At 41.5% G+C, this 288358-nt stretch overlaps 3 protein-coding genes and 2 long non-coding RNA genes across 15 annotated transcripts in view; 1 reads left to right on the top strand and 4 right to left on the bottom strand.

Annotated features, from left to right (window-relative positions):
* Positions 1–45822: 45822 nt before the first annotated feature.
* Positions 45823–61927, bottom strand: LOC140593593 (uncharacterized). Its single transcript, XR_011993999.1, has 2 exons — positions 61287–61927; positions 45823–46384 (listed from the first exon to the last, which is right to left on the bottom strand). It is a non-coding gene; the product is annotated as an uncharacterized lncRNA (long non-coding RNA).
* Positions 61928–68131: 6204 nt separating this feature from the next.
* LOC111838117 (butyrophilin subfamily 2 member A1-like) lies at positions 68132–108038 on the bottom strand. The gene is made up of 3 exons (XM_072718499.1): positions 107865–108038; positions 107306–107650; positions 68132–68624 (listed from the first exon to the last, which is right to left on the bottom strand). Exons 1-3 carry the CDS (start codon positions 107923–107925, stop codon positions 68620–68622), a joined length of 411 nt encoding a protein of 136 aa, XP_072574600.1. The 5' UTR covers positions 107926–108038; the 3' UTR covers positions 68132–68619.
* A 7623-nt stretch (positions 108039–115661) lies between these two features.
* LOC111856222 (uncharacterized) lies at positions 115662–206278 on the top strand. Of its 6 annotated transcripts, none has more exons than XM_072718501.1 (23): positions 115668–116084; positions 116300–116644; positions 128539–128889; positions 130274–130375; positions 130906–130956; positions 132681–132773; positions 133216–133287; positions 139808–139921; positions 140975–141094; positions 149426–149533; positions 149926–150018; positions 150628–150708; positions 167486–167590; positions 172890–172982; positions 173374–173463; positions 177254–177346; positions 177667–177762; positions 177991–178009; positions 179981–180035; positions 183069–183291; positions 200990–201102; positions 205452–205632; positions 205787–206278. In XM_072718501.1, exons 1-23 carry the CDS (start codon positions 116024–116026, stop codon positions 205924–205926), a joined length of 2799 nt encoding a protein of 932 aa, XP_072574602.1. In that variant the 5' UTR covers positions 115668–116023; the 3' UTR covers positions 205927–206278. The 6 variants fall into 6 exon arrangements, with proteins under 6 accessions (XP_072574605.1, XP_072574602.1, XP_072574601.1 ...); XM_072718500.1 differs by having other exon boundaries at positions 115669–116084; positions 130861–130956; XM_072718503.1 differs by lacking the exon at positions 167486–167590 and having other exon boundaries at positions 115669–116084; positions 130861–130956.
* A 73635-nt stretch (positions 206279–279913) lies between these two features.
* On the bottom strand, positions 279914–281099 carry LOC140577751 (uncharacterized). The gene is made up of 3 exons (XR_011981882.1): positions 281004–281099; positions 280582–280840; positions 279914–280479 (listed from the first exon to the last, which is right to left on the bottom strand). It is a non-coding gene; the product is annotated as an uncharacterized lncRNA (long non-coding RNA).
* Positions 281100–281330: 231 nt separating this feature from the next.
* Positions 281331–288358, bottom strand: part of LOC140593594 (uncharacterized) — a 9859-nt gene continuing 2831 nt past the window's right edge. For 2 of the 6 annotated variants that reach the window (XR_011994001.1, XM_072718507.1), the window contains 2 exons: positions 288329–288358; positions 281337–281661 (listed from right to left, as the gene is read on the bottom strand). The exon at positions 288329–288358 is cut by the window's right edge. Coding sequence is in view for 2 of the 6 variants with exons in the window: in XM_072718507.1 (XP_072574608.1) it covers positions 281636–281661; positions 288329–288358 (56 nt within the window). In the remaining 4 variants the exon portion in view is untranslated. Of the gene's footprint in view, positions 281662–288272 lie in introns of those variants that run through there. The other 4 variants (XR_011994002.1, XM_072718506.1, XR_011994000.1 and 1 more) reach the window with 3 other exon arrangements.

The raw sequence follows: 288358 nt of genomic DNA on the forward strand, positions 1-288358 counted from the left end.
CACGTTCCCTGTGTAAATTCGTGGAGGTCCTGAATTTGGTCGACTCATTCCGCCTAATTAACCCCTCCGCTAGAGAATTTTCCTTCTTCTCACCCCGCTTCAACTCCCAATCTCGCATAGACTACATCTTTGTTTCTCGATCTGTTGCCCCCGCTGTTTCTACGGCTTCTCTGATCTCTTCTTCTTTATCTGACCACAAGTGTGCTCTCCTCCACTTAGCTGTACCTTCTCTTTCTCCTCAGGCCCCACGATGGAAGCTCAATACTTCTTTGCTTCGAAACTCCAAATATATAGCCTATTTGATCCCTAGACTTGAAGAATTTATTTCAATTAATTCAGGCTCAACTGATGACCCAGTCTACTGCTGGATGGCGATAAAGGGCTTTCTCCGTGACACCACGGTTGCTTTTGCCAGTGGCCTGGCTCGTGAACGTCGCCAGAAGATCTGTGATCTCGAAAGGCGCCTAACTCACTTAGAGAGTGTTCGTCCTGCAGTGATTGATCCAGATCATGAGACCCTCATCTTAAACACAAGGGCAGAGCTAAATGTTCTTCTGTCACGCCGTGCCGAGTTTTTGGTTCATCGCAGTAGGTCTCGATATTATGTCTCGGGTGCTAGGCCCAGTAAGTTGTTGGCTCTCGGCTCCGGCAATGTGACTCTTGTGTCTCCACAATCTCTTCTGTTAGAACCAAGGATGGAGCTCTCACCACTGACCCACAGGAAATTAACAGTAGCTTTTTTCAATTTTACTCAGATTTATTCTCCCCTCCCACTGTCTCTCCACCCTCTGACCCTGATTTGTTTCTTGATTCTGTACCTCTTTCTTGTCTCTCAGGCCCAGAAGCCTCTATGCTCGAGGCTCCCCTTTCGATGACAGAACTTAAAGAGGCTCTGGACTCCATGAGCCCTGGGAAGTCTCCAGGGCCCGATGGCCTCCCTCCTGAACTTCTTTCTGCCTTCTGGAAGCAGCTCTCTACCCCGCTCTTCCACATGCTGAATTCTGCTATTTCTGCCTCCCATCTCCATCCTTCTCTTAATCAGTCCTTGATGACTTTGCTGCTCAAACAGGGTAAGGACCCCTCAGATTGCTCCAGCTATCGCCCATTGTCCCTGATGAATTCAGACATCAAACTGTTTGCCAAGGTGCTTGCCCGTCGACTGCAGGCGGTGATTTCCAAATTGATTCACTTGGACCAAACTGGCTTTATTAAATCCCGTCATGCGGCCGACAACATCCGTCGCCTGCTGCATGTACTTCACGCTGCTCCTTCCTTTCCCTTCCCTGCTGCCCTTCTCTCTCTAGACGCAGAGAAGGCTTTTGATAGGACGAATTGGTCATTTTTGTGGAGAGTCTTGCATAGAATGGGCTTTGGCCCTTATTTTAACAACCTTGTCCAGACTCTTTACTCCTCCCCCTCTTCTGTCCTTTTGACCAATGCCAACATCTCTCCTCCTTTTCGGCTTCTTCAGGGGGCCAAGCAGGGCTGTCCCCTCTCCCCCCTACTCTTTAATCTGTCCTTGGAGCCTCTGGCTGCTGCCCTCCGCCACTCAGACCTTATTTCCCCCATCCTAGTGAAAGGTGTCCCTCAGTCAGTTTCTTTATACGCTGATGATTTGCTCCTCTACCTTGGCAACGCTCCTGTGGATCTTCCTCATGTCCTTAACCTATTTCAAACATATGAATCCCTGTCTGGCTATAGGATTAACTGGGCAAAATCCTCTCTCCTTCCGTTGAATCCTGCCTGCCACTCCTCTTCACTTCCTCCTTCTATTCCCCAGGTGAGGTCTTTCAGATACCTGGGGCTGGACATCTATCCGTCGGTCCCAGAGCTCACAGCTGCTGGCTTCCGCCGCGTTCTCGAGGGCATTAAAGCCTCAATCTCCTCGTGGTCTTCTCTTCCCCTTTCATTTCGGGCTAGGCTGGCCGTTATTAAGATGAACGTGCTCCCGAGAATTAATTTTATTAGTTCCATGCTTCCTCTCTCCCCTCCACCCGGGTACTGGGCCTCTGTCAAGTCTGCTGTTTCCACATTTCTTTGGGATGGCAAGAGACCCTCCGTCAGACACTCTGCCCTAATCCGCGACCGGTTGGATGGGGGTGTCTCTCTCCCGGACTTCGAATTTTACCACCTTGCTTTTACCCTGAGGCCGGTTTGGAGCTGGATCAGTCCTCCCCAGCATCCCCCTGCCTGGCTTCCTATCGAAGCGGAATATGCTCTCCCCCGTCGTCTAGCCTCGCTTCCTTTCCTCCCCGTTAAATTAAAATCCATCTCTGCCTCCGTCGGTCCGATTATCTCTCAGGCGCTTCGCACCTGGAGAAGGGTTGAGAAATTGTTGGGCCCCTTCCCAAAATGGCATCCTAGCGTTCCGTTGCTCCACAATCCTGTCTTGAACATTGGAGGCCGCCCCATCTCTTCCTCGCCGTGGTCTCAGTCGGGTATCTCCACCCTGGGTGACATTTTTGACAGCTTGAGTCTCAAATCATTCCAGTCTCTTAAGGTCACATTCAATCTGCTTTCTTCCTCATATTTTTTCTACCTCCAGCTGAGGTCCATGCTTAGGGCCTGTAATATCTCTTTTTCCTCACCTCTTCCGCTTCACCCGCTGTGCAGATTTGCTCTGTCCTTTTCCCCCGTTTCTAAACCCGCGTCCAGTCTCTATTCCCTCCTCCTCCGCAGATCCTCTCATAAACCTCTCCCCATAATTTCTGTCTGGCAGAGGGAGCTCTCTCCCACCCCTGTCCTATCTTGGAGTGTTATTTTTCATAATATTAAAAACTACTCTAAAAATCCCAATCACCAGCAAACACAATTTAAGTTTGTTCACCGATTATACCCCACTCCCCGGAAACGCCATCTCATGGGCTTAGAGTCTGACCCCTTATGTCACCTCTGTCCCCTTCAGGTCCCTGGTACCTTTCTTCATATGTTCTGGGACTGTCCTCCAGCGGCTGCTCTTTGGGATTATGTGGCCAGATCTCTCTCTTCAGTTCTTTCCTCTCCCATCCCTCTGTCTCCCGTGGTCCTTCTTCTCCTGGACTTCTCTTCTCTCTCTCTATCTCGCTTCCAGCGGAGGCTCCTGATGTCTGCCTCGTTAGCGGCTAAGTTGTTATTAGCCTCTCGTTGGAAGTCTCCTGATCGTGCCATTCCCACTGTCTGGAAGTCCACCTTTCTTGATCTGCTTCTGCTGGAACTCTCTGCGGCCCAGATTAACAATTCGTCTGCTTCTACGATCCAGAGCTGGCTCCGTGACGTGCAGCTGGTAGAGGACTGGCTGAGGGTCACGTCCTGAAGCTGTATTCCTTTTTTTTTTTACTGATTTAAGTATGTTATCTCTTTTCTCCTCAGTTTTTAGCTGCGCCCTTCGGGGCTGGGTGTGCCGGTGACCATTGTTGGTCTCCTTTGAGGTGCTGTCTCAGGGTGTATTGAGGGGTGGGGTGGGGGTCGAATATGTTTTGTTCTGTTCTGTCTTGTTCTTTAATAAGTTCTAATCTCTTTTGTATTTAAGTTCAATCAATCAAATCTGGTTAATAAATGATAATTATGCTTAATAATTTAATGTGTTTATATCATGCTATATCATGTTTATTTTATATCATAAAATTTAAATGTTCATTTGTCCTGGCTGTCATATGTGTCTTAAATAAATCAGTGTGATTTTTTTACTGTGATTATTGTCTATTGGCTTTTTATTCTTAACCCAGAGGGATTTTAATATTTATTATTGTCTATTATTGTTTGTCTGGTGTGTGTGTGTGTACAGTAACGTGGTTTATGAAAACACTTAAAGAGCTAATCATAACGCATTCTTCAGTTACATATGTGTATAAAACCTAACTGTATGGTCCAACCTCCAGTAGAGTTAACAGGAGTCCCATGTTCAGTAAAAGAACGGAAATACTGGAAAACATCTGACTGGGGATCTCTGATTATATGCATTACCATTGTTGTATGGTGTTCTTCCCACAAAATACTGGAACCACCTCTTCCTTCTTGTTTTTGGAATTTATACTCTGCTTCAGGAAAAGGTTAAACTGGTTGACATTAGTACTGCTGAGAAAGTACTGAAGAAATTTGTTATGGTGTTTGAAAGGTTGTACAGAAAGACGAACATCTCTTAATGTGCATTTGGTGACAAGTGTGAGAAACTGGGGTCCTTTGTGGACCACCTCAACTCTTTCCTTTGAATCTTTTAAAGGAACTCTGTTGAAGTACTTTAATGGAAGCATGTATGTCCAAGATCAAAAGGTTCCTTAGGTGGAGGGATCTCACACATAAGTCTGACAAGTCAATGAAAAATGAATTGGTATATACTGTATACATATTCAGCAGTAGAACAATGTTACAATTGTACACTTCCAAGTACAGCCAATAGCATTTTAAATAAGACTGAAACAATTTCATTTTGACAAATTAGACTAAAGTGCCGCCAGAAGTGTACAGTTTTGTAGCACGTTTTTTAAAGCGTAATTAAATACATCTGTATCGACTCCCTTTAGGTTGGCCTCCCTGCAAAATCTATACAAGTGCAAAGTGTAACCTATTATTATTAGTATGATTACAATGTAGAAGTAGTATGATTACAATGTAGAAGTAAGCACATGAGAATTACAAACATATTCCAAACATACTGTATGAATTGAAAATGATGGAGGTCAAGAAAACTTTCTGAAAGAACTGCTCATTCAATTGCTTTGAAGGCAAATAAAAAGCCCCATTTGACCGCAAACGACCTCCAGGAGGATTTAGCAGACTCTGGAGTGGTGGTTCACCGTTCTACTCTGCAGCGGTACCTGAACAAATGTGACCTTCATGGTAGAGTCTGCAGGAGAAACTGAAGTAGTCAAAATAGAACGAAAGAACTTTTTGGCCACATACCGAATTCCAGGAAAAGAACACCTGTCCAACTATTAAGCATGGGGGTGGATCGATCATGCTTTGGGCTTGTGTTGCAGCCAGTGGCACAGAAAACATGTCATTGGTAGAGGGAAGAATGGATTTGAATAAATATCATGCAGCATATTCAAGCAGCAAAAAGTTGAAGTTAAAAAGAGGATGGGTCCTACAATAAGATAATGATCTAAAACACACCTCAAAATCTTCAATGGAATACCTCAAGGTGAAGGTTTCGCCACGGCCCTCAGTCACCCGACCTAAGCATCACTGAAAATCTGTGGATACATCTCAAAAAAGCAGAGCATGCAAGACAACCCAAGAATCTTGCAGAATCAGAAGCCCTTTGCAAGGACGAATGGGAGAAAATCCCCCAAATAAGAACTGAAATATTGAAGGATTGAGTGTAGATGAAAAGCTAAGAACATCAAAGCATAATATTTGAGTGTAGTTCAAATATAACAAATTCATGTCTTTTAAGTGCTGAATTCAACATATATTTTGGCAAGAATTTACTTTAAAAGTTTGATTACTTAAGTGTATTCAGGTGATCTGTATGTAGTCTGGGCTGTTCTGGTGAGGCTGGGTGTGGTCGGGGTCCGATGTGGGCATGACACACACATAGAGAATGGATACATTTATATTATGCTAATTGCATGATTCTCTAATAGTCTTTTTCAGATGCCCACCAAGTACCAGAATGTTGTTTTATAATTAAAATACTGATAAAAGAATTAAAACTCAATATATTCAAGTATAATACGCTGTAACATTTTATATGACTTGGAAAATGACAGAAAATAATTTTACAAATGAATGAATTAAAGTATATACAGCCACTCTGAATATATACATGAAAAATGCACTGCGAAAAAACTTTTTTTTTTTCTCACTTGTCGTGTCCGGCAGTTTAGCAAGCAGGATGTTAGTCTGGGTGCCTTATTGTGCCAACACTTTTATTTTAACAAGTGGAGCTTCGGATTTAAGCTCCTCTTGTTACTTGAGGTATACTCTTTATTAATCATCTTTATGTCAATGCGCCACAAAGCCGGAGCTGACAGGGGGGGTTAGTGGGAAAGAGATAGAGAGATAAAGTGAGAAAGGAGAGAAATGGGTGAGACACAGAGGAAGTAGAAAAATAAATAAATACATAATAAAAATAAAATAAGGAGGGGGGTCAGAGAGAGAGACAGGGAAAGAGAAATAATACATAACAAACAGTAGAACAAAAAGGAAAGAGTAATAAGAGGACAGCTTCTGCATCTTGCTGCTTTACACCGTATCATCACACCAGCTGCTGTATCTGAAAGATAAGATCCAGGGACACACACAAACAGTATACACACAAAGAAACCAGTGGTACCATTATGACATGGGAATGTGCTTGTGCCAGTATCTGCTTCTGGAATTAAATACGTTAATACCAACGAAAGAAAATAAATATATATGCATAAGCAGACCACCAGGAACACTGTCTAAATATCGTCGTACCCGTATCTGCATCAGAGAGGAGGGAGTGGAAGCCACACACCAACTTTCACATACACTCTCACACACACACACACACACACACCCAGACAAGGGGAAAGAGGGATAAAATAGGGGAAGAGAGCCCTAGGCTCTCTTGTGTGTGTGTGTGTGCGCGCATGTCTGCGTGTGTGTGCATTCTAAGTGTATGTGTGTTGATATGAAAGTGTGTGTATGTGTGTGCGTGTGCATATGTACGTGTATGTGTGTGTATGTACGCATACGTGTATGTGTGTGTGTACGCATATGTGTATGTGTGTATGTTTGTGTGTTGTGAGTGTATGTATGAGTGTGCAGGTTAATATGGAATGATTCCCAGTGTGTGTGCGAGGCCACAACAACACCGTCCTGGGCCCCCAGACGGCCGGGAGCTGTCACGGACCCAGCCGCCCCACAGCTGCCAGGTACCCGGGCCCCCGCCACCGGACGGCTGCGCGCCCACCCAAGGAAGGCAGGGAAGGAGGCACTGGGCGCCCCCCACCGGCGAGCACGAGGCAGGAACCCCACGGCCACAGGCGGCAGCGCGCCGCCCCCCCCCCCCCGGGAGGCCGGCCACGCAGGCACAGACAGAGCCCGGACCCCGGACCACCCGCACACCCCGCTATAAAAAACTTATAATTGGGTCAGTAACCTTGCTTGTATCAAAGAAATTTAAAGAATCTTATAAGTCCTAGATTTAAATGGTCTGCAGCCATCTGGACAGACATGAAGGACGGAAAATGTATATACAATCTATATACAAAATATATACAGCCATGTATACATACATGAGAAATACGCCCAGAGAAACTGTGTTCATGTTTCACAATTGGGTCCATGATCTTTATTAAAATCCAAGATACTGACAACATTCTGATGAAAGCTGTGAGATGCTGCAGACTTACCTTGAGCCAAAGTGGAGGACAGCAGCACTGTCATCGGGAGGAAGAAGGCAGAGATCTGATGGGGCTTCATGATTCCACTGGACGTTTCTGAAGATCAGCGCCGCTTCTACAGCTAAACTGAGGCCAGCAGAGTCTAACCACGTCCTTTTAGAGGGGTTGTGTGTCTGAGGTGGGGGTGGATGATAGATAAAAGGAATAAACATTTATCTAATATGTATTAGCAGGCACTTTTATCCAAAGCAACAAACTTCTTTTTGAAAAAGCAGAGTCCCTGGAGCAATTGGAGTTAAGGTCTTTGCTCGAGGGCCCAACTGTGAAATCGTAGGATTTAAACAGGCAACCTTAGGCTCACAGACACAGCACCGTAACCCACTGAGTCACACTGCAGCCACACAATCACCAGTTAATGCACGTGAAACAAACTCTGACCACAGACATGATCTTCACTCACTTTGTCAGGAGATTAATAAACACAAATCTCTCTTACAGTGTTTATAGAAGCAGAACAAAGAACAATAACTAGGTAGAAATATTACCTCAGACTTAAATGACACACTTTTAACTTGGAAAGCATATTCATTGATGACATGTCCAGATGTTTGAGCTACAATTAATGTGTTTTAACTCTTATCGCAGATTAGAAAAATCATTGAATGCTGCCTCAAAGTACCTGATTATCAATCTAATTACGAAGGGAGGTATAAAATACCTGTAACATGTAAAGCCCAACATTGTGTGACTTTTCTCAATGTAATCAGGTTCAGCAGATCTGTGTCTGTGGTCCTTTCAGGTGCCATCATCAAGTGATACTGCTTCAGTTTTGGTGTGAAATGTCTCAGATCATCACCTATACTTGCTTAATACATCACATGATGCCACACATACAGTCGCTCTTTAGAACGCCTGTGGCCTTGGCCTGGAGCCGATGTCGTCAGACGGTGCCCAACCTTCTCAGGGTGTTTCGACCCTTATCCGCTACACCCTCCAGTTGGCGGGTCGGCAGTGGTGGCCAGGTCACTGCCCATCAGCTCCAGGCCTCCAGCCCCCCTCCTCCCTTTTAAACCACAACCAACAAGAGGCTCTTTCTGCTGCCTCTCCAATCCTGCGCACAGCTCCCTTACGGTCCTTGCCTGATACGCCGAGTATAGTGAGCACCGACCATACAGACTGTGCCGGAAACCCTCTACACCCCACCTCTACTGGAAACAGCCACGTTTGCCATCTTTTCTCTCTGCACTACATGATGAGGTCCTGGTATTTCAGATACTTTCTCTCATGGGCCTCATCACAGCCTTCTTCCCATGGGACAGTCAGTTCTACCCGGATGATCTTCTTTGCCTGCTCTGACCAGATGACAATGTCAGGTCTCAAGGTGCTCTGGACGATGGGAGGGAAAATGAGCTTCCTACCCAGGTCAACTATCATCTCCCATCCTTGTGCCCCCTGGAGGATGTTGGTCCTGGTTCTCCTTGCAGAAGATGGCTGCTCCCCTGCCTTGATGAACTGCAGCACTGATGTTTGTGGCTTGAGTGGTTGCGGCCTTCTCCTGGCCTGCTCCAGGAGCTGAGCGCTGAGTACCTGCTCATGCCCCCACCTGTATCTCCCCTGGGCCAGAGCTGTTTGACACCCTGCTATAATGTGGGAGAGTGTGCCATTCTTCCCACACAATTTGCAGAGTGGGTCCTCCCTCAGGCCCTACCTTACCAGGTTTGCAGGTGACGGGATTGTGTCATATACAGACCTCAGGAGGAAACTCACACGGAACGGTTCCAGCCTCCAGATTTCGGTCCACGTGACCCTCCTTTTTGGGAGGTCCCATCTGGTCCAAGTTCCTTGGGTTGCTAGTTCGACAGCCGTCGCCTTCCGTGTCTCTTCTACCTGGTGCCACATTTCGGCTTGCACCATCTCTCTCCTCTGCTGCACAGTTGCCTTCCCCCACTGGATGAAACAGGAGGTTCCTAGTGTCTGCCGGCCAGTGCAGACATTGCCAATGATATCCCTCAACTCTATGGAGCTTTCAGCTTGCCTAACTGCGGTGTCTGCTACCCACTTGCGGCCTGTTTTTGTTATGACCCCCGCATTGCTGACACGCTCGTCTTTAGAGTCTCTGAGTACCATTGCCACCCTGCACTTGGCCACCTTGAACCCCTCCACCACAGATGAGAATGGAAGCTGAAGCTGGCTGACGGGGGTTAGCATGGATGCTCCTCACTAGGATTAGCATGGACACTCAGACTGAGATTAGCATGGATGCTCTGACTGGGGTTAGCATAGATGCTCTGACTGGGGTTAGCATAGACACTCTGACTGGGGTTAGCATGGAAGCTCTGACTGAAGTTAGCATGGGCGCGCTGACTGGGGTTAGCATAGACGCTCTGATTGGGGTTAGCATGGACGCTCTGACTGGGTTTAGCATGGACACTCTGACTGGGGTTAGCATGGACGATCTGACTGGGGTTAGCATGGGCGCTCTGACTGGGGTTAGCATGGACGCTCTGACTGAAGTTAGCATGGGCGCACTGACTGGGGTTAGCATGGGCGCTCTGACTGGGGTTAGCATGGACGCTCTGACTGAAGTTAGCATGGACGCTCTGACTGGGGTTAGCATGGACGCTCTGACTGTGGTTAGCATGGACGCTCTGACTGGGTTTAGCATGGACGCTCTGACTGTGGTTAGCATGGACACTCTGACTGAAGTTAGCATGGACACTCTGAATGAAGTTAGCATGGACACTCTGACTGAAGTTAGCATGGACACTCTGACGGGGCTTAGCATGGATGCTCCTCACTAGGATTAGCATGGACACTCTGACTGGGGTTAGCATGGACGCTCTGACTGGGGTTAGCATGGACACTCTGACTGAAGTTAGCATGGACGCTCTGACTGAAGTTAGCATGGGCGCACTGACTGTGGTTAACATGGACATTCTGACTGAAGTTAGCATGGACACTAACTGGGGTTAGCATGGACACGCTGACTGGGGTCAGCATGGACACTCTGACTGAAGTTAGCATGGGCGCACTGACTGTGGTTAGCATGGACGCTCTGACGCTCTGTGGTTAACATGGACATTCCGACTGAAGTTAGCATGGACACTAACTGGGGTCAGCATGGACACTCTGACTGGGGTCAGCATGGTCACTCTGACTGACTTTAGCATGGACGCTCTGACTGAAGTTAGCATGGACACTAACTGGGGTCAGCATGGACACTCTGACTGGGGTCAGCATGGACGCTCTGACTGGGTTTAGCATGGACGCTCTGACTGCGGTTAGCATGGACGCTCTGACTGAGTTTAGCATGGACGCTCTGACTGGGTTTCGCATGGACGCTCTGACTGGGTTTAGCATGGACGCTCTGACTGGGTTTAGCATGGACGCTCTGACTGAGGTTAGCATGGACGCTCTGACTGGGGTTGGCATGGACGCTCTGACTGAAGTTGGCATGGGCGCACTGACTGTGGTTAGCATAGACGCTCTGACTGCGGTTAGCATGGACGCTCTGACTGGGTTTAGCATGGACGCTCTGACTGCGGTTAGCATGGGCGCACTGACTGGGGTTAGCATGGGCGCTCTGACTGGGGTTAGCATGGACGCTCTGACTGAAGTTAGCATGGACGCTCTGACTGGGGTTAGCATGGGCGCACTGACTGGGTTTAGCATGGACGCTCTGACTGCGGTTAGCATGGACGCTCTGACTGAAGTTAGCATGGACGCTCTGACTGTGGTTAGCATGGACGCTCTGACTGGGGTTAGCATGGACACTCTGACTGAAGTTAGCATGGACACTCTGACTGAAGTTAGCATGGACACTCTGACGGGGCTTAGCATGGATGCTCCTCACTAGGATTAGCATGGACACTCTGACTGGGGTTAGCATGGACGCTCTGACTGGGGTTAGCATGGGCGCTCTGACTGGGGTTAGCATGGACACTCTGACTGAAGTTAGCATGGACGCTCTGACTGAAGTTAGCATGGACACTCTGACTGAAGTTAGCATGGACACTCTGACTGGGGTCAGCATGGACACTCTGACGGGGCTTAGCATGGATGCTCCTCACTCGGATTAGCATGGACACTCTGACTGAGTTTAGCATGGACGCTCTGACTGGGGTTAGCATGGACGCTCTGACTGTGGTTACCATGGATGCTCTGACTGGGGTTAGCATGGACGCTCTGACTGAAGTTAGCATGGGCGCACTGACTGTGGTTAACATGGACATTCTGACTGAAGTTAGCATGGACACTAACTGGGGTCAGCATGGACACTCTGACTGGGGTCAGCATGGACACTCTGACTGAGTTTAGCATGGACGCTCTGACTGAAGTTAGCATGGACACTAACTGGGGTCAGCATGGACACTCTGACTGGGGTCAGCATGGACGCTCTGACTGGGTTTAGCATGGACGCTCTGACTGCGGTTAGCATGGACGCTCTGACTGGGTTTAGCATGGACGCTCTGACTGCGGTTAGCATGGACGCTCTGACTGGGGTTAGCATGGACGCTCTGACTGCGGTTAGCATGGACGCTCTGACTGGGGTTAGCATGGACGCTCTGACTGAGGTTAGCATGGACGCTCTGACTGTGGTTGGCATAGACGCTCTGACTGAAGTTAGCATGGGCGCACTGACTGTGGTTAGCATAGACCCTCTGACTGCGGTTAGCATGGACGCTCTGACTGGGGTTAGCATGGACCCTCTGACTGCGGTTAGCATGGACGCTCTGACGGGGGTTAGAATGGATGCTCCTCACTAGGATTAGCATGGATTCTCTGACTGGGGTCAGCATGGACACTCTGACTGGGGTCAGCATGAACACTCTGACTGAAGTTAGCATGGACACACTGACTGAGTTTAGCATGGGCGCTCTAACTGTGGTTAGCATGGACACTCTGACTGAGTTTAGCATGGGCGCTCTGACTGGGGTTAGCATGGACACTCTGACGGGGGTTAGCATGGACACTAGTGGATTTATGTGTCTATTTTCCATGCATACATTTACATTATTCATTCTTAGATTGCATGATTCTCTAATTGTATTTGTCATATGCTAACCAACCAAAAAAACATTGTTTTACAGATGAAATGATTTAAATGAAAAACCTGAACCATCCATCCATCCATTATCTCTCCCTTGATCCAAGGTTGGGTGATTGTATGTTTCTCTAATTGTATTTTTCATATGCTAACCAACCAAAAAAACATTGTTTTACAAATGAAATGATTTAAATGAAAAACCTGAACCTTTCAATAGTCTTTATTTAGTAATATGCTTGCAAAGCAGCATGTGTGCAATTCAAATTTAACTAATGGCTAAATAAAACTTTAGATATTAAACTATAAAATTCAGTTAAATTGTACATTATTTGGAAGATGACAGGAAATAATGTTACAGAAGAATAAATGGGGTGAACAGGAAGAAGCGCTGATCCAGATTCTTTTTGACCTCCTGAACCCAGCGAGCTCTGGGATCGACACACACTTCAATGCCCTTTTTGGTGTAAATTCTGAAAATGAAAAATAAAATAACATGGGTCTGCTTGTCACTTGTTAGAATCCTTCTCCATATACATCTGATCCTGAACAACAAGTCAATTCTGTTATAGACAGTTTGCATCCAACAAACTTTAAACCAAGAACCAGTAATAGTTCAAAACAATGCATGAAAAGAGCAAATACTTACATAATTCCAGGTTTAGGACAGTCTCCTCTGGTCTCCTCATACTTAACTATGAGGTCCATCCTCAGGCTTTTAGGAAAGTATGTAAAACAACATTGTTTTGCTGGTTTGGCTTCTGGATAGACATGAAGAACCGAAAATGTATATACAGCTTATGTACAAAATATTTACAGCATATACATACAAAACTGTAGCGGGTAATGTTATTAACGAAAAATGGGAAAAATATACCAGCTCTTTCTTTGGAAACAGCAGCCCCATTCTTCGGCCGTCCCCCTGTAATCAATCCATCCACCTTCTTCTTCTTAGGAGCCTCAGGCTTTGCAGGTGAAGCTGCCAGCCTGCTCTGTCGGTCCTCCTTGTGGCTGCTTGTGAGGAGACTGTGGTCAGCAGTGGTGTGCATGGTGCTGCTGATCCCCTGCTGGTGTGTGGTGGACTCCTGCAGAGCCGCCGCCTCACAGAATACATGCAGCCTCTCTGAATACGTCCATGCAAAACGCACACAGAGAAACTGGTTTAGTCTGAACTACAATCATATTTCACAATTGGGCCTGCAATCTTTCCTATCAAAAATATTCTAAAATACTGACAAAGTCCTGATAAAAGCTGTGAGATGCTGCAGACTTACCATCAGCCAGAGTGGAGGACAGCAGCACTGTCATCAGAAGGAAGAAGGCAGAGATCTGATGGGGCTTCATCATTCCACTGGACGAAGTTCAGCCTCGGTTCTACACCTAAACTGAGGCCAACAGTTGAACCACGACCTTTTAAAATGGCTGTGTGACTGGAGGTGGAGGTGGTGTGCAAATAAAACACCTTTTCCACTTTATGTGCCTGAAATAGACTAACCGCGGACAAGACAGAGGGGCAGAATTTGCTGAGACCGACATCATATACCTTCTGAGCATGTAGAATAGAATAGAATAGTTACTTTATTGTCATTCAGAGATACACGGGTTAGTGCACAACAGAACGAAATTGCGTTGCATTATTTTGCTCAACATCAGCCTGGCAGAGTGTGTAATAAATATATATAAAAAGATGTATATATAAACATATAAATAGGAGAGGTTTAAATACCTTTTTTGCGGCACTATTTACAGAGAGATATTGAGTATGAAGACAGTAGACAGTGCAAGACACAGTGCAAGTTCTTGAAAAAGTGACATGTGCATGGATGGAGAGACCCGGAGTGTGGGGGAGGGGGTGTAGGGGAGGGGCTGTTATGAGTTCAGGAGTCTGATGGCTTGAGGAATTAAACTGTTGCAGAATCTGGCAGTTCTGGTCTTAATACTGCAAAGCCTCTTCCCCGAAGGCAGCAGGGAGAACTGACTGTGGTGCGGGTGGGTGGAATCCCCGATGATGTCACGGGCTCTCCTCAGACAGCGTTTAAGTGCAATGTCCTGGATGGAAGTCCCGATGATCCTCTCTGCAGTCCTCACCACTCTCTGCAGCAATTTTCTGTCTGAGGCTTTTGAGCTGCCAAACCAGATGGAGATACAGCTGGTTAGCACGCTCTCTATGGTGCCTCGGTAGAAAGTGGTGAGTATGGGAGAGGAAAGGTGTGCTCTCTTCATCCTGCGCAGGAAATGCAACCTCTGCTGAGCCCGTTTTACCTGTGAAGTTGTATTTGGTGACCAGTCCAGGTTTCCAGTCATCTGCACACCCAGAAATTTTATGCTGCTGATTGTTGTCAATGACGAGTGGTGAATGACTGGGCTGTTTTCTCCTGAAGTCGATGATCATCTCCTTGGTCTTTTCAACGTTCAGGATCAGGTTGTTATGCCTGCACCATCCCACCAGTCGCTTCACCTCCTCTCTATAGGGCTGGTCGTTGTCGTTCCTAATGAGACCCACCACTGTTGTGTCATCTGCGTATTTTATGATGTGATTCGAGGCAGATGCAGCACAGCAGTCGTGAGTCAGCAACGTGAACAGCAAAGGACTGAGGACACAGCCCTGAGAGGAACCGATGGAGAGAGAGATGGAGCTGGAGATGTTGTTACCCAGTCTCACTGACTGTGGTCTGGCAGTGAGGAAGTCCAGCAGCCAGTTGCACATGGGTGTGCTGTACTATAAGGTATTAATGTACTATAAGGTATTAATATTAGCTGCAATGCATGTGTGCAATTGGCTGTTTTTCAAACCACATGGAGCCACCTGGCTGAGTATGTGGTCAGTCTATTTTAGGTGTTTTAAGTACTAAATGTTTTTTCTTCTCTTGTCTTTCTTTTTGATTCACCCCACCCCCTTCATGAAGTCCCATAAGGTCTCTGCCTTCTTCCTCCTGATGACAGTGCTGCTGTCCTCCACTCTGGCTCAAAGTAAGTCTATGTCTGCATTAATGCATTAATTTTTTTTTTTGACTGGGGTTTCTTAAGAAAAACCTTTCACGTTCACACTGCACCGTGTAAAAGGCAAATGACATAGCTTATGATGCATATTAGCATACAGTGGGGTGAAAATTGTGCCACCAAGCACTGCTCAGTCCAGGTCTTACCCAGAGTCGGCGTTCCTGATAAAGATTAAACAATTGCATTCAGAAAGCAACATTCAGTTCAATTTTTGAAATAGAGCATTTTTACAATATTACATTGGCTTAAAGTTTCCTCTGATTCCCCTGGTTGGTGAGCATCTGAAAAAGACATTTAGAGATATTTACAATGTAATAATGAATAATGTAAATTCATGCATTCGGTATGGTACCTGGCTGCTGTTGCACCATGCACTGCCATCCGGACTGTGGGACAAAGGCTCCAGGGTGCCTGCAAGTGTGTCTCTCTGTGCAGAAACTGCTAGCACCAGTACAGCAGCCCATTGTGCTCTGTGAGACCCCCCCCCCCCCCCACTGTGAGTAGAAGGCCTTGGTCTCCAGGTTGAGAGAAGAGGACTCCTTCCACTTCAGCTGCTTCCACACCTGCAGCCAGCCAGCGCCAGGTCATTCTCCTGCTCCATCTGCAGCCATTGGCAGTCAACGGTCTCCAGTCCCTTGCCACCAATGGTCACCTGCACTGCTGCTGCCATGGGCCTCCTCTGGCTGTCCTTGATGTGGCGGCAGCAACAGGAGTCATCCGTCCTACAGGGGCAATGAGAGAGGGTGTCGTTGGAGCTTGCCTGGCCGATGGTGAACCTTGAAGTCATGTCACTGGAAGATGTCCACCCAATGTGCTAGTTGTGCCCAGGGGTTACAGAAGTTTAGCAACCAGGTCAGAAACACGTGGTCTGTCTGTTTGGCCTTTCCAAATCCATCGTGAAAAAAGTGAGGAGGAAAATATGTAACACAAATCAACAGAATGCACAGCTTGTGGAATTACATTTTAGTAAAACAAGCTGCAAAGCAACATTAAATACATCCTTCGCTGCATGCCACAAAGGGAAATTGTCGGTCTACGTTCTTGTAACTAACTTTCATTTCCAGAGTTCAACGATGTCCGTGCTTGCGACTTGCTTATCATAGGAATCATGTATATATATATATATATATATTTTCACCTTTCTTTTTTTGTTATTAATCGTATATTACGCCAGCACAATAAGAGTGCGATTACTAAATTAAATTATAAATATACTTAACTAAATGCAACTTTGATTCCCCTTTATAAAAAAATACCATGGCAATAGCTACATTGGCTAATTGCCGGCTTCCTCTCCGCGCAGCGCTCCGCGCGCCATTTACAGCCGCTGCGCGTGGTGTTTGTTTCCCTCCCTTGGGTTTGGGTACCTGACAGTAAAAGCATGTCGGATGGCTGATTTAATATTCTCATGAAAACTAGAGGTGTATATTGTTACTGAAACAGATTTTTTTTTTTGGTCGAACTAATGCCAATGGGTGTGTTTGCAGAAACGTTTTATGTAATACCTGTAATTTGTTGGAGGGGAAAAAAAAAGTTATTTCATGTTTTCGTTCGAATATCCGATGCGTTACGTAATTATGGAACGTACCTTGTTCCGTTGCCTAGTTACTGGATGCTACTTCATCGGTTTCTGTCTTACTGCAACATGGCTTGTCCTCAGTGGAGAAACGAAGTTCCTGAGATCATCTTTGATCCCAGAAATGAGCGATTTTACCGCAGACTCGAACTGTTGGGAGAAGTATGTACTATAAAGATACCGTAGATAATTAAGTTGCAAATTGTCTTGTAGAGTAGAGCAGGGCCGGAGTGGGACTCCTTTTCAGCCCTGGATTTTCAAGCCTTAGACCGGCCCACTTTAGTTCACGACTGACTATATTAAACTAACGTCATTTCCAATTCAGTGCAAATACAGTAGCCTAAGTGTATATGTATAAAATAAAGATTAAAATAAGATGTATTAAACTTTCTAATGACACTATCATGTCTTTTTCAAGGAAACAGCTGCATTATAACTTCAAATATTTTTCATAAATATGAGAACATTAAAGGGTAAATCTCCAACACTATTCTTTAAAACATCACAATGTCCTTTTCTGCAATATCTGAATATATATTCTGTGCAAAATTGTTCACAGATATCCAGTCCTTAAACACAAATAAAGAATAAAACAAGTATTGCACTATTATCTGCAATACTTTTTTTAACCTGTGGTACAACAGCTTACCTGTGTTTTCCACATTGAGAGTCTCTTGCATGGTACAACTGGGTCCTGGCTCTGCGTCTGACACTAAATGAAATTTTAAAAATGGTAATATTTCTCACCACAAATTTCCCCTTTTTAGTTTTCTGATCAAGTTAAGTCAGATTTATTAATGTAGTGAATCATCTGATGTCATTAATTATCTCAGGGCATTTTTCATTGAGCAGGTGTAATATTCATTAATATTAATTTTAATTATTCGAATTCTTATATTCACTCAATGACAATCCTACCTGCCCATTCTAGTGTGTTGGGCTCATGACTGGTGCTTGGTAACGTTACGTTGCCTGGCTATTCACTGTTAGCAGCTAACTGGACTAGAGGCTGCTGCTGCCGAAGAGCTACAGTACAAGAAAAAGTTCGATACATAAGCATGAACGGTGGTTTGCAGACATCGTTGTTTTGCACTGCTCCTAACTAGCTTAACGTTAACTTACCGGCCGTTTCATCGTCTTCATGTGTTGTTGTACTCTCGCTGCCGCTGGTTTTAACGAAAAATGTACTCAGCTTAGTACATTTGGCCGCGTCAGTTTCTAGAGCTTTTTTTTTTAATTCTGGCCTTTTCAGCGCCACGTTTTCGCTTTTTATTATCCATTTTTCATCTCTCGTGTATCTCTTAACAACTGATTTGGATCTGTTGAGCAAAGTGCCGCTGTCGGGGAAGTCGAATGCTAATTACGTCATCATTAACCTGCAGGCTGTATTCTGCTCATGGGGCTGCGAGAAAATAAATAAAAAGAGTGGAGCTGCGGTAAAAAAAATGAATAAAAAGAGTGAGGCTATGGTTAAATAAATAAATAAATACATAAACAAACAAACAAACAAATAAATAATAAAAAAAGTGCGACTGCTGTGAGTGCAGGCAGCTATAGGGACACCGGCCCTGGCGGCCAAAAAACGGACCGGCCCACCGGGAATTATCCCGGTCCTCCCGATTAGCCAATCCGGGCCTGGAGTAGAGGTCTGCAACGGGGCGGGACGCCCGCGGGACGGGGCGCGGGTTTACATTTGAGAGTTTCTGGTGCCGGAGCGGGATGTAAAGTCAGTCCTGCGCAGACCTCTAGTTGAAATAAACGCAGAGCCGCGCCACAAATTTCAATGTTTCCCTATATTTCTCTCATTTTGACTGTGAAATGTTTCTATTGAGACTGTTTAGATATTTTTTAATTCAGGTCTGTAGCCTAGTTAGATAAATAAATTTCGTACCTTATTTAATTTTTATAAGCCAAGATATTATAGCATTTAAAATGTGTCCGGTATTTTTGGCACACCCTATACTCCAGCAGCCTTGCTTGCGGGATTCAGCAGGTGGGAGCTGGACAAACCATAACAGATGCGGGCGGGAGCAGGTCGAATTATTACACATTTCTGCCGGAGCGGGACAGAAACTTGTGGGAGCGTGCGGGAGCGGGATGAAAAATCAGTCCCGCGCAGACCTCTACTGTAGAGTAGACTCTGGAAAATGGACAATCAATTACATACTGTATGGCAGAAATTCTTAAATTCTTAATGCACTTGTGTTTTTAGGGAGGTTTTGCAAAATGCTTTAAGATGGTGGACATTTTGAGTGGAGAGATATTTGCAGTGAAGGTGATTCCGATAGAGGACTCTGCTGGAATAAAAGAGGTATGTGGTCTGAATCCTGCTTGAAGTCAGCCCCCTCCATAGTTAAATTGCATTTCCCTTATGCTCATTGTGGTAACACGTCTGACATTTCAGAGTCTCCTAGAAGTGGTGATGCTGAAGCTGCTGCAACACCAGCAAGTTGTAAACTTCTCCCATCATGTAGAAGATGATAAATTCATGTACATCTTCATGGAGCTGTGCAGTAGGGGGGTGAGCCCAGCTGTTTCTGGCCTTTGCAGACAGTTTGTTAAGGTTAAGACTCTATGTCGACTCACGCCATCCTTTCTTTTCCCATTCCAGTCGATGCTAGACCGCCTTCAAGAACGAGAAATCCTGAGCAAGCCTGAGGTGCGCTTTTACTTGAGACAGCTCATTGGGGCATTACGACACATCCATGGCAAAGGCATTGTCCACAGGGACCTCAAATTAGGTATGTGTGCGTGCACACGTGATTTGTTTAATTCTTCACATGTTAGTGTTGGCATTTTACATGGCATTTCCAGTGTGGTTTATATGATTGCTGCCTGCTGTTGTATTCTACAACTGTTTAATGTCTGGTGTTATTAGGTGAAATATTTGAGTCATTGGTCTTTCAGAGAACTTATTATTAACGGAGGCCTTGGAATTAAAAGTGGCCGACTTTGGACTGGCCACCAAGCTGGAGCCACTGGAAAGGAGGCAGAAGTGGGTTCTTTTTCTTAGATTCTCCAGCAAATCTTTCAAATTGCTCATGCAGCAGGCTGAAGCACATGTATACTGTTTTCCTTTTGTGTGTGTTGTAGAGGCTTTTGTGGGGCGAGAGAATATGCGGCTCCTGAAGTGTGGAAGATGGAGGGACACAGGCCAGAGTCAGATGTCTGGGCGCTGGGGTGTATCATGTATGTATACCTTCTCAATCGTCCTCACAGTCAGAGCCAGAGTCAAGAATGATATCTGAAATGCACCAATGCAGAATGTTGTTATATGCAAATGAAACTCAAATGCCGTTGCTGACTTTCTCAATACAGGTATACGATGCTTGTTGGTGCATACCCCTTTGATGGTGACGCTGAAGAGATCAAGCTGCGTGTCACTCAAGGAGAGTACACTGTACCCAAGTCCCTCTCCTCATCAGCCAAGAAATTGATTTCTTGGATCCTACAGAAGAATCCACAGGATCGGCCCACATTGGAGCAAATCCTGAACCATAAGTTCTTCACTAAGGTACATGCAAACTGCTGGTCTGCTGAGTTCAATAGTATTCATGCGTCCTGAGGAATTGCTTTGCTCAACCGAAACATCTTAAACTACAACCCTAGGGCTTCACTCCTGAGGAAATTCCGTCGAACAGCTACCACAAGGTGCCAACATTCAGATCAGTTAAACGCGTAAAGCACTTCTTCGTAAGGCTGTTCCGGCACATATTTGGACAAAGGAGACCCAATGGTAAGTAAGCTCCTTCAACACAAACCTTGCTAGTCCAGTATATCTCAGTTCATCAGGCTCAGATACCTGGTTTTCCCATGTTTTCTTGCAGATATGCCCCACTGTGAATTGAACATGAAAACCAGCAGAGAGAACAGCGGCCCTTTCGTCTATAGCAGGGGTGTCCTAAATTTTTTTAGTGAGGGCCACATAGGGAAAAATATTCCAAGGGCTGGGCAAACTTGCTAGATGTCAGGTATATGGGCTCATCTCTTTTGTATTTAAGTTCAATCAATCAAATCTGGTCAAAAAATTATAATTCTGCTTAATAATTTAATGTGTTTATATCATGCCCCGCTCGTCCGCTCCTCCCGTGTGCCACGCCCCCTCGTGATTAATCCCCATGATTACCAGCTATTTCTCACTGTGGTTAATTAGTCCAATGTGTTTAATTCTGCTTTAGGTATGTTTTCCCCAGTCCGGTCATTAACGTTGTGTGGCGTCGTTTCATGTCTCTGAGTGTGTTCAACCCGAATAAATCCCACATTACAGACTCCACGGCTCCCTGCTCTTGTTTCCCCATTCTGTCACGCAACGCGCAGGGAGCCGTGGAATCAGGTAATGTGGGATTGTCCAAATTTTTCTTCGCTCGTTTGGTGTACAATAGGCATCTCAAACTCTGGACCTGGGGGGCCCGAGCCCCATGTAGCTTAGATCTTTCCTCCTTCCACCACAAATGATTCAGATCAAGAGCTGTGTGGTAATTAGCACAAGGAGTTGAATCCGGTGTGTTAAATGAGGGGAAATTCAAAAATGTGTAGGGCTCCAGGCCCCCCAGGACTGCAGTTTGAGACCCCCGGTGTAGAAGCAGTCTTGATTAAAACAGCACCATCTAGTGTTAAAATATAGAAGTATATCAGTCAATTTTCACGTGTGGGCCATATTCCAATATGTTTTTGGAATTTGAAGTAGGCCAATGAGAAATAGGCAGCGGGCTGTAGTTTAGACACCCCTGGTCTATAGTGAAGCTCAGTTTGTGGAACCAAATGCCAGCTTACATGTGGTTGCCCAGGTTGACAACAGGCAGCCGAGCATCGCATCATAAGCAAAGTCAAGAATGTCTTTCTGGGCAAATTTTTCACATGGACACTTCTTCAGTCTATGCTGGACAAGCAAATTTAAATGTTCATATGTGTCTCAAATAAATCAGTGTGATTTTACTGTGGCTATTGTCTATTGGCTTTTTATTCTTAACCCAGAGGGATTTTAATATTTATTATTGTCTATTTATTATTGTTTGTCTGGTGTGTGTGTGTGTGTGTGTGTGTGTGTGTTTGTGTGTACAGTAACGTGGTTTATGAAAACACTTAAAGAGCCAATCATAACGCATTCTTCAGTTACATTTGTGTATAAAACCTAACTATGTATGGTCCAACCTCCAGTATAGTTAACAGGAGTCCGATGTTCAGTAAAAGAACGGAAATACTGGAAAGCATCTGACTGGGGATCTCTGATTATATGCATTACCAGTGTTGTATGGTGTTCTTTCCACAAAATAGTGGAACCACCTCTTCCTTCTTGTTTTTGGAATTTACACTCTGCTTCAGGAAAAGGTTAAACTGTAGCTGTATGCCTTTCCATCCATCTTCTAAACCTGCATGCCCTCTATTAAAGGTCAGCAAATGGCCAGATCCAGCCCATCTAGAAACTTATTTGGCCCCCAGAACAAGGTTTCCCTTTTTACTTTTCATTACAAAAAGTTTTGGTATCTCACAAAAGGTCCTATTCAGGAGAGGGGGGGGAGCCTATCCCAGAGGCCATGGGCACCCATACTTGGATATTTTGACTTTAGTTCACTTTGGTATGTTTTTTGACTGGGGGGGAGACCAGAAGAAACACCATGATGACACAGGAAGAACACAGGACCTCCACACAAGTGGAGCTGAGGAAGAGGCTCAAACCCTGGACCCGCACCACCGCACCGCCCTCGATGCCGTATACAGGATCTCGGTGAGAAATGAATGCAAATCTGGATGAAAATAAAAGGTGAGATGTTGCATAAGCCTGTGGAAACAATGCCATGATAAATATGCACCATAATCACAGCTAAAGGAGGTCCAATGAAAAATTCAAATGGCAACTTTTTTTTTGGCCGGGCAGAGTCACTCTATTCTTTGAGGTTCTCGCTGATGCGGTTGATGTTCTTCCTGTGGTTGTCTTTGGGGCTGAGTGTGCCGTAGGCCTGCTTACGGGCAAAGCTGCGCATGGTGCACACCAGGGGTACGTGTGCTGCCTGGAGTTCTTGTCCACCTCTGTGGTGACTGGTCCATCACCCTTTTCCTCTTCCTCCTCCCCTTGGAAGCCCTGTTAGAGGAGGACATGAGTTTATGTCTCAACATTAACCTCGATAATGGCCAGCATGAGGCTGGTGTTGTGCTGTTTGGACAGCAGATGGGACCATCCTGACTGTGGGGACCCTCAGCATGAGACCACATCCCACCTGCTGAAACCTAAGGTGATGGAATAGAGCTATCCTGAGGTAGAGCGGCTCAGACCATTTATGGTGGCAGTGAAAGCCGTGCTCCATTATCACGGGCGAGTTTGACTGCCAAGCCACAGTCTGCGGAGGGACTCATCTGCAAGCCTCACATTAACATGCATGCCCGCCGAGGACAAAGCTCTTCATAGTGCCCTCCACAGACTCAATCCTGCTAGTACACTTAGACATGGATAATGATTAATGACCTTTCACATGCTCATACCCGCCCCAACATCCAGGCTTTTTCAAATATACCCCCCACACATAAACAGACCCCATTTAAGCCTGACAGACTGCTATTAACTCAGACACTAACCCCTCTAGGTGATTAAAGTTTACTTCCAAAACCAGACGACTTAAATTTGATTCAGAAACATCAGGCAGCTTGGAGGGTGGTCAGGGAAGCCACTGACCAAGAGATTTACTTGCCAGGGGTGAAGGTTACAATTGGTCATGTCTGTGGGGGGAAATAGAAATCAAAATGTTATTACAGCCTCCCCCCACACACAGGAAACACAAGCAGGTGGCAGGACATCGGAGCTGTGGGTCAGAATGCCGGAATACACTGACGGCAGTCAGTCCATTACAGCTCTGCTAGTATTGGCTATGCTGACATCATCAGCGTAGCCTGGATTTCTGCTTTGCTGTTTTTGGAAGTCGCCAGTTCAAGCGCTTCAGTGATACAACTCCAGACTAGAGTCAGACACACACGGGGCTTTCAGATGTTAATAAAGTGCAGATTCAGGCTAAAAGGGGACAGTGATGTCTCTCAGGAGCCCCAAAACCTGGACACATACAGCAGATGGGAGGGCCCTCTGCATCTACTCTGCATCTACCAGGGAACCATCTTCTGGACAAGAGGTAATGTCACCTCTGCAGCTCTTGTCTTGTGACCCCCAACCCCCCAATCTCACTACATGCCACTGCAGCTGATTGGCTGGAATCCTGCAGTAGGGTCTGGAAGGGAGCATAAGGGCTGATTTATACTTTGCTCTGACAACACATACGCCTATGCATCATGGCTGCCACATGTTTTCTGTGTTCATTCCACATGTCATAGATGCATGTACACGAGATGCAATCCCACCAAAAACTGGGGTGGCATTACGGTCACCTTTTGTCACGGGATTATCTGTTTATATGCGGCAGTTAGTATTAAAGTAACATCTGATTGTTTAAGAATGAATGGCCGGTAGAGCTGTATATTTTCAGAGGCAAGAGAAAATTGAGAGTACTATTGTGTCCCTCTGTGTACAGCGTCTTCAAAATTTAATGGCAGGTTAAGATTGTAAGAAAGCGGCATTATGTGTATGAGGTACAATGAAATTCTAACTTGAAATTCTGACTTGCCTGCTTTCATAAGCAATGTTATTTTTCAAAACAGTTCCGCTATTTATAAATCTTGGTTACAAAATTCACCTAGAGCGTGGGGTTTACGTTTCGCTAGAACATTTATATTGTTATAAGAAACAAAACTTAGCAAGCCGTGCAACTTTAATGACGCTCCTTTTTGGGATTATCTGGCATGTTTAACATTAGTTCACCGCCACGACTTTTGCATGAGCTCTGCATGGCTCTTCAGGCCATTCCTCATCATTTTCATCCTTGCTTGTTAAATCACTCATGAATAGACATGTTTGTGGGAAATTGCTTTATTTAGAACTTTTTTCATTATAAATACTGCAATTCTTATTGCAGAAATTGATATTTTCAAGTGTCATGCAGCCGAATTACAAATTACTATGACGAAATATCTGGCCCCCTGGTGGACATGACCTTTAACCCTGCAGGTGGCAGGCACAGCAGAAAGCGTTTTCATGCTTGTAGCAGGTACCACCATTGCTGCAGGTGGTGGCTTTTACCTGCGAGGGGGAGGAAGTCAGACGGAGCAAAAACACGCAGGCGACTGATCGGGGGGGCAGGCAGAGTCAAACCGAGACAGAAACATGCAGGCCACATATTGGGCGGGGGGTGTTTGGGGTTTGGCAATCAGGGGGAAAACACGCAGGCCACAGATCGGGAGGGGACAGGCAAACCATGGCAAAAACACGCAGTCTGGCCAGATCTTGAATTTAATCCATGCCGCAGAAAGACATCCACAGTCCAATCAATCAGGAGAAACTCATTTCTGTTACTGCCAGAGAAGATCATGGCACCCCAGTGGTTCTCAGCCCATGGACTCGCATGAGAGTACCACAGCCCTCACAGGTGGATTCAGCATATTAATTTGGGCAGGAAGTTAAACAGAACCTCGTCATCATCACCATGGGGTCCAATGGTTTCAAACCTCACTTCTGAAACATGGGTCACATGACCCAAGTGGAGCCATCAAGACATTAAGTTGATCATAATCATCATAGCACTGCTCCAGCACGAGACCAGAAGCATCTTCATATCTGTGAAAGAACCCAATGTTGGGTCTGGATCCAGAAGCACAAAAGTACGATGACTGAAAGGTCCTTGAGTGAATCCAAGACAGAACGGCCAGCTAAATGCCAGTTTGGCACTTTCAAAAAAATCTCATGCCTTAGCAAACATCAAATCAGGTGTTGAGACAGGCCTGGTCCTCAGGGTTTTGCAATCTTGACACAGATCTATAAACATGCTGAAACATATGAGGTCTTTGAGAAAAGTATTACCATCAAGAGGGCATCATCACCTAAATACACTTTGCTAGGAAAACACCACAGGTGCAAACCCTGAGGAGCAGACCCCGTGTGAATGGTCAGCACCACAGTCCCTGTCCTTCTGAGCAGCCCACGCCTCTCTGCACACCAGGTCTACAGCCATGGTGCCCCTGTGGTTTCCGAGACCTTCACTGAAGCATGAGCAGCGACCCCCACCTACTTCACTGCTGAACTACACAACCCCAGAAGTGAAGAGACTTCCGTCCCTCTCTTGGACATGGTAACCACATGGTTGCTGGTTCATAGATTTGGAAAGATCAGATACATGCCTTAAGCTTATCGCATCATTTCCATTGCTTTTCACAGTTTTCAGTGCATCCAGATAGTACTCACAGGGTTTCACTATTTCCACATTTTGTTATAGCCTTTTCCCAAAATGGGTTAGATTCAATTTTTACCTCAAAATTCTACACACAATACCCCATAATGACAAAGTGAAAAACGTTTGCTTGGCTGTTGGCCATGTGTGATGAGTAGATGAACTTTTATTAAATGATTAGTTGGAACATCTTTCCAAGTATGGAAAATATGATACGTGATGGGGGGTTGGGGTATTAGAAAAATCTGTGCACTAAACCCCTAGAGTCCCGACTGCATCCCCCAGTGAGAGCAGTGGAAAGTGAGAGCCAGGAAACAGGAATTATTAGCAGCTCCAGATTATATTAGGAAGTGGCCTCCTAACCTGTGGGGGCTGATCCTTCCTGACGGGCTTTCACTGCCCCTCCAGATACAGATGTTTTATACACCCCCATTCTGATTGGGTAATGTGAGGAAATCAGCCTGCCAGCACAGTGACACTCCACATCACTTTTGGCTTGTTTTCCCTCCTTTTGTCCATTTACGCTGTACAGGAAGTGCATTGCATGTTTTTCCACGATGTCCCATGAAGTTATGGTCTCGACGTTCTCACATCGTAACCCCCCACCCCCAATCAATAACAAACAAATACAGAAAGAGTATTTACTGTTGGAGTCTGACTTACTTTTTATCTTGCTAATGTGTGGGGTTTAAATCTTAAAAGCTTAAAGTTTCCAAGCTTAAAGTTTTAGTATGGATGCTGCAGCGTCCCGTCACAATGAGACCGTTCCTCTAACACGGATCTAGGTGTGCTGGGAGCCATGTCTCTCTGTCCTCCCCCAGCATCCACCCACCCACCCCCCCCCCCCCTGACCAGACGACATGGCCCTCTGTGAGTTTGAGACTGATAGCCATGATACGATACGATTTTCTCCCGATTTTTTAACAAAATGAGCTGCAGACAAATTTATTTAAAAATATTCCTTTATTTTTCTTTCTAAACTGTGCAAAACGTGTCCTCTTCTTAACAGTGCAACTGAAATTGAATAAAATACTTTTTTTTTAAAAAAATCAAAATAATAATAATAAAAAAATCTTCAAATAAATAAACAGTAACGCTTTACATTAATTGCACCTTCATAATTATTTTATATTACATTCATAGAACGTTCAGTACACCTTCATAATGTATTCATTAAGTATTTTGAAATCATTCATAAACATCATGCATGTATACATGCTTTACATCCTAACATCCCTTAACAGCTTTAATATACATTAATAACAAACATTACATGATTATACAATTATAATGTTTGTTATTATTATATAATGTTTGTTATTAATGTATATTATAGCTGTTATGGGATGTTAGGATGTTGAAGTGTACCATGCTGCTTATGAATGTTCCATGAATGCATTATGAAGGTGCCCTGAATGTTCTATGAATGCATTATGAAGGAGCACTTAATATAAAGCGTTACCAAGTAAATTAAGGCTTGCATGTGCAGCTTTTTAGCGTAGTTTACCCTTTTAATAACCTTCGCTCTTGCGGTGGTGAATTGGTGGTGCCGTTGTTCTGTCATAAAATCCTACCTATCGAGACGTGCTATCGAGCCTTTCTGCGCATATGTAGTTCCACCGTCTTGGGATTAGGGTTAGGTTTTAGGGGTTAGGGTTAAGGTAAGGGTTTTAGGGGTTTTGGGGGGTTAGGGTTAGGGTAATAGTTAGGGTTATGGCTATCTATTAGCACTACGGTAGCATTTTTCGACAAGGCAGCATAAATCGACAGAACACTGGTAGACATGCTGAAGCATGTTTGCTGTGCTGTTTGTGTACTGTATGTTATCAATCTTTTACAATGTTTGCACGCAGTTTTTATCTTGTCTGTGCTTTTTTCACCGTTTCATTTGTAATTACCGGAAAGCTAAAATACTGCCACACCACCGATTTAAGATGGGGGGGATTTCCTCAGTTTCGAATTCACTCGCCATCTTGCGTTCGGTCAAAACCACAAACTAACATACGACGTCAACATGAATACGCAGTGACATCTGATGTCGAACTGACGTCACGAAATCAAATGTAATATTACACCAGTTTTTCCTGTTAAGTTAACTACCATGAAGTACTCCTAAAGAAGCGATTCAATTTCCATATCAGCCGATTTAAATCATACATTTACCTCGATTTTCAACCAATTCGCGATTCATCGTTAGATTGCCTACATTTCATGGATGAAACTGATTCTGTGGAATCATGAAATGCATTTCTTCTTTTGCTGAATCACGAAAGATACCACAAAATGCCTGTCCTCTTTTGCTGAGTCATGAGACACATGTAATAGGCGCACAGCTGTGGGGGGAGCAGTACCTTCCAATGACTAGAAGGTGGAGCGCCGGCTTTGATTTTGCAGACACCGTGTATTTAAATTTAACTTGCATATAAATGGGTTAAAAATAGAAATAACAAGAATAATAAGATCTCATTGAATAATAAGATCTCATTGATTCCCTCCTGTTGTAGGCTATGCCACTTTCCCCTGAATAATACTGTCCCCGATATTTCAGATACAACACACTAGGGAGCCTGTGTGTAAAATATAACAATAAAATGACGAGTATGAATGGATTAATACAAGGAGTAACAGACTCTCTGCGGATCCTCATAGAATCATTGGTGTCAGAAATTGCAGATGGAGCTACAGTTACTCAACCCGGTCCGCAGAGTGTTCAGGGGGACAGTCAGGACAGGACAGTCACTGGTCAGCTGCCTATTGTAAGGAAGGTTCCTTACAGTAGCCAAGTGCACTTTCTATTTTGTCATCACTGCCACTGCTGCCTGGTGATTTATCATCAAACTTCTCTGCAGTTTGTGTCTCTTCTGGAACTTCTTCTGCCTTCATCTGTTGTTCATTCCTGCTATTTTCAGCAGGGTTTAACCCATCCATCACTTTACTAATTAACTCCCTCATATATACAGTTAAAAAAAGCACAAGGAAAGAAGGCAGGGAATAACCCAGGATGAGGCGCCAACCTATAACACTGGTATTGTCTGAGTGTCTGTTTTTGTGTCGTACTTCTGTGTGCTCTGCATTCCCTTTGGGTCTGTGTGTAATTATACAATTTCCAAAGGGAAATATGCCAGTAGATGTGTAAATACTGTTTTATTAAATAAAGCCCTGTAAATATGCAGCTAACAGAAATGGCTCTGAGTGCTTAATCTTTCCATGCTGAGTCCCACATGGCTGCCCTGGTTCCTGTCTCAGGTGCCTGATTCAAGTGTGATAAACAGCAGACTGAGCCTGTGATCAAACCACCGGCTGCTAATCAGCTCATCATACTGTCATTATGTTGTGTTACAAGTGAGTAGAAGTCATTCCTCAAAGCATAACTGGAGCTGTGTGTGGCTCAGTGGGCTAAGCCTGTATGTCTTGCATCACAAGGTCGCTGGTTCAAACCCTTAACCTCAAGGCCCTTAAACCTCAGCTCCTGAGGTACTGCTATGGGTGGCTGCCCTTTGTGGACAACTTAATTTACAAAGTGCAAGTTGAGGGTAACATAAAGACAATTTCCCCACAGGGATCAATAAAGTATTTATTATTATCCATTTATATGGCCATTGTAGGCTCTGTCGACAGTGGACTGAGGTTAGAATGGACCCTCTGAATGGGGTTAGAATGGACCCTCTGAATGGGGTTAGCATGGACCCTCTGAATGGGGTTAGCATGGACACTGATTTATGTGTCTGTTTTCCATGCATACATTTACATTATTCATTCTTACATTGTATATTTCTCTTACTGTTTTTTTCAATATGCTCCCCAACCAAGAATGTTATTTTTTGCAAATTAAACGATTTAAATAAAAATCCTAAACCATAACATTTCAATAGTCTTTATTTAGTAACAAGCTTGCAATACAGTATATGTGCAACTCAAATTTAACTACTGGCTAAATAAAACTATTTTTTTGGCTAAATAAAACTATTAATAGATATTAAACAATAATATGCAGTTAAAATGTATACGATTTGGAAGATAGGAAATAAAGTTACAGGAGAATTAGGCTACTGTTTTAAAAAATAACAAATTAAAGATACTGACATATATTATGCAGCAAAAGATGACAGGAAAAAATATTATAGGAGAATAAAAAAGTGGCTGAAATGTAATTTCATAAAATTGTTCTTCATATTTTTCCAGGCAGGAAGGAGGCATTACTGAAAGAGGCGCTGGTCCAGCCTTTTCTTCACCACCTGAACCCAGTGATCACTGGGATCGACACACATTTCATTGCCCTTTTTGGTGTTAAGTCTGAAAATGAAAAATAAAATGACATGAGTCTGTTTGTCACTTGTTAAAATCCTTCTCCATATACATCTGATCCCGAACTACAAGTCAGTTCTATTATAGACATTTTGCACACAACAAACATTAAATTCCAAAGCAGTAATAGTTCAAAACAATACATGAATAGAGTAAATATTTACATAATTCCAGGTTTACTGCAGTCTGCTCTGGTCTCCTCATATCCAGCTATCAGCTCCATCCTCAGTCTTCCAGGAAAGTATGTAAAACAGCACACCCCTGGTCCACTGCCATCTGGAGAGATATGAAGAACAGAAAATGTATAACAGGCTACATACAAAATTTATACAGCCGCTCTGAATATATACATAAAAAATAATGCACACCAAAAAAACTCACAATTTGGCCTGTAACCTGGTTCTTATATAAAATAAATTTAATGAATCTTAAGTCCTGATAAAAGCTGTGAGATGCTGCAGACTTACTTTGAGCCAGAGTGGAGGACAGCAGCACTGTCATCAGGAGGAAGAAGGCAGAGATCTGATGGGACTTCATGATTCCACTGGACGTTTGTCAAGATCAGCGTCACTTCTACAGCTAAACTGAGGCCAGCAGAGTTGAACCACGACCTTTTATAAGGGTTGTGTGACTGCAGGTGGCTAGAAGGGGTGGATGGAAGATTAAAGAAGAAACATTTAGCATTTAAAGCACCAAAAATGGACTGACTACAAACAAGACGATGGGGCAGAATTTTCTGGGACTGACATCACATGCATTCTGGGTGTTTCCTATACAGAACAGCAGGTATTAACATTGGCCGCATTGCATGTTTGCTATTGGCTGTTTTTCAAAGCATATGAAGCCACCTGACTGAATCAGGGGTAATTAACCTTCTAACTAAGCTATACTTGGCAGATTCTACCGTAGTCTGTGTTGAAGCCAAACTGAGCCTTAGTAAATCTGCACTTCATTCTGGTTCAACCCATCCAGTCATACCCTAATCTGCCTTTCAGTGACTTATCAGATTCCTCCATGTACCAAAGAAAAACTGATTATATAAACCTCTACATGCTTATCCCAGTCAGGGTCACAGGGTGGCATAGGGAACGTGGCTGGGATACACCCTGGAGGGCTGCCTGTCCGTCACGTGGCCGGGGTACACCCTGGAGGGCTGCCTGTCCATCACGTGGCCGGGGTACACCCTGGAGGGCTGCCTGTCCATCACCTGGCAGGGGTACTCCCTGGAGGGCTGCCTGCCCGTCACGTGGCCGGGGTACACCCTGGAGGGCTGCCTGTCCATCACCTGGCAGGGGTACACCCTGGAGGGCTGCCTGTCCATCACGTGGCCGGGGTACACCCTGGAAGGATGCCTGTCCATCACCTGGCAGGGGTACACCCTGGAGGGCTGCCTGTCCATCACCTGGCAGGGGTACACCCTGGAAGGATGCCTGTCCATCACGTGACTGGGGTACACCCTGGAAGGATGCCTGTCCATTACGTGACTGGGGTACACCCTGGAGGGCTGCCTGTCCATTACGTGGCTGGGGTACACCCTGGAGGGCTGCCTGTCCATCACGTGGCCGGGGTACACCCTGGAGGGCTGCCTGTCCGTCACGTGGCTGGGGTACACCCTGGAAGGCTGCCTGTCCGTCACGTGGCTGGGGTACACCCTGGAGGGCTGCCTGTCCATCACCAATAAAAAAACAAATCCTACTGCCAGTGATATTTTTGATCATCTTGGAGCCCCCAACACAAACTGAGATGATCCAGTGACTTTGGCCTGGAGGACACTGCTGCACCTAAATAAAATGGTGCTTGAAAGTTTGTGAACCCCATAGAATTGTCTACATTTCTGCATAAATGTGACGTGAAACATCATCAGATTTTCACACAAGCCCTCAAAGTAGATGAAGAGAACCCAATTCTAAATGAGTTCTAAATAAATGAGAAACATATTTCAGTGTATGCTACAGTGTGACCTAAAGTCCAGCCCTCCACTCCTGGGCCTGAACTCCTTCCTTTGTGTTTACAGGTGGTTGTTGTCCCACTAGCAACTTAAATCCAATAGAAAATCGGTGGGGTGACCTGAAGAGGGCTGTGCACAAGAGATGCCCTCACAATCTGACAGATTTGGAGCACTTTTGCAAGGAAGAGAGGGCAAATATTGGCAAGTGAAGATGTGTCATGCTGATAGACTCCTGCCCAATAAGACTGTATTTAAATCAAAAGGTGCTTCAAAAAAGTATCAGTTTAAGGATGTGCACACTTATGCAACCAGCTTATTGTATCTTTTTTTTTTTCATATATTTTTCCCCAAAACAGATTTGTTTGTTTTTCAGTTGAATTGTTCAGGTTATCAGGTTACATTAAAGGTGGGAAAGTTTTGAAACTATTTATCATGATGTCATTTTTTACATCACAAAAACCTGGAATTTTAAGGGGTGTGTAAGAACATAAGAACATAAGAACATAAGAAATTTACAAACGAGAGGAGGCCATTCGGCCCATCAAGCTCGTTTGGGGAGAACTTAGCTAATAGCTCAGAGTTGTTAAAATCTTATCCAGCTCTGATTTAAAGGAACCCATGGTTTTAGCTTCCACTACAATAGCAGGAAGACTATTCCATACTCTGACTACACGCTGTGTAAAGAAGTGCTTCCTCAAATTTGTTTTAAAATGTTCTCCCGCTAATTTCCACTTATGGCCACGAGTTCTAGTATTTAGACTAATATTGAAATAGTCATTTGGCTGAACAGCATCCAGACCCGTTAGAATCTTATAGACCTGAATCATATCCCCCCTTAGTCTCCTTTGCTCAAGGCTGAACAGATTCAGTTCCGCTAACCTCTCCTCGTAAGACATTCCTCTAAGACCAGGAATCATTCTCGTAGCTCTTCGTTGCACCTTTTCTAAGGCAGCAATGTCCTTCTTGAGGTGTGGTGACCAAACCTGCACACAGTATTCTAGGTGGGGTCTTACCAAGGAATTATATAAGTGTAACATCACCTCCCTTGACTTAAACTCCACACACCTAGAGATATAACCCAACATTCTGTTCGCCTTTTTTATTGCTTCCCCACATTGGCGAGAGTGGGACATGGAAGCATCAACATACATACCGAGATCTTTCTCGTAATCAGCTACCTTTATTTCAGTGGAACCCATAAAATATCTGTACTGTATATTTCTGCTCCCTGCATGGATTACCTTACATTTATCTGTGTTAAATTTCATCTGCCAAGTATCAGCCCATTCGCTAATTAAATCCAGATCCCGTTGAAGCCTCTCTGCTGCTAGATTAGTATCTGCTACCCCGCCCACCTTAGTGTCGTCTGCAAATTTAACCAGTTTACTGTATGTATTCGTGTCAATATCATTAATGTAAATTAGGAACAATAGTGGTCCTAAAATTGAACCCTGCGGTACCCCACTATAAACGGAGGCCCACTGTGACATAGTGCCTCTAATAACTACTCGCTGCTTCCTATCAGTTAGCCAGTTTTTGATCCAAGCTGCCACAGTTCCTAAAATTCCTGCAGCTTTAAGCTTTAACAAGAGCCGTTTGTGGGGGACAACATCAAAGGCTTTCTGGAAATCTAAATAAATCACATCATAGGCCTTTTTGTGATCAATTTCACTTGTAGCTTCCTCAAAGAACTCAAGCAGATTCGTTAAGCAGGATCTACCTCTCCTAAATCCATGTTGGCTATCCTTTATAATGTTATTTGCATCTAGGTAATCTACCATTTTCACTTGAATTATAGCTTCCATTATTTTTCCAGTAATGCTAGTTAAACTGATTGGCCTATAGTTTGCTGGATTACTTCTATCCCCTTTTTTGAATATGGGTGTTATATTAGCATGCTTCCAATCTGATGGTACCACACCGGCAGATAACGATTTCTGGAATATTAAAGTCAAAGGTTGGCTAATAATATCCCTCATCTCTTTCAAGACTATAGGTAAGATGCCATCAGGCCCCTGCGATTTATTTATTTTGAGTTTAGCTAGGCTTAGTATCACATCAACCTCAGTTATACATATATTGGTCATAGACGATGCTGTATTTGTATTAATTGGTGGCAAGTTACTTGTGTTCTCTATTGTGCACACCCTTGAAAAATAATCATTAAACTCGTTTACCATATCAATTTCGTTATCAATTATAAGGCCCTTACTATCCTGCAAATTAGTGATTTCAGCTTTTAGTGCTCTCTTGGAGTTAAAATATTGGAAGAAACCTTTACTGTCATGCTTAGCCTCCAATGCAATTTTTCTTTCTACATCCCTCTTTGATAGCCTAATGTCATTTTTTAACTCTGCCTGTAGACTTAGATACTCCTGCTTGATTTTGAAATCATTAGTTATTTTCCAGTTGTGGAACAGAGCCCTTTTCCTCCTGACTTTATTCTTAATTTCCTTAGTAAACCACCTTGGTTGTCGTTTCCTAGATTTTGTTTTGCTGGAAACAGGTATGAAGTCCTCTTGCACTTGCAACAATGTGCTTTTGAAAAATTCCCATGCCTCTTCAACTGTTTTGCTATTTAACTCTGTCCAGTTTACAGTTTCTAATTTCCGTCTCATACCATTAAAGTTAGCCTTCCTAACATTGTATACTTTTAATTTAGACTTTGCTCTTCGTACACTAAAATTAACCTCGAATTTAACCATGTTATGATCACTACCGTACAATGGGTCTAAAACCTCTAATTTTCCAATCCTATCCTGGTTATTACAAAAAACGAGATCAAGAAGGGCTTCTCCCCTGGTAGGAGTATTAACAAACTGAGTAAAAAAACAATCCTGTACTAATTCCACCATCTCAAGTTCATTTACAGAAGAGCCAGAGACTGTGTCCCACTGTATCCCAGGTAAATTAAAATCACCCATAACCACCACATCATTTTTACACTTTTTATATCCACTGTATAAAGACACGCGAGGATTGGACAGGATTCACATATCACATAGACAAGGGCACATACGACAACAAATGGCTATTTATACATCTCCTGACATGCTCTGTGCTGATAATTGTCACACGTCACACGGGTGATCTCAGTTACTTTGCACGCGCCTTCAGGGGAATCCCGGTCTGCTTAAACAGGCTGATTGCATAAGCCCGTCCAGTCTAATGCTCTTCACGCAGGTGGTTCTTAGTTCTTCTAATTTACTTGGCTATTTCTGCACGTTCCAGTGTTCCTGTATCTGTCTGCCTGCTTGCCGATATTTTGACCCAATTTCTGTCCATAGACCACGAGATCCGTTCTGCCCCCATGCTTACTATCGCCTGATTATCGCCTGTCCACTGACTACCGATACCCGTCCTGCTCCTCCCATCGTCTCCGATCATCGCCCGACCTTCGTCTGCCCCTTGACTATGACTTTGCCCTCCGTCTTGGCTCTCTGGCTCGGATCTGAACTGTTTGACTATGAGATTGCCTTGCGCCCCAATAAAGTCGCAATCTGTAAATCTCACATCCCGATAACAACACCAATCACGAAATAGCACATTATCTGTAAACTGAAGTTCAGAGCCCTACACACATATATCAGTGCTACAGCTATTGTTGAACCGTGTGGCTGAGAGCATGTGCTCAGCTTAGATGTGCTTATCAGCATTAATCACTGGAAATCAGTGGAATATAATACTTTTGAAGATTTTATTTTAAACTATTATTTCATGTTTTAAATGTGACCAGATTGGAAAATACAACATTATCATGCCCGAACTTTTATATTTAACAAAATATATGTACAGTAGACACAAACATCTGTGTCTTCTCCGTCTGGCAGTCTGATGGACGAGTCAGGGTTCTTCAGTTGCCAGGAGAATATTACCTGCCTGACTGCATTGTGCCAAGTGTAAAATTAGGTGGAGGAGGAATATGGTGTGTGGTTGTTTATCATGGGTTGGACTGGACCTCAGTTCCAGTGAAAGGAACTCTTACTGCTCCAGCATACCAAGACATTTTGGGCAATTCTATGCTTCCAAATTTGTTGGAACAGTTTTTGACAGGCCCTTTTCTGTTCCAGCTTGACTCTGCCCCTGTGTACAAACAAGATCTATAAAGACATGGTTGTGTGAGTTTCGTGTGGAAGTACTTGAGTGGCCTGTACAGAACACTGACCTCAAACCCATTAAACACCTTTGAGATGAACGAGAAGCGCAGTGGGAGAAAAAGGTTACATTGAAAATTGGGCTTAAGTTTGTGTGCCGGTCATAGAAAAATACACATAACTGATGTATGCGTGTTTGGGAATTTCCCTCCTTGTTTACTAACATTCTACAGTTACATCAGCTTCAGTGGGTGATTCTATGGAACAAGTTCCCTTTCACTTTTGAAAATCTTATTTTTTCATTTTTTTGTTTTTTGATACTTTCTTTTTTATTTTAGAAAAAAAAGACAATAGTAAAAGACAATATTTTCCATCTCAGGTGGTACCTTTTACTGCCCCCCCACAATATTTTAAACCTTGGTATGGGCTACCTGTCACCCTGTTACAGACAGATACAATAAAACTGTAAATGGTTATTGATAAAAAAAAAAACCTGGTAAATTTGACTAAATTTTAATAGTACATAGGTCACTGTATACATTTATCGAATTTAGAGATTATAGAAGATATTAAGACTGATTGATATGATTCATAAATTTGTGCATGGTAACTCTGCATGGTGGTGCACAGGTTAGCATTGTTGCTACACTAACACTAAGAATCGAATTACATATCCAATGCATATTTTACAGACATCTTCAAAGGCAAGGCCAAGTAAAGACAATAAATACTTTCAGATTATTATATTTCAATGTAGAGTTGAAACAACAATGTTTATTGGAGGCATCATAGCATGTAAGGTCTTAAAGTTACTCTTCAATTCATCTGAACCTTAAATGTACATGAGACAACAGGCATCTTACTTCTGTTGAAAAACTGAACATGAATTGAAAATGCTTAATGACACAGTATATTTGGAGAGCCTATTGAATTAACCAATGAGTTCCGACTATATGACTCTTTGGATTCAGACATGATGGCCAGTAACTGGTGAAGGCCCAGAGGAAAATTGTGCTGTTCATAAACATCTTTTGTCTCATCAGAAATAAAACATCTTATTGTTTGGAGATTACTGAATTCTGACCTGTCTCTATTAACCCCCCCCCCCCCCCACCCAAGAGAAGCAACGAGCAAAATAATAAATCAATCTAAGAGAAATCATCCTATTCAGTTTGAGAATAATAGGACCCAGATAGCAGGCGGACGTGGCCTACTTCTGGCAAAGGTATGGCACTGCTGGACTGGTGATTGCTCTGGCAAATGGATATGAGCCAAAAGTAGCCCACTTTGAAAAACATAACGTGAGCCAAATGTTCACATATGGACAGCCCTGGTAGCAAAATCATTCTGGGCCAGATCCGGCCCACTTACCACATGGAATGATGTCACTTGAGCAGATCACTCCTGGTTACCGCATCAGGGCCACATGTCAGCCAGAAGAGACCAGGCTGTGGTTCAGATCTGGCTGTAAATGTGGCCCGAAAGCAGTTTCTGAATCTCACACAGAAGTAATGCTTGTTAGGGCCACTTCACAGTCAGACCTCTCTGCAGTTAATTCTCAGCCCTGATCAGGCTTCATTCATTCATTAAATCACATACAACGAATCTCCCAAATGTCTTTAAGGAAATTTATTTTTCAAAGACACAGAGCTTAAGCAAAATGTAAATTCACACACAGATTTTTTTCCACCTAAGGCATGTCTTCTGCTGTGCTTAGTGAGACACTGAAGTTCCTGTGTAGATATTAGAAATGAGACCTGGGGGGGGTCACCCCACTCTGAGAGCAGATAAAATATACAGAGCTAAGACTTGGATTTGATCGATGAGACAAGTTTCTGACATTGTGCAGCTCATTTATTTGCCAATCAAGTTTTCTTTTGGATCTAACAGTTATCTCTCAGGTAAGGAGCATGTGGTGATTACAGTGTGTTGCTGCACCCACCACAGGGATGAGAAGCTGAGAACATCCATGCAGCAGGTGATATCCCAGCACTACACTAGTCTGAATGAACCAGTATGAGTTTTTTCCAGTGGCTGGAGTGCCGATCCTGCCACCAACTCCCAAGTTATTCCCTGTAAGTTGGAGGACCTCCTTATAGGACTGGATGTAGATTAACATCATACCCAGGATGAAGCACCTGCAGGTTAAGGGCCTTGCTCAAGGGCCCAACGGAGTTGAATCACTCCAGGCATTTGATTTGATTTCCTTTTTGAAGGATGGTAGGAGATGTCTCATTAATATTTATGAGAGAAATGGTAGATTACCTGGACTCAAATAACATTTTGAGGGATAGCCAGCATGGATTTAGGAGAGGTAGATCCTGTTTAACAAATCTGTTGGAGTTTTTTGAGGAAGCTACTCAGGAAGTTGATGATAAGAAGGCCTATGATGTCATCTATTTAGATTTCCAAAAGGCTTTTGATGTTGTTCCCCACAAGAGGCTCTCACTTAAACTCAAAGCGACAGGTATTTTAGGAACTGTAGCGACTTGGATTGATAACTGGTTAACGGATAGGAAGCAGCGAGTAGTTATAAGAGGCTCGATGTCACAGTGGGCCTGCGTTCATAGTGGGGTACCGCAGGGTTCAATTTTAGGACCACTTTTGTTCCTAATTTACATAAATGATATAGACACCAATATATACAGTAAACTGGTGAAATTTGCAGATGACACCAAGGTGGGTGGTGTAGCAGATACTGAACTAGCGGCTCAGCAGCTACAGCGGGATCTTAATTTAATTAGTGACTGGGCTGACACCTGGCAGATGAAATTTAACATGGACAAATGTAAGGTACTCCATGTAGGGAGCAGAAATATAAAGTACAGGTATTTTATGGGACCTACTGAAATAAAGGTAGCTGATTATGAGAAAGACCTTGGTGTGTATGTTGATGCTTCCATGTCTCATTCTCGCCAGTGTGGGGAAGCAATAAAAAAGGCCAATAGGATGTTGGGGTACATCTCCAGGTGTGTGGAGTTTAAGTCAAGGGAGGTAATGCTAAGATTATACAATTCCTTGGTGAGACCTCACCTAGAATATTGTGTACAGGTTTGGTCACCATATCTTAAAAAGGACATAGCGGCCTTAGAAAAGGTGCAGCGTAGGGCCACAAGAATGATTCCTGGTCTTAGAGGAATGTCATACGAGGAAAGGTTATTTGAGCTAAATCTGTTCAGCCTCAAGCAAAGGAGACTGAGGGGGGACATGATCCAGGTCTATAAGATTCTAACAGGTTTGGATGCTGTTCAACCGAATAGTTACTTCAGCATTAGTTCAAATACAAGAACTCGTGGCCATAGGTGGAAATTAGCGGGAGAACATTTCAAACTGGATTTAAGGAAGCACTTCTTTACACAGCGTGTAGTCAGAGTATGGAATAGTCTTCCTGATAACGTAGTGCAAGCTGAATCCTTGGGTTCCTTTAAATCAGAGCTAGATAAGATTTTAACAACTCTGAGCTATTAGTTAAGTTCTCCCCAAGCGAGCTCGATGGGCCGAATGGCCTCCTCTCGTTTGTATAGTTCTTATGTTCTTATGTTCTTATGTTCTTACATGATTGGCCAGTGCACGTCTTACAAAATCGTGTGGCACTGCTGGCCCCGGCGATAGACAAAACTATATCGGAATTCAGTCTATAACTGATATAGTTTCATTAGTGCCAGTAGTGAAACAACTAGCCGGCTTATTAGTGGAATAACTTTCTATTGTAAATGAAAACCATGCCGCAGGTCCAATAAATAAAATATTGTAGCTCTCGAGTGGTGAAGAAATCATCAGGTGGATAGTAAATTTCAGTTATTAGCATACTGTTTTATTGCGCGATTCTTAAAAGGACACCGTTAACATGCTCCCGAAGGGATAAAGTACTTTCCCTTACAATACATTTAGCTTAGTGCATTGCAGTTACAAAACATTTATGTAGTTTTACACGACGCGTCAACACTAAAATTCCACGTTGATGCATTTTTATAATCGACATTGTCGATTACATCAAATAATCGTTCCAGCCCTAGTTATAACACCTGCCTTTCATTTAAAAAAAAAATTTTTTAAATACTTTTTTGGTCAATGCATAAGTCCATATAGGTTATTTTATAGTTTTGATGTCTTTATAACTATTTTAAATGTATAGAATAGTACAAATAAACCTTTCTATAGGTAGGTGTGTCCAAAATTTTGACTGGTACTGAATATAAAATGAAAATGCCTATACCGTCATGGCCGAAATTATCGGCACCCCTGGAATTTTTCCAGAAAATGCACCATTTCTCCCAGAAAATTGTTACAGTTACAAATGTTTTGGTATACACATTTATTTCCCTTAAGTGCATTGGAAAAACAACAAAGAAAAAAAGCCAAATTTGACATCATTTCACACTAAACTCAAAAACTGGGCCGGATAAAATTATCGGCACCTTTTCAAAATTGCGGGTAAATCGTTTTATTTCAAGTATATGATGCTCGTTTGAACTCACCTGCGGCAAGAAACAGGTGCTGGCAATATAGCAAACACACTTGAAGCCAGTTAAAAAGCCTTTCTGTTGTGTGTGTTTGTGCGCGACAGACTTCTTATTGTCAGTGAGTTTTACATCAATGTCTGTTGTGAATCTAAACCATCAGTCAATGAATTTCTCAGTCTTGTTGATTCATTTAACCTAACTCAATCAGTGAATGTCCTGACACATGTAAAGGGGCACACATTAGACCTTGTTCTGTCATATCGTTTAGATCTGTCAGACGTCGATATATACAACACATGTATATCGGACCATTTTGCTGTTTTGTTTACATTCATGCTGCCATCCTCCCACGTTAAACCCCGCGCTCCAGCTGTACCTGTGTGCACCATTAACCCTTCAACTGCTGCTCGATTCTCCATTGCCTTTAATGACTCTGTGCTCTGTACCAGTGCAAACTGTGGTGATCTCAACACGGATGAACTGTATGATCTGTTCAACTCCGCATGTTCTGATATTCTGGACTCAGTAGCTCCTACGAGGATTAAACGCGACTGAAACCAGCGACTGAACCGTGGTTCGAATGAGACCACACGCGCTCTCAGATGCGTGTGCAGGCGTGCTGAGAGAAAGTGGAAGGAGGACAATCTTCAAGTCTCCCTGAACATCTTCAAAAACAGCCTTCAGGAGCATGAGAGCAGTTAAAGCAGCGAAATCACAACATTTCTCAGAGATTGTGTCAAACAATAGTCAAAAACCTCATGTTCTTTTTAATACCCTGGACAGTCTGATTAATCCTTCTGATTCTGCTGTCGTTTAACCTTCACCTGCACTTTGTGAACAATTTCTTAACCTTTTCAAAGATAAAATTGCAAATATCAGATGTTTATCCATCTATCCCTGCCTTAGACCACCTCTCCAACATGCCAAGCTGTTTTTCATCAGTTTGAACCAGTTTCTCTCTCCACCTTAAATGAAATAATTAAGCATCTGCAGCCATATTTTTGTCCCCTTGACACCATTCCACCACTCCTTTGCAAGGATGTATTGAATGCCATCAGGCCACATATTGCTGGCTTAATTAATTCATCTCTGATGTCCAGCTCTGTTTCGGCTGCCTTCAAACTAGCTGTAGTACAACCACTGATCAAAAGGAGCAACTTGGATCACTCTGTTCTCTCCAACTTCAGGCCCATAAATTATATTCAAAAACAGCACGATCTATAAAAATCTGTTCATTCTACTTACTATTTTAAGGTAACTATACCAAGTAATTTCAGTATTTTAATTTTGCATAAGTTTTTAATGTGTCGTCTGGTTGTGCATGCAGGAACCGGAGAATGAAGGTCGGGAAGCGGGAGTCCAAAATGCGGGATTTAGTGGGAAAAACACAAGCCGCTAGCACACGACACAGTATACACGTTAATGGCAGACCACTCAGACATGGACTTAAATACACAGGATCGCTAAGAAATAACACAGGACAGCTGAATACAATCAGGAATTCACATGAGGTAACGAGGGGGGCGTGGCACACGGAAGGATCGTACGAGCAGGTCATGACATTTAATTATTGTATTGCACATGGTATTTAAAATGGTATTTTAAATATTAAAATCTTAATCTATCATTTCAATAAATAACTTTAATAAAATTTAGACAATATCTCAACAATATTGGTAGGAACATATGGTTTATTTTTTAACACAATGTAGTAGTTGCATTTTAGCAGGTTTTATATTCATTAAATAAATTGCATGCATTATTACAATGTACAAAAATAAAATGTTGTTTCTGAATCTGCTTTATAAAAATCTACCAAACAAATATACACATTTTCAAAATGTAAAACCATTACAAAATAAAAAACTTAAATGGTCATACTACTGCCCCACATTTCTCCATACTATACTGATGGCCTGCACCTGAACTGCATAAATTATGACAAAACGCAAACTGTGGTCTAAAGAACCAGCACAAAACTGCATTTTAGGATATAACTTTTACTCTTTACTGTTAGTATTTCACAGAACTTAACTCGTACATTTGGGGTATTCAACCTGATAGCACAAAGACCACAGTGTCTGAAGGTTTCTGTCCCAAGAGAAGCAACCTGATTTCAGTGTTGGTACGGACCTATAGTAAGTTGAGTATCCCTGTGGTTACTTAAGCAAGCAATTTATTCGGTAACACTTTATAACTGTTCCGTAGATAACAGGTAAATATGCAGGAAGTAAGCAGCAACAAAGGAGTAGTGCTTCATTAACACCTAAATTGGTACTATTAACTACTAAGGAGTTATGCTTAATTACTCAATAGCTAATAGTGAACTAATTATTATAGTTCGCTAATTCTTCATTAGGAACTATTGAGTATTGCTGGTCTCATTGAGAATTATGTACTAACTATGGATTATTTCTAATAACTACTAGTTCATTACTCATCAAATGAACAGTGCTTTTTTTTGGACTAACAGGAACTTACAGGCTACTGTTCTCAATGGTTTTTGCCATTTTTTTCCTTTTGGAATAACAGGCTTGTTTCTTCCTACTTGTTTGTATGACATACAACTTATTCTACAAAATATTACTGCCTAAAATATGTATACAGTACCTACATTTTAATTATTTACCTCACTTCAGTCCGTGTGCCAGTGTTCTTTGGTAAGATGGGACACTCGTGCAGTGTGAAAGGCTGCGAATATCAACTTTAGAAGACAAAAAATGCATATTCAGTAAATTTTCTTAAACAAAAAACATCTTAGTTGCCTTTATGAAAATGCCGAGAGCAAACACGCATGAAGGGATATATCGCGTTGAAAGTGATCTTCCGTCTCACCGCTGCGACCCAGGCCACGCGACGCCTCTTTGTTACCTCCATTATCTGCTGTCCCTATCCTCCTTTCCAAGTGGGAAACCGAAAAAATTCCTGTTAGTCCAAAAAAAAAGCACTGTTCATTTGATGAGTAATGAAGTAGTAGTTATTAGAAATAATCCATAGTTAGTACATAATTCCCAATGAGACCAGCAATACTCAATAGTTCCTAATGAAGTAATAGCGAACTACTATAATAATTAGTTCACTATTACCTATTGAGTAATTAAGCATAACTCCTTAGTAGTTAATAGTACCAATTTAGGTGTTAATGAAGCACTACTCCTTTGTTGCTGCTTACTTCCTGCATATTTACCTGTTAACTACGGAACAGTATTATAAATTGTTACCATTTATTCTAAAGGGACATCATTTTGGGTGAAAACTTACAAGCATCCAACTCCAAGCTTCTGAAAAGCCTCAAATGCATATCTGAGAGATTTAGGGTAAGTAAGATTTAGTGCATAGATAAGGCCAAGAAAAATTGCACAAGCCATAGCCACATTTCCTTGGCCATTCATTCCTAGGAACCCTCCAAGACAGTGCTGATGTCCTCCTGCTCAGCTCTCTTAAAGACAAAGATTTTTATTGTGTGCTGGACGAGATCCTGTTGAACATCTTCTGTTTCGGCACGCTACATAACACAGAGGAGAGAACATATGAAAGATTTCAAAAATATTCTTCAGTCATATGTCCGACTGTAACCTGTATCATTTAGACCACAGGTGTCAGACTCCAGTCCTGGAGGGCCGGAGCCCTGCACATTTTTGGGTTTCCCCTCGTTTAACACACCTGATTCAACTTGTTGTGCTAATTACCACATAGCTGTTGAGCTGAATTATTTGTGGTAGAACAGGGAAAAAACTAAGCTACACAGGGCTCCGGCGCCCCAGGACTGCAGTTTGACACCCCTGATTTAGACAATGATAGACAGTAACAGTAATTATTATTATATAATAAAACACATTTAAAAATAATGATTTCTTATGAATTATTTTTATATTAATAATAAACCTTTAATACATTTCATTATAATAATATTGTCGTGTTGAGCGGGACGGAACGGAATGGAGACAAAGGCGCAGACGTCAGGGTATCGGGGAATACAGGGTTTAATTACAGGTAATACAATGACCGGACTGGAGAAACAAACTGAAACGCGGACTAAATACAGAGGACTAATGACAACAACCAGAAACAGTTGATCAGAGGGGGATTCCACACGGGGTTAACGAGGGGGCGTGGCACACGGAAGGTGCGGACGATTGGGGCATGACACATTCTATTTTTTTAACTTTACACATTGTTTGGATGCATTTATTTTCTTACTTTACAAACTACTGTTTTGATAAATGTGTTTAGTACAGTATATGCTCTTCTTGTTTTATCCGGTTCATTTTGTGTTTAAATGCTTAAAAAAAAAAAGATATTTAGGTGTAATTTTTTGGGGCCGGGAACCAATTAATTGGTTTTCCATTATTTCTTATGGGGGAAAATTCGATCACAACTCGAACTTCTTAGGATTCGATCTAGAGTTCTGAACGGATTAAATTCCAGTTCTGAGGTACCACTGTATTATTTTTATCTTATCTTATTGATTTGTGTCCTGTGGTATTTTATTGTATTAATACTCGCTGTATATTAACTATAAACACTGTATAGTACCTACTGACTTGTTTCCTATACTTGTACCGCACTTTGGTCAACGGAAGTTGTTTTAAATGTGCTTTATAAATAAATTGATTGATTGATATACCAAAACATTTCTAATTGCAACAATTTTCTGGGAGAAATGGTGCATTTCCTGGAAAAAGTCCAGGGATGCCGTTAATTTCGGCCATGACTGTATTTGTATCATTCATTCAACATATGTTAGCTGTAACTGTCTTTTTCATATGCCCACCAACCAAAGAATTGTTGTTTTGTAAATTAAACGGTTTAAATGAAAAACCCGAGTCAGCCACCATTAACTTGCAATACTCTTTAATCAGTTACATGCATGCAAAGCAATATAAGTGCAACTGAAATTTGACTACTGTTTTAAAAACATATAAGCTGAAGATAATGAAGTATAAAATGTAGCAGAACCTTAAATGATTTGGATGATGACACAAAATAATGTTATATGAGAATTACAGCAGAAGGTGAAATGCAATAAAATTCATTCTTTTTTCGATTTGCCAGGCAGAGAGGAGGCGTTACTGCTGATCCAGCTTCTTCTTGACCTGCTAAATGCAGTAACTGCTGGGATTGACACAAATTTCACTGCCAATAATGATGTACTGTGCAGTCAAAAAATTGAAAAAAAAAACACATGGATCTGCTTCTCACTTGTATCGATCCCTGAAGTAAAAAACATATTATAGACATTATGCACACAAGACTTTAAGTCTCAAAACAGTAATAGGTCAAAACAATATATGAAAAGAGTAAATATTTACATAATTCCAGGTATAGGGCATTTCACAATGGCCTCTTCATATCCAGGTATCAGGGCCATCCCGGAAAGTATGTAAGACAGCACTCATCTGGACAGACATGAAGAACAGAAAATGTATATACAGTCTATATACAAAATATATACAGCCACTCTGAATACGTACATTAGAAACGCAGTGAACAACTAGTCAGACCTGGACTCATGTCACAATTGGGTTCATAATCTTAATGAATCATTAAAATTTTAGATGCCAACTAAGTCCTGATAAAAGCTGTGAGATGCTGCAGATTACTATGAGCCAGCGGCACTGTCATCAGGAGGAAGAAGGCAGAGATCTGATGGGACTTCATGATTCCACTGGACGTTTGTGAAGATCAGCGTCACTTCTGCAGCTAAACTGAGGCCAGCAGAGTCTAACCACGTCCTTTTAGAGGGGTTGTGTGTCGAGGTGGAGAGGATGGGGTGGATGAAAAAAGTATTTACCACTTAATGCACCTAAAATAGACTGACCACAGATGAGAAGGTGGGGCTGAATTTTCTGGGACTGATGTCACATGCATTCTGAGCATTTCCTGTACAGAACAGCAGATATTAACATTGGCTGCATTGCATGTTTGCTATTGACTGTTTTCCAAACCACATAGAGCCACCTGGCTGAGTGTGTGGTAATTACCCTTCTAACTAAGGTGTTGGAAGATGAATGGATGTAGGCCTACATATGGTATATGTAAGAAAAGCAATGGCCCCCTCTCCTGGTAAGTCCTGATATAAACACACAAGTGGCTACTCAAATTATTTTTGCATATGAAAAATAGTGCTCAAATTTCACATATGCTCTGGGCTATAAGAAATGGAAGATATAGTGAATATAGTATAGTGAATTGTTCTGTAGACAGGGAAATCCACTTGTATAACCTTGTTCTCAAATGAAAGCGTTCTGAAGGGGGAAAAGGCCATATTCCATATTTTATTCATCAAATAAATAATAGTATAAGTTGTATATAGTATAATGTACATAAAACTGTATTAAATATATACTATTGTGTAAATATTTATGTAGCCACCTTAACTCCTCATCATCAGACATCATGTTTTATCGCTGTGGTTATAAACATGTTAGCTAAGCAATGCTCATCTTTTTTGTTCAAGTGATTCTCTTTAAGGGGTGTGTGTGACAAGCAGAAAAATGTTACATGTGTCCCTCCGCTTTGTGATTTTGTTGATTACGAGAAAGATCTCGGTGTGTATGTTGATGAAAAAAAAGGCCAATCGGATGTTGGGTTACATCTCTAGGTCTGTGGAGTTTAAGTCAAGGGAAGTGATGCTACGATTATACAATTCCTTGGTAAGATCCCACCTAGAATATCGTGTGCAGATTTGGTCACCATACCTTAAAAAGGACATTGCTGCCTTGGAAAGGGTGTAACGAAGGGCTACAAGAATGATTCCTGGTCTTAGAGGAATGTCTTATGAGGAGAGGTTAGCTGAGCTGAATTTGTTTAACCTGGAGAAAAGAGACTAAGGGGGGACATGATCCAGGTCTAGATTGTAACGGGTCTGGATGCTGTTCAGCCAAATGGCTATTTCAATATTAATTTAAATATTAGAGCTCGTGGCCATAAGTGGAAATTAGCGGGAGAACATTTTAAAATAGATTTGAGAAAACACTTCTTTACACAGTATGTAGTTAGAGTATGGAATAGTCTTCCTGTTAGTTAGCGACGGGATGGCAGGAGACCAGGCAGGAGCTCTCAGCTCCGCAGATGCGATGAATGCCAAGGGGTCACCAGGCAAGCAGGGCATGGCTGGGGCACCTGGAGGCAGGTCGGATGCAGCTGGGGCACCTTGTGGTTAGCAGGATACAGCAAGGGCCCTTGCAGGCGAGCAGGACGCGGTCGGGGACATGCTGTAATGCTTTATTAATTCTTATACCAACCAGAAAACAAGACGACAATTCATAAGGTCAATTGTCGTCTATAGCCGCCCCATCCATTCTTTGATGCCACCTAGTGCTGCTGTTTCAATTTTGGGCCAATTTGTCTCAAAATGAAACCAGGTCAAGATCTTTTCTGTGAGGCAGCACCCAGGAAAAGCACTGGCACACCCTGCCCTGGAAGGAGCAATCCAGGATGGGGCTCCAACCTATCACCAAGGACACACAGTCACTCACTATGGGCTCAGTATATACCTCGCGAATGTTTTGCCCAGGGGCCCACACAACCCATAATCCGTCCCTGGTTGGGAGAAGTATGTACTATAAAGATACCGTAGATAATTAAGTTGCAATTTGTCTTGTAGAGTAGAGGTCTGCAACGGGGCGGGACGCCCGCAGAACTCGCGGGACGCGGCGCAGGTCTACATTTGAGAGTTTCTTGTACCGGAGCGGGATGAAAAATCAGTCCTGCGCAGACCTCTAGTTGGAATAAACGCAGAGCCGCGCCACAAATTTCAATGTTTCCCTATATTTCTCTCATTTTGACTGTGAAATGTTTCTATTGAGACTGTTTAGATATTTTTTAATTCAGGTCTGTAGCCTAGTTAGATAAATACATTTGGTGCCTTATTTAATTTTTATAAGCCAAGATATTATAGCATTTAAAACGTGTCCGGTATTTTTGGCACACCCTATGCTCCAGCAGCCTTGCTTGCGGGATTCAGCAGGTGGGAGCTGGACAAACCATAACAGATGCGGGCGGGAGCGGGTCGAAATATTACACATTTCTGCGGGATCAGGATGAAAAATCAGTCCCGCGCTGACCTCTACTGTACTTGTGTTTTTAGGGAGGTTTTGCCCAATGCTTCAAAATGATGGACATTTTCACTGGAGAGATATTTGCAGTGAAGGTGATTCCGATAAAGCACTCTGATGGAATAAAAGAGGTATGTGGTCTGAATCTTGCTTGAAGTCAGCCCCCTCCATAGTTAAATTGCATTTCCCTTATGCTCATTGTGGTAACACGTCTGACATTTCAGAGTCTCCGAGAAGTGGTGATGCTAAAGACGCTGCAACACCAGCAAGTGGTAAACTTCTCCCATCATGTAGAAGATGATAAATTCTTGTATATCTTCATGGAGCTGTGCAGTAGGGGGGTGAGCCCAGCTGTTTCTGGCCTTTGCAGACAGTTTGTTAAGGTTAAGACTCTATGTCGACTCACGCCATCCTTTCTTTTCCCATTCCAGTCGATGCTAGACCTCCTTCAAGAACGTGAAATCCTGAGCAAGCCAGAAGTGCGGTATTACATGAGGCAGCTCATTGGGGCATTACGACACATCCATGGCAAAGGCAAATTAGGTATGTGTGCATGCACACGTGATTTGTTTAATTCTTCACATGTTAGTGTTGGCATTTTACATGGCATTTCCTGTGTGGTTTATATGATTGCTGCCTGCTGTTGTATTCTGCAACTGTTTAATGTCTGGTGTTATTAGGTGAAATATTTGAGTCATTGGTCTTTCAGAGAACTTATTATTAACGGAGGCCTTGGAATTAAAAGTGGCCGACTTTGGACTGGCCACCAAGCTGGAGCCACTGGAAAGGAGGCAGAAGTGGGTTCTTTTTCTTAGATTCTCCAGCAAATCTTTCAAATTGCTCATGCAGCAGGCTGAAGCACATGCATACTGTTTTCCTTTTGGGTGTGTTGTAGACGCTTTTGTGGGACGAGAGAATATGCGGCTCCTGAAGTGTGGAAGATGGAGGGACACAGGCCAGAGTCAGATGTCTGGGCGCTGGGGTGTATCATGTATGTATACCTTCTCAATCGTCCTCACAGTCAGAGCCAGAGTCAAGAATGATATCTGAAATGCACCAATGCAGAATGTTGTTATATGCAAATGAAACTCAAATGCCGTTGCTGACTTTCTCAATACAGGTATACGATGCTTGTTGGTGCATACCCCTTTGATGGTGATGCTGAAGAAATCAAGCTGCGTGTCACTCAAGCAGAGTACACTCTACCCAAGTCCCTCTCCTCATCAGCCAAGAAATTGATTTCTTGGATCCTACAAAAGAATCCACAGGATCGGCCCACATTGGAGCAAATCCTGAACCATAAGTTCTTCACTAAGGTACATGCAAACTGCTGGTCTGCTGAGTTCAATAGTATTCATGCGTCCTGAGGAATTGCTTTGCTCAACCGAAACATCTTAAACTACAACCCTAGGGCTTCACGCCGGAGGAAATTCCATCAAACAGCTACCACAAGGTGCCAAGATTCAGAGCAGTTAAACGCGTAAAGCACTTTTTCGTCAGGCTGTTCCGCCGCATATTTGGTCAAAGGAGACCCAAAGGTAAGTAAGCTCCTTCAACACAAACCTTGCTAGTCCAGTATCTCTCAGTTCATCAGGCTCAGATACCTGGTTTTCCCATGTGTTCTTGCAGATATGCCCCACTGTGAATTGAACATGAAAACCAGCAGAGAGAACAGTGGCCCTTTCGTCTACAGCAGGGGTGTCCTAACTTTTTTTAGTGAGGGCCACATACGGAAAAATATTCCGAGGGCTGGGCCAACTTACTAGATATCAGCTATGTATGGGCTCATCTCTTTTGTATTTAAGTTCAATCAATCAAATCTGGTCAATAAATTATAATTATGCTTAATAATTTAATCTGTTTATATCATGCCCCGCTCCCCAATCAAATGTAAATGTTCATTTGTCCTGGCTGTCATATGTGTCTTAAATAAATCAGTTTGATTTTTTTACTGTGATTACTGTCTATTGGCTTTTTATTCTTAACCCAGAGGGATTTTAATATTTATTATTGTCTATTTATTATTGTTTGTCTGGTGTGTGTGTGTACGTGTGTGTGTGTACAGTAACGTGGTTTATGAAAGCACTTATAGAGCCAATCATAACGCATTCTTCAGTTACATATGTGTATAAAACCTAACTATGTATGGTCCAACCTCCAGTAGAGTTAACAGGAGTCCCATGTTCAGTAAAAGAACGGGAATACTGGAAAGCATCTGACTGGGGATCTCTGATTATATGCATTACCAGTGTTGTATGGTGTTCTTTCCACAAAATACTGGAACCACCTCTTCCTTCTTGTTTTTGGAATTTATACTCTGCTTCAGGAAAAGGTTAAACTGTAGCTGTATGCCTTTCCATCCATCTTCTAAACCTGCATGCCCTCTATTAAAGGTCAGCAAATGGCCAGATCCAGTCCATCTAGAAACTTATTTGGTCCCCAGAACAAGGTTTCCCTTTTTACTTTTCATTACAAAAAGTTTTGGTATCTCACAAAAGGTCCTATTCGGGGGGGGCGGAGCCTATCCCAGAGGCCATGGGCACCCATACTTGGATATTTTGGCTTTAGTTCACTTTGGTATGTGTTTTGACTGGGGCAGAGACCAGAAGAAACACCATGATGACACAGGAAGAACACAGGACCTCCACACAAGTGGAGCTGAGGAAGAGGCTCAAACCCTGGACCCGCAACACCGCACCTCCCCCGATGCCGTATACAGGCTATCGGTGAGAAATGAATGCAAATCTGGATGAAAATAAAAGGGTGAGATGTTGCATAAGCTTGTGGAAACAATGCCATGATAAATGTGCACCAGAATCACAGCTAAAGGAGGTCCAATGAAAAATTGAAATGGCAACTTTTTTTTTGGCCGGGCAGAGTCACTCTATTCTTTGAGGTTCTCACTGATGCGGTTGATGTTCTTCCTGTGGTTGTCTTTGGGGCTGAGTGTCCCGGAGGGCTGCTTACGGGCAAAGCTGCGCATGGTGCATACCAGGGGTACAGTCAAACGGTACACGTGCTACTCGGAGTACTTGTTCACCTCTACAGTGACTGGTCCATCGCCCTTTTCCTCCTCCTCCTCCCTGTTGCATATCCTATAAGGGGAGAACATGAGCTTCTTGCACTCCTGCGGCACCTCCTTGTTGTGCTTGGCCTGCTGCTACACTATGGGCCACAGCGCCTCCCACTGGTTGGTGACGTTCTTGTCTAGCCCTGCTGGCTGCTGCCAATCCCACTCTTTTATCCATTTGTTCGTCCACCAGACGCAGATCACCAGGCAGGAGAACGACAGCATGTAAAAGAATGTGCACAGGGCCGGTACCAGGTAGTCTTCCCAGGAGGATAGCCAATCAGAACACACTATAGCCGTGCTGCACAGCTCATTGGCTGAAGTGGCTCACAAGAATTCCAGTTACAGTCTACAGGGAAGCAGGCTCGCACTCATATAGGCAGACGAGTAAGAGTATTTTGAAACGGAATTCTCTACGGCAGACGGCTACAGGCAGAACTGCTCAATTTGTTTACAAAGGTAAACAATACTACTGGACCTACACAGACATAAACAATGATCACACATTTGTTCTCCCAGTGTGTCAGTCTACTACAGGGGTCATCAACTCTGGTCCTGGAGAGCTACTATCCAGTAGGCTTTCTGTCCCACTTGGCTTCTGATGAGCCACACCTGCTCCTGGTATTTACCTGAGAACTAGTGTGGCTCATCAGAAGCCAGTTAGGATAGAAAACCTACTGGATAGTAGCCTTCCAGGACCGGAGTTGCTGATCCCTGGTCTACTACATACATATCAAAATATTGGATCACTTATTTAACAAAGGCAGCTACAGACCATGATTCTGCCAAAGGAGAAGGCTGAATTGTGCATGAAGTCACAACTAGCTGACGCTGTGCCTCCCACAGATCCAATTCACCTGCTAATTTGGGGAACACCTGCGTCTCAACATTGACCTCGATAACGGCCAGCATGAGGCTGCTGTTGTGCTGTTTGGACAGCAGATGGGGCCATCCTGACTGTGGGGACCCTCAGCCTGAGACCACATCCCACCTGCTGAAACCTAAGGTGATGGAATGGGGCTATCCTGAGGCTGAGAGGCTCAGACCAGTTATGGTGGCAGTGAAAGCCGTGCTCCATTATCACGGGCGAGTTTGACAGCCAAGCCACAGTCTGCGGAGGGACTCATCTGCAAGCCTCACATTACCATGCATGCCCGCTGAAGGACAAAGCTCTTTATAGTGCCCTCCACAGACTCAATCCTGCTAGTACACTTAGACATGGATAATGATTAATGACCTTTCACATGCTCATACCCGCCCCAACATCCAGACTTTTTCAAAAATACCCCCACTCATAAACAGACCCCATTAAAGCCTGACAGACTCCTATTAACTTAGGCACTACCCCCCCAAGTGATTAAAGTTTACTTTGAAATATCAAAGAGAGAAATATTCAGAAATATCAGGCAGCTTGTGGTCACCATCCCACCAAAAGGAAAGGCTACTATGGGGAGGGTGGTCAGAGACGCCACTGATGAGAGCTTTACTTACTAGGAATGAGGGTTTGTGTTTGTGGGGGGAAATGGAAAACAAGATGTTACTACACCCTCCCCCGTACACAGGAAACACTAGCAGGTGGCAGGACATCCGAGCTGTGGGTCAGAATGCCGGAATACACTGACGGCAGTCAGTCCATTACAGCTCTGCTAGTGTGGGCTATGCTGACATCATCAGCGTAGCCTGGATTTCTACTTTGCTGTTTTTGGAAGTCGCCGGTTCAAGCGCTTCAGTGATACAACTCCAGACTAGAGTCAGACATACATGGGGCTTTCAGATGTTAATAAAGTGCAGATTCAGGCTAAAAGGGGACAGTGATGTCTCTCAGGAGCCCCAAAACCTGGACACATACAGCAGTTGGGAGGACCCTCTGCATCTACCAGGGAACCATCTTCTGGACAAGAAGTAATGTCACCTCTGCAGCTCTTGTCTTGTGACCCCCAACCCCGCAATCTCACTAAATGCCACAGATCGGGGGGGGGGGGGGGGCAGGCAGACCATGGCAAAAAAACACAGGCCACAGATCGGGGGGGGCAGGCAGACCATGGCAAAAACACGCAGGCCACAGAAAGGGGGGGGGCAGGCAGACCATGGCAAAAACACGCAGTCTGGCCAGATCTTGAATTTAATCCATGCCGCAGAAAGACATCCACAGTCCAATGTCAGGAGAAACTCATTTCTGTTACTGCCAGAGAAGATCACGGCGCCCCAGTGGTTCTCAGCCCATGGACTCGCATGAGAGTACCACAGCCCTCACAGGTGGATTCAGCATATTAATTTGGGCAGGAAGTTAAACAGAACCTCGTCATCATCACCATGGGGTCCAATGGTTTCAAACCTCACTTCTGAAACATGGGTCACATGAACCAAGTGGAGCCATCAAGACATTAAGTTGATCATAATTATCACTGCACTGCTCCAGCACGAGACCAGAAGCATCTTCACATCTGTGAAAGAACCCAATGTTGTGTCTGGATCCAGAAGCACAAAAGTACGATGACTGAAAGGGGCTTTAGTGAATCCAAGACAGAACGGCCAGCTAAATGCCAGTTTGGCACTTTCAAAAAAAGCTCATGCCTTAGCAAACATCAAATCAGGTGTTGAGGCAGGCCTGGTCCTCAGGGTTTTGCAATCTTGACACAGATCTATAAACCTGTTGAAACATATGAGCTCTTTGAGAAAAGTATTACCATCAAGAGGGCATCATCACCTAAATACACTTTGCTAGGAAAACACCACAGGTGCAAACCCTGAGGAGCAGACCCCGTATGAATGGTCAGCACCCCAGTCCCTGTCCTTCTGAGCAGCCCACGTCTCTCTACACACCAGGTCTACAGCCATGGTGCCCCTGTGGTTTCCGAGACCTTCACTGAAGCATGAGCAGCGACCCCCACCAACTTCACTGCTGAACTACACAACCCCAGAAGTGAAGAGACTTCGGTCCCTCTCTTGGACATGGTAACCACATGGTTGCTGGTTCATAGATTTGGAAAGATCAGATACATGCCTTAAGCTTATCGCATCATTTCCATTGCTTTTCACAGTTTTCAGTGCATCCAGATAGTACTCACAGGGTTTCACTATTTCCACATTTTGTTATAGCCTTTTCCCAAAATGGGTTTGATTCAATTTTTACCTCAAAATTCTACACACAATACCCCATAATGACAAAGTGAAAAACGTTTGCTTGGCTGTTGGCCATGTGTGATGAGTAGATGAACTTTTATTAAATGATTAGTTGGGACATCTGGCCAAGAATGGAAAATATGATACGTGATGGGGGGTTGGGGTATTAGAAAAATCTGTGCACTAAACCCCTAGAGTCCCGACTGCATCCCCCAGTGAGAGCAGTGGAAAGTGAGAGCCAGGAAACAGGAATTATTAGCAGCTCCAGATTATATTAGGAAGTGGCCTCCTAACCTGTGGGGGCTGATCCTTCCTGACGGGTTTTCACTGCCCCTCCAGTTACAGATGTTTTATACACCCCCCATTCTGATTGGGTAATGTAAGGAAATCAGCCTGCCAGCACAGTGACACTCCACATCACTTTTGGCTTGTTTTCCATCCTTTTGTCCATTTACGCTGTACAGGAAGTGCATAGCATGATAGTTTTTCCACGATGTCCCATGAAGTTATGGTCTCGACGTTCTCACATCGTATCAATAACAACCAAATACAGAAAGACTATTTACTGTTGAAGTCTGGCTTACTTTTTATCTTGCTAATGTGTTGGGTTTAAATCTTTAAAGCTTAAAGTTTCAAAGCTAAAAGTTTTAGTACGGATGCTGCAGCGCCCCGTCACAATGAGACCGTTCCTCTAACACGGATCTAAGTGTGCTGGGAGCCATGGCTCTCTGTCCTCCCCCAGCATCCACCCACCCACCCCCTGACCAGACGACATGGCCCTCTGTGAGTTTGAGACTGATAGCCATGATACGATACGATTTTCTCTTGATTTTTTAACAAAATGAGCTGCAGACAAATTTATTTAAAAATATTCCTTTATTTTTCTTTCTAAACTGTACAAAACGTGTCCTTTTCTTAACAGTGCAACTGAAATTGAATAAAATACTTAAAAAAAACCCTGAAATAATAATAATAAAAAAGATTTCAAATAAATAAACAGTAACGCTTTACATTAATTGCACCTTCATAATTATTTTATATTACATTCATAGAACGTTCAGTACACCTTCATAATGTATTCATGAAGTATTTTGAAATCATTCATAAACATCATGCATGTATACATGCTTTACATCCTAACATCCCTTAACAGCTTTAATATACATTAATAACAAACATTACATGATTATACAATTATAATGTTTGTTATTATTATATAATGTTTGTTATTTATGTATATTATAGCTGTTAAGGGATGTTAGGATGTTGAAGTGTACTTGCATGCTGCTTATGAATGTTCCATGAATGCATTATAAAGGTGCACTGAATATTCTATAAATGCATATGAAGGTACACTTAATGTTCTATGAATGCATTATGAAGGTGCACTTAATGTTCTATGAATGCATTATGAAGGCGCCCTGAATGTTCTATGAATGCATTATGAAGGTGCCCTGAATGTTCTATGAATGCATTATGAAGAAGCACTTAATATAAAGCGTTACCAAGTAAACTAAGGCTTGCATGTGCAGCTTTTTAGCGTAGTTTGCCCTTTTAATAACCTTCGCTCTTGCAGTGGTGAATTGAGCTCACTGTGGTGCCGGTGTTTTGTCATAAAATCCTACCTATCGAGACGTGCTATCGAGCCTTTCCGCGTATATGCAGTTCCACCGTCTTGGGATTAGGGTTAGGTTTTAGGGGTTAGGGTAAGAGTTAGGGTTAGGGCTATCGATTAGCACTACGGTAGCATTTTTCGACAAGGCAGCATAAATCGATAGAAGACTGGTAGACATGCTGAAGCATGTTCGCTGTGCTGTTTTGTGTGTTTTATCAATCTTTTACAATGTTTGCACAAGTTTTATCTTGTCTGTGCTTTTCTCACCGTTTTCGTTTGTGATTACCGGAAAGCTAAAATGCTGCCACACCGCCGATTTAAGATGGGGGGGATGTCCTCAGTTTCGAATTCACTCACCATCTCGCGTTCGGTCAAAACCACAAACTAACATACGACGTCAACATGAATACGCAGTGACATCTGATGTTGAACTGACGTCACAAAATCAAATGTAATATTACACCAGTTTTTCCTGTTAAGTAAACTACCATGAAGTACTCCTAAAGAAGCGATTCAATTTCCATATCAGCCGGTTTAAATCATACATTTACCTTGATTTTTAACCAATTTGCGATTCATCGTTACATGCCTACATTTCATGGATGAAACTGATTCTGTGGAATCATGAAATGCATTTCGTCTTTTGCTGAATCACGAAAGATACCACAAAATGCCTTTCCTCTTTTGCTGAGTCACGAGACATATGTAAAAGGCGCACACCTGTGGGGGGAGCAGTACCTTCCAATGACTAGAAGGTGGAGCGCCGGCTTTGATTTTGCAGACACCGTGTATTTAAATTAAACTTGCATATTAATGGGTTAAAAATAGAAATAACTCTGATAGATCTCATTGATTCCCTCCTGTTGTAGGCTATGCCACTTTCCCCTGAATAATACTGTCCCCGATAGTTCAGATACAACACACTGGGGAGCCTGTGTGTAAAATATAACAATAAAATGACGAGTATGAATGGATTAATACAAGGAGTAACAGACTCTCTGCGAATCCTCATAGAATCATTGGTGTCAGAAATAGCAGATGGAGCTACAGTTACTCAACCCGGTCCGCAGAGTGTTCAGGGGGACAGTCAGGACAGGACAGTCACTGGTCAGCTGCCTATTGTAAGGAAGGTTCCTTACAGTAGCCAAGTGCACTTTCTATTTTGTCATCACTGCCACTGCTGCCTGGTGATTTATCATCAAACTTCTCTGCAGTTTGTGTCTCTTCTGGACCTTCTTCTGCCTTCATCTGTTGTTCATTCCTGCTATTTTCAGCAGGGTTTAACCCATCCATCACTTTACTAATTAACTCCCTCATATATACAGTTAAAAAAAGCACAAGGAAAGAAGGCAGGGAATAACCCAGGATGAGGTGCCAACCTATAACACTGGTATTGTCTGAGTGTCTGTTTTTGTGTCGTACTTCTGTGTGCTCTGCATTCCCCTTGGGTCTGTGTGTAATTATACTATTTCCAAAGGGAAATATGCCGGTAGATGTGTAAATACTGTTTTATTAAATAAAGCCCTGTAAATATACAGCTAACTGAAGTGGCTCTGAGTGCTTAATCTTTCCATGCTGAGTCCCACATGGCTGCCCTGGTTCCTGTCTCAGGTGCCTGATTCAGGTGTGATAAACAGCAGACTGAGCCTGTGATCAAACCACTGGCTGCGGTTATACAGTAGATGATGGATGGATGGATCGGAAAATGACATAAGAATGATAGAAACTTTTATATTTTTCTAATGAAATATTTTTAAAACTATTCTTTATTATTGTGAAATAATGTTTTAAGTTTTGTTTTTATGTTTATGACCAACTTCCAGAACCGCGGACAGGCCCTAGAATGCTCAGATTTAAAAAACAGCAATATACCTAATAACTGCCTAACAACAAAGCTTATTTATGTAGCACTAAAATGGTATAATACCGCATATAATGGTGTTGAGCATGGATGTTGTTAGGTCCGATAACTCGGGGCTACAGGCACAAATATTTTAAGCCTAGGCCTGAGTATTTTAGCCTCGATGCCAATCTTCCTTCAAAAAGACAAACAGGTAAGCCCCAGGTAAACTTGACTTAGCAATAAGAACATAAGAACTTAAGAAATTTACAAACGAGAGGAGGCCATTCGGCCCATCAAGCTCGTTTGGGGAGAACTTAACTAATAGCTCAGAGTTGTTAAAATCTTATCTAGCTCTGATTTAAAGGAACCCATGGTTTTAGCTTCCGCTACACTAGGAGGAAGACTATTCCATGCTCTAACTACACGCTGTGTAAAGAAGTGCTTCCTCAAATTTGTTTTAAAATGTTCTCCCGCTAATTTCCACTTATGGCCACGAGTTCTAGTATTTAGACTAATATTGACTAATAGCTAGAAACACCCCTGGTATTGAGCCACCCTAAATTCCTTCACAGCCCTACCTACACAGCCCATTTCCATTGTCAAGAAAATAAGTTAAAAAAAAATTTTTAGTGAATACATAGCAATCTATAAGCAGTTTAGTTCATTTATGAACAGAGATGGATACAAATACATCAAAAAGTATTTTGTTACGTCTCATGAGCAAGGATTTGTAATTTGTAACAAAATACAATACAAAATACTGGTGTGAGAAAATGTATTTAACTAAAATGCAAGTAATTTGTAATTTTAAAATACAAATATACATGTAAAATAGTAACGTATATGACGAATACATGTACCATTACAGCCCTAGTAATGTGCAGTAATTACAACACTTACCGCCTTCCTTAGGTTTATGCAGAATAATAATTTGGTGATTTACATTTGTTATAGCATTAACTGTGAAATGAAAAAGGACTTTAGTAACATTCATAACTTAATGTGAGCTCAACAGGCTGCTTCTGCAGCAGTGGCTTGGGGTGGGGAGGTTCTGAGAGACAAGCCCGCGATACAAATATTCACGATATTGTATCATGGTTTCAGTCTTGGATTCAGAACTTTTAATCCCTTAATTCATACCCAATGTTTCCCACAATTATCTTAATGCGTATCAATTTGCTTTGTCTTACAGTAGGGTGTTCAATATGCTCAAACTCAAAGAATACACTTTTAGACACATGCTCAAAAAAATCTTGGTGGATATAAAAACTCATACATTTAGCTGATACAAATTAATTTAGGAATAAAAGTAGCTGATTTATCGCCAAAGGAGGTTTCCATATATGACAAACCACAAGATGGCACTGCCTGACCATACCTGTTGAATTGAACTAGAATGCCACTAGCAGGCTAGTAAGTTAATTCATATGTTCTTGAGCACAGCACTACTATTTGCTAATCGCTCAAATTTCCTGTCCTACAATGACTTTCAGTGAGCAGTATCAGATAGTATATCTTACTACATATTTGACCTTAATGTAATTTGCACTGAACAAAGCAACTCATTTCCTTGGATTACTGGTCATGGGACAACTAAGCTCACAACGAGCAAGCTGGGCCCAACAGGATGTGTCACATGATTTACTTGCATCTAGCCAAAGACGGTGATAGACTGTATTTAAAAATCTGTAAGCCTGCTGAAGAAGGTTCTTAAAATAGAAAATAACTAAATAAAATTGCATATTTTATAAAGTATTTCAAATACAAAAATACAATCAATATATTTTGCTACAAAATTCATCAGATTTATTTCCATCCAGCAAAATACAAAATACTTAAAAGTAGTGAATGCAATGCATTTTTATTCAAGCATTATTAAATGCAATGCATTTTATTCAATTAGTGTAATTCAACATGCTTTTTGCATCAAATTACTTTTGTCATTAATTTACTTCCATATGCACTTCATTTACTAAAGTGTGCCCACACTATTGAAAGGAAGGACAGTATATAAACACGCACCTATGTGACTAAAATGTGATGACTTAGCTAACAACTTCCTTCCTTTTACTCTGCTTGAGTTTTACATTGGATTTCATGTTACCTGTCACTCCACTACGGTCTGCTAACGTCTAAAATTCTATAATTGGTCACCAGGGGGCGCTGTCTCTGCTTATATAAAATACATCTTTATTTCATCACAGTGTGTTTAATTATCTCCCTGTTCTTGCAGGTAATCCAGAAAAGCAGATGCTCATTTTGAGTGAACAAAATCAAACTTGTAGGATCATACACAGACTCACAGTGTCAATAAAATAATATTTTAGGAAAAACATATCAAATTATAAATAACTATGAGTTCATTTATGAAGGAAATTTATTCACCATAAAGTGAATCACCACAGTATAAATTAAATACTAAGTATCAGCCTCAAATCACTAAAGTATGAAACTTCACTTTTGTAGCAAGTCACTAATTTATATAATTAATCCCCAGCAGGTTGCTGTTTATTTCTTACTGCTTGCACAACAAACACAATAGAATCTGTCTCTTTGTGAAGCTTCTTTAACCCAAAATCAATGGGCTCACCTTCAGTTACACCCCACAGGATGAATGCAGCGGAAACCATGATCTGTGGAACTGTGACATGTGAACAGTGACTCAACAGAGCCTGTTTGCTTTTATCTATGGACAGAAAGCAGAACCAAATTTAACCACATGCTCTGTAACATTAGATGACGATTACTGCAAAGTTATCTACAGTGATTGGGCAAGTTTTTCAGAAGTCATTGTAGTAATATTGCTAAACTCAATAGAGCACAAGAAGAGAACATAATTTCCACTATTGCAAGCCTGTCATCTAAAAATCCTGATAACTTATCTGTGGAAGAAAGTAACAGTCTTATTAAATGTCAGTACAAATTGGATGAACTTTATAAACTAAAAGCTGAGGGTGCTTTTGTAAGGTCCAGAAGACGCTGGCTTGAAGAAGGAGAACAAAATTCGGCTTACTTTTTTAGATTGGAAAAATCTCTAACTAAAAATAATATATCTCAGTTGAAAATAGATAATTCTATCTCTGAGGACCCAAAAGAAATTGCCAAACACTGTTCTGAATTTTACAAGAATCTTTATAGCAGTCAATTCTCTTACGACAGCACTATGTCCTTTATGGACTCTCTAGATAATGTTAATTATATTAGTGCTCCTGATAAAGATTTTTGTGATCATCCCATTAGTTGAGGTCCTTGAATCAATTAAGTCTTTAAAGGTTAATAAATCGCCAGGCATAGACGGCCTTACTTCTGAATTTTACCAAAAATTTGCAAAAGATTTGGCCCCTTTTTTATTGGAAGTTATATATGAAAGCATTAGGGTGGAATCTCTTCCACCTACCCTAACTCAAAGTTTAATAACTCTCATCCCCAAGCCTAAAAAAGACTTATTACTAATAGACAATTGGCGTCCAATCAGTCTTTTAAATTGTGATTATAAAATTATTGCTACAATCTTTGCAAAACGTTTAAAAATTATTTTACAGGACATAATAGATGAAACGCAATCAGGCTTTTTAAAAAACAGACACATCTCAAACAATATTCGGTTGGTTTTAGATTTGTTAGATTATTCAGAGTTAGTGAAGGATGACAGCTATATGCTTTTCCTGGACTTTTACAAAGCCTTTGATTCTATAGAACATGGTTTTATATTTAAAACTTTAGAAAAATTTGGTTTCGGAGACCTATTCATTAAAACTGTTAAAACTCTGTATGCTCATGGCAATTCTTCAATTAAGCTTAAATATGGTACCTCTCCGAGATTTGATCTGCAACGGGGAATACGCCAGGGCTGCCCCATTTCACCATATTTATTTATTTTGACTACTCAACTGTTAGCCAGTCACATTAAGAATAGTACTCTGCAAGGGATTAGTGTCATGGGAAGGGAGATCATCATCAGCCAACTGGCCGATGACACTACCCTTTTTCTTAAAAATTCAGATCAGGTTCCCTTAGCTCTTAATACTATTAAATTGTTCTCCAATGCTTCTGGGCTTCTTCTTAATATGCACAAATGTGAATTATTGCCAGTTAAACAACTCTCTCTTTCCAGTGTATGTAATATCCAAGTCAAAGAGACAATAACCTACCTTGGAATAGTAATATCCAAAAATCCAAAACTTAGATGCAATTTAAACTTCTTGCCTATCTTAGAGAAAACTAAAAGAAAATTCAACCAGTGGCTTCAGAGAGATTTATCTCTAAAAGGAAGGATTCTCCTTTCAAAGGCAGAAGGCATTTCACGTCTAACATACGCAGCCATCTCTTTAGAACCCGATAAAGCAATATGTAAAAAGATTGATCAACAATTATATAACTTTGTATGGAAAAATAAGACTCATTACGTTAAGAAATCTGTTTTATCCAACAGCTACATTAATGGCGGTCTTAATTTTGTTGATTTTGCAACGTTAAACAATACCTTTAAGATTAACTGGTTGAGGAACTACTTGAAAAAACCATCCAGTATGTGGAATATTATACCAGAATATGTATTTTCACAATTGGGAGGCTTGAATTTTCTATTGTTATGTAACTACAGTATTGAGAAGATCCCTATTGCTCTTTCTAATTTCCACAAACAAGCACTCTTAGCATGGTCTATGATTTTCAAACACAATTTTTCTCCAACCAGTTACTTCATTTGGAATAATAAGAATATATGTTATAAACATAAATCCCTATTTTTTGAGAACTGGTTTAAGAATGGTCTCAATCGGGTTAGTCAGTTATTTCATCGGAATGGTTACTTATTTACTTATCAAGAATTTCTTTCTCACTATAATTTTCCTGTTACTCCAAAACAGTTTGCCACTGTGTTTGGTGCTATTCCGAATGGTGTAACTATGTTATTTAAGGGCTATAACAGTGCTTTGATAAGTTCTGGAATGCCTCTCCCAGACCCAGTTGACACATACGTAGGTGGGATATGTTTTAAATCTACTTTGAAAAATAACAGAAATATTCGCTGTCTTTTTCTTAATGATTTGGTGTCCATTCCTTCAGCTATTTCAAAATGGAACAGATCAGTGGAAAATATTTCGTGGGAAAAGGTTTGGACGCTTCCTAACAGATATTTATTGGTGAATAAGGTTAAAGAGATCTCTTTTAAGCTTATTCATCAGTACTATCCTGTTAAAACCTTTATTATGTCAAAATTCAATTTAAGCATAGATGTGAACTGTACTTTTTGTGACTCGCAACCAGAGACTGTCTTGCATCTTTTCTGGCATTGTGTTTATGCAAGAAAACTTTGGCAAGAAATTTGCCAGTTCATTGTAAATTTTATACACAATGACTTTGAGCTTTTCTTTAAGGATGTTCTGTTTGGGATTTTCACTTTTGAGAAGAAATATGGGGATATTTACTTTCTCTGCAATTTAATTATTTTGCTTGCGAAATTTTTTATCCACAAATGTAAAGTTATGAAAGTTACCCCGAACTTTTCTTATTTTCAAGAAGATATTAAAATCTATATTAAATCTTTGTCTACCTCCTATAACAAAAAGGCAATTAAAACCTTAAATGTATGCTCACGTTTTGATGTTTTTCTATAATTTGTATTTGATTATTTATGTTGTGAGGAAAGTTTGTTAGTTATGTGATTTATTTATTGCTGTATACTGTTTGGCTACCCTTGAACCCCTGGATCTTTGCCTTATTGTATGTTTTGTTGCATTTGTATTTCTGAGCAAATCTTCAATAAAAAAAAAAAAAAAAAGTTATCTACAGTGTTACGTGCCGTAAGTGCTTCCGGAGTTGTGCCTGGTTCCTGCCTCCGATCTCCCCTCGCTGGCTGCGTCGTCGGCTCCGCCCTCAGGATTCCGGACACGCCTCTTCCGTTGTCTGCGCTGTTCCTGGCGTCCGGTTCCTGCGAAAATAAAGAGCCGCTGTTCGTTACTTCTGGAGTATGGAGGGCTAAGAGTGCCAAAATTAAATAAATAAATACACCAATAATTAATTAATTAAATGTGTCATGAATTGTTTAAAATGGGAAATATAAAGATAAATTATTACTTAAATGTGTCATGAATTATTTAAAATGGGAAATAAAAATATCGTTAATTAAATGTGCCATGAATTATATCTACCATTAGAAATAAAATCATTATTAATTAATTACATGTGTCATTTACAATTATTTCACTATTTATTTAATTTTGGCACTTTCACCACATCATGAATTAATTTTATCTGTCAGTGTGACCCATCAAAGTCAGTAGGCGGGACAAACAATGATCTATCTGGATCTTGTGCAGCCGATTGTTTTGGTCTGAAGCTGTGTCATTTCCAACATGGCGCTACCAATCATGGACCAGGCCCAATACTGCGCATGTATTCACATTTTGCGGCAGACCGTGATTCAGGGCATGAATGTCGTGTATCATCATTCATTGGTCACGTATTGTGAGATGGGTCATTGATGTTTATATTTATAGTTCAGCCGTCACTTTATTGTGGTATTTAAACCATATTGCTTTGCAGATTGTAATATTTGCATCTGTGTGCGCGTTGCTTAGTGCCGGTGTTCTGACAAAACATCCTACCTATCGAGACGTGCTATCGAGCCTTTCTGTGCATGTGCAGTTCCACCGTCTTGGGATTAGGGTTAATTTTAGGGGTTAGGGTTAGGGTTAAGGTAAGAGTTTTAGGGGGTTTTGGGGGGTTAGGGTTAGGGTAAGAGTTAGGGTTAGGGCTATCGATTAGCACTACGGTAGGATGTTTTGATAAAGTAGGACGTTTTGTCAGAACACCGGACAGTAATCTTACACTTTCCCAATTGGTATTGCTGAATAGATGCCTTTTCTTTAGAAATCTTAATAAAATTGGGGTGTATATCAATCTTGTGTACCCATATTGCTTATCAAGGGGCTGTGATATATGTACAGCATTTTCAAAAAAAAAAAAAATCACTCCAAAATAATAGTTAAGAACTTTTATTTGCACAACATAAACAATGTTTATGTTGTGCGGTTTGGCCCAAGATAAAACAATCGGTCGTCTGTCAGAAACAAATATAATTTGCTTCATTTAGCACCACAGAACACAGCTGCCATAACTGACAGGAGTGTGTGGTAATTACACTGATACAATTAAGAAAAAAAATGACTAAGGAGCAAAAAGCAGGCTTAGTTTAAGTAACTTCACAGCACATCGAACTGGGAGTAGTACATAATGGTAACATTAAAGTAATGTCACCTTTGACTAAAATTGATGGCCATACCCTGTATTTTACGTCGCTCCTTCTGAAGCACATTAGGCATTATAAGGCCTATGCGAAATAAAATCTTTTAAAGTCGAAGGACGCCATCATTATCCGGTTAATTGTCTTTCCTCTCGCTGTCGACATTATCATAAAAAATCAACAGACGATGAAATGTGACGCGATGCCATAAAAATAGCACGCCTTCTTCCAGAAGTCGCAAGCGTGCGCATGCGTAGTAGCGGAAGTTACTGTACATTTACGGTAGTGACACCCCTACCTATATCGCTTAATTAAGGCCGTTGCGAAATTCTTCTTCTTCTTGATTATTATAGGTAGCAATGTAAAAACAAATACTGCCATCTATTGTCTCGGAGTATGTTGACGGGTCCCGTACCGATCCATTATCTGGGATCTATTTGTTTTGACTTGCTGTACAGGGTAACCAATCAGATGTTACTCTTGGTTGACGACCTGCAGTGACCCGCCTACTGACTTTGATGGGTCACACTGACAGATAAAATTAATTCATGATGTGGTGAAAGTGCCAAAATTAAATAAATAGTGAAATAATTGTAAATGTCACATGTAATTAATTAATAATGATTTTATTTCTAATGGTAGATATAATTCATGGCACATTTAATTAACGATATTTTTATTTCCCATTTTAAATAATTCATGACACATTTAAGTAATAATTTATCTTTATATTTCCCATTTTAAACAATTCATGACACATTTAATTAATTAATTATTGGTGTATTTATTTATTTAATTTTGGCACTGTTAGCCCTCCATACTGGAGCTCTGCTCTTTGATTTTTTTTGTTTTTTGGATTTGTGTAACAGTTTTTGGTTATTGGTTTCTGATTTTCGCCTCACCCTTCTTCATACTTTCGGTTTTGGTTTGGCTTCGCGTTTGGTTCATTGTTTTAGTTTGCTGGGGTTATAGTAATAAAACTTTCTGAAATTATTCATATTCATCGTTACCAAAGAAACAGGATCAAAGTATGTTAATGACATCACAGTTAAGCCCTGCAATGGACAGGCACCCTGTCATTTTCTAAAATAGACTGTTTGTCATGCTGCACCCTAATCAACACATCCACACCATTTAGTCTCACAAAGTGGAGCAGGAATTCACAATTAAATATTTGTCCATAAGTGTGTAAGTTCAAACTATGTTCCAGCTTGAAAACAGATTTAATATATATGATTTGGATATATTTACACAATATGTCACAAGGGGCTTTTTAACTGTATTACCCAGTCGTACAATGTTATGTACAATTAAGAAAAATACTGTGTTATTACTGCATTATTTCCCAGTGACACTCTCATGGTCTCTGCAGCTCCTAAATGAATATTAATAATAAAATCATAATTACTCATTACACTGCATCAGTCTAATAAAATACCTGTTATGACAGAGATGAAAACTGTGCTAAAGATGAAACCTGAAACAAATATGAATTCATTCAATTAACGCATTTTGTATTTTTAAAACTAAATTTCACCATTTCTATTGTTGCACTGAGCAGATTAAACCTCATGACATTTGCATAAAGATCAGTGTGTAACAGAACCACTGAGGCTTAGTGGAATGAAAATGTGATTTAATCACACAGAACTATGCTGAGATGCATGTTAAAACCAGTCCTTCTAGTGACTCACCCAGTCCTGCTATCCAGGCAGTTGTATTGGCAGAATCAGTATCTAATGGCGCTTTTCCACTGCATAGTACGGCACAGCACGGTTCAGTACAGCTCACCTTGGTTTGGCTCAGTTCGGCCCGGTTTGCGTTTCGACTGCAGTTTAGTGCCGCTTTAGAGTGGGCGGGATTATTCACGTGTCGTTATAGTTGCGCCACCTCTACTGCCGTGACAGTAGACTGTTTGTAAGTCCGATGGTAGCCGTGGGCGCCCAAGAGCTTAGCGACCTCCTGAAAAACTTTTTCATTCCGCGTCGCCCCATCCAGCTCTCGCTGGATCCGCTCCTCGGCTACCAACGAGAGGAACGTCTGCACTTCCTCAATAGACCACGAAACAGCCATTTTTGGTTAAAACAAAATGGTGCGTCCGAACCTTCGCTGGCTGTGCTAAAAATCTAGCGGGTCTGTTGTGTCTCGTGTCACAAGTTCAGTGACGCAGTAATGACGATTTTCTCCGGCCAATCAGTGACCAGTAGAGTTTACACGTCACGTTTTGGTAACGGTTCGGCGCGCTTGGAACCTCGGCTGAGGTGGTACTAAAAAAAGGACCAGGTACCAGGTACTGTTCCCAGTGGAAAACCCCCCAAAAGTGAGCTGAACTGAACCGTGTCGTGCCGTACTATGCAGTGGAAAAGCGCCATAAGTGGACTTCACACCTGAACTCTCCTTTGTCTTCCATCCTGACTTTCCACAGTTTCATTGAGAAGTTTCCTTTGGGAATTTCCACAGTGAAGAATTCAGCTCTTCCAGAGTATCTCTCATCCTGTGACTCTGGTCTGTTCTCTCCATCATCGTACAGAAGCACCAAGATGTCACCATCATCATCTGTCTTTCTCCATTCCACCTGAAGCTCTGTCACATTAACATGGGTGTCCACAGAGCAGCTGAGAGTCACATCCTCTCCAGCATGTGCATAGACAGGCTCATCTGCACCCGTCACCACCAGTCACTCTGGAACAAGAACAGGAAGATTCATACAACCTGGCAACCTGACCTCTGTGTGTTTCCCCCTCCTATTTAAAGGGGAACCTTATACTGTATATTTGGATTTTTTTTTCATTTCTCCATAGTTTTAAAATTTTGACACTTTTGACATGTATGACCCATGAGAAGAATCCAGCACCACACTAAGCTTGGAGGAGTTTTACTTACACAAAAATGTTCTGTGGCCAAAATGAAAAGTGATTGGTTCAGAGAGATAACAGATACATCAGATTGTAGAGGAGGTGGATCCAAGACATCTGAGTGGTTGGTCCCACCTCTAGTTCAGTGGACTCACCTCCTCTACAATCTGAGTGACAATGAGTGACAATCACTGCATAACAAGAAACACAGAGTTCCATCGTGTGTCATTTGGTAATACAAAGCCGATCCCAATTTTTCCCCTCACAAAAGCAGATGGTTCCGGGCTTTGTTTAACTTCACAGAGCAGACACCTTTGCAAAACAGCCCTTCACAGTGTTTTGAATTGTCCTTCAGTTACCTACTGTTAGATTACACACCTAATTTAATGACTGAAAGTGATTCATTTGGATTAATTAGACATAAAAAATTAGTGAGATTAATTCAACTACATTCAGTTCTCAGAACACAAAGTCAATGCATCAACTTAAAAAGAGTGTTTCATTTTAAAAATACTCATTCTATGTGGGTGTAACCACTGTACATAATTCAACTGAGCTCATTCAAAGTAACTTTTTTCAGTGTGGTTGGTTGAAACAAAACTTTGGTCTGGATTTGTACTTTCTGGACCTGAACTTCCCACTTCTGTCTGTAATGTATTACTTTTATGTGTAACTTCCCCGATACTGCGTAGACAGTTAGGCAAATGGGAATTGGCTGCTATTTATTGGCATTGTCTATATACAGAATTGTAGTAATTAGATGTTGAATTCACTGTAAGAAATTAAGGCATCAAAAAAATGTTACATTATAAACAACCTTTGATGGTAATTTGCAGAAAAATTCAGTTAAATGACAGTCACATAATGAGGATTTTGCTACCATATAATGACAGTGGTGGTCTAATGAGTAAGGCTGTGTGCTTGTGATTGGAAGGTTGCTGGTTTCAATCCCCAACCAGCATGTTACTGTTCTCATGCACAGCTTGCTGGCTGCTAAGTAGTGGCTCACCACTGTGTTAAATGCTGAGGACACATTTCATGGAAGTGTGCCAACAATGACAATTATGAACTTCACTAATATTGTTTATTTAGCATTTTTCAGTTAATCTGAATGGGATTCGATGGACAATAAGTGATAATTAGATATAAGCCTTACTGAAAGACTGACCGGTTTATAGAATAATTGTCATGCTAAGTCAGCAGGAATTAACTGGTTGAATTTACTGGTTTAAACTGTAATTTTATACTTTGCACATTTTTATACTGTTAAATTTACACAATGTTGCATAATGATGACTATGTTTTTGGCATATTTTTTACAGAATTATTCTGGCAACCCCAACTGCCAGTTTTTTTTCCAGAAAATAAAATGTTTTTTTACACTGCAACTGTCAGGGTCAGTCCCTGTTGTCTCACTCTGTGTCCCTTCCCCGTTTGGCCAGCAGGTGTTGCTGGTCATCCCGTTCTTTATGTTAGTCTTTGTTCTCCCCTGTTACCTGTCTGGTCATGTGGCTCAATGTGTTGAGCATGTGGTTGTTTGTGTACCCTTTTGTCCTGTGTTTGAATCCCCCCTCCTCTGTTTTTGTATTTTGCTCCCTAGTGTTTCATTTGAGTTTCTTTAGTTCTTGTGTCTGATTTTGTAGTTGGTTTTGGTTTTGTTCCTTGTGCCCCTGCTTGTGTCTTTACCTGTTTAATTCCCTAGTGTTGGTTTCTGTTTCCCTGTGTCCTTGGTTAGTTCTTAGTTTCCCTGTTTTTTAGTTCCTTTGAGTTTATTAGTTTCACCTGTGCCCTGTTTCCCTGGTCTTTGTTAATTAGTCTCACCTGTCCTGTGTTAGTCTCGTTACCCCTTAGTATTTTAGTTCCTGCTTCTGTTCAGTTCCCCAGTGGTTCATTGTTGTGTGGTTGTTCTTCGATGGTTCCTATGTTTGATGGTTTTGGTATTTTCAGTGTTTGATGTGTATTCGGTTTTGTGATTTAGTCTTAGTTTATTCCCTTTAGTTTTTGACCCCTCGTGGTCCTTTTGGTTTTGTGTTTGTAGTGTTTGTAGTGTTTTCTGTTTTATTTAATAAACCTCTTTTTGTTCTTGGAGCCGCCAGTGGGTCGTCCGCCCTTTTTTGTGCACCATGCCTCGCTCTCATGCCCGAGCCGCCCGCATCCATGACAGCAACATGTACAATATTTTTACATATATATATATATATTAGTGCTGTCAAACGATTAAAATTTTTAATCAGATTAATCACAGGGTTGCTGTGGATTAATTTCGATTAATCATGATTAAATATCATTCATTTTTAATCTAAATTAATCGTATTTCATTTTGCATGAGCAAAGAGACTCAAGAAAAAAGGGAATATATATGTACTTAACATGTTTATTGAACATCTTGAACACGAGTTGGATGCATTCCATCTGCCACAGCAGTGCAATACCATGGACCCATATCAAAAAGCAAGATTTTTTTGCTTAGCTGGACAACTTGTCGGATTTAAGGTACCTCAGTTTAAATGGTCTTTATCTTCGTTCACTTATAATTAGCCCGAACTTCCGTAAATCTGACAAATAATCAGACTAATCATGAAATACAATTCTAGCCCGGTTAATTGCCATTGTTAGCAATATCACTTGATAACACATTACGCGTGGTGCTTTACGTATAAAACTCCATAGCAACACGTCCACAGATAAGTTGGACGGTATAGTGTGTGCGACCGATTTAATGAGCCACAAATGAGAAGTAGTTGCTAAACAGTATAAAACTACAACTTTCCCTTCTGTTGATAAAAGGCGCAGCCATCTTGGATTCTGAACTCAGGATCCTCTGTGCTGCTCCGAGATCTCAGAGAAATGGGAGCGCGCATGCCGTCATTTCCAGCTTCAAAACTGCGGAATCCGACTCGGAATACGAGTTCCCAGGGCAAATGGAACGCACCAAAACTGCCCGAAATGGGTTGACAGAGACATTTCAGGGATTTTGAGACATTTTGCGCTGCAGATGGGTTAATTGTGTTAAATAATTTTAATCAGATTAATCATGATGATGGATTAATCTGCGTTAACCCGTTAATTTTGACAGCCTTACTTAAAACTACTGGTTATTTCTAATGGGATATATATTTTTCTAAAGAAAAGAATAAAGGAGTGATTTTTGTTATAATATCAATAAATTTGTAATATTTTTGCTCAATTAAGCAAGCCATCTTGGATTCTGAACTCGGGATCCTCTGTGCTGCTCCAAGATCTCTGAGAAACGGGAGCGCGCATGCTGTCACTTCCGGCTTCAAAACTCTGGAATCCGACTAGGAATACGAGTTCCCAGGGCAAATGGAATGCACCAAAACTGCCCGAAATGGGTTGACAGAGACATTTCAGTGATTTTGAGTCATTTTGCGCTGCAGATGGGTTAATTGCATTAAAACATTTTAATCAGATTAATCATGATGATGGATTAATCTGCGTTAATCCGTTAATTTTGATAGCCCTAATATATATATATATATATATACACACACACACACACACACACACGCTCCTCTACTTACGAAGTTTCAGACATACGAACGCAGAGGACTGTAAGTCCAAATTGTGTTCACTTGGCTCCCGTTTCCTGTCCGCAACATCAATTTATTTTTTTCTGCGCTTCAGTTCTGCCTAGTACGACTTCTGGCCGCTACTCCCGCCGCGCAGCAGCATAGCGTGCGTACTCCCGGCATCCTAGTTCTTTGTACTTGCGTATACCCTTAAAATCATGTTGAGTAACAACTTACGAACGTATCTCGTTCGTGAGTAGAGGAGCGCCTGTGTGTATATATATATATATGTGAATCTTCATCATTGAGGCGATGCGATTTGCATCTCGATACGCTATCAACAATACAATACATTAACGATTAATATAAAACAACCACCGATACGATATGATTCGATTCTCCCACTTACCACGATGCAGTGCGATACAACACGGTTTGATTGAACACAGTGCGATACGATGCGAAAAGTGGCACAGATAGTTCATTTTCATTCTTTATTTCTACTGTTTGCTTTACAATTAACAGGTACAATGCGACAATTCCCCAAACTCAAGGCAGTGGTGGCCCTTCATAGGTGCTGAATGCAATTCAAATTTGTACAGACTGCTGTACAGATGAACAGATTACTTGTTATTTCTAGAGAGTGCTTCACACTTTGAACAGGAGCAACAACTAAAGAGTTGAGCCCTAAACTGCAGATCTTCTATAAGCTGTTACAAAAACACAAAAAACACAGGTACACATTACACCTTTCTCCAAATGCAAAATGATGAACTACTCAAATTAACAACAGTCCCTGTCTCATAATTAGTATTAAACCCAAGTGGTGTAGTTTCATGTTTTTTAAGGAATATCAACTGATCCACATGGTCAGGATGAAGGAGACTGCGCTGAGCAGTAACAATATCACCCGCAGTACTAAAAGCCCGTTCAGAGGAAACACTCATTGTTGGTACATGTATACATAAAAAGCTCTTAGCCAAGGCGAAAATCTGAGGTAGATCGATTTGCTTTTTCCACCACTGCAGCACTTCACCACCCAGACCTAAAGACTCCCTCTCTATATATTTTAAGATTTCATCCTTAGCTCTCTCCCTTATGGTCTTCTTTGGTGCTGCTGTCGTGGTGAGGAAATCCCCCAAAAAAATGTTTTTTCAAGGCTGTCTTCTTTTCAGGAGGGGCATCATCTACTGAGCAGAAAAAATGAGATGTGGGGGCTATCAGTTGTGTTAAAAAAAAAAAAAGCCGTTAACGCAACAAAAACTGACACACAGTGCTAAATAGTAACATATGTATCATAACTTCTGGCACTGTTCCTATCAAAACACACCTATCTCTTCCTCTATGTGGGGGCTCCTGCCATCTTCTGCTTTAGCTGCCTTTCCCTCACTCAGTGTGCCACTGTCCCCTGCCTGATAATCCGTATAACCATTGTTAGATTTCCTTCAATTAAAATGAATGCACAATTTGAGTGTGATACATGGAAATTTAAATACCTAATAGGAGAGAGAGAGAGATAATCATAAGCAGCATATATTACCTTTTCATTCATCTTCAATGTTTCTGTTACTATTTTGATGAAGATGAGGTCTCTGGTGTCAACATCATCCTCAAAAGTCAGGTCTTTAAAGCGGGGGTCGAGGGCTTACCACAATTGAGGTCTGTGAGCTGTGAGTTCCGGTCAGAAAAGTCCAATCTAAATGTCTTCTTCATCTCAGTAATGTCCACTCGTTATCGATGTGGTGTGCCATGACGGTGACATACTGGTCTGTGGCACGAGATGTCCAGCCATCAACACTAATAGCCACTATCTTAGCATTGCTGAAAGAGTCGAGTATTTCTCGTCTCATTTTCTCATATAACGCATGGATGTGCTTGTCAGTAAATACCTTCCTATCGGGTATCTGATACCTTGGCTCTTGGACTTGAAGTAGAATCTTCTGTTATGCTATATGGCTGAAGGTCTTTGCAAATAAAAAACGAGATGGCTTTGGTTATTGCTGTAGAACGGGCAGAATTATTCGCTAGTGGGGCATGAAAAAGAACTGAGATACTCTGCTTATCAGTAATTCTGTTAGCAGTATCACTGGTGCTAGTGAGAGCTGGATCCAAAGGGCAGGGGAAACTCTTGGTCACCTTCACTGCATGCTGCCGCTTCAGGTGAGAACCTAGATTTGTTGTGCTCCCCGTGTATTTAATTGCAGCATGACAAAGTTTACAGACTGCATTTGATCAGTCAAGCTTTCCATCATGTTTAAAAAACCTGAAACGTCGCCAAACAATACACTTGTAAGAAACCAGCGAGTGTATTTCTCTCTCCTCCATGCTCACCACCACTCACTCTGACCCAAAGCCCTCTCGTGAGAGTTGGATGCGCGGGTTTTATCTGAGCAGAAACCCGCGCATCCAGCTTTCACGAGATAAGATGACCAAATGGGTAAATGGCAGCCCACTGACCTAGAAAGCACACATATCAGTGTGGCGCAAAAGATAAAAAATTTAAATTAAAAAATGCGGCGAGGCTGAGAAGCTAGCAAATGTGTAATTGCGCTTATAGCCACAAATCAGTTTTTACAGATGTAGAGATTTTAAACACGATACATCTCAAGTTCGTTCAGATTTTTAACCGATACGCACTTTTCCCATCGATGCAACCGCATCGTTTATGTTCAGCTTCCCAAGCCTAATGTGTGTGTGTGTGTGTGTATATACACTCACCTAAAGGATTATTAGGAACACCATACTAATACGGTGTTTGACCCCCTTTCGCCTTCAGAACTGCCTTAATTCTACGTGGCATTGATTCAACAAGGTGCTGAAAACATTCTTTAGAAATGTTGGCCCATATTGATAGGATAGCATCTTGCAGTTGATGGAGATTTGTGGGATGCACATCCAGGGCACAAAGCTCCCGTTCCACCACATCCCAAAGATGCTCTACTGGGTTGAGATCTGGGGCCTCATGTATAACGACGTGCGTAGAATTCACACTAAAACATGGCGTACGGACAAAACTAGGAATGTGCGTAAGCAAGAAAAAATCCAGATGCATAAAACTGTGCGTACGCACAGATCTACGCACATTCCCTTTATAAATCCGAATGAGTGTGATATTTTACGTACGTGAACGAGCCCACAGCCACCCCCCCGACCCGCCCATAATTATGTATATTTGCATATGTAAATCTATATAAACGTCCGCTTTGTTCTATGTTGTTCTTAAGCAACAATGGATAAACCACGAGGGAAAAAGAAGTATTTCAGCGAGTGCGAAGTGGAGGTCATGTTAACAGAAATCGAGAAAAGAAAAGTGATATTATTTGGTGGTATAAGTGGCATCAGCAATAAACGAAAGTTTACGGAGTGGCACAGCGTGGCGGAGTCAGTTTAAAGTGTTGGTTCCGAAATTCGCACGGTGGCCGAAATTAAAAAGAAGTGGTAGGACATTAAAATCGACGGCGGGAAAAACGAGCGGCCGCTCACCTTAAGAGTCTTAACAGCACAGGCGGAGGTAGCGGAATTCCCGGTCTCATACCCTTTGACCAACTAGTTGCTGCGATGATTGGGGACACACTTTTATCAGGTGAGGGGGACGCCGATGTCATCGCGGGTGATTTTTTCTCGTACCATACTTGTTTGAATTAATTGCATGTTTATGAATAACGCGTAGGGCGCAGATGCGGTGTTACTTTCGTTTATTCTGTTTGTTTATTCTTAGAGACAACAGTACAAGAGGTGCCCCCAATACATTAATAGAGTACATTAATAGAGTGAAAGTGCTTTCATTTACATAAGCAAATTCGTTCACTGAAGGTTATAGCAATGTGCGCACAGTCGATAGCTTCGACTACGTTGGGAAAACCGGACATCGCTGCAAATTGCGCTTTAATATTTGCCTGTTCAACCACAGTGTAAGGAAATTTTATATATCTGGGTGACAAGCGAATTATGCCGTCCCATACAGCCGGCATGGCGCGACTCAGAATTGACTGAGAAATACCCGATCGGTCCGCAAGTTCTCGCTGAAAAGCACCTGTGGCTAAGAACCCGCGAGTGGACAGAACTTGTAAAGGAACAGGTAGCCTATAGCATAATTCCTCATCGTCTGCTTTTGTAATACTGTAATGTTTAGCACACAGCTCCAAAAGGATTGCTCTTGGAAATCTTAATCGACTTAGAAGCCAGTCATCATCATCATTATAAGCTATGTCTTCCAATAACGCAGGAGCTGCCATGGTAGTTGTAATAGTTCAGTCATTTTCTGCACTGTTTTATTGTTACAAATTGATAAAAAAAATCAGCTGCCGTACATTTGTAAACAACATACAATTAATGTCGGTGTATTTGATAAAGTCCGCGTCATGATTGTGAGTCTGACACAGTGAAACTGCAGTAGCACTCTTTTGCCAGTAGGTGCCTCCATTTTGCCAAATCGAGCAGAAACTTTTGTGTACGCCTTGTCTGGGGTTGCCGTGAGAAAGTTTAGTTTTTATACGTCTCGACCTGAGCGTGGAAAAGGGCGTGCACAACATTTTTGTGCGTAAGCACCGTTTATACATGAGGCCCCTAGTGACTGTGGGGGCCATTTTAGTACAGTGAACTCATTGTCATGTTCAAGAAACCAATTTGAAATTATTCGAGCTTTGTGACATGGTGCATTTTCCTGCTGGAAGTAGCCATCAGAGGATGGGTACATGGTGGTCATAAAGGGATGGACATGGTCAGAAACCATGCTCAGGTAGGCCGTGGCATTTAAACGATGCCCAATTGGCACTAAGGGGCCTAAAGTGTGCCAAGAAAACATCCCCCACACCATTACACCACCACCACCAGCCTGCACAGTGGTAACAAGGCATGATGGATCCATGTTCTCATTCTGTTTACGCCAAATTCTGACTACCATTTGAATGTCTCAACAGAAATCGAGACTCATCAGACCAGGCAACATTTTTCCAGTCTTCAACTGTCCAATTTTGGTGAGCTCATGCAAATTGTAGCCTCTTTTTCCTATTTGTAGAAGAGATGAGTGGTACCCGGTGGGGTCTTCTGCTGTTGTAGCCCATCCGCCTCAAGGTTGTGCGTGTTGTGGCTTCACAAATGCTTTGCTGCATACCTCGGTTGTAACAAGTGGTTATTTCAGTCAAAGTTGCTCTTCTATCAGCTTGAATCAGTCGGCCCTTTCTCCTCTGACCTCTAGCATCAACAAGGCATTTTCGCCCACAGGACTGCCGCATACTGGATGTTTTTCCCTTTGCACACCATTCTTTGTAAACCCTAGCAATGGTTGTGCATGAAAATCCCAGTAACTGAGCAGATTGTGAAATACTCAGACCGGCCCGTCTGGCACCAACAACCATGCCACGCTCAAAATTGCTTAAATCACCTTTCTTTCCCATTCTGACATTCAGTTTGGAGTTCAGGAGATTGTCTTGACCAGGACCACACCCCTAAATGCATTGAAGCAACTGCCATGTGATTGGTTGATTAGATAATTGCATTAATGAGAAATTTAACAGGTGTTCCTAATAATCCTTTAGGTGAGTGTATATATATATATATATATATATATATATATATATATATTATTGTTATGTCATGATCCGAGCTGTGTAGTTATCCTAAAGTTAGGAGAGTTTATTCAAGATTTTGGAAGTTAGGAAGCTTGTGTAATACACAGTTCTTGTACTAGGTTAGGATAGGAACAATAACTTAGGAACTGTTCATCTGTAATGGCTTTTTCCTAAATTAGGTTCTAACCCGAGTTACCCTGACCTAATACAGATGAATGGCAAGAAGTTTTCTATACCCTCTAAATCGCTGATGATATGCCTCTGGGACTAGCTCATAGGCCTGCAAAATCGCTCCTTTCGCCACCCATATTCAAGGCCACCTTCCACCGACAATGCAGCACACACCACTTGAGCTTTGCTGGTAGGCCTGCACTACAACGTCAATGACCACATCTCGTTTGGCCAACCTAAAGATAAAGCTATCCTTTCAAAAGCTGTAAAATAAGCATCTACCTCGGATTCGCAGAATTGAGGTAGCAAGGAAATAACTTTTGTAATATCACAATCAGCTTTAGGGGAAAGAGGATGAAAAAAAGTTTTACCGGCACCTGGGACCCCCGAGTGAGCAGACTCGGGTTGGCGAAGGCAGACCTCTTTGTCGGCCTCAATCTCTAGCCTTCGCATTTCCAGGCAGAACTCGCAGTCTTGCTGCTGCACTCGTTCCCTGGATTATGCCTCAATACATGCTAATAAAAAAAAAACCTCCTCAAACACAAACTTCTCATAAACAGCCGATTTAATAATCATCTTTTTATTAGATCTCAATACTGCGACTCCGAAATGCACTGCCAACAGCAACAGGTCATCCTTCCTGCACCTGTCTAGCGAAGTAAAGGTAGGATTCTCCAAAAAACCCTTAACCGTGAACTGTGCCATTATCTGTAATGATTTTGATGTTTTTGTTTCCTTTTCCCAATACAACAAAATCAATACCGACAAACCCCTCCAATCACTACCAAACGAAGGCAACGCCACACACCCTAACACACTAATGAAATAAACAAATGCACAAGAATAATGCGAAAGTGTTTTCTTATATATCCTGGATGAGCCCCCATTTGTTACGTCTAGGTGTTGACTTGCCACGGGACAGCCATTGATAGTGGTGAATAATGACAAAAATACCCAAACGGATTCTTACGGTTCTTTATCTCAAAAGTGTGTGCCCTGTAGGTTCCACAGGAACAGGACAAGCGGGATTGCACAATGAGGTAAACAGGAAAGGTGCAGGTTGGGCTTAAGATGACACCAAAGAAAAGAACAGAACAAAACAACCCTATTACTTTGTTTTATAATTTAATCTATCCCTTTGATTGAAAACAAAAAAATAAATAAAATCCAACTATCTGCTCTATGGCTGTATAACAAAAACCTACAGGAGGTGGTGTCCACCTCTAATCTAGTGTGTCTAATGTCAACAAGTTCTGCGTACTGCATAATGTAACTGTATGAGAAACAAACAGGAATAAAATGGAGAAAATAGTATATACAGTAACTTAACCACAGACCGCGAATGAGTAAATCAAACGGTAATGAAAAAAAACCTAATATGAATCTATGCTGACCCAACCTGACCAAAATAAACAGGGTAAGCTGTATATATCTGGGGCCCATACTATGAAGCGGGGTTACTGGCTTATCGGGGTAACTTGTTGGATTTAAGGTACAGTACTACAGTTTAAATGGACTTCATATTCGTTCACTTACATTTCGCCCAGACTACCTTAAATCCGACAAGTTACACTGATAAGCCAGTAACCCCGCTTCGTAGTACAGGCCACAGATGAGCTACAACCAGTAGATGAAAAAGAAGCACAACAACAACAACAAACAAACAAACACTCAACGACCCAGAGAGAATCTAGTGAGACACACAGCAGCCAGGTTTTTTAAAGCCTCGGTGGCGGGAATTCTGGGAGCGGCCGGGCATTCAATCAACCACGCTAGCAGGTAGGCGGGACAGGCAGCTGTGTTATCAAGCTGGAGGTCGGATGTCAGAATGCTAGCTCATTGGCTGGCAAAGTCCATCTTGAATCTACATAGAGCAGTAAAGGAGGAAGCAGAAAAAACAAAACCTGACGCGCCACTGCACATAACAGTTACCAAATAGCTAAGTGCTGGGGAGCATCAAACTCACTGATACTGAACAAACTCATTAGGGAGGCTGAGTCTGCTGTCGGCTCCAAGCTTGTCAGTGTGGGGGAGGGGGACAGGGGCAGAATACTGGCGAAGCTGCGGGCAGTTATGGGCAATGCCTCTCACCCCCCCATAAAACACTACAGAAACTCATGAGTAGCTTCACCAACCGACTCATTCAAACCTGCTGCATTAAGGAACAATACAGGAAATCATTCCTGCCCAGTGCTACTGTATTAGACTCTGTAACTCAACTGCCCATGACACACCTGTGGTGACCAAACTGGACTAGTTATGTCTACTGGCTGTACCTTGCAACTCAGATTCCTGCATATCCTAATTGCATCTTTGCACCTTGTCTATTGTAGTATCCCATTTCAGTAATTTACTGTATCCTATTTTATTTTAATCTCATTTTATTCTTTTATCGTATTGTATTGTCTTTCAATTTAATTGTTTAATTTAAATATACCTGCCTGCCATGACAACTTAATTTCCCTCTGGGAATTAATAAAGTTATCTATCCATCCATCCATCCATCTATCTGTCTAAGGCAGGATCTGCAGGTTAGTAAGTTTCTGTAATGCAACCCTTGGACGGAACAGACAAAACGCAGTTATAAATGACAATTCAATCAAGTACGCAAGATTGATCTTTTGTGACTTTGTTTTCAATGCAACCAATTAGATGTTAGGTATTATTTTGAGCCCGCCCACTGAGTTTGATGGGTGACATTGATAGATCATTTTAATGGTTGCTGGTATCATTTAATTAATTTAAACAAGTATTTAAATATTCATTTTAACGATTATTTACATAATCATTTAAAGCCAATTTAAATACTTAATCATTTACATGACAATTTAAATCAGGCCTATAATTCAATAACCATTTTAATGACATGCTGTTAAATAATCACATAAATGACATATTTATTTATAGAATATTGTCACAAAACACCCTCCATGCCGACTAGCAGACTTTTCCAGACCTGTGAGCAAAGACGAGGCTGAAGTTGGCTCCTCATTCGCAACTCCTTATTGGGGTTTTCCGGTCCACCTTAAATGCTGCGCAGCCGAATGCAATGGCGCGATTGCGCCTGTAGGGGACCTCATTTAGCGAGACTTACCTTCAGAACTTCATTTGGCTTTCGATTTGTATTACAGTTTTTTCTGATTGCTTAAACCCTAACTGTGATTCTTATAGCACAATTTATAAAACTATTAATACTTATAGCAAAACCACTCACTGAGTTTGCAAAACTAAAAGCACAAACACTGCTTTGCACTCAGTTTGCAATTTTGTAACACACACTTTGCAAAACTGTAGGCACAACTCACTGCTTACACTCAATTACCAAATTTCCAACACACTCCTAGCAAAATTATACACATGTATGGCTATCATTAACACTATTTTGCCAACTGTCTGGCACACTTTCACATGTGAAAACTGTTTTAGAGAATTAGTTCACTTTGCAATCAGCCTAAGCACTATACAGTAAATAAGCCACAGGTAAGCTGTCTATGTGGAGTACAATGGAAGGAGCAGTAAGAGTGAGAAGAGTGAGAATCAGAGGAGGCTGAGGAGGCCGAGGGAGAGGAGTTCTTCTCTGCCTGGCGCTGGAAAGTGTACGACCGTCATCCTCATCAACAGGTAGCCCTTTTACAGGCAATGGAGGAGGCATGTGGAGATATTGACCAGGCATCATGTCAGGCCTGGATACGGCATTCAAGGAGATATTTCCCCCGGTGCCTTGGACTGGAGGATATCGCATGCGATGTGGACGAAATTTTGTGGCCGGACCCAGAAAGACGACATGATGTAGGCTGATTGTCTTTTTTTTCCTTTTTTTTTGTGAAATTACTATTTTGTGTTCTGACTTTGTCTTGGTTTTGATGAGTGTGAATAAACACCAATACTTGAAGTTTGGATCCTTGTATGTTTACATGACACTATGACAAAAGTATGACCTCAAATTGACATCTGTACACAGAGAAAGCAAAAGTCAGATGTGTTTTGTATTCATACCATCAGTGTGTAGTTGTCGCATTGTGTGCTTAGTAGATGATGGCTTGTGTGTACTGTTTGATACGAAAACACCATTTTTACAAAGGTGTGAAGAGTTCATCTAGCTGTGTTCGCTTTTGCAAGAGAACTACAATGTTTTGATAATTGGGTGAAAGGTTTTCTTATTTGTGTGTAGAGTTTTGCAAAAATAGCCAATAGTTACAAAAAATGTGCTTAAGCAATCAGAAAAAACTGTAACTGAACACGATTCGGCTGACTTGCTACCACTTTGAAGAAAGTACATATCTGGGCAGTTTCAATAATAGTACAGTATGTGTATGTTTTATCAGAAAATGAGACAAACACAAACGTTGTTCCACTCCCAATCAGGCCTGGACCCAGACTGCTCAGGTTGGATTAGGTAAGCAATTAGAAATTTTGGCTGGGCAACATTTCACACAATGGACTATACTACAGTGCAGTAGGGGCTTATGACCAGAGAAATAGGTGGGGTACATAGATATTTTCATAATTTATGTTTGGACTATTTATGAACTTCTACCATATGCTCTCATGGTCTTATCTACTGGCATATTAGAGGCAAAGTTGGAACTCAAACTCATGAACTGGTATAAGAACATAAGAGCAGAACATGTAACATGAACAGTAATATAGTGGAAGGAAGCTCCTTAAAGAGAAAAAGCATTAAAAGATAATTAGGGGCAGTGTGTGGCTCAGTGGGCTAAGTCTGTGTGTCTGTAATCAGAAGGTCCCTGTTTCAAACTGGTTCAGCACATCTGCGGGTCCTTGAACAAGACCCTTAACCCCCAGCTCCCTGGGCACCCCAACAGGTGGCTGCCCTTCGCAGACAGCTTACTAAGAGCAAGTTGAGGGAGGCGTAAAGATAATTTCCCCACGGGGATCAATAAAGTATCAATTATGATTAACGAACTGCCTTTGCAAACAAAGGTGAAGCGACCTGCACTGTGCTGGTGTGAAGCAGAGCATGTGAGCGGAGCGGAGCGTGAGCGAGGAGCGGAGCGGGCGGAATTTGGTCAGAGCGCGGAGCGGGTTTTCTAATTAAGGCTGGAGCGGTGGCTTTGTCTCGCTCCAATTTCGCTCCGATACCGCTCACACTACAATTCTGAGGCGTGCCCAAATCTACCCAGAATTCATCTGTACAATTATCAAGACTGTTACACAAATTGGCCGAGATGGAATTCGCAAAGTATTTCACAAAGGAAACTGATAAATCATACAAGTGTACTATTCTTATCAAACGTATAGATGACAAGAATGTACAGCAAGAACAACAATGTGGTGAAACTGTTTCAGTGAGTAAAGATTCACTTTGGAATCACTTTTCTCAGAAACATGAGTGTGCTACGCGAACAAGCGGAAGCCAGAGCAAAACGCGTGCAAGTTTTATATGGTTGTAGCATATCAAGTCTATAAAGTAAATTAAAGTAAAAAAGCCTATTAAGTAAATATTGGTAATCAAATAAATTTGTTTTGTCATTCAAAGTAGGTCTAATAAGATTTTTTTTTAATTTCACGTAACGTAAAATATTATTTTAGAGACGTGCTGCATCAACAGAAAAAAATTGAGGAATTTAAAACGTGTCTGTATATTCTTTAGGCTATTAAACCCACTGATTCCTTTATTTTTAAGTCTATTTTTGTGTGGAATGCCATTGCCAAACCTGTCCGTTGTTGCCTATAAGTTGCTTAAAAATAAATATTTTCTATTCTGAATGGCAATGTTGCCGTTGCTCATATTTCTTTATGACATAAGGCTTCGGTTTAAGGTGACATTTGTTAGGCATGCAGATTATTTGTTCCTCTTTTAAATTGGAGCGAGCGTGGAGCGATTTGACTGGAGCGGGAGGACATTTTAGTGGAGCGAGGAGCGGTGTTGAGCGGAGCGGCTTATGCTACGTTCACACTGCGAGCGGCGAGAGCGTCAAAGCGACCGGAAGTCATTCATTCTCTATGGGAGGGAGCGTCGGGAGGCGTCGAGGAGCGGCGCGGCGCGGCGCGGTGCATCGCGATCTGGGCGGCGGGAGCGTCAGACAGAAGTTGAATCCCAGGCCCAATCCCAAACTATACCCTCGACACTCCGCCTTCATTTCGAGTCACACTCCCGCCGAGTCACCCTCACAACACGCCATATGCACTTAAACTGAAGGAAACTGTCACAGGAAAGATTTGAGACAGACTTGCCCTCGCAGCGCCTTTTTGCAGTCTTCTTTACCGGAAAGAGGAAATGCATTACGTAGTGATTTAACGAAATGGATCCATCAAGAAGCTGTATTGTATTTTCTTTAATGACATATCAGTTATTTTAAAAAAGCACAAAGTTTATCTAATGCGAGAAGACGACGGCTACGTCGTCTTATTGCACTGAGCAATTTTAAGCATGTACACATGTCATATTGACGATTGTACAATTTCTACCATGCGTGTAAACTTAATTAGTTTACACGCATAAAACATTACGCATTACTTCTGTACCAAATACCAGATCCAGATCAGTAGAGGAAAAAACAGGCAAATATGAAACATAAATTGTTATTGCTGGTGTGATGTTGATCGAGTTTGCGTACGAATGTTTCTTCGCGTGGTTTCTAGTTTGAAAAGTACACAAAATCTCTCGTAATCGGATCACGATAAAATCAATCTGTACTGACCACCTATAAATAACTGCTTTCCTAATTTTTTTTCTGCAGCGATGAATTATAACATGTAACATAGACTTTCTATATGTATTTCCCAGTGCTGTTAGAATCCAATTATTAAATTATCGCGCTGTTCTGTTTCCTGTGCGCTAGGAATTGTGGGATATGGAAGTGGTAGTGGAATCGCGCGAGCCACCATCGTTGCTGACTCGCTAAAGGAGGGCATAATCGACCACTCCCCCTTAGCCCTTACTGCTTTGAGACACACTTCAACATGGCGACGGGTCTCGGGAACGCGCAAACGAAGGCGGAGTGGTGAGGCGGAGTGTGTAGGGACCAGTTTGGGATTGGGCCCCAGTCAACTTTATGGTAATGAGTTGTGACGCGGATGGGCGGCAACCAATGGGAATGTAGAGATGCTCCGCTAAAGAGAGCGCCGCAGAACATAAGCGTGTAAACTTTTGTTCCGACACAACCGTTCCTAGGCACAATGGAGGAGAGACTTAGCCTATTATTGCTGTGGCTGGGTACCCAGTTATATATGATGTGTCTGTTTGCATACAGGGACATAAAAAAAAAAAAAATGAGGCATGGACCAGAGTGTCCGAAACAATCGGCGTTTCAGGTGAGATGGTGAAGTGCATAATATATTTTTTTGATCAATTTAGGCGCCATAGCAGAGAAAACAGTGCAAATTGTTGGTAATGTTATACCTATTTATAGCATTAGTGTTTGTCAAAACATAATTATGTGTTTTAGTAGAACTGTCGTGATACATTTTAAGTACTATTTATGTTAACTAAAGAAACATAAAGCACAAGTAACTACTTGGCGATCATCCATTGAGAGAAGGTAAATTTGAAAAGAAGCGCTACAATATTTATAGGTAACATTTTCCCTTCAGAACGCTTGATTTTACGCGGGAATGCAAATAACTGGCTCACAACAATATTTATTTGTCAAATTATGTCCTATCAGGAGTCGGCGCAAAGATATAAGCTACACGTTTGTTTGTTTTGCGGCCCTTTTAAAAAGTTCTCAGAGCCTGGCATTCTGAGCGGCCTTGTCTCCGCCCACTCTATGACGTCAGAGAGCGTCTCCGGCGTTGGCTAGCGTCGCGTTCAGGGCGGCGGGAGCGACGGCTGGCGTTTTTGACGCTCGCGGTGTGAACGTAGCATTAGTGCGAATTAGAGCGGAGGAGCGGGCGGAGCCAACAGCCTCGTGAGCGAGGAGCGGAAATTCTCACCGCTCCGCTCGGCTCACATGCTCTGGTGTGAAGTGGGCAGGGAAGGTGTAACATTACTGCCTGAACTGCCTGCAGTAGCTGCCCTCTTGGTTCGAAGGCACTGGTCCTGAAGCTTGGTTATTCAAGCTAAGAGCAGCTGTAACTGAACTGCTGTTAACGAGCTTTGATTTGGGAACCAAAAACTGTTGCATGTTGTTTATGGTTGTGTGTGACTAATTTAAGTGAACTATTGCAAATAATCTATTTATAGGTAACTTTATCTATACTGAGTGCTGACAGGGTTGTCAACTCACGCATCTAGTGTGACGCGCTTTCAGGTTCTCACGCAAGAAGTCTTACGGCAAATCTATATTATTCCATTATAAACCTAATATTATCAATATCAAACCTTTGCGGTATAGTTCCGAAACTGTGGATAGTAGCGAACACTATAAATTACTTGTTTTTCGTGCACTTAAATACCTATGATGAGGTTTAATTTATAAATTACACTAAGATCGCAGTTACCAAATCAGCAGATATGGGGGTTCCACTGTACTATTCTAGTGAGCTTCCTAGCAAAGCTAGATAGCTAGCTAGCTAGCTTACTATCTAAGAGTGAACTAAACCCCTGATAGCAAAGATCCTTATTCAACGTGACATTACAGCAAACTACAGCAACAACCCACTAAACATTGGATGTCGGATAGACGTGCAGATCATGTCTATATTGGGTCCGTCAGTCCATGACTAATTCTGGATATCTATACAACGTCCAAAATAGGTCCACAATTTGAACGTCCATCCATGACCCAACTTGTACGTCAATATGACATTCAACATTTCAACGTAATTTTTTTGGACGTCATGTGGACGACTATGACAGGTGCAGGAAATATAGTTTTATTTACAAATATCAACGTTGTTGTTATCAACATAATAAATGTGAATACAGATTATTTATAAACAAACATGATTTATTATGTTTTAGCCTATTGATTTATTCAGTACGGGGTTTTTTTGTTCCTGTTTTTTTTAACTGGTTTATTTATTTAAATGAATCAACTTATTTGTTTATGCATATATGTATTTATCCATATACTTGATTATTTATTAGGAAATGCAATTTGTGGGAAATTATAGAGTTCCGAAAATAATTTCATGATAGCCGATATCCACCCTAAAAAGTGACGCCATGACAGTCAAGGACCAACCAAAGGATTCAAGCAGTCAACGCCACTCTGATTGGCTGAAACAACAAGCCAGACATTTTGGCGCGATTCAAGGCAATGCTAACGGCCGCACACTACCTACTGTAAATCAATCCCTAAGGTGAGTCCACACATCGTTTTATTGTAAACTGAAGGTAAGTTTGGTGAGCCTATATAGTAAATTCTATGTCCATTTGTACGTATAGTGTTAGTTAGTTTAGCGTTATTATCTTAAATTCCCAAAGTTAACATGTCTTATTCAATTCAATTCAATTTTATTTATATAGCGCATTATCACAACATTACATTGTCTCAATGCGCTTTACATTTCTGCCTCGTAAGGACCCCCAATTGAGTAAGCCAAAGGCAACGGTGGCAAGGAAAAACTCCCTAAGAGGAAGAAACCTTGGGAGGAACCAGACCCAAAGGGGGAGCCCATCCTCCAGGGGCCGGCAGATGAGTCAAACAAACAAGATGAAATGACTAAGCTAATACAGACAAGATGAAATGACTAAGCTAATACAGGGGTTGAAATATATGTCTCAATGCAGCGGCCGACCGGTGCAGGCACGTGGTGCTTGATGCACGATGACAGGATTAATAGACACACAGCCGCAGGATGGATGGCGAGGCATCGTGTTGAGCCAAGGGCAGGCAGGTTGGAGGGTAGTTGCCGGAGGTGGAGGTAGTTGTCTTGCAGGCCGCAGAGGCATAAACTCTTCAACGACATTGTGCTCCATGGAGCACACCCCAGAATGGGTGAGGGAGGAAGTAAGAATAATTGTGTATTAGCCAGAGTTGAGGAAACCAGAGGCAGTGCAAGCAAAATGATCGAGTGCAATATTCGTCTAGGCTCCGGCAGATCTGAGTATAGCAGCATGAGAAAGAGGGAGAGACAGGCGGGAACACAGGCATGGGGACTCCCTGAACATCAGCACTCTAGTGTAAAGCTAGAGTGACAGCACTGATGCCTCAGTTTATCCAAAGCCAATGACACCGATCCCCACCCAGCTCATCACCTCATACTGTTAGTCTGACTGGGAGTGAGGGACTAGCTGGAACCAGAACTAGGTTTCCTATACGCTAAGCTATACAAGTGCGTTTTTAATCTAGACTTGAAAAGCGAGAGTGTGCCTGAATCCCGCACATCCGCCGGGAGACCATTCCACAGCTGCGGAGCTCTGTAAGAGAATGCTCTGCAGCCTGCCGTAGCCCTGTCTACTTTAGGAACTAATAGATATCCTGCTCCTTGTGAACGAAGCAGGCGAGAAGGGTTGTAAGGGACCAGAAGATCATTGAGATATTGTGGTGCAAGGCCATTCAGAGTTTTGTAAGTCAATAGTAATAATTTGTAGTCAATCCTAAACTTGACCGGTAGCCAGTGCAGGGAAGACAGGATAGGGCTAATGTGATCAAATTTTTTAGTTTTTGTTAGAACTCTGGCAGCTGCATTTTGTACTAACTGAAGTTTATGTAGGGATCCAGATGGACAACCTGAAAGGAGGGCATTGCAGTAGTCCAATCTAGAAGTTATAAAGGCATGTATTAGTTTTTCTGCATCTTGAAAGGACAGCAACTTCCGAAGCTTGGCTATGTTCCGTAGATGATAAAATGCCGTACTGGTAATGCTATTTATGTGAGCACTGAAGCAGAGGTCGGAGTCTACCAGGACACCAAGATTTCTGACCACTGTTTTAAATTGAGTAGGGAGGCCGCTAGGGTTGGGGTTTACAAACTTATTGCGGGCCTCCTTAGGACCGATTAAAAGAACCTCAGTTTTTTCAGTATTTAACATGAGGAAATTCCTTGCCATCCAACAACGGATGTCTAGCAGACAGTCGGCTAAAGAAGAGAGCTGGGATGCGTCACTAGGTTTAACAGATATATACAATTGTGTATCATCAGCATAACAATGAAAATTAACACTGTAATTTCTAATTATGTTACCAAGCGGTAGCATATATAGATTGAACAGTAGGGGGCCCAGCACTGATCCCTGCGGGACACCATATCTTACTTTAGTGGCTATGGATGACTCATTGTTTACATGGACAAACTGGTAACGATCAGTTAAATACGAACGAAACCACAGTAGTGCTGTCCCTTTAATGCCAATCAATGTTTCCAACCGGTCCAAAAGAATATTATGGTCTACAGTATCGAATGCTGCAGTTAGATCCAGTAAGAATGATAGCGATATACAGCCACGGTCGGAAGCCATAAGCAAGTCGTTTATCACTTTGACTAAGGCCGTTTCTGTGCTATGATTGGGTCTGAAACCAGACTGATATAGCTCGTTAGCATTATTATCTTGAAGAAAGGAGGACAGCTGGTGAGCAACAACTTTCTCAAGAATTTTAGAAATGAAGGGAAGATTTGAGATGGGTCAATAGTTTCCTAAGTCACTAGGTTCAAGATTTGGTTTCTTTAGGATAGGTCTAATAACAGCCATTTTAAAAGATTTAGGAACATATCCAAGACTAAGAGATGAGTTTAACAAGTTTAACAATGTAGTGCTAATCAGTGGTGCAATTTCCTTAAGTAGATTGGTGGGTATTGGGTCAACAAGGCTAGTAGTGGGTTTGCAAGAGGAAATTAACTGAAGGAGTTCTGTCTGCACTACAGGAGTGAAACATTCAAAGATGTTATCATTAGTACTAATAACACTAGCACTAGCAGGGGTTACTAGCAGAGTCTTAACGGCACAGATTTTTTTGTTTTGCTTTTATGTACACTTTTGGTTCAGTTTCAATGGTATTTTGATTGTCCACGAGAGACCATGTCGTTTAATGTAAATGTATAGGGAAATCCCGGACATTTTTCAAAAGGCATTGCAAATTGCATTTGCAATTGCGTTTTCCATATGTGGACGCATAAAGTGTGACATAATTCAAATGCAATTGCAAATTTTGAATTACCGTTTGCTTTTTCGCTTTCGCGAACGAACACTTCCACATTTCAAATGAAAAAGCAAAGTCCATTTGCAATTGCATTTCTCATATCTTACAAGGGTCAGGGGTGGGTCTATACTGTGGGGCGTGATTGTATGGGGGGTGACGTCACTCGCAGTCGACGACCAAGAGGGGTGTGGAAGTAAATTAATGACAAAAGTCGTTGATGAAAAAAACACGTTGAATTACACTTATCGAATAATCCAAAATTAAGTTCCAAAACATACGTATTTTAAAGTGCATGTTTATAATTCAACCACATGAATTCAGTTCATTTAATTTCACCTCAAAATAAATTTCAAAAGAACAAATTCAGTTGAAAATATTCCATGTGTTTTATTAGCATTTTTATTATTCAAACAGTAGCATTCAGTCCTCTTATTTCTGCTTTACAATATTCAGTCCCGTTATTTTCGCTGTTTCAAATACGCTGCCACAATTTCAGTGGTTTAAAATACGGTCCGAAATTCAACCCTCTAGATCGGGGACTAGCAGAATGAGCGAAAGACTGCCGATAGAGTTCTCTTCGATATAGTTATCTACGATAACTTATTGCGCCCCCCAACTAATAGGTTTTTATGTAAGTAATTCGCTAGCTGTATTAATTATCACCAAACTTATCTTGCTAACGTAAGATGCCTGCGGGCAACTACAAGCTGCAAGCTGGCCAGCTAGGTAGTTGGGATGGGATAGTAGTCGATTTGGGGACTGACAGGTCCGCGATGTCGGCGATGAAACCAGAAGGGACCTTAATAGCACTTTGCTAGCTTCCAATTAAGGGGGGCAGGGGGATAGTAGTCGACTTTGGGACTGACAGGTCCGTGATGTCGGCGATGATACCAGAAGGGACCTTAATGCACTTTGAAAGTATGATATGCCTAATTAATTAAGGAAAAGACTGTGAATTAAGATGAAACCGCGTCCTGTTTATGAACATTCATATCGTCATCAGTGTATAATATCGTGCTAAACATTTGTTTTCTTACATAATTAATAGTTATAATGCACTATTTATACAAATTACATCAAGTCATGAGTCAGTTGCTGGTGCCCTTATCATTATACCTGTTGCCAGCAGCTTTCATAACCGACTGTCGTTATCATAAATTCATCACGCTGATTTAAACTTTTGGTGTGTAAACCTTGTAGTTGCCCGCAGGCATCTTACATTAGCAAGATAATGCAATTTGCAATTCCTTTTGAAAAATGTCTGGGATTTCCCTCCATATAAATGTAAACTGTTTGTAGCTTGCAAATTGTGAATTCGTATGACTATTAGGCCATGGGAATGAAAGTTATAGATTTGCGTCCACCACCCGCATGTCTTGACAGCCGCCGCAAAAAATTTCATTATTGGCAAAAATTTTCATTATTTCCACAAAAAAAATCAAACTGTTACACAAAATGTCTTTCCCATTAAAAATGATGCTGTATGAGGCTTTTCACGACATGTCTACTCTTGTCGCTGATTTAGGCTTAATGCAGTGGATGGATTAATTAATTAGCTTAATTGCGATGGATGCAGTGCCCTAGACCTACCTTACGTTAGGAAGAGGGCTTAAGTGCCAATATTTATTCAAGAGACCAAATAAATAATACTTTAATTGAATATCTGTGGTTCATAGTTCTTTATTTTTTTTCTATTTTACATAGGATTTTATGATACCAGTACACAAGGGGGCAAAACTTGAGGTAAAATCTAAATTCTAAGTAAAATAATGAAAACTCTAAAATAATGAATAATGGAAAAAAAGCCGCATCACTTTTTCGGATTGCCTGGACACAAATCTATAACTTTCGTTCCCATGGCCTTAGGGTTCACAACAGGATAGGTCGAAAGCTAGCTAGCAGCATGACAAGGAGTTCTGGCTCGTGGTTAACCAGCTAGCATCCGTAGACGATGTTCACGGAGGATGCAAGGTTGATTGATGTTACCCTAAGTGACGTATCATTCATTAAATGAACATAAGTTTTATTATAAACCATGAGAGGTGTTTTGTCTCTAATCACACCCCACTGATACAACAAGTGAACACATGAAGGTTGCACGTTGTTAGCTCGTTTTGGATGTTCTAGGAGCTTTTTCCAACGCATTCACTATGAATACTGTCAGAAAATATGAAAAAAGTGTACATTATGTCAGGACTCAGGGCACAAGCTTTTCCCAAGGGCAGCAACTCTTAGTTTATTCTTGTCGATTTTTTACTGTGCCACTGAAGGTCAGGTTACATTGACATTAATTCTACAGGGTATCCGCGCAGGAGTAAAGGGTAGTAAATGAAATCAGACAAAATTAAGACCCTTGAAAGGTATTAAAAGGTAGTAAATGAAATTTGACTTAGTAGTACATTTTTCATCTTCCACCTTAATGAGTTTTCCATTTATCTACATGTTTTAACTTCATCTAATTAAAAAAATACATAATATACGTGCTAACAGGACCTGAGTCAGAATTAATAGCCTATCAGAGTGACTCTGAAGCAATTTCTCCGCCTTTTACCTCAGTTGTGCCAGGGTGATCTAACGTGTTGATATTAGGAAAGCCTCTTAAGTTAGCTAGTAGCCACTTGGCGGTGAAATGAGGAAATGTAAGTTTTCTAAAAGTTGGCTTGATAACCCGTCACTTAAAGACTAGCTTAAGCCGGTCATGGGGAATGACCGGAAAGCATTCTGCAGTATATGCAAATAAACTCTAAATCAAACCTGGAACGGCGTTACTGCGATCAAATCTCATTGAGAATCCGCCAGTCATCAGCAGCGGATTCGCGTGTGGGGGGAGTAGTTCCCTATTTCGTTGTTTGGTGATGCTACACAGACCGGGGCAAATGCAAACATAAGGTCAGCTATGAGCACAAACATTGCCATCACACCACCTCAGCAGCAAACTAGTGCGACTAGCACCACAGCGGCTGCAGCAGACAGACAGCAGACCTTACTGTCACCGACATCGGCTCAGAGCTAAAGTTCTCTGGTGCCTGAACACCGAAGCTAGCCATCATTCATACAATTCGAATGAGGGTATTGGGGAACTATTCAGAAGCATGTTCACTGACTCTGATACAGCTAAAAGTTTCGCGTGTGGCAAGGATAAGACTGCATACATGATTCGGTTCGGCATTGCGCCACATTTTAAAGAAATTACTTATAAACAATACAGGTATTGTATATACAGGTAAAATTGTTAAACTTTTCTCTTAAGATTTATTTTGGGACATGTTCAAACTTTTATCTCACGTTGCATCAACCAATAAATACCAATGGTTACCACTATTACCATTCCATGGACTCTTTGGAGTTTTTCAATCCACAGTGTAAGTTATTGTTACAAGTTACCTCGTGATGAAATAATTCACTACTTTAGTCTTTGTGTATGAGAATGTGTGTCTGTCTTAGTGTGTGTGTCACATGACACACTTATAAAATTGTATTAATGTTAATGTCATTTGTTTTAAGAAGTGTCAAGTTGACTTTATTAGGTGGGATTAAGGGTTATGGTTAGGATAACCCAAGGACTAGAGTTAAGGAAAGGACAAACAAAACTCAACTTGACACTACAATACAACAAATAATATTTGATGACAATCAGGCCGCTGCCCGATTGGTGGTAGTAAAAAATATTGTGGAGGTAGAAAAAAAGGTAGTAAATTCAACTCTAGGATTCCTGCATAAACCCTGTTCTAGGTGGTGCAAGCAGAGGATATGTTTTTGTTGAACAATACATACGAGCATATGACAGCATCTACAAACTCATAGTGGGTAATGTGCTTGTAGGCTCTAGGCCAGAGGTTACTCTTTTTGGCGGGCCACATACATGATGTACATTATTTTGTATGTCTTACAACTATAATCCATAGTTCAATGTCGCTTGTTCAAGAGAACATATCTGCTCTTTATGGCAAACACTGTTGTGTGATGGAGTATTGGGTATTGTAAAGCTGGGTTTTTCTAAACCAGTTTTGTCTTTGTCAGGCGGTGTGTACTCTACATTTTGGACGTTGAGTGAGGTGTCCTTCCCATTTAGGAGCTAGACCACCTAAACAAGGTACATGTTGTGATCTCATCCTCTTTCCCCTTTTACAATAAACAGTAAAGCTAAACTAATTTGGATCAACGCCTGTGTTTACAGATGACTTTGAGAGTAAGACAGTGGCAAAAACGCCAAAGAGAACTGGATCAACTGCTACGTCTTTCTGACAGTGATGATGAACAAGAGGGCACTGAAAATAATGTCAGTGCGCCTCGGTCTCTGAGTAGTTATAGCAGTGACAATGTGCCTGGGACCCCAGATAATTTAGTGAATGACAGTGCTGTTGGGACAGATGGTTTTAACTTTGGCACTGATGTGGAATATTGGTCTACTGACTCAGAACAGGAACCAAATGAAGCTGAAGTGACCAGCTTTGAGGACGAACTGAGACAGTGGGCTTTAGAGCACAAATTGACACACAGAGCGCTTAATGGTTTATTGTCCATATTAAGAAAGCAAGGACACTTATTGCCTGTGGATTGCCGGACACTCCTTGCTACACCACAGCATAACACAATGGAGGCTAAATGTGGTGGGCACTACAAGTACTACAGATTAGAAAAGGGTATCTGTCGTTATTTAAGTCAGATGGAGAGTAATGATGTGCACCTCAGTGTAAACATTGACGGCATCCCACTTTTCAAAAGTAGTGGTGTCCAATTCTGGCCAATACTGGTGAAGTGTGGCCATTTTGATCCATTCATTGTAGCCATTTTTAGTGGACAAAGTAAGCCCATTCCTCTTGAGGAGTACTTAAAAGACTTTGTGACTGAATACAAACATATCAAGGACAATGGAATAGTTTATAAAGGCCAGACTTACACTGTCAGTATTGATGCTCTGATCTGTGACGCACCAGCAAGGGCATATCTGAAATGTATTAAAGGTCATACTGCATATGACAGTTGTGAAAGATGTTCAATCAGAGGTGATCGTGTTGAGGGAAGAATAGTTTTCAGTGAACAGGAATGCACTTCTCGAACAGATGAGGGTTTCTTCAGAGTGGAGTACAGTAAGCACCAAACTGGTATCAGCCCCTTCATTGCTGCAGGAATTCCTTGTGTTAGCTCATTTGTCTTAGATTATATGCATATCGTCTGCTTGGGAGTAGTTAGGCGCTTGTTAATTTACTTGACTCGTGGCCCAAAAGTCTGTCGTTTATCTGTGAGGCAAAAGGATGCAATTTCTCAAGAACTAATTGCACTAAGAGGGAAAATGCCAAGTGAATTTGCTCGACAACCGCGGGGTTTACATGAAATTGATAGGTGGAAAGCCACTGAACTACGGCAGTTTTTGCTATACACAGGGCCTGTGGTATTGAAAACTGTGTTGTCCCCTGAAAGATACAAACATTTCTTGTCCTTGACTGTATCCATATCGATAATGCTGGAGTCAGATGAGCGGATTCGAAATGCCTATCTCCAATATGCTCACGAACTAATCAAACATTTTGTCATGTGCTGTGCAGACCTGTATGGCAAGACCTTTCCTGTATACAATGTACATGGACTAATTCATCTCCATGAGGATGCCAGCCACTTCAACTGTTCCTTAAATGACATTTCCTGTTTCCCATTTGAAAACTATCTGCAACAAATAAAGAAACATGTGAGGAGTGGGAGAAGTCCCCTGGAGCAAGTAACCAGGCGTTTAACTGAAATCGAACATTCAGAAGTGGACAACAGCCAAATACACCCGAAAGTGTTTGTTTCTGTTAAAGAAAGGGACAGTTGTTTTCTTTTGAGAGACGACAGCTTTGCTTTTGTTCGACAGAAAAATGCAGATGGGACTTTTGCTTGTGAAATTCTGCGCCAGTGTCACACTTCACCATTATTTTACCAACCATGTAGCTCTGGACTTCTGAATATAGTGTATTTTTTGGTCATGTCAGGATGAAAAATGCACTACTGCGAGAAAGGGATCTGTTCTGGAAGGTCGCCTGCCTCCCACAAGAAGCTGGTGGTTTTGTCCTCATACCTCTTCGCCATGGTCTGGAACACACATATTAAGGTTGAATTATCTTATTCTTTTAGCTAGATTCCACCAGGGATCATCAAAGTAGAACACTTGTTTACATCTGTTTGTTTTCTGTATCTTTTGTGGTGACTCCTGCATGTCCTTTCTCACTACATTCGTAAATCTCCCCGGGCCCCTCTCTCTCTTTCCTCTTGCCACAATATCCTTCTCTCAATGTAACCCTCATTGCTCTTCTCTGCGTGTCCAAACCCTCTTAACCGCTCCTCTCTTGCTTTATCCGTTAACTTAACCTGGGCTGCCTCTCTAATGTAGTCATTAGTCACTCACTTATTCATTTGCTTATTCATTTCTGTCACCTCCAGCTCCGTGTTGTCTCTACAGTGGTACTCAAAATGGGTTCCAGGTCCTCTCATAATGCATTGGGTTCTAAATTGGATACTTACAGGTCTGTAACTTTGACAATTTACAGTACTAATGGTACCATAAGTGGTCCACTTGGTTCCAGTTGTACATTCGGAGTTATGAGAGTCTTTGAACTTAAAAAGTTTGAGAACCACTGGTCTAATCAATGCGCAAGCTAAACTAAAATGTTAAAAACCTAAAGTAACATGCATATTCTGTCCTTTCCAGGTCATGTACACGAGGGCTGTTTGGAGGGAGGGTGACCGAGAGGAAGATGTTGTAGTTCCTGACAATTGGATCGACCGGAAAAAGAAAACCGTCAGATGGCCACGTAAAATGAGCACCACAAAAACAGAAAAAGCTATAAAGGACAAAGAGAACCCCCAGGATGACTGGATGACATTCTCTTTAATCAAAATAAAAATTTCTTCAGGCAAGTTTTGCTTGGATGAACAACAAATTCACTGTATTTCTAAGTCAGAATATGACTGATTTTTTTTTTCTTTGTTTTGTTTGTTTTAAGCTGAATTGTCTAACTTCTAGATAAACGTCGTGAATGTGACACCTACAACCTGACCAGTCAGGCAGAGGAGGAGGACAATGAGGAGGTGATTAGATCGACGAGGAAACGCACTAAAAAAGGAATTCCGGAGGGTTTTGTTACAAATGGTATGTTTCTCATCGTCAAATATTTTATAAACATCAATGTCTAAAATTATCGTGAACCGATTTTATATTTCAAATGTATAAATGTTTTTTGCAGAATTAACAGATGAGGATGAGGAGGGTGTCAGGGGTAATGGGTTTTTTCTACTAAGTTTATAATTCCAGTCTCAAAATAAATCAAATTCTTTAAGATTATGATAATTTTTTTGAAGCTGGATATACTTATTTTTACTGTATTACCTCTGTATAGGTGTCAAGCTACCCACCTTCCCTACTGCACCAAAGAAGCTGCAGCACATTGACAGCAACATGTTACACAATACTTGTGTGTACTGGTGACAACTTAAGAAGTATGGTAATGTGTTGTGTACTACATGAGTCACAGGCTGATTGATGTGTTTCAGCCTCTGAAAATGAAGCCATGTCTGTCCAAGCTGAGCATGTGGACAATCTCCAAGGTGGTGAAATGTCCACTCCTCGTGAGTATTTAATTCTCCCCTTACACCAACCATCCCACTACACAAAGTCATAGTTTGTTCAAGACAGGTAGTTTCTCACTGGTTGTGAAATAAGCATAGTAATGACTCAAGTGTTTAATTATTTTAGTATATACCACATGACAGGAAATGTCCAGTGAGTATTCACTCTATCCATTGCACCAACAAGGTCAAAAGTCTATTCTAGACAAAGTGTTAGTCACTGCTTTTGAATCAAGTTTGGTAATGATCTCTTTTACACACAAGACAATAGTTACAGGCTCAATCAAATGTTTCAGACTTGTCTGTCTTAAGGCCCTTCCACATAGGACGCAGTACGCACATCGCTGCGCTCTGTAACCCATTCATTTCAATTGCATGCACCGCGCAATAAGTTTCCGGCCGAGCCAAGCAAAGTGTTGTGGAAATGACACACACTTCATTAGTCGGGATAGTTGCAAAGCGTTCTTCTTTATGAATGAGTGATACATTTTTTTATTAAACATTTGAACATAATACAACACACTCGTAGAGAATACAAAGTCAGAGAGATGCATGTTTTGAAATGACAAGGAGCAGGAGCATCTAGTACACGTAGAGCGGCTGCAAAAAAAAAAAAGACGTACAAGCAGAGTGCAGCGGCCAGCGCAACACAAATTTTGGGTCCTTCGCTAGCTAGCGGTCAGCGCAGTACATGCCGTCCTATGTGAAAGGGCCTATAGAGTAGCAGAGTGTGCCAGTGCTTACCGTTTTGTTTAATTTCAACAATTGTACATCTGAATATTCTTTGTTTTTTCTTATCTCCAGATGCAAGCACATCACCTCAGCGCAGAGACCTATCAACACCCAGTGAGTATTCATCGCATCACACTTTAAACAGTCACTTTTGTATTTTATCAGGCCTTATGAAATGTAAGAACATTCTTTTTGTTTTTCAGGATCTCAACATGCAGCAAGAGGTCGTGTGAGGGATGACTATCGCTCCAGGTAAAGAAGGACAAGGCACAGCATCATTTGTGGCTGGATTCTACTGGTTGGTCTCTAGCCCTTATTTTTGGCCAACCAGTAGGGGTTAGACTGTTCCAGTGTTAAAATGGCATGTTGTCTGTCATAAAGGTATGGCCAAGTGATTAAATTTAAATGATACTAGGTCCAGCAGGGGATCCAGCATCAGGTCCAGACACAGTGATATCTCCAGAAACAGATCCAGGTCCAAGTCCTGCCACAGTGATGGTTCCAGCCACACCAATATCTCCAGAAACAGATCCAGGTCCAAATCCAAGTCCTGGCACAGTGATGGTTCCAGCCACACCATCGGGTCCAGACACAGTAATATCTACAGAAACAGGTCCAGGTCCAAATCCAAGTCCTGGCACAGTGATGGTTCCAGCCACACCATCAGGTCCAGACATGACGGGTCACGGCACAGAGAAGGTTTGAGGCACACAGTCATATCACTGCAGTATTACTTTGTATAACCGTATGTGACAAATATCTTGTATCTTGTACAGTCAGCCACTTACAACAGCACAGATATCGAGGAGTACACAGACAGTGATCTCCTACATTACTAAATGCATCGATGATGTGACCCACATGAAAAGCATCACCACTCGGGCTAACCAGAAGCCATGGCTGACAGGGGAAGTCCACCGGTTGCTGAGGACCAGAGACAACGCCTTCAGAACGGGGGATGAATCTGACCTGAGAACAGCAAGAGCAAACCTGTCTCGGGGCATCAGGAAAGCAAAAAAAGAGTACACACACCAGATAACCTCCCATTTCAGGAACAGCAGAGATACACAGAGCCTATGGCAGGGCATTCAGGCCATCACGGACTACAAGCCAGCGCCACGGAGCTGTGAGAGCGACACCTCTCTGCTAAATAACCTGAACAACTTCTTTGCACGCTTTGAAGCAAATAACAACACCCGACCACAGAAAACCCCACTGCCTCCGCATGACCAGACTCTGTACCTGTCTGCTGCCAGCGTGGGAAAGACTTTCTCCACCATCAACACCCGGAAAGCAGCAGGACCAGACAACATCCCTGGTAGAGTGCTGAAGGACTGTGCAGAGGAGCTGAAGGATGTCTTTACAAACATCTTTAACACCTCCCTGAAGCAAGCCATTGTACCATCATGTTTCAAAGCTGCCACCATCATACCTGTGCCAAAGAAATCATCACCATCCTGCTTCAATGACTACCGTCCTGTGGCACTGACGCCCATCATTATGAAGTGCTTCGAACGGCTAGTCATGTCACACATCAAATCCATCCTCTCCCCCACCCTGGACCCCTTCCAGTTCGCTTACAGAGCTAAACGATCCACAGAGGATGCAATCTGCTCTGTCCTCCACCCAGCTCTCACTCACCTGGACAGGAAAGATTCATATGTGAGAATGCTGTTCTTAGATTTCAGTTCAGCATTCAACACCATAATACCACAACAACTCATCTGCAAACTTGCCAAACTGGGCCTCAGCACCTCCCTCTGCAACTGGCTGCTAGACTTTCTCAGCCAAAGGTCACAGGCAGTACGCGTCGGCAACAACACCTCGAGCAGCATCACTCTGAGCACAGGAGTCCCACAAGGCTGTGTGCTCAGTCCTCTGCTCTTCAGCCTGCTGACACACGACTGCACACCAACCTACAGCTCCAATCACCTTGTGAAGTTTGCGGACGACACAACTCTGGTGGGGCTCATCACCAAGGGCAATGAGACTTGCTACAGGGAAGAGGTCGATCTTCTGACCACATGGTGCAAGAACAACAACCTCCTGCTGAATGTAAGCAAGACCAAGGAGATTGTTGTCAACTTCCAGAGAGACCACACCCAACATCTGCCACTGACCATCGACGGTGCTGCTGTGGAGAGAGTAAGGAGCACCAAATTCCTGGGGGTGCACATCAGTGAAGACCTCTCCTGGACAACCAACACTGCAACACTGGCAAAGAAAACCCAGCAGCGCCTCTACTTCCTGCGCAAACTCAAGAAGGCAAGAGCTCCACCACCCATCATGACCATCTTTTACAGAGGAACCATTGAGAGCGTCCTTTCCAGCTGCATCACTGTGTGGGGTGGGAGCTGCACTGAATACAACAGGAAAGCCCTACAGCGCATTGTGAGCACAGCTGAGAGGATCATTGGTGCACCACTCCCCTCCCTGAAAGATATATACACCACCCGCCTCACCCGAAAAGCCATCACAATTGTGAGCGATGCAAGCCACCCTGCACACGAACTGTTCAGCCCCCTGCCCTCTGGAAGGAGATATAGGAGCCTCCGCTCCCGCACTACCAGACTCAGCAACAGCTTCATCCACCAGGCTGTGAGACTACTAAACTCTCTCCCCCGACTGAAACTACCTCTGAACTACCTCTGAAGTATACAAATTGCACAATCGGCTACTACTATTATTATTATTATTATTATTATTATATTATTATTATATTATTATTGTTGTATCATCATTATTATTACTATTACTATTACAGCTGCTATTACTATTACTAGCACTACTATTATTGAATTTCTCTGCACAGAAACACTTTTACAAAACTGGAAACACTTTATATATCTCTCTCAGTACCAACGGTATATGCCTTAAGCTGCCTGCACTTTATACTTTATACACTTTATATACTGTTACTCAGTACTTAGGATGTGTTTTTTGTTGTGCTTGTGCACTTCACTGTTTGTCCTATCCTGTCATGTCTTTTGTCTTGTCTGCGCATGGGACAGTGAGAAACGCAATTTCGATTCCTTTGCATGTCCAGTGCATGAGAAGGAATTGACAATAAAGCTGACTTTGACTTTGACTTTGACTTGACATGACAGGTCATGCCACAGTGATGCCTCTAGATGTGATGACCGATTCAGTAATGATGTCTCCGGGCCCCTGGCCAGATCCAGACATGGTGAAAGATCACGGTACAGTGATCTTAGCAGCCCCCCATATGACAGACCTTCGCATGGTGAGTTGTCGGCTGCGTTCACACTACAGTCAAACAGGATTATTTTGCTATTCAGGTGATAATATTAACTTGCCCTTTTCAATTCAGTGAATTTAACAGATGTATCTGTAATCGTTACAGTATTGCAGATTTATTATTTCTCTTCTAATAAATCTGTTGAAAGTTTTATCATTTGGTAACTTCTAAAACAGATTTTCTGTGGTGCAGATGCAGTGACTGAGAGTGGGAGATGGACTTTCCCATTACCTTGGGATGGTAAGTATTGATCTATTAGCAGTGTGAGATGACCGGACACTGAGCAAGAGAGAGACTTAATAGTACCACCTTCTTTTTTACTGCACTGTTCTCTCTGTCCACAGAAACTGCTTTTTAATTATAGCTGTGGCTTGGTTTTCATCATGTCTGACATTTGTTTGGACTTTTATGTTTCTTCCTGCAACACTACTGTACTAATAACAAACACTGAATCTGATTACAAAAACACTTGTGACCTAGCTAACCTTGCTATTCTAATTAGAGGTAACCATTGTAATCATCAACAAATGTGTTTATTTCAGTGTACCAAAAAAAGGTCCTGACTTTACTGGTAGACATTCGCCATCGCCTGAAGGAAACACAGCCTGCCTCTTCAGCTGTCCATATTCGGAGGATTGACACCATGGAGGATTTTGAATTACAGGAGCAACAACTCTCTGATGCACAGGCCTTCAATACCCTGGTATAGGTTTTACAAGTCTAAAAGTAATGGATAGCCTAGTATAAAACAATGCAGTGCACTCGCACACTGTTAAATTCCTCTGGGAATCCCAAAAAGTTGATTCACTTCATCTGACAAAAGGTTTCTCCCACTGAAATGCTACGTCCAGTCTGAGACTGAAGACTGAAGAAGTCTGATACTGAAGAAGTCACTTGGATGAGTGAGGACACATTTCTCCCACTGAAAACGCTATATCCAGATGAACAGAATCAACTTTTTGGGATTTCCTTACCTGAATGATTGAGCATGCATCAAGACATTCCTCTGGGAATTGTCAGTCAACTTTATTATGAACTTATTCCAACAGGTGCGGCAAATTTCAAAAATCGGTGGGCGGAACTCCAAGGACTGTGTCCAGAAAGTGTTGGACAGGTATCTACAACAATTTTTTTTTTCCTGGGTGTGGACTAGACTGCATGTTTTCATGTGCCTTCTTTCTGAACATGTGTTTTCACTTAGTTTTTACCTATTCTGACAAGTTCACAACCAAATGCATTGTGAGATTATAGACCAGCTGTGATTGACAAGGGGATTAGTAGAGGGATAAAAGGAGGACCACCCACTGATTAACTATTATAAAGGGTTTATTACATGTGTAATTTTATTCCTACATATATCCTTCACATTAATTGAAATTTGTTTTTCTATAGGCCGTTAGTGAAGACACTAACGGCCTGATGGCAAAGTTTAATATGAAGGGCAAAGGAAAAAGGGGCAAAAAGCCTTTGGAAGGAACAAAAGTTTATCGAGCTATACAAGGTCAGCCCAAGTTTCATGTTGACCAATCTGTAAATAATGACTTTACACAAAATATTGCCTTCCCTGCTGATATTTAAAAAAACTATGCCAACTGTCTACCATGGCTATCATCAGTTGCTGAGATGGTTTTGTATTAATTCATTAATGGTAGTTGATGAACAGGAAACATTTTCGCAAATGTTGGGTGTGTGTGAATGCAGATCGCCTTTGCATATATCTAAATCATTTGTCTTTTTCTGCTTGTGCAGAAGGAGTCATGACATTTGATGAGGCCGCCACTGAAGAATTCATTAAGATGAATGTTTCAGAACACCTCAAACATGCTCCTCAAAGACATGGAGGTGGAGGATTCAGTCAGGACTGATAAGCCCAACATATAGGACTTTGAACAAGAATTGTTTTTCCTCATGTTCTTTCTGAAATAAATATACATATACAACCAGCAGCCCTGTTTGTTTTATTATTATTAGTATTTTTTAATCGAGGTTTAAATGGGGGAATTGAGTTAGGTTTACAAATAAATCACGTGTATAACTTACCCATGTTTCAAGAGGGTGGAGGACATGTTTTCAGAACCAGTTAATTTTACTGTAGTTTAACAGGTAGTTTGAACTGGAAATGCACTACAACTTTGTATGCGTCTCCAGTTATCTGAGACAGTCAAATTAAGTTATTGGAATATGATCTAGTCCCATTTCAGAAGGTGGCATACTGTTCCAGATCATTTTCCAATAAGTTCATTTGATTGTCTCAGCCACAGATAACTGGAGACGCATACAAAGGTGTAAACAAAGCTAACAATTAACTGGTGGCCTATAGAAAATATGTCCTCCACCCTCTGGAAACATGGGACTACAGAGCCTATAGAAGCAGTATAAAAACGATGTCTAAAATGAGTCTAAGTTTGACGTTGAAAAAACGGCCACAGCGACCACATTTGGACTATAAATAGTCCATACACGGAGGTCCCATGGACGTCAACACTAGACGTTCATTAGACGTCAAAAAAAAGACGTCGCCTGGCGTTACAAAACAACCCCTTCAGTGGACCAAAATTGGACGTCCAAAAACGACATATAAAAGACGTATTTCTGACGTCACTTTGCGCAGTGGGAAAAGATACATTTTAACAAGAAGCTTTAATAAGAATATGGTAACATTCCTCCTCCACTTTCATTGGCTACTACAAGCGCTCTGCAGAAGAATATCTGATGGGAAGAATGAAATAAATGTGATTCAGATGGCGTAGGCTAAAGTTGACCAATTGGGTGGGCAGGGCAGAAATTTGGGTGGGCATTGCCCCCCCTCCCGTCCACTTCTAGATCCAGCCATGCTCCCAATTCTGAAGTATCTCTGTCCATCTCTATAGCATATTATTCTGTAGATGAACAAAAATATTCTTTAGCCTTACACATACTATAGAACATTGTATAGAAATATTTTGTTTTGTTATTTTTATTATATTGACGGAGGTCCCATGGACGTCAACACTAGACGTTCATTAGACGTCAAAAAAAAGACAAAACAGCCCCTTCAGTCAAAACAATCCCTCCTGGAGCCGACACCTTATCGTGGTGGAGGGGTTTGCGTGTTCCAGTGATCCCAGGAGCTAAGTTGCCTGGGGCTTTATGCCCCTGGTAGGTTCACCCAAGGCAAACAGGTCCGGGGTGAGGAACCAGACGAAGTTCGGCTCAAAAGACCCCATATGATGAAGAAAATATTGGAAACACGTTTTCCCTTGCCCGGACGCAGGTCACTGGGGCCCCCCCCTGGAGCCAGGCCTGGGGGTGGGGCTCGATGGCGAGCGCCTGGTGGCCAGGCCTATACCCATGGGGGTCCCCCTTCCAATGGGCTCACCACCCGTAGGAGGGGCCATAGGGGTCGGGTGCATTGTGAGCTGGGCAGTGGTCGAAGGCGGGGACCTTGGCGGTCTGATCCTCGGCTGCAGAAGCTAGCTCTTGGGACATGGAATGTCACCTCTCTGATGGGGAAGGAGCCTGAGCTGGTGCGCGAGGTTGAGAAATTCCGGCTAGACATAGTCGGGCTCACCTCGACGCACGGCTTGGGCTCTGGAACCAGTCTCCTTGAAGGTGGTTGGACCCTATTCCACTCTGGAGTTGCCTGCGGGGAGAGGCGCCGAGCGGGGGTGGCCATACTTATTGCCCCCTGGCTGGGCGCCTGTACATTGGGGTTTACCGCGGTGGACAAGAGGGTAGCCTCCCTTCGCCTTCGGGTGGGGGGACGGGTTCTGACTGTTGTTTGCGCATATGCGCCGAGCGGCAGTTCAGAGTACCCACCCTTTTTAGAGTCTCTGGAAGGGGTGTTGGAGAGCATTCCTTCCGGGGACTCTCTTGTTCTACTGGGGGACTTCAATGCTCACGTGGGCAATGACAGTGAGACCTGGAGTGGCGTGATTGGGAGGAACGGCCCCCCCGATCTGAACCCGAGTGGTGTTCTGTTGTTGGACTTCTGTGCTCGCCACGAATTGTCTATAATGAACACCATGTTCAGGCATAAGGGTGTTCATATGTGCACTTGGCACCAGGACACCCTAGGTCGCAGTTCGATGATCGACTTTGTAGTCGTGTCGTCGGACTTGCGGCCGCATGTCTTGGACACTCGGGTGAAGAGAGGGGCGGAGCTGTCAACTGATCACTACCTGGTGGTGGGTTGGCTCCGCTGGTGGGGGAGGAAGCCGGCCAGGCCTGGCAGGCCCAAACGTATAGTGAGGGTCTGCTGGGAACGTCTGGCTGAATCCCCTGTCAGGAGGAGTTTCAACTCCTACCTCCGGCAGAACTTTTCCCATGTCCCGGGGGAGGCGGGGGACATTGAGTCCGAATGGGCCATGTTCCGCGCCTCCATTGTGGAGGCGGCTGACCGGAGCTGTGGCCGTAAGGTAGTATCAAATTAATGTCATTTCTTTTGATTCATGACTCCAAATCCATGGAACAACGGATTTAAATGCTCTAATGCTCTAAGACGCCGGGTGTTGCTGTTGAGCCCTGTAGATGTCGTGGGCCCATCGATGAAACCCAGATGAAGCGTAGCGCCTGATGACCCCAATGAAGTGACAATCGCATCCTCATTCAACACATCAAGAAAGTGCTGGATATAGGGATTGTAACATCAAGTCCTATGAGCCCGACTGACTCATTTTCTAATAAAGTACACACATACTGTTACTGAAACTGCCCAGATATGTACTTTATCATGTTCAGTTAATACTAATTGAAATCCAAATGAAGTTCTGAAAGCCTCGCTAAATGAGTCCCCCGCATCATTGCATTTAGCTGCGCAGCGTTTAAGTTGGACCAGAAAATCTGAATAAGCAGATGCAAATGAGGAACCAATTTAAGCCTTGGCAGGCAAAGAGACAACATACAGAGCGGCGAGTGGAAACGCACTGAACAGCTTTGTCTGTACACTTAACTCATTGCAGACCTCATTTATCATAACCAATGGGTAATCACTAACAGATTATCTAAAATGGTGGAATGCAATAGAAAATGTTTTTTGTCTTTAACTTCTCTTGAATTAACATGGCCAATGAGGTATAGTTACCATTAACTCAGAATCATTCAGTTCATAAACAGTGCTGTCAAAAAGTCCCTTTAATTGCTAAGAGAGTCAATAAATCCCCTATATTTATTTATATGGGTCTCTAGGAGAAGATCTCCTAGTCGCTATTTTATGTGGTTTGTGGTTGTGCTAGTGATTCTTTCGGTTACGATGTGTTTATGAGAGAAGACAGGGTTCAGGAGAGGGACAGGGGCATCATAGTGGAGCCTGAGGTGAGGTCATTTTTCAATAGTAGGCTACATGGCCTGACATTCGTGGTGGAATCTCGCGATTTGTGCATGATTTTAATAATTCTCGAAAATTCAGCAAATATAATGCGGGACATTGCCGCACTTACAGTGTCATGTAGGTGAAGATGAATAAAAATAAAAATGGAAAAATAAATATCACTTTATATATTGTGACTGAAGCAGCAATACTTTACGAATAAAAAGACGAACGTAAATAGCACCACACAGTGACGTGACACATCTGACCCCGACATATACTGTATACTCGCCTCCCCCAATGTTAATAAGAAATCTACGCCCCTGGGTCCATGTGTCTTAAGCCATAAAACAGAAAGGCTCACTTGCCTGCTTCCTGTATTTCCAACCGTGTTTCACGTTGCTCCTGCTCTGTATAAACCACACACTTGTACACTCCTGCATCTGCAGTCCTCACACCCTCAAGCAGCAGAGAGAAGTTGCCTTTGGGGATTTCCTGAGAGAAGAAGTGGGCTCTGTCCCTGTAGGCGTCCCCCTGTGATTCAGGTCTGCTCTGACCATCCTGGAATAGGTGCACGATGATGTCTGAATCAGTCCTTCTCCAGTCCACCTCCAGCTCCTCCAAAGGCAGGGGTGTGTCCACGAAGCAGGGCAGCAGTACAGCTCCTCCCAGCCGGGCTGTTAGAGGACCAGCAGAGCCGTGTAGCAGGAAACCTACCACAGGGATAAGAGATAAAATCACTTTATGACCAGAAAGCATTAAATAAGAAGCGCGAAATATGTATTGCAACACAGTTACTTGAATATTTGGTAAGAAAATACTGGTACATTAATTAGTACACCCAGAACAAGAACAACTCAATTACATTTCTTCAACATTATTATACGAGTTAGCAGACACATAAAACTGTGTTTAAAAAGTACATACCATCAGAGTTAACGACGCACTTTAACAAAATCAAAATAATGTTGAAACTTTTGATCTGCATTACAACCTTTATTCTTACACTAATAACTGTTTCTGTGACGGACTAATTTTGCCATGTATTTTCTTTTTTTATGAACAGCATAGGCCTATATATGCGCTTTTACTAACGCAGTTAAATCCCTACAGGAAAAGCGCGTTTCTGAGGATACATTGTTCCGTAAAGACCGTATAGGTAAGAAGGGAGGTGGTGTTGCAGTATATGTAAAGGAAATCTTGCAGGCAAGGGAGCTTACTGATATAAGTAAAAGTACGGAAGCTATATGGGTAAAATTAGATGCTACAAACTCAAATAGCCTAATTGTCGGTGTTTGTTACAGAGCACCCAATGTAGCTGCTGAGGAAAGCAGATTGTTATACAGTGATATTAGGATTATGAGCAATAAAAATGATGTGGTAGTTATGGGTGATTTTAATCTACCGGGGATACAGTGGGACATTGTTGCTGGCTCTTCTGAAAATGAACTTGAGATGGTGGAATTAGTACAGGATTGTTTTTTTACTCAGTTTGTTAACACCCCTACCAGGGGAGATGCCATTCTTGATCTTGTTTTGTCTAATAACCAGGACAGGATTGGTAAATTAGATGTTTTAGAACCACTTGACACTTGACATTGAACATGGTTAAATTTGAGGTTAAGTTTAGTGCCCGAAGAGCAAAGTCCAAATCAAAAATATATAATGTTAGGAAGGCTAACTTCAATTGTATGAGATTAAAACTAGAAACCGTGAACTGGATGGAGTTAAATAACAAAACTGTTGAAGAGGCATGGGAATTTTTTAAAAGCACATTATTGCAAGTACAAGAGGACTTCATACCTGTTTCTAGCAAGAATAAATCTAGGAAATTGCAACCTAGGTGGTTTAATAGGGACATAAAGTATAAAGTAAGGAGGAAAAGGGCTTTGTTCCAGAGATGGAAAATAACTGATGATGACATAATAAAGCAAGAGTATCTAAATCTACAGGCTGAATTAAAAAATGACATTAGACGAGCTAAAAGGAATGTCGAAAGGAAGATCGCATTGGAGGCTAAGGATGACGTTAAAAGTTTCTTCCAGTATTTTAACTCTAAAAGAGCTCTAAAAGCTGAAATTACTAATCTGCAGGATAGTAAGGGTCTTATAATTGAAAACGACATTGACATAGTAAATGAGTTCAATGATAGTTTTGCACGGGTATTCACTGTCGAGGACACTAGTAACTTACCAGTTCTTATTACTAATTCAACATCGTCTATAACTAATATATATATAACTGAAGCTGATGTTTTGCAAAGCCTAGCTAAGCTCAAAATAAATAAATCACAGGGCCCTGATGGCATCTTACCTATAGTGTTAAAAGAGATGAGGGATATTATTTGCCGACCCTTAACATTACTGTTTCAAAAATCCTTATCTGAAGGTGTGGTACCTTCTGATTGGAAGCATGCCAACATAACGCCCATTTTCAAAAAAGGGGATAGAAGTAATTTGTCAAACTATAGGCCAATCAGTCTAACTTGTATAACTGGTAAAGTTATGGAGGCTATAATCAAAGAGAAAATGGTAGATTACCTGGACTCAAATAACATTTTGAGGGATAGCCAGCATGGATTTAGGAGAGGTAGATCCTGTTTAACAAATCTGTTGGAGTTTTTTGAGGAAGCTACTCAGGAAGTTGATGATAAGAAGGCCTATGATGTCATCTATTTAGATTTCCAAAAGGCTTTTGATGTTGTTCCCCACAAGAGGCTCTCACTTAAACTCAAAGCGACAGGTATTTTAGGAACTGTAGCGACTTGGATTGATAACTGGTTAACGGATAGGAAGCAGCGAGTAGTTATAAGAGGCTCGATGTCACAGTGGGCCTGCGTTCATAGTGGGGTACCGCAGGGTTCAATTTTAGGACCACTTTTGTTCCTAATTTACATAAATGATATAGACACCAATATATACAGTAAACTGGTGAAATTTGCAGATGACACCAAGGTGGGTGGTGTAGCAGATACTGAACTAGCGGCTCAGCAGCTACAGCGGGATCTTAATTTAATTAGTGACTGGGCTGACACCTGGCAGATGAAATTTAACATAGACAAATGTAAGGTACTCCATGTAGGGAGCAGAAATATAAAGTACAGGTATTTTATGGGACCTACTGAAATAAAGGTAGCTGATTATGAGAAAGACCTTGGTGTGTATGTTGATGCTTCCATGTCTCATTCTCGCCAGTGTGGGGAAGCAATAAAAAAGGCCAATAGGATGTTGGGGTACATCTCCAGGTGTGTGGAGTTTAAGTCAAGGGAGGTAATGCTAAGATTATACAATTCCTTGGTGAGACCTCACCTAGAATATTGTGTACAGGTTTGGTCACCATATCTTAAAAAGGACATAGCGGCCTTAGAAAAGGTGCAGCGTAGGGCCACAAGAATGATTCCTGGTCTTAGAGGAATGTCATACGAGGAAAGGTTATTTGAGCTAAATCTGTTCAGCCTCAAGCAAAGGAGACTGAGGGGGGACATGATCCAGGTCTATAAGATTCTAACAGGTTTGGATGCTGTTCAACCGAATAGTTACTTCAGCATTAGTTCCAATACAAGAACTCGTGGCCATAGGTGGAAATTAGCGGGAGAACATTTCAAACTGGATTTAAGGAAGCACTTCTTTACACAGCGTGTAGTCAGAGTATGGAATAGTCTTCCTGATAACGTAGTGCAAGCTGAATCCTTGGGTTCCTTTAAATCAGAGCTAGATAAGATTTTAACAACTCTGAGCTATTAGTTAAGTTCTCCCCAAGCGAGCTCGATGGGCCGAATGGCCTCCTCTCGTTTGTATAGTTCTCATGTTCTTAGTCATTTCAATTAGTCTCAGCATGTCTTTGGACTGTAGGGGGAAACCAAAGCACCAGGAAGAAACCCCACGACGACATGGGGAGAACATGTAAACTCCACACACATGTAACCCAGGCAGAGATTTGAACCCAGGTCCCAGAAGTGTGAGGCACCATTAACCACCATGCCACCCCAAGGGGTGATGCCACTAATTATCATCTTTTTATCCTATTTGATGCAGTACTAAGGTTGGTATTATAGATGCAGATCCCGATACCAATATTTAGTGACATCCAACCTTGACAAAAAACTGGGGGTGCAGATGATGAAATTTACCTGGTGGGGGCACCAAGAATCGATTTTCCTGCCTTGTAGTCCCTCTAATAGCATGGACATTTTAATTTCTATTAAAAAAAATTACAAAAACATTGCAATTGATCATCAAACTTCAAATGTTCAATATCAACAGAATGAACATTTCATTACCAATCCATACATCTTGTCAGACTTGTCTTGCAAATCCCTTGTCCTTACTTCTTGTCCAGTTACATACTGGGTGGCACGATCGCCAGTGGTCAGCACTGGTATCACCTCCTGAACTAGGGTTTGAGTCAGGAGTCTGCCCCACAGTGCAAAGACATGTTAAGGTGAATTGGTGGTGCCAAATTGTCCATAGGTGTGAATAGTGTATGTGCCCTGCTGTGGGCTGGTGCCCTGTCCTTTGTTGCTCCCTGCATTGTGTGTGTAGCTTCCTGCATTACTTGCTTGACAAAGACTGCTCATTTGAAATGTCTCAGCTAATAGTGACACTTTATGCAGAGATCACATGACAAACAGGAAATGGAGGCATCATTACCCACTGATCCTAATAAATCACATTAACTGCAGATCAGGTAAATAAACTCTAGAGGGCAGAGTTGGCAGGAAATGTAATGGTTACATGGAATACATGTTTAATTAAATCATATTTTTAATTTATTACAACTACACTGTAATTTAAACATTGTCAGGCTAAGTTAAAATAGGACATTGACTTTACTGGGTAGCAGATGAAAAATTGCTTGTGCAGCTGGTTTACAGACACATACTGGGAAGGACCAGTAACTCTACTTGAAACCAGCATAAACCTGGGAAGAGCATCATGGGGACTTTCAGATTATCCTGTTTCGTCTGAACTGAATTCTGTATATTATGCTGTTCATACATGAAACTTTGTCACCATTTCATATCTGCCTCAGAATATCTGTTAACATAAAAGCTTGTTTACTTCATTTGAAAAGATGCTGCATAGTGAAACAATGTATTACTTGGAAAGTTAGTCACAAGAAAATTGGTTTCAGGGCAACATTCCAGAATCCTTCCTGAGTAAATATCTGCATATCAAATGATGATTATCTGAATCACCTTTGCAGTGTTGTTTGCAGTGTTGAAATGTATGGTGTTATTACCAACATTCTGTATAAATGCTCAGTGCTCACAGTCTTCAGCTCCTCCATTTTCATTCTGACATGTAGTGATTAAGCTAGACTACCTGTTTCTGTATTTACCCCACTGTGAAAGATAAAGTACCTAAACTCTCTCACAGTGACAACAGGAATTGGGTGTCAGCTCTGGTTGCATTTTTCTTCAGCGAAAGAAAAACAAAACTTGACACAGATGCCAGTAAAGTGACTGAATGTGTATCACTTGACTTTGCCTTGTGTAGCCATAATAAAAAATCACCCAATGAGAATCAAAAGATAACCAGTTCAACCAGTCCAAAGACACGCAGTCAGCCAAACTGGTGTCTCTAAGTTATAATTACGTGTGTGCATTTGTGTGAATTTAACCTGCAGGACACTGGCATCCTGCCCAGGGTGTACCCTGGCTTTGTACCCAGTGAGAGAAGCCCTGGGACACAAACATAGGCTCAGGATGGGTAACAGGTGAGGCTGCAGACGGACTGGTTGGATAAAACCAAAGTGAGACACTAAAAGCCATGAACAGGGTTAAGACAGTGGTGAGATTTTAGCTTAATTAGGTACTAGTTAGTCTTTTAAATACTGTTCTCAAAGGCTTTAAAGGACCAGGCCAATCTGTGAACTCTAAGTCATTCGGTTATGCCCAACAATTCGGAGCATTAGCTAATACAGTGTTCACTAACCTTTGAAATGTTCTGGTGGTGCATTTTTAGTCCAAATGCCATAACTGTATACTGGAGAAAGTTATCAGGAGTTACAAAGACAGACGTCTTACTAACAAAATTACTAACAAAACAAGCAGACCTGATGTTACCAATACAGAGCTGAGAGTTGGGGTGTAGAGTTAGGAGCCAGTTAGGAATCGAATTGAAAATGGATGGAAAATTCCAATTCCCTTGTGGGAAGTAATCCAGAAAGCGGGTTCAGTGTTAAAATGGGGGTGGTCAAATTTTAATTTTTTTTTTTGAGGGGGGGGTTGGGGGTGTGATGTATATTGTGACATCACAATGGTTACACATGCAATAGTCATATCATAACAGCAGGTGATGAAAAAAAGATTTTAAACTCATCATTTAAAATAAGACTAACATTATTTAGGGTACAGTTTCACAACTAAACATAACTTCCACTAAAAATATAACAGATCCATATGATTCAAAGATAATGTCTGAAACAGACCTACAGTCTTCATTAGGTATATGTTTTGTCCTTGTACTCTGCATACACAGCAAATTGGCCTCAGTAATGCTCAGATTCATAGTGAAAGATAAGGAACACACTCTCATTTGCGGGGGTCTCATTTGCGGGGGTCTGCCAATATCGGCTCCACCAAATGTAAAAGTTTGAGAAACCATTCATATAAAACAATATTTTTTAAAAAGTATAACTAATTACAGTCATGTGAGAAAATTAGGACACCCCATGAAATAATCAGCTCTTTATTAAGAAATGTTCACATATCAACGTCCAATCATGTTTTTATGTATTTGGGGGGGGGGAATGGATTTAATTGCAATTAAACAACAAAAATTAACATTTTTTTACACATCAAAAAAAAGATATGAACAAAAATGTGTATTTTAATGGAGGAAAAAGTTAGGACACCCTACCCCCTAATAACTAGTGTTGCCCCCTTTGGCTGATATAACTTCAGTGAGATGTCTTTTGTAGCCTTTTACCAGTCTCTGACATCGATCAGAAGAAAGTTTGCCCCACTCCTCAATGCAGAATTTTTTCAGCTGAGATGTTTGAGGGGTTTCTTGCATGTACAGCCCGTTTCAAGTCACCCCACAGCATCTCAATGGGATTAAGATCAGGGCTCTGACTTGGCCATTCCAGGACTCTCCACTTCTTAGTTTTTAGCCAGTCCTTGGTGGATTTGCTGGTATGCTTTGGGTCATTGTCATGTTGCAGTGTCCAGTTCCACTTCAGCTTTAATTTTTTTACAGATGATTTCACATGTTCTTCAGGCACCCTCTGACAGAATTCATGATGGATTGTATGATGGTGAGCTGGCCAGGTCCTGCTGCAGCAAAGCAGCCCCAAACCAAGATACTGCCACCTCCATGCTTCACAGTTGGTATGAGGTTATTTTCTTGGAAGGCTGAATTTCTGATCTGTCCAAAGAACATTATTCCAGAAGTCATGGTCTTTGTTTACATTCGCTCTGGCAAACTTAAGTCTGGCCTTAATGTTTCTCTTAGAGAGCAAAGCTTTCCTCCTTGCACACCTCCCATGAAAGTCAAACTTGTGTAGTCTCTTTCTGATAGTAGAGTCATGCATCGACAGTAGCCAGAGCCTGCTATAGTTCCCGGGATGACATTTTAGGATTTTTGATGACTTTGAGCATCTTGTGGTCTGCTCTGGGGGTGAATTTGCTTGGACGGCCAGACCTGGGCATGGTGGCAGTTGTTTTGAATGTCCTCCACTTGTAAACGATTTTCCGGATGGTGGAATGGCTGATGTCAAATTCTTTTTAAATCCCTTACCAGACTCATAAGCGGCCACAATCTTCTTTCTGAGGGCATCAGACAGCTCTTTAGATCTCACCATGGCACTCACTTCAACACTTCAACAGTCAGTAGCACACCAAACTAAATCTGAGATTTAAATAAGGCAAGGCTCCTTTAAAATGCTGGGTAATGATGTACTGATCATGTGCACCTGACGTGATACACCTGTGTGTGATTTTAACCATTTTAAGTGGGATAATATGTGGGGGTGTCCTAATTTATTCCTCACCAGAAATTGCATTCTTTTTAAATTACATTTCACAGAAAGTTTTACAAAGGCTTTCCTTATTTTTTATTTATTATTGTTTAGTTATATTATTTGGATCCCTCAGTATCATTAAAATTGATATTAAATATCCATCCATGTCCAAATATACAGTATTTTAAAATATACAGGCTTTCATATGGTGTCCTAATTTTCTCACATGACTGTATATAAAAGAGTTCAATGTTTCATATATCCATCATTAACATTATACTACACTTAAAATACGTAATTAATTTTAAAGATACGTTTTTCACAGAGATTTTGGTCATTGGTGTTACTGTGACTCATACTCTAACATAGTGGTTCTTGCTCTTTTAAATTGTTTCCTTGGGTCAAGGGTCATCACAGAGGAAGCATCTGAAGGAATACTCATTTTATTTTATTTCTCAGGCATCACATAACATATACACATCACTATAAGGGTTGGGTCCTTGAAATTTTGTTAAAATAATCCCATATAGCTTTTATATCACTGATTATAAATAGTTGCAGAAGTTCACCTTACTCCCCAGGGACCAGCAATTAAACAGAATGTCGCTGTTACAGTGTTACAGTCACTGGTGTTACACTATATCTGTGTGATGTCACCAATGATCGGACCACTTAAAAGCGAAATATTATGGAAATTATATGTTTGTTAAAATGTCGGCTTCTGAATTGGGAATTGCCCATGTTTTAGCTATTAATTAGGGATTCCTCGCTAAACCTGCTTTCTGTACCCTCTTGGTTTTGTATATTTTTGTACATGTTATAACAAACGTTTCATCTAAGTTAACAATCAGTCACTTAAGCATGACTTAAGTGATTTGCATTTGATCAGGGAAAAACAGCCATGCAATCCACCCTTTGCCGTAATGCAGGTGTGTTGGGCGTGTTTCAGCTCCAGGTGTGAACTGAAAGTAAAAGTATGGCCAGAAAACTGGCATTTCATGTAGGGATGTAACTGTGTTAATAAAAGCGCATATAGGCTGTTTATTAAAAAAGAAAATATATATAGTGAAATTTCCCATTGTATCATAGAAACAATTCTTTGTACAACAATAAAGGTGGTGATGCAAATCAAAACTTTCAGCGCTATTTTGATCATGTTCAAGTTCGTCATTAACTCTGATGGTATGTACATTTCGAAGACAGTTTTATGTGTCTGGTAACTTGTATAATAATGTTGAAGAAATTTAATTGAATTGTTCTTCTTTTGGGTGTACTAATTATTATACCAATATTTGCTTAGCTAATATTCAAGTAACTGCATTGCAATGTATGTTCTGCTCTTATTATTTAACACTTTGTTGTCATAAAGTTATTTTATATCTCTTATTCTGCCGTAGGTTTCCTGCTACACGGCTCTGCTGGTCCTCTAACAGCCCGGCTTACAGGAGCTGTACTGCTGCCCTGTTTCGTGGACAGACCCCTGCCTTTGGAGGAGCTGGAGGTGGACTGGAGAAAGACTGATTCAGACACCATCGTGCACCTATTCCAGGGGGGTCAGAGCAGACCTGAATCACAGGGGGATGCCTACAGGGGCAGAGCGCACTTCTTCTCTCAGGAAATCCCCAAAGGCAACTTCTCTCTGCTGCTTGAGGGTGTGAGGACTGCAGATGCAGGAGTGTACAAGTGTGTGGTTTACACAGAGCAGGAGCAACGTGAAACACGGGTGGAAATACAGGAAGCAGGCAAGTGAGCCTTTCAGTTATATGGCTTAAAACATATGGAACAAGGGGCGTAGGTTTGTTATTAACATTGGGGGAGGCGAGTATATCAGGGTCAGAGGTGTGACATCACTGTGTGGTGCTGTGTATGTTCGTTTCTTTATTCCTAAATTATTGCTGCTACAATCACAATATTTAATCTTCCTGTGGTGTTAGGGTCGGCACCAACCCGTTTTTACGTTTAAAATGCATAAAAGCACCACATAAATTTGTGTACTGCATCACTTCTATTTAAACAAAATAAATTAAAACAAAATCAAGGCAAGGCATTCCAATACATGTAAGGCAAGATTAGACCAATTCAGTTTATTTATATAATTCTCTTGAGGTATATTTTACCATTATTTTTTTATTAAAAACAAGTGGTATGCTGTCAAAACAAAGGTCCTGAAAACCGCACCAAAAATATTAAAACAAATTATTTCATGGATTAGGAAGCCTAACAAGGTAACCAAGAGGTAAGAAACAAATTGGATGATAAATAATTGTTTTGAGGGTATTTTATGGCTGATTTATGACACGGGTTGGCACCGACCCGTCTAACATAAGAGATAGGAACAGAAGACTAACATAGGACTAAGGATAAAATGATATTATTCTTTCCATTTTCATTTATATTCATATTTACCTATATGGCAGTTTAAGTGCGGTAATGTCATGCATTATATATGCTGAATTTGCAGGAATTATTACAATCATGCAAAAATTAAGAAATTCCGCCATGAATGACCTCACCTCAGGGTCCAGCTATGATGCCCCTGTTACTTTCCTGCACCCTGTCTTCTCTCATAAACTCATCGCAACTGAAAGCATCACTGGCACAACCACAAACCACATAAAATAGTGAATAGATCTTCTCCTAGAGACACATACAAGTAAATAAAAGGGATTTATTGAATCTCTTAGCAATAAAAGGGACTTTCTGGCAGCCCTGTTTATGAACGGAATGATTCTGAGTTTCTGGTAACTGATTAACTTACTTTATGGTGTTTTCCCAAATAAATGCCAGGTCGGCCCCCCTTTTTACAGGCTTCATAAGCATTTTGTCCTTACAGCAAACACAGTGTGATGCTAATTGCAGGGTTGCCAACTTTTGTCAGCTGGCTGAAGTGAGATTTTCAGGTTGAGACAAGTCTGCACACACATGCACATGGAATGTGAATAATAGATTTGGCGTAAGCTTTCTTGGGGGAGAGTCCTGCGTGAGTCTGAAAGTGTGACTGTCACGGCACATGAGAGTTGGCAACCCCGGAATTGTGAATTCTATTACAGTAACTAACCAAGCTAGTTGCAGTATGCACAATCAAATAACAAGATAATCTTCATGAAAATAGATAGACAAGAAATGATTACATCCCACCATTTCAGATAGTAATTTAGTGATTCCCCATTAGTTATGGTAAACGAGGTCTACAATGAGTTAAGTTTACAGACGAAGCTGTTCAGTGTGTTTCCACTCGTTTCTCTGCATGTTGTGTCTTTGCTTGACGAGGCTGAAGTTGGCTCCTTATTCACAGCTCCTTATTCGTATTTTCCGGTCCACCTTAAACACTGTGCAGCCGAATGCAATGACGCGATTGCGCCTGTAGGGGGACTCATTAAGCAAGGATTACCTTCAGAACTTCATTTGGCTTTCGATTCATATTAACTGAACACGATTCGGCTGACTTGTTACCACTTTGAAGAAAGTACATATCAGTTTCAGTAATAGTATGTGTGTATTTTATCAGAAAATGAGCCAGTCCAGCTCATAGGACTTGGTGTTACAATCCCAATATCTGGCACTTTCTTGATTGGGGATGGGATTGTCACGTAATTGGGGTCATCAGGTGGGCATCCTGCTTCATCACTGTTTCTTTAATAGGCCCACAACACCTCCTCAGGGATCAGCCGTGACATCTGTCGTCCCAAGTCTGCTCTCCTCCGCTTTTACCCCTTTGCTCCTCATTTTGCAGCCCAGTTGGGATCCTTTCTCTTCAGCCAAATCCAATTACTGCTTTGCTCGGCAGCTTCTGATATTGACCTGATGCCTAGACAGAAGGCCTGCCCTTTGTTTTTCGACTCCCAATTCTGAATTATCTCTGTCCGTTTCTATAGCTTACAAACAAAAATATTCTTAATCCTTAGACACCATAGAACATTGTATAGAAATGTTGTATTATATACATTTTATTATGTTAATTTCTGTATTAGATATAAAATGGATGAGATTTCTTCTGATGCATGGCCCAAAATCCATGGAACAAAGGACTTAAATGCCCTAATGTAAACACGTCCAGGTGGAAGCCAGCATGAATAAAATATTGTGATCAAATAGAAATTCACTTAAGCATAATAGAAAATTACATCTGAAAATAATGACAATTCTATTTATATTTAACCATTAAAAGGTATGTTTGTGCCTTTATATTTGCATTGATTTTCTTTACTTGACCATATCCAAGCAAAAGTCCAAGTGTAACTGGAGCTTCCTGCCTTTGCTCTGCACTGTTTTTGGAGTAGTCAGGTGTGTGGGGTGCAGGAGAAAGAGAGAGAGCAGACGCTGATGTCCTGACATTTATTAAACTGCCTGGTGGGATACAGTTAGAAAGGGATGAATCTCCCATGTGCTCAGGCCCCCTCACAGGGTTACAGTATTTTATTCATGCTGGCTTCTACCTGGAAGTGTTTACAGTTCCAAAAAGGTTACAAAATTACAGTGTAAACCAGTAAATTCAACACCGTATTTCTGCTGACAATTTCTAGCATGACAATTATGCTATAAACCAGTTCTTTCAGTAATACTTACAACCAATTATCAGTTATTGTCCATCAAATCCCATTCAATTTCAAACAAACAATATTAGTTAAGTGAAAAATTGTCATTGTTGGCACACCACAATGAAATGTGTCCTCAGCATTTAACATAGTGGTGAGCCACTATCATTTAGCACCCAGGGACCAGTGCATGGGAATGGTACAATGCTGTTTGGGGAATTCAAACCAGCAAACTTCCAATCACAAGCACCCAGCCGCAATCATCAGACCACCACTGCCATTATTTGATAGCAGAATCCTCATTATGAGACTGTTATTTAACTGAATTTTTCTGTAAATTACCTTCACCGGTTGTTTATAATGAAATGTTTTTTGATGCATTAATAATTTCTTACGGTGAAAGCAACATCTAATTACTGGAATTTTGCATATAGACAATGGCAATAAATCCCAGCTAATTCACATTTGCCTAACTGTCTATGTAGTATCAGGGAAGTTACCAGAGGTGGAAAGTTCAGATCCAGAAAGTACGAATCCAGAGCAAGGTTTTGTTTCAACCAACCCCGTGAGTATAAAGAATCACAGTCACAGAGTGCTCAGCTGGTTGGTTGAAACAAAACCTTGCTCTGGATTTGTAGTTTCTGGACCTGAACTTTACACCTCTGGAAGTTACACATAAGTCATCCATTAGAGACAGAAGTGGGAAGTTTAGGTCCAGAAAGTACAAATCCAGACCAAGGTTTTGTTTCAACCAACTACACTGAAAAAAGTCACTTTGAATGAGCTCAGTTGAATCATGTACAGTGGTTCCACCCAAATAGAATGAGTATTTTGAAAATGAAACACTCTTTTTAAGTTGATGCATTATCTTTGTGTTCTGAGAACACAATATAGTTGAATTAATCTCACAATTTTTTTATGTCTAATTAATCCAAATGAATCACTTTCATTCAGTGAAATCAGGTGTTTAATCGAATAGTAGGTAATTGAAGGACAATACAAAACACAGTGAAGGGCTGTTTTTGCAAAGGTGTCAGTTCAATTCATCATTTCTGGGTGAGAGCACTGCTGGCGTCTGTCTTGGCTGCCGCTTCTCCCTGCGTCTAAATTCGTCTTTTGTTTATTTATCTAGAAAATCGTGATTGTCAGTTTTTCTTTTTGTCTGAATACTCTCCGCGGATCCACTGTTCTGGCTGCTACGATCAATTCAAAGAAACCTCCATTCATTCCTCTGGCTTGTCCCGCATGATTGCACGTCGTCGTTGATGCCTCTTCTCTGGACTATCTCCACTGGACTTATTTTTTAAATACGCTAGACTGGCTACTCCTGGAGTCTGCCTTGCATCTCTGGATTTCTCCCCTGGACTATTTCTTCCTCTGTTCATGTGCCTACATGCCCTGACCTCCTGCGCGGCGCACTGTCTGTGGACTGCACCCCCTCCTAACCCTCGTCCTGAGGAGAAGTCTCCACTTCTCCAACTGGAGCTCGGTGGGCAACTTTGCAGTTCGGTGAGTGAGGCTTTCTTTCTCGTCGTTGCGATTCTGGTTTTCGTCTGGAACAGTCTACCGTGTTCAGCGTCGCACGCTGTCGGCTTCTCTGGTAATTGGCTCCGACATCAGGGGCAGATCAGCACTAACTGAACTGAGTGTACTTGCCTAAGCTTCTCCTACTATTCAGTACCACTTGAAATGCTGCTACTGGACTCCTCCAGTCGCAAATATTCGCAGCCTGCATCGAGTACTTAATTTCCCTGCCAACTGCACTTCTCCGAGCTGCTCCACGATTTTACAAGTACTCCGCCGCAGACCTCAAATGTCTTAATAGCAACCACCGAATCCCTAGAGAAGCTGCCTCCGCTGCTTGCCAAGCAGGCATTTTACGCCGGCGTCGTTATATTCATCATAGCTCGAGGCACTATAGGCCTTTTCACTGCTATGACAATACCAACATCTGCACGTTCTGGACAACTCACCATCGACCAACTACCTGTACCCAGCATGCTGTTAATTTTAACCATCTCTGTACTCTACCCCAGACTTCACTCAAACCACAACTTGTAAACTGTGCACTTTTGAATGTTTGCTCCGTTTCCACTATAGTCATTTCTACTCCATAAACTAATAATAGATAACAATGTTGACTTCTTCTTTCTCTCTGAGACCTGGGGCCTGTTTCACGAAGCAGGATTACTTAATTAGCCAGATAACTTGTCAGATTTAAGGTAGTCTGGGCTAAACAGACCTTATTTTCATCAACTTACATTTAGCCCAAACTACCTTAAATCTGGCAAGTTATCTGGCTAAGCAAGTAATTCTGCTTTATGAAACAGGCCCCTGGTAGCTACCAGGCGATTTCTATGCTCTCAATCTACTCTCCCTAATTTTAGCTACATCTGTAAACCTCGTCCTACGGGACTTGGTGGGGGTCTTGCTGTAATTTATAAGAACAATCTCAGAATCACGGAAGTTAATCTTATCATGGTTATATCGTTTGAATATCTTGCGTTTAGATTACCCAGTTCTGTTATGGTATTGGTGATTTACTGTCCACCAAAATGTAGCTCCATATTTCTCTCTGAACTGTCTGAACTCCTTATCATATCTCTCTCTTTCTCCTCATGTCTAATTTTGTGGTGATGTCAATATTCATGTTGATCAACCTGATTGCAAGACCTCAGGTCATTTCCTTTCACTCCTTGACTGCCACCACATTACACAGCATGTGTCTTTCCCTACCCACTGTAAAGGCCACACACTTGACACGCTGTGCTCCTCTGGTTTGTCTATTTCCAACCTTCGCTCCTCTGTTTTCCCTCTCTCTGATCACAAGACCATCTGGTTTTCTTTCCCCTGCTATTTACTTGTCAGCTTCATAAATAACAAATTTATTTTTGTATAGAGCATTATCACAACATTACATCATCTCAAAGCGCTTTACAGCATCCCCACCCAAAGCCCCCAGTGAGTAAGCCATACAGTAGGCGACAGTGGCAAGGAAAAACTCCCGAGAAGGAAGAAACCTTGTGAGGGACCAGACTCAAAGGGGGAGCCCATCCTCCAGGGGCCAGCAGGGAGAGTCAAATACAGTAAAATTTGAGACACAAATGATGAGCATGGGGGAGATGACAAGCCGGTACCAACGCTCCCTCCAATCGGCAGGCAGCCAGAAGGCAGGGAGCGGGTCATACATGGAAGATGACACAGGCAGAACGGCGAGCTGGATGCACGGACGTCATTGGTAGTGGCGACGTCACATGTTTCAGGGTATGCTGGACATCTTGATTGAAGTCTCCAGTAGGGGAAATAAAATATGCAATTAGTCAAAGTAAGGGAGACTATAGGCAGTGCTAAAAGTTAGATGAGTGCAATATGAAGTGCAATGTGCAAGTTCCGGCAGATATGGCTATGGCAGCATAAGTAGGAGGGAGAGGCAGGTGGGAATGCAGGCATGGGGAGTCCCTGAAATGTCAGCAGTCCAATCCCACAAGCGATTAAGAAGCTAGAGTGACAGCACTATCAATTCAGTTTAGCCAATGGCACCGATCCCCACCCAGCTCTACACCTCACACTACAGGTCTAACTGGGAGTGAGGAGTTAGCTAGAGCTAGAACTAGTGTCCCTATAAGCTAAACTATACAGGTGTGTTTTTAGCCTAGACTTGAATATTGAGAGTGAGCCTGAAACCCGCACATCCGGTGGAAGACCATTCCACAGCTGAAGAGATATATAGGAGAAAGCTCTGCAGCCTGCCGTAGCTCTTTCTACCCTAGGTACTAACAGATATCCCGCGCCTTGAGAACGAAGCAAGCGCGGAGGGTTGTATGAGGTCAGCAGATCACCAAGGTATTCTGGTGCAAGGCCATTCAGTGCTTTATAGGTTAATAGCAGTGATTAATTCGTCGGGGTTTGGAAAATTATCAGAAAACTACAACAACCGGAATACCGCATACAAAGCACACAAAGCACTGTGGGGAACAGAGCATCATGGGAAACAGTGTACAGTATGTCATTTCATAACACAAACTCTGTTGACTCATCTGTCCTGTTTCAAGTTATTTCTACAGCTCTATCAACGAAATGTATCCCTTCCTCCCAAGATGATCTTGTCTCCAATTTAAATACAATCCTATCAGACTAATTAGACCTTGTTGCCCCCTTGAACACCAAACTGGTCTCCTTTGCTAACCCTGCCCCATGGTATTCTCCTGAGCTGTGTTGCATGGAACAGAACTTGAGTGACTACTCAAGAAAACTCACCTTTCTGTCCAAGCTGAAGCATACAAAGAACATATGGCCTGTTACAAGGATGCCTTACAAAATGCTAAATCTGTTTACTATTCTAGTGTCATAAACAATAATAATAAGAACCCACACATCCTGTTCTCTACTGTCAGAAAATTATTCAAGCCCCCAGGCCATAACATTTCTTCCACTACGGAAAGCTGCAATGCCTTCCTTCAGTTTTTTGATTCCAAAATTTCTGCTATTTTTGCTTCTCTGGACAGAAACCACTCAGATGCTAATCCAGTCTTCTTTTCTCCTTGCAGTGTTCCAGCTCCAACTAGCTCTCTGACTAACTTTTCGTCTGTCAATGTGTCTGAGGTCCATGACATAATCTCTGCTGCTAATTCTGCCACTTGCTCACTAGACCCTCTTCCTACACCTCTAACTAAGAAATGTCTCTCGGTGCTTGTTCCCTTCCTGAGCACCCTGTTCAATTTATCCCTAGCCCACAGTCAAGTTCCCACCACTTTCAAAGTAGCAGCCGTCACCCCCGTCCTTAAAAAGCCCAGCCTTGACCTATCTAACCTTGCTATCGCCCAATCTCTAATCTTCCTTTCTTTTCTAAAACACTGGAACGTTTAGTTTATACTCAGCTCCTTTCCTTCTTGCAAAACAATAGTCTCTTTGAACCACTTCAGTCTGTTTTTTGCCAATTCCACAGCACAGAAACCGCTTTAGTTAAAGTTTTAAATGATCTGTTAGTTGCAACTGATACTGGTGCCATACACCTCCTTCTTTTGCTCGATTTAAGCGCAGCCTTTGATATAGTCTCACATGCCATTCTTATCCAGAGACTCCACAATCTAGGAGTTTGTGGGGCAGCGCTTAACTGGTTTATTTCCTATCTCACAGACAGAAAACATTTTATTACCCTATCCGGTCAGACATCAGACATATCAGCTGTCACAAGTGGCATACCCCAGGGCTCTGTCCTGGGGTCACTGCTCTTCATCATTTACATTCACCCTCTAGGCCAGACCATTCGCTGCTTTAATCTAAATTTTCATCTTTACGCCGACGACACCCAGATCTATGTTAGCTCCAGATCCATAAACACGCTCCCACTTGCACATATAGAAACCTGCCTACCTGAAATGAAATTATGGATGAGCCAAAATTTTTTAAAACTTAATAGCGATAAGACTGAACTAATTGTCTTTGGTACAAAATCCACACTTTGCAAAATTAGCCCGATAACCCTCAAATTGGACCACACTACCATCTCTCCATCTCCTCTGGTCTGAAATCTTGGTGTCACCTTTGACCCAACCCTCTCATTTGACGCACAGCTATGTGGCATAGTAAAAACAGCTTACTTTCACCTTCGTAACTTTGCCCGTATCAGGCCATACCGTCTTGACTACTGTAACTCACTACTCGCTGGTATCTCTGCTAAATCTCTTCATAAACTTCAGATAGTTCAGAACTCTGCTGCCCGCCTCCTTACTCACACTCGTTCCTATCAACACATCACACCCGTTCTGCAGAGCCTGCACTGGCTCCCCATAAAAGAGCACATTTACTTCAAAATGCTGTTTCTGACATTTAAAGCTCTTAATAATCAAGGTCCATCATATCTTACTGATTTGTTTCTACCCTACCAGCCTCCCCGCAGTCTTAGATCTTCTTCTACTGGCTCTCCCCTCATCCCCCCTTCAAAATTACATAGCTATGGTGACCGTGCATTCTGCCGTTTAGCTCCCCGCCTTTGGAACGCACTACCTACTGCCATCCGTTTGTTGACCACTGTTTCAGATTTTAAAACCAAGCTAAAAACCTTTCTTTTTGCTAAGGCATTTAACCTTCCATATGTATAATGTGTAATCTGTTTTCTGTGTACTTTCTCTGTAAGGCGTCTTTGAATTCTAGTAAAAGCGCTATATAAATAAAATGTATTATTATTATTATCTGTGGAACTGGGTTAAACGAAGCCCAAAACCATCTGCCTTTGTAAGGGAAAAATTTGGGCTCGGCTTTGTATTACCACATGACACACAATGGAACTCTGTGTTTCTTGCTATGTAGCGATTGTCACTCAGATTGTAGAAGAGGCGAGTCCAAGCAACTAGAAGAGGTGGGACCAACCAGTCAGATGTCTTGGACCCACCTCCCCTACAGTCTGATTGGTTATCTTTCTGAACCATCCATCCATCCATTTTCTCCCGCTTATCCAAGGTCAGGTCGCGGGGGCAGCAGTCTCCGCAGGGAGACCCAGACTTCCCTCTCCCCGGCCACTTCATCCAGCTCCTCTGGGGGAATCCTGAGGCGTTCCCAGGCCAGCCGAGAGACATAGTCCCTCCAGCGTGTCCTGGGTCTTCCCCGGGGTCTCCCCCGAGTGGGACATGCCCGGAACACCTCACCAGGGAGGCGTCCAGGAGGCATCCTAATCAGATGCCTGAGCCACCTCATCTGGCTCCTCTGCATGCGGAAGAGCAGCGGCTCTACTCTGAGTCCCTCCCGAATGACCGAGCTCCTCCGCTATCTCTAAGGGAGAGCCCAGCCACCCTGCGGAGAAAACTCATTTCGACCACTTGTACTTGCGATCTCGTTCTTTCGGTCACTATCCACAGCTCGTGGTCATAGGTGAGGGTAGGAACGTAGATCTACTGGTAAATCGAGAGCTTTGCCTTTTGGCTCAGCTCCTTCTTCACCATGACAGACTGATGAAGCGCCCGCATCACTGCGGACGCCGCACCGATCCGCCTGTCGATCTCCCGTTCCATCGTCCCCCCACTCGTGAACAAGACCCCGAGGTACTTAAACTCCTCCACTTTGGGGAGGACCCTATCCCCGACCCGGAGAGAGCATTCCACCCTTTTCCGGCTGAAGACCATGGTCTTGGATTTGGAGGTGCTGATTCTCATCCCAGCCGCTTCACACTCGGCTGCGAACTGTCCCAGTGAGAGCTGAAGGTCACGGTCCGATGAGGCCAACAGAACCACATCATCTGCAAAAAGCAGAGACCTAATCCTGAGGTCACCAAACCGGACACCCTCGATGCCCTGGCTGCGCCTAGAAATTCTGTCCATAAAAACTATGAACAGAATCGGTGACAAAGGGCAGTCCAACCCTCACCGGAAACAAGTCCGACTTATTGCCGCCCATGCGGACCAAGCTCTGGCACCGGTCATACAGGGACCGAACAGCCCTTAAAAGGAAGCCTGGTACCCCATACTCCCGGAGCACCCCCCACAGGACTCCCCGAGGGACACGTCGAATACCTTCTCCAAGTCTACAAAACACATGTAGACTGGTTGGGCAAACTCCCATGAACCCTCCAGAACCCTGCGGAGAGTGTAGAGCTGGTCCACTGTTCCACGGCTGGGGCGAAAACCACACTGCTCCTCCTGAATCCGAGGTTCGACAATCCGGTGGACCCTCCTCTCTAGAACCCCCTAATAGACCTTACCAGGGAGGCTAAGGAGTGTGATCCCGCTATAGTTGGAACACACCCTCGGGTCCTCCTTCTTGAAGAAGGGGACCACCACCCTGGTCTGCCAATCCAGAGGCACTGCCCCCGATGTCCACGCGCTGCTGCAGATGCGTGTCAAGCAGGACAGCCCCACAGCATCCAGAGCTTTAAGGAACTCCGGCGGATCTCATCCATCCCTGGGGCCCAGCCACTGAGGAGCTTTTTAACCACCTCAGCGATCTCCGCCCATGAAATAGGGGAGTCCAGTGGCGTAGCGCAAACTGCGTTGGCCCACCCGCAAGAGTGGAGGTGGGGCCCTTCACCGCATAATTAGATGGGGGATTCACCTTTTCATTCAAAATCGTGAATTAGTACTGTGGAATTTAATAGTATGTAATTATTTCGTATTTAGGCGCGGTCAATGTTTGGCGAGTAACACAACCATTTCCGAGGAACCGTTCCCATTTTAGAACGTTTTAAATAATAATCTTTCGAAAAACATCTGCCATTTTTGTCTCGGGGATAGGGTCCTTCTGGTTTACATGGTCCCATGTTAAGTATGGCCCTCTTCACACTGGCATCGGTTAAATCAACGGGAAAGTTTGCTCTGTCTGTTGGATACCGTGTACTTCTTGCTGTCGCCTCCTCTGTAATATTTTCAGTGCTGTGACAGTCATCGTCTGGACCGTGAGATCTGCTTTTAGCATCTGAGTCCGTGTCTGGCGTATCATTCACCACAGCCGCGCCCGCGCCCACCTTAGAAGCAGTAATGTCCGTGATGACACTACTAGCAAACTCCTGAGTAACGTTACCCGTGCTCGCTCTTGCAGCTCCTTCCCGCTGATTTGGAAGAAATATGGATGAAATTTTCGGTAGTTTTGCATTGAATTGCTCTTTTCAGTGTTGGTTAGTCCGTTTTTGAGCTCCGCTGACATATTTTCTTTTACTCATTTTGCGATATTCATAATCGCCAAACACGGTAGGCTGCAATTACTACCAAAATAAAAGTCCTATACATTCACGTTATAAAAACGCTTTAATTATTTATTCGAGTCAATTTTTTAGGGGCCCCCCACAACGCGGGGCCCCCCCGCAGTGCGTGCCCTGCGGGCCCGTCCGCTACGCCACTGGGGGAGTCCACACCCAAGTCCCCATACTCTGCTTCCACATTGGAAAGCGTCACTTTTCATTCTGTTCTCAGAACATTTTTGTGTAAGCAAAACTCCTACAAGCTTAGTGTGGTGCTGGATTCTTCTCATGGGTCATACATGTCCAAAGTGTCAAAATATTAAAAGTTTGTTGAAATGAAAATAACCCCAAATATATGTTTCCCCTTTAAATAGGAGGGGAAAACACAGAGATGTCAGGTTGCCAGGTTGTGTGAATATTCTTGTTCTTACTCCAGAGCGACTGGTGGTGACGGGTGCAGATGAGCCTGTCTATGCACATGCTGGAGAGGATGTTACTCTCAGCTGCTCTGTGGACACCCATGTTAATATGACAGAACTTCAGGTGGAATGGAGAAAGACAGACGATGGGGGCATCTTGGTGCTTCTGTATGATGATGGAGAGAACAGACCAGAGTCACAGGATGGGAGATACTCTGGAAGAGCTGAATTCTTCACTGAGAAAATTCCCAAAGGAAACTTCTCAATGAAACTGAGGAAAGTCAGGACTGAAGACAAAGGAGAGTTCAGGTGTGAAGTCCACTCAGATACTGATTCTGCCAATACAACTGCTAGGATAGCAGCACTGGGTGAGTCACTAGAAGGACTGGTTTTAACAGGAATCTCAACATAGTTTTGGGTGATTAAATCACATTTTCAAGTCTCAGTTGTTCTGCAGCAGACTGACCAAAACTATGTTGCACATACCATAGGGTTTAATCTGCTCAGTGTAACAGCAGAAATAGTGAAATTTAGTTCAGTTTTAAAGACACAAAATGCATTAAATGAATGAATTAATATTTATTTCAGGCTTCAGCTTTAGTGCAGTTTTCAGCTCTATCATAACAAGTATTTTATTAGAGTGGTGCAGTGTAATGTGTAATTATGGTTTTATTATTAACATTCACTGAGGAGCTACAGAGACCATGAGAGTGTGACTGAGAGAAAATGCAGTAATTTTTATTAACTGTACATTACATCATGTGACTGGGAAATACAGTTAAAAAGCCCTTTGCAACACGTTGTGTAAATATATCCAAATCATATATGGGAATATGAAAAATCTTATACAGTGGTACCTCAGAACTCGAAATCAATCCATTCAAAACTCCGGATCGAATCCAAAAAAGTTCGAGTTCTGATCGACTTCTCCCCAAAAGAAATAATGGAAAACCAATTAATTGGTTCCCGGCCCCAAAAAAATTACACCGAAATATGTTTTTTTTTAGCATTTAAACACAAAATGAACCGGACAAAACAAGAAAAGCATATACTGCAATAAACACATCTAAGCACATTTATCAAAACAGTAATTTGTAAAGTAAGAAAATAAATGTATCCAAATAATGTGTCCTGCCCCGATCGTCCGCTCCTTCCGTGTCCCTCATTAACCCCGTGTGGAATCCCCGTGTGATCAGCTGTTTCTGGTTGTTGTCATTAGTCCTTTGTATTTCGTCCGCGTTTCAGTTTGTTTCCCCAGTCCGGTCATTGTATTGTCCGTTTGCGTTTTGCCTGCCTTACCTGTAATTAAACCCCGTATTCCCCGATACCCTGACGTCTGCGCCTTTGTCTCTGTTCCGTCCCACTGGGCATGACAATATTATTATAATTAAATGTATTAATGGTTTATTATTAATATTAAAATAATTAATAAGAAATCTTTATTTTTAAATGTATATATAATAATAATTACTGTAACTGTCTATCATTGTCTAAATCTACTTTTACTGTCTAAATATATGTATTCAGTTAGTGTAAACATACACGATGCTATCACAATGAATGCGAGGCTGAAATCTATGTGTTTTCAGACTAGAGACAATTAGGACTTACACACTTATAGACAAAGATTTGTTCATAAATTTCTGCTTCACTTTGTGAGACTAAATGGTGTGGACGTGTTGATTATGCTGCAGCATGACAAACTGCCTATTTTAGAAAATGACTAATGAAATGTAATTCTGAATATTTTAGGTTATTCATCCCTGCATTGGCTGATTCTGGGGCTGTGCATCGCTGTCACACCTGTAGTCCTACTTACTGGTGCTTTATCTGTCAGGCATTTAACAAGGGGAGGTAAGTGTAGCATCTGCTCTGTCATTTCTAGTAATTTTAATTTCTTATGTTCTTAATGACATCAGTGGATCCATGTTTGCAGCCACTTATCCTGTAAAGGGCATCTCAGCAGACATGGGGCATCAGGCAGGACTGTATCTACACAGGGTGCCTGTCCATTGCAGGGCTTAACTGTGATGTAATTAACACACTTTGATCCTGTGTCTAGTAACAAACACATATGTGTGAATATGAGTAATTTCAGAAAGTTTTATTACTATAAACCCCTGCATACCAAAACAATGAACCAAAGCTGATGTCCTCACTGAAATTATACTAAAATAAAGCAGAAGCTGCATCTGGTGAGACTGACAGTCTGTCCTGGGTGTCTGCAGGTGAGCATGCAGCAGAATGACCATCTGAGGATGGCTGTAGAACATTAAACTTTGTATGAAAATAATTTTAAACAGCATGTAGTTAAATTTCGTTCTACTTTCTGTCCATAGATGAAAGCAGACAAACTCTGTTGAGTCACTGTTCACATGTTACAGTTCCACAGATCATGGTTTCCACAACCTTCATCCTGTGGGGTGTAACTGAAGGTGAGCCCATTGAATATGGTTTAAAGAAGCTTTACAAAGAGACAGATTTTATTGTTTTTGTTGTGCAGGCAGTAAGAAATAAATAGTAGCAGCATAAACAGCAACCTGCTGGGGATTAATTATATAAATTAGAGACTGTAATTTGAGGCTGATACTTAGTATTTGTAATCTATACTGTGGTCATTCACTTTTAAGGTGAATAAGTATCCTTCTTAAATTAACTCATAGTTATTTATAGTTTGATATGTATTTCCTAAAAGATTATTTTATTGACACTGTGAGACTGTGTACACAGCAAATGTGCCAGTGTTAAATTAACACTGCATGGTGTCTATATGTGTCCACACCATTCAGTGTTACCTTTAACACTTTACAGTGTTAATGTTTATTAACTCTTATAGTGGCAAGAGCAAGGCAAGAGAACAAAAGCCACCAAAATGGTTCTTGTATGCCAGCCAGGGATCAGGCGGGATGGTTTATTTTCTATGGCTTAACCAAAAAAGGCATTGGCTGAGAGAAAAATGCTATGGAAAACCAATCATTTTGTTTCTTTTCTAAGCCTGGTCTGTCTAGAAAGATCATTCTGACAATTAAGATTTCTTTGGGAACACACATATATAAGAAAAACTACTTTGCTCAGACCAATTAACATAAACCAACCCAGTATAACAAATAATGAAATGTGCTAAAGACAAATATCAGTGCCATACCATTCTCGATCGTGGTGGGTTTCTAAAAATTAAGCTTAATGAAAATCTTAATATTGAATGAGTAAAGTGATTTGATTTGTTCTTCTATCACAAGTTGTGGTCTAAAGGCAATGAGGCCACCCCCCATTATATCTGCTTTAGCAGAAACACACTCTTTCAGTCATTAAGATAGCGATCACCTTTTTTCAGCCCTACTAAATAATTATATTATGCAGTCTAACACAGTCTAGCTTCATAATCTGTGTTTGGTTATTGGTTTCATACATTTCACACAACATACTACAAGTGATTTTCAGTTGAGCTTGACTGGTTCTTTTTTATCCTGAATGAAGAAACCTTATTCATGCTTAAACAAATACATTTATAATGAGCGTTTTTCAACGTTCTTCAGGTTATATAAGCACAGTTCTTCGGTTACCAAGAGCTGAACAAATAAAACTTACATAAAAGGAGAAAAGGCTATGTTGGTCTGAGTCTTTCTTATTATGGTGGGTAAGTAAAACACAGCAGCTGAATGCCCAAATGAGTGTACATTAAAATAGGGCAGATATGGGCCACCCATTTTGTACTTGTGTGTCACCCATATGGGCTTGCAATTTGGGAAAAGGTGGAGACACATGTAAAGCGCCCCCTGGTGACTAGAATTTTAGATGTTAGCTGACAGTAATGAAGTGACAGGTAACAAGAAATCCAATGTAAAGTTCAGCAGAGTAGAAGGAAGGAAGTTATAAGAAGCTAAGAACTTTAAACAGGAAAAACAGGGATCAGTGCTGCATTCAGAACTGAGGAACAATTCTATGGCTGCCCACTTAAATCCTGTAAGAGATCCTTATCAATGATGCCCCGAGGGCGAGTGGCTCAGTGGGTTGGCATGTTTTGCTTGCATTTGGTGGGTCGCTGGTTCAAATCTCAGACTTGACAGAGCAAGGACCTTAACCCCTAATTACTCCAGGCATTTTCTGACCCTGCTTGCCTCTGCTAAATAAATAAAACTTACTGTTAACTGTTTCCCAGGATCCACAGAAGAGGCTGTTACTTGTACTGCCATCAGTCTGCTGTATATCCTGCTGTTGTTTTATATGGCTCCGTATCAGAAATCATTCACAGGTATGTTTACATATTTCCATGTTTCCTATCCTGTTTCCTACACTTCATATTAAAGGGGGTTGTCACTGTTTGGGAAAAAAACTGTAGATAAAGACAGGGATCATTGTCAGCATTGTGTCGGAGTGGTTTGGAGAGGAGCAGCCAAGAGCTTCCAAAGGAACATATGTAAAGAACCAAAGAGCAGTGAAGAACCCTAGTATCATACAGGAGATGAAAACCCTCAGGTCCCAATACAAACAGGCAAAACAGCTCATGATCAGATATGATGAATCTTAGTTTAATTGGTCCTTAAGGAATGAATGGGTATTAATGGTCTGACATTGTTAAATAATTTTCCTATAATTAGGGATAGCTGGCATGATGTATGATGGGTTGAATTTAACATATAATTATAAATCCCATTTTTATTTTATAAAAAAAATTACTTGTTTTCATTATGCAGTTACATTTTGGAAAGTTATCCTCAACATTCTGAAAGCTGCATTTCCCATCATTATGGTTGGTGTCCTTACAGGTAAGTTTAAGTGTAATTAACAGATATGAAACATTAAAGCAAAACAGGATAACGCCACAGCTTCTGGTGAAATATTAAACACACTGTGGTGCATTTTTGAAGATGCCAAACATACTTCAGTGTTTCAGAAGAAACTGCTTATTTTTCACCTTGTCACTGACAGCACCTCATGTTGGAAAATTCCTTTAAATCTGAGCTTATTCCCCCATGCAGTAACCCAGTTAAGAGGGACAGTCCTTAGCATGGTGGGTAAGACAAGAACCTGTAATCTGAAGTTTCCCAGCCCAAGTCCTGGGAGAAGCTTGGCTTGTTTACCTTTAGACAGCTGCTTAACCTGAACTGCTCCAATGCCCGGCTGTCAGAAAGGGGGTGGATTTATATAGCTAAGAAATGGGGATTATTTAAAATTAGTTCTGCATGATTATTGGAAAAAACATGTTTGATATTTTTGTAATGAATGTTACAGTATTTATTAAACAAAAAAGAAGCTGAAAATAAGCTAAATCCTTATGTCATATAAGTCGGTGGTGTTGCCATGAATTATAATGATAAATAACGCATTTTTAGTTACATTTATACATATAATTACATTTATATAGCGCATTTCATATTCCCAAGGTCGCTTTACACAAAAAAAATAAGAAAGAGAGATCAGTAATCAGTAAAGGAGGGAGAGATAGAAGAGAAATGTTCAAGGAAAAGAAATGTCTTTAATTCAGATTTGAATGGTGGAAAGTCTGGTGTGTGGAACAGTGAGGAGATTATTAGAGGATCTGAGAGAGCGAGAGGGTGAGCAGGGAGTCAGTAGTTCACTGAGGTAGTGAGGAGTGAGGTTATGCTGAGCTTTATAAGTGAGAAGCAATATTTTGAATTTGATGTGAGACTGAAGCGGTAACCAGTGTAGCTGAGAGAGGATGGCTGTGATGTGAGCAGAGCATTTGGTGTGAGTGAGAACTCAAGCTGCTGAGTTCTGAATATACTGAAGCTTTTGTATAGATTCTGCAGGGAGACCAATGAAAAGGGGGCTGCAGTAATCAGTACATGACATAATAAAAGCATGAACCAGAGTTTGGGCATCAGTACTGGACAGAAATGGGCGCAGACAAGCAATGGAGGTGAAAGAATGCAGTTTTGGAGAGGAAATTTATATGAAGATCAAAGTTAACTGTGGAATCAAATAGTACAGCAAGATTTCTGATAACTGTAGCAGGTTTTACAGGGACACCATCAAAACAAACAGAGAAACTGGAGGATTTAGATACTAATGATTTTGGACAGACCAGTAAGACTTCAGTTTTGTCTGCGTTAAGTTTAAGTTATCCTACATCCTAAGCTTTAAATCTGCATTGCAATCAGTATTGGGAGGGAATTCAATGAAGGAGTGTGTACTGAGATATAACTGAATATCATCAGCATAGCAATGAAAATTAAGGCCATATCTGCAAATGATCTGACCAAAGGGGAGGATGTAGATTAGGGATCAGGGACTGGAATGGCTGGTATAGTGTGACCATTGAGAAAGGCATGTATCTGTGTGGCTACAACTCATTCCTTCAGTTTAGCCAGAAAAGGAAGACTTGAGGTTTATAGCCTGAGAGAGATAACTGTCAAACTCAGGTTTCTTGAGGATAGGAGTAACTGCAGCAGCTTTGAGAGAAGAAGAGACAGAGCTGGAAGGGAGACGTGTTTATCAGTGATGCAACTGGAGAACTGATTATAGAAGAACATGCTTTAAGGTGTAGGGGCTGTAGTCAGTGATTGCCATAAAAGTGGATGTATCAAAAGTTATAACAGCTTAATGAAAATCATCAGTAAAGGTAGAATCAGTCGGGCCATAAATCCCAAAAGGACTGATACAGACCCCCTTCCGAAAGCCCGCCAAATGGATGGCCAGCCATTGGGCCAGGAGTCGAATTCCTGGTCATCCCTATTCATGAACTTTAGACCATAAAAATCTAGCACCTCAGAACAAAGGGGAGCAGAACAACCGCCAGCCGGCGCAGAGAATAACCGCCAGCCCGAAGGAGAACATCAGCCCGGGAGGAGAGAAGCCCACAAGAAGCCCTCCGGTGAAGGCCCAGCTGAACAGAGAACAGCACCCAAGACAAAGCTTCACCAGGAGAGAGAATCTAAAGGGACTCCACTCCACTGCTCCAAACGCCGCGCCTTCCTGAGTGCCATCAGCTCAGCAGCTCTGCCATCAACTGCCAAGACCCTCCCCCCCCCCCCACACTAAGTTCCTGCCTCTGTGCGATCTTGCTACACGCTCTGAACCTCAAACTCGCCTGAAACATCGCGAGACTCTCTCTCATCGGCCGTGAGGGGAGCTTCGCTACCAATCGTTTACATTACCTGGTGATGCAGCTCGCTGGACGAGCCTTGTAACCCAGGTTACTAAGCGATACTGGTAATTAGTGAATCCCATTTAAGTCTCACATTAACAGACTCACAGGGATACAGCAATCGAGTTTGGAGGAGCCGACCATTCGGCATAACAATTGATTAATAATCAGCATTAAATAAGAATTAATTAAACTTTAATTAATTCAAACATATTGGTGGAGAATATTAAAATTTATTTGAGCTAATAATTCCTACATAGGGGCAATGATTTAATTGTCAGCACTCACGTAGATGTGCGTTGTATAAAAGTCACACATTTATTTCTAACACTACACTAACATACGACAGACATTACATGTAACATAAAACACATCACAGAATAAAGCAAAACATAATGAAATATGGAAATGCAGTGACCAGATTTAAATGAGTAACCTTAAAGGGGAAATACTCTTCTGCAAAGCAAGCACATGATTTTGAAAACACACCCTCAAAGTTATAAAACAGATTGACTATCACAAATTAGATTGTTAAAATGAATGGAAGTTGGATTACTTGGTTGCAGAGGTGATGAGCTGAGGAAGTGATGGCACCCAAGAAGGTACGGCGTCTGGAGCGGTTCTTTGTGTGCAGCCCCATTGGTTTTCTACCCTTGGTGAAGCTTTAAGGTGAAAGGCTTTCTCTTGGAGTTGGAGCTTTCTTCTGTGCAGCAGTCTTCAAGGCATGCTTTACGGGCAAGCTTCACTGGAGGGCATCACCCCTCTGAGTCTGAGGTGCTGGGTTTTATGGTCTGAAGTCCATGAATATTGATGATCAGGAACTCAACACCTGGACCAATAGTCTAGGCCATCTATTGGTTGGCTTTCAAGGGGTGTCTGTAGCAGTCATATTGGGATTTTTGACTGTAATGACACCACTTTACAGGTGATTTTCATTAAAAATGTATAACTTTAGATACATACAATTTCACAACAGTAACTGACCAGATTTGAATTCAGGAGCATTTTCCTGTCAGTTTGGCACCAAACATGCCAGACCAACCTAGAGGGTCACACCTCATACAATCTACATTAATTATCTCTTACACCATGCAAGTTGATGACTCCCATCAGTACATAGTATGGGTGGGTATTGTTGTGTTCTATTCCCTGCAAACATGCAGAGACATAGTTTGCATGCAGCTAGAGACTTTGTTGTGTCTTTTTTATTGAACACCCACAAGCCGTAGTGGTAGAACAAGGAATAACCAATCACAGGACATTGCAGGGGCAGAGCTAAGGGCGGGATGACCACCCCTGGGCCCAGAGACCTCCCCTGGATCGTAGGGGGCCCTCCACCCAGCCATAAGAGGCCCCTTCCGCATTATAAATACACACAAAGTTACACCGCCATAATTTTTCCAGAGCTTTTGACAGCTAGAATAACATGTTTTGACTGTGACTTGCAATTTTATATAGCTGTCATTTTTGGTATACATCCTTATTATGGTGGGTGTATGGCGTAATTTTTAATTCTTTAAAAAAAAAAAATCTGTAAAATCCCTTCAACGAAACTTAAGATAACAAACTTGAAGTCAAACTAAGCTGTTCCTTTTGTATTTCAAATTTCAAAAAACTGTAGTGCATGATGGGTAGGATCTAAAGGCTGCCTAACGTCCTCATATAAAAAGTTAGGCTACATGACATTTGAATGGGCTATACCCGGACGCATGAACGCATTATGAGAATGAGAAAGACGGTGCGTGCACACTAATTAACCTACTGTATACCCTATTCACTTATACAATACACTGTAATTTTTGCAACAGAATTGAATGAGATGGGCAGGGAGCTGATGGTGGAATTTTTGTCCTTGTTAAAACTCTGATGGTCTCCACACTGGTAACAACGTTGTTTTCTAGGCATAGCCAAACAAATCCCCTCCTGTCTGAAAAGGCATAGAAAACGCAATTTAGCCACTAAAACTTTACAGTTTTTGTGAGGGTCAGTCAAATTCTTTCGTTAAGGTTTTTGTGTTCTTGCACCCACACTTTAAAACTTGTTTCAGTGCCGCCACATATACTTTTGCGCGTGTGTGTGTGTGTGTATGTGTGGGTGTGCGCAGGGGGGGGGCCCGATTGGTGTTTTGCCCCGGGGCCTGGTGTGCAGTTGTTCCACCACTGGGGCATTCCACCATAACTCAATATTCAGTCTAGTGACACCAGGGCTTACTCCAAAACACTACAGGTATTGTTGCACATCACCAGATTTTACAGTTTTACATAAGTTACATCCCAAACTCCCATCTGAACAGCACATCTTAACCCTAGTTAAGCGTACCTGTTACTTCACTGTAATCACAGTCTCATTTAAATATTTACATTAACATGTAAATGACAATTTGTGGTTGGCTTGGCTTATTACAATGATCTGCTATCCAGGTTTAACAATACACATATCGATTCATTCATTTAATATAAAAAGTAGAGGACAAAGAAAATGGCCAGCTGACCAATTGTGGGATCAGGTAAGAAGGAATATAGAGAATGCAGGGGGTTGTCAGACAAATAAAAGGCTTCTTATAGTAGTTAGGAGACTCACTAAGATACTTAGTTACCTTATTTAAGTTTCCTAATTTCTCTGAGAACCATGAGAGTATGCATGGGTAACTATACATATATCTTTATTCATATCTATATAATGGTTTAAGTGAGAAGGATAGAATAGGCAATAACCTGTGAGGCACATTTATAAGGGTGACACACAAAGCATTAAGATGGTCTAAGGACACAAACAAACATAACAAATCCGGATATTGAAACTAATAAGTTGTAGACATACACATATACACAACATACCCACGCAAAACTTAAAACAGAGAGACAGCAATGAAGCAAGAGGGAAAAACTCACTGGGCACAGATACAGAAACACAGCAGGAGCAAAAGAAGAGGGCTTGTGCAGGTAAAGAGCAGATGTGTTATAGGTGTTATCATACGGCCAAGTTAAGAAAATAAGCAACAAGACCAACAAATAAACAAAAACACCGTTGAGATGCAGCAGCCAAATGCACACAGCAAACTCTCAATCAGGAGTGTTATCATCAATAGTCCACGCTGCCAATAAATCACTTGGTTTTGCTCAATTTCGTCTCTATGGAATACAAAATATTTACATAGGCTACAGCGGAACACAAATGTGCTTGTTTAAGTTTCTCCTCCTCAACTCATTTCTGTTCAATTTCTCACAAATGTGCCACACTGTCTATGAGTCCAACAGCAAGGATGAAAATGATTATGATTGGCTGGGAGAACTCATGCAGAACTTGGAACTCGGTGTGGATGGATATCCTAATCCTACCCCTCCTTATACACTAACATATAACATGTATGGTGCGGATGGATATCCTAATCCTACCCCTCCTCATACACTAACGTATAACATTTATGGTGCAGATGGATATCCTGATCCTACCCCTCCTCATACACTAACGTATAACATTTATGGTGCAGATGGATATCCTGATCCTACCCCTCCTCATACACTAACGTATAACATGTATGGTGCGGATGGATATCCTGAACCTACCCCTCCTCATACACTAACGTATAAAATGTGTGGGCGGATGGATATCCTAATCCTACCCCTCCTCATACATACCTGTATAACATGTGTAGGTGGAGTTCGGTTCATTGTAACAGTAATGTGTCCCTGATGTGAATGTTACTTGTTTTGGTCTCTCACCTTCCAATGGGGGCCCAGCTCCTGATCCCTGTGTGTCCCTCATGCCCTGGAATTTCACAGAAGGCCTGACTGCACCCCATTGCTCTGCCTTCATATGTGCTCATTGGGGTCACACTTATTTGCCCCCTGGATGGGATCATACAGGCTGTTTGGCTCATTTGGTTCACCTACTGTATGCTTGTGGTTTTATAGCTGTTTGGAAGCATGATTTAGGGTGAATAATTTCTCCCAGCAAAACACCCTCACCGACTTTTCATGACCTTATTAATCTGCTTCCTAACCTGTGTGAATCAATGGATTAGAATTTAACCACAGGCTGATTCTGCTCTCTGATCCTTACTTACACGTTACATTAGACAAAAGCATCTGATAGACAAATGAACCACTGAATGCATTTGTTTTTTCTTGTGTCTAATATTACTTACTTGTTGACTAACTATTCTTACCTCATTTCAGGTTCTTTCATTGAGATCTTCGTGAAATATTCCCCATCTCCAGCTGAGAAAGCAAAATTTGGAGGAATGTTTGGTGGAATCATAATTATGTTCATCTTTTTTCTTATATTCCGAAGTGAGTATGTTTATAAATGGATTTCTCGAATATTGGAATATGCATAGAGATTAATTTTCTGCTTTGTATTTAAACAAAGAAATGTGTGATGATTTACATAATTAATTTTTTTTTTAATGAAGTATCTGTTTCGTTCGCTGTTAATCTGTATCCATGTGGTAGCACAGTGGCTCAGAGGTCAGCACTGCTGCCTGACACCTTGAGGCTGCTAGTTTGAACCCCCCCTCCTCTGTGTCTGTGTACAGTCTGCATGTGCTCCCCATGTCATGTGGGTTTAAGTCCCCCTCCACTGTGTCTGTGTGCTGTCTGCATGTGCTCCTCATGTCATGTGGGTTTGAGTCCCCATCCTCTGTGCCTGTGTACAGTCTGCTTGTGCTCCCCATGTTATGTGGGTTTGAGTCCCCCTCCTCTGTGCCTGTGTACAGTCTGCTTGTGGTCCCCATGTTATGTGGGTTTGAGTCCCCCCCTCTGTGCCTGTGTACAGTCTGCTTGTGCTCTGCATGTTATGTGCATTTGAGTCCCCCTCCTCTGTTTCTGTGTACAGTCTGCATGTGCTCATCATGTCATGTGAGTCTCCACCAGCTACTCCAGTTTCCTCCAGCAGCCCACAGTCTCCCTCAGTCTTGTCTGTAAGTTGCCCATAGCATGTGACTGTGTGTGTATGGCCTCCCATCCAAGCTGTACCTCTGCCCTGTGCTGCTTGGGAGAGACTCCAGGCCCCCTGTGATCCTGCCCATTACTGTTGTCATTAAAGTTGTATTTCTCTGGGTTAGTGGGGGGGAGCTGATCCTTTTTCAGCTGAGGTCCCTGGTTAAGCCTGTGCATTAAAGCCCCCCTGCCCCCAGCACCCTGGGTTACCTTTTGTTATCCTATTTATATGTTCAAATTAAGTTTTTTTTACCACAGTGTCTGACATGGGATTTAACCCCTTATCCCCCATGTGACAGGGCTGTGCAGAGCAGCGCCTAAAATACAGGACACTCAACACATTTGTTTTGTATTCTTTGTCTGAAATGAATTTTATGTTTGTTAACAGTTCTCTTCTTGTTTCAGTTGTCAACATGTTGGTTTGGATAAAATATTCAGAAGACAGTGAAAAATTAGGGAAACTCCTTTCCTACGTAACAAGAATCACTGGAGTTACATTCCTGGTCATCATGGTTTCATCCATCAGTAAGTCTGTGTATAAGTTCCCATGTGTGCTGTTGGCATGTTCTCCCCGTGTTTGCGCTGGTTCCCTCCATGCAGGGGCGTCATGCACCTTTTTTTTTGTGCAGTTTCATAGGCAACATACACTCACTGGGCACTTTATAGTCAACCAATCATATGTCAGTAGAAAATCATGCTGATACAGGTCTGGAGCTTCAGTATCACTGAAAAAGTTCACATCAAACACCAGAATGGGAAAGAAAGGTGATTTATGTGACTTTGAATGTTGCATTTTTGCTGGTGCCAGATGTGCTGGTTTCAGTATTTCAGAAATTGCTGATCTACTGGGATTTTCATGCATAACCATCAATTGGGTCGAATGGGCAGAAAATGGGTCAAAAAAGAAAAAAACATCCCGTGAGCGGCGGTTCTCTGGGTGAAAATCCCATGTCGGTTCTTGACAAACTTTAGTGCTGAAAAGGACTGTTTATCACTACAAGAGGTGACTGGCAGAGTAATACTGTAATAGGCTGGTATTGTGAGCCTAAGTCAGGGTAGGCTTGCAGAAGGTTTTCCACAAGACATGCAAGAACTTTGTTCCCATTGCTATTTATGAGTGAACAGCCCCTTGCTTGGGTGGTGGACACACCCCCCTGTAATACCCACACATCTGAAGGGGTTGGGGTATTTTCTCCCTTCTGGGGTTTGTGAAGCAGTCTGTCCATCTCAGAAGCTGCAAAGTGTCATGACTGAACATGTCTGTAATGCTCTGTATGCTGAAGTTAATTACTAAAAAATTAACTCTTCTAAGTTTATCTTTGTGAGTAACCTTGGTCTGATTCCTTAATACCTTCCTACTCCTCTTCACCTCCCACTGAACATTGATCTTTCAGGCTATAGTGTTGGCTTCCTTCCATATTTCCTCAAACACCCCCTCAGTCCGTAGCTGAGAGCTCCAATTCTCAGTCACACACCAGTTCTACAGCTGTGCCGATGTCCATATCTTCTCGTTGGAGATGTTTTGATAGGACACCAGTCACTATAAAGATTCTGTTCAAAGCCACCAGCTGCATCCAAAGCCCAATCAGTGGCCTTGCTTAAGGCTAATGCTGTACCCAATTAGTCACAATCAAAACTATTCCTTGTCTGGATCCAATACATGGTAAAAACTACAGGAGCAATGGACAGAAGAACATTGCAATTACTAATCCTGGAAAACCATCTTGTCACACTAAGGATATGCAGGGTTTTGTATCTCCCTGTCCCTGACACTCTCACTACTTCTTGAACCTCAATAAAAAGGTCATGTCACTTCACAGAGCCTCTCATGAAGGTAGAAACACCAAAGGAATTACATGAAGCTGAAGCACATGTCCACAACAACAAGGGTCAGTCTCTGGGCAAAGCAAAGCACAATACAGACCTTCTCATTAGTCTCCTTTATGACAGCTTGCACATGGCTGACAGCAGCACAGCCAGTGTAGCCCTGCCTCTTATATTGTTGTTATAGAGGTTTATGTCTGGCTAAGACATTTGGCAAGACCAGCTCCAGCTGTGTCCTTTATATGGAGTAAATCAAGAAAACACTCTTGAATGTTTGCTGTTGTCATTATATCATAAAATTACAGACAGCTGATCCCTTGTGTGTCAGGGCCACTTCAAACTCATGGTATGCTTACAGTCTGCACATGGGGTGAGGGCTGTAAATTTCATCATCGGGGTGTCTAGCAGACATTTTGCATGCCAGTGCACATCACCTGTTCATTTGCAAGGAATTTGACTGGGTGTTTCCAGTAGGTGGCAAAAAGAAAAAGAACATTTGTTGTAGTTATGGACGCTTTCAGTAAGTAGCTGTGTGAGGAGGTGTGAAGTTACCTGCAGACAATATAACAACTCATCATTGAAGGAGCACAGAATTTGTATAAACAGATCATCCAAACACTGCTGGCTGAGATGGAAATACAGTAAAACCGGTCTTCCCGCCTGTGCCCATTGTTCCCGGGATAGGCTCTGGGCCCCCTGCGACCCCAGTGGGGATTAAGTGGTTATGATAATGGATGGGTGACCTCATTCATCGCCAGTGTTGGGGTCAGCACTCAAAAAAGTAACATATTACTTTTTATAAAAATAATGCATTACTTTATTAATTACTCCCAGTGGAAAGTAATTAGTTACACTACTTGTTGCATTACTTTTGCATTACTTTGCAGTGATGCATTGTTTTATTTAATTACCAGTCACTAATAGCCTATATAATTGAGCATCCGCCGTGGCTCCATGTGTGTGGAGTTTGCATGTTCTCCCTGCATCAGTGTGGGGTTTCCCCTTCCCAGTACACAAATATGCTGAATTTGCTGGAGTTGCCGAATTGCCCATAGGTGTGAATGGTGTGTGAGTGTGCCCTGCAATGGGTTGGCATCCCATCCTGGGTTGTTCCCCGCCTTGCACCCATATCCTCCAGGATCAGCTCTGGACCCCCTGCATCCCTGAGTAAGATAAGCAGTTACAAAAATGGATGGATGGAAAATAATAGACTGCCCTTTTTCTAACAGCACAAAATAAATACAAACTTAAATGAGGAATACCTTTTAAATGGCAAACACACTGAATAAACTCAATAAAATTTATTTATCAGTAAGCCATGTCATTAGGAGGAGTCTCTCACATCGTTTGTCAGACAGTCTATTTCTCCTTGGAATTAACACTACACAGCAAATGTGCCAGTGTTAAATTAACACTGCATGGTGTCTATGTGGGTCCACACCATTCAGTGTTACCTTTAACACTTTACAGTGTGCAGTGAGTGTTGTTTTTACATTGTTAATATTTATTAACTCTTATAGTGTTCAATTTACAACCTATAGTGTTAGGACAATGTGTCTCCACCTCTTCCCAACTTCTAAGCCCATATAGGTGGCACAGAAGTACAAAATGCCCCATTTTAATGTACTCTCATTTGAACTGATTTGGGCATTCAGCTGCTGTGTTTTACTAACCCACCATAATAAGAAAGACTCAGACCAACATAGATTTTTCTCTTTTTATCTAAGTTTTATTTCAATTCAGCTCCTAATAACCAAAGAACTCTCCTGAGGACAATCTGTGGTGTAGAAGTGTGTGAATTTACAACGTAGAGTGTTAAGACAATGTGTATCCACCTCTTCCCAAATTGCAAGCCCAAATGGGTGGCACACAAGTACAAAATGTGTGGCCGATATCTGCCCCATTTTAATGTACTCTCATTTAAACTCATTTGGGCATTCAGCTGCTGTGTTTTACTAACGCACCATAATGACTCAGACCAACATAGCCTTTTCTCTGTTTATATAAGTTTTCAGGTTAGCTTTTAATAACCGAAGAACTGGGCTCATGTAAGTTGAAGAGCATTGAAAAACTGTCCTTACAAATGTATTTATTTAATCATTAATTAGATATGTTTCTTCAACTGGGGCAAGAATGAACCAGTCAAGCTCTCCTAAGAACCCCTGGTGACATAAAAGTGAGTGAAATGTATGGCACCAGTCACCAAATGCAGATTATGAAGCTAGACTGTGTTAGACTGCATAACATAATTAAACAGGGCTGAAAAAAATTGAGAGCTATCTTAATAGTTAAAAGAGTGTATTTCTGCAAAAGCAAATATAATGCACGGTGCTTATTGCTTTTAGAGAACAACTTAGGATAGCACTGGCTTGTGTGCTAGCTAGCACACAAGAGCCATTTTTGTGGTTTTTGTTCTCTTGCGCTATTCATTACATCAGCAAAAAAAAAAACCATCCAAACAACAGTTCTTTAAGCTCCAAGATCAGTAAGAACTAAGACAGCAAAACTTCAAAACTTCAATGCAAAGCAAGAAAAAGCTGTAAAGTCTTTTTTGGTCCGAGTCTTTCTCATGATGGTGGATAAATCTGGGGTGGCTCTTCTGATCCTCATGACTTGTGTGCATATTAAAATGGGCCAGATGTGTGGAAGTGGAGACTCATTGACTTAACACCCTATGGTGTAAATTGAACACTATTAGAGTTAATAAAGATTAAAACTGTAAAAACAACACTCACTGCACACTGTACAGTGTTAAAGGTAACACTGAATGATGTGGACCCATATAGACACCATGCAGTGTTAATTTACCACTGGAACATTTGCTGTGTAGATTGCCCAGCCTGAAAAGCCTTTCCATTGGTGCACTAGATGGTATTGCTGTAAATGGTACAGGACCTCCATCTCTGACCCCAACTTCAAATATTCAATGACTTCAGCATCATAATTAAAACAGTCTGTTTCATCATGAAAAGCAAAGAATTCATTTTCAATGGAACTGATACTGGATGCAGGTCCTTACGAGCTCATCATGAGGAAAAGCAGGACATTCGGCAGTCAGCAGTGTCCTCAGGGCTGCTCTCCTGTCCTCTTCCCTTAGACACTGCAGTTTAAACTTTGGCAGTGTGACAGCAGCCAGGAGAGCATCTCTGCTGCCAGACACATTCACACGTCGCGTCTTGATCAGCTGCAGTATAAAGATTAGATAGGGTCGGCTATGTAAAAGCACTTGTGCTGATTTGTTGACTTCACATTTACACATCACACTGCATATTTAAAAGCAGATTACACATATGGCTAAAGCACCACATTTACATTCACACAAGTTTCACGTCTTTTGTGGAACAAATTCAAAGTAATGTGCATATAGCCAAAAAAAAAAAACTGTGACGTCAACCGATTGTAACACAAGCGAAAACAGTAACTGTAATGTAATTATTGAATTTAAGAAAAGTAATGTGATACACTGATGCATTACAGAAAAATGTAATGTGATTACAGTAATGTGTTACTTTATAACGTATTACACCCAACACTATTTCTTACAAACAAAGTTGTCTGATTCTGGTTACTTTCAGAGAGGCAATGAGGACACATTTTGCTTCTTTTTTGCCAGGTCCAGGTGTGTATGCAGTGTGCCATCATATCTGCTGACCAATGCTGTGATTTCTCTAAAGTGTCAGCTGAGCTAAAGTGCTGGTTATATCTGCTAATGTATGAACAGCTTTGTATCGGTTTTGTGTCCAATCTGTTTGTCTCTCTGTTGTGACAGTTACTTATAAATAAAGGGGCAGCTCATGTTCCTCCCACTTTTTGTAGTTACCATTAGGGCTGGGCGATATCAAATCGAGATTAAATCGCGCATGAGCAATAATCACTAGGGCTTCAGATGACAGGCGCAACATTTGGTGGTGCGCCAGCTTTTCTGTGCTATACGGACATTTATTTACGCCCACAATATAAGCAGCTTAGTATGGCTAAATTATTAATGAGGCTTTGTATCAGAGTATGTGAGCGCAGTGGAGCAGTGGAGCTCCCGCTCCAGTCAAATCGCTCCACACTCGCTCCAATTTAAAAGAGGGACAAATAATCTGCATGCCTAACAAAAGTCACCTTAAAGCGAAGCCTTATATCATAAAGAAATATGAGCAACGGCAACATTGCCACATTATATTTATTTTTAAGCAACGTATATGCAACAACGGACAGGTTTGGCAATGGCATTCCACACAAAAATAGGCTTAAAAATAAATGAATCAGTGGGCTTAATAGCCTAAAGAATATACAGGCTAAGCATCCACGTTTTAAATTCCTCAATTTTTTTCTGTTGATGCTGCTGCTGCGTCTCTATAAAATAAAATTTCACTGATAGCGTTACGCGAAATTTAAAAAATCCTATTAGACCTACTTTGAATGACAAAACGAATTTATTTGATTACCAATATTTACTTTATAGGCTTTTATACTTTAATTTACTTTATAGACTTGATATGCTTCAACCATATAAAACTTGCTCAGGTTTTGCTTGCTTCCGCCTGTTCGCGTACACTGTATAAAAATCTATTGTAAAATGTCAGTCAAAAGTCTGGCAGGTCCTGAAGACCAATAGTGCTGATGTATATTTGCATAGCATGACAGGGTACTGCCTTGTTTAAACTTTTAACCATGACGGTGTTGAATAGGGCAACAGTATAAATTCAGCCCGATTCTCCCTTAACCTCCTCTCTAAGCGCACTAACTTGCAGTGGGCTTGGAATCTGGGAAGAGGTGGAGTTACAGTGACCTAGCACTCTTTAGTGTCAACTGAACACTATAAGAGCTAATAAAATGTAACACTATAAAACAACACTCATTGCACTCTGTAAAGTGTTAAATGTAGCACTGATTTGGTGAGAATTATATAAGCACCATGTACACGACAAATGTGCCAGTGTTAAATTAACACTGCATGGTGTCTATATGTGTCCACATCATTCAGTGTTACCTTTAACACTTTACAGTGTGCAGTGAGTCTTGTTTTTACAATGTTAATGTTTATTAACTCTTATAGTGTTCAATTTACAAATTAGAGTGTTGTCAAAGAGTCTCCACCTCCATATATCTGCCCCATTTTAATATGTGCACAAGAAGTCATGAGCATCAGAAGAGCCATCCCAGATCTACCCACCATCATGAGAAAGAGTCTGACCAAACAGGACCTTACAGCTTTTTCTTGTTTTATGGTAAAGCTGTTCTGTCTTGGTTCTGACTGATCTTGATAATTAGAGAGCGGTGGTCTTGTCGCATGTTGCTATTGAATCTCCAGGGCAGTATATGTTTTAATGGTGTGGGGGTTTGTTTGATTGTCAGTCCTTCCCTTGGATGATATGAACAGGTGAAAAGGTGTCAGAACAGTTGTGATACCCATTTCTGAGTAGCTCCTGGTACCTCCCACTCCTCTGTAGACTATGCCATGGATGTATATTTGCATAGCATGACACAGTACTGCTTTTGCCTTAATAGATTTTTTTTTTTTAATCCACCGCGATTGTGATGAATAAGGCAAGAGAGCAAAAACCACAGAAATGGCTCTTGCGTGCCAGCCAGGGACCAGGTGGGATGGTTTAGCCTCTATGTATTCATTAGAGAGGGCATTGGCAGGGAGGAAAATGCTATGGAAAGCCAGTCATTTGGTTTCTTTTCTAAACCTGGGAAGATCATTTTGACCTTACATATCTCTACAATTGAGATTTCTGTTGGCCTGCACATATATAAAAACAAACATACTGCTCAGATCTATTAGCATACAACAATACCAGACTAGCAAATAATAAAATGTGGTAAAGACTAATATCAGTTCCATAACATCCTAGATCGTGGTGGGTTTCAAAAATTAAGCTTAATGAAAATCTTAATATTAAATGAGCAAAGTGATTTGATTTGTCCTTCTATCGCAAGTTGTGGTCTAAATGCAATAAGGTCACCACCCATTATATCTGCTGTAGCGGAAATACACTGCTTCAGTCATTAAGATAGCTCTCATCTTTTTTCAGCCCTGCTAAATAATTATGTTACAGTATGCAGTCTAACACAGTCTAGCGCCATAACCTGTGTTTGGTGACTGGTGTCATATATTTCACACACTTCTACACCACAGATCGTCCTCAGGAGAGTTCTTTGGTTATTAGGAGCTGAATTGAAATAAAACTTAGATAAAAAAGAGAAAAATCTATGTTGGTCTGAGTCTTTCTTATTATGGTGGGTTAGTAAAACACAGCAGCTGAATGCCCAAATCAGTTCAAATGAGAGTACATTAAAATGGGGCATTTTGTACTTCTGTGCCACCTATATGGGCTTAGAAGTTGGGAAGAGGTGGAGACACATTGTCCTAACACTATAGGTTGTAAATTGAACACTATAAGAGTTCATAAAGATTAACACTGTAAAAACAACACTCACTGCACACTGAAAAGTGTTAAAGGTAACACTGAATGGTATGGACACATATAGACACCATGCAGTGTTAATTTAACACTGGCACATTTGCTGTGTAGAGAGAAGATAGCATCCATTCCTGCTTCATAGAGGCTGACTCACTCTGCCTAACAGAACAGAACCAGAGTCCCGCTTTACACATAGGGTGAAGTCCCTTTCCGTCGTCATGTGCGGAGAGGCTTGCCTGTCGTTGCCCGACTGTAGAGTAATTCTGACAGGACATGTTCCTTAGACAGCACATATAGGACTGTAGATAATGTTTGTTCTATTCTATAGGGTCCTTGCTAGCAATGATAATTATATGCACTGTAACTCAAGAAATAGTGTGAAACAGGCTAAACAATCTGGAAACTAAATCTAAAAAGCAAGAGTCCCCGAGCCCCTTCAGTCTCTATCAGCATGATGCCTCTGCCTGCAGGTGCTTTTCATATCACAATGTTCAATAAGGAATTCAAACCCGGACCCCCCGGTTACAGGCCTGGGTGGGACCAGTAAACACTTCTGTGCTTGTACTCTGACATGAATTTCATGGTGACTGACTCTATTCCTACTTTATTTTAGTTGCTGTCAGTGTTTATATGGCAAAATACTCAGATCTAGCCTGGAGAGAACAACTTGCAACATTTTCCACTTTATTAATGTTTCTTTTCATCATGGTTTTATTCCCAGGTACGTATGTTTTCAGGTTTTGTAAAGTATGTATTTAAAATTTGTTTTAGACTTTGGAACGTCAGGAACACTGGGGCAGAACTAGGTATAGACGTATTTATTTGCTACATTGTAGTGAATTAAACACACAAACGTTAAACTTGAGCATTGAAATGATGTTGATTTTTAAAAGTGTGCTATGTAAACAATTATGATGCAATACTCAACTGAAACACCCTTTCATAACCCATTTAAATCTGCTGTGCACTTTTAGTGCAGCGTCCGATATGGGATTTAAACTCAGAACCCCCAGGTGACAGTGCTGTGCAGGGTTTTAAACACATGACCCCTGAACACAATTCTGTTTTTTCAGTCTGTGTTTGGTGACTGAAACTTATCTTCCCTTAATTCAGTTGGTGTCAGTGTGTTTTGGATAATACGCTCCCTATGGAGGGAAAGAACAGTACGACTTGAAGACGTTCTTGAAATCATGGGTGATTTCCTGTGTAAGTATATTTATGTGGATTTATTTGTTCATATTAACATTTATGTCCATTGGCATATTAAGAATTCTGACCAGAATGAGGTTTAGAGCTGTTTCATTTTCTGTGGCACACAGGCCCAGGGCTGGGGGTTCGAATCCCACCTTTGCTCTTTGTGTGGAGTTTGCAGATTATGGTGTTTGACAGATTACACTTGTACCTTTGGCACCTGACATTTTACCCAGTAGGATGTTATTGTGTGGACCTGATGTAGGGTGACATGTAGGGTGTACGGGCTGGGGGGGGGCACCTGGCCACCACGCAGACAGCCCGGAATCCCCCCCAGCCGACATGCGCCGTCCCTCACCTTCATTATGCCACAGGGTTTTGAGGGATGCTCTGACTTGTGGGGGCATTAGACTCCTTGGCCTGTATTTTGACCATCGCTGCCCTCGGATCATGGGCCTTACTGTGCCTGACGTCACAGTGCAGCTGGGCCCTGGGGACGGCAGGATTAATCTCAGGGGAAAAAAGCCCAAGGACGCTTTATTTAATCATTATTTAATATCATGTTATATCTGTAAAGACTGATGAGAGAATGAGGACATATGATTTGCTCTGTTTGCCTTACAGATGATCCCAGCCTGTTTAACATGCTGTTCCTTGCTATTTATTCCCAACTCCTTGGCTGGATGAGCAACACTTTTAAATTAGGTGAGTTTCCCTGCATTTTCATGCTTATGTGTGTAAATGGAGGTCAGTGTTTCTAATACATTTAATAACTTCTGCTGTGTGGAGGCTCAGTGTGTCACGACCGGGTGTAAGGGGGGGCAAAAAAGGAGGCAGAGATACATAGGTGAGGAAGGATGAGAACAGGGTTTAATACGGGTAAAATCAGGGTACGGGACAGGAAAAGCAGGGATAGGGCAACTGGAACACAGCAGAACCAGGTGCAAACACAGAGAGCAAGGACTAGCACAGGTAGGGAAACACAGGCCAGGGATTTAAGGTCTAAATGAGGACTGCTGGGGAGCTGTGGCTTAAACAGGCAGAGGGGAAAAGAGTAGACAGTAGACAATAATTAGGGGAGTAGACAGTTATGTGTGCACGCATGATAGAGGGTCCCGTACGTTGTCTTGCCTGCCTGGTGCCCAGGTAGGAGACCTTCCAGATTGTGTGGACAAGCTTTTGGCCCCAGCTAGGGTGGATCCAGTTGTCGTGGTGTCGTGGTGCATGTTGGCACCAACGACATAGGCAAGGGTAGAAGGGCTGTTCAGCAGGATAAATTTATAGAAGTCGCCAATAAGCTTAGAAGCAGAACGTCCATGGTGGTATTTTCTGAAATACTCCCCGTGCCACGCGCAAGTCAGGCTAAGTTAGCTGAGATAAGAAGATTAAATGCGTGGCTAAAAGGATGGTGTAGGAAAGAGGGGTTTAGGTTTATGGGGCACTGGAGGACCTTCTGGAACAGGTGGGACCTGTTCAAGCCGGATGGGTTGCATCTGAACCGGAGGGGAACCAGTGTACTGGGAAGGCGTATTTGTAGAGTAGTTGAGGAATGTTTAAACTAGGGACTGGGGGGGCAGGGAGGTTAGTTAAGTATATAACTGGGGGGAAACGGAAAGCCCCAAAAAATCATATTATAAGTAGGCACTGTAATAGGCCTACCCTTTGTTGTCTGTATTTAAATGCCAGGAGTATTAGGAATAAAATTCATGATTTAGAGGCTCTTATCTCATCAGACTCTTATGATATTATAGCAATAACTGAAACGTGGTTGAGTGAAAAGGATGGACAAGAATATAATATGGATGGTTACACGTTGTTCCGTAAAGACCGTATAGGTAAGAAGGGAGGTGGTGTTGCAGTATATGTAAAGGAAAACTTGTAGGCAAGGGAGCTTACTGATATAAGTAAAAGTACGGAAGCTATATGGGTAAAATTAGATGCTAATAACTCAAATAGCCTAATTGTTGGTGTTTGTTACAGAGCACCTAATGTAGCTGCCGAGGAAAGCAGATTGTTATACAGTGATATTAGGATTATGAGCAATAAAAATGATGTGGTAGTTATGGGTGATTTTAATCTACCGGGGATGCAGTGGGACATTATTGCTGGCTCTTCTGAAAATGAACTTGAGATGGTGGAATTAGTACAGGATTGTTTTTTTACTCAGTTTGTTAACACCCCTACCAGGGGAGATGCCATTCTTGATCTTGTTTTCTCTAATAACTAGGGGCCTCATGTATAAACGGTGCTTACGCACAAAAATGTTGCGCACGCCCGTTTCCATGCTCAGGTCGAGATGTATAAAAACTAAACTTGGCGTACCGCAACGCACATTCTCACGGCAACCCCAGACAAGGCATACGCAAGTTTCTGCTCGATTTGGCAAAATGGAGGCACCTACTGGCAAAAGAGTGCTACTGCAGTTTCACTGTGTCAGACTCACAATCATGACGCGGACTTTATCAAATACACCGACATTAATTGTATGTTGTTTACAAATGTACGGCAGCTGATTTTTTTTTATCAATTTGTAACAATAAAAGGGTGCAGAAAATGACCAAACTATTACAACTACCATGGCAGCTCTTGCGTTATTGGAAGACATAGCTTATAATGATGATGATGACTGGCTTCTAAGTCGATTAAGATTTCCAAGAGCAATCCTTTTGGAGCTGTGTGCTAAACATTACAGTATTACAAAAGCAGACGATGAGGAATTACGCTATAGGCTACCTGTTCCTTTACAAGTTCTGTCCACTCGCGGGTTCTTAGCCACAGGTGCTTTTCAGCGAGAACTTGCGGACCGATCGGGTATTTCTCAGTCAATTCTGAGTCGCACCATGCCGGCTGTATGGGACAGCATAATTCGCTTGTCACCCAGATATATAAAATTTCCTTACACTGTGGTTGAACAGGCAAATATTAAAGCGCAATTTGCAGCGATGTCCGGTTTTCCCAACGTAGTCGAAGCTATCGACTGCGCGCACATTGCTATAACCTTCAGTGAACGAATTTGCTTATGTAAATGGAAAGCACTTTCACTCTATTAATGTACTCTATTAATGTATTGGGGGCACCTCTTGTACTGTTGTCTGTAAGAATAAACAAACAGAATAAACGAAAGTAACACCGCATCTGCGCCCTACGCGTTATTCATAAACATGCAATTAATTCAAACAAGTATGGTACGAGAAAAAATCACCCGCGATGACATCGGCGTCCCCCTCACCCGATAAAAGTGTGTCCCCAATCATCGCAGCAACTAGTTGCTCAAAGAGTATGAGACCGGGAATTCTGCTATCTCTGCCTGTGCTGTTAAGGTCACTCTTAAGGTGAGCGACTGCTCGTTTTTCCCGCCGTCGATTTTAATGTCCTACCACTTCTTTTTAATTTCGGCCACCGTGCGAATTTCGGAACCGACACTTTAAACTGACTCCGACATGCTGTGCCACTCCGTAAACTTTTGTTTATTGCTGATGCCACTTATACCACCAAATAATATCACTTTTCTTTTCTCGATTTCTGTTAACATGACCTCCACTTCGCACTCGCTGAAATACTTCTTTTTCCCTCGTGGTTTATCCATTGTTGTTTAAGAACAACATAGAACAAAGCGGACGTTTATATAGATTTACATATGCAAATATACATAATTATGGGCGGGTCGGGGGGTGGCTGTGGGCTCGTTCACGTGCGTAAAATATCACGCTCATTCGGATTTATAAAGGGAATGTGCGTAGATCTGTGCTTACGCACAGTTTCATGCATCTGGATTTTTTCTTGCTTACGCACATTCCTAGTTTTGTCCGTACGCCATGTTTTAGTGTGAATTCTACGCACGTCGTTATACATGAGGCCCCAGGACAGGATTGGTAAATTAGACGTTTTAGAACCACTTGACAGTAGCGATCATAACATGGTTAAATTTGAGGTTAAGTTTAGTGCCCGAAGAGCAAAGTCCAAATCAAAAATATATAATGTTAGGAAGGCTAACTTCAATTGTATGAGATTAAAACCAGAAACTGTGAACTGGATGGAGTTAAATAACAAAACTGTTGAAGAGGCATGGGAATTTTTTAAAAGCACATTATTGCAAGTGCAAGAGGACTTCATATCTGTTTCCAGCAAGAATAAATCTAGGAAATTGCAACCTACTGTAGGTGGTTTACTAGGGAAATAAAGTATAAAGTAAGGAGGAAAAGGGCTTTGTTCCAGAAATGGAAAATAACTGATGATGACAGAATAAAGCAAGAGTATCTAAATCTACAGGCTGAATTAAAAAATGACATTAGATGAGCTAAAAGGAATGTCGAAAGGAAGATCGCATTGGAGGCTAAGGATGACATTAAAAGTTTCTTCCAGTATTTTAACTCTAAAAGAGCTCTAAAAGCTGAAATTACTAATCTGCAGGATAGTAAGGGTCTTATAATTGAAAACGACATTGACATAGTAAATGAGTTCAATGATAGTTTTGCACGGGTATTCACTGTTGAGGACACTAGTAACTTACCAGTTCTTATTACTAATCCAACATCGTCTATAACTAATATATATATAACTGAAGCTGATGTTTTGCAAAGCCTAGCTAAGTTCAAAATAAATAAATCACAGGGCCCTGATGGCATCTTACCTATAGTGTTAAAAGAGATGAGGGATATTATTTGCCGACCCTTAACATTACTGTTTCAAAAATCCTTATCTGAAGGTGTGGTACCTTCTGATTGGAAGCATGCCAACATAACGCCCATTTTCAAAAAAGGGGATAGAAGTAATTTGTCAAACTATAGGCCAATCAGTCTAACTTGTATAACTGGTAAAGTTATGGAGGCTATAATCAAAGAGAAAATGGTAGATTACCTGGACTCAAATAACATTTTGAGGGATAGCCAGCATGGATTTAGGAGAGGTAGATCCTGTTTAACAAATCTGTTGGAGTTTTTTGAGGAAGCTACTCAGGAAGTTGATGATAAGAAGGCCTATGATGTCATCTACTTAGATTTCCAAAAGGCTTTTGATGTTGTCCCCCACAAGAGGCTCTCACTTAAACTCAAAGCGACAGGTATTTTAGGAACTGTAGCGACCTGGATTGATAACTGGTTAACGGATAGGAAGCAGCGAATAGTTATAAGAGGCTCAATGTCACAGTGGGCCTGCGTTCATAGTGGGGTACCGCAGGGTTCAATTTTAGGACCACTATTGTTCCTAATTTACATAAATGATATAGACACCAATATATACAGTAAACTGGTGAAATTTGCAGATGACACCAAGGTAGGTGGTGTAGCAGATACTGAACTAGCGGCTCAGCAGCTACAACGGGATCTTAATTTAATTAGTGACTGGGCTGACACCTGGCAGATGAAATTTAACATAGACAAATGTAAGGTACTCCATGTAGGGAGCAGAAATATAAAGTACAGGTATTTTATGGGACCTACTGAAATAAAGGTAGCTGATTATGAGAAAGATCTTGGTGTGTATGTTGATTCTTCCATGTCTCATTCTCGCCAGTGCGGGGAAGCAATAAAAAAGGCCAATAGGATGTTGGGGTATATCTCCAGGTGTGTGGAGTTTAAGTCAAGGGAGGTAATGCTAAGATTATACAATTCCTTGGTGAGACCTCACCTAGAATATTGTGTACAGGTTTGGTCACCATATCTTAAAAACGACATAGCGGCCTTAGAAAAGGTGCAGCGTAGGGCCACAAAAATGATTCCTGGTCTTAGAGGAATGTCATACGAGGAAAGGTTATTTGAGCTAAATCTGTTCAGCCTCAAGCAAAGGAGACTGAGGGGGGACATGATCCAGGTCTATAAGATTCTAACAGGTTTGGATGCTGTTCAACTGAATAGTTACTTCAGCATTAGTTCAAATACAAGAACTCGTGGCCATAGGTGGAAATTAGCGGGAGAACATTTCAAACTGGATTTAAGAAAGCACTTCTTTACACAGCGTGTAGTCAGAGTATGGAATAGTCTTCCTGATAACGTAGTGCAAGCTGAATCCTTGGGTTCCTTTAAATCAGAGCTAAATAAGATTTTAACAACTCTGAGCTATTAGTTAAGTTCTCCCCAAGCGAGCTCGATGGGCTGAATGGCCTCCTCTCGTTTGTATAGTTCTTATGTTCTTATGAGAGGCTGGTGCACTGATAGGAACCGGTGGAACTGGTCTGGCGAGCTCTGAGTGGTGCAGAGAGGCAAGACTGTGAGCACCCTCTGCTGGTTCCCAGAGGTGTTGTAACACAGTGGGCAGTAGGGCTGGGTGATATCATATCGATATTATATCGCGCATGCGCAATAATCACTAGGGCTTCAGATGAAAGGCGCAACATTTGGCCGTGCGGCAGCTTTTCTGTGCTATACGGACATTTATTTATGCCCACAATTTAAGCAGTTTAGTAGTATGGCTAAAATATTAATGAGGCTTTGTATCAGAGCATGTGAGTGGAGTGGAGCAGTGAGAATTTCCGCTCCTCGCTCACGAGGCTGTTGGCTCCGCCTGCTCCTCCGCTCTAATTCGCACTAAGCCGCTCCTCTCACCACCGCTCCTCGCTCCACTAAAATTTCCTCCTGCTCCAGTCAAATCGCTCCACGCTCGCTCCAATTTAAAAGAGGGACAAATAATCTGCATGCCTAACAAATGTCACCTTAAATCGAAGCCTTTAACTCTGACCAAAAAGGACATTACAGCTTTTCCTTGTTTTGTATTGATTGAATCTTGTTTGTTTCAGTTTTAACTCATTTTCAAGATTAGAAAGCTGTGTTTTTTTTCTCCAGATATGTGGTTATATAGTATGTTGATGTCTAGTTAGCGAGAAAGCTGTTGGAGATGTACTTTTGGAGATTGCCAGTCCTGCCCTTGGATGATATATGTGGAAAGGTGTTCGGACAGTTGTCCCACCCTTTTCTGTGCAGCTCCTGGTAACGTCCACTCCCCTGTAGACCAATGGTGCTGGATGTATATTTGCATAACATGACACAGTACTGTCTTTGATGTAGATTGTATTTTTTTAATCCACTGCGATTGTGATGAATAGGGCAAGACTCAAAAACCACAGAAATGGCTTCTGAGTGCAACAGTAACTAGCAACTATGTGTGTAGGGTTTAGTTAGAGAAGACATTGGCTGGTATGAACATGGAGCAGAAATTATTTTGTCTTTTCTAAACCTATATGACATCCAGACTAGGGCTGGGCGATATTAAATCGCGCATGCGCAATAATCACTAGGGCTTCAGATGACAGGCGCAACATTTGGTTGTGCGCCAGCTTTTCTGTGCTATACGGACATTTATTTACGCCCACAATATAAGCAGCTTAGTATGGCTAAATTATTAATGAGGCTTTGTATCAGAGTATGTGAGCGCAGTGGAGCAGTGGAGCTCCCGCTCCAGTCAAATCGCTCCACACTCGCTCCAATTTAAAAGAGGGACAAATAATCTGCATGCCTAACAAATGTCACCTTAAACCGAAGCCTTATATCATAAAGAAATATGAGCAACGGCAACATTGCCACTCAGAAAATATTTATTTTTAAGCAACGTATATGCAACAACGGACAGGTTTGGCAATGGCATTCCACACAAAAATAGGCTTAAAAATAAAGGAATCAGTGGGCTTAATAGCCTAAAGAATATACAGGCTAAGCATCCACGTTTTAAATTCCTCAGTTTTTTTCTGTTGATGCTGCTGCTGCTATAAAATAAAATTTCACTGACAGCGTTACGTGAAATTTAAAAAATCCTATTAGACCTACTTTGAATGACAAAACGAACTTATTTGATTACCAATATTTACTTTATAGGCTTTTATACTTTAATTTACTTTATAGACTTGATATGCTACAACCATATAAAACTTGCTCAGGTTTTGCTTGCTTCCGCCTGTTCGCGTACACTGTAAAAAAATCTATTGTAAAATGTCAGTCAAAAGTCTGGCAGGTCCTGAAGACCAATAGTGCTGATGTATATTTGCATAGCATGACAGGGTACTGCCTTTATTTAAACTTTTAATCATGATGGTGTTGAATAGGGCAACAGTATAAATTCCCCAGCCACAATACAAAGTAATCTCTGCCACAGCAGTGTATTCTTGCAGAGTCTTGTTTGGTGGCAGACAAAAAAAAAGATTCAGATAACTTTTTCTGCTGCAATTTTGCAGCACTTCTCACGTAGTGGACTGTTTCAGGCACGTGAGCTGTACCCCAAAAGACCAGTGAGTTTATGTCTAGTGTTAGACTTACCCCTGCCCCCGCTTATGTTTAAATTTACAAAACAGGCTGGACGAAGATTGACATCACACGCAAAACAGAGTAGGATTACTCCTGGTATTCACTCAGATTGCTGACACTGACCCTAATACTACGTTCACACCGCGAGCGTCAAAGACGCCAGCTGTCGCTCCCGCCGCCCTGAACGTGACGCTAGCCAACGCCGGAGACGCTCTCTGATGTCATAGAGTGGACGGGGACAAGGCCACTCAGAATGCCAGGCTCTGAGAACTTTTTAAAGGAGCCGCAAAACAAACAAACGTGTAGCTTATATCTTTGCACCGACTCCTGACAGGACATAATTTGTCAAATAAATATTGTTGTGAGCCAGTTATTTGCATTTCCGCTTAAAATCAAGCGTTCTGGAGGGAAAGTGTTACCTATAAATAGTGTAGCGCTTCTTTTCAAATTTACCTTCTCACAATGGATGATCGCCGAGTAGTTGCTTGTGCTTTATGTTTCTTTAGTTAACATAAATAGTACTTAAAATGTATCACGACAGTTCTACTAAAACATATAATTATGTTTTGACAAACACTAATGCTATAAATAAGTTTAACATTGCTATGGCGCCTAAATTACTACCGATCAAAAAAATATATTATGCACTTCACCATCTCACCTGGAACACTGATTGTTTCGGACACTCTGGTCCATGCCTCATTTTTTTTTTATTTATGTCCCTGTATGCAAACAGAGACACATCATATATAACTGGGTACCCGGCCACAGCAATAACAAGTCTCTCCTCCATTGTGCCTAGGAACGGTTGGGTCGGAACAAAAGTTTACACGCTTATGTTCTGCGGCGCGCTCTTTAGCGGAGCATCTCTACATTCCCATTGGTTGCCATCCAACCGCGTCACAGCTCATTACCATAAAGTTGACTGGGATTCAACTTCTGTCTGACGCTCCCGCCGCCCAGATCGCGACGCGCCACGCCGCGCCGCTCCTCGACGCCTCCCGACGCTCCCTCCCATAGAGAATGAATGACTTCCGGTCGCTTTGACGCTCTCGCCGCTTGCAGTGTGAACGTAGCATAATGGTACGTTCACACCGCGAGCGTCAAAGACGCCAGCTGTCGCTCCCGCCGCCCTGAACGCGACGCTAGCCAACGCCGGAGACGCTCTCTGACATCATAGAGTGGGCGGAGACAAGGCCGCTCAGAATGCCAGGCTCTGAGAACTTTTTAAAAGGGCCGCAAAACAAACAAACGTGTAGCTTATATCTTTGTGCCGACTCCTGACAGGACATAATTTGTCAAATAAATATTGTTGTGAGCCAGTTATTTGCATTCCAGCTTAAAATCAAGCGTTCTGGAGGGAAAATGTTACCTATAAATAGTGTAGCGCTTCTTTTCAAATTTACCTTCTCACAATGGATGACCGCCAAGTAGTTGCTTGTGCTTTATGTTTCTTTAGTTAACATAAATAGTACTTAAAATGTATCACGACAGTTCTACTAAAACACATAATTATGTTTTAACAAACACTAATGCTATAAATAGGTATAACATTACCGACAATTTGCACTGTTTTCTCTGCTATGGCGTCTAAATTGATCAAAAAAATATATTATGCACTTCACCATCTCACCTGGAACACCGATTGTTTCGGACACTCTGGTCCATGCCTCATTTTTTTTTATTTATGTCCCTGTATGCAAACAGACACATCATATATAACTGGGTACCCGGCCACAGCAATAATAAGTCTCTCCTCCATTGTGCCTAGGAACGGTTGGGTCGGAACAAAAGTTTACACGCTTATGTTCTGCGGCGCTCTCTTTAGCGGAGCATCTCTACATTCCCATTGGTTGCCGCCCAACCGCGTCACAGCTCATTACCATAAAGTTAACTGGGATTCAACTTATGTCTGACGCTCCCGCCGCCCACATCGCGATGCGCTATGGAAGGCCAACGGGGCCAAAACGTCTTAAAAACACGTCGATATTTCACATGCAAAAAATCAACACGTCGATTTTTCACGGCTAAAGACGTCAAAAACAGGCGGCATTTTGCAACGTGTGCTGAAATGGACAAAGCGACCCTTTCAAAATAAAAGCACCACCAACTCCTGTCCACAAACGTCCCATAGTTGAGTTTTTCCCTCTTTTTTAATTATCTATTCATTATCAATTAATACATGCACACTGAACATAAAAAACATTGATATACTGCCTTTTTTTGCATACAAACTATCTGCTGTCATACACCTGCCTCAAGTACTTTTGTCCATTAGACAAACAATTGCACATACTTGTAACTGCCATCCAGTGACTACATTCAACATATTTATTCAGATATCCCAGCACTGCTGGTATTTAATGGTGTCTATATTGAAGTCTTATTATCCATGTATAAATGGCTTTTTACATACAAGTTGTTGAGACCTGCGCGAACGAAGGAGCAGGGAGCGGAGAATCAGACTAAGGAAGCCGTGACGGGTAAACCGGGTTTATTAAAGCAGACAGGGAGTAGCACAGGACGAACGTTAATGACAGACCTGGGGAAAACGGACTCAGACACAGACTAAATACACAGGACAAGGCGAAAATAACAGGCAACAGGAATTAACACGAGGTAACGAGGGGGGCGTGGCACACACGAGGATCATACAAGCAGGTCATGACACAAGTCTCCAAACGCTAAGACAGATCATAACATATTAGTTATTATTATTATTGTAATTCTTGTAATTTACAGCTGTTACTTTTTCTCATCATTCGTTGTCCCACAGACATTATTTTAAAGTTAGTCAACATGAAAATGTTGGAGCAAAAATTACTGCATTTTAAAAATTTAACATGTTAAAATGATGGCAGCATATTGTGCCTCTGACTACCATTTCGGGCATCAGTGAAAATGGTCGATTGTGCAGAAAAAAATACATCATCCGTGCAATGTCTGATCAGCTCCCCCGATGGAGAAATCCGTCACATTAGTGCTTCATTCATCGAAATTGTTATCGGCATTTTGCGTTATTCTGGGCTCGTTTTCACTTTACGTTGTAGATTTGAAGTTGTAAAACCAACATAATAAACACAGAATCACCTTGTGCTCTAATTTGAATAATCGAAAAGAGGAACTACGACAACAATAGTTAACCTACATCACTGTCAAGTGATTTGCAGTCACACCTCATCGATCCATGCGTGTACTTACGTCATAGAAAAAATTAACATAATATAAATATTTATTATTACGAAAGTGGACGTTTCGTGTCGCAGCGATGAATATATAAATTATACTAATAAGCAGTGGGACGTATCGCCGTACGTGTTTAAACGTACCGTGACTAAGAGACAACGCAAGCCTTCGCCGCAGGTACGTATTTCTGCATCACTTTACGTTTTTGATTACGGATTCTTTGCGTGGTCGTGATGAGCCACAGACGTCTGCTTAACGGAGGTGTGCGTGCCATTAATTAAACTAGACAGAGAACTTCGTTCGGAGCGCAAAGGAAAATGGCTCTTAGAAGCTTTCTTTTGAACTGCAATCAAATATTTATGGAATGCACCCGGCTGGCATTGTCTGATAATGTACAAGCTAATGTAGACACGATACTGACGAGGTAATTCATTTTTTGCTACTTTAATATAACAGCTGTTATTATGATTTATTCCCTTAGCGTGTCCTTGAATATCTTTATTTTGCTATAATAGAATGACTACAATGGAAAGCAGTGTACGTTGGGCAAGTGGGCGATTAATTGAAAATGATTTTGCCGATGAGATGATGAGAACAATTTCGGAGTTTGTTGCCGAGATTCAAACACTCACCCAGCAACAAGGTTTGTCAAGTGTATTATATTAAACATATATTACAATTGTATATTATTATTACAGTTTCAATTGTCCCAAAGCAGAAAAAATCACTACAGCCATTAATTGACAAATCCAGAGTGGTGCAGCTAATCTACGCACGTAAACCCAAGTTTTTCTTAGGAGCCTGTTCCAACCTGGAAATTGTACATCAGAATTGCCAAAGTAATGTGACATTTTCAAGGAATTTGACCTAACAAACCTTGTTCCAATACAATCAAGATAATAAATACTAGAAATGTAAATACACGTGAGCACAAAAGAAAGTAGTAGTATAGAGTATTAATAAAAGCCCTACTACAATTATACAATATATATATTTATATATATATATATATATATATATATATATATATATATATATATATATATATATATACGTATACATACTTTAGATCTATAAAGTCTATGAGTCTAGATGAAGTGGTGTGGCCTGTTGAATATTCAAGTACCTAGGAATCCATATCTCAGAGGGGCTGACATGGGCCGAGCCACAAGGATTGTAAAAAACTCATCTCATCCCAGGAATGGACTGTTTCAGCTTCTGCAATCAGGTAGAAGGTTCTGCACCATTATGGGCAAAACAGAGAGACTTGTGAGGAGTTTTTATCCTCAGGCCATTCAGCTTCTCAACTGAGACCTGTCCAACCCCTCCTTTTTGTAGTATTACATTCTTGATCACTGCAGAGCAGCCTAATTTTTGTCTGTATTAATAATAATTGTCTGTCATTCCATACTGCCTCTATCATTTATTACTGTACATGCACTGTTCATGCTGCTACACTATTACAAGGGTTTCTAAGCTGTTCACACTGCTGTGCAGACATTGCAAAATGCACTTTAACTTTATAACTTGCACATATGTAAATCTGTCTCAGACTTGTTTAATCTATTTCAAAGTTTTACTATTTTCCTACATTGTTTTACAAATTTTATCTTTTTAACTTGTGTTCTTTGTTTGATTTTTTGTTTAATTATTTAATGGAGGCACAGTTAAAAAGAGCGGTTCACTATACATTTCACTGCATGTTGTACCTGTATGACTATGCATGTGAGAAATAAAGAATCTTGAATCTTGAATCACCTTCCTTCACTCTGACTGTTCTCTATATCTGTGTGTGCCAATAGAGGTGAAGTGCGCATACGTGTTATACAGTATAAAACTTGACAAGATTGTAAGCAGAATGCTATGACATAGCTATGAGGAAGGGGCTGACTTACTGATTTATGAATTAAAAGAAAACATGTTTTAGTTTTTTATTGATTAAATAGACAAATGATGACATTGTACAAACATTTTGAATATTTAAAAAAAAAAAAAATCAAATATTTTCCCCTCCTGTTGACAGGCTATCCCCCAGTAATAACTGGGTACTGTACCTTGCTCATGACTGCTACTGGCACAGTGCTTGTCAGCTGCCCACTGCTCCTTCACAGATGGGTCACATGCAGAGGTCACATTTAGTTGTGGTGCACTGTGCTGTGGTGACAAATAATTACTCACTTTAATAATAATAATAATAATAATAAGAAGAAGAAGAGTAGTAAGAATTTGTTAAATACAACTACTAGTACCAACGAATTGTAATTAAGAATATTAATAATATAGGCATACATGCACATATTTTATCATATTTAAAAATAATTAAGTGTATGTCCTCATTTAAAAAGAGAGAAATTCTGCCTGTTTTTGACGTCTGAAGGCGTAGAAAAATACGTCTTTAGCCGTGAAAAATCGACGTGTTGATTTTTTGCATGTGAAAAATCGACGTGTTGATTTTTTGCATGTGAAAAACCGACGTGTTGATTTTTTGCATGTGAAAAACCGACGTGTTGATTTTTTGCATGTGAAATATCGACGTGTTGATTTTTTGCATGTAAAAAATCGACGTGTTTTTTAAGACGTTTTGGCCCCGTTGGCCTTCCATAATGCGCCGCGCCGCTCCTCGACGCCTCCCGACACACCCTCCCATAGAGAATGAATGACTTCCGGTCGCTTTGACGCTCTCGCCGCTCGCAGTCTGAACGTAGCATTATGCGTCTATGACGAGCTGTGACGCGGTTGGATGGCAACCAATGGGAATGTAGAGATGCTCCGCTAAAGAGCACGCCGCAGAACATAAGCGTGTAAACTTTTGTTCCGACCCAACCGTTCCTAGGCACAATGGAGGAGAGACTTGTTATTGCTGTGGCCGGGTACCCAGTTATATATGATGTGTCTCTGTTTGCATACAGGGACATAAATAAAAAAAAAATGAGGCATGGACCAGAGTGTCCGAAACAATCAGTGTTCCAGGTGAGATGGTGAAGTGCATAATATATTTTTTTGATCGGTAGTAATTTAGGCGCCATAGCAATGTTAAACTTATTTATAGCATTAGTGTTTGTCAAAACATAATTATATGTTTTAGTAGAACTGTCGTGATACATTTTAAGTACTATTTATGTTAACTAAAGAAACATAAAGCACAAGCAACTACTCGGCGATCATCCATTGTGAGAAGGTAAATTTGAAAAGAAGCGCTACACTATTTATAGGTAACACTTTCCCTCCAGAATGCTTGATTTTAAGCGGAAATGCAAATAACTGGCTCACAACAATATTTATTTGACAAATTATGTCCTGTCAGGAGTCGGTGCAAAGATATAAGCTACACGTTTGTTTGTTTTGCGGCTCTTTTAAAAAGTTCTCAGAGCCTGGCATTCTGAGTGGCCTTGTCCCCGTCCACTCTATGACATCAGAGAGCGTTTCCGGCGTTGGCTAGCGTCACGTTCAGGGCGGCGGGAGTGACAGCTGGCGTCTTTGACGCTCGCGGTGTGAACGTAGTATTAGATTGAACTATCACCCTAGACTGTCACATACCAAAAAATACATGGGAGAGAGTAATATCTGTGGCATTCCATTTTCAGTTGCGGTTTTTTATTAGGCTTGATTTTTGGAAACACATATTTATAAAAATATGTGTTTCCAAAAATCAAGCCTAATAAAAAATTTAAATATTAAATGAGCAAATTGATTTGATTTGTTCTTCTGTCCAAACTTGTGATCTAAAAGCAATGAGGCTGCCACACACCACAAAAATCTACTGTAAAATAACAGTCAAAAGTCTGGCAGCAGGAGTGCTAGATAAAACCTGTTAAACATTTTCACCAAATGTGCATCAGCACTATTGGTCTTTAGGAGAATGGACAGGTTCAGGAGCTGCAGAGAATAACAGACTTTATAACCTGCATCAAAATAAACATTGAAAAATTTTTCCCATTAGTTACTGTCGTCACAAGTCTTTATAAATGCCATCCAACAAGATCCTACGAGAATCTACTACTATGGCAGAAACTATTTTGTACCGTGGCTGGGGAATTTATATTGTTGCCCTATTCAACACCGTTCAGCTCACGTGCCTGAAACAGTCCACTACAATATTGCAGCAGAAAAAGTTATCTGAATCTTTTTTTTATGGCTGCCACCAAAAAAGACTCTGCAAAAATACACTGCTGTGGCAGAGATTACTTTGTATTGTGGCTGGGGAATTTATACTGTTGCCCTATTCAACACCATCATGATTAAAAGTTTAAATAAAGGCAGTACCCTGTCATGCTATGCAAATATACATCAGCACTATTGGTCTTCAGGACCTGCCAGACTTTTGACTGACATTTTACAATAGATTTTTTTACAGTGTACGCGAACAGGCGGAAGCAAGCAAAACCTGAGCAAGTTTTATATGGTTGTAGCATATCAAGTCTATAAAGTAAATTAAAGTATAAAAGCCTATAAAGTAAATATTGGTAATCAAATAAGTTCGTTTTGTCATTCAAAGTAGGTCTAATAGGATTTTTTAAATTTCACGTAACGCTGTCAGTGAAATTTTATTTTATAGCAGCAGCAGCATCAACAGAAAAAAACTGAGGAATTTAAAACGTGGATGCTTAGCCTGTATATTCTTTAGGCTATTAAGCCCACTGATTCCTTTATTTTTAAGCCTATTTTTGTGTGGAATGCCATTGCCAAACCTGTCCGTTGTTGCATATACGTTGCTTAAAAATAAATATTTTCTGAGTGGCAATGTTGCCGTTGCTCATATTTCTTTATGATATAAGGCTTCGGTTTAAGGTGACATTTGTTAGGCATGCAGATTATTTGTCCCTCTTTTAAATTGGAGCGAGTGTGGAGCGATTTGACTGGAGCGGGAGCTCCACTGCTCCACTGCGCTCACATACTCTGATACAAAGCCTCATTAATAATTTAGCCATACTAAGCTGCTTATATTGTGGGCGTAAATAAATGTCCGTATAGCACAGAAAAGCTGCCGCACCACCAAATGTTGCACCTGTCATCTGAAGCCCTAGTGATTATTGCGCATGCGCGATTTAATCGCGATTTGATATCGCCCAGCCCTAATATGCAGCCTGCATACCCTCCCTCACAGTGCTGCAGGGTCACACACACACAACATGAATTCTAACTTCTTTCAGTGAAGTTCTCAAGTCACATATTCTCTATCATGCTGATACTGAATGATCTAGCTCTCTCTGTCACACCCTATTACACACTATTAATAACACATTAGAAATGTATTAATAATGCACTTGGCCTACAGTCATTTTCGACTGCTGATTTTTTTTTATTCAGGTGAATATTTAGCTTCAAATGCTACTTTTAGTACTTTAAAAAAATTAAATCTAGTATACTGATCAAACCAACTGACAAAATCAACAGTGACAATTGTCACGTTATGTTGTGTTTAAACAAGGTCATTATTAAAGTAATTTCAGTCATAATGTCAATAAAAATATACCTGTAGCACAAACAGACTCACCTATCTTGGACAGTGGAGAAATGCTCTAAGAGAAACTTCCCCTCTCCAACACCATGGTTCAGTACCTCCATTTTATCATCTGGCCAAAAAGTGAGGTTGAACACGCTGAAACACCTCACTGACTTCACTATTGGTGTGCCCTTCATATTCTCCTCTATCAGTAAAAGACAGAAAAGGTGAAAATACATAGGCCTGTGAACAATACTATAGATATGTCAATGTGCTCACAATATAATGATAGAATACAACTCACAAGTAAACTAAATATTTTCTTTAGGTGTTTCACTGTAGACTCACAGGTCTGCTCAATGGCTCTTTGATTTATTAAACATAGACAGTCATGATGTTGCATTTTATATTCATAATAATGATAGGATAAGGCACTGGTGTGGATAATTATACACCACAGACTAATGTTACATTTTATATTCATAATAATGATAGGATAAGGCACTAGTGTGGATGATTATACATCACAGACTAATTTTACATTTTAAATTCATAATAATGATAGGATAAGGCACTGGTGTGGACAATTATTCACCACATACTAATGTGATATTTCTCTTTTCAGAATATGCAATTCTGATTGCAGTAGCTGCTTTAGGAATTTGTGCTTGCATCATGATCAAGGATTATTTTTTATATTATGAAGGAAAGCGCTTGGAGGGATTTTACTGTAAGTATGAAACTTGGTACTGAACCATATTCAGCCTGTTTGTTACTGATAATTTACATGAGTTACCCTTTAAATTGAATCATCAGAGTACAATTAAAATCTGTCATTCTCAAAATTTGACTCTCCTTTTTTTTATATGTAGTTTAAAATTGTAACCCTTAATATTTATTAATTCTTACAGTGTTCAATTTACAACCTAGAGTGTTAAGACATTGTGTCTCCACCTTTTCCCAAATTGCAAGCCCATATGGGTGGCACACAAGTACAAAATGGGTGGCCCATATCTGCCCCATTTTAATGTACTCTCATTTGAACTCACTTGGGCATTCAGCTGCTGCTACTAACCCACCATAATAAGAAAGACTCAGACTAACATAGCCTTTTCTCTTTTTATGCAAGTTTTATTTCAGTTTAGCTCGTAATAACTAAAAAAACTGTGCTTGTGTAAATTGAAAAACATTGAAAAGCCCTCGTTATAAATGTATTTGTTTAAGCATGAATAAAGATAGGAAAGACCCAGTCAAGCTCAGCTGATAACTGCCTGTGGTGTGAAAGTGTGTGAAATGTATGACACCAGTCACCAAACACAGATTATGAAGCTAGACTGTGTTCAACTGCATAACATAATCATTTAGCAGGGCTGAAAAAAGGTGAGAGCTATCTTAATGACTGAAGGAGTCATAAACCTATGTTGATCAATTCCCCTATTAAACCTTCCCACCTGGTTCCAAGCTGCCATGCAAAAGCCATTTCTGTGGTTTTTGTTCTCTTGCCTTATTCATCACAATCGCAGTGGATTAAAAAAAAAAATCTATTAAGTCAAAAACAGTACTGTGTCATGCTATGCAAATATACATCCAGAACCATTGGTCTACAGGGGAGTGCGTGGTACCAGGAGCTGCACAGAAAAGGATATATACTGTCCTAACATATTTACACATATGTTAATCATCCAAGGGCAGGACTGGCAGTCAAACACACCCCCACACCATTAAAACATATATCAAGAGTTTTTTTTCTGACTCAATAGCAATACACAATAAGACCACAGCTCTCTAACCACAAACTACAAAACCATCAAGAAAAAAAAAAACACCCGGACGACAACTCTTTAAGCTCCAAAATCAGTCAGAAACAAGCCAGCAAAACTTTAACGTAAAACACGAAAAAGCTGTAACGTTCTTTTTGGTCAGAGTCTTTCTCATGATGGTGGGTAAATCTGGGATGGCTTTTCTGATCCTCATGACTTGTGCGCATATTAAAATGGGGCAGATATGTGGAGGTGGACACTCTGACAACACTCTAGGTTGTAAATTGAACACTATAAGAGTTAATAAACATTAACATTGTAAATACAACACTCACTGCACACTGTAAAGTGTTAAAGGTAACACTGAATGTTGTGGACACATATAGACACCATGCAGTGTTAATTTAACACTGGCACATTTGCTGTGTACATAAACTGACCTACATTGTAAATAAAAATACTTCAGATCCTTGAAGAAGAACCTTCTTATCTATGACCATGATGATACATTATTACAGTTTATTATCATTAATGTTTCCCTGGTATTTTGCTGGTAAGTCCTGGTTCTTTGGAGGCGCCATGATGAGCCAAAATACGGCCTTTATTTATTCAGCAAGATGTTCCCCATGCGGCTGAGACTGCAGCCTCTCCTAAGTGTCGCCTCTCCTCCCTTCTCTCTCCTAAGCTGCCTTACAGCCTCACATCAGCCTTTCCCCTCATCATCCTGGGGTCTCCTGGCCCCGCCTCCCCACAACTGTCCTGTAAGCTGTCCCATTGTTAGCATCCATTGCTAATTGTTAGCATTCCAGTCAGACTCAGTATAGAACGGTGGGAAAGTACAGTTCTGGATGATAAACCACAATAACATTATACACCATACCTTCCGGGGGTCAGAGAGCCGGGCTTCCAGAGTGAACCTGGCAAAGGCCGGAGCCTCAGTCATTCTGCTACATCCTAGAAAGTACAGACACACTTTTATAAGTGATATTAGGATCCATCAGTAAATACCTTCCTTCTGTCCAGATGGTGATTCCCCCTGTTTAGGCAGCAGTACAGACAGTGCATGGTGTCAGAGTGGATATATCAGAGTTCTGTGTGTGTAGCACAGTACAGCTTTAAGTGATGAGAATATATGATGTTTACAGTGATATGGATTCAGTTAAACTGTTTTTGCTGTTAACTTTCATGTTATTTTCCTCCCTTTAAATATTACCGTCCAAAAAGCCATTGTTCAAAATAATTTCTAATAGTAAATCAAAATGACATTTATTTTACTCAACTAAAAATAAATAATTGTCTTAATTCAGTTGTTACAACCTTCAAATCTATGTAATTACAGTGGTGTTGAAAGCAGTAGTTGTCTACACTGCTGTCATCCAGGCTAATTTATTAGGTTTGGGTTTTACTCAAAATAAAATCCAATCGACAGAGTATCTGTTTGTTTAGTTAATTTGAATGCTCCCCAATTTTTACTGAATATTTTCTGTAAGACATACAAAATAAAGGAAAAACCTATTTGAGCCCCAGAGGAACCAATCAGCAGCGGATATTTGAGTTTTCAAGCAAAATGAGGCAAATAACAGAATTAGGCGGTGCATCAGGAACAAAAACAGCAAGATTAATGTACCAAGGGAGACAGTCTGAAAAATCATAACCAAACACAGACAGGGGTAGAATTACTTTGTTCGGGGGGCACAGCAATGTTTGCCTTTTATCCCCTCAAATATACAGTAGGAGGGCACTAAGGCATTTTCCCGTAGGTTCGGAGGGCACCAAGGCAATCAAGAATTACTGGCCAGGGCACTGAGGCAAAAAGGTATATAGCCGGACGCATGAAATATTTAGCATTCTGACATTTTCAAGGGCAATAAATGCATTAGCACCCTGTGAAATAGTGTTAAACTAGCTATTGAAAAAAAGATGCTGTTGCCTTCATTCACCTACTCAGTAATGACGAAATGTTTTATGAAAAAAAACAGAACCAGCTATTGTCAGTGATAAAAACTTAAATTTAATGAACATTATTTTTACTGAGACATTGACACTAACATGACTAACAGAACTTCAAAATAATGCATGAGTGACCATATTCAAGCCAACTAACTAACACTCGCCAACTGTCCCGAGCCACTCAAACACTGTCGCGAGCCACTCGCTAACTGTCCCGCCCAGTGCCGCGAGCCACTACGAACTGTCCCGCCCAGTGCCGCGAGCCACTACGAACTGTCCCACAACACTTCCGCGAGCCACTACGAACTGTCCCGTGACAGCAGCTGCAGGACAGTACAGTTTATGCTCTAACTCCTTCTCCATTTTCACTTCAATTCAATGCACATCTGGTATCAATTATTTCAATCTTCTATGAATTATTACAGTCTATTATAAATTATTACAACGTCAAGTAATGACAGATAATTTCCATAACAATAGATGCGGTATGATTGGGAAAGACATGCATAACCAGCGAAATTACCTAAAAAATTTGGTTATTTTCAGGGTCTTAGAAGCAGCGGCCGTCATTTCAGCCTGCTTTCTTTTTTTCACCCGATCTTTGGTAGGCATTTTAATTGGAACTTTGTGGCTTTATAACAGGTCCTTAACATGTATTTGTCGATGTAAATCGATGATTGTTCACGTGCCAAAAATACCACCAATACAGCCTCACTTTCAAAAGAACTTCTAAACCTTCTCACCCTCCCTATTCTATGAACATGTTGCTATTAGTTTCGGAGGGAGGTAAGCATCGGCTAGAATAGCCGCTCTGAATAATTTAACTATGGAGGCGTGGCTAACGTAAAATTATGGGATGCGCTTATCAACCCAGATATCATGGACATGGCGACAGAGAAGTAAAAAACGGAAGAACTTGTTCTTGATTTCGTAAGTTTATTGACTTTATTATGATCTAAACATACACAATAGGGCACAAAGGCAACTGAGGAAGAGGGCACTGCAAGTATCTGCCGGCAAGAACTTGTAAATATTCAGGGTAGCACGGCAAATTGCTAAGGCACGGCGGCTTTTGCCGTCGATGCCGTCGATAAATTCGATCCCTGCACAGACAAACTGCATCAGCAAAAAGGAACAGTGGTCACAAGTCAAAGCTCACAGACAGGGACAGACAGAGAAGGGTGGCTGGTAAACATCACAAAAGTACAGCCTTAGAAATGACCACAGGACTGAATTCCCAATAAAAACTTGTAAATCATGAATTTCCCAAAGCTGGGATTTATGGCAGGGCTGCCATTCAGAAAGCGCTTCTATCCAAGGCCAGTGAACAAAGACACATAACCTGGTGTCAGGAGCCCAGAACATGGACCCTTGAACAATGGGAAAGAGTAACATGGTCTGATGCGTCATCTGTCACCCTTTCCCTACATTCAGAGTGAATGTTATTATCAACCACACATTATTAAATATATGGCAAAATCAAAAGGTCTGTTTGGCGAATGGTCATGTGAGACAGAAAAAATGTAATTACATAAAAGCAGGACCTTTGCAACAGTAAAATGACTTGTGCCAAGTAAAGTAATACAGATGCAGAGTGTGCTCAGCAAGGCAGTATTGCAGTGCACTCAGTAGTGCAGTATTGCAGAGCCTCTGGATGGGGTTACATTTGGAAAAAGCCAAAGGACGCCATCGGCCCACAGTACCTGTTGGTGTGGGCAGCCGTCTTGTGGGAGTCATTGGGTCTGATGATGCTCTGCATAGTCCTATAACAGCCAAGGAATATGGGGGCTTGACCTGCTGCTCCCTGTGGTTCAGACACTGTTCCCTCATGATGTTCCCTTATTCCATGATGATAATGCCCCCATACACACTGCTAAATACATTGAGGAGAGGTTTCATGAGCATCAGGATGAAGTCAGATGCCTTCCTTGGCCTCCCAGCCACCAGATCTGAACAGCATTAAAGCTTTATGGGAGGTTCTGGAGCACAGTGTGTGAAGTCGATTTCCACCTTATTTATCTTGCAAAGAACTGGAGGCTTTTCTTTCTGAAGATTGGGCCCAATGTCCCACTGCACACATCAGGATTCCATAACCACATTGTAGGAAGATCTGAACCTATTATTGCAGCTAAAGGGGGCCGAACTCCTTATTAGGTCTTTGAGATTAATTTACTGATGTTTCCATTATTTTGTCCACCCCCTGTAAGTGCCCACCCCTCAAAGATATAACAGACAAAAGTAAACAGAGAGATAATGTTTAATGGGGGCCTGTTTTATGTTTATTTAATCTGTTATTTTACGTGTTTTATTGCTTTTCAGATTTTGCTCAGAAAATCGTTTTGGGGATTTTCTTCATGTTTCACCTAATATTAAATTTCCTGAACCTAAGTGTGATTCTAGAAAATGACAAAGGTAAGGAAAACTGTTAACTGTAAGGCAACCATTTGATTGTAATAGAGCTGAAATTGTCATTCATTTTTGGTAAATGGTGTTTGTAAAATGTTTTTAAACCTGAAATTATTTTTGGGATGCAGTTATCAGTAATGTACTATAACTGTTTTTAGTATGAAGTCATTATTGAATTACAACCTACTAATAAAGGCATATACTTTGATGTAATCAATATGAAACAGACAGTAATACATTCTGTGTAAGCTGTAAAAAGGACACTTCCAATAGTGGAAGTTATGTGTGTCTTCAGAGATGAATTTACTGATTTTAGAGGAACAGAAAGTTTTTCATTTCATGAATGTCCCTTGTTGTATTAAAAACAGAAATTAACTGTAATTATTTCTGACCACAGGACGACTTGTAAAGATCTGCGAGTTTGTGTTCGTCTACTTTCTGAGTGTCACAACACTCTTTGTATGGTTGGAGCGGGGAAAGTTATTTGGTTTGTATTTGTTTTACTATAAAATCATAAAAAATCTTCATTGATGAGGTGTTTAAATATTGTGTTTCTTTTTTATATTTTAAATAAAATATTATGGTTTATTTTTTTTATTTTGTAAACGCAGCATTAATTCTTTTTTTAATTAAGGAAAATACCCAATGTCTGTTTTACTGTATATACAGTGCCATGACAAAGTATTTGGTCACTTAATCAACTAATCAACCAAATCTAAATGATAATGGTTTAAATTAAACTAGACACACCCAAGCTTGAATGCTGCCAGCCCTGATGAACCTACACACCTAAAACCATAGTAGTAATGTGGAGCTGGATAAAGGATCTCAAGTAGCATCACACCATGGCTCAATCAGAAGAACTTCTTGAAAACCTGAGAAAGAAAATCACTGAAACACACCAGTGATAGAAAACTTTCCCTAAAAACATTGGACTCAAGCAAATCACTGTACCAGCCATCATCTTCAGATGAAAAAACTTGAAAAAATGCCAAATCTGCCCAGGAGTGGCCAGCCTAGCAGAATTGCTCCAAGAGCACAAAGAAACCTCATCAGGAAAGCTGCAGCAGACCATGGATGAAGATCAAAGGAACTACAGGCCTCTTTCGGATCAGTTAATGCCTGATTCCTTGATTAGAAAGACACTGGGCAATAATGGTGTTCATGGGAGAGATGCAAGGCAGAAACCACAGCTAAATGAGAAGAACATGAAGGCTTGGTTAAGATTTACCAAAAAGCAGCTTGATTACCCCCAACACTTTTGGGTGGATGTTCTGTGGCCTGGTGAGGCAAAAGTGTCACTATCTGGAAGGCATGGGTCCTGCTACATATGGCGTAAAGCTAACAGCTTCCACACAAAGAACATCATGGCCACTGTCAGACATGGTGGAGGCAGAGTGATGCTGTGGGGATGCTTTGCTGCTGCCCGGCCCGGGCGACTTGCTGTAATTGAGGGACGCATGAATTCTGCTGTCTGCCAGAAAGTACTGAAGGAGAATGTCTGTCATCAATCTGTGATCTCAAGCATGATTCGCTTATGCAGCTGGACAATGATCTGAACCAAAAGAGCAAGTCCAGCTCTGAATAACTGAAAAGAAAAAAAACTAAATTAAGGTTTTGGAGTGGCCTAGTCCTCCCCTGGAGCCAACACCTTATTGTGGCAGAGAGGTTTGCGTGTTCCAATGATCCCAGAAACTAAGTTGCCCAGGGCTTTATGCCCCTGCTTGGGTCACCCAAAACAAACAGGTCCTGGGTGAGTAACCAGACGAAGTGCGGCTGATTAGACCCCATATAATAAAAAAGAACATAGATTCACATTTTCCCTCGCCTGGTCGTGGGTCACCGGGCCCCTCCCCTGGAGCCAGGCCTGGGCATGGGGCTTGATGGCGAGCGCCTGGTGGCCAGGCCTGCACCAATGGGGCCTGGTCGGGCACAGCCCGAAGAAGGCATGTGGGTCCCCCCTCCACTGGGTGTGAGGGATGCCGTCAAACTGAAGAAGGAGTCCTATCGGGCCTTTTTGGGCTGTGGGACTCCTGAGGCAGCCGATGAGTACCGGCGGGCCAAGCAGAATGTGGCGTTGGCGGTCGCTGAGGCAAAAACTCGGGTGTATGAGGAGTTTGGTGAGGCCATGGAGAATGACTTCCGGAAGGCTTTGAGGAGATTATGGTCCACCATCCGGCGCCTCAGAGCAGGAAAGTAGCGCAGCATCAACACAGTTTATGGTGGGGATGGGGCACTGCTGACCTCAACTCGGGACATTGTGGGTAGGTGGAAGGAATACTTACAAGACTTCTTCAATCCTACCAACACCCCTTCCAATGAGGAACCAGAGTCTGGGGACTTGGGGGTGGACTCCCCTATCTCTGGGGTGGAGGTTGCTGAGGTGGTTATAAAGCTCCTCGGTGGCCGGGCCCCGGGGGTGAATGAGATCCGCCTAGAGTTCCTTAAGGCTCTGGATGCTGTGGGGCTGTCCTGGTTGACACGCATCTGCAGCATCGCGTGGACATCGGGGGCAGTGTCTCTGGATTGGCAGACCCGAGGGTGTGTTCCAACTATAGGGGGATCACACTCCTCAGCCTCTCTGGTAAGGTCTATTCAGGGGTGCTGGAGAGGAGGGTCTGTTGCATTATCGAACCTTGAATTCAGGAGGAGCAGTGTGGTTTTTGCTCTGGCCGTGGAACAGTGGACCAGCGGACCAGCTCTATATTCTCAGCAGGGTCCTGGAGGGTACATGAGTTTGCCCAATCAGTCTACATGTACTTTGTGGACTTGGAGAAGGCATTCAACCGTGTCCCTCGGGGTGTCCTGTGGGAAGTGCTCCAGGAGAATGGAGTGCCGGGCCTCCTTATAAGGGCTGTTCGGTCCCTGTAAGACCGGTGTCAGAGCTTGGTCCGCATTGTTGGCGGTAAGTTGGACTCGTTTCCAGTGAGGGTTGGACCCCGCCAGGGGTGCCCTTTGTCACCGATTCTGTTCATAACTTTTATGGACAGAATTTGTATAGGTGCAGCCAGGGCGTTGAGGGTGTCCGGTTTGCTGACCTCAGGATTAGGTCTCTGCTTTTTGCAAATGATGTGGTTTTGTTGCCTTCATCAGACCATGACCTTCGGCTCTCACTGGAGCAGTTTGCACCCGAGCGTGAAGCAGCTGGGATGAAAATCAGCACCTCCAATTCTGAGACCATAGTCCTCAGCTGGAAAAGAGTGGAGTGCTCTCTCTGGGTCGGGGAGGGAGTCCTTTCCCAAGTGGAGGAGTTGAAGTATCTCGGGGTCTTGTTCACAAGTGGAGGAAGGATGGAGCGTGAGATAGACAGGCGGATCTGTGCGACATCAGCAGTTATGTGGGCGCTGCATCGGTCTGTCATGGTGAAGAAAGAGCTTAGCCAAAAGGCAAAGCTCTCGATTTACCAGTCAATATACGTTCCTACCCTGACCTATAGTCATGAACTGTGGGTAGTGACCGAAAGAACGAGGTCGTGAATACAAGCAGCTGAAATGAGTTTTCTCTGCAGGGTGGCTAGGCTCTCCCTTAGAGATAGGGAGAGAAGCTCGGTCATTCGGTAGGGACTCAGAGTAGAGCCGCTGCTCCTCCACATCGAGAGGAGCCAGATGAGGTGGCTCAGGCATCTGATTAGGATGCCTCCTGGACGCCTCCCTGGTGAGGTGTTCCGGGAATGTCCCACTGGGAGGAGGCCCGAGGGAAGACCCAGGACATGCTGGAGAGACTATGTCTCTCGGCTGGCCTTGGGACGCCTCAGGATTCCCCTGGAGGAGCTGGATGAAGTGGCAGGGGAGAGGGAAGTTTGGGTTTCCCTGCTTAGACTGCTGCCCCTGCTACCCGACCCGGAAAAGCGGTAGAAGATGGATGGAGTGGCCTAGTCAAAGTCCTCACTTGAACACAATGACCTTAAATGGGCAGTTTCAATTAAAAAACCCTCCAATGTGGCTGAATTAAGAGAAGTGTGGGTGAAAATTTCTTCACAGCGATGCAAAAAGGGAGAAATTACTTTGTCACATGGGTGATATGGGTGTTGGTGAATATTTGTTTTTTTTTTTTTTTACATTTTATCTTAAATTTTTTCCCCTTCCTTCAGTGAATCAAATAATCATTTAAAAGCCATGTTGTGCACTTAGAATGTTCTTTGTATTATACTAAATTTGTTTGGTTATCCATCATATTTAAGTGTTATGGATAAGTAAAAATAGATGGAATCAGGGCAAATACTTCATCACAGCACAGTATGTAGGTGTATGACTAATGCTTTTCTCTCTACCTTTCAGCCAAACCCCGTAAATATGTATATTTCTCAGGGACTTTTGGTCTCCCTCTTGTGAATTCTGTTGCCCTGGCTGTAGTATTAAAACTCAAAGCAGGTAAATACACTATAGATTTGAGATGTTTATCCTGCAATTTTACTTTTAGTATGTAAACTTAAAACTAACTAAATTGTACAAACCATTTAGGACATATATGTATTCCTGTGTGGGTGGCACGGTGGTGCAGTGGTTAATACTGTCACCTCACAGTAAGAAGGTCCTGGGTTCAATCCCTGGGTCTCCTAGTGAGCCTTTTTGTGTGTAGTTTGCGTGTTCAACCTGTACATGTGTGGGTTTCCTCTGGGTGGTCCTGTGGTTTAATATCTGTCATTTACTAGCCTCAGTTCTCTGTGTTTTTTGTGATCATGTCATTTCAGAAACAGGAATACAGCCATTAGATCTGCGGCTGATTGTCCTGATTTCTGGGTCTGTCTTCCTCTTTGGCTGGTTTGTTCTAGAGATGTGTGCGTACTGTAAGTATAATTGAAACATGAAAATTACATTTATAAACACATGGTTATTCACTATAGCTGTGGCTCAGCACGTAACATTTCATAACAATGCTGCTTTAGTTCATTTGGGCTTTTCTAGTCTTCCTTTATGATGCTGATGTTATGATACTTACACATTATCATTACTCATTACTTATAACAGAGCATTTTGAGTTCCAAAATAGTTAATTGTATGTTTTTTAATTACAGGGTTCGATAAAAAAGAAAAGTAAGTAGACATTTACGTAGTACAAGCCATTTTTTTGACAAAATGGTATCAACGTAGAAAAAAAATTCATCCATCCATCCCTTGTGGGGAGTCTGGCACCTGTGACAGGAAGCACAGGGCACAAGGCAAGGGACACCCTGGGCAGGATGCCGGTCCATTACAGAGCAAACACACAGTCACATATAATGTTTTGGGACTGTGAGGAAACCGGAGTATCTGGGTAAACATGGAGAGAGCATGTAAACTACACAGAGCCCAAGCCGGGAGGTGTGAGGTGCCAGTGTCACCCACTGAGTCACCATGCCAACTACACAGAGCCCAAGCCGGGAGGTGTGAGGTGCCAGTGTCACCCACTGAGTCACCATGCAAAAATGTTACAAATGAGTGTCATCATGTGTTAAATATTTAAATGTATCGGAACTAGGGAATATATGTATGGGAATATACTGGTATTGAAGATATTTGAAGAATTAAATATTTATAATACACATATGATAATACTGGATATAATCCAGTGCCAGTAACTATCTGATTCACACTCCAGTGTAGAAGGTGGCCGTATTGCTCCTTAATGCTGGTTTCCACCAGTGCTTAATCTGTAAACTCTGAGGTGTCGGAGCTCATAAAGAGCAGAGACCCACTGTGACTGTCATTATTTGAGGAGGCGGAGCGCACTGACTCTGAATGATGACTGACATACAATGATAATGCACTATTATTAATGTGTCGACACCTGTTTGTTACATCAAACTGAAAGACAGACTTTCCCAGTTAGATGAGTTTAATGGCTCAGAAGAACTTTTCTTTTCTTTCTTAGTGGCCAAAAAGTTGATTTTTCTGCATGTGTGTGGTGCAGTATTTTACATTCACATTAAAAGTCATATAACTGAAACATACTACAAACATATCCTTCCATTTCATGGTAAAACCGTATTGGTTTAATTTGCAGCAAACTGCAGAGGTTGCATTATTGTTTAGCGAGATCTGGTGTTAATGATTCCTCTGACTGAAAATAAAAAACCTTCCATTTTCTTTGCTTGCCATTTTAAGCGTTCACTCTGGTTGTCAATTTCCAGTCTTTGGAGCAACATCCCATATAAATATCCCATTTGATAAATATTACTTTATGTTTTAATATGCTGCAATCTAGCAACATAGTGTTTTGGTGTACTTAGCTTTGGTTCACTCTGGCTAGAAATATGAAGTTTGGCGTATTTTGTGTTTGTTGCAGCCATATTTATATCACTCTAAATCAGTGGGATCAGAAAGTAAAATTAGAAAATATACATAACATACATTCCTCTAGTTGTTTGTCCTGTTGGCATAAGACTTGGCTGCAGCATAATAGTTGCAGTTGTCAGGGACACATATGGTCACCCCACCGTGACTGGGGCACATAATGAAACCCATAAACGTGCACAAAGAAGCCAAGATTGGAAAATCTGGCTGAATATCCCATTCGGGGCTGGTGGAGATCAATTGCACACAGTCCATAAAATGAGCCTGATGTTGTTAAAAGAAAAATTAATGGAGTCATTTTACATTTTGTAAAAAACATGGCATGTTAGACACCCCAGTCTGCAGGATGTGCTGATCGACAGTAAGTGCAAAAGGGGGCTAAAGCCCTGATTGTCTTTTCACTCTCTATGTAGTATAATTACACTTTTGGTAAGCTTTTATAGTTATGGTTATAGACACTCTATTGCACTACACTTGTATTTGGCCAAAAAAGATACAAAACACGTAATAAACAAATTTACAGATGAATTTGTCTGGGAGCATTAGTATAATTATTTAGTGCAAATTTTCTATACATACCGTGATAATATTGTCGTTATTAATTATTTTGTCCATGATAATTGTGTAGTGAGAATCTCATATTGTGACAGCCCTCTCATGTCCCTAGTTAATTCATGTAATTACTTCATGTAATTGTCAGAATTGTTGTAATAACTGTATGTTTTTTCTTAGAATAAAAAAACAGCTGGACTTGGGTGAAAGACTCCAAGATGCCGAGCTGGAGCTGGTAGGTGCCTAAGATACATCAGCCCCTCTGGCTGCTGTCCTGGGACCTGTTTCTCTACATCAGTTTGGCCATCATGATGTTGACAGCAGAGTAGTGAGAAGCCTGACTTGCTGGAGGAAGAAACTGTTTCAGGGTTTAGCAGTGATGAATCAGATGCTCTAGAACCTTCTATCAGATGGTAAGGGGTGAACAGTCTGTGGGATGGTTGGGAGGGGTCTGTCTCGGTGCTGTTTGCATGGCAGATGACATGTTTCCTGTAGAGATAATGGGTGGGAGAGCAGATTAAACAGCAGTTGGCTGAGCTCACAGCCCTGGGGGCATCTGTGCTCAGTTGGAGGAGCCTGGAGGTGCTGTTTCCTATGGAGACACACTGAGGTCTGTCAGACAGGAAGTGCAGAATTCAGTTACACAGGGGGGTGTTCATGCCCAGGGTGTTCATCATCTAACATAATGAATGAGACATTGAGCTAAACACAGATCTTTTATAATGAAGTTGTGGCAAAATGTATATTTGTATTCATTAATGAGATGAGATGGGACTAAAATATTAACTGGACTGTAGGACATTCAAAGTGCATCTAGTTTATCTAGGAAAACAAAACCGAACAACTTAATCGAGAGTAAAGTGAAAAGTTGCTTCATGAATTTCAACACTTGATACAACTTGTCACCTTGATTTTGATTTCTAATGCATGTTTTAGCCTAACTGAATATGTTTAAAGAGAGGAAACATTTTTACTAAAAATAGTGACTAAAAGGCGCCTAAAATGTAACTGCTTTTCATTGACTAAAACTAGAATAAAATGATGAGGGATATAATTAAAATTAAAATGTGACTAAAACTAATAAGCATTTCTTCTGAAGATGAAAACTAAGACTAAATTTAAAGTAGCTGCCAAACTTAACGCTGTTCCCTGTTCTGTGCCTCATAACATGCATAAAAGTCATTCAGCACATCTGTCATGGAAGCCTCACTGCTGCAGGTCTGAGGTGTTGGCTTGTAGTAAATGATGAACCGAATTCCCTGCCACATGTGCCAGGTGTCCTGTGAGTCCATGAAGTGTCTGTTGATTTTCCCTGTACTGAGCACTGACTGGCTCTCTAAAGGCTGGGACTGTTTGGCTCTGGCTGTAGTGTAAGCCTCTCTGTCTCCAGACCTGTTGGTAGCTTTTGAATCTCCCCAGGGTGCACAGCTCTGCATGTATGATGACAGTTTGGGAGACAGTAACATCCTTAATGCATTTACTGATATAGCCAGTCACTGAAGCTGTGTTCTCCTCCAGGTCTAATGAGCTTCCCTGAAGATTCCCAATCTGTGTAGTCGAAGCAGTTTTGTAGTGCAGCTTCAGCACCCTGAGGCCAGGCTCTCACCTCCTGCGGGGCTGGTCTGATCAGGCTCTGCATAGATCTGTAGGCTAGAGTCAGGATGGAAATGTTGTCTGAGTGTCCAAAGTGGAGGAGGGGTGTGGCCTTGTGCGCATGGTGGATGTTTGAATATACTAGGTTTCCTGTTTTCCTGTCATGTGGCAAAGTCAGTGTTCTGGTGAAATCTGAGTAAACATGTCTTTAATGATGCATTATTGAAGGTCCCAGCGACAATGAAGTAGCCGTTAGGGTGAGTCTGAAGCTCACTGATAATCCCATAGAGTTCACCCAGGGCTCCGCCAGCATTAGCATTAGCACTAGTGCTAGGGGGATGTAAACATCAATGATGACTGTTGTGAACGTTATGGGGATGCAGAATGGTCTGCATCTGACTGCCAAAACCTCCACAAGTGTTGAGCAGTACACTGTAAAAAAAAGATACACCACATCTAATGAATAAAATTAAGGCAACAGATTACAAACGATATAATTAATTAAATATAACTATGTATGGTTTTAAGTAAAAATAAATAAAATAAGACATTTTATAACTATGAAGAAAATAGGAGTAGATTCAAATAGAAAACAAGTGAATGAATTAAAATTTAAACAAAATTCTTGAGTTAAAATGATTGAACAGAAACATCAAAATGCGCAAACATCACTAATAAAAAATAATCAAATTATCCATATCACTGATAAATAGTTGAGTAATAATCATCTGCATTTATCAGTGCATTGATTAGAATTTATTCATTGCAGTCATTAAAATCTAAATATTCTTTACTCTTAGAAATAACAAACTTAAGAATTTATGAAGAACTCCTCTTTATTTTAAACGTTGCCAAGACAATCTAAAAATGTACAAAGTATACTTGAACAGATGATTATTAGATGCGGTGTATCTTTTTTTACACTGTACGCAGAGATGATCGGTGCATTAGTATATCAGCTGTTGATGTAAACACACTGGCCACCTCTATGATTCTTACTTGACAAAGAAGCGTTTCTATCGGCACAGAAGATAGTCAGCATGTCCAGCTGGATCACAGAGCTGACGATGTAGCCACGTCTCGGAAGAGCACTGCAGTGACCTGCCTCCTTCCAGGAGGTCAAAAGCCAGTCTTAAGGCCAATTCATATTTCAGTGTTCTATGTACGCTTTCAGTCCGCGCAACGTTGAGTGACATATATTTCTTCATTTGGGGTTTGCACTGGATAGTAGCCTGGATTTTTATGTCTGGCAAAAATCACATATGTAGACGCATGTCAACTGCACATGTGCATGGAAGTTGACTATTGTAGGTGTTTCCAATAAATGGCAGACCAAGTACAGATGGGGACTCGAGGGAAAGGGCTTTGAGTCGTTCTTCAGATATCGAGCTTTTCCAGCCACAGAGAAGCCAGTTTAATTATGATGAAGAAACACAGGGGGCAGTGAGTGGCTCACCAAGCTAAGCATCTGTGTCTGTGATTGGACGGTTCCTGATTCACTCCTGTATTGGCCTTAGCAGGATAGACATTTGTCTGTGGGCCCCTGAGCAAGGTCCTTGACCCCCAGCTCCTGGGTGTGGCACACTAGCTGACCCTGTGCTGTGACTCCCAAGCTTGCTTTTACCTGTGCTGATGAAATCATCATTCTGTCCCCCTTTCCTATGGCTCCATGCAGCTCCAGCAGCCGATTCCCCCAGCCACCATTCCAGGGCCCCTGTCCGACCTGGGGAAACGCAAGCTGATCCGGGAGCAGCTGTTGCTCTTGCTGCATGCCCGCATGTGCCAGCAACACAAGCAGACCAACAGGGAGGAGTGGTTATGCTCCAGGCTCCAGTGCCGCACCATGAGGAAGGTCCTGAAGCACATGGACAGCTGCCAGGCCGGCATGTCCTGCCAGGGTAAGTGCAAGACCGCACTTCGTTTTCACTGGTGTGGATGGATTCAAGTTGGAGGAGGATTAATTTACCTTTGTCTCATGCCATGGCTGTGCAAAATTCAGAGTTTATGATTTCTGGCCCATGTCATTCATGAACTGGGATTTGAATTAGAATGACAGGAAGAAGAATTTAATTAATTTCACTTCAAAGCAATTCAGTGCAGATTCACAGCACAGGAATGTCATTTAACTTGGTAAAACATAAACAATTATATAATACATTTACTTTCTAGATGGTACACTACATGGACAAAAGTATTGATACACACATCTTGATCGATGAATCAGATGTTTCATTTAAACCCATTGCCACAGTTGTATAAAATCAAGCACCTAACCATGCAGTCAGGTTTACACACATTTGTGCAAGAATGGGTCATTCTGAAGGGCTCAGTGAATTCAAGCATGGTACTGTCATAGGATGCCATCTTTGCAATAAGTCAACTCATGAAATTTGAATTGAATACCCTGCTAGATATTTCATGGTTAATTGTAAATGGTATTATTGCAAAGTGGAAGCATTTAGGAACAACTGAATCTTAGCCACAAAGTGGCAAATCATGTAATGTAACAGAGTGTGGTCGCTGAGTGCTGAGGCACATAGTGCGTAAATGTCACCAATCCTCTGCTGACTCAGTAACTGTAGAGTTCCAAACTTCCTCTGGCATTAACCCCAGCACAAAAACTGTGTCCTGGGAGCTTCGTGGAATGAGCTTCCATGGCCGAGCCACTGCATGTAAGGCTGACATCACTAAGTACAATGCCAAGCGTCAGATGGAGTGGTGTAAAGTACTCTGCCACTGGACTCTGGAGCAATGGAAATATGTTCTGTGGAGTGACGAACCACGCTTCTCTGTTTGACAGTCTAATGGATGAGTCTGGGTTTGGCAGATGTGATATACAACAGAAGCAGGGCCACCAACCATGGAACAGACTTATTTGTCCAGTTCATCTCATAGATTATTTAAACATTTTTTTTTTGAGATTCTTGAACAGTTTTCGCAATGTGACACAGTGCATTATTCTGCTGAAAGAGGCCACTGCCATCAGGGAATACTGTTGCCATGAAGGGGGGAACCTGGTATGCGGCAATGTTTAGGCAGGTGATACGTGTGAAAGCAACATCTACATGAATGCCAAGATTTCCCAGCATTTCTTCCCGTACTGCATCCTAGTACAATCTCTTCCCCAGGTTAACAACGCATACTGCCGTCCACGTCATGTAACAGAAAATGTGACTCACTAGACCACTCACTTCTTGCTCTTGCTCCATGGTCCAGTTCTGATTCTCACTGTCGGCAGTTGACAGGGGTCAGCATGGGTATTCTGACCAATCTGCACCTACCCAGCCCCATATGCAGCTACTGCAGAAATTATTAGCTCAGGTAATTTTTAATATCTCCACCAATATGTTTGAAATTAATTAAAGTTTAATTAATTATTATTTAATGCTGATTATTAACCAATCGTTATGCCGAATGGTCGGCTCCTCCAAACTCAATTGCGGTATCCCTGTGAGCCTGTTAATGTGAGACTTAAATGGGATTCACTAATTACCAGTATCGCTTAGTAACCTGGGTTAGAAGGCTCGTCCAGCGAGCTGCATCACCAGGTAATGTAAACGATTAGTTGCGAAGCTCCCCTCACGGCCGATGAGAGAGAGTCTCGCGATGTTTCAGGCGAGTTTGAGGTTCAGAGCGTGTAGCAAGATCGCACAGAGGCAGGAACTTAGTGTGAGTACTCAATGACGGAGGCTGAAGTTGTGTAAAAAACATGCATTTATTCCTAGCTAACACTACAACTAACATGACAGACATTACACCTAACACAAACAACAAACACGAAATAACGGAATAAAACAAATGATGTACAGTAATTATGAAAATGCAATGACCGGATTTAAATGAGTAACCTTAAATGGGAAATACTGTTCTGCAAAGCAAGCACAGTTTGTGGAAACACGACCCTAAAGTCTTATAGCAGGTTAACAGAACAGCTTAATTTGTTAGAATGAAAGGAAGTTGGTTTACTTGGTTGAAGAGTGGGGGGGGGGGGGTCTTGGCAGTTGCTGGCAGAGCTGTTGAGCTGATGGCACTCAGGAAGGCGCGGCGTTTGGAGCAGTGGAGTGGAGCCCCTTTGGATTCTCTCTCCTGGTGAAGCTTTGTCTTGGGTGCTGTTCTCTGTTCAGCTGGGCCTTCACGGAGGGTTTCTTGTGGGCTTCTCGTCTCCCAGGCTGATGGTCTTTTCTGCGCTTGATGATCTGTTTGCCCCAGCTGATGTTCTCCTTCGGGCTGGCGGTTATTCTCTGCGCACCTTTGTTCGGAGGTGCTAGATTTTTATGGTCTAAAGTTCATGAACAGGGATGACCAGGAATTCGACTCCTGGCCCAATGGCTGGCCATCCATTTGGCGGGCTTTCGGAAGGGGGTCTGTATCAGTCCTTTTGGGATTTATGGCCCGACTGATTCTTCCTTTACTGATGATTTTCATTAAGCTGTTATAACTTTTGATACATCCACTTTTATGGTAATCACTGACCAGATTTGGAATCAGGGGTGATTAACAATCCGTTTGACACCAAACATGCTATACCAGCTTCACAGGTACATACCTCATACCATCTGCATTAATTGATTAAACAATTAGTTATTTTATCTATGTGACTGATTCACATCAGTATAGGATACTGGTGTTTTGGGTTGCACCTCAACAGATGTTACACTTTGTGCAGACATTACATCAAATATTCATATTACAAACAGCACATCTTATCCATAGATAGGCGTGGCCATTAGTTTGTGGTAATATCAATATAAGTTGCACATCTGGACACAACATATCTTGGTTGGTGTGGCTTATTCTAATTGATCTTCTCCAAAATGGATAATGTACACCTTAATTCAGTTCTTTTTAATATAGTATGTTAGAACACAGAAACTTGGTAACGGTCCACCAAGAACAGATAAGGACCACACAGGAATGTTGGAAGAGAAGGGGGGGTTTTAACAAAGAAGACTCTCTAAAAGTTAGGACACATTGGTTACACTAATTTTCCAGATTCTTCTGGTATACCATGAGAATATATATACAATGGTAGCTATACCTATCTATTTATTTAAATTTATATGTGTTCAAGTGCAAAGGGGTAAAATAGGTGATACTCTGTGAACATGGTTATAAGGGTGGCACACAAAACACTAAGATTGTCTAAGGACACATACAAACATAACCTATCTGTATATTGAGACTAGTAGTCGTGAGTAAATCAATATACAGGGTATACAAAAGCCAAATTAAATTAAATTTCCTTTAGGGTGTTCGTCTGTTGGGTGAGTGATATGTAAGGCAGAATGTATGGGGAGGGGGTTGTGTGCCAAGTCGACGGACCCCTGTCCGTGAAGTCCACTCTGCTTGTCTGTAGGTCCCTAAATCTTTGGGCAATAAAAGTTGGAGTGCTGGCCTCCCTTGTTATCTGTGTGTGTGTGTTTATGTGTGTAACTCCCCTTTGGTGCCTCTCGTACCAGGCTCGGCCTTGTCTCAGGCCACCTGGAATTTAGGCCCTGTGATATGTGCATGTGTGATCCTACACTACGATTCACTGTGTGTTTGGATACTTTTATCATAGCAGCATTAACTTTTCAGCAACTTCTACAGTAGGTTTCCTGTGGGGTCACTCCACACATGCATCAGTGACAATAACAAAAGAATAAGAACAAAGTAATAAGAATAACTTTATTTCATTTTGGTGCTCCTACAGTATTTTGGTATGTTTAGAAAAATAAGTTTTGACTTTCAGTTCAACCATAGTGCTACTACAAAAATCAAAATATGGCTGATGCAATTGTGCTTTATTGTAATACACTTGGCTACATTTGATCAGCAGAAAATATTTAATGGTTTTATGATTTAGATTGCAACATTCTGACCTGATTTTTTTTTCCTGCCACACTGAAGGTTCCCTCAATAGGTAGAGAAAAAGCTGTATTACAAAGTATTTGCAGGCATGTTGCTCTCGCTCAGGGAAGCTGGTTTAGTTTGTTTTCCAGTTGGCCAATGGGTTGGCATCCTCTGCTAAATGTGACACCCACATATGTGGTCACAATTGTGTTGGTGTATACGTTTGATGTTTAATATTTCATTTATTACTGATCTTAAGTACTTTACAATTTATCAAAGGGAAAAAAACGATTGTTCATGTTAACTAATTGGTCAAGTTTAAGCCCTTAGCACCAAGAAAATAGTGGTATATTAATCGACCAGTAGATGGCAGTGAACCTGTGTCTATAGTTCAGGAATACGTAGTTTCCTCTCAGAACTGAGAGACATTCAGGAACATAAGACACAGAATTCACTCATCTCCGTTTTCATCCTGTTAGCAGGTAGGAACTATTTAAGCATATTAATAACTTTGGTTAAAATGCATTTATGTTAAATACAGATATATTTTTGGTAGGTGGGTGTATGTTTATTGATTTTGTTTTGAGTAATGTCCGAAAGTCCGTGATTAAATGTGTATGTGCTAGGTTCTGAGCTAGAATGGCGGACGCACGTGTAGTAACTCGTAAAAGTTAAGTTATAGCCAGCTCGGAGAGCGAGTGCATTGTATCCAGCTTAAAACAATTTATATGCTGTAAATGTTGAATACTGTAAAGTCTGATATTTGTACTTGGTTAAGAAATAAGGGCTATTAATACAGTTAGTAATGTTAACGTTTGTGTTTTAGGTCGTTTCTCCTTTGCATTGTTGTACAAGTGAACGAGTAAATGTAGCACATATAAATGTGAAGGTAACATTAACAAATTACAGTAGTTAAAAGGAACTGACGGTTATAAGAAATTATTTTGTTTTGTATAAGGTGAAATGCCATTGATGAACGTGTTTAAAGATGATTTGTGATAACATTATTTAAAACATAACTAATTTATAACAAAGTGCAAAGGAAAATAAGGGGAGAAAATGTTGTATGGAAAAAATGTTTAATAAATCAGAACTGAGAGACATTCAGGAACATAAGACACAGAATTCACTCATCTCCGTTTTCATCCTGTTAGCAGCAGCAGCAGCTGGTTAGCAGGTTTAATCTCGTAGCACGGACCGGAAAACTGGGAAGTGTTACAGATTCTTGGTGGCCCGTACGGGGAGTTGGCATCCAGCACCACCTGGAAGCTGATCCATGGATGGAGGACATCCCTGAGTGCTAAGAGTTTGGAGATCCGGTAACTAATGCCTGAGATGGATGAAGAAGTTGCATCAGACGCTGAGAGGAAGAGCCTGGTGTGGGACATCAGGAAGCTCCTGCTCACCCTGTTGGAGGATGAACTTTTCCAGGTTGCCAAAGGTGTTGGTCCAGTGCCAGGTCGGGATCAGTCTCAGCTTTTTGCCAGGGACTCAGAAGGTTGTTTTGAGTATATTAATGCTTACATGTACAGTGAAACCTTGCTTGATTCAGAGGATATGGGGTTAAGTTCATTATTGGTTTTGAAAGATATGATTGATGACATTATCCAGACACGCAGTGTTAACCCTGTCCATGACCACTTAGACCCAAACAGTGAGTTACACAACACAGGGACAGGGACACCACAGATTGATTCAGATCACATAGACACCATGACCCCAGAGGGCACAAAACAGCACATTACTTCCACTTTTGCTGCTAACCCTAGCTTAGTTGAGGATAGGTCTGGTGATTACTTACAGAGAATGTTAACTAGTTATGAGGAATTAGGCAGGAAACTTCACCAGTGCATGCCCTTTCCTACAGTACCGCTCGTAAATACACCTGCAGTGAGTGTTGACACCAGAACTCTCCCTGTTAGCCATCAGCCTCCCAGTGATGTTAATACAGTAACAGAGAAGTTTGTTTCCTATAAAGACCTACCCTACCTCCATCGTAGAGAGTTCAAGGTGCAAGGGGGACAAATCGGTGATCATACCTCTGATATAACTTATAACAGCTTAAGCAAACAGATTGAAGAGGGTGTTCGGGAAAATTTTAGCAATCCAGAAATTGTCCGAGGTGTACTGAAGATAGTAAAGCCTGGAAGTTTTAAGGATATGCTCATGAACAAAGAGGACATGACAGTAGAGGAGCTGAAGGTGTTCCTCCGGTCACATTTGGGTGACAGAAATAGCACTGAACTCCTTCAGGAACTAATGTGTACTAAACAGAGTGATTCAGAGACACCACAGCAGTTTCTGTATCGAGTCATTGGGTTAAAGCAGAAAGTTCTCTTTGCATCTAAACAAGCGGATACGGACATTAAGTATAGCCCAGAGACAATCCAAGGTGTCTTTTTACATACTGTTTATCAAGGCTTGGGTCACAAGCATAGTGATCTTCGGCGAGAGCTAAAACCAATTTTGTCAGACAGTACTGTGAGTGAGGAAGCAATATTGAGACAGGTGACAAAAATTACCAGTGACGAGGGTGAACGACAACGCAGGCTCGGTGTGGCAACTAGACCTAAACAGATGGTTGCACACAGTGCACAGCTAAAATCTGATACACAAAAGAGTCATGACCTCAAACAAAAGTTTCAAGATAAAGATGTCCTACAACAGCTCACTGCAAAAATTGATGCATTAACAAGTCTGGTTGACTCAATGAGACAGTCAGTACCACCTGGAAAAGCAGAACCGACATGTAAATGTCAGTCTTATAAGCCATCTCTACACAAACGAGAGAGACCTTATGGCTGTCCTAAATGTGTTGAGGCAGGCAGCTCACACTGTACCCACTGCTTTGTGTGTGGCAAGGAGGGACACAGAGCAAGGGGGTGTCTTGGGAAAAGTGAGGATCAGGGAAACAGGAGTGGGTCACTGGTGAGGGACAAGCAGTGACCAGTCTGGCAGGTGAGTCCCATCCCAACGGTATTCAGGCCTCAGCTACCCATAGGGGAGGTTGTGGCCAGCCGTCTGAGGTTGCATCAAAACACAAGAGGGAAAAAATGCAAAGTCAGCCTTGCTCACCACCACTAACACCGCTACCAGCTACCCGAAACGATCCAGTCATCAAGCTCATTGGAAAGAAAGCATTGATACAGTGCATCCTAAATGGTCTGGCAGTAACTGCCTTACTTGACACTGGAGCCCAGGTCAGCATTATTGATCGCAGTTGGAAGGATAGATACCTACCCAAAGTTGAGATAAGACCATTCTCTGAACTGTTGGGAGTTGATGAGATGTTGGAAGTGTATGCAGTAAGTGGTGATCGGATTCCATTTGACGGGTGGGTCGCCATTGCCGTTAACTTACCTGGCAACACAGAACCCAGTTTGTCAATCAATGTTCCTTTTTTAGTGAGTCATGTGGCTATTGAGAAACCACTATTGGGGTTTAATGTGCTGGAGGAACTGATTCAAGGACAGCCTGAAAGGTTGATTCCTACTCTCGTCAGTTTACTTAGTGGTGCAGTAGCTATTACCAATACCGAAGCAAAGACCATTGTTCATGCAGTCCAGGCAAAGGAACTGACCATACCACAAGGAGATCTACGAATAGGATCCAAAGGTGTCGTTATTACAGCAGGCCAGGTCGCATGGATTAGATGCAGGGTGCCATTTGGTGTAGATTATGCAGACTCCTTATTACTGTTCGAGCCGAATGATAATGAACACCTGGAGGCCATAGACGTAGGAGAAGGCTTGTTAGAGGTCAAGAACCACAGGAATCCATACGTAGTAATACCAATGGGGAATCATACTCAACATGATATCACCTTACCTCAGAAAATGATACTTGGCAGTATTCAGTCAATTGATAGGATAGTACAGACTGACTCACCTGATGGACAGAAGGGCAGAGTGGAGATATGGAGTGCTGAGGTAGTTGATGGAGGAAAGGCCCCACCGCTTTTATGGCATCCCCCTATAGACATTAGCCACCTGGAAGAGAGACAGCAGGAAATTGTCAAGCAGATGTTATATGAGGAGTCAGCAGCATTTGCAAAGGATAGTAGTGATGTGGGATGCATCCCAAATCTTCAGATGCCAATACACCTGATGGACAATATACCAGTACAGCGTACCTATTCGTCTATCCCCAAGCCGCTATTTAAGGAGGTCAAGGAATACATTCAGGATCTCCTTGCAAAGGGGTGGATCGTGAAGTCGAAGTCACCATACTCTGCACCTATTGTTTGTGTCCGTAAGAAGGATGGGACTCTTCGCCTCTGCGTAGACTACCGCCTTCTTAACCAGAAGACAGTCCCAGACAGACACCCCCTACCACGCATACAAGACCTGGTCAACACACTTGGTGGGTACTCATGGTTCAGCATATTAGACCAAGGGAAAGCTTACCATCAGGGCTTCATTGCTGAGGGCTCAAGACACTACACTGCCTTCATTACACCCTGGGGGCTTTATGAGTGGGTCAGGGTCCCTTTCGGTCTCTCAAATGCGCCGGCGGCCTTCCAGAGGTGTATGGAGGAAGTACTAAGTCCCTTCAGAGATGAATGCTGCATTCCCTATCTTGATGACATTTTGTGTTTTTCAAAGTCAGTGGAGGAACATGTGGAAGTGATCCGGAAAGTACTCAGAGTGCTACAAGGTCATGGGGTCAAACTTCGTCCAGAGAAGTGTGAGTTCTTCAAACAGGAAGTCAGATATGTTGGGCGTCTGGTATCATCAGAAGGGGTGAGGATAGACCCTAAGGATTTAACAGCCATGCTGTCCCTGAAGGACAAAACACCAAGAACAGTTGGTGATGTCAGAAGACTTCTTGGATTCCTTAGTTACTACAGAGCATATATCCAGGACTTTTCCCGGATAGCAAAGCCTGTGTTCCAACTACTTAAAGCTCATCCTGGGACTTTACCATCCCAATCCCCATCAGGAAAAACCAAGAGCCCACAGCTGTCATCCAGAACTCCTGTGGAATGGACAGGTGAACATCAGGGGACGCTTGAACGACTTATTGACATGCTTGTGGAACCCCCAATCCTAGCTTACCCAGATTTCAATCTGCCCTTCACATTGCACACGGACGCCTCAGAGGATGGTCTTGGGGCAGTCCTGTACCAAAGATAAGAGTTATTGGGTATGGCTCTAGAACTCTGGCTCCAGCAGAGAAAAACTATAGGCTCCACAGCGGAAAGTTGGAGTTCCTTGCTCTTAAATGGGCAGTGTGCGAAAAGTTTAGGGATTATTTATTCTATGCGCCACACTTTACGGTTTACACAGATAATAATCCCCTAACATACGTCATGACCACTGCAAAACTTAACGCTGTAGGCCATCGTTGGGTTGGAGAACTGGCAGACTTCCGGTTTAATGTGAAATACAGACCTGGAAAAGTGAACATCGACGCAGACACATTGTCACGCATACCCCTGGATATTGACACGTATGTGCAGGAATGCACAGAGGAATTCTCCCCGGATGCAGTGCATGCCACCTGGCAAGGTAGCAGGGCTGCGGAACAAAAGGACGTGGCGTGGATTGCTGCTCTGAATCTCTCCTCACAGGATAACTCTTACCAGTCTTCCTCTGTCATACCAGCCATCAGTCCCAGTGAGTTAGTAAAGTCGCAGAGAGAAGATGAGGCAATTGGACCAGTCATTAGGCTGAAAGACAGCGGTATCGTATTGACAAGTGACGTGAGGAACAAAGAAAAAGGGGCGACAAGGAAACTCTTATATGAATGGACCAAACTACATATGGAAAATGGACTGTTGTACAGACAGGCAGGTGGAAGGAAACAGCTGGTCCTACCTACAAAATACCGAGACACTGTTTTGAGGCACTTACATGACGACATGGCACACGTGGGCACTGAAAGAGTCCTTCACTTGGTGAGGCAGCGATTCTTCTGGCCCTTTATGAAGAAAGAGGTGGAGATGTATGTTACCAGGAAATGCCCGTGTATTATGCAGAAGAAGCCCGTCACACATGTGCGTGCCCCCATGGGCAGCATTATATCTAATTCACCCCTCGAACTCGTCTGCATCGATTATTTACACCTGGAGGCCAGTCGGGGTGGGTATGAATATATCCTTGTCGTAGTAGATCATTTTACAAGATTCGCCCAAGCCTATGCAACGAAAAACAAGTCTGGTCGCACTGCAGCTGAGAGAATCTTTAATGATTTTATCCCCCGGTTTGGATACCCTTCAAAGTTGCACCACGACCAAGGGCGTGAATTCGAAAACGAACTTTTCCAAAACCTACAGCGATTGTCTGGGATAGGTCACTCCCGAACATCTCCATATCATCCGCAGAGCAATCCTGTTGAAAGGTTCAATAGAACACTTCTACAGATGTTGCGAACACTGGGAGACAAGGAGAAGACACATTGGAAAGACTACTTACCACAGGTGATTCATGCGTACAATTGTACGCGGCATGAGTCGACAGGATTCTCACCATACTTCCTACTTTATGGTCACCATCCTCGACTGCCAGTGGACTTGTTATTCGGACTAGTTGGAGAGGAAAGTGCACAGACGCACCCAAAATACGTGGAGACCTGGTCCCACAGGATGACGGAGGCTTACAAGATTGCCAGTGAAAACAGTAAACATGCGAGCAACAGAGGTAAGCTCTATTATGATCAGCGAACAAGGGGAGTAGTTCTTCAACCCGGGGACAGAGTTCTGGTAAGGAACCTAAGTCAACGTGGAGGACCTGGCAAGCTAAGGTCATATTGGGAGAAGATCATCTATGTGGTGAAAGATCAGGTGGCAAACAATCCTGTGTATGTGGTCACACCAGAATCTGGAGATCAAAAGAAAGCCAGGACTTTACATCGGAACCTACTGCTTCTTGTCAATGACCTATCTGTCAAAACACAGCCACATTCAGTCAAACCGGTGCTGCAGGATCAACAACAAAGGCAAGGAAAGAGACAGAGGGTGGCAAAGGCCAGCGAACCACTCCAGGATAGTGATACAACTGATTCGGAGAGTGGCCAGAGCACTGGTGGTTACTGGCTCCGTATACCTGCGGGGGGGAGGGATATTCACGTTGGACAACCTTCAACAAGCCAGCGAGAATTCAACTCAGAACATTCTCACTTTACTGTTGTATCTAGAAGAGAAAAACAAATGGGACAGGAGAAAACAACAGAAGGAGAACCAACAATACAGCCTGAACGTGACAGATTTTCTGAGATAGGACATTCTAGTGTAGGTGATGAAACAGAAGAGAGGGTTGACTCTGAAAGAGGAGAGAGGCAAAGAGATAGTCCAGTGACCGACAAGCACCTAGGTACAAGACATTCAACTAGACAGAGGAGGCCAAGACAGTTTTTCACATATGAGACACTAGGTCAGCCATCCCTACAGACTTATCCTTCAGTTAGTACAATTAGGGCTCAAAGGGTGCCTTACATTCCAGTGTTGAACATGCAATATTACACACCACCGACAGCCATGGTTACGAACCATGCATACTCACCCAACGTGTACATGACTTACCCTTACGCAATACAGGTGTATTAATTTGATGGAGTGTATTGAAGTTGAAGAGTATGGAGAGAGTTTCAATCAGCAGGAGCCATCTCTGTTGTTGGGGAAGGTGTGACACCCACATATGTGGTCACAATTGTGTTGGTGTATACGTTTGATGTTTAATATTTCATTTATTACTGATCTTAAGTACTTTACAATTTATCAAAGGGAAAAAAACGATTGTTCATGTTAACTAATTGGTCAAGTTTAAGCCCTTAGCACCAAGAAAATAGTGGTATATTAATCGACCAGTAGATGGCAGTGAACCTGTGTCTATAGTTCAGGAATACGTAGTTTCCTCTCAGAACTGAGAGACATTCAGGAACATAAGACACAGAATTCACTCATCTCCGTTTTCATCCTGTTAGCAGGTAGGAACTATTTAAGCATATTAATAACTTTGGTTAAAATGCATTTATGTTAAATACAGATATATTTTTGGTAGGTGGGTGTATGTTTATTGATTTTGTTTTGAGTAATGTCCGAAAGTCCGTGATTAAATGTGTATGTGCTAGGTTCTGAGCTAGAATGGCGGACGCACGTGTAGTAACTCGTAAAAGTTAAGTTATAGCCAGCTCGGAGAGCGAGTGCATTGTATCCAGCTTAAAACAATTTATATGCTGTAAATGTTGAATACTGTAAAGTCTGATATTTGTACTTGGTTAAGAAATAAGGGCTATTAATACAGTTAGTAATGTTAACGTTTGTGTTTTAGGTCGTTTCTCCTTTGCATTGTTGTACAAGTGAACGAGTAAATGTAGCACATATAAATGTGAAGGTAACATTAGCAAATTACAGTAGTTAAAAGGAACTGACGGTTATAAGAAATTATTTTGTTTTGTATAAGGTGAAATGCCATTGATGAACGTGTTTAAAGATGATTTGTGATAACATTATTTAAAACATAACTAATTTATAACAAAGTGCAAAGGAAAATAAGGGGAGAAAATGTTGTATGGAAAAAATGTTTAATAAATCAGAACTGAGAGACATTCAGGAACATAAGACACAGAATTCACTCATCTCCGTTTTCATCCTGTTAGCAGCAGCAGCAGCTGGTTAGCAGGTTTAATCTCGTAGCACGGACCGGAAAACTGGGAAGTGTTACATAAACATGGGTGACTCAGGTATACAGTGACATTATGTGAAGCTTTGCTGACAGGTGAGGGAGTAGTTTGACTTTCAGTGGAAAAAATATTTAAATTTTGTTGAATTTGGAACATTTCTTTCATTGGGCACTGCAGTCATTATAGCCAGCGCTGAGTTTTTCAGACTTCCCTCTCCCCGGCCACTTCCTCCAGCTCCTCTGGGGGAATCCCGAGGCGTTCCCAGGCCAGCCGAGAGACATAGTCCCTCCAGCGTGTCCTGGGTCTTCCACGGGGCCTCCTCGCAGTGGGACATGCCCGGAACACATCACCAGGGAGGGGTCCAGGAGGCATCCTAAGCAGATGCCCGAGCCACCTCATCTGGCAATCTCTCAATGCAGAGGAGCAGCGGCTCTACTCTGAGTCTCTCCCAAATGACTGAGCTCCTCACCCTATCTCTAAGGGAGAGCCCAGCCACTCTGCGGAGAAAACTCATTTCGGCCCCTTGCACTCGCGATCTCGTTCTTTCGGTCACTACCCACAGCTCATGACCATAGGTGAGGGTAGGAACGTAGATCGACTGGTAAATGGAGAGCTTTGCCTTTTGGCTCAGCTCTTTCTTCACCATTATAGACCGATGCAGCACCCGCCTGTCGATCCGCCTGTCGATCTCCCGCACCATCCTTCCCTCACTCGTGAACAAGACCCCGAGATACTTAACCCCCTGGGGCCTGAGGCCTCTTTTCCACTTTGCGAGGTAGTCTGACATGCCTTGACATTTTAAAATATTTCACCTATCTAAAAAACATTTATCCCAAAGTGTTACATTTGCTTTTATTTAGCACAAACTCAGCACCAATAATCTGAGACCTCTTAGAATGTTATTATTCTATTTTTTGTTAAAATCAACTTTAAACATATAGTTTTCTAAAACCTATTTTCAGACATGCTGAGAAATTGTAAAAAATCACATTATAGACATTTCTAGGTAAGACTTTTGAGCTCTGAAGCTTATAGACACAGGGGTTGGCTACACATAGGTGAAAGTGACATTCTGAAATTTTATGTAGTTTGATTACTAAAGTGTTAGTACTTTAGAGTGACACTCTTTTTCTCAAAGTCAGTGGCCTTCAAAATGAATATTGATGAGATAGGTGTCCTCACACCTGTAGTAGTTTGCATGCTGTCAATGGCCCAACAGTCTGGAATGTCACTGCACCCCACACCCATCACTTTGGAAAGGCAGTTTAAAACGCAAGAAAAGTAGCAACAATAAAATCCCTTTCACAGTTTATTGGTAGATGGAATGAAAAATGAAAAACTGTTACTATATAAATATAGAAAGCGATAAATATGATGCAGTGACTATTATTAACGCTCTGGGGACGAGGGCAACGTCGACCGCGTATGTTTCTCGTGTATTTCAGTTTATATCTCACTGAAATCATTATGTAAAATCATGAAAAAAACACTGACTAAATCCGTTATCTGTCTTCTTTTCAAAACTTCCATTGTCAGAAGTATTAAAGTTTCTAAAATTAGGTTAAATAGGCAAAAACGCAAACCGTGTCACCTTTCTTTGTTTCACTTGTATCGCAAGCGTTTAGGACCGCTCTCAGCGGAAAATCGCTATTCACGTTCTAAATATGCTGCGTTTGAATCGGCGACCACGTGATTGCAGGCACACAGGCTTAGCCCACTGAGCCATGAACGCAATTATGAGCGTTCTGCCAATCCAGAGGCACTGCCCCCGATGTCCATGCGATGCCGCAGATGCGTGTCAACCAAGACAGCCCCGCAACATCCAGAGCCTTGAGGAACTCCGGGCGAATCTCATCCACCCCTGGGGCCCGGCCACCAAGGAGCTTTTTAACCATCTCAGCGACCTCTGCCCCAGAGATAGGTGAGTCCACCCCCAAGTCCCCAAACTCTGCTTCCTCATTGCGTGTTGGTGGGATTGAGGAGTATTCCTTCCACCGACCCACAACGTCCTGAGCTGAGGTCAGCAGCGCACCATCCCCACCATAAACAGTGTTGTTGCTGTACCGCTTTCCCGCCCTGAGACGCCGGATGGTGGACCAGAATCTCCTCGAAGCCGTCCGGAAGTCATTCTCCATGGCCTTGCCAAACTCCTCCCATACCCGAGTTTTTGCCTCAGCGACTGCCGAAGCAGCGTTCCGCTTATCCCGCCGGTAATCATCAGCTGCTTCCGGAGTCCCACAGGCCAAAAAAGCCCGATAGGACTCCTTCTTCAGCTTGACGGCATCCCTCACCGCCGGTATCCACCAGCAGGTTTGGGGATTGCCGCCGCAACAAGCACCGACCACCTTACGACCACAGCTCCGGTCAGCCGCCTCCACAATGGAGGCGCGGAACATGGCCCATTCGCACTCAATGTCCCCCGCCTCTCCCGGGACATAGGTGAAGTTCTGCTGGAGATAGGACTTGGAACTCCCTCTGACAGGGGATTCCGCCAGACGTTCCCAGCTGACCCGCACTATATGCTTGGGTCTGCCAGGTCTGACCGGCTTCCTACCCCACCAGCGGAGCCAACCCACCACCAGATGGTGATTGGTTGACAGCTCCGCCCCTCTCCTCACCCGAGTGTCCAATACATGCGGCCGCAAGTCCGATGACATTACCACAAAGTCGATCATCGAACTGTGGCCTAGGGTGTCCTGGTGCCAAGTGCACATATGGACACCCTTATGCTTGAACATGGTGTTCATTATGGATAATCCATGACGAGCACAAAAGTCCATGAAGAGCACAAAACACCACTCGGGTTCAGATTGGGGGGGCCGTTCCTCACCAATCACGCCCCTCCAGGTCTCACTGTCATTGCCCACGTGAGCATTGAAGTCCCCCAGCAGAACAGGAGAGTCCCCGGGAGGAGCGCTCTCCAACACCCCTTCCAAGGACTCCAAAAAGGGTGGGTATTCTGAACTGCTGTTTGGCGCATAGGCGCAAACAACAGTCAGGACCTGTCCCCCCACTTGAAGGCGAAGGGAGGCTACCTTCTCGTCCACCGCGGTAAACCCCAATGTACAGGCGCCCAGCCAGGGGGCAATAAGTATGCCCACCCCAGGTCGGTGCTTCTCCCCGTGAGCAACTCCAGAGTGGAAGAGGGTCCAACCCCCTTCGAGGAGACTGGTCCCAGAGCCCAAGCCGTGCGTCAAGGTGAGCCCAACTACATCTAGTTGGAACCTCACAGCCTCACGCACCAGCTCAGGCTCCTTCCCCACCAGAGAGGTGACATTCCATCTCCCTAGAGCTAGCTTCTGCAGCTGAGGATTGGACCGCCAAGGTCCCCGCCTTCGGCCACTGCCCAACTCACACTGCACCCGACTCCTATGGCCCCTCCTACAGGTGGTGAGCCCATTGGAGGGGGACCCACGTGCCTTGTTCGGGCTGTGCCCGACCAGGCCCCATGGGTGCAGGCCTGGCCACCAGGCGCTCGCCATCGAGCCCCACCCCCAGGCCAGGCTCCAGGGGTGTATATATATCGGTATTCATTCCATATATATCGGGTTTCATTCCATATATATCAAAGATGATTAAATATTTCCTGTTTGGCATGCCATAATATATATATATATATATATATATATATATATATATATATATATATACACTCACCTAAAGGATTATTAGGAACACCTGTTCAATTTCTCATTAATGCAATTATCTAATCAACCAATCACATGGCAGTTGCTTCAATGCATTTAGGGGTGTGGTCCTGGTCAAGACAATCTCCTGAACTCCAGACTGAATGTCAGAATGGGAAAGAAAGGTGATTTAAGCAATTTTGAGCGTGGCATGGTTGTTGGTGCCAGACGGACCGGTCTGAGTATTTCACAATCTGCTCAGTTACTGGGATTTTCACGCACAACCATTTCTAGGGTTTACAAAGAATGGTGTACAAAGGGAAAAACATCCAGTATGCGGCAGTCCTGTGGCGGCAAATCCCTTGTTGATGCAAGAGGTCAGAGGAGAATGGGCCGACTGATTCAAGGTGATAGAAGAGCAACTTTGACTGAAATAACCACTCGTTACAACCGAGGTATGCAGCAAAGCATTTGTGAAGCCACAACACGCACAACCTTGAGGCGGATGGGCTACAACAGCAGAAGACCCCACCGGGTACCACTCATCTCCACTACAAATAGGAAAAAGAGGCTACAATTTGCACGAGCTCACCAAAATTGGACAGTTGAAGACTGGAAAAATGTTGCCTGGTCTGATGAGTCTCGATTTCTGTTGAGACATTCAAATGGTAGAGTCAGAATTTGGCGTAAACAGAATGAGAACATGGATCCATCATGCCTTGTTACCACTGTGCAGGCTGGTGGTGGTGGTGTAATGGTGTGGGGGATGTTTTCTTGGCACACTTTAGGCCCCTTAGTGCCAATTGGGCATCGTTTAAATGCCACGGCCTACCTGAGCATTGTTTCTGACCATGTCCATCCCTTTATGACCACCATGTACCCATCCTATGATGGCTACTTCCAGCAGGATAATGCACCATGTCACAAAGCTCGAATCATTTCAAATTGGTTTCTTGAACATGACAATGAGTTCACTGTACTAAAATGGCCCCCACAGTCACCAGATCTCAACCCAATAGAGCATCTTTGGGATGTGGTGGAACGGGACATTCGTGCCCTGGATGTACATCCCACAAATCTCCATCAACTGCAAGATGCTATCCTATCAATATGGGCCAACATTTCTAAAGAATGCTTTCAGCACCTTGTTGAATCAATGCCACATAGAATTAAGGCAGTTCTGAAGGCGAAAGGGGGTCAAACACCGTATTAGTATGGTGTTCCTAATAATCCTTTAGGTGAGTGTATATACACACACACACTTATACAGTATATATTTGAATTTCATTGAGTTCAATTCCACTTTAATTCTACTTCCTTAAATACAATTTCAAATTGCAGTTCTGCACTTTATTTTCAACCGCAGTTCAAATTCACAAATTGAATTAGAGTTTCAGGGCCGTTGTCAATTCAGTTCTGAATAGTGCACTACCCTGGCTCAGATGTTTACCTTCGTTCCAGTGCCAGATCAGTTTCTTTCACCTAACAGTTTGAACCCCTCTTTGTGCCCCTGCAGTGAAGCACTGCGCTTCTTCCTGCAAGCTTATCTCACACTGGGAAAACTGCATACAGCATGACTGTCCCGTTTGCATGCCGCATGAGGACTTCAGCAACCAAAGGAGCAACATCGTGAGTCATTCTTGCCCGTGAGCCACCATTGTGGTCAGCTAGGGCCCAGGCTGGCCTGCTGTCTTCCTTGGTGCATATATTAATGATTAAGTGCACTGTAAAAAAAAAATTTACTTGCAGAAAATTACCGGCACATTTTCCATTAAGTTAACGGACTCTTCAAGTCTCAAGGAAAATATTGTAAATTCACAGTTTTCCACAGTTTGTTGTTCCAAGGAATATTTTTTAAATAATAGTTTATTTTCATTTTTAATTCTTCATTCTACCAATACAGATTTGTTTGTTTAATAAATGGTGTTGTTCACAAAACTACAAAAAGCAATCTGAGAACATAGTAATTCACTACTTCTCATGACTCAAGGGCCCCTAAAGACACACAAATCTTGCTGAAGCTGGATTTGAACCAACAACCTTTAGATTGCAAGCCCAAGTATTTAGGCTATTGAGCCACACACCTACACTGATTCAGCTTAAGCTGTAACTTTTCAAGTGGAATGAATTGCAATGTACCTGACTATAATACTCATTAAGGTCAGTTCATTTACAGTTCCTTCTTTTTTTTTTTTTTTACCCCTGTCGTGTCCGACAGTTTAGCAAGCAGGATGTTAGTCTGGGTGCTTTATTGTGTCACACTTTTATTTTGCGAATTTGGATTAAGCTCCTCTTTTTACTTGAGATATACTCTTTATTTGCCATTTTAGATTATTGCGCCATTAAGCCGGAGCCAATAGGGAAAGTTAACTGAAATAGAAAGGAGAGGAAGGAGGGAGATAAAGAGGAGAGGGAAAAAGAGAGAAAGAGAAGAGAGACAGAAGAAAGAAGAAAAAAAGGGGGGGGGGGTCAGATAGAGAGAGAAAAATGGGGAAAGAAAAATAATACATGACAACTTAAGAAAAAGTAAAGCAAAATGAAAGAGTAACAAAAGCACAGCTTCTGCATCTTAATACTGGACATTGTATCATCACACCAGCTGCTGTATCTGAAAAACAAGATCCAGGTGCATAAAAAGTATACATACAAAGAAACCAATGGTACCATTATGACAGAGAATAAGCTTGTGCCAGTATCTGCTTCTGGAATTAAATACATTAATACCAACGAGAAAAATACATATATAAATAGTGCAAAAAGTAATCCAGTATTGAATATTGTGCTAAAGAGCATTTACAGGTTGGTGTGTACGATTGTTTGGTAGTGTAGGTCAGTGTGTTTGCGCTTGTGTTGATTAGTCAGTCCAGTCCCAATGTTTTGAGGTAGATGAGGTGAGCTGAGTGATAATGTTTGTGTGTGTGTGTGTGTGTGTGTGTGCATTTATCAGTCCAGTCTGTTTTTGTTGAGAAGACGGATGGCTTGTGGAAAAAAACTGTTACACAGTCTGGATGTGTGTGTCCGAATGCTTCGGTACCTTTTTCCAGATGGCAGGAGTGTGAAGTGTGTGTGAGAGGGGTGTGTCCGATCAGCCACAATGCTGGTGGCTTTGCGGATACAGCGTGTGGTGTAGATGTCTCCAATAGAGGGGAGAGAGACCCCGATGATCTTCTCTGCTGTCCTCACTATCCGCTGTAGGGTCTTGCGGTCCGATATGTGTGCGTGCGCGTGGTGCGTATGTGTGTGTGTGTGTATGTGTGTGCGCGTTCTATGTGTATGTCGGTGGGTGTGAATGTGTGTGTATGTGTGTGCGTGTGCATATATACGTGTGTGTATGCGCATGTGTGTATGTTTGTGTGCTCTGAGTATATGTACACAGCAAATGTGCCAGTGTTAAATTAACACTGCATGGTGTCTATATGTGTCCAAACCATTCAGTGTTACCTTTAACACTTTTCAGTGTGCAGTGAGTGTTGTTTTTACAGTGTTCATATTTATTAACTCTTATAGTGTTCAATTTACAACCTAGAGTGTTGTCAAAGTGTCTCCACCTCCACATATCTGCCCCATTTTAATATGCGCACAAGACATCATGAGGATCAGAAGAGCCATCCCAGATTTACCCACCATCATGAGAAAGACTCTGACCAAACAGGACCTTTCAGCTTTTTCTTTTTTTTCTTTTATTTTATTTTATATTAAAGCTTTGCTGGCTTGGTTCTGGCTGATCTTGAAGATTAGAGAGCTGTGGTCTTATGGCATGTTGCTATTGAGTCAGAGGAAAAACTCTTGGAGATGTACTGGATATTTCTCCAGATTGATATGTATTTTAATGGTGTTGGTGTATGTTTGACTGCCAGTCCTGCCCTTGGATGATTAACATATGTGGAAAGGTGTTAGAACAGTTGTGATACACCTTTCTTTGCAGCTCCTGGTACCACCCACTCCCCTGTAGACCAATGGTGCTGTATGTATATTTGCATAGCATGACACAGTACTGTTTTTTTTTTTAATGTGTCCTGTCCGGCAGCTTTCGCAAGCAGAATAATAGTCTGAATGCACTGCTGTGTCAGACATATTTGTTTTACCATGAGGGGCTCTATAAACTCTGTATAGGCCCTTCATGTTGGTCAATTTCTTTTTATTCGTATATTTATTTGTATTTTATTTAATACATGTAAAATTATTCCAGTTGCCGTGCTGCCCGGAAGATAGTGATAGATTAGGAAAATGAGTGAAGAAAAGGGGTAGGGAGAGAGATTAAAGAGAAGGAAGGAAAGAGAGAGAGAGAGAAAAAAAAATGAACAAAGGGGGAGACAACAGTGGGACAGAGAGGCTAAGAAAGAAAGGAGTAACGTAAAAAGCACATAAGGCAAGAAAATAAAAAATAAAAAAACGCATTTGAAATACAACCAAAAAAGGATAAATACAAAGACACAACCAGAAATAAAGAAAATAAAACAGATATAAAACAGTTCTGTTTTTGACTTTTAGACTAGACCAAGTGTGATGCTTTAGCCTATAATACATGTTTAAGTTAATCTCATCTCAATAGACCAGTATGAGCTTATTTCTAGCAACTTTACTTTTTTGCAGTATGTGGGTGAAGCTTTTTGGGGGAGGGGGATGATGCCGTTGGTGGTACTAGAGCCCTCTCAAAAGATCCTGGCCTAGGCATTTGCTCATCTTGCCCTTGCCAGGATTACCCATGCCTTAGACCAGTGCCATGTGCTGTCGGTAGGTTACTCACCACGGCTGACTGTAAGCACCACACAAGCCTTGCTGTATGGGAGATGCTCTGATCCAGGCATCTGGCTGTAATGATTTGGCCCTTGTCAAAGTCACTCAGGTCTTTACCCCTTCCCATGTCTTCTGCATTGATGTAATATATCTCAGACCTTGATATGCAGCATTTTTATGGGATTGTGAAAAGCAGATGTTTCTTGCATTACTTGAGGATGGACATAATGTTTTGTCTTATTGGACCTGTCTTATGCAATCCAGGGTAATTGTCGACAGAACACAATTTGGAGAGCAGGATGGATGGAAGCTAGTGGTGGTTCTATCTTATATGGCACCCTGGGTAACCATTCGGCATTGTCATTTTTATCAAGTCCTTTGGAACCGTACAAACCTGAGGTCAACCCATTGCCGGCCCCCTCCCCATCTCACACTTGTGAATGGCAGTCTGTCTAGCTCACAAACAGGAATCAAGGTGCCCACTCTGACAAGGTTAACTGACCCACTTGGAGACATGATATGAGTGATACATTGTGCAAATGAGTGACAAGAAACCACTCATGCAAATGTCACATTCTAATTTTTTTTTTTGTGTAACTCCCCCATCTTGTCATACATACCTAAACCCGCCAATAGATGAAAGCTAGGGTTAGGGTTAGGGTTAGGGTTAGGCCTGGGACACACTTCCTGCCTGGCGTTTCTGTAGCTGCTGTGGCGCCGCTACTGCAACCCCTATATTTTTGCTTTGAGTTTACCTTTGATAATGGCCCTCAATATCAAAAAGTTTAATTTCAATTCATTATGAATTTAGATAACACTTTACTTAAATCTGTCATATAAATGCATTATGAGGCTGTAAATATATCATTATAATAATGCATAACATATTATAGCCATTATGCATTATTAATGCACTATGAATACCTTTATAACGTGTCTGTGATTGTTGGTTCCCTCCCCAGCCTCAGCAGGATAGTCACATGTCTGTAGGCCTTTGAGTGAGGCCCTTAATCCCCAGCTCCTGGGGTGCTGCACGCTGGCTGACCCTGTGCTGTGACTCCCAAGCTTGCTCTCACCTGCATATGTGTCCTTGTGTTTCATGGACAGTAAGATGGGGGAGGCAAAGAGAAGCATTCCAATGTACCTCTACTTGTACTTGGCTGAATCTGAATGCTGTTATGATGACTGTAAAAGACACAGTAACCCCTGCTGATGAGATTGTTGTTTTGTCCCCCCTGTAGCCTGACAAAAAGAAGCTTGAGCTGATCCAGGCACAGCTGTTGCTTCTGCTGCACGCCCAGGAGTGCCAGCAGCGTGAACAGGCCAATGAGGAGGAGTGGTCATGCACTAAACCCCAGTGCTACAACATGAGGAAGGTCCTGAAGCACATGGACAGCTGCCAGGCCGGCATGACCTGCCAGGGTGAGTTCAGGACCGCACTTCCATTTTCACTCTTCTGGATGGATTCAGCCAGGGGGAGGATTAATTTACCTTTGGCTTTCACACTCTCCTTCACTCCAGTGCTAGGTAAGTTTCTGTCACCTAACAGTTTGAACCTCTCTTTGTGTCCCTGCAGATCATCTCTGCGTTTTCTCCCGCCAGCTCATCTCACACTGGGAGATCTGCACATGGGGCTTTTGTCCGACTCTCCATTGTACAAAAATAATACATAACCCCCCTCCAATTATGTGTTACAATTGCAGCATAGGTTTGTAGTATGAAAGAGCAGTTCTCTCTGCAGAATAAAAGCACAATAGCACTGCTCTTGGGTGGATGTAAAAACACCAGGTCAAGGGCCACCTGCGGAATATATACGGTTCTCTGATGGTCCATACCTGGGGGAACCAGAGATGAAGCTTGCTCGGGGGGTGGCACTGGCAGTTTGATAAGTCGGCACACCCTCAGAAAATTCTGCCCTTGCTAGGATCCACCCATGCCCAAGCCATGCGCAATCTTGGCAGGTACTAGGTGTCGACTGTTTATCGGCCTGGCATTTTTACCATTATTGGTATTGTTTTTCTTTTTTTAAAATGTGATTGCCAATAAAATTAAATGATTTGAAAATGTACTACTTTGGTTCTGATGCAGGCACCTCTCTCAGTCTTTAGTCACCATTCTGTGGTGTTGAGCAATGTCCCTCCCACAGCACTTATTGGTTACAAGTCACGAGTAATAGCCTATTAACACTGAAGGATACTGTGCCACAGAGGGGCATAGAGGAATTCATGTGTAGACTGGAGCATGTACAGACTGGAGTTGTCTTTCCTCTGTGAGGATATTACTCACCCATATGACTTGTTTTAACATGTTATTGGTAGCCGATGGTCTTAGTATAAGCTAATGTCAATTTTCATAGTGCTAACTTGAATGCGATAGGGAACCCCATGACTGAAATGCCATGTAAACTTGATTGAGATTGGCATGTGAGAAACTTTATAAAACTGTCTGTCGGTCTGCCTGTCTAAACTATTTCCACTCCATGCCCCTTTTTATTTAAGATAATGTTAAAAAGATCATTTTTAATTAAAAATACAAGTGAAAAGTTTGGACACACCAACCTATAGAAAGGTGTACAGTGATACCTCAGTTCTCAAACTCATTATAACTCTAATTTCTTAAAAGTCAAACCAACCAGTTAAAAAAAAAAAAATCTAGAGCTCGATCTGAATCTCAGAAGTCAAACCATGAACGCCGACCTAAGATAACTTGTACGCACAGGGAAATGAGTCAAGCGGCACGTCTCTCAGCGGAAACAAAGGGTAAAGCTTCGGTCTCAGCCTCGTAATCGCGGTGATAGCACCGTGCATGTTTACATATATTTAGACAGTAAAAATACATTTAGACAATGATAGACAGTAACAGTATTATTATTATATAATAAAATACATTTAAAAATAAAGATTTCTTATTCATTATTTTAATATTAATAATAAACCATTAATACGTTTAATTATAATAATATTGTTGTGCCGAATGGGGACGGAACAGGGACAAAAGCGAATACGGGGTTTAATTACAGGTAAGGCAGGCAAACCGCACACGGACAATACAATGACCAGACTGGGGAAACAAACTGAAATGCGAACGAAATACAGAGGGCTAATGAAAACAACTAGAAACAGCTGATCACACGGGGATTCCACACGGGGTTAATTAGGGGGTGTGGCACACGGAAGGAGCGAACAATCGGGGCAGAACACATTGGGCCTCATTCACCAACCGTTCTTATGAACAAATTTGTTCTTAGTCCCCACGTACGCACTTTTTTACGAAGATTCTGACATTCACCAATGTTTTCTTATCTGAATTTGTTCTTAGCTAAGAACAGAATCTACACACACTCAAGACCATTCGTACGCACATTTGAGTAATGATGGTTTGTTCAAAATAATCAGTTATAACATTTTTGTTCATTCTACGGTTCATCATAATATTATTTGAATAATTTATAAAAGTAAAATATAAAAAATAATTTGAAAGTGTAAAAATTATTTTCATGGTAGTAACGGCGATCATGCGGATTATAAATAGGTCTGTTTCTGCGCATTGGCCTTGCTATCAAAATGGCATTTCTGTTACTTGAAGAAACAGAAATTGCTCTGAGAAGGGAACGCATGTTTGAAGATCATTTAGATTTATTTGGCACACATCGTTCACAGAGAAGGTAATATCTTTCCATGTATCAGCTTTCTTGGGGGCTTTATATCCACTGGTTATGCTACTAAATAACATTTGTCTATTTGCATTTACCTCCTGTACAGTACAATCCAGTTATAACGGACTTCAAGGGACCTGGCAAAACAGTCCATTATATCCAAAGTCCGTTATATCCAGAGTTACTGTATGCACAGAACACAACTACAGGACACCATTTACTCATGCCACACCCCAGCAGATACACTTGTGGTATAGATTATTATATTGTACTTTACCTGACCAGATGCGTGACTATTAATAATCCTGACTACGTATCTGCGCTAGATATCACCGGCATGTAGGCTCCTTGTAGGCGGAGCCTGTATGTCCGTTATAGAAAAATAAAACTACAGCTAAAAGAAGCCCTGGGAACCAAGATATTTGTCCGTTATAGCTCAGCAGCTACAGCGGGATCTTGATTTAATTAGTGACTGGGCCAATACCTGGCAGATGAAATTTAACATAGACAAATGTAAGGTACTCCATGTAGGGAGCAGAAATATAAAGTACAGGTATTTTTTGGGACCTACTGAAATAAAGGTAGCTGATTATGAGAAAGACCTTGGTGTGTATGTTGATGCTTCCATGTCTCATTCTTGCCAGTGCGGGGAAGCAATAAAAAAGGCCAATAGGATGTTGGGGTATATCTCCAGGTGTGTGGAGTTTAAGTTAAGGGAGGTAATGCTAAGATTATACAATTCCTTGGTCAGACCTCACCTAGAATATTGTGTGCAGGTTTGGTCACCATATCTTAAAAAGGACATTGCAGCTTTAGAAAAGGTGCAGCGTAGGGCCACAAGAATGATTCCTGGTCTTAGAGGAATGTCATACGAGGAAAGGTTAGTTGAGCTAAATCTGTTCAGCCTCAAGCAAAGGAGACTGAGGGGGGACATGATCCAGGTCTATAAGATTCTAAGAGGTTTGGATGCTGTTCAACCAAATAGTTACTTCAGCATTAGTTCAAATACAAGAACTCGTGGCCATAGGTGGAAATTAGCGGGAGAACATTTCAAACTGGATTTAAGGAAGCACTTCTATACACAGCGTGTAGTCAGAGTATGGAATAGTCTTCCTGGTAACATAGTGCAAGCTGAATCCTTGGGTTCCTTTAAATCAGAGCTAGATAAGATTTTAACAACTCTGAGCTATTAGTTAAGTTCTCCCCAAGCGAGCTCGATGGGCCGAATGGCCTCCTCTCGTTTGTATAGTTCTTATGTTCTTATGTTCTTAAATTCCGTTATATGCGAGTCCGCTATATCCAATGCTTTTTCTGCATGTTCTTAAAGGCACACGGCTGGGACCAGCGGACCTCGTCCGTTATAGACAATGCGCATGTACAATAATCACTAGTGCTTCAGGTGACAGGCACAACATTTGGCCGTGCGCCAGCTTTTCTGTGCTATCTGGACATTTATTTACTCCCACAATTTAAGCAGTTTAGTAGTATGGCTAAAATATTAATGAGGCTTTGTATCAGAGCATGTGAGCGGAGTGGAGCGGTGAGAATTTCCGCTCCTCGCCACGAGGCTGTTAGCTCCGCCCGCTTCTCCACTCTAATTCGCACTAAGCCGCTCCGCTCAACACCGCTCCTCGCTCCACTAAAATTTCCTCCTGCTCCAGTCAAATCGCTCCACACTCGCTCCAATTTAAAAGAGGGACAAATAATCTGCATGCCTAACAAATGTCACCTTAAACCAAAGCCTTCCCACATGGAAAGAACCTATATGAGGATATATGTGCATATATGAAACCTATATGCAGTATATATGCATATACATGATAATATATATGCTGCATATATGCGTATATATGCCACATATAGGCAAAATTGAGGTGCATATATGTGCATATACAGGCCATATAGGTCTTCTATATTGCTTCTTTATATCCACATATAAGCCCTATATGTACATACAAGATATGTCTCCTATATAGCTCATGGCAGGATCTGGTCATTTTAGCTCATATCTCACTTTGGCAACTGTCATACATGATGCCTAGCTCATATTTTCTATTATCAAGGCAATAACTAAGAACTAACTAAAAAAAAAAAAAAAAAAAACTTATCTGCGAACACGTGAAATTGGTATCACATGCAATTGGCATGTTATGGAATTTAACTATGGCAAATAAGTGAGAGGAGATGGAAAGCTATGCTGTCTACATGTTTTCCTGAAACATTTACTATGCAGTCCCATGAAACATTTACTATGCAGTTGTATTTAGAAGAACATTTCTTTTTCACGCCAACCTTCGGAGGGAAAGGGAGAAATAGAGGAAAAAGAAGGCACAGATGGGAGAGCGGGTCATCCTATGATCAGAAGGTCGGGGGTTTGAATCCTGGCTCCTGCAGGTGCAGACTGTTGTTTTGTGACAAGACACTTGCTAAATGTAAATTTTAATTTCTACATTTTGGGCTTTTATTTATGTTGTCTAGTAGCTATGGATGTTAATAATTTTAGTAATAATAATTTAATAATAGGTGAACATATAGGTGAACATATATGTGCATATATGTACATATAATATAGGAAAACGGCCAATTTTAAATATGTCACATATATTAAAAACCTATATCAAAACCTATATTAAAACATATTTTTATATAGGTTATTTCCGTGTGGGTTATATCATAAAGAAATATGAGCAACGGCTACATTGCCACTCAGAAAATATTTATTTTTAAGCAACATATAGGCAACAACGGACAGGTTTGGCAATGGCATTCCACACAAAAATAGGTTTAAAAATAAAGGAATCAGTGGGCTTAATAGCCTAAAGAATATACAGGCTAAGCATCCACGTTTTAAATTCCTCAATTTTTTTCTGTTGATGCTGCTGCTGCGTCTCTATAAAATAAAATTTCACTGACAGTGTTACGTGAAATTTAAAAAATCCTATTAGACCTACTTTGAATGACTAAACAAATTTATTTGATTACCAATATTTATAGGCTTTTATACTTTAATTTACTTTATAGACTTGATATGTGTCACGATGCAGGGCGGAAGCAGGCGAAGGGAATTCAAGATTTGGGGAACACCGGGTTTAATAGCACACAAGGCAGGCAACAAAACAGAATGACAATACATGACACTACAATGATGGATCTGACAAGACATACTTAGACGCGGACTAAATACATAAGACTAGCCAGAAATAACAGGACACAGGTGATCACAACCAGGAATTGACACGAGGTAATGAGGGGGCGTGGCACACACAAGGATCGTATGGAGCTGGGCGTGACAGAACCCCCCCCCCAAAGGCGCACACTCCGGGCCTCAGGGGAGGCAACGGACGAGACAAGACCGGGGAAACAGGACCTGGAAAACAAAAGCAAAAACATCAACGAGGGACCGGGAACAGAACAGAGACACAGAACAGGAAAAAGGACCAATAGAAAGACAGGACCTGACAAAGAACAGGAAACGCAGACAGGCAGACAGAGAAGGGAGACACAGAGGGAACAACCACAGGCGACACGAAGGGGCCAGGAGTGAACGGAGGAGGAACAGAGGGACGAGGAGCAGAGACAGGCGGGACAAAGGGAAAGGGAGGAGGAAGAAGGGGACCCCGAAGGAACCCAGACGGGCGACGGGCAGCGGCCGGAGGGGCCACAGGCGAGAGGGAGGAGGGAGCAGAAGGGGACCACACAGGGGTCGAGGGAACGGGACGAGGGAGAGACGGAGGGGACACGGAGGTAGCAGGAGGGAACAGCGGCGAAGGCAGGCAGGAGGGGGAAGCCACGGCAGGCGACGGCGGAGCCGGCGAAGGCGCCGTCCGATGCCAAGCCGAAGCAGGGGGGCCCGGAGGCGGCCGACACGGCGCCGGAGGCGGGACCGAGGACTGGCACCGAGGCACCGGGGGGGGACCTGGAGGGGACCGCCGACCCAGAGCCAGAGGACCGGCAGGCAGCCACCGAGCGACAGCCATGCAGGGGCCGAACGGGCGAGCCAGGGGGCAGGGCGGGCGGGACCTGGGCCCGACGCCTGTGTCCCCGTCCTTTACGGGACACAGAAAGGCTGGGTCCTGGGGGGTGTCGGCCTTGTCAAGGCAAGGGCGAGGCCCAGCAAACAATATGACGTTGAAATGACATCTTTTAGACGTCTTGGCCTACCGTAGAAAAGACGTCTTCAGAGGGTGCAGAATGAAAGTTTTTATGACGTCTTTTTTAGACGTCCTCTGGATGTTCAGTTAGGACAACTATAAGACAACTAAAAGTCTGTATAAGGTGAAAAAACAGTCCGGAAATGGTCGGTGTAGACGTCGTTTTAACGTCACACATAGACTTTAGACGTAATTTATGTATTTACAGCTTTATTCATTACAAAATAATCCCCACTATAGTGTATATTCTAATACCATATTATGTTTCACCCCAATAACCTAGTATTATTAAGCAAATTCAGTACAAAAAGTCTGACACAGCATTCTTAATACATTTTTATTGGGAGTATCAGATCAGATGACAATAATACGCGTCAGCTGCATACAGACCTAAGCCCAAGTAGAACGGACCCATTGCTTCTTTTTTGGCTGTTTTGCTAGCGTTCAGTAAACCTCTGCTCGATAGGCCATCAAGTTGTCTGTGTCAGCGCATTCTATAAAACTGAGCAAACTTGGTTGATCGAGTTTTATAGTCTGTGTGCATCATCGTGATCATCCTCATTTTTTATCGATAAAAAAAATTGAGATCGTTTTATCGCCTAGCACTACTTCTTATTGTTAAATATGTATATATATTTTTTCAGTCAGTATTTATTTCATAATGCCGTTTTTCATCATTTCATGATGCTGAATGATGAAATACTTTACTTTTCCCGCTTTACTGCAAAATGGAAGTCGTTCTGCGCTCACAAGAGCGCTAAAAATATATGAAATCATATTTCACAATAAGTAAATTTATATAACAGAATGCAATATATTTCACAATAATGAGCTGTATTTCACAATATCATTCTCATATATTTCACAATACTTTTAAACACTTTGGAGTTCCATATGTACAGATGTGTCTTACCTTCAGATTAATTATGTGGACATATTGGTTTGCAAAAAAGTCAGCAATGCGATTATTAAACAATGTACACAACTAAACAATGCTAAATACTACTTACCTTAAACTTTAAACAACGATGTGCAGTTTCTCACAACCGCTTTACTGCAAAAGAGCGCATGCGCGACAGTGTCGGCTTTTTTTTTTTTAGCGCTACGGCAACAGAACTTGGCCAAACCACGTGCATCGGCAAATTGTGATTATGGGATTTGCTTACGTGTAGCAGTTTATTTTTGGACATTTTAAAACATTAAAATTACAACAGCATGAGCTACAATAGGCACCAGAATTGACGCTGACAATGTTTACATGGAATTGACGATCTGTCTACAAATGTCCAAAAGTCGCCTACCTATAGACGTTCAGCCTGAACTACATATCTACGTCTAAGAGGGGTCAGAGTTAGACGTGCAGATACTGCACCTGATTTGCACGTTGTGTAGACATCCAGATATGGTTCTGGACCGACCGACCCCATCTAGACATGATCTGCAGGTCTGATGGACGTCTCATGTTTGGTGGGGGGAGTCATGAGGGAGGTCAGTGCTGGGCGGACGAGAGTCAGGGCCTCTAAAGAGGCAGCCGGCGTGGCCGCAGGCGGGGCAGGCGGAGCCGTGGCCGTGGCAGCCGGAGCCGTGGCCGTGGCCGCAGGCAGGGCAGCCGGAGCCGCGGGCGTGGCCGCAGGCTGGACGGGAGAGCCGGGCTGGGCGGCGGCCTCAGGCAGGGCCGTGGGCGTGTGGCCAGCAGGGGGCGCCTCGGCGGGCACCTCGGGCGTGCAGCCAACAGGGGGCGCCTCGGTGGGCACCGCGCTCATGTGGCCAGCAGGGGGCGCCTCTGCAGGCGCCTCGGGCGTGCGGCCAGTAGGGGGCACCTCGGCAGGCACCTCAGTCATGTGGCCAGCAGGGGGCGCCACGGGCAGAGCGGCTTCGCCTCCGCCTGCAGCGGAGGCGAAGCCAGGCCCTTGGGCGGAGCTGCAGCGGGCACCCTCAGTTCCTGGCCAGCGGGGGGCGCCCTGGCGGGCGCCGCCATCACGCAGGCAGTAGGGGGCGCATCCGCGGCCACCTCTGGCGGTGCCGCAGGCAAAGCGGTGGCAGCTGCAGGGACTGCAGGCAGAACAGGCGAGTCAGGCGGGTCAGGCGGTGCCGCGGCCAGAACGGCGGCAGCAGCAGGCGGTGCCGCGGGCAGATCGGCGGCAGCAGCAGGCGGCGTGGCCGGCAGGTCCGGAGCAGGCAGGTCCGGCACGGGCATCAGGAGGGGCGCCGAGCGACTAGGCTCGCCGGCCGGTAAAAGTAAGCCTCCATAGGAGGTGGCTTTTCATCGGCGCCCAGTCGAGCAGCACAGGCGGGGTCCTCCCAAGCGGGGAAAAGCGAGCAGGCTCCCAGGAAGAGAGTCGGGGCGGCTTCCTCTCCTTTTCCCCTTCGCCTTTTCTTCTTACGCCGACCGGGACCGGTAGGTGGGGGTGGAGTTACCTCCGTGCAGGCGAGCGGCTGGAGCCGCTTCTCCCTTACCCGTCGGATGAGCTGCTGCAGGAGGGAGCGCACTTCCGTCATTATGCGCTCTTCGGTGCGTGGGGTAACCTCCAGTAAGAGGGTCCAGCTCCGGTCTGCCAGGGCGTACAAGCCGGGGTCCTCCTGGATCTCCGGTAACTCTCGCCAATTCGTCACCTCCTGCAGCAGGACGAGCCACAAGTCTTCGTCCTGCTGTGTTGCGTCTTTCGAGAGATCCGTCATTCTGTCACGATGCAGGGCGGAAGCAGGCGAAGGGAATCCAAGATTTGGGGAACACCGGGTTTAATAGCACACAAGGCAGGCAACAAAACATAATGACAATACATGACACTACAATGACGGATCTGACGAGACATACTCAGACGCGGACTAAATACATAAGTGTAGGAATTATTAGCTCAGGTAATTTTTAATATCTCCACCAATATGTTTGAAATTAATTAAAGTTTAATTAATTATTATTTAATGCTGATTATTAACCAATCTTTATGCCGAATGGTCAGCTCCTCCAAACTCAATTGCGGTATCCCTGTGAGGCAGAGCGGTGGCAGCTGCAGGGACTGTAGCTGTTAATGTGAGACTTAAATGGGATTCACTAATTACCAGTATCGCTTAGTAACCTGGGTTAGAAGGCTCGTCCAGCGAGCTGCATCACCAGGTAATGTAAACGATTGGTAGCGAAGCTCCCCTCACGGCCGATGAGAGAGAGTCTCGCGATGTTTCAGGCGAGTTTGAGGTTCAGAGCGTGTAGCAAGATCGCACAGAGGCAGGAACTTAGTGTGAGTACTCAATGACGGAGGCTGAAGTTGTGTAAAAGACATGCATTTATTCCTAGCTAACACTACAACTAACATGACAGACATTACACCTAACACAAACAACAAACACGAAATAACGGAATAAAACAAACGATGTAATTATGAAAATGCAATGACCGGATTTAAATGAGTAACCTTAAATGGGAAATACTGTTCTGCAAAGCAAGCACAGTTTGTGGAAACACGACCCTAAAGTCTTATAGCAGGTTAACAGAACAGCTTAAGTTGTTAGAATGAAAGGAAGTTGGTTTACTTGGTTGAAGAGTGGGGGGGGGGTCTTGGCAGTTGATGGCAGAGCTGCTAAGCTGATGGCACTCAGGAAGGCGCGGCGTTTGGAGCAGTGGAGTGCAGTCCCTTTAGATTCTCTGTTTTGGTGAAGCTTTGTCTTGGGTGCTGTTCTCTGTTCAGCTGGGCCTTCACCGGAGAGCTTCTTGTGGGCTTCTCTTCTCCCGGGCTGATGTTCTCCTTCGGGCTGATGGTTATTCTCTGCGCTGCTTTGTTCTGAGGTGCTAGATTTTTATGGTCTAAAGTTCATGAATAGGGATGACCACAGTGGCGGTTCTAGACAAATTTTACTAGGGGGGCCAAGAAGGGGCCAGTGTTTAACCAGAGGGGCACATTAAAAAATGACAACAAATGATATTAAAGATTATAAACTTTATTTTACTTTAAAATCATACAAACATTTATTAATCTTTGTTAATGTTAATTTCAACATTTACTAATACTAATACTTTATTAAATTCTTGTTAACATTAGTTCATGCACTGTGAACTAACATGAACTAACAATGAACAGCTGTATATTTTTATTAACTAACGTTAACAAAGATTAACGAATACAGTAACAAATATAAAAGTGTTACCAAGTTTTTAAACATCTCGAGACCAGCCATTTCCAAACTTCACCTCAGTGTGAAAAACAAAAGTAACACGGTTATGTGCAAGAACAACAAGTCACTCACGAGATGAAATTGTTTTGCTTACAGTACCTTCGACTCTTGCTACAGAAGAAATTAATCGTAGCTCCACTATCCAAGAGTGGTTCTATCTGTTGCTGCGCTCTCATTCACCGAGCAGCACCACAGTGTTTGGGTGCGCCGCTCTAATTTACCCGTGTAGAACGATGCGTCGCATTAGTTCCGCTTTTGGCGCTCGTGTGTAAAATCATAATAAATTCATACTTTTTTATTTGGTCAGCACAGGGGGGCCACAGGGGTGGCCAGGGACATGTCTACAGAGGCACGGGTCTCCCTAGGCCTCCGTGTAGAACCGCCACTGGATGACCAGGAATTTGACTCCTGGCCCAATGGCTGGCCTTCCATTTGGCGGGCTTTCGGAAGGGGGTCTGTATCAGTCCTTTTGGGATTTATGGCCCGACTGATTCTCCCTTTACTGATGATTTTCATTAAGCTGTTATAACTTTTGATACATCCACTTTTATGGTAATCACTGACCAGATTTGGAATCAGGGGTGATTAACAATCAGTTTGACACCAAACATGCCATACCAGCTTCACAGGTACATACCTCATACCATCTGTATTAATTGATTAAACAATGAATTATTTTATCTATGTGACTGATTCACATCAGTATAGGATACAGGTGTTTTGGGTTGCACCTCAACAGATGTTACACTTTGTGCAGACATTACATCAAATATTCATATTACAAACAGCACATCTTATCCATAGATAGGCGTGGCCATTAGTTTGTGGTAATATCAATATAAGTTGCACATCTGGACACAACATATCTTGGTTGGTGTGGCTTATTAAGGGTCCAAAGCATGAAATGCTTATGGACCATTATTGTTTTTCTTAGGATTATTAAGGGTCCAAAGGACGAAGTCCTTATGGACCATTATTGTTTTTCTTAGGATTATTATTATTATTTTTCTGCCCTAAAACTGAATGCCCAGCCTAAACCGTAAGTCCTAGGCTGACCAAACTTGGTAAGATGGTTGCAATTCCTACCCACTACTCAGGTTGTCCGACCCGTCCGACTCAGCCAGAGGGGGGCGCCGTAGCGCCCCCCAACACGTTTTGGACGATATCCCCTGTCCTGTTTGTCCTACCATCGAAATTCTTTTTTCTCCTGATGCAGACAGCCATGCCCTACCAAAAAGTCAATGGGACCATGAAGCTCCGCCTACTTAGATTTTTTGCTAATTTGCATAATTTGCAAATCCTACTTTTTCCTTAAAGTCCTGGCTTATCCTTCCAAATCAGACAAATGAGGTGTCAGATGAATTAGAATTATCCGCTGATCAAGAATCATCCACAAAATTCAGACATTTTTATATCCTACGGCCATTAGCCACGCCCAAACAATGTCCAAATTTGACCCGTTTTGGACTGATGGCTATAACTTGGCCGTGCCTTGGCCTACCTAGAACAAATTTGAAATCCTACCTCCCGACACCATTCTGGGGACACGGTCCATGGCGGGCTGCATTTCGTCAATAGGGGGCGCTACAACTAAAAACTGCCAATATCTCCTGACTGCCTTGGCCAATCCAACTGAAATTTGGCAGACATATACTAGGACCTAGCCTGAGGACAGTCACATACAATGCCAGTCATCAATCATAAAAGCTTGGCTGCCATTAGCCAATCAACATCAAGCAGCCATTTGACAGGCTTAACAATGGCCAATCAAACCAAAATTTGGCTGCTACATTCATCTTCTGATCCTCTGCAAACCCTGTAAAGGACAACTCACTAGGCCAGATGGGGGCGCTACAGTGGCCCCATTTGCATTTCTGCCTATTTCTACAGAACTATCAAGCCTACAGTTGAAATTGATTGCCAGTCTAATTCAATATGTCAATGCAAATCTAAACACATATGGAACTTGGTTATATATCATTGCATTTTTGCATAATTTATATTTGTCTGAAAACAGGCTTTTTCATTGCCCTCCTATGATTTTTGCCGCACCTACTTAAATCTGCTGTCATTCAAATCAGGAGACAGTCCTTTTAATGATTTAGAGAAAAAATCTTAAGCTTTCAGTAGGGTACGGCCAAAAGCCAAACCATGACCATACTGGTGCCACGTACATTTCAATCAGACAGCTATATCTCAGGCATGCTTCAGCCAATCATTACCAAATTTGTGGTCCTATTGTACGGCTGTATCCCAGAGAGACCCTCCGAATTTTGTGTCAATCGGTCAAACGGGAGCGCTGCGGCCACTGTTTATATATGTCTAAGACCAACCTAGGCTAATTCAGCTAAACTGAGTTACCAGATCAGTTAGGAAGGTGTCTACCGATCTCACCCATCTTACCATCAGCAGCGGGTGGCTCAGTGGGCTAAACTTGTGTGCTTGTAATCAGAGGGTCGCCGGTTTGAACCCAGCTTCGGTGGGTACTTGAGCTAGGCAGCCCGATGTGCACAGCATGCTCTCCGTAAAGCAAGCTGTGGAGATGGAAAGGCGTTTTCCACATGAAGGTCAATGAAGCTTCTATTTTTGTTATTAACCCAGCCATTAAGACAGGCTTATGCACTACTCCGGAGGGTTCGATTATAATTATTTTTCTTCCCTAAAACTGAATGCCCAGCCTAAACCGTAAGTCCTAGGCCGACCAAATTTGGCAATAAGATTCCTATTGCTACCCACTACTCAGCCTCTCCGACCCATCCCAGTCAGTCAGAGGGGGGCGCCGTTGCACCCCACAACACGTTTTGGTCGATATCTCCTGTCCTACTTGTCCTACACTTAAATTTTATTGCCAGTCAAATTCACTGTCGTGCCAAATCAAGTAACATATATAGTCATATCTCATTAGACCTACGCTGATTATGCATCCTGTTATGGCTGACAAATTCTGTCTGACTTTCTACTACCATGGCCGCCGGATCTCTGCCCTTATTCCTCTACTGTCCTACCAGTCCGATTGTCCTACGCTTTGGACCCTTTAGTAACTGCTTGCAGTTTCTAGTTAAGGGTCCAAAGCATGAAATGCTATGGAACCTTATTGTTTTTCTTAGGATTATTATTAAGGGTCCAAAGGACGAAGTCCTTATGGACCATTATTGTTTTTCTTAGGATTATTATTAAGGGTCCAAAGGACGAAGTCCTTATGGACCATTATTGTTTTTCTTAGGATTATTATTATTAAGGGTCCAAAGGACGAAGTCCTTATGGACCATTATTGTTTTTCTTAGGATTATTATTATTATTATTATTAAGGGTCCAAAGGACGAAGTCCTTATGGACCATTATTGTTTTTCTTAGGATTATTAAGGGTCCAAAGGACGAAGTCCTTATGGACCATTATTGTTTTTCTTAGGATTATTATTATTAAGGGTCCAAAGGACGAAGTCCTTATGGACCATTATTGTTTTTCTTAGGATTATTATTATTATTATTATTATTATTATTTTTCTGCCCTAAAACTGAATGTACAGCCTAAACTGTAAGAGCTAGACCAACCAAACTTGGTCAGATGATGTCAATTCCTACCCACTACTCAGGTTGTCCTACCCAGTCCTGCCAGCCAGATGGGGGCGCCTTAGCGCCCCCCAACACGTTTCGGTCGATATCTCCTGTCCTGTTAGACCTACAATCGAAATTCTTTGTTCTACATATACAGACAGCAAAGCCCTACCAACTTGCCATTTGGACTATGAAGCTCCGCCTACTTAGATTTTTTGCTAATTTGCATAATTTGCCAATCCTACTTTTTCCTTAAAGTCCTGGCTTGTCCTACCAAATCAGACAAATGAGGTGTCAGACGAATCAGAATTCTCTGCTGATCAAGAATTATCCACAAAATTCAGACATTTTTATATCCTACGGCCATTAGCCACGCCCAAACAATGTCCAAATTTGGCCCGTTTTGGTCTGACGGCTATAACTTGGCCGTGCCTTGGCCTACCTTGACCAAATTTGAAATGCTACCTCCCTACACCATTCTGGGGACACGGTCCGAGGCGGGCCGCATTTCGTCAATAGGGGGCGCTACAACTAAAAACTGGCAATATCTCCTGACTGCCTTTGCCAATCTAACTGAAATTTGGTAGATATGTACTAGGAAGCAGCCTGTGGTCAGTCACCTACAATGGCAGTAATTATTCCTTAAAGAGTGGCCGCCATCAGCCAATCAAAATCAAGCAGGCATTTCACAGGCTTCTCAATGACCAATCTAAATCAAATTTGGGTGATACATTTGTGCTCTGACCCTCTGCCTAAACTGTAAAGGACACCTCACTCGGCCAGATGGGGGCGCAACAGTGACAACTTTTGCATTTCTGCCTATTTCTCGAGAACGGTGAAGCCTACAATCGACATTTCTTGCCAGGTCAATTCAGTACGACATGCCAAATCAAACAACATGTAGAACTTGCTTCTGCATCTTTGCGTTTTTGCATAATTCATATTGGTCTGAAAACAAGACATTTCGTTAACCTCCTAGGATTTTCACCAAACCTACACAAATCTGGTATCATTTAAATCAGGAGACAGTCATAATAAATAATTCATAAAAAAAATCATAAACTTTCCATGAGGTATAGTCACCAGCCACACACAAACCATACAGGTGCCATGCCCAATTCAATCAGACAGCTATATCTCAGGCCTGCCTCAGCCAATCATCACCAAACTTTAATATATCCTGTAGAATAGTAGTCCGGAAGGGCCCTCCAAATTTGGTGCCGATCGGTCAAACGGGGGCGCTACAACAACATAACATGTCTGTATAAACCTTGAAAATCAGTTCAACTTACATTTATCTCATTTCTGTTCTAGTGACATGTTACTGGTTAAAATATTTTGTACTGCCAGTTCTGTGAGTCATGCCAAATCAAGACATATGCAATGCCCAATGATAGTCATTTTCATTCCCTTGTGATGTTTAAAAACTTAATAAATAACATATTACTGTAACTTCTACAATGTTCAGCCCAAGTAGGTCATTCTGGTAGTACATCAATCAGGACATTGCCATTATGGATAATTCATAAAAATATCTTAACCTGTACGCTATGGCCACCAGCTACAACAAACCTGCACCATATCCATGCTCATTTCAATCAACCATCTAAAGCTCAGCTGTGCTTCAGCCAATCCTCATCAAATTTGACGGCCTAATGTAGTAAGGGACCTCAGACAGACCCTCCAATTTTGGTTCCAATCGGTCAAATGGGGGCGCTACAGCCACTGTCCATATATTTCTAAGACCCACCTTAGCAAATTCAGCTGAAATGTCCTTATTTCTCATAAAACCTTGAAAGAATTGTTACCTTTCCCTTCACCTGAGTCCATATTTCTTATTCACTTTCATTTTTCACCGATTTGCCTCATAGAACATTATCAGACTTAATTTACACATAAGAAGGCCTGAAAGTATTGAATACAATTTCTAAAATGGAGCGCTGACTCCACCTGCTGGCCACACTGTTTCCATGCCCATTTCATTAAAATAGCTATATCTCTGGCATGCTTCATCCAATCCTCACAAAATTTGACGCACATCTGTGTTACTAGACTTCAGAAAGACCTTCCAAGTTTGGTGGCAATCGGTCAAACGGGGGCACTACAGCCACTGTCCTAATATGTCTAAGACCAACCTTGGTTAATGCAGCTGAAATCTGCTTATCGTTTATTTAAAAATTAAAAAATTAATCACCTTTCCCTTCATCTAAGTCCATATTTTTAATCTGCTTATATTTTCCTGCCATTTGACTTTTACAAATCTTTCAAACTTCAATCTTTCTTCAGGCTGTGTACACTGCAGCAATTACAATTTTATAATAAATTGGCCAGCAGGTGGAGTCAGCGCTCCATTTCAATAATGCCTTCAATACTTTTAGCCTTTCTCCTGTCTAAATGTATAACCTAGAATATGATACAGCATGATATTACTGCTGTTACATGTCACAATACGCAACTCAGCACTTTGTTAAGAATATGCAACACAGCCTATGTTTACACAGGCAGTATAAAAAAGAAAACTCTGTAATATCTAGACTTACCAGACCAGGTATGAAGGTCCCTAAATCTACCAACTAGTCAGGCCATCTGACCCAAACCATGCATTCAGTCAGGCTAAGGCACTCCACCACAGGGTTCTACATTCTGTCCTACATTTGCTGACCTGTTAGACCGATACTAACTAATCTATATCCTGATTTCTACCTACTACTGAGACCATCTGACCAAAACAATGCATTCAGTCAGGTTCAGGCACTACACCACAGGGTTCTACATTCTGTCCTACATTTCCTGACCTGTTAGACCGACACTCAACAATCTACATCATGATTTCTACCTTCTACTCAAACCATCTGACCTAAACAAGTTCTGTTCTGTCTGACATCTGCTGACCTGTAGTTCTGTCTGACTTTTTAGTATCCTCCTCTACGGTTTGCCCTACATCTCCTGTCACATTAGAGCTACGCTAAATCTCCATCCTGTTATGGCAGTCTAATTGTTGCCCGGTCAATTAAGTACGACATGCCAAATCAAACAACATGTAGAACTTGCTTCTGCATCTTTGCGTTTTTGCATAATTCATATTGGTCTGAAAACAAGACATTTCGTTAACCTCCTAGGATTTTCACCAAACCTACACAAATCTGGTATCATTTAAATCAGGAGACAGTCATAATAAATAATTCATAAAAAAATCATAAACTTTCCATGAGGTATAGTCACCAGCCACACACAAACCATACAGGTGCCATGCCCAATTCAATCAGACAGCTATATCTCAGGCCTGCCTCAGCCAATCATCACCAAACTTTAATATATCCTGTAGAATAGTAGTCCGGAAGGGCCCTCCAAATTTGGTGCCGATCGGTCAAACGGGGGCGCTACAACAATATAACATGTCTGTATAAACCTTGAAAATCAGTTCAACTTACATTTATCTCATTTCTGTTCTAGTGACATATTACTGGTTAAAATATTTTGTACTGCCAGTTCTGTGAGTCATGCCAAATCAAGACATATGCAATGCCCAATGATAGTCATTTTCATTCCCTTGTGATGTTTAATAACTTAATAAATAACATATTACTGTAACTTCTACAATATCCAGCCCAAGTAGGTCATTCTGGTAGTACATCAATCAGGACATTGCCCTTATGGATAATTCATAAAAATATCTTGACCTGTATGCTATGGCCACCAGCTACAACAAACCTGCACCATATCCATGCTCATTTCAATCAACCATCTGAATCTCAGCCGTGCTTCAGCCAATCCTCATCAAATTTGACGGCCTAATGTAGTAAGGGACCTCAGACAGACCCTCCAATATTGGTGCCAATCGGTCAAACAGGGGCGCTACAGCCACTGTCCATATATGTCTAAGACCCACCTTAGCAAATTCAGCTGAAATGTCCTTATTTCTCATAAAACCTTGAAAGAATTGTTACCTTTCCCTTCACCTGAGTCCATATTTTTTATTCACTTTCATTTTTCACCAATTTGCCTCATAGAACATTATCAGACTTAATTTACACATAAGAAGGCCTGAAAGTATTGAATACAATTTCTAAAATGGAGCGCTGACTCCACCTGCTGGCCACACTGTTTCCATGCCTATTTCATTCAAATAGCTATATCTCTGGCATGCTTCATCCAATCCTCACAAAATTTGATGCACGGCTGTGTTACTAGACTGCCTCAGCCAAGCTGCAAAAGACCTTCCAAGTTTGGTGGCAATCAGTCAAACGGGGGCACTACAGCCACTGTCATAATATGTCTAAGACCAACCTTGGTTAATGCAGCTGAAATCTGCTTATTGTTTATTTAAAAATTAAAATATTAATCACCTTAACCTTCATCTAAGTCCATATTTTTAATCTGCTTATATTCTCCTGCCATTTGACTTTTACAAATCTTTCAAACTTTAATCTTTCTTCAGGCTGTGTACACTACAGCAATTACAATTTTATAATAAATTGGCCAGCAGGTGGAGTCAGCGCTCCATTTCAATAATGCCTTCAATACTTTTAGCCTTTCTCCTGTCTAAATATACATCCTAGAATAGCATACAGCATGATATTACTGCTGTTACATGTCACACTCCCGCAACTCAGCACTTTGTTAAGAATATGCAACACAGCCTATGTTTACACAGGCAGTATAAAAAAGCAACTATGTAATATCTACACTTACCAGACCAGGTATGAAGGTCCCTAAATCTACCAACTAGTCAGGCCATCTGACCCAAAACATGTATTAAGTCAGGCTAAGGCACTCCACCACAGGGTTCTACATTCTGTCCTGCATTTGCTGACCTGTTAGACCGATACTAACTAGTCTATATCCTGATTTCTACCTACTACTCAGACTATCTCACCAAAACATTACATTCAGTCAGGTTCAGGCACTACACCACAGGGTCCTACATTCTGTCCTACATTTCCTGACCTGTTAGACGGACACTCAACAATCTCCATCCTGATTTCTACCTTCTACTCAAACCATCTGTTGTCCTACCTGTCCTACCTGTCCTACTTGTCATACCCTTTGGACCCTTCAGTAACTGCCTGCAGTTTCTAGTTATTATTATTATTATTATTTTTCTGCCCTAAAACTGAATGTACAGCCTAAACTGTAAGAGCTAGACCAACCAAACTTGGTCAGATGATGTCAATTCCTACCCACTACTCAGGTTGTCCTACCCAGTCCTGCCAGCCAGATGGGGGCGCCTTAGCGCCCCCCAACACGTTTCGGTCGATATCTCCTGTCCTGTTAGACCTACAATCGAAATTCTTTGTTCTACATATACAGACAGCAAAGCCCTACCAACTTGCCATTTGGACTATGAAGCTCCGCCTACTTAGATTTTTTGCTAATTTGCATAATTTGCCAATCCTACTTTTTCCTTAAAGTCCTGGCTTGTCCTACCAAATCAGACAAATGAGGTGTCAGACGAATCAGAATTCTCTGCTGATCAAGAATTATCCACAAAATTCAGACATTTTTATATCCTACGGCCATTAGCCACGCCCAAACAATGTCCAAATTTGGCCCGTTTTGGTCTGACGGCTATAACTTGGCCGTGCCTTGGCCTACCTTGACCAAATTTGAAATGCTACCTCCCTACACCATTCTGGGGACACGGTCCGAGGCGGGCCGCATTTCGTCAATAGGGGGCGCTACAACTAAAAACTGGCAATATCTCCTGACTGCCTTTGCCAATCTAACTGAAATTTGGTAGATATGTACTAGGAAGCAGCCTGTGGTCAGTCACCTACAATGGCAGTAATTATTCCTTAAAGAGTGGCCGCCATCAGCCAATCAAAATCAAGCAGGCATTTCACAGGCTTCTCAATGACCAATCTAAATCAAATTTGGGTGATACATTTGTGCTCTGACCCTCTGCCTAAACTGTAAAGGACACCTCACTCGGCCAGATGGGGGCGCAACAGTGACAACTTTTGCATTTCTGCCTATTTCTCGAGAACGGTGAAGCCTACAATCGACATTTCTTGCCAGGTCAATTCAGTACGACATGCCAAATCAAACAACATGTAGAACTTGCTTCTGCATCTTTGCGTTTTTGCATAATTCATATTGGTCTGAAAACAAGACATTTCGTTAACCTCCTAGGATTTTCACCAAACCTACACAAATCTGGTATCATTTAAATCAGGAGACAGTCATAATAAATAATTCATAAAAAAAATCATAAACTTTCCATGAGGTATAGTCACCAGCCACACACAAACCATACAGGTGCCATGCCCAATTCAATCAGACAGCTATATCTCAGGCCTGCCTCAGCCAATCATCACCAAACTTTAATATATCCTGTAGAATAGTAGTCCGGAAGGGCCCTCCAAATTTGGTGCCGATCGGTCAAACGGGGGCGCTACAACAACATAACATGTCTGTATAAACCTTGAAAATCAGTTCAACTTACATTTATCTCATTTCTGTTCTAGTGACATGTTACTGGTTAAAATATTTTGTACTGCCAGTTCTGTGAGTCATGCCAAATCAAGACATATGCAATGCCCAATGATAGTCATTTTCATTCCCTTGTGATGTTTAAAAACTTAATAAATAACATATTACTGTAACTTCTACAATGTTCAGCCCAAGTAGGTCATTCTGGTAGTACATCAATCAGGACATTGCCATTATGGATAATTCATAAAAATATCTTAACCTGTACGCTATGGCCACCAGCTACAACAAACCTGCACCATATCCATGCTCATTTCAATCAACCATCTAAAGCTCAGCTGTGCTTCAGCCAATCCTCATCAAATTTGACGGCCTAATGTAGTAAGGGACCTCAGACAGACCCTCCAATTTTGGTTCCAATCGGTCAAATGGGGGCGCTACAGCCACTGTCCATATATTTCTAAGACCCACCTTAGCAAATTCAGCTGAAATGTCCTTATTTCTCATAAAACCTTGAAAGAATTGTTACCTTTCCCTTCACCTGAGTCCATATTTCTTATTCACTTTCATTTTTCACCGATTTGCCTCATAGAACATTATCAGACTTAATTTACACATAAGAAGGCCTGAAAGTATTGAATACAATTTCTAAAATGGAGCGCTGACTCCACCTGCTGGCCACACTGTTTCCATGCCCATTTCATTAAAATAGCTATATCTCTGGCATGCTTCATCCAATCCTCACAAAATTTGACGCACATCTGTGTTACTAGACTTCAGAAAGACCTTCCAAGTTTGGTGGCAATCGGTCAAACGGGGGCACTACAGCCACTGTCCTAATATGTCTAAGACCAACCTTGGTTAATGCAGCTGAAATCTGCTTATCGTTTATTTAAAAATTAAAAAATTAATCACCTTTCCCTTCATCTAAGTCCATATTTTTAATCTGCTTATATTTTCCTGCCATTTGACTTTTACAAATCTTTCAAACTTCAATCTTTCTTCAGGCTGTGTACACTGCAGCAATTACAATTTTATAATAAATTGGCCAGCAGGTGGAGTCAGCGCTCCATTTCAATAATGCCTTCAATACTTTTAGCCTTTCTCCTGTCTAAATGTATAACCTAGAATATGATACAGCATGATATTACTGCTGTTACATGTCACAATACGCAACTCAGCACTTTGTTAAGAATATGCAACACAGCCTATGTTTACACAGGCAGTATAAAAAAGAAAACTCTGTAATATCTAGACTTACCAGACCAGGTATGAAGGTCCCTAAATCTACCAACTAGTCAGGCCATCTGACCCAAACCATGCATTCAGTCAGGCTAAGGCACTCCACCACAGGGTTCTACATTCTGTCCTACATTTGCTGACCTGTTAGACCGATACTAACTAATCTATATCCTGATTTCTACCTACTACTGAGACCATCTGACCAAAACAATGCATTCAGTCAGGTTCAGGCACTACACCACAGGGTTCTACATTCTGTCCTACATTTCCTGACCTGTTAGACCGACACTCAACAATCTACATCATGATTTCTACCTTCTACTCAAACCATCTGACCTAAACAAGTTCTGTTCTGTCTGACATCTGCTGACCTGTAGTTCTGTCTGACTTTTTAGTATCCTCCTCTACGGTTTGCCCTACATCTCCTGTCACATTAGAGCTACGCTAAATCTCCATCCTGTTATGGCAGTCTAATTGTTGCCCGGTCAATTAAGTACGACATGCCAAATCAAACAACATGTAGAACTTGCTTCTGCATCTTTGCGTTTTTGCATAATTCATATTGGTCTGAAAACAAGACATTTCGTTAACCTCCTAGGATTTTCACCAAACCTACACAAATCTGGTATCATTTAAATCAGGAGACAGTCATAATAAATAATTCATAAAAAAATCATAAACTTTCCATGAGGTATAGTCACCAGCCACACACAAACCATACAGGTGCCATGCCCAATTCAATCAGACAGCTATATCTCAGGCCTGCCTCAGCCAATCATCACCAAACTTTAATATATCCTGTAGAATAGTAGTCCGGAAGGGCCCTCCAAATTTGGTGCCGATCGGTCAAACGGGGGCGCTACAACAATATAACATGTCTGTATAAACCTTGAAAATCAGTTCAACTTACATTTATCTCATTTCTGTTCTAGTGACATATTACTGGTTAAAATATTTTGTACTGCCAGTTCTGTGAGTCATGCCAAATCAAGACATATGCAATGCCCAATGATAGTCATTTTCATTCCCTTGTGATGTTTAATAACTTAATAAATAACATATTACTGTAACTTCTACAATATCCAGCCCAAGTAGGTCATTCTGGTAGTACATCAATCAGGACATTGCCCTTATGGATAATTCATAAAAATATCTTGACCTGTATGCTATGGCCACCAGCTACAACAAACCTGCACCATATCCATGCTCATTTCAATCAACCATCTGAATCTCAGCCGTGCTTCAGCCAATCCTCATCAAATTTGACGGCCTAATGTAGTAAGGGACCTCAGACAGACCCTCCAATATTGGTGCCAATCGGTCAAACAGGGGCGCTACAGCCACTGTCCATATATGTCTAAGACCCACCTTAGCAAATTCAGCTGAAATGTCCTTATTTCTCATAAAACCTTGAAAGAATTGTTACCTTTCCCTTCACCTGAGTCCATATTTTTTATTCACTTTCATTTTTCACCAATTTGCCTCATAGAACATTATCAGACTTAATTTACACATAAGAAGGCCTGAAAGTATTGAATACAATTTCTAAAATGGAGCGCTGACTCCACCTGCTGGCCACACTGTTTCCATGCCTATTTCATTCAAATAGCTATATCTCTGGCATGCTTCATCCAATCCTCACAAAATTTGATGCACGGCTGTGTTACTAGACTGCCTCAGCCAAGCTGCAAAAGACCTTCCAAGTTTGGTGGCAATCAGTCAAACGGGGGCACTACAGCCACTGTCATAATATGTCTAAGACCAACCTTGGTTAATGCAGCTGAAATCTGCTTATTGTTTATTTAAAAATTAAAATATTAATCACCTTAACCTTCATCTAAGTCCATATTTTTAATCTGCTTATATTCTCCTGCCATTTGACTTTTACAAATCTTTCAAACTTTAATCTTTCTTCAGGCTGTGTACACTACAGCAATTACAATTTTATAATAAATTGGCCAGCAGGTGGAGTCAGCGCTCCATTTCAATAATGCCTTCAATACTTTTAGCCTTTCTCCTGTCTAAATATACATCCTAGAATAGCATACAGCATGATATTACTGCTGTTACATGTCACACTCCCGCAACTCAGCACTTTGTTAAGAATATGCAACACAGCCTATGTTTACACAGGCAGTATAAAAAAGCAACTATGTAATATCTACACTTACCAGACCAGGTATGAAGGTCCCTAAATCTACCAACTAGTCAGGCCATCTGACCCAAAACATGTATTAAGTCAGGCTAAGGCACTCCACCACAGGGTTCTACATTCTGTCCTGCATTTGCTGACCTGTTAGACCGATACTAACTAGTCTATATCCTGATTTCTACCTACTACTCAGACTATCTCACCAAAACATTACATTCAGTCAGGTTCAGGCACTACACCACAGGGTCCTACATTCTGTCCTACATTTCCTGACCTGTTAGACGGACACTCAACAATCTCCATCCTGATTTCTACCTTCTACTCAAACCATCTGTTGTCCTACCTGTCCTACCTGTCCTACTTGTCATACCCTTTGGACCCTTCAGTAACTGCCTGCAGTTTCTAGTTATTAAGGGTCCAAAGGACGAAGTCCTTATGGACCATTATTGTTTTTCTTAGGATTATTATTATTATTATTATTATTATTATTTTTCTGCCCTAAAACTGAATGTACAGCCTAAACTGTAAGAGCTAGACCAACCAAACTTGGTCAGATGATGTCAATTCCTACCCACTACTCAGGTTGTCCTACCCAGTCCTGCCAGCCAGATGGGGGCGCCTTAGCGCCCCCCAACACGTTTCGGTCGATATCTCCTGTCCTGTTAGACCTACAATCGAAATTCTTTGTTCTACATATACAGACAGCAAAGCCCTACCAACTTGCCATTTGGACTATGAAGCTCCGCCTACTTAGATTTTTTGCTAATTTGCATAATTTGCCAATCCTACTTTTTCCTTAAAGTCCTGGCTTGTCCTACCAAATCAGACAAATGAGGTGTCAGACGAATCAGAATTCTCTGCTGATCAAGAATTATCCACAAAATTCAGACATTTTTATATCCTACGGCCATTAGCCACGCCCAAACAATGTCCAAATTTGGCCCGTTTTGGTCTGACGGCTATAACTTGGCCGTGCCTTGGCCTACCTTGACCAAATTTGAAATGCTACCTCCCTACACCATTCTGGGGACACGGTCCGAGGCGGGCCGCATTTCGTCAATAGGGGGCGCTACAACTAAAAACTGGCAATATCTCCTGACTGCCTTTGCCAATCTAACTGAAATTTGGTAGATATGTACTAGGAAGCAGCCTGTGGTCAGTCACCTACAATGGCAGTAATTATTCCTTAAAGAGTGGCCGCCATCAGCCAATCAAAATCAAGCAGGCATTTCACAGGCTTCTCAATGACCAATCTAAATCAAATTTGGGTGATACATTTGTGCTCTGACCCTCTGCCTAAACTGTAAAGGACACCTCACTCGGCCAGATGGGGGCGCAACAGTGACAACTTTTGCATTTCTGCCTATTTCTCGAGAACGGTGAAGCCTACAATCGACATTTCTTGCCAGGTCAATTCAGTACGACATGCCAAATCAAACAACATGTAGAACTTGCTTCTGCATCTTTGCGTTTTTGCATAATTCATATTGGTCTGAAAACAAGACATTTCGTTAACCTCCTAGGATTTTCACCAAACCTACACAAATCTGGTATCATTTAAATCAGGAGACAGTCATAATAAATAATTCATAAAAAAAATCATAAACTTTCCATGAGGTATAGTCACCAGCCACACACAAACCATACAGGTGCCATGCCCAATTCAATCAGACAGCTATATCTCAGGCCTGCCTCAGCCAATCATCACCAAACTTTAATATATCCTGTAGAATAGTAGTCCGGAAGGGCCCTCCAAATTTGGTGCCGATCGGTCAAACGGGGGCGCTACAACAACATAACATGTCTGTATAAACCTTGAAAATCAGTTCAACTTACATTTATCTCATTTCTGTTCTAGTGACATGTTACTGGTTAAAATATTTTGTACTGCCAGTTCTGTGAGTCATGCCAAATCAAGACATATGCAATGCCCAATGATAGTCATTTTCATTCCCTTGTGATGTTTAAAAACTTAATAAATAACATATTACTGTAACTTCTACAATGTTCAGCCCAAGTAGGTCATTCTGGTAGTACATCAATCAGGACATTGCCATTATGGATAATTCATAAAAATATCTTAACCTGTACGCTATGGCCACCAGCTACAACAAACCTGCACCATATCCATGCTCATTTCAATCAACCATCTAAAGCTCAGCTGTGCTTCAGCCAATCCTCATCAAATTTGACGGCCTAATGTAGTAAGGGACCTCAGACAGACCCTCCAATTTTGGTTCCAATCGGTCAAATGGGGGCGCTACAGCCACTGTCCATATATTTCTAAGACCCACCTTAGCAAATTCAGCTGAAATGTCCTTATTTCTCATAAAACCTTGAAAGAATTGTTACCTTTCCCTTCACCTGAGTCCATATTTCTTATTCACTTTCATTTTTCACCGATTTGCCTCATAGAACATTATCAGACTTAATTTACACATAAGAAGGCCTGAAAGTATTGAATACAATTTCTAAAATGGAGCGCTGACTCCACCTGCTGGCCACACTGTTTCCATGCCCATTTCATTAAAATAGCTATATCTCTGGCATGCTTCATCCAATCCTCACAAAATTTGACGCACATCTGTGTTACTAGACTTCAGAAAGACCTTCCAAGTTTGGTGGCAATCGGTCAAACGGGGGCACTACAGCCACTGTCCTAATATGTCTAAGACCAACCTTGGTTAATGCAGCTGAAATCTGCTTATCGTTTATTTAAAAATTAAAAAATTAATCACCTTTCCCTTCATCTAAGTCCATATTTTTAATCTGCTTATATTTTCCTGCCATTTGACTTTTACAAATCTTTCAAACTTCAATCTTTCTTCAGGCTGTGTACACTGCAGCAATTACAATTTTATAATAAATTGGCCAGCAGGTGGAGTCAGCGCTCCATTTCAATAATGCCTTCAATACTTTTAGCCTTTCTCCTGTCTAAATGTATAACCTAGAATATGATACAGCATGATATTACTGCTGTTACATGTCACAATACGCAACTCAGCACTTTGTTAAGAATATGCAACACAGCCTATGTTTACACAGGCAGTATAAAAAAGAAAACTCTGTAATATCTAGACTTACCAGACCAGGTATGAAGGTCCCTAAATCTACCAACTAGTCAGGCCATCTGACCCAAACCATGCATTCAGTCAGGCTAAGGCACTCCACCACAGGGTTCTACATTCTGTCCTACATTTGCTGACCTGTTAGACCGATACTAACTAATCTATATCCTGATTTCTACCTACTACTGAGACCATCTGACCAAAACAATGCATTCAGTCAGGTTCAGGCACTACACCACAGGGTTCTACATTCTGTCCTACATTTCCTGACCTGTTAGACCGACACTCAACAATCTACATCATGATTTCTACCTTCTACTCAAACCATCTGACCTAAACAAGTTCTGTTCTGTCTGACATCTGCTGACCTGTAGTTCTGTCTGACTTTTTAGTATCCTCCTCTACGGTTTGCCCTACATCTCCTGTCACATTAGAGCTACGCTAAATCTCCATCCTGTTATGGCAGTCTAATTGTTGCCCGGTCAATTAAGTACGACATGCCAAATCAAACAACATGTAGAACTTGCTTCTGCATCTTTGCGTTTTTGCATAATTCATATTGGTCTGAAAACAAGACATTTCGTTAACCTCCTAGGATTTTCACCAAACCTACACAAATCTGGTATCATTTAAATCAGGAGACAGTCATAATAAATAATTCATAAAAAAATCATAAACTTTCCATGAGGTATAGTCACCAGCCACACACAAACCATACAGGTGCCATGCCCAATTCAATCAGACAGCTATATCTCAGGCCTGCCTCAGCCAATCATCACCAAACTTTAATATATCCTGTAGAATAGTAGTCCGGAAGGGCCCTCCAAATTTGGTGCCGATCGGTCAAACGGGGGCGCTACAACAATATAACATGTCTGTATAAACCTTGAAAATCAGTTCAACTTACATTTATCTCATTTCTGTTCTAGTGACATATTACTGGTTAAAATATTTTGTACTGCCAGTTCTGTGAGTCATGCCAAATCAAGACATATGCAATGCCCAATGATAGTCATTTTCATTCCCTTGTGATGTTTAATAACTTAATAAATAACATATTACTGTAACTTCTACAATATCCAGCCCAAGTAGGTCATTCTGGTAGTACATCAATCAGGACATTGCCCTTATGGATAATTCATAAAAATATCTTGACCTGTATGCTATGGCCACCAGCTACAACAAACCTGCACCATATCCATGCTCATTTCAATCAACCATCTGAATCTCAGCCGTGCTTCAGCCAATCCTCATCAAATTTGACGGCCTAATGTAGTAAGGGACCTCAGACAGACCCTCCAATATTGGTGCCAATCGGTCAAACAGGGGCGCTACAGCCACTGTCCATATATGTCTAAGACCCACCTTAGCAAATTCAGCTGAAATGTCCTTATTTCTCATAAAACCTTGAAAGAATTGTTACCTTTCCCTTCACCTGAGTCCATATTTTTTATTCACTTTCATTTTTCACCAATTTGCCTCATAGAACATTATCAGACTTAATTTACACATAAGAAGGCCTGAAAGTATTGAATACAATTTCTAAAATGGAGCGCTGACTCCACCTGCTGGCCACACTGTTTCCATGCCTATTTCATTCAAATAGCTATATCTCTGGCATGCTTCATCCAATCCTCACAAAATTTGATGCACGGCTGTGTTACTAGACTGCCTCAGCCAAGCTGCAAAAGACCTTCCAAGTTTGGTGGCAATCAGTCAAACGGGGGCACTACAGCCACTGTCATAATATGTCTAAGACCAACCTTGGTTAATGCAGCTGAAATCTGCTTATTGTTTATTTAAAAATTAAAATATTAATCACCTTAACCTTCATCTAAGTCCATATTTTTAATCTGCTTATATTCTCCTGCCATTTGACTTTTACAAATCTTTCAAACTTTAATCTTTCTTCAGGCTGTGTACACTACAGCAATTACAATTTTATAATAAATTGGCCAGCAGGTGGAGTCAGCGCTCCATTTCAATAATGCCTTCAATACTTTTAGCCTTTCTCCTGTCTAAATATACATCCTAGAATAGCATACAGCATGATATTACTGCTGTTACATGTCACACTCCCGCAACTCAGCACTTTGTTAAGAATATGCAACACAGCCTATGTTTACACAGGCAGTATAAAAAAGCAACTATGTAATATCTACACTTACCAGACCAGGTATGAAGGTCCCTAAATCTACCAACTAGTCAGGCCATCTGACCCAAAACATGTATTAAGTCAGGCTAAGGCACTCCACCACAGGGTTCTACATTCTGTCCTGCATTTGCTGACCTGTTAGACCGATACTAACTAGTCTATATCCTGATTTCTACCTACTACTCAGACTATCTCACCAAAACATTACATTCAGTCAGGTTCAGGCACTACACCACAGGGTCCTACATTCTGTCCTACATTTCCTGACCTGTTAGACGGACACTCAACAATCTCCATCCTGATTTCTACCTTCTACTCAAACCATCTGTTGTCCTACCTGTCCTACCTGTCCTACTTGTCATACCCTTTGGACCCTTCAGTAACTGCCTGCAGTTTCTAGTTATTATTATTATTATTATTATTTTTCTGCCCTAAAACTGAATGTACAGCCTAAACTGTAAGAGCTAGACCAACCAAACTTGGTCAGATGATGTCAATTCCTACCCACTACTCAGGTTGTCCTACCCAGTCCTGCCAGCCAGATGGGGGCGCCTTAGCGCCCCCCAACACGTTTCGGTCGATATCTCCTGTCCTGTTAGACCTACAATCGAAATTCTTTGTTCTACATATACAGACAGCAAAGCCCTACCAACTTGCCATTTGGACTATGAAGCTCCGCCTACTTAGATTTTTTGCTAATTTGCATAATTTGCCAATCCTACTTTTTCCTTAAAGTCCTGGCTTGTCCTACCAAATCAGACAAATGAGGTGTCAGACGAATCAGAATTCTCTGCTGATCAAGAATTATCCACAAAATTCAGACATTTTTATATCCTACGGCCATTAGCCACGCCCAAACAATGTCCAAATTTGGCCCGTTTTGGTCTGACGGCTATAACTTGGCCGTGCCTTGGCCTACCTTGACCAAATTTGAAATGCTACCTCCCTACACCATTCTGGGGACACGGTCCGAGGCGGGCCGCATTTCGTCAATAGGGGGCGCTACAACTAAAAACTGGCAATATCTCCTGACTGCCTTTGCCAATCTAACTGAAATTTGGTAGATATGTACTAGGAAGCAGCCTGTGGTCAGTCACCTACAATGGCAGTAATTATTCCTTAAAGAGTGGCCGCCATCAGCCAATCAAAATCAAGCAGGCATTTCACAGGCTTCTCAATGACCAATCTAAATCAAATTTGGGTGATACATTTGTGCTCTGACCCTCTGCCTAAACTGTAAAGGACACCTCACTCGGCCAGATGGGGGCGCAACAGTGACAACTTTTGCATTTCTGCCTATTTCTCGAGAACGGTGAAGCCTACAATCGACATTTCTTGCCAGGTCAATTCAGTACGACATGCCAAATCAAACAACATGTAGAACTTGCTTCTGCATCTTTGCGTTTTTGCATAATTCATATTGGTCTGAAAACAAGACATTTCGTTAACCTCCTAGGATTTTCACCAAACCTACACAAATCTGGTATCATTTAAATCAGGAGACAGTCATAATAAATAATTCATAAAAAAATCATAAACTTTCCATGAGGTATAGTCACCAGCCACACACAAACCATACAGGTGCCATGCCCAATTCAATCAGACAGCTATATCTCAGGCCTGCCTCAGCCAATCATCACCAAACTTTAATATATCCTGTAGAATAGTAGTCCGGAAGGGCCCTCCAAATTTGGTGCCGATCGGTCAAACGGGGGCGCTACAACAACATAACATGTCTGTATAAACCTTGAAAATCAGTTCAACTTACATTTATCTCATTTCTGTTCTAGTGACATGTTACTGGTTAAAATATTTTGTACTGCCAGTTCTGTGAGTCATGCCAAATCAAGACATATGCAATGCCCAATGATAGTCATTTTCATTCCCTTGTGATGTTTAAAAACTTAATAAATAACATATTACTGTAACTTCTACAATGTTCAGCCCAAGTAGGTCATTCTGGTAGTACATCAATCAGGACATTGCCATTATGGATAATTCATAAAAATATCTTAACCTGTACGCTATGGCCACCAGCTACAACAAACCTGCACCATATCCATGCTCATTTCAATCAACCATCTAAAGCTCAGCTGTGCTTCAGCCAATCCTCATCAAATTTGACGGCCTAATGTAGTAAGGGACCTCAGACAGACCCTCCAATTTTGGTTCCAATCGGTCAAATGGGGGCGCTACAGCCACTGTCCATATATTTCTAAGACCCACCTTAGCAAATTCAGCTGAAATGTCCTTATTTCTCATAAAACCTTGAAAGAATTGTTACCTTTCCCTTCACCTGAGTCCATATTTCTTATTCACTTTCATTTTTCACCGATTTGCCTCATAGAACATTATCAGACTTAATTTACACATAAGAAGGCCTGAAAGTATTGAATACAATTTCTAAAATGGAGCGCTGACTCCACCTGCTGGCCACACTGTTTCCATGCCCATTTCATTAAAATAGCTATATCTCTGGCATGCTTCATCCAATCCTCACAAAATTTGACGCACATCTGTGTTACTAGACTTCAGAAAGACCTTCCAAGTTTGGTGGCAATCGGTCAAACGGGGGCACTACAGCCACTGTCCTAATATGTCTAAGACCAACCTTGGTTAATGCAGCTGAAATCTGCTTATCGTTTATTTAAAAATTAAAAAATTAATCACCTTTCCCTTCATCTAAGTCCATATTTTTAATCTGCTTATATTTTCCTGCCATTTGACTTTTACAAATCTTTCAAACTTTAATCTTTCTTCAGGCTGTGTACACTGCAGCAATTACAATTTTATAATAAATTGGCCAGCAGGTGGAGTCAGCGCTCCATTTCAATAATGCCTTCAATACTTTTAGCCTTTCTCCTGTCTAAATGTATAACCTAGAATATGATACAGCATGATATTACTGCTGTTACATGTCACAATACGCAACTCAGCACTTTGTTAAGAATATGCAACACAGCCTATGTTTACACAGGCAGTATAAAAAAGAAAACTCTGTAATATCTAGACTTACCAGACCAGGTATGAAGGTCCCTAAATCTACCAACTAGTCAGGCCATCTGACCCAAACCATGCATTCAGTCAGGCTAAGGCACTCCACCACAGGGTTCTACATTCTGTCCTACATTTGCTGACCTGTTAGACCGATACTAACTAATCTATATCCTGATTTCTACCTACTACTGAGACCATCTGACCAAAACAATGCATTCAGTCAGGTTCAGGCACTACACCACAGGGTTCTACATTCTGTCCTACATTTCCTGACCTGTTAGACCGACACTCAACAATCTACATCATGATTTCTACCTTCTACTCAAACCATCTGACCTAAACAAGTTCTGTTCTGTCTGACATCTGCTGACCTGTAGTTCTGTCTGACTTTTTAGTATCCTCCTCTACGGTTTGCCCTACATCTCCTGTCACATTAGAGCTACGCTAAATCTCCATCCTGTTATGGCAGTCTAATTGTTGCCCGGTCAATTAAGTACGACATGCCAAATCAAACAACATGTAGAACTTGCTTCTGCATCTTTGCGTTTTTGCATAATTCATATTGGTCTGAAAACAAGACATTTCGTTAACCTCCTAGGATTTTCACCAAACCTACACAAATCTGGTATCATTTAAATCAGGAGACAGTCATAATAAATAATTCATAAAAAAATCATAAACTTTCCATGAGGTATAGTCACCAGCCACACACAAACCATACAGGTGCCATGCCCAATTCAATCAGACAGCTATATCTCAGGCCTGCCTCAGCCAATCATCACCAAACTTTAATATATCCTGTAGAATAGTAGTCCGGAAGGGCCCTCCAAATTTGGTGCCGATCGGTCAAACGGGGGCGCTACAACAATATAACATGTCTGTATAAACCTTGAAAATCAGTTCAACTTACATTTATCTCATTTCTGTTCTAGTGACATATTACTGGTTAAAATATTTTGTACTGCCAGTTCTGTGAGTCATGCCAAATCAAGACATATGCAATGCCCAATGATAGTCATTTTCATTCCCTTGTGATGTTTAATAACTTAATAAATAACATATTACTGTAACTTCTACAATATCCAGCCCAAGTAGGTCATTCTGGTAGTACATCAATCAGGACATTGCCCTTATGGATAATTCATAAAAATATCTTGACCTGTATGCTATGGCCACCAGCTACAACAAACCTGCACCATATCCATGCTCATTTCAATCAACCATCTAAATCTCAGCCGTGCTTCAGCCAATCCTCATCAAATTTGACGGCCTAATGTAGTAAGGGACCTCAGACAGACCCTCCAATATTGGTGCCAATCGGTCAAACAGGGGCGCTACAGCCACTGTCCATATATGTCTAAGACCCACCTTAGCAAATTCAGCTGAAATGTCCTTATTTCTCATAAAACCTTGAAAGAATTGTTACCTTTCCCTTCACCTGAGTCCATATTTTTTATTCACTTTCATTTTTCACCAATTTGCCTCATAGAACATTATCAGACTTAATTTACACATAAGAAGGCCTGAAAGTATTGAATACAATTTCTAAAATGGAGCGCTGACTCCACCTGCTGGCCACACTGTTTCCATGCCTATTTCATTCAAATAGCTATATCTCTGGCATGCTTCATCCAATCCTCACAAAATTTGATGCACGGCTGTGTTACTAGACTGCCTCAGCCAAGCTGCAAAAGACCTTCCAAGTTTGGTGGCAATCAGTCAAACGGGGGCACTACAGCCACTGTCATAATATGTCTAAGACCAACCTTGGTTAATGCAGCTGAAATCTGCTTATTGTTTATTTAAAAATTAAAATATTAATCACCTTTCCCTTCATCTAAGTCCATATTTTTAATCTGCTTATATTCTCCTGCCATTTGACTTTTACAAATCTTTCAAACTTTAATCTTTCTTCAGGCTGTGTACACTACAGCAATTACAATTTTATAATAAATTGGCCAGCAGGTGGAGTCAGCGCTCCATTTCAATAATGCCTTCAATACTTTTAGCCTTTCTCCTGTCTAAATATACATCCTAGAATAGCATACAGCATGATATTACTGCTGTTACATGTCACACTCCCGCAACTCAGCACTTTGTTAAGAATATGCAACACAGCCTATGTTTACACAGGCAGTATAAAAAAGCAACTATGTAATATCTACACTTACCAGACCAGGTATGAAGGTCCCTAAATCTACCAACTAGTCAGGCCATCTGACCCAAAACATGTATTAAGTCAGGCTAAGGCACTCCACCACAGGGTTCTACATTCTGTCCTGCATTTGCTGACCTGTTAGACCGATACTAACTAGTCTATATCCTGATTTCTACCTACTACTCAGACTATCTCACCAAAACATTGCATTCAGTCAGGTTCAGGCACTACACCACAGGGTCCTACATTCTGTCCTACATTTCCTGACCTGTTAGACGGACACTCAACAATCTCCATCCTGATTTCTACCTTCTACTCAAACCATCTGTTGTCCTACCTGTCCTACCTGTCCTACTTGTCATACCCTTTGGACCCTTCAGTAACTGCCTGCAGTTTCTAGTTAAGGGTCCAAAGGACGAAGTCCTTATGGACCATTATTGTTTTTCTTAGGATTATTAAGGGTCCAAAGCATGAAATGCTTATGGACCATTATTGTTTTTCTTAGGATTTTTCTCTTTTATTATTATTATTTTTCCGCCCTAAAACTGAATGTACAGCCTAAACCATAAGAGCTAGACCAACCAAACTGTGTCAGATGATGTCAATTCCTACCCGCTACTCAGATTCTCTGACCCAGTCCTGTCAGCCAGATGGGGGCGCTGTAGCGCCCCCCAACACGTTTCAGTCCATATCTGCTGTCCTATTAGTCATACAATTGAAATTGTTTTTTCTGCTGATACAGACAGCCATTCCCTACCAACTTCCCATTTGGACTATGTAGCTCCGCCTACTTAGATTTTTTGCTAATTTGCATAATTTGCAAATCCTACTTCTGCCCTCAAGTCCTACCCCGTCTGTCCAAATCAGACATTTGAGGTGTCAAACCAATCGGTTCTTTGAGCTGATGAAGTCTTATTAAAAAAAATCCTAAAATTTCTGTATCATACGGCCTTCAGCCATGCCCAAACTCCACCTAAATTTGGCCAGTTTCAGTCTGACTGCTATAACTTGGCCCTGCTTTAGCTGATCTTAACCAAATTTGAAATCCTACCTCCCAGTGCCATTCTGGGGAGTAGATATAAAGCTGGCCCCATTTCGTCTATAGGGGGCGCTACAACTAAAAACTGCCAATATCTCCTGACTGCCTTGACCAATCAAACTAAAATTTGGCAAATACATACTACAACCAATTCTGAGATCAGACATATATCATAGCAGTCATTGATCATAAAATCATGGTCATCATCAGCCAATCAAATTGAAGCAGCCATTTGACAGGCTAAACAATACCGAATCTCAACCAAAACAGGCTGTCACATTTGCTTCCCGAACCTTAGCATACCCTGTTAAGGACACCGCAATCAGCCAGATGGGGGCGCTACAGCAACAAGTTTTGCATTTCTGCCTAATTCTCCTGAACTGTTAAAGATTAAATTGAGAATTGTTGCGAATCCTATCCACTAGGCCATGGCAAATTTAATGTTATAAAGAACTTTATCATAACTGTTGCCTTTTTTGCCGATTTTGTAAAAGTCTGAAAACAGGGCTTTTTGTTAGCCTCCTATGGTTTTCACCAATCCTACATAATTCTGGTATCCTTTAAATCTGGAGACAGTCCATATATAAAATTATCCAAAAAATCATAAACTTTCCATTAGGTACGGCCACCACCCACACCCGAACCATACTGGTGCCACACCCATTTCAATCAGACAGCTATATCTCAGGTGTACCTCAGCCAATCATCACCAATCTTAAATATATAATGTAGGACATTATTGGGGAAGGGCCCACCAAATTTTGTGCCGATCGGTCAAACGGGGGCGCTACAGCAATATAACATCACTGTATAAACTGCAAAATCAGCTCAACTTACATTTATCTAATTTTTGATCCAGTGACATATTACTGGTTAAAATCTTTTGCCCTGCAAGTTCTGTGAGTCATGTCAAATCAAGAAATATGTAATGTCCCATGATAGTCATTTGCATTCCTTTGTGATATTTAAAAACTTAATAAATTACATATTGCTATAACTACTACAATATCCAGCCCAAGTAGGTCATTCTGGTAGTAGATCAATCATGACACTGCCCTTATGTATAATTTATAAAGATAACTTCACCTGCCTGTACAGTATGGCCACCAGCCACACTGAACCTACAGCATTTCCATGCTCATTTCAATCAAACAGCTAAATCTGAGGCATTCTTCATCCAATCCTCATCAAATTTGACCGGTTTATGTAGCAGTGGACCGCAGACAGACCCTCCAACTTTGGTGCCGATCGGTCAAATGGAGGCGCTACAGCTACTGTCCATACATGTTTAAGACCCACCTTAGTAGATTCAGCTGAAATATCCTTATTACTCATATAACCTTCAAAGAATTGTTACCTTTCCCTTCACCTGCATCCATATTTTTAATTTCCTTTCAATTTTCACCAATTTGCCTTATACAACATTATCAGACTTCATTTACAAATGAGAAGGTCAGAAAGCATTTAATGTCATTTTAAAAATGGAGCGCTGACTCCACCTGCTGGCCACACAATTTCCATTACCATTTCATTCAAACAGCTAAATCTCAGGCATGCTTCATCTGATCCTTACAAAATTTGATTCACTTCTGTATCACTGGACTACAGACAAATCTTCCAAGTTTGGTGGCGATCAGTCAATCTGGAGCGGTACAGCCACTGTCCTATTATGTTTAATACCTACCTTGGCTAATTCAGCTGAAATATCCTTCATAATACTTTCAAGGAATTAACTTTCCCTTCACCTCAGTCCATATTTTTAAGCTCCTTTCATTTTTATGCTATTTGACTTATAGAAAATTATCAGATTTTATTTATAAGCCAGGCAGTATATATTGCAGATTTTTCGCTTTTTTATATTAAATTGGCCAGTAGGTGGAGATGGTGCTCTATTTATATTGCAGTTTTTTGGATTTTTTTTTATAGATTAGCCAGCAGGTGTAGTTCGTCCTGTATTTCATTAATGGCATTAAATTCTTTCAGGGCTTCTCATGTCTAGAAGAATACTTTACAAATGCAGTAAGCCACTGTTGTTTTTTTTAATATACAAGACAGCATTTGTTCACTGAGGTACTATAAAGTAAGCTTAACTTGTATGATCTAGACTTAAAATATTAGGTATGCAGGTGCCTATTTCTACCGTCTACTTAGACCATCTGACACAAAAAACAAATTCTTTTGGGCTGAGGCACTTCAGCAAATGGTTATATATTTATCTTATATTGTTGTACTAAGGCTGCTTCTGCTAATGGCAGTAGTCAAACTGCCACACCAGGGACTGCATACTACCAATTATCAAATGTAGTGCTAACTCCACCTGCTGGCCTCACTATTTCCATACCGAATTCATTAAGTCTGCTAAACCTCATTCATACTTCATCGAATTCTCACAAAATTTGACTCACTTCTGTAGCACTGGACTATGAATAGACCATCTAACTTTGGTGACATTCGGTTAAACGGGGGCGCTTCTGCCACTGTCAAAATATACTAATAGTTAATGCAGCTGAAATTTCTTTATTTTTCATCAAACCTTCAAAGATTATTGACATTTTCATTTCATTTCACTTTTAGAAATGTATCAAAGTTCAGAGATACTTCAGGCTGTGTACAGTGCAACAATTGCAATTTCTTCCAACAGCTAGTCACCACATGTCCCTTCTGTTTCTGATCTACCCTCTTCCCTTTATCGTACCTTAATCAACATATCAAAGTCAATGTTCAAAATGTCAGGTATTATCTTATCAAAGAAGCATTTCCTACTTTTTCTGACTATTTAAATGCATTGGCCATCAGTTACAGTCTGTACTTCATTTCAAATTTAGCCACTGTCAAAATATGTCTAAGATCAACCTTGGTTAATGCAGCTGACATCTCCTTATTGTTTATTTAAACATTTAAATATTATTCACCTTTCCCTTCTTCAAAGTCCATATTTTTAATCTGCTTATAAATTCCTGCCATTTGACTTTTAGAAATCTATCAAACTTCAATGTTACTTCATCCTGTGTACACTGCAGCAATTGCAATCTTTCTCCAACAGCTAGTCACCGCATTTCCCTTCCGTTTCTCATCTACCATTTTCCTTTATCATACCTTGATAAACATTTCCACAATAATGTTTAAATGTTAGCTATCATCTCATAGTAGCATTTCTTATTTTCTGACTATTTAAATGCATTGGCCATCAGTTACAGTCTATACTTCATTTACAATTTAGCCACTGTCATAATATGTCTAACAACAACCTTGGTTAATGCAGCTGACATCTCCTTATTGTTTATTTAAACATTTAAATATTAATCACCTTTCCATTCATTTAAGTCCATATTTTTAATCTGCTTATACAATCCTGCCATTTGACTTTTAGAAATCTATCAAACTTCAATGTTAATTTAGCCTGTGTACACTGCTGCAATTGTAATATTTCTCCAACAGCTAGTCATCACATTTCCCTTCTGTTTCTCATCTATCGTTTTCCTACTTTCTGCTATTTAAATGCATTGGCCATCAGTTACAGTCTGTACATCATATCCAATTTAACCAGTCTTTTTATGTCTAAGACCAACCTTGGTTAATGCAGCTGACATCTCCTTATTGTTTATTTAAACATTTAAATATTAATCACCTTTCCCTTCATCTAAGTCCATATTATTAATCTGCTTATATATTCCTGCCATTTCACTTTTAGAAATCTATCAAACTTCAATGTTACTTCAGCCTGTGTTCACTGCAGCAATTGCAATATTTCTCCAATAGCTAGTCACCACATTTCCCTTCTGTTTCTCATCTACCTTTTTCCCTTTATCATACCTTGATAAACATTTCCACAGTAATGTTGAAATGTTGCATATCATCTCATAGTAGCATTTCCTATTTTCTGACTATTTAAATGTATTGGCCATCAGTTACAGTCTGTACTTCATTTCCAATTTAGCCACTGTCCTAATATGTCGAAGACCAACCTTGGTTAATAGAGCTGAAATCTCCTTATTGTTCATTTAAAGATTTAAGTATTAATCACCTTTCCCTTCATCTCAGTCCATATTATTAAATTGCTTTCATTTTCCTGCCAGTTCACTTTTAGAAATCTATCAAACATCAATGATGTACACTGCAGCAATTACAATTGTTTCAAACAGCTACTCATCACATTTCCCTTCTGTTTCTCATCTATCCTTTTCCCTTTATCCAACATTGATGAACATTTCTACAGTAATGTTTAAATGTTAGGTATCATTTCGTTGTAGCATGTCCTATTTTCTGACTATTTAAATGCATTGGCCATCAATTATTCTGTACTTCATTTCCAATAATTAGTGAACTTCTAAATTTATGCCATTCACTTCTTTCCTCTTCATTGCTTCTTTCCATTAGCTTTGGACCCGATTGTCACTGCTTGCAGTTATCTTTTTAAGGGTCCAAAGCATGAAATGCTATGGAACCTTATTGTTTTTCTTAGGATTATTATTATTATTATTTTTCTGCCCTAAAACTGAATGCCCAGCCTAAACCGTAAGTCCTAGGCCTACCAAATTTGGTACGATGATTGGAATTCCTACCCGCTACTCAGGTTTTCCGACCCGTCCGACTCAGCCAGAGGGGGGCGCCGTAGTGCCCCCTAACACGTTTTGGACGATATCTCCTGTCCTGTTTGTCGTACCTTCAAAATTCTTTTTTCTCCTGATACAGACAGCCATGCCCTACCAAAAAGTCAATGGGACCATGAAGCTCCGCCTACTTAGATTTTTTGCTAATTTGCATAATTTGCAAATCATACTGTTTCCTTAAAGTCCTGGCTAGTCCTACCAAATCAGACAATTGAGGTGTCAGACTAATCAAAATTCTCAGCTGATCAAGAATCATTAACAAAATTCAGACATTTTTATATCCTACGGCCATTAGCCACGCCCAAACAATGTCCAAATTTGGCCCGTTTTCGTCTGATGGCTATAACTTGGCCGTGCCTTGGCCTACCTTGACCAAATTTGAAATGCTACCTCCCTACACCATTCTGGGGACACCGTCCGTAGCGGGCCGCATTTCGTCAACAGGGGGCGCTACAACTAAAAACTGCCAATATCTCCTGACTGCCTTTGCCAATCTAACTGAAATTTGGCAGATATGTACTAGGACCCAGCCTGTGGTCAGTCACATACAATGGCAGTCATCATTACTTAAAGAGTGGCCGCTATCGGCCAATCAATTTCAAGCAGGCATTTGACAGGCTTCTCAATGACCAATCTAAATCAAATTTAGGTGATACATTTGTGCTCTGACCCTCTGCCTACCCTGTAAAGGACACCTCACTCGGCCAGATGGGGGCGCTACAGTGACAACTTTTGCGTTTCTGCCTATTTCTCGAGAACGGTGAAGCCTACAATCGACATTTATTGCCAGGTCAATTCAGTATGACATGCCAAATCAAACAACATGTAGAACTTGCTTCTGCATCTTTGTGTTTTTGCATAATTCATATTGGTCTGAAAACAAGACATTTCGTTAACCTCCTAGGATTTTCACCAAACCTACACAAATCTGATATCATTTAAATCAGGAGACAGTCATAATAAATAATTCATAAAAAAATCATAAACTTTCCATGAGGTATAGTCACCAGCCACACACAAACCATACAGGTGCCATGCCAAATTCAATCAGACAGCTATATCTCAGGCCTGTCTCAGCTAATCATCACCAAACTTTAAGATATCCTGTAGAATAGTAGTCCGGAAGGGCCCACCAAATTTGGTGCCGATCAGTCAAACGGGGACGCTACAACAATATAACATGTCTGTATAAACCTTGAAAATCAGTTCAACTTACATTTATCTCATTTCTGTTCTAGTGACATATTACTGGTTAAAATATTTTGTACTGCCAGTTCTGTGAGTCATGCCAAATCAAGACATATGCAATGCCGAATGATAGTAATGTTCATTCCCTTGTGATGTTTAAAAACTTAATAAATAACATATTACTGTGACTTCTACAATGTCCAGCCCAAGTAGGTCATTTTGGTAGTACATCAATCAGGACATTGCCCTTATGGATAATTCATAAAAATATCTTGACCTACCTGTATGCTATGGCCACCAGCTACACCAAACCTGCACCATATCCATGCTCATTTAAATCAACCATCTAAATCTCAGCCGTGCTTCAGCCAATCCTCATCAAATTTGACGGCCTAATGTAGTAAGGGACCTCAGACAGATCCTCCAATTTTGGTGCCAATCGGTCAAACGGGGGCGCCACAGCCACTGTCCATATATGTCTAAGACCCACCTTAGCAAATTCAGCTGAAATGTCCTTATTTCTCATAAAACCTTGAAAGAATTGTTACCTTTCCCTTCACCTCAGTCCATATTTTTTATTCACTTTCATTTTTCACCAATTTGCCTCATAGAACATTATCAGACTTAATTTACACATAAGAAGGCCTGAAAGTATTGAATACAATTTCTAAAATGGAGCGCTGACTCCACCTGCTGGCCACACTCTTTCCATGCCCATTTCATTCAAATAGCTATATCTCTGGCATGCTTCATCCAATCCTCACAAAATTTGATGCACATCTGTGTTACTAGACTTCAGAAAGACATTCCAAGTTTGATGGCAATCGGTCAAATGGGGGACCTACAGCCACTGTCATAATATGTCTAAGACCAACCTTGGTTAATGCAGCTGAAATCTGCTTATTGTTTATTTAAAAATTAAAATATTAATCACCTTTCCCTTCATCTAAGTCCATATTTTTAATCTGCTTATATTTTCCTGCCATTTGACTTTTACAAATCTTTCAAACTTCAATCTTTCTTCAGGCTATGTACACTGCAGCAATTACAATTTTATAATAAATTGGCCAGCAGGTGGAGTCAGCGCTCCATTTCAATAATGCCTTCAATACTTTTAGCCTTTCTCCTGTCTAAATATACAACCTATAATACAATACAGCATGATATTACTGCTGTTACATGTCACACTCCCGCAACTCAGCACTTTGTTAAGAATATGCAACACAGCCTATGTTTACACAGGCAGTATAAAATAGCAACTCTGTAATATCTAGACTTACCAGACCAGGTATGAAGGTGCCTAAATCTACCAACTAGTCAGGAAATCTGACCGAAACCATGCATTCAGTCAGGCTAAGGCACTCCACCACAGGGTTCTACATTCTGTCCTACATTTGCTGACCTGTTAGACCGATACTAACTAATCTATATCGTGATTTCTACCTACTACTGAGACCATCTGACCAAAACAATGCATTCAGTCAGGTTCAGGCACTACACCACAGGGTTCTACATTATGTCCTACATTTCCTGACCTGTTAGACCGACACTCAACAATCTCCAACCTGATTTCTACCTTCTACTCAAACCATCTGACCTAAACAAGTTCTGTTCTGTCTGACATCTGCTGACCTGTAGTTCTGTCTGACTTGTTAGTACCCTCCTCTACGGTTTGCCCTACATCTCCTGTCGCATTAGAGCTACGCTAAATCTCCACCCTGTTATGGCAGTCTAATTCTGTCTGACTTTCTGCTACCCTGGCCGCCGGATCTCTGCCCTTATTCCTCTACTGTCCTACCAGTCCGATCGTCCTACGCTTTGGACCCTTTCGTAACTGCTTGCAGTTTCTAGTTATTATTATTATTATTATTATTTTTCTGCCCTAAAACTGAATGTACAGCCTAAACTGTAAGAGCTAGACCAACCAAACTTGGTCAGATGATGTCAATTCCTACCCACTACTCAGGTTGTCCTACCCAGTCCTGCCAGCCAGATGGGGGCGCCTTAGCGCCCCCCAACACGTTTCGGTCGATATCTCCTGTCCTGTTAGACCTACAATCGAAATTCTTTGTTCTACATATACAGACAGCAAAGCCCTACCAACTTGCCATTTGGACTATGAAGCTCCGCCTACTTAGATTTTTTGCTAATTTGCATAATTTGCCAATCCTACTTTTTCCTTAAAGTCCTGGCTTGTCCTACCAAATCAGACAAATGAGGTGTCAGACGAATCAGAATTCTCTGCTGATCAAGAATTATCCACAAAATTCAGACATTTTTATATCCTACGGCCATTAGCCACGCCCAAACAATGTCCAAATTTGGCCCGTTTTGGTCTGACGGCTATAACTTGGCCGTGCCTTGGCCTACCTTGACCAAATTTGAAATGCTACCTCCCTACACCATTCTGGGGACACGGTCCGAGGCGGGCCGCATTTCGTCAATAGGGGGCGCTACAACTAAAAACTGGCAATATCTCCTGACTGCCTTTGCCAATCTAACTGAAATTTGGTAGATATGTACTAGGAAGCAGCCTGTGGTCAGTCACCTACAATGGCAGTAATTATTCCTTAAAGAGTGGCCGCCATCAGCCAATCAAAATCAAGCAGGCATTTCACAGGCTTCTCAATGACCAATCTAAATCAAATTTGGGTGATACATTTGTGCTCTGACCCTCTGCCTAAACTGTAAAGGACACCTCACTCGGCCAGATGGGGGCGCAACAGTGACAACTTTTGCATTTCTGCCTATTTCTCGAGAACGGTGAAGCCTACAATCGACATTTCTTGCCAGGTCAATTCAGTACGACATGCCAAATCAAACAACATGTAGAACTTGCTTCTGCATCTTTGCGTTTTTGCATAATTCATATTGGTCTGAAAACAAGACATTTCGTTAACCTCCTAGGATTTTCACCAAACCTACACAAATCTGGTATCATTTAAATCAGGAGACAGTCATAATAAATAATTCATAAAAAAATCATAAACTTTCCATGAGGTATAGTCACCAGCCACACACAAACCATACAGGTGCCATGCCCAATTCAATCAGACAGCTATATCTCAGGCCTGCCTCAGCCAATCATCACCAAACTTTAATATATCCTGTAGAATAGTAGTCCGGAAGGGCCCTCCAAATTTGGTGCCGATCGGTCAAACGGGGGCGCTACAACAACATAACATGTCTGTATAAACCTTGAAAATCAGTTCAACTTACATTTATCTCATTTCTGTTCTAGTGACATGTTACTGGTTAAAATATTTTGTACTGCCAGTTCTGTGAGTCATGCCAAATCAAGACATATGCAATGCCCAATGATAGTCATTTTCATTCCCTTGTGATGTTTAAAAACTTAATAAATAACATATTACTGTAACTTCTACAATGTTCAGCCCAAGTAGGTCATTCTGGTAGTACATCAATCAGGACATTGCCATTATGGATAATTCATAAAAATATCTTAACCTGTACGCTATGGCCACCAGCTACAACAAACCTGCACCATATCCATGCTCATTTCAATCAACCATCTAAAGCTCAGCTGTGCTTCAGCCAATCCTCATCAAATTTGACGGCCTAATGTAGTAAGGGACCTCAGACAGACCCTCCAATTTTGGTTCCAATCGGTCAAATGGGGGCGCTACAGCCACTGTCCATATATTTCTAAGACCCACCTTAGCAAATTCAGCTGAAATGTCCTTATTTCTCATAAAACCTTGAAAGAATTGTTACCTTTCCCTTCACCTGAGTCCATATTTCTTATTCACTTTCATTTTTCACCGATTTGCCTCATAGAACATTATCAGACTTAATTTACACATAAGAAGGCCTGAAAATATTGAATAAAATTTCTAAAATGGAGCGCTGACTCCACCTGCTGGCCACACTGTTTCCATGCCCATTTTATTAAAATAGCTATATCTCTGGCATGCTTCATCCTATCCTCACAAAATTTGACGCACATCTGTGTTACTAGACTTCAGAAAGACCTTCCAAGTTTGGTGGCAATCGGTCAAACGGGGGCACTACAGCCACTGTCCTAATATGTCTAAGACCAACCTTGGTTAATGCAGCTGAAATCTGCTTATCGTTTATTTAAAAATTAAAAAATTAATCACCTTTCCCTTCATCTAAGTCCATATTTTTAATCTGCTTATATTTTCCTGCCATTTGACTTTTACAAATCTTTCAAACTTTAATCTTTCTTCAGGCTGTGTACACTGCAGCAATTACAATTTTATAATAAATTGGCCAGCAGGTGGAGTCAGCGCTCCATTTCAATAATGCCTTCAATACTTTTAGCCTTTCTCCTGTCTAAATGTATAACCTAGAATATGATACAGCATGATATTACTGCTGTTACATGTCACAATACGCAACTCAGCACTTTGTTAAGAATATGCAACACAGCCTATGTTTACACAGGCAGTATAAAAAAGAAAACTCTGTAATATCTAGACTTACCAGACCAGGTATGAAGGTCCCTAAATCTACCAACTAGTCAGGCCATCTGACCCAAACCATGCATTCAGTCAGGCTAAGGCACTCCACCACAGGGTTCTACATTCTGTCCTACATTTGCTGACCTGTTAGACCGATACTAACTAATCTATATCCTGATTTCTACCTACTACTGAGACCATCTGACCAAAACAATGCATTCAGTCAGGTTCAGGCACTACACCACAGGGTTCTACATTCTGTCCTACATTTCCTGACCTGTTAGACCGACACTCAACAATCTACATCATGATTTCTACCTTCTACTCAAACCATCTGACCTAAACAAGTTCTGTTCTGTCTGACATCTGCTGACCTGTAGTTCTGTCTGACTTTTTAGTATCCTCCTCTACGGTTTGCCCTACATCTCCTGTCACATTAGAGCTACGCTAAATCTCCATCCTGTTATGGCAGTCTAATTGTTGCCCGGTCAATTAAGTACGACATGCCAAATCAAACAACATGTAGAACTTGCTTCTGCATCTTTGCGTTTTTGCATAATTCATATTGGTCTGAAAACAAGACATTTCGTTAACCTCCTAGGATTTTCACCAAACCTACACAAATCTGGTATCATTTAAATCAGGAGACAGTCATAATAAATAATTCATAAAAAAATCATAAACTTTCCATGAGGTATAGTCACCAGCCACACACAAACCATACAGGTGCCATGCCCAATTCAATCAGACAGCTATATCTCAGGCCTGCCTCAGCCAATCATCACCAAACTTTAATATATCCTGTAGAATAGTAGTCCGGAAGGGCCCTCCAAATTTGGTGCCGATCGGTCAAACGGGGGCGCTACAACAATATAACATGTCTGTATAAACCTTGAAAATCAGTTCAACTTACATTTATCTTTATTATTATTTTTCTGCCCTAAAACTGAATGTACAGCCTAAACTGTAAGAGCTAGACCAACCAAACTTGGTCAGATGATGTCAATTCCTACCCACTACTCAGGTTGTCCTACCCAGTCCTGCCAGCCAGATGGGGGCGCCTTAGCGCCCCCCAACACGTTTCGGTCGATATCTCCTGTCCTGTTAGACCTACAATCGAAATTCTTTGTTCTACATATACAGACAGCAAAGCCCTACCAACTTGCCATTTGGACTATGAAGCTCCGCCTACTTAGATTTTTTGCTAATTTGCATAATTTGCCAATCCTACTTTTTCCTTAAAGTCCTGGCTTGTCCTACCAAATCAGACAAATGAGGTGTCAGACGAATCAGAATTCTCTGCTGATCAAGAATTATCCACAAAATTCAGACATTTTTATATCCTACGGCCATTATCCACGCCCAAACAATGTCCAAATTTGGCCCGTTTTGGTCTGACGGCTATAACTTGGCCGTGCCTTGGCCTACCTTGACCAAATTTGAAATGCTACCTCCCTACACCATTCTGGGGACACGGTCCGAGGCGGGCCGCATTTCGTCAATAGGGGGCGCTACAACTAAAAACTGGCAATATCTCCTGACTGCCTTTGCCAATCTAACTGAAATTTGGTAGATATGTACTAGGAAGCAGCCTGTGGTCAGTCACCTACAATGGCAGTAATTATTCCTTAAAGAGTGGCCGCCATCAGCCAATCAAAATCAAGCAGGCATTTCACAGGCTTCTCAATGACCAATCTAAATCAAATTTGGGTGATACATTTGTGCTCTGACCCTCTGCCTAAACTGTAAAGGACACCTCACTCGGCCAGATGGGGGCGCAACAGTGACAACTTTTGCATTTCTGCCTATTTCTCGAGAACGGTGAAGCCTACAATCGACATTTCTTGCCAGGTCAATTCAGTACGACATGCCAAATCAAACAACATGTAGAACTTGCTTCTGCATCTTTGCGTTTTTGCATAATTCATATTGGTCTGAAAACAAGACATTTCGTTAACCTCCTAGGATTTTCACCAAACCTACACAAATCTGGTATCATTTAAATCAGGAGACAGTCATAATAAATAATTCATAAAAAAATCATAAACTTTCCATGAGGTATAGTCACCAGCCACACACAAACCATACAGGTGCCATGCCCAATTCAATCAGACAGCTATATCTCAGGCCTGCCTCAGCCAATCATCACCAAACTTTAATATATCCTGTAGAATAGTAGTCCGGAAGGGCCCTCCAAATTTGGTGCCGATCGGTCAAACGGGGGCGCTACAACAATATAACATGTCTGTATAAACCTTGAAAATCAGTTCAACTTACATTTATCTCATTTCTGTTCTAGTGACATATTACTGGTTAAAATATTTTGTACTGCCAGTTCTGTGAGTCATGCCAAATCAAGACATATGCAATGCCCAATGATAGTCATTTTCATTCCCTTGTGATGTTTAATAACTTAATAAATAACATATTACTGTAACTTCTACAATATCCAGCCCAAGTAGGTCATTCTGGTAGTACATCAATCAGGACATTGCCCTTATGGATAATTCATAAAAATATCTTGACCTGTATGCTATGGCCACCAGCTACAACAAACCTGCACCATATCCATGCTCATTTCAATCAACCATCTAAATCTCAGCCGTGCTTCAGCCAATCCTCATCAAATTTGACGGCCTAATGTAGTAAGGGACCTCAGACAGACCCTCCAATATTGGTGCCAATCGGTCAAACAGGGGCGCTACAGCCACTGTCCATATATGTCTAAGACCCACCTTAGCAAATTCAGCTGAAATGTCCTTATTTCTCATAAAACCTTGAAAGAATTGTTACCTTTCCCTTCACCTGAGTCCATATTTTTTATTCACTTTCATTTTTCACCAATTTGCCTCATAGAACATTATCAGACTTAATTTACACATAAGAAGGCCTGAAAGTATTGAATACAATTTCTAAAATGGAGCGCTGACTCCACCTGCTGGCCACACTGTTTCCATGCCTATTTCATTCAAATAGCTATATCTCTGGCATGCTTCATCCAATCCTCACAAAATTTGATGCACGGCTGTGTTACTAGACTGCCTCAGCCAAGCTGCAAAAGACCTTCCAAGTTTGGTGGCAATCAGTCAAACGGGGGCACTACAGCCACTGTCATAATATGTCTAAGACCAACCTTGGTTAATGCAGCTGAAATCTGCTTATTGTTTATTTAAAAATTAAAATATTAATCACCTTTCCCTTCATCTAAGTCCATATTTTTAATCTGCTTATATTCTCCTGCCATTTGACTTTTACAAATCTTTCAAACTTTAATCTTTCTTCAGGCTGTGTACACTACAGCAATTACAATTTTATAATAAATTGGCCAGCAGGTGGAGTCAGCGCTCCATTTCAATAATGCCTTCAATACTTTTAGCCTTTCTCCTGTCTAAATATACATCCTAGAATAGCATACAGCATGATATTACTGCTGTTACATGTCACACTCCCGCAACTCAGCACTTTGTTAAGAATATGCAACACAGCCTATGTTTACACAGGCAGTATAAAAAAGCAACTATGTAATATCTACACTTACCAGACCAGGTATGAAGGTCCCTAAATCTACCAACTAGTCAGGCCATCTGACCCAAAACATGTATTAAGTCAGGCTAAGGCACTCCACCACAGGGTTCTACATTCTGTCCTGCATTTGCTGACCTGTTAGACCGATACTAACTAGTCTATATCCTGATTTCTACCTACTACTCAGACTATCTCACCAAAACATTGCATTCAGTCAGGTTCAGGCACTACACCACAGGGTCCTACATTCTGTCCTACATTTCCTGACCTGTTAGACGGACACTCAACAATCTCCATCCTGATTTCTACCTTCTACTCAAACCATCTGTTGTCCTACCTGTCCTACCTGTCCTACTTGTCATACCCTTTGGACCCTTCAGTAACTGCCTGCAGTTTCTAGTTATTAAGGGTCCAAAGGACGAAGTCCTTATGGACCATTATTGTTTTTCTTAGGATTATTATTAAGGGTCCAAAGGACGAAGTCCTTATGGACCATTATTGTTTTTCTTAGGATTATTATTATTAAGGGTCCAAAGGACGAAGTCCTTATGGACCATTATTGTTTTTCTTAGGATTTTTCTCTTTTATTAAGGGTCCAAAGCATGAAATGCTTATGGACCATTATTGTTTTTCTTAGGATTTTTCTCTTTTATTATTATTATTATTATTATTATTATTATTATTTTTTTCCTGCCGTAAAACTGAATGTACAGCCTAAACCGTAAGAACTAGACCAACCAAACTTGGTAAGATGATGTCAATTCCTACCCGCTACTCAGATTCTCCGACCCAGGCCTGTCAGCCAGATGGGGGCGCTCTAGCGCCCCCCAACGCGTTTCAGTCCATATCTCCTGTCCTATTAGTCCTACAATTGAAATTATTTTTTCTGCTGATACAGACAGCTTTGCTCTACCAACTTGCCATTTGGACTATGAAGCTCCGCCTACTTAGATTTTTTGCTAATTTGCATAATTTGCAAATCTGACCTCTGCCTTCAAGTCCTACCCCGTCTGTCCCAATCAGACAAATGAGGTGTCAAACCAATCAGTTCTCTGAGCTGATCAAGACTTACAAAAATAATCATGAAATTTCTGTATCATACGGTCTTCAGCCACGCCCAAACTTTGAATAAATTTGGCCAGTTTCAGTCTGATTGCTATAACTTGGCTCTGCTTTAACCAATCTTAACCAAATTTGAAATCCTACCTCCCAGCGCCATTCTGGGGAGTAGATATAAAGCTGGCCCCATTTCATCAATAGGGGGCGCTACAACTAAAAACTGCCAAAATCTCCTGACTGCCTTGACCAATCTAATTGAAATTTGGCAGATATGTAATATGTACAAGACTGAGGTCAGACAACTATCATGGCATTCATTAGTTGTAAAATCCTGGCCACCATTAGCCAATCAAAATCAAGCAGCCATTTGACTGGCTAAACAATGAGCAATCAAAACCAAATTTAGGTTGTAGATTTGTCCTCTGACCCTAAGCCGACCCTGTAAAGGACATATCAGTCTGCCATATGGGGGCGCTACAGCCCATTTCTGCCTATTTCTCCTGAACTGTTAATTATAAAATTGACAATTGTTGCTTAAGCTATCCACTAGCTCATGACAAATTTAATGGTATAAAGAACTTCATCATATCTCTTGCCATTTTTGCCTATTTTGTAAAAGTCTTAAAACAGTACTTTTTTCTTATCCTCCTAGGATTTTCACCAAACCAACCCAAATCTGGTATCATTTAAATCAGGAGACAGTCCCTATATAAAATTATTAAAAAAATCATAAACTTTCCATGAGGTATGGCCACCAGCCACACCCAAACCATAGTGGTGCCACACCCATTTCAATCAGACAGCTATATCTCAGGCCTGCCTCAACCAATCATCATCAAACTTAAATATATAATGTAGGATATTACTGGAGAAGGGCCCTCCAAATTTGGTGCCGATCAGTCAAACGGGGGTGCTACAGCAATATAACATCACTGTATAAACTGCAAAATCAGCTCAACTTACATTTATCTAATTTTTGATCCAGTGACATATTACTGGTTAAAATCGTTTACCGGCCAAGTTCCGTGAGTCATGTCAAATCAAGAAATATGCAATGTCCCATGATAGTCATTTGCATTCCCTTGTCATATTTAAAAACTTAATAAATAACATATTACTGTAACTACTGCAATGTCCAGCCTAAGTAGGTCAATCTGGTAGTATAAAAATCAGGACACTGCCCATATGTATAATTTATAAAGATAACTTCACTTGCCTGTACAGTATAGCCACCAGCCACACTGAACCTACAGCATTTCCATGATCATTTCAATCAAACAGCTAAATCAGAGGCATACTTCATCTGATCATCACCAAATTTGACCCACTAATGTAGCACTGCACCTCAGACAGACCCTGCAAATTTGGTGCCGATCGGTCAAATGGGGGCGCTACAGCTACTGTTCATATATGTCTAAGACCCACCTTAGCAAATTCAGCTGAAATGTCCTTCTTTCTCATAAATCCTTCAAAGAATTTTTACCTTTCCCTACACCTTAGTCCATATTTTTTATTCACTTTCATTTTTCACCAATTTGCTTTATACAACATTATCAGACTTCATTTACAAATGAGAAGGTCAGAAAGCATTTAATATCATTTCTAAAATGGAGCGCTGACTCCACCTGCTGGCCACAACATCTCCATTCCCATTTCATTCAAACAGCTAAATCTCAGGCATGCTTCATCCGATCCTTACAAAATTTTATTCACTTCTGTATCAGTGGACTACAGACAGACCTTCCAAGTTTGGTGGCGATCAGTCAAATGGGAGCCATACAACCACTGTCCTAGTATGTCTAATAACTACCTTGGCTAATTCAGCTGAAATATCCTTCATAATACTTTCAAGGAATTAACTTTCCCTTCACCTCAGTCCATATTTTTAAGCTCCTTTCATTTTTCTGCTATTTGACTTATAGAAAATTATCAGATTTTATTTATAAGCCAGGCAGTATATATTGCAGATTTTTCACTTTTTTTTATTAAACTGGCCAGTAGGTGGAGATAGTGCTCTATTTATATTGCACTTTTTTGGATTTTTTTTTATAGATTCGCCAGCAGGTGTAGTTCGTCCTCTATTTCATTAATGCCATTAAATTATTTCAGGGCTTCTTATGTCTAGAATAATACTTTACAAATGCAGTAAGCCACTGTTGTTTTCAATATACAAGACAGCATGTGTTCACTGAGGTAGTATAAAGTAAGCTTAACTTGTATGATCTAGACTTAAAATACTAGGTATGCAGGTGCCTATTTCTACCGACTACTTAGACCATCTGACACAAACCATACATTGTCTTGGGCTGAGGCACTTCACCAAAGGGTTCTTTATTATATCATATATTGTTGTACTAAGGCTGCTTCTGCTAATGGCAGTAGTCAAACTGCCACACCAGGGACTGCATGCTACCATTTATCAAATGTAGTGCTAACTGCACCTGCTGGCCACACTATTTCCATACCGAATTCATTTAGTCTGCTAAATCTCATTCATACTTCATCAAATTCTCATAAAATTTTAGTCACTTCTATAGCACTGGACTACGAATAGACCATCGAACTTTGGTGACATTCGGTTAAACGGGGGCGCTACTGCCACTGTCAAAATATGTCTAAAACTCATAGTTAATGCAGCTGAAATTTCTTTATTTTTCATCAAACCTTCAGAGATTAATCACATATTCATTTACTTTCATTTTCCTGCCATTTCACTTTTAGAAATGTATCAAAGTTCAGTGATACTTCAGGCTGTGTACACTGCAGCAACTGCAATTTCTTTGAACAGCTAGTCACCACGTTTCCCTTCTGTTTCTCATCTACCATCTTCCCTTTATCGTACCTTAATCAACATTTCTACGGTAATGTTAAAATGTCAAGTATCATCTTATCATAGTAGCATTTGCAACATTCTGACTATTTAAATGCATTGGCCATCAGTTACAATCTGTACTTCATTTCCAATTTAGCCACTGTCCTAATATGTCTAACAACAACCTTGGTTAATGCAGCTGACATCTCCTTATTGTTTATTTAAATATTTAAATATTAATCACCTTTCCCTTCATCTAAGACCATATTATTAATCTGCTTACATATTGCTGCCATTTGACTTTTAGAAATCTATCAAACTTCAATGTTACTTCAGCCTGTGTACACTGCAGCAATTGCAATATTTCTACCAACAGCTAGTCATCACATTTCCCTTCTGATTCTCATCTTCCCTTTTCCTTTTATCAAACATTGATGAACATTTCTACAGTAATGTTTAAAGGTTAGATATCATCATATCATTTTAGCATGTCATATTTTCTGACTATTTAAATGCATTGGCCATCAATTACAGTCTGTACTTCATTTACAATAATTAGTAAACTTTTAAGTTTATGTCATTCACTTCATTCCTATTCATTGCTTCTGTCCATTTGCTTTGGACCCGATTGTCACTGCTTGCAGTTATCTTTATTAAGGGTCCAAAGGACGAAGTCCTTATGGACCATTATTGTTTTTCTTAGGATTATTATTATTATTATTATTATTATTATTTTTCTGCCCTAAAACTGAATGTACAGCCTAAACTGTAAGAGCTAGACCAACCAAACTTGGTCAGATGATGTCAATTCCTACCCACTACTCAGGTTGTCCTACCCAGTCCTGCCAGCCAGATGGGGGCGCCTTAGCGCCCCCCAACACGTTTCGGTCGATATCTCCTGTCCTGTTAGACCTACAATCGAAATTCTTTGTTCTACATATACAGACAGCAAAGCCCTACCAACTTGCCATTTGGACTATGAAGCTCCGCCTACTTAGATTTTTTGCTAATTTGCATAATTTGCCAATCCTACTTTTTCCTTAAAGTCCTGGCTTGTCCTACCAAATCAGACAAATGAGGTGTCAGACGAATCAGAATTCTCTGCTGATCAAGAATTATCCACAAAATTCAGACATTTTTATATCCTACGGCCATTAGCCACGCCCAAACAATGTCCAAATTTGGCCCGTTTTGGTCTGACGGCTATAACTTGGCCGTGCCTTGGCCTACCTTGACCAAATTTGAAATGCTACCTCCCTACACCATTCTGGGGACACGGTCCGAGGCGGGCCGCATTTCGTCAATAGGGGGCGCTACAACTAAAAACTGGCAATATCTCCTGACTGCCTTTGCCAATCTAACTGAAATTTGGTAGATATGTACTAGGAAGCAGCCTGTGGTCAGTCACCTACAATGGCAGTAATTATTCCTTAAAGAGTGGCCGCCATCAGCCAATCAAAATCAAGCAGGCATTTCACAGGCTTCTCAATGACCAATCTAAATCAAATTTGGGTGATACATTTGTGCTCTGACCCTCTGCCTAAACTGTAAAGGACACCTCACTCGGCCAGATGGGGGCGCAACAGTGACAACTTTTGCATTTCTGCCTATTTCTCGAGAACGGTGAAGCCTACAATCGACATTTCTTGCCAGGTCAATTCAGTACGACATGCCAAATCAAACAACATGTAGAACTTGCTTCTGCATCTTTGCGTTTTTGCATAATTCATATTGGTCTGAAAACAAGACATTTCGTTAACCTCCTAGGATTTTCACCAAACCTACACAAATCTGGTATCATTTAAATCAGGAGACAGTCATAATAAATAATTCATAAAAAAAATCATAAACTTTCCATGAGGTATAGTCACCAGCCACACACAAACCATACAGGTGCCATGCCCAATTCAATCAGACAGCTATATCTCAGGCCTGCCTCAGCCAATCATCACCAAACTTTAATATATCCTGTAGAATAGTAGTCCGGAAGGGCCCTCCAAATTTGGTGCCGATCGGTCAAACGGGGGCGCTACAACAACATAACATGTCTGTATAAACCTTGAAAATCAGTTCAACTTACATTTATCTCATTTCTGTTCTAGTGACATGTTACTGGTTAAAATATTTTGTACTGCCAGTTCTGTGAGTCATGCCAAATCAAGACATATGCAATGCCCAATGATAGTCATTTTCATTCCCTTGTGATGTTTAAAAACTTAATAAATAACATATTACTGTAACTTCTACAATGTTCAGCCCAAGTAGGTCATTCTGGTAGTACATCAATCAGGACATTGCCATTATGGATAATTCATAAAAATATCTTAACCTGTACGCTATGGCCACCAGCTACAACAAACCTGCACCATATCCATGCTCATTTCAATCAACCATCTAAAGCTCAGCTGTGCTTCAGCCAATCCTCATCAAATTTGACGGCCTAATGTAGTAAGGGACCTCAGACAGACCCTCCAATTTTGGTTCCAATCGGTCAAATGGGGGCGCTACAGCCACTGTCCATATATTTCTAAGACCCACCTTAGCAAATTCAGCTGAAATGTCCTTATTTCTCATAAAACCTTGAAAGAATTGTTACCTTTCCCTTCACCTGAGTCCATATTTCTTATTCACTTTCATTTTTCACCGATTTGCCTCATAGAACATTATCAGACTTAATTTACACATAAGAAGGCCTGAAAGTATTGAATACAATTTCTAAAATGGAGCGCTGACTCCACCTGCTGGCCACACTGTTTCCATGCCCATTTCATTAAAATAGCTATATCTCTGGCATGCTTCATCCAATCCTCACAAAATTTGACGCACATCTGTGTTACTAGACTTCAGAAAGACCTTCCAAGTTTGGTGGCAATCGGTCAAACGGGGGCACTACAGCCACTGTCCTAATATGTCTAAGACCAACCTTGGTTAATGCAGCTGAAATCTGCTTATCGTTTATTTAAAAATTAAAAAATTAATCACCTTTCCCTTCATCTAAGTCCATATTTTTAATCTGCTTATATTTTCCTGCCATTTGACTTTTACAAATCTTTCAAACTTCAATCTTTCTTCAGGCTGTGTACACTGCAGCAATTACAATTTTATAATAAATTGGCCAGCAGGTGGAGTCAGCGCTCCATTTCAATAATGCCTTCAATACTTTTAGCCTTTCTCCTGTCTAAATGTATAACCTAGAATATGATACAGCATGATATTACTGCTGTTACATGTCACAATACGCAACTCAGCACTTTGTTAAGAATATGCAACACAGCCTATGTTTACACAGGCAGTATAAAAAAGAAAACTCTGTAATATCTAGACTTACCAGACCAGGTATGAAGGTCCCTAAATCTACCAACTAGTCAGGCCATCTGACCCAAACCATGCATTCAGTCAGGCTAAGGCACTCCACCACAGGGTTCTACATTCTGTCCTACATTTGCTGACCTGTTAGACCGATACTAACTAATCTATATCCTGATTTCTACCTACTACTGAGACCATCTGACCAAAACAATGCATTCAGTCAGGTTCAGGCACTACACCACAGGGTTCTACATTCTGTCCTACATTTCCTGACCTGTTAGACCGACACTCAACAATCTACATCATGATTTCTACCTTCTACTCAAACCATCTGACCTAAACAAGTTCTGTTCTGTCTGACATCTGCTGACCTGTAGTTCTGTCTGACTTTTTAGTATCCTCCTCTACGGTTTGCCCTACATCTCCTGTCACATTAGAGCTACGCTAAATCTCCATCCTGTTATGGCAGTCTAATTGTTGCCCGGTCAATTAAGTACGACATGCCAAATCAAACAACATGTAGAACTTGCTTCTGCATCTTTGCGTTTTTGCATAATTCATATTGGTCTGAAAACAAGACATTTCGTTAACCTCCTAGGATTTTCACCAAACCTACACAAATCTGGTATCATTTAAATCAGGAGACAGTCATAATAAATAATTCATAAAAAAATCATAAACTTTCCATGAGGTATAGTCACCAGCCACACACAAACCATACAGGTGCCATGCCCAATTCAATCAGACAGCTATATCTCAGGCCTGCCTCAGCCAATCATCACCAAACTTTAATATATCCTGTAGAATAGTAGTCCGGAAGGGCCCTCCAAATTTGGTGCCGATCGGTCAAACGGGGGCGCTACAACAATATAACATGTCTGTATAAACCTTGAAAATCAGTTCAACTTACATTTATCTCATTTCTGTTCTAGTGACATATTACTGGTTAAAATATTTTGTACTGCCAGTTCTGTGAGTCATGCCAAATCAAGACATATGCAATGCCCAATGATAGTCATTTTCATTCCCTTGTGATGTTTAATAACTTAATAAATAACATATTACTGTAACTTCTACAATATCCAGCCCAAGTAGGTCATTCTGGTAGTACATCAATCAGGACATTGCCCTTATGGATAATTCATAAAAATATCTTGACCTGTATGCTATGGCCACCAGCTACAACAAACCTGCACCATATCCATGCTCATTTCAATCAACCATCTGAATCTCAGCCGTGCTTCAGCCAATCCTCATCAAATTTGACGGCCTAATGTAGTAAGGGACCTCAGACAGACCCTCCAATATTGGTGCCAATCGGTCAAACAGGGGCGCTACAGCCACTGTCCATATATGTCTAAGACCCACCTTAGCAAATTCAGCTGAAATGTCCTTATTTCTCATAAAACCTTGAAAGAATTGTTACCTTTCCCTTCACCTGAGTCCATATTTTTTATTCACTTTCATTTTTCACCAATTTGCCTCATAGAACATTATCAGACTTAATTTACACATAAGAAGGCCTGAAAGTATTGAATACAATTTCTAAAATGGAGCGCTGACTCCACCTGCTGGCCACACTGTTTCCATGCCTATTTCATTCAAATAGCTATATCTCTGGCATGCTTCATCCAATCCTCACAAAATTTGATGCACGGCTGTGTTACTAGACTGCCTCAGCCAAGCTGCAAAAGACCTTCCAAGTTTGGTGGCAATCAGTCAAACGGGGGCACTACAGCCACTGTCATAATATGTCTAAGACCAACCTTGGTTAATGCAGCTGAAATCTGCTTATTGTTTATTTAAAAATTAAAATATTAATCACCTTAACCTTCATCTAAGTCCATATTTTTAATCTGCTTATATTCTCCTGCCATTTGACTTTTACAAATCTTTCAAACTTTAATCTTTCTTCAGGCTGTGTACACTACAGCAATTACAATTTTATAATAAATTGGCCAGCAGGTGGAGTCAGCGCTCCATTTCAATAATGCCTTCAATACTTTTAGCCTTTCTCCTGTCTAAATATACATCCTAGAATAGCATACAGCATGATATTACTGCTGTTACATGTCACACTCCCGCAACTCAGCACTTTGTTAAGAATATGCAACACAGCCTATGTTTACACAGGCAGTATAAAAAAGCAACTATGTAATATCTACACTTACCAGACCAGGTATGAAGGTCCCTAAATCTACCAACTAGTCAGGCCATCTGACCCAAAACATGTATTAAGTCAGGCTAAGGCACTCCACCACAGGGTTCTACATTCTGTCCTGCATTTGCTGACCTGTTAGACCGATACTAACTAGTCTATATCCTGATTTCTACCTACTACTCAGACTATCTCACCAAAACATTACATTCAGTCAGGTTCAGGCACTACACCACAGGGTCCTACATTCTGTCCTACATTTCCTGACCTGTTAGACGGACACTCAACAATCTCCATCCTGATTTCTACCTTCTACTCAAACCATCTGTTGTCCTACCTGTCCTACCTGTCCTACTTGTCATACCCTTTGGACCCTTCAGTAACTGCCTGCAGTTTCTAGTTATTATTATTATTATTATTATTATTATTTTTCGCGCCCTAAAACTGAATGCACAGCCTAAACCGTAAGTGCTAGACCAACCAAACTTGGTAATATGATGTCAATTCCTACCCGCTACTCAGATTCTCTGACCCAGGCCTGTCAGCCAGATGGGGGCGCTCTAGCGCCCCCCAACGCGTTTCAGTCCATAGCTCCTGTCCTATTAGTCCTATAATTGAAATTATTATTTCTGCTCATACAGACAGCTTTGCTCTACCAACTGGCTATTTGGACTATGAAGCTCCGCCTACTTAGATTTTTTGCTAATTTGCATAATTTGTGAAACTGACTTCTGCCTTCAAGTCCTACAATATTGGACCAAATCAGACAAATGAGGTGTCAAACCGATCAGTCCACTTAGCTGATCAAAATAGATTCAAGAAAGTCTGACATTTGTCTATTTTATGGCCACTAGCCATGCCCAAATCCCACCTAAATTTGGCCTATTTCAGTCTGAATGCTATAACTTCTCCATACCTTAGCCTACCTGAACCAAACTTACAATCCAACCTCCCTGCTCTATTATGGGGTCAACATACAATGCGGCCCACATTTCGTCAATAGGGGGCGCTACAACTAATAACTGCCAATATCTCCTGACTGCCTTAACCAATCTAATTGAAATTTGGCAGATATGTACTATGTACAAGCCTGAGGTCAGAGAAGTAAAATGGCAGTCATTAGTTGTAAAATCCTGGCCACCATTAGCCAATCAAAATCAAGCAGCCATTTGACCAGCTAAACAATGAGCAATCCAAACCAAATTTGGCTTATACATTTGTATTCTGACCCTGAGCCCACCCTGTAAAGGACATGTCAGTCTGCCATATGGGGGCGCTACAGCCCATTTCTGCCTATTTCTCCTGGACTGTTAATTATAAAATTGACAATTGTTGCTTAAGCTATCCACTAGCTCATGACAAATTTAATGGTATAAAGAACTTCATCATATCTCTTGCCATTTTTGCCTATTTTGTAAAAGTCTTAAAACAGTACTTTTTCTTATCCTCCTAGGATTTTCACCAAACCTACACAAATCTGGTATCATTTAAATCAGGAGACAGTCCCTATATAAAATTATTAAAAAAATCATAAACTTTCCATGAGGTATGGCCACCAGCCACACCCAAACCATAGTGGTGCCACACCCATTTCAATCAGACAGCTATATCTCAGGCCTGCCTCAACCAATCATCATCAAACTTAAATATATAATGTAGGATATTACTGGAGAAGGGCCCTCCATATTTGGTGCCGATCAGTCAAACGGGGGCGCTACAGCAATATAACATCACTGTATAAACTGCAAAATCAGCTCAACTTACATTTATCTCATTTTTGATCCAGTGACATATTACTGGTTAAAATCTTTTGCCCTGCAAGTTCTGTGAGTCATGTCAAATCAAGAAATATGCAATGTCCCATGATAGTCATTTGCATTCCCTTGTCATATTTAAAAACTTAATTAATAACATATTACTGTAACTACTGCAATGTCCAGCCTAAGTAGGTCAATCTGGTAGTAGAAAAATCAGGACACTGCCCATATGTATAATTTATAAAGATAACTTCACTTGCCTGTAAAGTATAGCCACCAGCCACACTGAACCTACAGCATTTCCATGATCATTTCAATGAAACAGCTAAATCAGAGGCATACTTCATCTGATCATCACCAAATTTGACCCACTAATGTAGCACTGCACCTCAGACAGACCCTGCAAATTTGGTGCCGATCGGTCAAATGGGGGCGTGACAGCCACTGTCCATATATGTGTAAGACCCACCTTAGCAGATTCAGCTGAAATGTCCTTATTCCTCATGAAATCTTCAAATAGTTGTTACCTTTCCCTTCAGCTGAGTCCATATTTTTAATTTCCTTTAATTTTTCACCAATTTGCCTTATACAACATTATCAGACTTCATTTACAAATGAGAAGGTCAGAAAGCATTTAATATCTTTTCTAAAATGGAGCGCTGACTCCACCTGCTGGCCACAACATTTCCATTCCCATTTCATTCAAACAGCTAAATCTCAGGCATGCTTCATCCGATCCTTCCAAAATTTGATTCACTTCTGTAAGTCTGGACTACAGACAGATCTTCCAAGTTTGGTGGCGATCAGTCGATCTGGAGCAGTACAGCCACTGTCCTAGTATGTCTAATACCTACTTTGGGTAATTCAGCTGAAATATCCTTCATAATAGTTTCAAGTAATTAACTTTCCCTTCACCTCAGTCCATATTTTTAAGCTCTTTTCATTTTTATGCTGTTTGATTTATAGAAAATTATCAGATTTTATTTATAAGCCAGGCAGTATATATTGCAGATTTTTCACTTTTTTGTATTAAATTGGCCAGTAGGTGGAGATGGTGCTCTATTTATATTGCAGTTTTTTGGATTTTTTTTATACATTAGCCAGCAGGTGTAGTTCGTCCTGTATTTCATTAATAGCATTAAATTCTTTCAGGGCTTCTTATGTCTAGAAGAATAGTTTACAAATGCAGTAAGCCACTGTTGTTTTTTTTTAATATACAAGACAGCATGTGTTCACTGAGGTACTATAAAGTAAGCTTAACTTGTATGATCTAGACTTAAAATATTAGGTATGCAGGTGCCTATTTCTACCGTCTACTTAGACCATCTGACACAAAAAACAAATTCTTTTGGGCTGAGGCACTTCAGCAAATGGTTATATATTTTATTTTATATTGTTGTACTATGGCTGCTTCTGCTAATGGCAGTAGTCAAACTGCCACACCAGGGACTGCATGCTACCAATTATCAAATGTAGCGCTAACTCCACCTGCTGGCCTCACTATTTCCATACCGAATTCATTAAGTCTGCTAAACCTCATTCATACTTCATCGAAATCTCACAAAATTTGACTCACTTCTGTAGCACTGGACTATGAATAGACCATCTAACTTTGGTGACATTCGGTTAAATGGGGGCACTTCTGCCACTGTCAAAATATATTAATAGTTAATGCAGCTGAAATTTATTTTTCATCAAACCTTCAAAGATTATTGACATTTTCATTTCATTTCACTTTTAGAAATGTATCAAAGTTCAGAGATACTTCAGGCTGTGTACAGTGCAACAATTGCAATTTCTTCCAACAGCTAGTCACCACATGTCCCTTCTGTTTCTCATTTACCATATTCCCTTTATCGTACCTTAATCAACATATCAAAGTCAATGTTCAAAATGTCAGATATTATCTTATCATAGAAGCATTTCCTACTTTCTGACTATTTAAATGCATTGGCCATCAGTTACAGTCCGTACTTCATTTCAAATTTAGCCACTGTCCTAATACTGTATGTCTAAGACCAACCTTGGTTAATGCAGCTGACATCTCCTTATTATTTTTTTAAACATTTAAATATTATTCACCTTTCCTTTCTTCAAAGTCCATATTTTTAATCTGCTTATAGAATCATGCCATTTCACTTTCAGAAATCTATCAAACTTCAATGTTACTTTAGCCTGTGTACACTGCAGCAATTGCAATATTTCTTCAACAGCTAGTCACCACATTTCCCTTCGGTTTCTCATCTACCATTTTCCTTTATCATACCTTGATAAACATTTCCACAATAATGTTTTAATGTTAGCTATCATCTCATAGTAGCATTTCGTATTTTCTGACTATTTAAATGCATTGGCCATCAGTTACAGTCTATACTTCTTTTACAATTTAGCCACTGTCCTAATATGTCTAACAACAACCTTGGTTAATGCAGCTGACATCTCCTTATTGTATATTTAAACATTTAATTATTATTATTATTTTTCGCGCCCTAAAACTGAATGCACAGCCTAAACCGTAAGTGCTAGACCAACCAAATTTGGTAATATGATGTCAATTCCTACCCGCTACTCAGATTCTCTGACCCAGGCCTGTCAGCCAGATGGGGGCGCTCTAGCGCCCCCCAACGCGTTTCAGTCCATAGCTCCTGTCCTATTAGTCCTATAATTGAAATTATTTTTTCTGCTGATACAGACAGCTTTGCTCTACCAACTGGCTATTTGGACTATGAAGCTCCGCCTACTTAGATTTTTTGCTAATTTGCATAATTTGTGAAACTGACTTCTGCCTTCAAGTCCTACAATATTGGACCAAATCAGACAAATGAGGTGTCAAACCGATCAGTCCACTTAGCTGATCAAAATAGATTTAAGAAAGTCTGACATTTGTCTATTTTATGGCCACTAGCCATGCCCAAATCCCACCTAAATTTGGCCTATTTCAGTCTGAATGCTATAACTTCTCCATACCTTAGCCTACCTGAACCAAACTTACAATCCAGCCTCCCTGCTCTATTATGGGGTCAACATACAATGCGGCCCACATTTCGTCAATAGGGGGCGCTACAACTAATAACTGCCAATATTTCCTGACTGCCTTAACCAATCTAATTGAAATTTGGCAGATATGTACTATGTACAAGCCTGAGGTCAGAGAAGTAAAATGGCAGTCATTAGTTGTAAAATCCTGGCCACCATTAGCCAATCAAAATCAAGCAGCCATTTGACCAGCTAAACAATGAGCAATCCAAACCAAATTTGGCTTATACATTTGTATTCTGACCCTGAGCCCACCCTGTAAAGGACATGTCAGTCTGCCATATGGGGGCGCTACAGCACATTTCTGCCTATTTCTCCTGGACTGTTAATTATAAAATTGACAATTGTTGCTGAAGCTATCCACTAGCTCATGACAAATTTAATGGTATAAAGAACTTCATCATATCTCTTGCCATTTTTGCCTATTTTGTAAAAGTCTTAAAACAGTACTTTTTCTTATCCTCCTATGATTTTCACCAAACCTAGACAAATCTGGTATCATTTAAATCAGGAGACAGTCCCTATATAAAATTATTAAAAAAATCATAAACTTTCCATGAGGTATGGCCACCAGCCACACCCAAACCATAGTGGTGCCACACCCATTTCAATCAGACAGCTATATCTCAGGCCTGCCTCAACCAATCATCATCAAACTTAAATATATAATGTAGGATATTACTGGAGAAGGGCCCTCCAAATTTGGTGCCGATCAGTCAAACGGGGGTGCTACAGCAATATAACATCACTGTATAAACTGCAAAATCAGCTCAACTTACATTTATCTCATTTTTGATCCAGTGACATATTACTGGTTAAAATCTTTTGCCCTGCAGGTTCTGTGAGTCATGTCAAATCAAGAAATATGCAATGTCCCATGATAGTCATTTGCATTCCCTTGTCATATTTAAAAACTTAATTAATAACATATTACTGTAACTACTGCAATGTCCAGCCTAAGTAGGTCAATCTGGTAGTATAAAAATCAGGACACTGCCCATATGTATAATTTATAAAGATAACTTCACTTGCCTGTACAGTATAGCCACCAGCCACACTGAACCTACAGCATTTCCATGATCATTTCAATGAAACAGCTAAATCAGAGGCATACTTCATCTGATCATCACCAAATTTGATCCACTAATGTAGCACTGCACCTCAGACAGACCCTGCAAATTTGGTGCCGATCGGTCAAATGGGGGCGTGACAGCCACTGTCCATATATGTGTAAGACCCACCTTAGCAGATTCAGCTGAAATGTCCTTATTCCTCATGAAATCTTCAAATAGTTGTTACCTTTCCCTTCAGCTGAGTCCATATTTTTAATTTCCTTTAATTTTTCAGCAATTTGCCTTATACAACATTATCAGACTTCATTTACAAATGAGAAGGTCAGAAAGCATTTAATATCTTTTCTAAAATGGAGCGCTGACTCCACCTGCTGGCCACAACATTTCCATTCCCATTTCATTCAAACAGCTAAATCTCAGGCATGCTTCATCCGATCCTTCCAAAATTTGATTCACTTCTGTAAGTCTGGACTACAGACAGATCTTCCAAGTTTGGTGGCGATCAGTCAATCTGGAGCAGTACAGCCACTGTCCTAGTATGTCTAATACCTACCTTGGGTAATTCAGCTGAAATATCCTTCATAATAGTTTCAAGTAATTAACTTTCCCTTCACCTCAGTCCATATTTTTAAGCTCTTTTCATTTTTATGCTGTTTGATTTATAGAAAATTATCAGATTTTATTTATAAGCCAGGCAGTATATATTGCAGATTTTTCACTTTTTTGTATTAAATTGGCCAGTAGGTGGAGATGGTGCTCTATTTATATTGCAGTTTTTTGGATTTTTTTTATACATTAGCCAGCAGGTGTAGTTCGTCCTGTATTTCATTAATAGCATTAAATTCTTTCAGGGCTTCTTATGTCTAGAAGAATACTTTACAAATGCAGTAAGCCACTGTTGTTTTTTTTAATATACAAGACAGCATGTGTTCACTGAGGTACTATAAAGTAAGCTTAACTTGTATGATCTAGACTTAAAATATTAGGTATGCAGGTGCCTATTTCTACCGTCTACTTAGACCATCTGACACAAAAAACAAATTCTTTTGGGCTGAGGCACTTCAGCAAATGGTTATATATTTTATTTTATATTGTTGTACTATGGCTGCTTCTGCTAATGGCAGTAGTCAAACTGCCACACCAGGGACTGCATGCTACCAATTATCAAATGTAGCGCTAACTCCACCTGCTGGCCTCACTATTTCCATACCGAATTCATTAAGTCTGCTAAACCTCATTCATACTTCATCGAAATCTCACAGAATTTGACTCACTTCTGTAGCACTGGACTATGAATAGACCATCTAACTTTGGTGACATTCGGTTAAATGGGGGCGCTTCTGCCACTGTCAAAATATATTAATAGTTAATGCAGCTGAAATTTATTTTTCATCAAACCTTCAAAGATTATTGACATTTTCATTTCATTTCACTTTTAGAAATGTATCAAAGTTCAGAGATACTTCAGGCTGTGTACAGTGCAACAATTGCAATTTCTTCCAACAGCTAGTCACCACATGTCCCTTCTGTTTCTCATCTACCATATTCCCTTTATCGTACCTTAATCAACATATCAAAGTCAATGTTCAAAATGTCAGATATTATCTTATCATAGAAGCATTTCCTACTTTCTGACTATTTAAATGCATTGGCCATCAGTTACAGTCCGTACTTCATTTCAAATTTAGCCACTGTCCTAATATGTCTAAGACCAACCTTGGTTAATGCAGCTGACATCTCCTTATTATTTTTTTAAACATTTAAATATTATTCACCTTTCCTTTCTTCAAAGTCCATATTTTTAATCTGCTTATAGAATCATGCCATTTCACTTTTAGAAATCTATCAAACTTCAATGTTACTTTAGCCTGTGTACACTGCAGCAATTGCAATATTTCTCCATCAGCTAGTCACCACATTTCCCTTCGGTTTCTCATCTACCATTTTTCTTTATCATACCTTGATAAACATTTCCACAATAATGTTTTAATGTTAGCTATCATCTCATAGTAGCATTTCGTATTTTCTGACTATTTAAATGCATTGGCCATCAGTTACAGTCTATACTTCTTTTACAATTTAGCCACTGTCCTAATATGTCTAACAACAACCTTGGTTAATGCAGCTGACATCTCCTTATTGTTTATTTAAACATTTAAATATTAATCACCTTTCCCTTCATCTAAGTCCATATTTTTAATCTGCTTATAAATTCCTTCCATTTGACTTTTAGAAATCTATCAAACTTCAATGTTACTTCAGCCTGTGTACACTGCAGCAATTGCAATATTTCTCCAACAGCTAGTCACCACATTTCCCTTCTGTTTCTCATCTACCTTTTTCCCTTTATCGTACCTTGATAAACATTTCCAAATGTAATGTTTAAATGTTAGATATCATCTCATAGTAGCATTTCATATTTTCTACCAATTTAAATGCATTGCTCATCAATTACAGTACAGTCTGTACTTCATTTACAAATAAAAGGTGAACTTCTAATTTTATGCCATTAACTTCTTTCCTCTTCATTGCTTCTTTCCATTAGCTTTGGACCCGATTGTCACTGCTTGCAGTTATCTTTATTAAGGGTCCAAAGCATGAAATGCTTATGGACCATTATTGTTTTTCTTAGGATTTTTCTCTTTTATTATTATTATTATTATTATTTTTCGCGCCCTAAAACTGAATGCACAGCCTAAACCGTAAGTGCTAGACCAACCAAACTTGGTAATATGATGTCAATTCCTACCCGCTACTCAGATTCTCTGACCCAGGCCTGTCAGCCAGATGGGGGCGCTCTAGCGCCCCCCAATGCCTTTCAGTCCATATCTCCTGTCCTATTAGTCTTATAATTGAAATTATTTTTTCTGCTGATACAGACAGCTTTGCTCTACCAACTTGCTATTTGGACTATGAAGCTCCGCCTACTTAGATTTTTTGCTAATTTGCATAATTTGTGAAACTGACTTCTGCCTTCAAGTCCTACAATATTGGACCAAATCAGACAAATGAGGTGTCAAACCGATCAGTCCACTTAGCTGATCAAAATAGATTCAAGAAAGTCTGACATTTGTCTATTTTATGGCCACTAGCCATGCCCAAATCCCACCTAAATTTGGCCTATTTCAGTCTGAATGCTATAACTTCTCCATACCTTTGCCTACCTGAACCAAACTTACAATCCAACCTCCCTGCTCTATTATGGGGTGACCATACAATGCAGCCCACATTTCGTCAATAGGGGGTGCTACAACTAAAAACTGCTGATATCTCCTGACTGCTTTGACCAATCTAATTGAAATTTGGCAGATATGTACTACGTACAAGCCTGAGGTCAGACAAGTATCATGGCAGTCATTAGTTGTAAAATCCTGGCCACCATTAGCCAATCAAAATCAACCAGCCATTTGACTGGCTAAACAATGAGCAATCCAAACCAAATTTGGGTTCTACATTTGTACTCTGACCCTGAACCCACCCTGTAATGGACATGTCAGTCTGCCATATGGGGGCGCTACAGCACATTTCTGCCTATTTCTCCTGAACTGTTAATTATAAAATTGACAATTGTTGTTTACGCTATCCACTAGCTCATGACAAATTTAATGGCATAAAGAACTTCATCATATCTCTTGCCATTTTTGCCTATTTTGTAAAAGTCTTTAAACAGTACTTTTTTCTTATCCTCCTAGGATTTTCACCAAACCTACACAAACCTGGTATCATTTAAATCAGGAGACAGTCCCTATATAAAATTATTAAAAAAATCATAAACTTTCCATGAGGTATGGCCACCAGCCACACCCAAACCATAGTGGTGCCACACCCATTTCAATCAGACAGCTATATCTCAGGCCTGCCTCAACCAATCATCATCAAACTTAAATATATAATGTATGATATTACTGGAGAAGGGCCCTCCAAATTTGGTGCCGATCAGTCAAACGGGGGTGCTACAGCCATATAACATCACTGTATAAACTGCAAAATCAGCTCAACTTACATTTATCTAATTTTTGATCCAGTGACATATTACTGGTTAAAATATTTTGCCCTGCAAGTTCTGTGAGTCATGTCAAATCAAGAAATATGCAATGTCCCATGATAGTCATTTGCATTCCCTTGTCATATTTAAAAACTTAATTAATAACATATTACTGTAACTACTGCAATGTCCAGCCTAAGTAGGTCAATCTGGTAGTAGAAAAATCAGGACACTGCCCATATCTATAACTTATAAAGATAACTTCACTTGCCTGTACAGTATAGCCACCAGCCACACTGAACCTACAGCATTTCCATGCTCATTTCAATCAAACAGCTAAATCAGAGGAAATCTTCATCTGATCATCACCAAATTTGACCCACTAATGTAGCACTGCACCTCAGACAGACCCTCCAAATTTGGTGCCGATCGGTAAAATGGGGGTGCTACAGCTACTGTTCATATATGTCTAAGACCCATCTTAGCAAATTCAGCTGAAATGTCCTTCTTTCTCATAAATCCTTCAAAGAATTGTTACCTTTCCCTACACCTTAGTCCATATTTTTAAGTTCCTTTCATTTTTCACCAATTTGCCTTATACAACACTATCAGACTTCATTTACAAATGAGAAGGTCAGAAAGCATTTAATATCATTTCTAAAATGGAGCGCTGACTCCACCTGCTGGCCACAACATTTCCATTCCCATTTAATTCAAACAGCTAAATCTCAGGCATGCTTCATCCGATTCTTACAAAATTTGATTCACTTCTGTATGACTGGACTACAGACAGATCTTCCAAGTTTGGTGGTGATCAGTCAATCTGGAGCGGTACAGCCACTGTCCTGGTATGTCTAATACCTACCTTGGCTAATTCAGCTGAAATATCTTTCATAATACTTTCAAGGAATTAACTTTCCCTTCACCTCAGTCCATATTTTTAAGCTCCTTTCATTTTTCTGCTATTTGACTTATAGAAAATTATCAGATTTTATTTATAAGCCAGGCAGTATATATTGCAGATTTTTTGATTTTTTGTATTAAATTGGCCAGTAGGTGGAGATGGTGCTCTATTTATATTGCAGTTTTTTGGATTTTTTTTTATACATTAGCCAGCAGGTGGTGTTCGTCCTGTATTTCATTAATGGCATTAAATTCTTTCAGGGTTTCTTATGTCTAGAAGAATACTTTACAAATGCAGTAAGCCACTGTTGTTTTCTTTAATATACAAGACAGCATGTGTTCACTGAGGTACTATAAAGTAAGCTTAACTTGTATGATCTAGACTTAAAATATTAGGTATGCAGGTGCCTATTTCTACCGTCTACTTAGACCATCTGACACAAAAAACAAATTCTTTTGGGCTGAGGCACTTCAGCAAATGGTTATATATTGTATCTTATATTGTTGTACTATGGCTGCTTCTGCTAATGGCAGTAGTCAAACTGCCACACCAGGGACTGCATGATACCAATTATCAAATGTAGCGCTAACTCCACCTGCTGGCCTCACTATTTCCATACCGAATTCATTAAGTCTGCTAAACCTCATTCATACTTCATCGAATTCTCACAAAATTTGACTCACTTCTGTAGCACTGGACTATGAATAGACCATCTAACTTTGGTGACATTCGGTAAAACGGGGGTGCTTCTGCCACTGTCAAAATATACTCATAGTTAATGTAGCTGAAATTTCTTTATTTTTCATCAAACCTTCAACGATTATTGATATTATCATTTCATTTCACTTTTAGAAATGTATCAAAGTTCAGAGATACTTCAGGCTGTGTACAGTGCAACAATTGCAATTTCTTCCAACAGCTAGTCACCACATGTCCCTTCTGTTTCTCATCTACCATATTCCCTTTATCGTACCTTAATCAACATATCAAAATCAATGTTCAAAATGTCAGGTATTATCTTATCATAGAAGCATTTCCTACTTTCTGACTATTTAAATGCATTGGCCATCAGTTACAGTCCGTACTTCATTTCAAATTTAGCCACTGTCATATGTCTAAGACCAACCTTGGTTAATGCAGCTGACATCTCCATATTGTTTTTTTAAACATTTAAATATTAATCACCTTTCCCTTCATCTAAGTCAATATTTTTAATCTGCTTATATATTTCAGCCGTTTAAGTTTTAGAAATCTATCAAACTTCAATGTTACTTCATCCTCTGTACACTGCAGCAATTGCAATATTTCTCAAACAGCTAGTCACCACATTTCCCTTCTGTTTCTCATCTACCTTTTTCCCTTTATCGTACCTTGATAAACATTTCCAAGGTAATGTTTAAATGTTAGATATCATCTCAGTAGCATTTCATATTTTCTGCCAATTTAAATTCATTGCTCATCAATTACAGTCTGTACTTCATTTCAAATAATTAGTGAACTTCTAATTTTATGCCATTCACTTCTTTCCTCTTCATTGCTTCTTTCCATTAGCTTTGGACCCGATTGTCACTGCTTGCAGTTATCTTTATAATTATTTTTCTTCCCTAAAACTGAATGCCCAGCCTAAACTGTAAGTCCTAGGCTGACAAAATTTGGCAGTAAGATGCCTATGGCTACCCACTACTCAGCCCCTCCGACCCGTCCCAATCAGTCAGAGGGGGGCGCCGTTACACCCCACAACACGTTTTGGTCTATATCTCTTGTCCTACTTGTCCTACACTTAAATTTTATTTCAAGTTCAATTCACTTTGTCGTGCCAAATCCAGTAATATATATAGCTTGGTTCTCCATCTTTGTGTTTTTGCATGATTTATATTTGTCTGATTAAAGGACATTTTGTTACCCTCGTTGGATTTTCGCCAAACCTACTTAAAACTGGTGTCATTCAAATCAGGAGACAGTCGTTTTAAAGATTTAGAGAAAAAAACTTAAACTTTCGGTAAGGTACAGCCAAAAGCCACACCAAGACCCTACTGGTGCCACGTCCATTTCAATCAGAAAGCTATATCTCAGGCATGCTTCAACCAATCATTACCAAATTTGTGGTCCTATTGTACGGCTGTTACCCAGAGAGACGCTCCAAATTTTGTGTCAATCGGTCAAACGGGAGCGCTGCGGCCACTGCTTATATATGTCTAAGACCAACCTAGGCTAATTCAGCTAAACTGAGTTACCAGATCAGTTAGGAGGGTGTCTACCGATCTCGCCCATCTTACCATCAGCAGCGGGTGGCTCAGTGGGCTAAACTTGTGTGCCTGTAATCAGAGGGTCGCCAGTTCGAACCCAGCTTCGGTGGGTACTTGAGCTTGGCAGCCCGATGTGCACAGCATGCTCTCCGTAAAGCAAGCTGTGGAGATGTAAAGGCGTTTTCCACATGAAGGTCAATGAAGCTTCTATTTTTGTTATTAACCCAGCCATTAAGAAAGGCTTATGCACTACTCTGGAGGGTTTGATTGTAATTATTTTTCTTCCCTAAAACTGAATGCCCAGCCTAAACCGTAAGTCCTAGGCCGACCAAATTTGGCAGTAAGATTCCTATTGCTACCCACTACTCAGCCTCTCCGACCCATCCCAGTCAGTCAAAGGGGGGCGCCGTTGCGCCCCACAACACGTTTTGGTCTATATCTCTTGTCCTACTTGTCCTACACTTAAATTTTATTTAAAGTTCAATTCACTTTGTCGTGCCAAATCCAGTAATATATATAACTTGGTTATCGATCTTTGTGTTTTTGCATGATTTATATTTGTCTGACTAAAGGACATTTTGTTACCTTCATTGGATTTTCGCCTAAACTACTTAAATCTAGTGTCATTCAAATCAGGAGCCAGTCCTTTTAAAGATTTAGAGAAAAAAACTTAAACTTTCGGTAAGGTACAGCCAAAAGCCACACCAAGACCCTACTGGTGCCACGTCCATTTCAATCAGAAAGCTATATCTCAGGCATGCTTCAGCCAATCATTACCAAATTTGTGGTTCTATTGTACGGCTGTAACCCAGAGACACCATCCGAATTTTGTGTCAATCGGTCAAACGGGAGCGCTGCGGCCACTGTTTATATATGTCTAAGACCTGCCTTGGCTAATTCAGCTGAAATGTCCTTATTTCTCATAAAACCTTCAAAGAATTATCTTTCTCTACATCTGCCTCCAGGTTTTTAATTTAGTGTAATTATCCTGCCATTTCACTCTTAGAAATTTATCAGACTTCAATGATGCTTTAGCTTGTGTGGACTAGAACAATTTCAATGTTTCAATAAATTGGCCAGCAGGTGCAGTCAGTGCTCCATTAACCAGTGCCATTCAGTACTTTCAGGCCTTCTCATGTCTAAATGAACAGCCTAGAAAAAAAACAAAGTATGATATTATTACTGTTGCATGCAGCAGTTTCCCAGCTTGGCACTGTTGTTAAGAATATGCAACACAGCCTATGTTCACACAGTCAGTACAAGCAAACTTTAACTTGTAAGTAAACTTTCCACATCAGGTATGAAGGCGCCTATTTCTACCAACTACTCAGACCATCAGACCCAAACCAAACATTCAGTTAGGCTCAGGTACTCCACCACACAATCTCCATCCTCATTCCTACCTACTCCTCAGACTATCACACCCAAACCAGACATTCAGTCAGGCTCAGATACTGCACCACACAGTTCTACATTATTTCCTACTACCTTCTACTGACCTGTTAGACCAAGACTCAACAATCTCCATCCTGTTTTCTACCTACTAGTCAGAGCATCAGACCCAAACCAGACATTCCGTTGGACTGCATGACACCACAGATGTCTACATATGGTCCTATATCTCCTGACTAGATACGCCTAGACTTAATCTCCATTCTGTCCCAGAAGTGCATAGTATTGTTTGACTTTTCCATACATTGGCGAGTGGCTCAGACGTGTAGTCAGCAATCCATTTTTTGTGCTTTCAAAAATGCCATTCTATAGTCATAGACTTTCCTTTTGATTTTTTCTACTATAAATGTAGGTTTGTTTTTTAACATGATGCATCACAAGTGACTCAGATGCATGTGCTCTGTTCCATCTTTTCCATGAAGTCCTTCAAGATGTACAGGCAGTGCAATTAATCCTGGGATTTTGTTTGAATGATATAGTTTTGGCTCTTGGTAGTCTAACACTACATCACCGTGTCCGCTAGCATTTTTAAACATAGGACTACTGCTGCATACTTGGGCTACTTTTGCTAATGGGACTAGTCACCCTGAAACGCCAGACTGCAAGCATATTGCAGGCTAGTATAAGTTGCAGCTACTTACCATCAAATGTCATTATAGTCCAGTGGGTCTTTTTCTTAATGTTGATCATAGCATTGAAATACTTGTCATATGTGAATCACCTTACTATGTATGCATGTTGAAATGGAACCAGACTGGACCTACCCTAGTTGAAAAGCATTCTCAGTTTCATACTGTAGGTGTACTCATCATGCTTAAGAATGACAATAATATCATACTTATTCTTTATGAAAGGCAAACCACATAACACATAATAAACATCTGAAAATTTCAAGAGACTACATCAGTCTTACAAATTCATGCTTGTGCTATTGTTTGTGGGGTCTCCTGAGGTACATCATAGTCACAACAGTGGATGCAGCACAGCTGACATAATATTCCATGTATGATGATAAAATCATTACTAAATGAACAGTTTACAAATAAAGTGCAATTGTGCCATTCTGCAACATGGTGACGTACTTCCGAATATACAAGCGACCTTACTACACGTTAGTGCAAGTAAACACAGGAATTCTGCAATATGTCCCGAAGTAGAAACATCTTAGGAGACATGACTAATGCTTTGGTATTGCAGAGTAAAAGTGAAAATAAATAAATGAATACACAATGAAACAGATATAAAATAGATGGAACATTAACATATGAAACATTGATAGATAAATTATTTTAAAAATGACACTACAAATGATACAATACACATTGAAATTGTAATATTGTCTCGCAATATTTCATAGTCTCAAAGTGCTTTACGGCATCCCTGCCCAAAGCCCACAGTGAGCAAGCCAGAGGCAACAGTAGCAAGGAAAAACTCCCTAGAAGGAAGAAACCTTAGGAGGAGCCAGACTCAGAGGCGGAGCCCATGCTCCTGGGGCTGGCAGGGAAAGTCAGTCATAATTCACATTTTCCCAGTCTTCACATTTGAGATGCAAGCAGAGGGCAGGCAGTTGATGGTAGGCAAGTGCTGGAGCTGTGCCAGATGGTGGGGCAAACAGTAGTATGGCAGCAGGGCAGAGGGGGAAGACATCACAGGCAGAAGGGCAGAAGAATAGAAGCACAAGAAATAAAACTGGCACACCATAGCAAGAAACATACAGGAGCAATGATGCATTATAATCAAGGTAGCCTGGGCATCATTCTATAATGTTTGGAGATTATGTGTGGCAGGGTTCACTATGGGTATCAGTGCTCAATTGAGGAGGTTTGTGCGCACTGCACACTAGGCCTGAGTCCTCCACACATGGCTTGGCTTATTGGCAGAAAGGGCGAAGGGAGACTTGATGCAGTGGCCATGGGGTCAGTGACATCGACAGCAGGCACTGGAAAAAACAGGAAACATGCATGTCAGTGAACAAGAGACTGACAGTTGCAAAGTCAGACTACTTCAGAGAAGTAGCAGCCTTGGAACGAGGAAAACTCACAAGGGCAAGCTATCTTCTGGTCAGGTAGCAGGGAGTGCGATGTGTTACGGGAACTTCATGTAGTGAGCATGGAGTCAGCAACATCAGTAGCACGCGAAGTGAAACTGGCTCAGAAAGAACAGTGGATAATGCAGTAGCCTATAGGCTGCATAGACAGACGATCGGCAGCAGGCAGAGATGGAGATATGAAACCGACATTTATACAAAGGTCCCTTGGGTTGATATTCATGGTGGTAGATGATGATTTTGCAATAGTGACCTGAGGAGATTCATACAAGTCGTCAGGTTAAACATCTGGAACGCCAGGACATAACAGATGATTTTGACAATGTTCAGCTGGCTAATGTCTCAGGTTTTGTACCATGAACTGTGGTGGAATATCTAAGACAATGACGGTAAGGGAGACACTGTGAATCATGCACCTTTGCTATGCCCACATGGTCATGCACAGCCACTGCGTCTAGATCAATATTGTTGGCGACAAACTGCCCAGCTTTTCCAGTTTCTTCCTCGCACATCCATATGTACGACTGCATTCCATGTTACTTGCTTGTAGCTTTATCATCAACTGTAGTAGAACAGAACCACACACAAAATGAAGTCCAGCCTAGAGACTGCATCACATACTTTGACAATACAGGAAAAGCAGACCTACATCCAATGTTTCCTTCCATTAGTCTGAAACTTTTCTGTAAGACACTACACAGACAGATGACTATAAGGGCTTACCGTGGCCTATAGATGTCTGTGGCCGTTTGCCCTTGAGGGCTCCAGACAAGGTTTGCCTTATTAGCACAAGGGGTGAAGGTAATCTTCAGGTGGTGGCCATGGGGTGAGTGATGTAAACAGCAGGCACTGGAAAAAGAGAAAAACCAGAAATTTGCATGTCAGGCAAATATTAACAGTGGCCAAGTAAAAGTGCCTCAAAGAGGAAGAAACCTTCGGAAGAGGCAAACTCACATGTCCAGCCCAGCATACTCTGGCCAGGTTGCAGGCAGTATGATGCATTACTGTCCCAATCTGATGCCATAACAAGTGCAGGGGGTGATCTGGCTTAGGGTGGGGAGCATACACAGACGGCTGGTGGCAGGCAGAGGTGGACATAGGTAGGGAACATGTATGCAAACGTGCACACAAGGTCCCTTAGCTTGATCCTCAGAGTGCCACATGATGATTGTACATTGGTAGTCTTGGGTAATTAGTAGGAAGAGAGACTACAAGTAAACAAAAAAGGTTTGAACAAAAATGGTTGCGGCTGGGGCTGGATCGGGGGGACGAGGAATGCTACATTACATTTATGTTGGAGGTCGGAACTGGAAATGTCAGGCTGCTTTACACATAAAACTTTGTAGTGACCACAGATAAGTTGAGAAGTGACAGAGCCCACAGATAAGTTGTGCATGTTGTCACTTCCAGCTTCAGTCCTCAGAAAATGACACAGAAACAGTGGTCCGATGGCAAATGGAACGCACTATGAGAGGGGTGTCAAACTCTTGTCCTGGAGGGCTGGAGCTCTGTCTAGCTTAGTTGTTTCTGTTCCACCAGAAATGAGTTAAAGAGTGACGTGTTAATTAGCACAAGGAGTTGAATCAGGTGTGTTAAATGAGAGGAAACTCAAAAACGTGCAGGGCTTCGGCCCTCCAGGACTGGACTTTGACACCCCTGCACTAGAAGATTAACACAAATGACGATGCCCCCCCAGACCCAGCCCCCTAACCTCACCACTGTGCCAGCCACCCCAAGCTTAGGCCCAGCCCCAGTAGAACCCTCTCCATAAAACTCAGTCCATCACAAATTTTATTATCAGTTTGCATACAATTTCACAGACAATGTAGGACAACACATTCATGGTGGCTAAAATATGTTGGCATTACAGAAACACAGATACCGTTTTTGACAATGTCCTTTGCATACACATGATCAATCAAAGTGCCGTTCCCAGTGGTCGCGTCTTTCACAAGTTGAGCATACCCATGTTCCTCCATAAAAGTGGTGATTGTACTTCCCGTGAAAAGATTTTCATTAAAATCTCCCATGATGATTTTCCCTCCATCCATGCTGTCCATGCGAGCGATCAGCCACATGAGATTCTTCTGAAAGATTGACACAGTATACGAGGGCGGTCTGTATAGTACCGAGACTGTTGTTTTCAGTAGGCCCACATTGAACTGGAGACACTCAATGTTGACACACTGCAAATCAACAATGCTACAGTTGGTATGTTCTTTATAATACACACCCACACCACCATGCTGTTGGTTCTTCAGTTCGGCAAAGATTGAATCATCACCATCGTACGCGAGATGTCTCCGTTTCCCATAGAATGAAAATCCATTCAGGTGTATCTCTTCTGTGTCTTCCTTTAACCACGTCTCTGTCAAGCAGATGATATCGGCTTTCATATACCTTCCGTCTTGCTTTATGTCATCCAGGTGACATGCGAGTCCTTGAACATTGTGGAGGAGAATTCTGCATAATGATGGCACTTCTGTGACAGGTTCAATAAAAGCAGGCATGCTTTGCATTGCACTCTCAATGTCCTGTTTTGCGTATATAACACTTTCCTTGAAGTCTTCTATTATGAGGCCTTCCAGAGAAGTCACACGGCTTAACGCTACGTATGCCTGTCCAGCTGCAAATATCTTCTTCAGTGATACAACAGCCTTATCCACAGTCAGACCTTGTACTTTGTGTACTGTGCAAGCCCATGCTAATCTCAATGGAAACTGACGTCGTGCTGCACCGCTGTTACCCACTCTCTCCTCCTCTGGTTTGATTCGTGTCGCTCTGTCCAAACCTTTGATTAAGCACGGCTTCTTTGCTCTGAGTGACTTACCAGCTGCTTCATTGTCAAACGTGACGTATATTTCGAATGGGAAATCGTCCTCAGTACCAAAGCACACCTCACTTACCGTACCAAATGCACCATTTACCAGGCCGTCTGAAACGTCGATGTTTTTCAGTAGCATTACCCGTGCATGAACACCTACGTGAAGTGTTTCTGACAGACACGTCTTGTAAACTTGTGCGTGATGTCCAGCTTTCCTTTGCAGTCGGCCAGTTGCAGCGACCCTTTCAAAGTCCTGAGCGTGAATGATGACAAGATCTGAGCATACCTTCTGCAGCATGCGATGGTTATGCAGATCTGCTTCATAATTAGTCGCATAGATATGAAGGGCAGTACTGTCTTGTCCTTGGTCTGTCACCCGTCGTTTCAGCATAGCAATGTCTTCCTCTAGCATTGCATCACCCCTTTTGCGTTTCCTTAGCCGATTCAGCAACTGTGCAAAATCCAAATCTTTCTGTCTCATGATGTCCGTCAGCTCCACTAAAGCAAAATGATTCTGCCATAGATTGACACCTTTAGTCTCAGTATACAAAGGTTTCCCTTTCACGGGACAAAGCTGGTAGAAATCTCCAACGGCAACTATTGAGACGTTACCAAAGGCAGAATAATCTCCAGTTTGCTTGATTTGTCTCAATCTGCCATGAATATATGAAAGCAGTTTGTGATCGACCATTGAAATCTCATCTATAATCAATATCTGCAGGTTTCCCAGTTCAGCTCTCAATGAATTTATCTTCTCATCTCCAAGTGGTTGATAAGGCAGCTTCACATCCGTCGCAATGTGGAAACAGGCGTGTATCGTCGCAGCACTGATGTTGTAGGCACTAACCCCAGTCGGAGCAGTCAGCAACACATGCCTCTCATCCGGGTTATCTGACAACTTTGACAAGATACGAGATGCCTCATAATGTACTGCTTTGATCAAGACAGACTTGCCCACACCTCCAGGTCCAGATATAAATACATGAAATGGTTCTGGATTTTCACCACGTGTCTTCTGTAAACACCAGCTTCTTATTTTGTAAAAGATCTCAGACTGCTTCTTGTTCAGTGAGCGAAGCAAAGCCAGCGCTTCCTGCCTTGACATACCACAAGGATTGTCCTGGAACATATGGCGACTCGGTCTCGGTAACAAATCTGGTATCTCATCACGGTCTTCGCTCATTTCTGGCGTTACACTGGATTTGCTGGCGAGGCACTCCAACCGTTCACTTTCAGTCTCTGGACAGATCAGTGCCCATGCATCTTCCATTACACCATGCAACTGTAGATCTTCCTCAGCTTTGTCTATCACATCCGCTTCCTTTTCAAAACTTGCCATATTTGAGTCGACGACCCGTTTCACCGAATGTAATTCATTACCGAAAAACTTCACAAAGCCAGTCTCGTAGAAGTCCTGGTAACTGCCAAAAGGAGGTGGTTTTAGTTGGCCATCAAAATAATGTGGTAGGAACAGCTGCAAAATGCTTTGATGGTATTTCTCTAGGTCCTTTGTGGGCGAAAACCTAGCATACCGAACAACAGCTGCATCTGTGCGTGTCCTTTTCTTCACGAATCCTAATTTCCTGTCCAACTCTATACTGCCAGCAGACGAGCTCTCAGATTTTGATAAAATTCTGTATTCAGAAGCAAATCTCGCCAGGCACATTTCTGAAAAGTCTTCTGTTTTTGGTCTGCCTTTATATCTGTCAGTGATACTGTTCATCCAAATGTTCTGCTCATCCTCCTCCTCACACTCTGCCTTCTTCCGTATGACATGTAGTGGAAGACTCATTCTCACCGTATGCTCTCCAGTTGGGATGAACTGAACCTTGCGTGATCCCTCTTTCAACCTCATGTTAGTCAGACGATACACACTTTCCTGAGCTGAAACTTCACGATTATGCAGAAACACACTGCCGAGTCGTCGAAGAGCTTCTTTCGCATCAAGGTTGCCTTGCTGGGAGGCCTCTTTCTGAGCATTTGCCAGGAGCAGTCCCATCTCTCTCTCAGCTTTGGAAATGTAGGAGATGATGTATACAATACATGAATATGCATCAACCACAAACTGAATGTCCATGTTTGCATTCCAACATCGTAGAAGGTCTCTGTTATATTGGTTCACCCAGACTTCACATGGTCTTCTCTTCAGAACGATGCTAGTGTTCTTTGTTAGTCTCGAGTAAGCGGCTTCAAATACTTCTTGATTTAGATGAATTGCATCAAACAAAGAATCAACAGAGTCATAGTTGGCCTCAGTGTTCAGCAGAGCATGCTTCACTTTCTTCATGATGGCCGCTGCTACTTCTTTTTTGAGGTGTTTTCCATCAGTCTCAGCATTTCCAAGTTTGTGTGATGACAGAAATGTCCTGTTACTTGGTGGACGTGGGAAATTAAATCTACAAGTTGTCCCTTTTTTCTTGCATGTTTTCGAGTGTCTCTTACTATGTTGCTGTACACTACATACGATTTCATGCATTTCATCATCATCCTCGGGCATTTCACATGTCACATACCGATCAATGAAAGCTGCTACTTCGTCGTCCTCACCTTTACCAACCTTTGGTGCATCTTCCACCCAGAACAAACAGTGAGTGTGAGGTGATCCCCGTTGCTGAAATTCTACTCTGTAGAAGTAGTCAACTATTTTGCCGATGGGTTGCGCTTCTGACATGATCACATCTTTCAGGAAGCAGTGAAATCGATGATCAAACATTCTAGCGGCCGTCACGGGATTATTCTTCAACAGGGCACATCTTTCTGACCACTGTAGCTTGGCGCTTTGTGCATCAATACCATCTTGTTTGAAGATTGCCGTCATCAGTTCCGTCCAGCGTAAATCGGCAGAGGAAAAGGAGCAAAACCATGTGGGAATACCAAGCTGTCTCACCATCGCAAACAAATCTTTCTGAACACTTTGCCAAAAAACAGGGGTGCCTCTGATGGGTCTCAGAAATTTGTAGCCTTCATCAAAATTCAACATCCTTCGTAGAGACTCCGCGTTTGTCAAAGTTTCTGACGTGATGGTGCCTTTGTCCCAGACATCATACCCTTTTCTCACAGCAATGGACACATTTGACACAACTTGCTGAAGCTCAGACAAATACTGCCCATAAAAAATATAGTCCAAGTTTTTTGCAAAACGTCCATCTGCATTAAGGATCCTTGTATTTAAATATCTAGACAATGTCAGTTTCTCATTCCTCCTCTCGTGAAAAGTGCCTGTGGCTTTTGGGAAAAGGACTGGAAAACATTTAGCCTCATTAGACTCATCAGTCAAAAGCCTCACTGGATTGTTTCCTTCTGCTGGTGCCATAGCCATTATTCCGTCAAAGTGCTGATCCAGGATCTCTTGTGCTATGTCAACAGGTTGAAGGCACGTATCCATATACATGCCATGTTGTTGTCTATCATGCAGAGTTTCATCCATGTCCTCATCTTCCATGTTATTTTCAGCAGGCTCTTCATCATGTATGTCACTTACATCAGCAGGGATTTCTTCAGTTCTCTGCAGTGGATTAATCCAATCATTGTTGAACTGTATATCACTGTAAAATTTGTTATGCTCTCTGAGATACATCAAGGCCTTCTTTATCTTTTCTGGGTGCACAAATTCATATTTGTAGTGTCCTTTGTAAGTTAACTTCCTCTTCAGCTTCACGCGAATCATAAGGTCATCGTTGTTCACTCTCGGTAAAGCTTGGGCTACATTTGGAACGCTAGATGGGACGCAAGTCACCGGACCATGAACACCATTTTGTCCACCTTTTGGCAAAGACACAATCCTCATGAAAGGAATATGCATACCAATCAGATGCTGTTCTAGTGAATTTAAACATTGCAACTCAGTAGGGACTGGCTGTAAGGCTAGATTGTTTGTGACACTCTCAGCTGGAATTCTCCCATCATGAATCTTTCTGTGACATGTGTAGCAAATCCACAATGAACCTGCAGGGCCCCTCAGATCACTACAGTTTTCAGAACAGGCATCTACACATTTATGCAAGTATGTATCTGTGATACACCGCGATGCCACTAAAGCAACCCCTTCTGATTTTCTCAAGTATTCATCTTTCCTGCATATGACAACTTGATGTTTAAACAGCATTCGATGACACACTGAACAAATGTACACAGGTCCTGTATTAATTTTCTCTCTAAACTGTTCAATCACATACCGAATATCCTTTCTTTTATCCTTCTCTTTCACCTGTTTTTCAATATTTCTGCTTTTTACTGCAGTAGCAAACTGGCTGTTTGTTTTGTATCTATCAATACTAGATTGCTTGACACATTCCCTGTGTTCAATGTCTACGGCATATTTATTGACACTCGCCTGCTTGACACGCTCCCTGTGTTCAATGTCCACAGCATATTTATTCACACTCGCCTGCTTGACACGCTCCCTGTGTTCAATGTCCACAGCATATTTATTCACACCAGACTGCTTGAGACGTTCCCTGTATTCAATGTCTACAGTATATTTATTCACACCAGACTGCTTGACACGTTCCCTGTGTTCAATGTCTACGGCATATTTATTCACACTCGACTGCTTGAGACGTTCCCTGTATTCAATGTCTACAGCATATTTATTCACACCAGACTGCTTGAGACGTTCCCTGTATTCAATGTCTACGGCATATTTATTCACACCCGACTGCTTGACACGTTCCCTGTGTTCAACGTCTGTGGCATATTTATTCACACTCGACTGCTTGAGACGTTCCCTGTATTCAATGTCTACAGCATATTTATTCACACCAGACTGCTTGAGACGTTCCCTGTATTCAATGTCTACGGCATATTTATTCACACCCGACTGCTTGACACGTTCCCTGTGTTCAACGTCTGTGGCATATTTATTGACACTCGACTGTCTCACACATTGCCTATGATCAGCGTCTGTGGCATACTTACAGATGCTTGACTGCTTCACATGATCTCTGT

Source organism: Paramormyrops kingsleyae, chromosome 12 (genome assembly GCF_048594095.1).
Source record: "Paramormyrops kingsleyae isolate MSU_618 chromosome 12, PKINGS_0.4, whole genome shotgun sequence".
Classification (NCBI taxonomy): domain Eukaryota; kingdom Metazoa; phylum Chordata; class Actinopteri; order Osteoglossiformes; family Mormyridae; genus Paramormyrops; species Paramormyrops kingsleyae.

Coding starts and splice junctions, on each gene's coding strand:
- LOC111856222 (XM_072718500.1), top strand. CDS start 116,024: ATGCAAATCAAAACTTTCAGCGCTATTTTGATCATGTTCAAGTTCGTC. Junction 116,645..128,538: donor GGTGGAAATACAGGAAGCAG/GCAAGTGAGCCT, acceptor TTCTTACTCCAG/AGCGACTGGTGGTGACGGGT. Junction 133,288..139,807: donor TATGGTTGGTGTCCTTACAG/GTAAGTTTAAGT, acceptor ACCTCATTTCAG/GTTCTTTCATTGAGATCTTC.
- LOC111838117 (XM_072718499.1), bottom strand. CDS start 107,925: ATGCAGATCAAAAGTTTCAACATTATTTTGATTTTGTTAAAGTGCGTC. Junction 107,651..107,864: donor GTGCGTCGTTAACTCTGATG/GTATGTACTTTT, acceptor TCCCTGTGGTAG/GTTTCCTGCTACACGGCTCT.